Here is a 274,845-nt window from a genome sequence, read left to right as displayed (position 1 = left end):
TAATTAAGGACAAAGCAAAGAGATATACTATTGCCTGTATAGCTTCATACTGTTGTGGTTCTGTTACTATATTAAAAAGAAAAGCAATAAGTTATAACTCTTTGAAGAGAAAATTGATTAGACATAAAAATTATGAATTTAGAATAAAACGAAAGAAATCCACTTAAAAACTATTAGTCCTGCTAGGTGTAGTTACATATGCCTGTAATCCTAGCAACTGGGAGGCTGAGACAGGAGAATCAGGAGTTCAAAGCAAAACTCAGCTACATAGCAAATCTGAATTCACCCTGGGGGCTACCTGAGACCTTTCTCAAACATACAAACAAATAACAAACTATTCAAACAACTAAATGACTAGAACAAAGAAGAGACATATAATTGGCCAGAGCTAGATCCGTGAATAGTTGTGTCTGTCTGTCTGTTTGGAAATGTTTTGGAAATTTTGCTGCAGAGATAGTCTTCTCAAACATTGTTTACTTTCAAATGTAGAGAGGTTTAAAAAGAAACCAACGGGGTTGGGGATTTAGCTCAGTGGTAAAGCGCTTGCCTAGCAAGCTCAAGGCCCTGGGTTCAGTCCTTAGCTCCAGAAAAAAAAGAAAAAAAAAAAGAAAAAAAGAAACCAACATAAGTTTAGAGTGTGATAAGTACTGTGATCCAAATAAACAGGGTAGTGGGTGAGAGGGGTGGGGAGAGGCAGGAAGATGATTTTTGATGTCATTTGAGTGGAAACTAAAGGATAAGAAGCCAGACTTGAGCAGAAGGAGGAAAGGAAGAGCATATCCCCAAAGGGACATAGGTTTGAGTAAAATGTGGGTAAGGTGTAGACAGGTGCTGTCTCTGCGATCTACGTCACCTTCATGCAAGAAATAATCCACTGCCCAGATGCTGTGGCTTAGGGACTAAAGGCCTCAACTACTACATGTCAGGTCATATGTCAGGTTCCTGAACACAGAATTATAAAAAGCCCAATAGCTGTCCTCATGGAGTGTGCATCCCTGGAGGAAGAGGTAGATAATATATTCCCCAAGTGTGATTAGTGCCATGAAGACAACTAACAAGACGAAATGACAGAAGTCCTGAGAGGAGGTGAGGACACTCCTTATATGGAGTGGCCAGGAAGTCGACTCTGAATTGATAAATAAGTGGCCATATGAAGGATGTCTGGATCCAACCTTGAGACAGCCAGGAGAAGGGCTTTTTAAGAAGAAGTAAGTACCTAGACACCTTGGCAGGAGAGAGATGGGCATACTCTAGGCTAATGTTTATAGACCTTGGTAAACAAACATCAAAGAAGACTGGAGACACACACACATGAGCCTGATAAGACAAGCAACCAAGGCCAGAGAGATTAGATCTTGTCTTAAGGGCATGGGCTTGGAGTTGGGAGTCCTGTGTTCTAACTCTAGATGTGTGACTAGGCTGGCAATCTCACCTTGTCATCTACCAGGTAAGGGTGGTGGTGGAGCCCACCTCAGAAGGTTCTGGAATGAATCTGACGATGTAAAGGGAGAGGGGGGAAGGAATGGGAAAGAGGAGGTAAGGGAGAAGAGAGGGATGGGAAAGGAGAAGAGAGGGAGCTAAGGAGAGAGAATGATTCTCCCCAGTCAGGAGGCCAACTGGATTCTGTTCCCCTGTCCCTCATACTGCCGCCACAGCTTGCCAATTCTGGGATAAGGAAGGCACTCTAGACAGGTCTTCTCTGACTCCAAGTAAGAACTCTCACCTCTAAGAGGAACTTACCCTAAATCATTTGTGATGCTGGGGTTAAAACTGTTTTAAATAGAAATTGTAGTATGATACCAACACTGTGAAAGAAAAAGGTGGTATAATCATACCTACCTAAAGACTGTTCCATGTTGGAATATCACCCTGGAGTTCTCTACAGTGCTGTATGTGGGCGTGTGTGTAAAGACTGTTCCCATATTTGACTATCACCCTGACATTCTCTACAGTGCTGGGTGTGGGCGTGTGTGTGTCTGTGTTATCTGTGTGTGTGTGCAGTGTGGGAGATGGAATGTTCCATTTTCTTTTCCCCATACACAGTGATCTCTAATTAACTGGATCATTGCAATTAATACACCACTTACCTCTAATCTAATGGTGGCTCAAACTAAGCCAGAAGTTTTATTTTCTTCATTGTGCAATTTAAAGAGAATTTGCTAGTATAGTTGGATGTTTTTTCATTTTGATGAAAAAAAAACCCAAGGTTTAAAACTAGATAAAAAATATTATCTGTTTGATGTGATTAACACAGTAGCAGAACTGTACATGGCTGTAGCTATAATCACAGCTGAATACATGCATACATTGCAGTCAAAGGGGGCATGCATTGAGAAAGCCTTTTCATATCACTCCTGAAAACCTCTGTAGACTCCCCAGTTTAGCTGGATTTAAATGTTTTAAAACTTCACAGAGGGTACTGCATTCTAATTTATTTTAATGTATGTGTGTATGTATGTGTGCACATGTATACACATATGTATGTGTGCATATGTCATGGCGTACATGTGGCAAGCACCTTTATAAGCTGAGGCATCTTGCTCAACTGTTTTAGAGAACTTTAAAATGTTTTTACTTTTTTAAACAATGTTTTGCTACACATCCCAAACCTTAAACTTGTAGCAACCCTCCTGTCTCAGACTCCCCAGTGCTGGGATTACAGGCATGTGTCATCACCCCCAGACTGAATTTAAATTATTGATAGTTTTCATAGTGCCTGGTACCTAACTAGCATTCTATGGCATCTGTTCTTTGAGCAGTCTTCCTTCTGGAGACTGAGCCTGTTTCTATATCTTATTAAAAGACGCATCAGGTTACAGCTTGCAAATAAATCTTTTGTTTGATGTTGGGGCATCTATTCATCATTTAAAGAGAGCAGAGCAAGCGAGAGCCCCCCTCCTGGAGTGGAGGGAAGAATGCCAAGCTTGCTCTTGACAAGACTATAGAGTTCTAGGCAGCTAACTTCGTCAACAATCACAGCTTCTATTTGTTTTCACATATAATGCCAACCTTTTAAGGTTGCCTTTGCCCCCATGAGTCTACCACCTGGATAACTTGGAATGTATATGGCCAGTGGGAAGAGAGGACCAAGCCCCATGTTTCTTTCATACTGGATGTAGACAAAGGGAGAGGTGGAGGGCAGTTAAAGGAAGTATTCATTTAGAAGATGAAACGCAGGTCCTTTCAGGTCAAAGAAATGTCCACCCAGGAAGAAAGGAGGGAAATTGAATGCTATGTTTTCCTTTCCACATCTGTAGCCTTCTCACTGGTCCCAACAGTTTCTTCGCAACCTTCAATTATCTGGATCATTGCAATTAATTAATATGCCACTTACATCTCGTCAAATGTTGACTAACACTAACCCGGAAGGCTTTTATCTCCCCGTGACCTTTTTCTCTAATCTGGTGTCTTATGTAGATTGGCCCTGAGCATTATGTGTCTGAAGACAACCTTGCTCTTCCTGAACCCTGTGCCTCCATTTCCCAAGTACTAAAAGATTACAGGCATGTACTGCCATGCCAGGTTTGTGTGGTGCTAAGAATCAAACCCAGGGCTTCCTGCGTGCTACTGAGCCACATCCCCGGCCTTGTCTGTGATTTCTTTTTTTTTTTTAAAGGTTTTTATTTATGTATTTATTATGTATACAGAAGAGGGTGCCAGATCTCATTACAGATGGTTGTGAGTCACTATGTGGGTGCTGGGATTTGAACTCAGGACCTCTGGAAGAGCAGTCGGTGCTCTTAACCTCTGAGCCATCTCTCCAGCCCCTGCCCGTGATTTCTAAGTTAATGTACATGAACATTCTTTTTCATTTATGAGTCTAGGTCTTAAACTAGATACAATTACTGTTCATTTGATGTGACCAGAACCACGATTGGAGTTCTTCAGTACTGTGGAATTTGTGTAGGCAAATTCCTGTTTCCACTGAATAGGGTTGGACAGTTGTGTGTCTTATTCCTAGGTTCATCATCAGGGCTGAGCTCAGGTCTACCTCGGCTGATCAAGGCCTCTATAACGTAACCTGGAAGAACTCTAAGCCCTGAGCTTTTGGTCCCTTGTTTCTTGTGTTCCTCATTTCTTCTGATTCGTGAGGCAAGCTTCAAACACACCCGACCTGTGCACATGTCTCGGTCTTCACATCACCTGTTTTATGGCATCGGTTGTTTTCCTTGTTAAATATGTTGGTTCACATTGTTGACGGTTTAGTGCCAACTGACAATCTGGATGACACATACGATGTAAGCCCTAAAGCTGAGCTCTGGAGCTACAAATGCGCTTGCTGTCCCTGACTTAGAATGTCTTATATACATGTTAATTTAAAAATGTTTATTTTTTAATGTATATGTATATGCCTGAATGAGTTTATACACATCATCTGTGGATATGCATGCAGTGGATGCCAGAAGAAGACGTCAGATCCCTTGGAGCTGGAGGACTACTTCTGGGAATTTATTCCACTGTCAGATCTGGGAATGGAACTTGGCTTATCAAGCTTGTGCGACAAATACTTTTACAGGCTGAGCCATTTCTATGACCTTGTTCGTTTTTTAAAATTTTTATTTATTTATCGTGTGTGTGATTATGTATCTGTATGCGCGGGCATGCATGTGTGGGTATGCCACAGCACTCATGTGGAGCTCAGAGGACAACTTGTGGCTCTTGGTCTCTTTTGCTGCCATGGGCCTGGAGACTGAACTCAGGTGTCAGGCTTGGCAGCAAGCACCTTTATCTACTGAGTCATCTTGCCAGCCCTGGAGTGTTCATTTTAAGCACAAATGAACTGGAATAGACTAATTTCTAGGTCTTGCTAAACCCCATTAAGCTAATTATTATGTTGACAAAAAAATATGTTAGTGCTTTAATTAACTTTGTTATACTTCCAATGGTTACAAGATGATATGTATCATTCCAGACATTCTTCTGGTCCGTGGGTTGACCAGACAAACTTGAAAATTAATAACATATTCCGACTAATAGTCACAGGGGAGAAAAATGCACCTAACACATTAAGAGATACAAACTAGGAGAGGTCTCCCCAAGATTGACTCAGAAGCAGTCATGTAAATTTACAGCTGCACAGGACACAGTCCAAGCTTATAAACGAGGATTTACACAGTCAGAGGCCCTTCTACTTCTGGCTGTAAGTATTGGAATCCAATCGTTCTTTTTCCCTCCAGAGCCATGTTATACAAGGCACATGAAATCAGAGGTGAACTGTGGAAGGAGGAAGGGGGTGGAAGTGGGGAGGTGGGGGCTGTGGAGCTAGAGTAAAAAGCTTGACAAGAAAAAGATATTGTGGCCGGGCGGTGGTGGCGCACGCCTTTAATCCCAGCACTTGGGAGGCAGAGCCAGGCGGATCTCTGTGAGTTCGAGGCCAGCCTGGGCTACCAAGTGAGTTCCAGGGAAGGCGCAAAGCTACACAGAGAAACCCTGTCTCGAAAAACCAAAAAAAAAAAAAAAAAAAAAAAAAAAAAAAAAAAAGAAAAAGATATTGTGAAAATGCCCATTACTTGGTATGCTGATTTTAAAAAACCAATTAAAAAAGCTATATTCTACTATCTCTAGATTTTAGATATGATAGTAACAAAGGTTATGGAAACTCCAATCCTTTTCCCATTTGTATAAATACTTGAACACAGAATCATAGGTCCTCTATACATCTTCCTTGTTTGCCTTTAAGGGGTAGTAAACTGCAATGACCCAGGAAGCACCACTCACACCCTGCATCCATTTCTAGGGCAGCCGTTTATTCATTCATTTCTCTAGGTTAATAGATATTTTTTGTTCACACTTTCATTCCACAGACACTTATTGGGCTTCTAGCTGTCCTTGGTTTCTTTTGTCTAATTCTGGTTTTACTTTAATTTCCTCCAAACTCCTGCCTTGATCATTTTAAGCAACTTTTGGCCTTTATTGCCTACACCTCTTTTTTTTTTTTTTAAGAGTGTCTTCTATATCGATTTAGGCTATCTAGTAGTTTTCTAGAAATATAGTTTTCTTGGGCTAGGGAGGTTTTCTACTATGTAATTCATTATATTCTCACTTCAGTGAAAATAGCTTTAACACAAAATGGATTATATTAGAGCAGTGGGATTAAAAAATTAGAAATCTAACACATATTACAATTATTATGTAAATCATATATAAATTCCAAAGTTAGTTTAAAATCAATTTCCATGTGTATATGGTTTTCATTTTGGGGTGCTTACATTTTTTTGGAACTAGGAAGAAGTAGTAGTTATACCATATTGTGAGTATACTGTCATTGAATATTTTACTTAAAAATGAATAATTATATGGAAATGTGAATTATACTCAAATAAAAATTGTTTTGATTGCATTTCATCATTTTTGTCCCTGTTGATAAAATTATAAACGTTACCCAACTGGTGGTGTATAGAATAGTTCGATATAACCTCAGTACATTAAACAGTCCGCAGCTATTTACTCAATCTTCCTGAAATAGGAAGCATACATAGGCTGAGTTCATCAGGATAGTATCAAGCCCAAAGCATGGGAAACACTTGCAAGACAGCTGTTCTGTCCTCAATTCAGCCTGCTTGCTCCACGTGAGCCCGAGTGCTGCAACAGCCAGGTCTCCACATGTGGGTGGAGGGTGCCTCTAATAAGCCACAAGGAACAAGACTTCCTCGTGGGCTGACCTGGGGGAAGCAAACGCTGTTTCTAGGAGTCACAGATAACAGATTTCAGAGAAAGGAAGAAGCTGGCTGGGCTTCCCAAGGATGCTGGGAAGTCTATCAGGCCATCATTCATGAGAGAATATACATTTCAGGTGTACCTGGTGGTTAGATCAGAACGGATATTCTAGTTTCAGTCAACCTGTTTCAGATTTTTGGAAAGAGACTTTCCATCAAAAAATGTGGGGCTGACCCTTTTTGATAACTAAGGAAAATCTCTTTCTTTTCAATTTATCCTCCCTCATTTCTGATCTATTTGCATTTTCTATATTGGTCTTGAGTATATTATTTTTGAAAATCAGAACTGAGAGAAATTTTCCTAATGAGGTCTGAACCCACTTCTGTTCTAAGTACGTCCTGGTCTATTGATGATAGGGTGGGGCTATTGAGAAGAGGACTTCAGTATTAAGAATTAGAATACTGAAACAAGACGGTTAGGAAAGTGGTGTGCATGTGGATATGGAGGAGATGGAGAATGCCAGTCTCTGAGGGTCTTGAGACCCCAGGATCAAGGATCAGTTGGTAATACAAGAAGCCATGACTATCTGTGGTCAAAGAGGAAACTCAGAATCAGGACAAAATCAATTTGAGACTAAATGGGGAAGAAAAATCTCAAGTAAAGGTCTTCAAATGTACAGGAAATTTGTGTATAATGAAGCAGATCTTGGATATCACAAAACAAACAAGTTAGATAATTGCCTGAGCTGGATGGAGCTTTATCACTGGGACAGACTGAGAGGCGGTCATTCAACCAGAAGGGTGTTCCCCAAAAGAGAGACAACAAGGAATGATGGGGGTCTCAGATGATGGCAAATGATTTCCAGGAGGAGGATACTAGGTCAATCATCCCCCAAATTCCAAATGGGGTGTGATGGTGAAACACCCTAACAAGGACTTCTGGGTTGAGAAACTTTCACTGCCAATGGCTTTCAGGCATGGTTTGCAGGGTTAATTGGTCACAAAGACAGTGACCCTGCTGCAAGGTCCTCCCAGGAGAGTCTCAGTGGCTGAGCAGTACTGGAGTTTCCAGTGACTAGGAACCAGATAACAGAGCAGAGAGGACTGTTCTTACCAACAGTCCGGCTGCGTGGTACATGAGGACAGTTGTGTTGCTTGCACGCTCCCTGGTTTGTGCTCTTTAGTTATCCCCCCCTGCTGTCTTCCTATACCCCCTCTGAGCCTTGCTCCTTCCTAACAGCCTTCATGAATCCTTTTGCATCTGCTCTAACCGGCTTGCCTCACTTTTCCAGGAGCGTTTTATGTCTTTGGCCAGCGTCACCTAACTTACTGTCAAATTATTCACCGAGATTTTCCAGAGATTTTTAAATTCAGCCTTTCTCTAGAGATTATGAAATGTCCTTAATGTTAAGCCTTTGGAGGCAGTGTGCCTGCTACACACTCAGCTTCGACTCATTGTGTATGAAGCCTTTCCCCTCCCTTCCTCCTATGATTCACTCCTGCCTGGCAACAGCCTTCCTCAAAACTCATCCATCCAGGTCTCCATTGTGGAGCCGAGAATTCTTTACGGCGCTTGGGGTTCACTCTCTCCCTTAGCTACACATGAAACTCTGAAGCAGAGACCCAGATCAATCAGTTCTTATTAAACTCGTATACTCTGACCCAAGTCCCATGCTTTCATACCACTCATAGTTTTTGTTTTGTTTTGTTTTTTTTAAGTTTAGAAACCTTTGAAAGTATCTTCATTCATCCTCCCAGAACATAGCCATCTTAAGTTATGGCCACCCAGAAGTCATCACACCGAGGCTCAAAAGAAGGAGATTAGAACTAAAGATAAAAACAGAAACCCCCTGAAATATAAATCTGCTCATGTCCAGAAGAACATCAGCTGTGTCAGACAACAGATACAACACAAACATGAAAAGTTACGGAAAACGGAAGGTCTTAGGGATTTCTCTTTGCTCCCTTCATTATCAACATGTCATTCATTTTCTCTGAAGTATTGAAGGAAGGAAAGAAGAAACAGCCCCACAATCCCATACCGGAAACAGTCAATACTAACACCGAATATCAACTTTTCAACGAGCATATTTTAAAGGAAATAAAATTAAAATCAGAACTAAAAAATAAGAATTTATAAAATAAGATTTTTTTTAAACTTACTTGGCTCTATGATAAATGTTTTCTGGTTTTTAGTGTGGGAAAATATAGAACCAACCAGAAGAAGAAAAAAGATAATTTCCCCTCATGTACTGTCCAGAGCACCTTACAAAGAACACATTGTTGCTTCAATACATGACTGTCAGAGCATCAGACAATTGAAACCCATGCATGTCATTGCTGGTACTTACATCCTGGCAGCTGGCAGTGATGGTGTGACCAGCATGGTGGCTCAATATGCTAACAATTATTTTGTTTCATTTGGCTCGTATATATATTCTCTTCTCATTTGCATGCATAATGACCCAAACGCCAGGTAATGACCCACTTTCCTCACAGGGTGATTTATCCGTGTGAGGAATTCCTCCCCTTCACTAATCTTTTACACCTCCACCCAGAGTTGCCTCAAACAAGAGCTGAGACACCTGCCAGCTGCCCTCCCTTAAACCAAATCAAGAGACATTTCTGCAGCCCTGGGAGTCTGCCCCACTACTGTCTGAGTTCTTCCTTGGGAACCAAGTTTTTAAAACGTTATTTTCAATGAAAGAAGTTGCAATCTGTCATGCATTTCTAACTAGTTTCAATCCATACTAATATTTTAACTTCCACGCTGTACCGGCATATCTCAAAGGATTATCTGAAGACCAGAATCAACTGGGTTACTTGCTAAGAATACAAATTGCTGGGTTCACTCGGGCTTCCTGAATAAGAATTAGGAGCAGTAGCAGCACCTGGATTCTGCAGCAAGCTGAGGCTTATGCATACAGAAGGTTGCAGCCACTGCCAAGGTTTTCATGTCCCAATTTTCTTCCTTAAACAGTTTCTCGTCACCTTACAATACTCGATCACAAAATGAAAAAAAAATATATATATATGTTTGTGCTCACTAGATCCTCAAAATGGAAATTCAGTACAAGCTGATTCCTGGAAAGATCGGAAGGTTCAAATATACCAGCTGACCTTAGCTTTTCTTCTGCGCTCCTTCTCTCCACGTTTGAACACACATTGGGTGAGTAGACGACGAGGAGGGGCCTCCATCTTTCTTGCACCTTTATCCAAGAAGCTCAGAGGACTGGGCTGAATGGGGCGATAACTCAGTCAGGCAAGTGCTTGCCAGGCAAGCATGATGCCCTGAGTTGATCTCCAGCACTCAAGCGCAAAAGCCAGGCATGGTGGCACACCATGGTGGGGAATGCTTATAATCCCAGTGCTGGAGAGGCTGAGACAGGCAGATGCCTGGGGCTCACTAGTCCAGCGAGAAACCTATCTCAAGGAACGAGGTGGCTGGCACCTAAGGAGCAACATTTGAGGTTGATCTTTGGCCTCTACACACACATGCAAACACATACACAATTAAAAATATAAGGGTATTTTAAAATGTTTCAAGCAGAGATTGCAAAACTTCTGTTTCAAAGGGCTACTCACTGCATGTTAAAGTCACATCTTCAATATGAGAAAAAGGGAGATGGGAGGGAGAGGAGGAAGGGATGGGGGATAAATGCGAGAGAGAGAGAGAGAGAGAGAGAGAGAGAGAGAGAGAGAGAGAGAGAGAGACAGACACAGAGAGAGAGACAGAAAGAGGAGAGGAGAGGAAAGGAGAGATGAGGAGGGGAGGGGAGGGGAGGGGAGGGGAGGGGAGGGGAGGAGAGGGGAGGGGAGGGGAGGGGAGGGGAGGGGAGGAGAGGGGAGGGGAGGGGAGGGGAGGGGAGGGGAGGGGAGGGGAGGGGAGGGGAGGGGAGGGGAGGGGAGGGGAGGGAATGTGTTCAGAGCTAAAGCCAATTCCAGTAACCACTCCTGAGGACTATCCTCGACTAAATCCTCCTCATTTAGACTCCTAGTAGGGCTGTTGGTGTCTCACAATAAACTCTGAACTTTGCTAATATTGTCCTATGCCAGTGGTTCTTACCAGAGACAGTTTTGTGTCCCTTTCCCCATGGGAACTTCTGGCAATGCCAGGGATGGTCATTAACTACAGAGCGATGGTGAAGGGGTAATATATGTGGGTCATTCCGAGCATCTAGTTTCACAAAAGCCAGTGATGATACTAAATTCCCTCTAATGTTCAGGGAGCCCTCCCCATCCAGAATGCCAATAATGCAAGATGGAAAACTGGCTTGCTGGGCACGGCCTTGCCAGAAAGTAACTGTAGAATAGCCATGGGAACTCTTGGGATTTTATTAGTTGATACACATACCTGGTGTGTGACCCTTGTCCACTCCCCACCTCCTACTCTGTTCCCATTAGCAGGTATTTTCAAACTATTTCCACTCCAAGCCCTGGTCCACGTTTACTACAAAGCCTTTCTGAGAAGTTAGAGCATGTTAGGGAGTTCGCAGAGAAGATGTGGTCTCCAAAGCGGAGGAGGGTACAGAGCAGGCTCAGCCTGGAACCACTGCCCTGTTCTCTGCAGAGAAGCTGAGAGGGGCATCTCTCACTGTTCCTTTTATAGATGATGGGTCCTCAGACTCCCCACTGGAGATCTAAGTCAACTGATAAAATCCCAAGAGTTCCTATGGCTATCCTACAGTTACTTTCAAAAGAAAATTTAACATTTTAATTGATACAGCTCTCTGTAATTTGCCTAACCTGGCTCTCTAAATAAGGCCAGTTACAATGGATCTGGGGTCATAGGGCTGCGGTGGTACATGAGCAGTGAGCAGTATCCATAAGGATGGAGTAGGTAAGTTAGGAAGCAGGAAGGAAAGAGAGCCACAATGCAATGGTGTTGCCAAGCTTTTACATGACAGGGAGAACCACGAGATTTTGTGCTGGGTTATTTTGGATGGAGGGACTGAGAGGATGGAATGGATATTTTATTTGGCTATGGTTACTTTAGACTTTTGAAGTTTATCATGTGCAAAAATGCTAAACTTGAATTAGGATGAGTAAAAGACTCAGTGTTTGTAATTACTTAGTTCAGAATGTTCCAGCACCATGGAGAGGAGTCAGAGCAGGAGTGCTGCATCCCTCCACTTCCCCTAATATCATGGCTACTATTTGCTTGTGTGTATGTTAGCGTAGTACTAAGTCTTCTAATGTACTTTATTAATCCTCACGGTAGGTCTTTGAAGATTCCAAGTGTTACCCAAATTTCACAGTGCTGAGATGCACTTTTTTCCATACTTAACATCTCTGAATTCAGAATGCATCACACAGCGGGTGGTAGAGCATAGTCTCTGTGCACAAGGCAACCCATATGCACATTGTCATGACCTTGTTGCTATTTCCTGTGGCACGAAAGTTACAACATCAAAGCAGGACTTGGAAGAAAGTCTCGAAGGCAAATTCACTTATGTCTTTTAAGAAGTGAGTATCACCCGTGCTGTGTCAATCTCAGTGAGTGATTGGCTGCACGGCATGAAGACCTGAGTTCAATCCTTACCTCCCCGAGTAAACACAAGGTGTGGTGCTGCATGCTTGCCGTCTCGGTGCTGGAGAGGGGAAGATGAATGGGGATCCGTGGGGCTCTCTGGCCAGTGAGCCTAGCTGGTTGGTGAGCCCCAGATGCCAGTGAGAAACTCTGCCTGGAAACAGAAAGTGGAGAGGTTTTTAGGAACGGCATCTGAGGCTGACCTCTGACCTCTTCATGCACACACATACATGTGCACATTCATGCACCTGTAAGGCACATAGACACATGTGGATACACAAAGGGAATGAATATCATCAACGGTCTTCATGGCATAGAGCAGTGGTTCTCAACCTTCCTAATGCTGCGGCCCTTTCCTACAGTTTCTCATGTTGTGGTGATCCCCAACCGTAAAATTCTTTTGTTGCTACTTCATAGCTACAATTCTGCTACTCTTATGAATCAGAATGTAAATATCTGATATGTGACCCTCTGTAGGGTTGTGACCCTCCAGTTGAGAACCACTGGTGTAGAGGCTGATGACAGAGAGAGGTGTGGATAGTGTGACAGAATCAAAAGTCACTATGCCATATTTGAGGAATATTAATATTTAATTTTCTAATATTTTTCTTTTTACCTTTGTAAATATATTCAAATAGCTCTTTCAATAAATATGAGACCAGAGCTGGACAAGGAGACACAACCCTATAATCTTTTTTTTTAAATTTTATTTATTTATTTTATGTATATAAGTGCTCTATCTGCATGTGCACCTTTACAGTAGAAGAGGGCATCAGATCCCACTATAGATGGTTGTGAGCCACCATGTGGTTGCTGGGAATCGAACTCAGGACCCCCAGAAAAGCAGCCAGTGCTCTTAACCGCTGAGTCATCTCTCTAGCCTCCAACCCTATAATCTTGTCTATTTTGGAAACTGAGGCAAGAAGACCATGAATTCAAGACCAGTCTGGGTCTTAATAATAATAAGAAAAAGAAATATGAAATAAAACCACTACATTACAGGAAAGCTCTGTGTGCAATTGGCAATCTTTTCTTTTCAAGAAAACAGGGTTTCATGTAACCCCAGCTGGTCCTGAACTCACTATGTGGCCAAGGATGACCTTGAACTTCTAGTCCTCCCCGAGTGCTGCTGGAATCACAGGTGTGTGCCACTCTACCTCATGTGCATGTGAAGCGTGGTGGTGTTCCTAGGGTTGTGGGACCCAACCCGGGAACTCATGCGTTCTAGGTGAGCACTGTACCTGCAGACCTCCATCCCCAGCCCTGGCACTGCTCCTTTTTCTTGGCTATTTGTGAAAGAAGGATGAGCCTTACGTAATATGGAAAAGAGGATTGAATAAAACTGTATTTCATAACTTTCCTCTCTATGAAGAAAGCAATTTTTAGAAGCACCCAGTTCCTTGCTCAAAGTGACAAAAGCAGTTCTGGGATGAATCTGATGTGACCTTAATTCTGGTTCTCTTTAAAATCCACACTTACTTTCCACGGCACTGAACTGCTCCTCTACAACTGTTTCTAAAATCAAAGGTTTGTGTGCTCGATTTCACTAGCATCTTATGAGTTTAGAACTAGAACTTTATTCTTATCCTTCCTTAGTTCTTTACAATGTGATTCATGAACTGAATACATTTACTGAGACTCTTGACTCTAAAGGCAAAAATCTGGTTCTTAATTTCTGTTTTACTAGAGCTTATAAAAAACATAGCTAATGTTAAAAAAAAAAAAAAAGCAATGAGCAGTTCTCAGCTCCAGTGTCAGCAGGCACTGTGTGTGTGTGTGTGTGTGTGTGTGTGTGTGTGTGTGTGTGTGTGTGTCAGGGATTCTTGTGTTACAGATGAGGAAACTCTCGCAGACTCTAGGTAGTCAAAGATAATACGTCTAGGAAGAACCAAAGTTAGGACTCTGAGTTCTAGCTCTTATTATTTTATTACTTTGTGTGCATGTGTGTATGCATGTTTTTGCATGTGCATGTGTTTGCATGTATGTGGTGCATGTGTATGTCTGCAGATGCATGTGCACATGTGTGCACTTTCTGTGGAGGCCTGGGGTTGCCATTTGCTGTCTTCCTTAATCATGGTCCACCTCATTCATTGAAACAGGGCCTCTCCTGCCGGGGTGGGGTGGGGGGGGGTGGCACACGCCTTTAATCCCAGCACTCGGGAGGCAGAGCCAGGCGGATCTCTGTGAGTTCAAGGCCAGCCTAGTCTACAGAGCAAGATTCAGGACAGGCACCAAAGCTACACAGAGAAACCCTGTCTCAGAAAAAAAAGAAAGGAAGGAAGGAAGGAAGGAAGGAAGGAAGGAAGGAAGGAAGGAAGGAAGGAAGGAAGGAAGGAAGGAAGGAAGGAAGAAACAGGGGCTGTCAGTCCAACCCAGAGCTCAATGACACAAGCTTGCCTCACCTCAGCCTTCCTTCCTGGAGCTGAAAACACAGGCTGGCTGCCATATCCACCCAGCACTAACATGGCTTCTGGGGATCTGAACTTTGGTCCTCACACTTGGGCGGCAAGTGTTTCAATCACTTAGCCAGCTCTCTAACGTTCTTATTTTTTGATCAGCTTACAAAGTGGCAAGTTTCCTTGTGGCATTTTCAGATTTAGTTTTGGTTGACCCTTCCCCGGCCACTTGCCCTCCCACATTTCCTTGATCCCCGACCTCACTTAAACACTTCTACCCCCAGCGGCCTCCACTTTCATTTCAAATGTGTCTTATTGCTCTACCCACTCCTCTCCCTTAAAGCTTGTCCCCTTCCCCTGTTCACAGATGAGTCTCTTTCTAGTTTTCTTGTCTCCACACTCTCTCTCACATAAATACATGCATATAAAAATGGAAAGCCAGGAGTCACATATTCGAGAAAGCATACAGTATTTGTCTTTCTGGGTTACCTCACTCTATAATATGATGCTTTCCAGCTGCATCAAGTTCCTAATTTCATTTTTCTTTGCAGCTGAGTAAACTTTCATTGAGTGTATGTCCCACATTTCTGTTGCCCTTTCTTCAATTGACAGACATCTAGGTTGCTCCTTTTCCTTGATATGTGAATATAGCAGTAATGCACATGGATAATAATTATCTGTGGTAGAGACAAAGTTCTTTGGGCAGATGCCCAAGAGTTCTCCTGGCTGGGTATTCCCAATATACAAAAACAATGAAATGTATTTATTCACTATTATTGGATGCTATTGACTCAAAGTTATATTTATCTATCAGCAAGAATTCAATAATGAAAATTTCCTCGTGTTAAATAGTAGGTGGTTTTTCTCAGGCCACCTCAACCTCAACAAAACTGTTGTAGTTAGTAGCTCTAGTTACTTAGGCCATCTTGATGCTGTATTGGGTTCCTCAATGTCCATGTTTCCACGGGACTAGTTTTGCCCTGTACTCCTTCCTAACAGGTATATTCCAGATGTCCAAGGAGCTTTAGAGGGACAAGACAACTCTCTCTTGAAACACATTCTAGCTGGGCAATGCTGGCACATGCCTTTAATCCCAGCACCCAAGAGGCAGAGCCAGGCAGATCTCTGTGAGTTTGAGGCCAACCTGTGCTACATACAGAGTGAGTTCCAGAAAAGGCACTAAGCTACACAGAGAAACCCTGTCTCAAAAAACAACAACAACAACAAAACCCCAACACATTCTGAGATTGAGTAAGTGGTACTTTAAGAACGTCATTCTCTCACATTATTGGAAAACACACAGGCTAAATAACGAATCACTCTACCTCTCATTTTTCATGAGTGGCCCAGGAATATGGTGAAGAGCTATTCAGTTAATGGTTCAAGGATTGTGTAGACTGTAAGAAAATCCATAAGTTATAGAAACCTCTGATGAGCTCATATTTCAGAGAGGCCAGGCTGTTCCTTCTTGGATAAGTGATCAGGGTAAATTAAAATCTTTCCACATCTGGATTGAAAAATACTTAAAGGAAGGCTACACAAATGACAAGAAGTCTGAGATGAGCATACACAGGGTTTAGTTGTATAAAGAGTACAAATTAAGACACTGCAATGCAGATCATTATTGTGTTAGTGCTCAGCCAGACACGCCAAATGCATTATTACTGTACCAGAAAAGTTCATTTACAACAGAATGTGTGTAGCCTAATTTTGTTACATTGTGTTTTTTCTTTAAGTTTCTCTTTATACAGCGTATCTACTAGGCATTGTGGTGACTGGTCAATGGCGAGGGAAGGAATTTGCTCTATGTTTCACTCTTATTTTACATAGGGTATTACAGAGCTGGCAGCTGTAACTAAAATGACCAGAATGCAATGCAATAGTCCAGTCTAGGTCATGCTTGTGGGGATGTGTCTATGAGTATCATTTACTTGGCAGCCTTCAAGGTCAACAGGTAACATGAGAAACAGCTGCTTCTAACAGGAGTGTTAAAGAACAGTGTCAAAGCAGTTCAAGAAGTCTGTTCGGAGGACCTCTAACTCAAGCTTGTCAAAGTGGAGGAACTCATTAACACCTTCACCTATTCATGAATTAAATACACGTTGGACACCATTGTGTGGAAGTTACTATGGAAAGCCAAAATGACTAAGGACTTGGTAGAGAAAGCTTCACTATGCAAATACCTACACAGAGGATGAAAGGCTTAAGTGCTAGAAAGAGTGGCCTGTTTCTTATTAAAAGTGATGGGGGCAGGGGGTGGGAGGGGGAAGAATAGGGGAACCCGTGGCTGATATGTAGAACTGAATGGTATTGTAAAATAAAATAAATAAAATTAAAAAAAAAAGTGATAGGGGAGCCGGGCGGTGGTAGCACACGCCTTTAATCCCAGCACTGGGAGGCAGAGGCAGGCGGATCTCTGTGAATTTGAGTCCAGCCTGGTCTCCAAAGCGAGTTCCAGGAAAGGTGTAAAGCTATGCAGAGAAACTCTGTCTTGAAAAACCAAGAAAAAAAAAAGTGATAAGGGAAAGTATTGCTTATCAATCATGGTTGCTTTTTTTTTTCTTGTTACTTTGCGGTCTTTTCACTATTGTAACTATGCTACATATACTTTGTTTGTTTGTTTTTTGAGACAGGGTTTTTCTGTGTAGCCCTGGCTATCCTGGAACTCCATCTGTAGACTAGCCTGGCCTTGAACTCCCGGAGATCCGCCTTTCTCTGCCTCCTAAGTCAACTATATTTCTTAAGAGATAACAACTCATACCATCCCAAGAGCAGTTTTCTTGTGGTAAAACTTCAACTCTTGCAAAGTTACACAGAGAAACCCTGTCTCGAAAAACCAAAAAAAAAAAAAAAAAAAAAAAAAAACTTCAACTCTTTCTTCACTTCCAGTAGCTATTCACAATAATTTAGGAAATGTTATCTGAGGAATGTGTAATTGAGAGATTGTATAGCCATTGCTAAACTCTTTTCCTGGGAGAGAACTAAACAACGTCAACTACAAACCGAGCTATGATTATATCAAAGTTCACCTTGAAGATATTAAACTTACCAAATAGTGGGTGAGGGGTTATGGGCAGGAGCGTGAGTGACCTTCAAGTACCAACACTGGAAGGTCTGTACCCAGCATGGATGATGGCTGCCCCATGGCTGTGTAGAAGGAACCCCACCTCCTAGCCCTTCCCTCCTATATGTGAGAGCCCCTCCAGGAGGCCACATACTGTATACAACTGGTTGGGAGGAGCGCTGATATCCCTGGCCCTCACCACCCTTCCTTCTTTGGCCTGTCCTGCCTTCTAAGAAGGAACCTCAGCAGTCAACAATCCCAGCAATGGTGATCTTCTGCAAGCTGGCGCCGCTGACTGGTGAAGATGGTGGCAGGTTAGCTCAGAGGCCAGTCCTGTACAGAAAGAAGTCCCAGGGATGTGTAAAGATTTGGAGAATAAAGAAAATATAAAACAAGCCACTTCATTTCCTCCACAGTCATGAAACTACAGTTTTTTTTGTGTGTGTGTGTAAATAATAAGCATTTAAGTTTAAAAATCAAATCATTTTTCCTTCTGTTTTCTTCTGTATACAGGAATGCTACCTATTATTTAACCGAGAACCAAAACAACCTGGATATTCAAACTAAAGCATGACTGTGGTGACTCATAATTTCTGTTTGACTTTACATCCTATTGTCTAGCGATTGCCTCAGTGGTACTGAGTCATTGCTTAGTCTTCTGTGTGTGTTGACTAAGTAGAAGGATGCCTCCTGGTTTCTCCTGAAAGATTGCTTCCTCTTTGCTGTGGTCAACATCTTCACCATGACACTCCAGCCAGGTGACCACATTCCAGAGCAGGAGTGGTGTACCCCGCTGAATTAGCAATAGTAAGAGTGTCTCTACCCTTAAGCATTACATGGGCATCTAAGCAATGTAATGCTCAGTATCCTAGACTGCCCTTTAAACCTCCACAAGCTGGGGAAGGAACAAAAACATATGGGTAACTTGGCTAAGACAAGACCTTTCTTTAAAAAAATGACGCCTGATTGACCTAAACCAAAATGTGCTTCCAATTTGGGATCAAAAATCCTCAGCGAGTTGCCAGGGCTTCTACATTTTAACATCACATTGAATGTACAGGGTTAGGAAAAGTACCACAAGTTTATTAAGAACTAATTCAGAGATTTTTTTTTTTTATTCTACAGACCATCTTAAGCCCCTTGAATTTTTAATCAATCCTTCACTTTTCCATTCTAAGCCAGGTTAACAGAGGGATGCCACTAAAACCATTACATAGGAAAGAAGGAAAACTTTGGGTCCTAGTTCAACACCCTCCTCTACACTCTAAGAATACTGTGTGTTGGCGGGTCTTCATAGTTGGGTATAGGAGAGAGAGTGTGCCAACAGGAAACAACTGGAAGACTAGGGCTACTTCTGGGTTTAGAGAGGTGGGAGATTTACCTGATGATGCTGTCTTGTTAGATTGGGGAGTTCGGATGCCATATGTGGGCATGAAACACGGAGTCACCTTGTGAGGGTGTAGACGGGGCAAGGCCTTTATTCTTTTCCTTTGTGCGTTTTCTCTCAACATCAGAAGTATATCAGGGAAGTTCTAGATCTGATGAGAGTCTTGGGGTTGGAGGTGAACAAAGAGCTAATGATTTTATGGCAGAATTCTGGGTGAACTTAAATGGAGGTCACAGTAAGCTGGATGCTTAAGGGCATGATTGCGTGAGTCTAACCTGTTAGGGGATGTCACAAGCTCTGTAACACCCTTTCCTTCCTCATCCCTTTGTAAGTTTATGTGGCAGTAAGAGAATTCATTTTACTTTGAATATGTGTCTGTACCAAGTGTACATGAGTGACTTTGGAGAGCAGAAGAGAGTGTCAGATCCCTTGGAGCTGGAGTTACAGGTGGTTATAAGCTATTCCATGTGGTGCTTAAACTGAACTTGGATTATCTGGAAGTATAGTGAGCCTTCTTAACCGCTGAAACATCTTTCTAGTCCCAGTTGAGTGCATGTATTTGTTAGTTATAATAATAATAATAATAATAATAATAATAATAATAATAATAATAATAAACCACAAGACAACATATTTTTAAAAACTTATCAATACTGAGTGTGTTGGCATACACATTTAATCCTAACACTTTGGAGGCAGAAACAGGGGGATCCCTCTGAGTTTAGTGTTGGAGTGGTGTACATAGTGAGTTCCAGGATAGTCAGAGCTATGTAAAGAGGCAATATCTCTCTCTCTCTCTCTCTCTCTCTCTCTCTCTCTCTCTCTCTCTCTCTTTCTTTCACACACACACACACACACACACACCTCTCTCTCTCTCTCTCTCACACACACACACACACACACACACACACACAAATTTCGGATGTATTTGAATACATGAAATAGGAACGCATTTGTTTTAAGGACTAGAGGTAGTTAGTATGTGTGTACACCATCATTTTTATTATTTATGATCCAAATTTTAGAAGAAAGGGACCTCATAACATTAAGAAATATTCTCTTAAACACATTTATTTTCTTAGAATGTTCTAGAATAGTCTTGATACCTGAAACACACATATCCTGAATGGAAGAGACTCATATCACATAGTTTCCTGTCTGAGGAGTCATTTTGTCCAGCTCTCATTGATGTTTCTGAGAAAGCTAAAAATCTCCACATACAACTCAACTCTTACCTAGAATCAAACAGAGAGACCTTATGAAAAGATTTAAAAATTAAAAATGAATTATATTGTGAAATCTACTTCATTTTTCTCCCCAGTCTCATGTAAATAAAAAATAGGACAGTAGTCATCTTATAATATGACTCATGGCCACTACAACCCCTTGAGAAATCGAGTCTCGTGCTACCTAATTCTCATGACTGCCTGAGGCAGGTTCTTGAGAAGTTTTTTTTATTATCTCCATACCTGGAACTTTAGATTGAATTTTGTGTCAGCTTGGACACCAATGAAAATGAATACTGAACAGTCAAAATATGACTGGCTTACCTTGTTTGGCAATCCTTAATTCTTTTTTCCCTCCATTTTGGTTACGCTGTAGTCCAGGCTTGTTTAGAACTCACTATTTGTCCAAGATGGCCCTGAACTCAAGACAATCATCCAGTCTCGATCTCCTAAGGACTGGGATTACAGGTGTGAGTCACCACATCTGGTAGTGTTGCTTAGTTCTTTGTGATCTGTAAAAAAAGAAGAGTCTTCCTGTTCCTTCCATTGTGTGCCTCCAACTGCTTTGTGTCTACATTTGCTGACTAAAAGGTTTTATACATTTTACATATATGCTTGTGGATTTATGTATAGAGCCTCTGTATCTTGCAGCTTTTATCCACTTTTTAAAAGACTGTAGGCTAGATGTGATGATAGTATACACCTTTAATCCCAGCACTCAGACAGATGGATCTCTGTAAGTTCAAGGCCAACCTGATCTATGTAGTGAGTTTCAGGACAGGACAGCCAGAGCTATATAATAGAGTTTGTCTAAAAAAAAACAACAACAAAAAAACCCTAAAATATATATAAATGTTTTATTTTATCTTTATTTACATGCACTTTGTGTGTGTGTGTGTGTGTGTGTGTGTGTGTGTGTGTGTGTGTGTGTACAGTTGCATGCAGGGTCCAGAAGAGGGCATTAGATCTCCTGAAGCTGAAGTTACAGGCAATTGTGAGGTGCCAAACTCAAGTCCTCTGACAGAGCAGTGCACCCCTTAACCACAGAGACATCTCTTCTGGCTCCTCTAATCCATTCTTAGGGTATGTATTCTGGTGGCTTATTCAGCTATTCACTTTGGTTTCATGCATAACCTTCTTTTTGTCTATCAAGTCAAGACCCTACAAATAGCTATGTAAGGGCAATGAGAGTTGTATATGGATTTTGATATAAGCGGCATAATCTTGATGGCCCTTCCATGTGGGTACTGGTACTGAGTCTGCTCTTTGTGTGCTTTGTGATACATATAACACCTTGGCTTTCTAGAGTGGCATTTTAGGCAGTTACTTAAATTTAGGCTCTTAGTCAAACCAAAAACAGTAATAGGTGGACATGGTACCACATGTCTTTAATTCTAGCACTTGGGAGAAGAAAAGCTGAATATCTGTGAGTTCAAGCCAGCCTGGACTATGTAGTGAGTTCCAGGCCATCTGGGGATACATAGTGAGATCCCATCTGAAAAATAAGGAATGGTCACATTCCTAAACATGACAGGGCCATCTTCAATATCTGTGTAGAATTTCCACTTTTAGGAAAATTTTGTCTTTCAAGTTGTTGTGTCTCTTGTGTAGGGGCTGGATTATTAGGACACCTTGGTTATCCCATGGAAATAGAATAATTGTCTGATTTTTCAAAGACCCAGACTATGTATTTCTGTGGGAATATATATTTAATGGAAAAATGACAATCTATTAGATATGTAAAAACAATCTAGTTCCAATGTATAAGCAACTATCTGTTGTAGAATATTATTTTAACTAGGCAAAGATGTGTTACTTTTGTCTATGCTGCAGAATATTACTTTGTTGCTGGAGAGCTTCTCTCCAGGTTCCACCAAGGCCCGCAGTCCCACAACCCATGTATAAAATAATCACTCAGATGCTTATATTACTTATAAACTGTATGGCCGTGGCAGGCTTCTTGCTAACTGTTTTTATATCTTAAATTAACCGATTTCTTTAAATATATCTTGCCACGTGGCTCGTGGCTTTCCGGCATCTTTTACATGTTGCTTGTCCTGGTGGTGGCTGCAGTGTCTCTCCCTCCTTCTTCCTGTTTCCCCAATTCTCCTCTCTCCTTGTCCCGCCTATACTTCCTGTCTGGTCACTGGCCATCAGTGTTTTATTTATATAGAGCGATATCCACAGCATTACTTCAACTGTATAAAGGTGTGTTACTTTTGTTTATGCTGCATTTGTTTAACAATGTAAAGATGTGTGTTCAATTATGTAAAGATATGTTGCATCTGTCTCACTTTGTCTGCCTAAGGCACCTTGATTGGTCTAATAAAAAATGAATGGCCAATAGCTAGGCAGAGAAAGGATAGAAGGGGCTCTTGGGCAGAGAGAATAAATAGGAGGAGAAATCTAGGCTGGAAAAAAGAAAAATTGGAGGAATGAGAGAAGGAGGAAGAGGATGAGGAGGAGGAGGAGGGAATGAAGGAGACACCTGGGGCCAGAAGCCTGGCATAGAGACAACAGGAAAGTAAGACATACAGAAAGAAAAGTAAAAAGCCCCAAGGCAAAAAGTAGATAAAGAGAAACAGTTTAATTTAAGTTAAAAGAGCTAGCCAGAAATATGCCTGAGCTAGGCCAAGTATTCATAACTAATAAGAGAAGTCTCTGTGTCATGATTTGGGAGCTGGTTGGTGGCCCTAAAGAAAAAGCCTCGTACAACTATCTATGATATAGATCAGAACCATTTTTCTCTTTAAATAAGAAATGATAGGTTCAAAAACATTGTTTCATACTTAAGACTATTATCTATTTTTGGAACATCCATAAGTAACTTTTCTTAAATGAAAGTCAATGAGATGACTCCATGGGTAAAGGTGCTTGCTCCTAAGCCTGAAGACCTGAGTTCGATCCCTGGGCCCCTCATGGTGGAAGAGAGAATCAACTCTGGCAAGTTGTCCTCTGCCCTCCCACATGAGTGGCTGTGGCCATCTCCCCACCCACGTCCACACAGTTCAACATTTTTAAAAAGCATCGTGGTTGAATATGAAGTGTTGACCACAGATGCCTGTCTTGGAAGCTTAGTCCCCAGATGGGCAGACTATTTTGGGAAGTGGTGGAAACTTTAGAATGTTGAACCTAGCTGGAAGAAATAGGTCACCGGAGGTGTGACTTTGGAGGTTATGTCTGGTTTCCAGCCTTCTCCTTGCTCTCTGCTTCTGTCCATCATGAGGTAAAGAGCCTCCAACACTTTGTTGGGTAGTGGGCACTTGTGTCAAAATCCATGTGCAGCTTTGGGTCAGGGAAGGGGAAGCTCTCACTGCACCGACATTGTTACTTGTAGGTTCTTGATGTGGTAGACAATAGAAGTCCTGTTCGAAATCAAAGTGAATACCTGAATAAGCCACCAGAGTACAGCCCTTAAGGCTCTTTACCCCAGCCACGTGCCCTGTCAATGGGGTACTCTGCTCAAGTGCAGGAGGCCAAGCAACCCTCTGAAACTGTGAGCAATGTAAATCTATCCTTTTCAAAGTTCTTGTAATGGGGTCAGCTCTCCCAAGTTCACAGCTTTGGGGCTGGCTCACCCACACCTCCACCAACAGGATTAGCTCTACTGTGCTGCTCAGGAGAGGTACAGGGCAGCTTTTCCACCCTTCTGACCTCAGGGCCAGCTCTCCTACCTGCCTCAGGCATTGATGGGCAGGGTGGAGTGGGGGGTGAATATCCCACCCACCCCCTTTGCCACCACATGACCTTGCTCTTTGCTGCAAAGGGTGAATGGTGGGCTGGCCACCACTGCAAATGCTCAGGCCCAGAACCAGGTTGGCCCACCCCAATATCCATCCCATCTGTGATCTGCTGGAGCACGTGAAGGGCCAGGTCCTGCAGATCCAAAGCTGCAGGATTTCCACAACACAGGACACCAGCAGGATATCAAAGAAGAGTCCCAGTGAGGGCCCAGAATCGACAGTGTAGTAGAAACCAGAGGCCTCAAACCAGACCAATGGCTCTTTGCAATGAACACAATGAACACTCACAGTAAAGATATGTGGACAAAAGGGTATATGTGTGACTCACTGTGTCACACTACAGCTTTCATGTTGACATTTTTTCCCTTTTTTTTTTTTTTTTTTTTTTTTTTTTTTTTCTTAACTCTTACGGGGGAGGAGTTGCAAGGGCAGAGAGCAGATATGCAGGCACGGGGAATGAATGGGATGGAGACTCATGGTGTGAAAGACACAAAGAATAAATAAAAGGAACGTTTAAAAAAAGGTTGTTTTTCCCCTCCAGGTACTTTTAGTTACAGCTAGGCAAAAGCAACCACTCCAGAATCATAACAGAATTCGAGACGTCTCAGCCAATCCAAAGTCGCGGGCCTCGGGGCCTGTCTCCTGTTCCAGTCACAGTCATTCTTGCTTACTTGGACTCTAATGACGAGTTACCTTTATTTAAACACAACTTAAATATATACAAACGTAAGAGTAAGCATAAGCTTACAATTTATGTAGTAACTATGAGCAAGTTTTTTAAATTTGAATATGAAAGAAAATTAAAAACAAAAAATTCCACAATTTATCAACATAAGTAATGAGATCGAGGATACTGTTTTACAAAAGCAACAACAAACACCAGGTTTTTTCAGGTATATGTGTGGTGTTCACTTGGGGGGGGGGGGCGCGGCGGTACACACGTAAGCGGGAGTGCAGAGGGGCCAGGGCGGAAGTCAGTGTCTTCCTCAGTCAGTCTCTGCTTTCTGTATTGAGGCCTCTCACTTGAACCCAGAGCCTTCTGAGTCAGCTAGTCTAACCAGGCAGCTTGGCCCAAGGATCCCCTTTCTCTGGCTCCTGAGGCCTGGGACTACAGGAGGGCTGCCACACCCCCCAGTGGTCACACAGTGCTGGAGATCTGAACTCCAGTCCACTGACTTGCATGACAAGTGTTCTGTCTAAACCACCTCCCCCCCACTCAGAGTTTCTTCTTTTGAAATTGAGGTAGGGTCTCCTGTAACCCAGATTGGCCCCTAATTTGCTATGTAGCCAAGGCTGGCCTTGAATGTCAAATTTTTCTGCTGCTAAATAATAGTAATTAACAATAATATAATCAATCCATTACATTAATGGAACATCCCATTGATGTGTATCCATTAATACAATGCAAATGAATAAAAACAGTTTTAAGAAATTTCTTGATCACTTATTTACCACTCCCCGATAAAGTGTTGGAACTTGAGATGGACTTTATGGAGCACATCTGTTCGCTGATGATGACCTGCCTTCTATAGAATTTACTCTGTGATGACTCAGTCCACCCCTCCTGCTGCTTTCTGTTCCCACGGCTTGTAAAATTTTCACCCGTGTAGACTTTAAGCCTCCCCTTGGACCGGACCGTCATTCCTGAGCTACATTTGCCTCTTGTGGTACAATAACTCGCCTCTGCTACATTATGTTCTTCACATAGCAAACCAAAGTCTCAGTGACTGACTTTTCTATGAAACTGTGTTCTTTCCCCATGAAATGACCTTTAATTTTGAATTAGCACAATAAAAAAGAGATGTTCAAGTTTGACTAAAGAACTAAACGTGAGCACTATTTTGCACACAGAAAACTGTTGTTTCCTTATTAGGAGATGTTAAAAGCAGCTACAAGTTAGAAGTTCATTGCTGGGCATGTAGTTCTAACAGCACGGGTTAGCATAACACAGTATCCTCTTTTGCAAACCCTGAAAGGCCAGATAAAACAATGACCAGGGCTGCATTATGTTGATGTGTGACTGTATGGAGAAATGAGAAGTGCCAAATGTGAACAGTGGAAAAAAGTTCTGTAAGCTCACAACCTCGAGCTGCAGTGCCCTTGGTGAACAGAGGCTGTGAAATTAAAAATAAGATTCAGAGGCTTAAAACCTGTGCAAGAGTCACAGAAAGAACATACTTGTGTGAAGGAGAGACTGGGAAATCTCTCTGCCTTGTCACAAGGGAAGACTCCAATGAAACTTACTAAAATCTTGGGCTTTGGGAAGAGAACAACCCCAAGACCCCCAAGAAATAAAAACCCTAAGTTTACCTCACGGACAGAGCTGAAGTCTGAAATCCCCAACTTTATGTACAGATAGATTTGGCACTTTCTGCATGGCCCAGGAACATCCATCCCGATCAAAACCCAATGTAAAACAGCCCAACAGCCTAGAAAAAGCAAAAACTCAACTACCAAAGGAGCTACCTAGGAGGGCTTCTGGATCTAAAACTGCACAGATCCCCGCTGACACTCAGGGTGAAATTTTCAAAATGACAAAACACAGCAGGAAGTAGCCCAGCAGGTGTAACAGATAAGAGGCTCAACCAGCAGCAGGTTGACATAGGCTGGTCCCTCCTGAGACCTGCAGCTTATTGCCTCATAAAACAAGTATGCTTAAAGTAGCTTGAGATAAGAAATCGTGGGAAAACAGGATACTATCCAAGGCTCACTTTCAGAGTTCCTAAAGATAAAACTGAAAACTACAAGAGACATTTTAAAAACTTAACTCCGTATTTCCTGTATTCGTGGCCTACAATACCCATGAAGGAGGTATATACAGAAGGTGAACTTCAAAAGAATTTTAAGAAAGGAAAAATATGATAACTTATAAAATATGGAGAGATTGGGCGGTAGTGGTGAACGCCTTTAATCCCAGCACTCGGGAGGCAGAGGCAGGGGGATCTCTGTGAGTTCAAGGCCAGCCTGATCTACAGAACTAGTTCCAGGACAGCTAGGGCTGTTACACAAAGAAACTCTGTTTGGAAAAACCAAAAATATTTGTTGGGGGGTAGATGGGAGTTGGGGGGAGGAGCAGGAGGAGAGAAGGGAGAGGAAGCTGCGGTCAGCATGTAAAATAAATTTTAAAAATGTTGATTTAAAAAAAGATATTGAGGAATTGAGTGAGGTAGCACTCGTCTGAACGCTAACACTTGGGTGGAGTAGGCAGAGGGATCAGGAATTCAAGGTCATTTTTAGCTATATAGTGAACTTGAACAACACGAGCGACATGAAATCCTGTCTGAGATAGAGACAGAAATAAGACACACACACACACACACACACACACACACACACACACACAATTAAAATGGTCACTGTTTATCTGACAAGAACTTTCAAAGGAAAGGATGGAGAATAAGAGAAGTAATAATTTAAAATATAATGTTTGAGAAATGTGGTGGTTTAAATGAGAAATTCCTCCACAGGCTTGGATATTGGAACGCTTGACCCCCAGTTAGTGGGACTGTTTGGGGTGGTTTAGCAGGCAGAGCCTTGCAGGAGGAAGTTTGTGAGTGAGGGCAGGCACTGAGAGCTTACAGCTTTGCCCTGCTTCCGGTTTGCTCTCTCTGCAGTATGATCTCTTAGCTTCCTGCTCCTGCCAACGTGCCTGCTGCATGCTACCATGCCTCCCCGCCAAGACGGACTCTAATTCCTTTGGAACTGTAAACCAAAATAAATCCTTTCTTCCATAAGTGGATTTTGGTCATGGTGTTTTAACACAGAAATAGAAAAGTAATTAATGCTTTGGTACAAAACACACTTCTCTTCAGAGAAAAGAACTATGAAATATCTAAAACATTTTAAAGAGATAGTCAAAGATTTTAAAAATTACACTAACAGGACACAGTAGTTAAAATAGTAGTCCTCTCAACAAAAATCATCAAGTTCAGAGCCCATGGAACAAAAGTTTCAAAACTACCAATAAAATTCTATTTCTAACAACATTATCATTATTTAATTGTAATAAGGCAAAATAGGGCTAGAAAAATTATTCAAGATGACCCAGCCCATTGTGGGCCATCTCATCCATAGGCAAGTGGTCCTGGGATGTATAAGAAACCTTGATTAAGAGCCTGGAGAGATGGCTCAGGGGTTATGCACATTTATTGGTTTTTTGTTTGTTTGTTTTTGGGTTTTTTGTTTTGTTTTTATTTTTGTTTTTCGATACAGGGTTTCTCTGTGTAGCTTTGCACCTTTCCTGGAACTCACTCTGTGGCCTGGGCTGGCCTTGAACTCACAGAGATCCGCCTGCCTCTGCCTCCCAAGTGGTGGGATTAAAGGTATGTGCCACCACCACCCGACACATGTTTATTGTTTTTGCAGAGGACCCAGGTTTGGTTCTCAGCACCCACACCACTCAGTCACAACTGTCTATAACTCCCGTTCCAGGGGATCCAACATGCTCTGGCTTCTGCAGGCGTCTGCACACATATGATGTACATAAACTCATTCAGTTACATCCAAACTAAAAAACAAAACAAAATGAAACAAAAGCCAACTAACCATGAGCCTGTGAGTAAGCCAGCAAGCAGCATTTCTCCAAGGTTTCTGCTTCAAGTTCCTGCCTTGAGTTCCCACCCTGATTTCCCTCTGTGATGGGCTATAACCTGAAAATATAACCCTTATAAATCCTGTCCTCCCCAAAGTTAATTTTGGTTAAGCTATTGTATCCAAGCAACAGAACATATCTAGAACAACCTTAATATTAATTCCATTGGATTACCACTGAAATGAAAAATATGAAAGTTCCAAAGTCCTATGCCCAAACACTCCAAGCCGCAAGCTTGAAGAGTCTGTTCAATAACGTTTGACTTCTTCACTCATGATTGGATCAATATGTTCCTAGCAGCAAGTCTTTTGTTGTTGTGGTTATAGGCTCTCCCAGGCCAATAGGCCAACATACTCTTACTGTCTCATGGAAAAAGTCTTTCATTTGAGGTAGGCCTTATGTGTTGGAGATGTTCCCATGTGTGCTTGGCACTGTTGTGAAAAGTAAACTTCCTTAAGAATTAACACACCTGTCTAGCGTGCTTTCTGGGTGCAGCATTTATACTGGCATGTAGGTCTATGGAGAGCTGTTTCCAGATCCTCCCTGTTCAATCATGTTTTGAATGCTAGGGTTGAGCAGTAGGGAAGGCATTGTGTGAACTAATGACAACATTAACCCTCTCAGATTTGAGTAACTGTCGCTGACTGGCTCTTTCAGACTCCTTTGGAAAGTTTGAGAAGGACTTGGCTTGCCAGGTGTCTGCCTTCCTAAAGCAGAGAATGACGTGGATTGAAACCTAAATGACATGTAACATTCCATGGTTCTACAATCTCCGATCCAAGTCTTCCCTTCTCCTATTCACTCACTTTTGTTTTGATATTGTGGGCAGGGAACTGGCAATTCAGCTTAACCCACAGTGAATTACGGAACATGGCGGTCAGCTTACAGAACTGGAAACACACTGCTGATTCAGGTAAGTCTTTGAAGGCAGGCTACCCCACTGACAATACTCCAGTCTTTTTATAGAAGCTTTATTTTTTTTTTCTTTTAAGCTCACTTTCTACAATGTAGCACAGATCTCTTGGCCTGATCTGATAAAGCACATTCAAAGAAATCATCATTTTCCCTGCCTTACAGAAGGGAATGCTAGTATACAAAGTGAAGTTCAGCAGTGGCGGCATTGACAACATCAGTATCATTGTGTCCTAGGTAACGAGAAAGACTCAGGCCTCAGGTTTCCTTTCTGATTGCCCTGGTCTCTGGTAGGCCCGTTCACAGGAGGTCTCCAATGGCATGATGATGAACAGTTTAACACCAACAAAATAACAGGAAAACACTGAAGAACTTTTTTTTTTTCTATTTAGTCAAATAACCCGATTGTCTTAATAAAACTTACTATGTTTCTGAAAAATGACAGAGCTCTTTAGAATTCAACATGACAAAACCCCACAAGGTCAGCTGGGCACGGTGGATTGCATGCCCACGATTCCAGCGCTCAGGAGGAGGAGGCAGGAAGTTTGTTGAATGGTCAAGACCAGGCTGGGTTACAAAGTTGAAGGTCCTGGCCAGGCGGTGGTGGCGCACGCCTTTAATCCCAGCACTTGGGAGGCAGAGGCAGGCGGATCTCTGTGAGTTCGAGGCCAGCCTGGGCTACCAAGTGAGTTCCAGGAAAGGCACAAAGCTACACAGAGAAACCCTGTCTCGAAAAACAAAAAACAAAAAACAACAACAAAGAAAACCAAATAAACAAAAAAACAAAGCTGAAGGTCCTGTCTCAAACAAACAAAAACAAGTAACCAAAAATCCACGAAGACAAACAGAGAGAAGAAAAAGTCTTTGGCAGTTGGAAAGCAAATGGATGAGAACAAACCGACAATTTTTGTAAATGTTCTTGGTGTTTGACTGTAATGTAACTTTTTCACCCAAGGGATGTACATAGTCCTTTAGTCCTGGTGCTGCCAGGGCTGGCCGGGATGCTGCTCTCACGGTTGATACTGTAGCCTAGAGAACGGTGCTGGGCGGGACGATAACCCTGAGCTTTGCAGTCTAGGTGTTTGTCTTTTTCCTGCCTGGGGCATTGATTTGTTGGCTTTGCAGCGTGCTGTCAGGGGTGGGAGGTTGATGGGGCACATGCCCCAATGGGGCCAATAAAGCATCCTCCTGCCCACAGCCTTGCTGCTGAGCTCTGCCTACAGCAAGGGCTGGAGTTGCCAGAAGCCCAGAGGGAAAGATGGTCCCTGCTCTGGGAGACCCTGGCCACTGACACCCAGGCTCTGCTTGAGAGAGCTGCCCCTCCCCCACCAACACAGGCAATGGACCCTTTTGTTCAATAAAGTTCTTAAAAACTTTTTGTTCAAGTTTATTTTCATTGGCAGGTAATTATGTACATTTAATGAGGGACAGTGTGACTTTCGACAGTTGGATACACGTATACAATGTATTTTTTTTTAGATTCACTCCCATTATTCTCTCCTGCCACCTCCTTCTTTCCAATTAGTCCCCTCTCCAACTTTCATGTCTCTCTGTGTATACCTGTGTCTCATTGAATTTAATTCATTGTTTATGCCTTATTCTTACAAATGAAAAAAAATGACTAGGATAACCACACATTTTGGGTTTGAGTCCATTCTTTAACCAGAAAGACAGAGTTTTTAACAATTATAGAAGAAAAAGAAATATAGTATTAAGAGGGGCAATGAGGTGAGAATGAGTGTTTTATATGTATTTCATAGGCATATTCCTGAATATAAAACCCTAATTAAAATTGTTAGGAAAGCAGCCCATCACGTGGCACACCCTAGAATCTTAGCACTTGAGAGTCTGGGGCAGGAAGACTGCAAGTTCAAGGCCAGCTTAGGCTACCCAAGACTCTGTCTCAAAATAATATTAATATTTTAAGTGGATCTAAAAAATCAGAATAAGACAAAATTAAAAAAAAAAAAAACATTTATGAGTTCAAGGCCAGCATGGTATACAAAGACGGTTCAGGACAACCAGAGCTGTTACACAGAGAAATCCTGTCTCAAAAAACAAAAACAAACAAACAAAACCAAAAAAGGACCTGCTGTGGGATGTTCTGTATGTCCTATGGGAGCCCGTTTTCGGGTTCCTCGTGGCTTTACCCAGCAGGTCCGCATAGAGAGGATGATCAGGACCACAGGCCTGAGTGCAGGTGTCTGAGATGGTCTGCACTTGGCTGTGCTGGGGAAAGGTCTGTATGTCAAGTTGCTCTGATTGGTCAATAAATAAAACACTGACTGGCCAGTGGCTAGGCAGGAAGTATAGGCAGGACTAACAGAGAAGAGAAATAAAAGAACAGGAAGGCAGAAGGAGACTGCCAGCCGCTACACTGACAAGCAGCATGAAAAGATGCCGGTAAGCCACGAGCCGCGTGGCTAGGTATAGATTTATGGAAATGGATTAATTTAAGCTATAAGAACAGTTAGCAAAAAGCCTGCCACGGCCATACAGTTTGTAAGCAATATAAGTCTCTGTGTTTACTTGGTTGGGTCTGAGTGGCTGTGGGACTGGAGGGTGACAAAGATTTGTCCTGACTGGGCCAGGCAGGAAAACTCAAGCAACAAGGACCATTTGGCTGGATGTAGTGACTGTATGATACTCATGCCTGTAATCTCAATACTAGGGAGTCTGAAGCAAGAGGATTGCCATGAGTTTGAGATTAGACTGGTCAATATAGTAAGACCTGTCCCCAAAAATGAAAATGGACTATGCAGAGTGGTGGATGACTGTAATTCCAGCCCTTGGGAGGTAAAGTCAGGAAGACCAAGAGGTCCAGGCCATCCTTGACTGCATAAAAATTTTAAATCTATCCTGGGCTACATGAGACTTCCTAAGAAATAAATATAAATAAATGAAACTTAAAAACAATCAAAAGGAACATGTATGAAACAAATGAATGAAATTTTGGAAAATAATGTGTAAGATAAATTCAACAAAGGTTTGAAAGATCAAACTCTCCATAAGTCAGGAAAAAAAAAACAAAAAACAACCAGAAAGTTGAAGAAGAGATAAAAAAAAATGGACAGGAAGTTATCAAAGGAACAACCTCAAAAAATAAAACTGAAGTGCAATTATTTCCTAGCTAAAGGAAATCACCACAAAGGATGAAAACAATTCATGGGAAGACACAAGACCACAATCTAACAGTAACTAGAAAATAAGGAGGGATACAGATAATGTGTCAGGTAGGAAGAATGGGGGCAGAGAGGGCACATCTCTCAAGAGCAACTGAGAAAGAAGCTTCTGAAGCCACAAGTGCCTGAGGGAGAATGGCTTCCCAGGCAGAATTCCATCCCTCCAGCAAGACCTAAGAAAATGTGGGGGGGGGGGGGAAGGGGGATGGAGCCATCTCAGACAAACGGGGTCTCGTCATTTTGACCCCTCCAATTCTCTTCCCAAGAAGTCTGTGAAGGAGTGTGTACTAATCATAAATAAGATTTAAACATAAAGATACAAATACTTGCTTGCCAGAGTAGGAAGCCAAGAGAGCATCTAAAACTGGAAACGAGGAAATTTCCGCATGAGCTATGTACGGTCCTACCTGCCTGTGCTGACTTCTTTCTCGAAAACTAGAAAACCTATCCTTTCAGAGCCACACCTGCCAGCTCAGAAGCCACCAGGCCTGATGGTTATCTCTTCTGATAAGGCCATCTCATGTTCCAGCCTGCAGAAAAGCCACATTGGGACTGCCTGAGCCACGTCAGGCCGTGTGGCCCTTCCAAACCTTAGAAACCTTGACTTAAATTCACATATTTTAACACTAGCTTGCTAATTATTTACTTGGGTCCTTGACACCTCAACTGTTTCCACTTCACAATATGGATCACAAAAATAGATACAGTATGACTTCCCTGCTGACTTATTATACTTCTTGTATCCCAACCCATCAAAGTGCTGAATCAGCTTCGTGACTGTAAGTTATTGGCCCTTTTCACTTCAGTTTTTTCTCTGCTATTGCCTTCTGTCCTGTCTTTCCTCTACCCACTCCACCTGCTCTTAAGCCCCTCATTTGCGCTGTTTTATTTCAGAGGTTTGTTTTCCATGTATTGGCAGACATCCCAGAAATCTTCCCTTCCCCTAAACTTACCCACACACAACACGATTATGATAACCATTAGGTTGGGTGTTTCCCATCCAATACTGAAACTGTGCATAGAAGTTCTTCAGATAACCACCGTGGTCCTAACCTGTGCTTTTTGTTTAACTGCTCGGGTGTCCACAGCAAGCTTGTGCCCACTTCCATCTCCGGAAGTCATCAGGGTATAGTGCATGGCGGGCAGCCTCTTTGACAGCACTTTCTCCTGTCCGGATTTTCTCCAACTCTGGTCTGAAGTGGTTAACAGCTCTGATTCTCTTGCTACATCGTCAGGCCCCAAGTCATGTGAATGGAATGCTGATGAGCAACATTTCAGATCCACGAATACACACTTTCCTGAAGAAAGCAGCCCCAAGTGTGGCTCTTGCATACTTCTTTTAAAGCAAACCGTCTCATAATTCTCATGTACAGCCTATCAAGTTACTTCTCAGATTATTGCCAGATACAAGGATGAGCTTGCTTGGTTCACTTTGAATGGTGGATAGACCATTTTTCACTTCCCTCCATCTTGTCACCTGGACTGAGATTCTTGACCATAACAGCCCTGGGCGATCTAATTACCAATGTAATATTTTTTTAAGCGTCATGGTCACCTACTTCCACAATGTAGTCACCAGCCCCGTAGCCACTGTAAACAAGTCACATGGCTTTTGTTCCACAAATAGAAGCAGATACTGCAGCCTGATTAGTTGCAGCCACTTACCCTGGCCAAGTATGAACTTTAACGAGAGAACAAGCAGGAATATTTACTAGTGTGGTATTCAACCAAAGTGCATTTTTTTTGTTCATTTGTTTCAAGAGAGGGTTTCTCTGTGTAACAGACTGGCTGTCCTGGAAGTTGTTCTGTGGCCCAGGCTGGCCTCGAACTCACAGAGATCTGCTTGCCTTTGTCTCCTGAGTGCTGGGATTAAAAGTGTAGGCCACCACAACCAGCTGTATGTTTTATGTTGTCCATAGTATAATACAGTTTTTATTGTTCTCAGCAAATAAATGTCTGACAATGTTCAGTGTCATAGAATCTAAAATTGAAAGTGACAAACACACAGAACTTTCTCCAATGATATGACTGAAAAATACACACTATATAAATTGTACATGAAGGGAACTAGGTTATGAGAATTGTCAAGTGTTCTTTATTCTCACAGAGATGGGTGAGGCTGTAATTGCGTATAGCACAATCAGGACTTTATTATGTTTGAGTGGAGTCCTGTCTCCTTTTACGAATCTTCCATAAGATACTGGCCCAAATTTAACAGCCAAATTTAGTAACTCCAGGATTGGTTTATTGGTTTGTTCATTTATTTATTGTTTACACAATTTGTGTTAGCCTGTTTACTACATTTCATGAGCTTCCCAAGCATGCCTGCTTCATGTTTGAAATACATCACAGAAAATGAGGTATGCTATTTTTTGAGTAAATGACCCTTAAGTAAATCAGTAATAAAAGTGGATCAAGGAGAAGAATCTCCTTTTCATCTCTCAATATTTACCTGGATTCAAGAAAATATGGATGAGAGAAACACATAAATTACAATGAGATTTTATCTTGTTCCCGACAGAATCGCTCTCATCAAAAAATCAGGACTGAAAAACACTGGAGAGGATGTGGGGGGAAAAGGGACACTTACATGTCCTTATTGGGAACTTAAATTATAGCCACATTTGGGGACAGGGTACTAAAAATAAAATGACCATATAGTCCAACTATCCCACTCTTGGGGATATGCCTTATTGTGGTTTGAATCTAAAATGCCCATCACAGAATCCTGTTTTGCATACTTGCTCTTCGGTTAGTGACACCATTTGGGGAAGCTATAGAACATTTAGGAGGTGAAGCCTCATTGGGAGAAGTAGGTTCAAATATATGGAGGAGTACTGCTTACTGGCTTGTTCCCCTTAGCATGTACAACTTGCTTTCTTATACCATTCAGGACCACCAGCCTAGGAGTGGCACCACAGACTGTAAGTTGGGCCCTCCCTTTTCAATCAAGAAGGTGCCCTATGGACTTGCCCTATAGACTTCCCAAACGATCCTAGCTTATGTCAAGTTGATATAAAAGCTAGCCGGCATGGCCGTCTTTGGACTGAGGGCTATTTGATCAGAGAGAGTTATTGTGGTCGTTTGAATGTAATTGGCCCCCATAATCTCATAGGGAGTGGCACTGTTAGGAGGTGTGGCTTTGTTGGAGTGGGGGTGGGCTTTGAGGTTGCTTATGCTCAGGATACTGCCCAGTGAGTCAGTCGACTCCCTGTTGCCTCTGAATCAAGATGCAGGACCCTCAGCTCCAGTACCATGTCTGCCGGCATGCTGCCATGCTCCCCGCCATGATGATAATGGACTGAACCTCTAAAACTCCCCCTCAATTAAATGTTTTCATTTGTAAGAGTTGCCGTGCTCATGATGTCTCTTCACAGCAATAAAAACCTAACTAAGACAGTTATCCATCTGAACATTTGGGGAAGAGCAAGAACAAGGGACAATTTCAGAAGCCAGCAGGGACAAGTTTGGTGGAAATTGCCAGAGTATGGTAAACGAGGGGACATGTAAGATAACTAGATATAACTAAAGCGAGAATAAGAACATCCTGAGAACATCCTGAAAGCTTTGGTAAAGAATTTGGACCAGGAAGGTATTTAAGCAGGAGAATGAACTTAGCCAATTTGTTCAAAAGACTGTGAAGCTAAGTATATATGAAAGAAAAATAAAAACACTGTAATGCAATTTAGAATCACCTAGGAAAAACAGCTTGTGCAGAGGCGTGCAAGCATATATGCATGTGTGTGTGTGTGTGTGTGTGTGTGTGTGTGTGTGTGTGTGTGTGTTTCAAGAAAGGATTAACTGATGAAGAAGACCCCACCTTCAAAATGGGCGGTATCTTTTAAAAGAGTGGCCCAGATGTAAAGCGGTCTAAAAGAACATTGGCTTGTGCTTGCTTGCCCTTGCTGCCTATTGTCTGAGCAATTGCGTCTTTTGATGCTCCTGCTACTCTCTACCAGCATCACACTCCACCTCCTCAGGCCTTTCAGCATGAATTGGTACTAGTGACTCTCCAGGGAATGTCCAGACTCTCAGCACCAGATTGTGACTGAGACTAGATGGAGCCGATGCTGGTTCTTAGCATCTGCTGTGCTACCCTGCCCCTATTGTGTAAGCTAATCTAACGAATCCTCCTCCATCACATATACACTGTCTGGTGGGTCTGTTCTTCTAGAGAACCCTGTCTACAACATACACAAAAAAACTTGTATGGGAATTTTCATATTCTTAATAACAAAGAGGAGAAAAGGCCCAAATGTCCATCAGTTGAAGAAGAGATTGACAAAAGAGGGTTAATCAGTACAACAGTTTATTGTTTGCGCACAAAAAGAATGTGCTGGTGATACCTGGGTAAATGGAAATATTTAGGAAAGAAACCAGTCACAGAGGGCCATATAGTGTATTATTTGACTTATGTGAAATATGAAGAATAGGCAAATGTTCAAAAATAGAAAGGTTAAGGCTTGTTTAAGGCTGCAGGAATATGAGGATCTGAGAAGGTGCTTGCTAAAGAATTCAATCAAGGTTTCTTCTAGAGCTGACAGAAATGTGCTAAGATTGATTGTGGTGGTGATTACCAAAATGTGAGTATACTCAAAGGCATGAATTGTATACTTTAAAATGAGTAAATTGTATGATACTGAGTCATATCCCAATAAAGCTGTTACTCCCACCCACCCAGTCACCTAAAAAAGATTGCAGTAAGTGCTATAGAATTCTGATATCTTCATTCTTGGCTGACCAAGAGAAACTTAAAGGAGAAGTCAAGATTCTAGTCAGCTTTCAATAGGGAGAAGAGAGCTCACACTTGAGTAATAGATGCATAAAAGTTTATTACAGTAATATAAGCAATGTTGAAATATAATGTATGATTATGTGCTACACAGTTTTCCAAGAGGCATTTTTGTTCTACAATAAAGAGGCTCAGAGAAATGGCGTTAATGATCAAATACATTTTGGAAATAGTCATATCATATTGCTTCTTGGAGATTTGATTTAGTTTACTAGCCTATTATAAAGTCCTGAGAAATCTTGTGGCTGCTGTAGTGCATAGCCAACATGCCCTGTCACAAGAGAATTCACGCCTGTTCCCTGGACCAGTTCTCCCTCAGCTCAGCATTAAGATGACAGGCATACAGAGCCCAAAGTGGATATGAAAAGGAATAGTGAAGGCAAACCCCTATAAGGAAGGACCATCTCAGCTACCATACTGTGAGGGCCAGACAGATCAACTCCACTGACACTGGGGCCCAAGGAAGTGATGAAGGAGATGCTCCATGGGGCTTTAACTCCCCAATGAAACCAGAAGCAAGCTCTGAGGCCTTGCCCTCCAGTGACCACTGAGCCTGTGCTCTGTCTTTGCCCAGGAACAGGCCTCTGGGTCTAGATCACTGGGTTCTGAGAACCAAAGCCAGGCATCTAAGAACATTTGGACTGGATTAATTCAGCATTCTGCTTGCTCTAAGAACTCCCAACTTGTTATGGATCTTGGGCTGATTTGCTCACCAAGTATTAAGAAGCACTCAGTGTGTCATCTGCTCCGTAGACCCTGGTGTGCAGCTGCAGAGAGCAAACCAGGAAGGGATTCCTTCTTCCAGGGAGCCACTATTCTGGTTGAAGGAACAGAACATAGAGGAAGTCTATACATGTGTTACATAATAGGGAAACGACAATTAAAATAAGGTCAGAAGAATATGAAGAGTCAGGATGGTAGTGGGGGGGTCAAAAACCTTTGTGAAAAGGTGATTTTTGAAAAAAATATTTGAAAGAGACCAGCGTCAGAAGGAACAGCAGATGCAAACAGCTGACTGGAAGCATGCTCATGGCATGTTCAAGGATGGGCATAGATGATGGTGTGGCTGGGGTACATACTGGGGGGGGGGCGAGTACTGGAAAATGAGGTCAGAGAGAGGGCAAGCTGTCAGAACACAATCCAAGAATGGAGTCATGAGAGCATTCTGAGTGCTTGTGAGGAGACTCCAAGAAAACAAGACAAGAACCTTGTGACCTGTTTCTTCAAAGCACAGAATGTTCTTAGAATTTTTTCACGCTCCTCTCAGGTGTGGCAGATAGCAGTGAGTTTACTAGAGCTGTTATTCATGTGCCTCTGTGGGAAAACATGTTTTTGCCATGTGCGGCTTGTCCTTGTTATTGTACACTTTACTCAGGTGACTCTTCTTAACCCCCAGAGTATGAACTGTCTTATGCTCTGAATAAAGTTGGCTATATTGCGTGAGACTTGAATATGCCTCATTCTTAGGCCCCGTTCTCCCAGGTTCATGCCACCTTTAGAGCAATAAATAGCAAGACTTCAGACCTCATGGGTCCAGCCTCAGGGGTCGTGAGTGTAAGAATGTAATGGTAGAACCCAGCTGTGCCTGTACAACAACAGACACTGACAGGAACCCTACAGAGACTGCAGGCAGGATGTCTCACCTGGGAAGTGAGTTAACCTCAAAGGACACTGATGCCATGCACATCCTGCTCCCCAGCCTCTTCTCTACCTGTGGGGAGGGGAAGAGGGAGAGAGGAGGAGAGGAAGGTTAGAGTCAGGGGCCTGGCTGCTGACTCTTGCTACAAACCTCTCTCCCTTCTTCAAAAGGTCTAAGAGCAGACCCGATTTCTGCCACTCTGATTGTCTTCAGAGAACTGACATGTATCATCTATCTCTGGTGCTGGGGCCCGAACACTCCTTGGGAATCCTGCCACAGTTTCCCCTTTACCTTTCTGCCCACGGCATGAACAAATCTTCTAATGAAATCGGTCCCCAGGAGCCTGTGTCCTCTTGAATTCCACCCTATCCAAAACCTGTCGATAAGGACTTTGCCTTCTATGCTGAGTAGCACAGTGAACCTTAGAGAGTTTTGAGCTGTTCACCTTGTGAACTGATACAGCTTAGACCTTAATCAGATCTCTCTGCCTTCTGAGTGGCTAGAGGCTGGAGGACAAAGATGTTACGGAGAAGCAAGAGGAAGAGAGAAGAGGAAGGGCACCTGGGGCCAGGTGGTGGGAGGAGAGGTGGTGAAAAGTGACTGAGCTCCAAATAGATATTATTACTATTCTTGTTGTTGCTATTGTTAATTTCTTGAAATAGGGTCTCTCTAGCCCTATTTCAAGCTGGTTTTGAACTCCCTCTGCAGGGGAGGATGACTTTCTGATCCTCTTGCCTTCACCTCTAGAAGGCTGAGTTTATAGGCAGAACACATGGTTTACGTGGGGCCTTTAAGGATCAAACCCAAAGCCTCACACATACTAGACCAACACTCTCACTGTGCTGTATTTCAGCCAGGAATCCTATCATGCTTTAGAGAAGAGCTTGCCAGCTAGGCAGTAAGAGATGAGGAATAATGGCCAATTCTCATTAAAGGATTCCTCCTCATTTTACTCTTCAGAGGCTAATTGCTTCTTACCTAGTCAAAAGGGACGTGTTCTACCCTCGCTAATACTCTGATTCTTTCTTGGACCTTCAAAATTGCCCCCGGGTATGTGAAGATCCCTTAAAACTCCCACCAGATGATAGTTACATGGCTTTCTACTAGGGAAGCTCAACTGTTATGACAAATACTTTAGACCGAGCATGCTCAAAAAGATCTGCACAGTGTGGATGACCTAGTTACAGTTGGTGGCAGAACTACACAACTCCTAATTCACTGTGTGTGTGCAGATAGCTTTAATATGCCTATATCAGCCACAAAAAATAAATCAATTTTAGCAAAAGTAAACAGAAGATTGAAGTTCAATGAACTGAGCTGAAGAAGCTGGAGAAGAATTGCACATGCTGAGATCAAGGGGTTACAGAGATGGCTCATCAGTAAACTGCCTGCTGGGCAAGCATAAGGATTTGAGTTCAAATCTTCTGCACACACCTAAGGGCCAAGAGTGCATCATCCATAATACCAGTTCTGGGGAGTTGGGGAGTGGACAGGTGGATCCCTGATGCTCATTGGCCACCCAGCCTAGACGAATTAATAAACTTCAGGTTCATCAAAAGACCCTGTCTTGTTGATTGGCTTGATCTGTTTAGGAGGCAACTAGGCAGTGGGACTGAGTCCTGTGCTCATTGCATGAGTTGGCTGTTTGAAACCTGGAGCTTATGCAGGGACGCTTGGCTCAGTCTGGGAGGAGGGGACTGGACCTGCCTGGACTGAGTCTACCAGGGGAGGCTTTGCCCTGGAGGAGGTGGGAATGGAGGGTGGGCTGGGGGTAAAGGGAGGGGGTGGGAGGGGGGAGAATAGGGGAACCCGTGGCTGATATGTAGAACTGAATGGTATTGTAAAATAAAATAAAAGGAAAAAAAAGACCCTGTCTCAAAAAACAAGGTGGAGAGTGTTGGAGAAAGACCGCAGACGTCAACCTCTGTCCTCACAAGCACAGGTGCATACCTGAATGCACTCATTTATACAAACAAATACATACTCACAGAAAAATATCCAAGTGGACATGTCAAATAGGTAGTTGGATACAGAAAACTTGGGGCTCATAATTCATGCTTGTATCCAAGATACAGATGTAGAATCATCACTACAGAGATGACATTTAAAGCCACACAACTAAGTGACTTCACCTGGGAACTAAGTTTAGGTCAGAAGAAATGTCTAAAGACTCAGATGACTGAAATTTAGAGACAGGAAAAGAGGGAATCAACCGTGGCTGGAGCCAATTCAAGAGTAGGGATGAGAGAGTCCAACTGTGTTAATTCGTGCTACTGGTAGGGATGAAGGATGCCTGGATTTATCATTGAAACAATCTTGACAGAGCAGTTTAGATGGATGGCAAAACAAAAAACTGGCAAGTCGGTTCCAGAGTGGATGGGAAAGAAAAATTAAAGACATAAGATACAGGCAATATTCCCAAGGATTTTGTAAAGAATAGGGGATGGTAGGGTAATAATAGTCCATCAAGGGAACTTTTTTTTACTTTATTTTTCTCCCATAAAAAAAAAGAATAGCAAAGAGAAAGTTCCACTAAAAAAAGGAAAGTTTGAGATAGAGGAGAGAAAATGCATAATTGCTGGGCTGCAGGGAGGCGGCCTAGAACAGATGGTGTTTAATGCTCTAATTTTAGGACTGTCCTAGGATAGAATTATGTTCAGTTCATCTTAGCAACCCGTGTCAAATTAAACTAGGAAGAGGTGGTCTTTGGCATTTTGAATTTAATTTTAAGCTGTAAGGTTTTACTACCTTTTACTTTAAATGATAAAATGAAGTATCGTCGCTATTTGTATTTTAATTTCATTCTGGGATTTTGATAGAGAAATGAGTTAATGCATTCAAACTCAACTTTTAAAAATTTTTGACTTTTTGTTATTTGAAATGATGCCATCAGACTTACTATAATAGTCACTGCAGAGATTTAAGTAGAGCTAGTATGTCCCATTTTTGCCCAGGACAGACCTAATTTATGCTTTAGGAAAATTATTAATAATTCTTCTTTCTCTGTTGAAAGTGTGTCAGTTTGCTCTGTCAAATGTCTATGTTCAAAATCCTGTTGAAAGTGAGTGAACACTAGGGGTTGGAGAGAAGGCTCAGTGGTTAGGAGCCTGTCTCAAGGATCGAAATCAGATTTGGGAGCAGTGGGAGCCTCTACCCACTGAACTATCTGGCTGGCCCGACCTGAGCCAACTAGAGCTAAAGGTAAACAGTCTTGCATGGAAACAGTATTTTGTACAGTTTGTTGGTTTTCTAGGCAGTATTCAGAGGTTTGCTTATACCATACTATAACCTTTTGATTGGATTGCTTAGCCTTAATCATGATAAGGCTGTCTGAGATCTCAATCTCTGTTTTAAACTATTATAGTTTAGCTAAAAAAGATTTACCTTTTTTTTTTTTTGGGGGGAGTGGGGAGGGGTTCACTGTTACAAATGCCTAAAAGAAACTGTTCAAAGGGAAGAAAGATATTTAATTTATCGTTTCAGAAGTTTCACTCCAAGGTTGTCTGGATCTAGTCCTCTGGACCTGAAGTGAGGCAGAATGTCCTGATGATGGGAGTAAGGCAGAGGCTGCTTATGTCAGAGAGACTGCAAGGCAGAGAAGGAAGGAAGGAGAAGAGACAGGATGGCTCCAAAGCACCCCCCTCCGGTCGTCAAGTTACACACTTTAGTTAGGGTTTTTTTTTTTTTTTAACTCTTTGGGGGCCTGCCACCCAGCCTCCAAATAAATACACAGAGACTTATTCTTACTTATGAATGCCTGGCCTTAGCTTGGCTTGTTTCTAGCCAGCTTTTCTAATTTAAATTATCCTGTTTCTCTTTAACTACATTTTACCTCTGGGCTTTTTACTTTTCTTTATTCTATATATCTTTTGTTCCTTCTTACTCTGTGGCTGTGTGGCTGGGTTGTTGGACCTTGGCATCTTCCTTTCCTTCTTTTCTCACTCCTCCCTCTTCTCTCGAGCCTAGATTTCTCCTCTTATTTATCCTTTCTGCTTGGCAGCCCTGCCTATTTCTCTCTCCTGCCTAGCTATTGGCTGTTCAGCTCTTTATTAGACCAATCAGATGTTTTAGGCAGGCACACTAACACAGCTTTACAGAGTTAAACAAATGCAACATAAAAGAAGGCAACACATCTTTGCATCATTAAGCAAACATTCCAAAGCATAAACAAATGTAACACATCTTAAACTAATATTTCCCAACATACTTCTTCCAGCTAGGCCTCAAAGTTTCTGCAACCTCTGAGAATAACATCACTTGCCGAGGACCAAGTATTCAACATGTGAGCCTGTGGGGGACATTTCATATTCAACACATAACTATGACATTTGTGCAGATATAAGTTTTCACACTGTTGGGTACAGTGTGGCTGGACTGTGTGTTTTGTGTTTTATAAGAATCTGTCTTCTTAAATGGCTGTAACACTTTGTAGTATCTCAGTAGTGAATGGGGCCTATCATTATCCATCTCTACCAACCTTTGGTGCCATTAGTAACTTTAAAAGGTCCTTAGTCTCACCATAGCCTACAACAGTCTCCAGCAATTTATCAAAAAGACATTTAAGCGTTTCTATCAGTTTATGGGCCCAGCAATGTTGGCCTTCATTTACCAGGTGGTTGATCCTCTTGTGTATCATTTAGTCTTTCTTAGATTCAAGGTTTTTGTTTGTTTGGGCTCATTTATTTATTTACTTATTTTTGAGACAAGGGCTCATGTGTTCTAGGCTTGTCTCAAACTTGCTATGAAGCCAAGGATGGCCTTGAACTTCTCATTCTCTTGCCTCTAACTTCCTGAGCTGTCATTACAAGCCTGCACCACCACACCCACCTTTATGGGCTGCTAGGGACGGAACCCAGAGCCTCATGCCAGCTGGGCAAGCTCTCTGCCGACTGAGCCCTGTCTCCAGCTCAGGTTCAGCTTTGTCACCTGCAAGATGACTTGAGTGACACTTAGAGTTTGTGTATGCAATGAACCCAGAGATGCACGGCATCCCCTAAGGGCTCAATAAATGTTATCGATCAATTCCTGTTAAGAAAAACAAATGGCCGGGTGGTGGTGGCATGTGCCTTTAATCCCCAAGAGGCAGAGATAGGTTGATCTCTGTGAGGTCGAGGCCAGCCTGGTTTACAGAGTGAGTTCCAGAACAGCCAGTGAAACCCTATTTCAAAAACAAAAACAAAACAAACAAAAACAAAAAAGAAATGTGGAAAAGCAATTCAAAACAATTCTAGAAAATTTGAAGAGTGATAATCGTAAATGTCTCAAAGGCTCAGTGATGTAGAAGGACAGGTCAGCTCACCAACAAACCAACTACTTGGTGGCTCTAAAAATGCATGCCTGGCAAATTTAATTTAATCCAAAAGGGAAAATAACACTTAATCTTCTGCTGCCACCTGCTGGCCAAAAATGGACTGACTAGACACTACACCGGCCTAATTTTTCACTTAGTGAAAAAATTGTGGAAGAAGTTGAGTTTGTTTCAGACACATAAGTAAGGAATGATTTTTCGAATGTTTTTACAATATCAGAATTATTATATGTGGGAGACATGAGGAGGGGAAAGGTAAGAGGGCCAGAGAAGGAAGGAATGCCTCTCACCCTGGGATCTAGTTTGCTTTTCCTGCTGACTGAGAGTAAAGAAATTCACCACAACAGGTAAGGCTGAGCTACCTACAGAGACAGTGCATGCTTTCCTAACGATGTCCTGTCTGAGGGTATCAAATACCACACACGAACCATGCTCACTTAGGGCCGGAATGTTTGCAACCTCGAGTTTTGGCGTATTAGCCCTCCTTCTCATCCCTAAGTTTAAAACCTCGTAAGACCACCTTACAATTTCACTTACACAAGAAAAGGTTTTAAGGTAAATATAAATAAGAGGACTACAGAGGTTAAGAGCACTCGCTGCCCTTTCAGAGGATTCAGGTTCAGTTCCCAGCACCCGCACAGTGACTAACAACTCTCTAATTCCAGCTCTGGGAGATCTGACGTTCTCTTCTGTCTTCCGCAGGCACTGAATGCTTGTGGTTTATATACAGACATGCAGGCAAAACACCCATACACACAAAATAAAAATAGGTAAATAAATAAACATGCCAACTCTTATATTTTTACTTAACTGGTAAACATTCTAAAATTTTAAGCTTTGCTTAATTTTTGAACCTTGTAAATCACATCCTTTGATGAACATAACTCAGAAAGGCACAGGATCGATTGTGTGTGTGTGTGTGTGTGTGTGTGTGTGTGTGTGTGTGTGTGTGTGTTTATCCTTTGTAAACACCATAAGGACAACCATATCTCAGGGAATCTGAACCCATGTCTTTGGATAGTATAAGGTCCATTTCCTACATGGCTGTATTTAAATATTTGATAAACTCACTAGCTTGGCTTCCCTCTGACTCATTCTGAAATTCTTTTCTTCAGGGTAGCCAAGGATCTGACATTATCTGAACATCCCTAAGTGGGAAGGAAACTCCTCTGGCTGCTAGGAGCTGCACTGGGCTACTGTCTCTCCACTGCTGCTGCTGCTACCCCATAACTATTTATAAACTAGTGAGTGGAAATGGTTTTGTTAAGCATATTAATATTATCTATAGCCTAATATGCATTAAGGTCACATGAATCATAAAGAGATGTCCTTTCATATGCTAATATTCCAGAGTTTTGCTATGTTTTTCAATCTTAGTGACATTAGACATGAGCCATATGAATTGTGTACTTAATTTACAACTGGCTTCGATGATTAGTATTTGTTAGTATAGAGATTCCTAAAAATCCCTTAAACAAAGAGATATGCCTAGAAGAATAGGGCATCTTCCATCTGCCATCTGTCAATGATCTGCAACTCCACATTAAATAATGGGAAGAGGAAACAGAATAAATGCACTGATTTTCACTAAGAAGATGAGTGGAAGCCACTGAGTGCCTCTGGCTTTTCTGAGCTCATGTAAAGATATTACTGTACAGGTAACGTCTGAAAACATTTGTTCTAAATAAAAAAAGATTTAATTCATCTAAACATTTAGAATGACAAAATAAAACAGAAGCCATAGCAAAACAAACCCTCATATAAAATTTCACACAACTGTAAGAAACTAAGTTAATTTGACTGGCTTCAAATCATCTGTTTTTTAAAACAGGTTTTCAGACTGGTTCACAGTGTAGAGTTGCAGTAGAGTTTGATATCATTGTTCATATGGACTTTTAAAAAAATGTTTACAAAATCTGAGTGTGGTGGCATATGCCTTAACCCCAACACTTAAGCGGTATCTGTAGGAAGGTCAAAAGTTCAAGATTATCCTTAGTTACACAGAAAATATGAGGCTAGCCTGAGCTACATGAGATCCTAGCTTAAAAAACAAAAACAAACAAATAACAGCAACAAATTAAAAAAATCTGAGATAAACCTGAGCACATACTTTTAATCTGAGTACTTGGGAGGCAGAAGCAGGCAGATCTCTGAGTTCTAGGCTAGCCTGGTCTATATAATGAGTTCCAGGTCAGCCAGGGTTACATAATAAAACCCTGTCTTAAAATGACAACAGCAACAACAACAAACAAACAAACAGACAGACAGACAAAAACCTGAGGTAAAGTGCTATTATCACATAATTTATCATTAGGTATCAGAACAATAGTTTAAAATGAACACAACCAGAAAATAGAAGCCAGAATAGTAGGAAATGAAGCAATATTAAATGTGATGGCCAGTCTTGGTTGTCAACTTGACTGCATTTGGAATCAACTAAAACACATGGGGTTTTCTTGATCAGATTGTTTGAAGCAGGAAGACCCACTCTAACTGTGGGTGGGACCTAGCGGTGACAGCCGGGTAAAGGAACATGGAAGCAGGAAGCTTTGCTTCTTGCCTGTTTCTCTTCTCTTTTGCTGGCAAGTTCATCTACCTGTTGCTGTATCAGTTCTTCACTGATATTGCAGTTTCTTCAGAATTCCAGTGAAGACCACAGACCAGGAACTCTCCAGGAAACTTCCAGGCCTTCAGGGCCAGACTGAGACTGCTGAGACATCCAGCCTCTTGGACTGAGCAACTATCAGCCACTCAGCATCTCCAGTGTGGACAGCCATTGTTGTGAGATACCTAAAACCCTCCATTTTATGCCAGGCATCCACCTTGGTACCCACTAGCCATTTGTCTCTGAGGCCGGTCCCTGGAAGATAAGTTCCCAGTAACCCAGACTTAATGACACCCATCTAGAAATGTACAGCTCTGACCATCTACTTGTTATAATATGACTAGTTGCTTTTTGACTTCTGTAATCTGTTTATGCAGATATCCAAGGACTATTTTTGAGGTTTCTTTGACTACCTAATCTTGGCGGAGCAGAACAGCTCTTGGCTTGCTTGTGTATAGATACTCAAGGTCTTCTTGTGGTTTTCACCTTTAAAAATCCTTCCCTTGGGCTAGAGAGATGGCTCAGAGGTTAAGAGCATTGGCTGTTCTTCCAGAGGTCATGAGATCAATTCCCAGCAACCACATGGTGGCTCACAACCACCTGTAATGAGATCTGGTGCCCTCTTCTGACCTGCAGGTGTATATGCAGACAGAACACTGTATACATAATAAATAAATACATAAATCTAAAAAAAAAATCCTTTCCTCACCCCTCTTCACGTAGCAATCTCAAGTTTGGCAAACTCTCTGAGTTTGGCTCTGAGATAGTTGTTCTTCTAGCAGTAATCAATAAATCCTTTAATTATAAATAAGTAGAGTCTGTGGTCTTCCCTTGGTGGTCTTGAACTCTGTACCAGTTGGGACTACCTGGACCACATCCTGTAAGCCAATCTAATCAATACTCTTTAAATATATAAATCTATATGTTCATTTTATCAGTCCTGTTCCTTTGCAGAACCATGATTAATGCAGTAAGTGGGGTAATAGAGGATGTATTCAAAGCAAATACAAGGAATTTGGGGATGAAGAGGTGAAGCCATCAGCTCAGCATAGAACTGGGACTCAGCTCTTTACCTCCGTGTCAACCATCCAGATGAACTGAAGGAAAAATGGAAGGAGTCAGGAGTGGTGATACAGACCTTTAACCTTAACACTCAGGAGGCAGAGGCAGGTGGATCTCTGTGAGTTCAAGTCCAGCTTGGACTACATAGTGAGACCCTGTCCCAAACCAAGCCAAACACGACAAAACCAAACAAAAATGGAAGGGAAAAAATAGAATATACATTTTTCTTACTGAGCTAAGACAAGAAAATGAAAATTATAAGGGTGTGGGAAGGAAATGGGGCCTTCACCTGGCGTCTGATTGAGGCCGAGAATGAAGAATCCCAGTACAACCAGCAGCTGTTCGAATGAAGCCTGTCTTCCTTGCTAGCTGTAAACATGCAATGTTCTAAGACTCTCCCGGAAACATCAGTCTCAGGGAAAGGACGTGCACCAAAACCCTTGGGCAACCCTAGTGGCTCCTGGTTGTACCTTATCAGACTATAATTCCACCCAGGGCATCTCCAGAACAGCCCCCCAATCTCATGTAGTAAAAGAGGGGGGTTCTTAGCTATTTTTTTAGGTATACTTTGAGAACCACCAAAATGTTATACACGGCTAATGATGAGGCATTAATTGGGGGTTTCCCTTGAGGTGCACATGCTCTCAGCAGGTATATCTTATTTTCTGTGACTCATTTTCAGGACATTCATGCCCATGCTCCTGAATGTGCTTTATTCTTGCCTGGAGTGCCTTTTCTTATTAACATATTCAATCAGATCTCCGACTGTCCACCAAACTGGTGAAGCCTGAAATTCTCCCAAGTCATACCTTTAAAAATCCCATTAGGGGCTGAGTCAAAGTCCCTAAAAGATTATGGGGATGCCTTCGGCCTCTGAAGGTGACAGTGTAGAGCTGTGTCCAGTCCCTCACAAATGACATCACAGCATTCACTCAACTCAGCTGCATGGTCAGGTAACAGGAAGTAAAATGAGTGTCATTTTTATTGGGATTATCTTCCACTAGCCCCCAAACCTGAGATTTAGGAAATAGAAAACAAAGGAAGGTAGAAGTTTTTGAAGACTTTTTAAAATGACAAACTGAAACAGTAAAAATTTTCTTGTTCCACTTACTTTATCCTTGAATGATTCTGCCTTTATTAGAAATTTTAAAGAAAAAAAACCAACCAAAGAATGCAAATACAACCAAAGAACACGAAGAACAAAGACTGACATTTATGACATGCTTTTAGTAACCATAAAGCATATCAATAAAGTAGGAAATACCCAAAGTTGAAATCTGTACACACACACACACACACACACACACACACACACACACACACACACTTCCTTTCCATATCTAGAAAACATGACCTTGAAGCCTATGTCCTGGTCTGGTGGCTTGTAAAATCTTTCTTCCTCCTCTTCTAGAATTTTCCCTGAGCCTTAGATGTGGAGTTGCGTTGTAGATGTATCAACAGGAGAAAGCCTTCCCCCTTTTAAATTTAATTTTTTATTTTGAATTTATTTATTTATTTAAAATTTATTCGTGTAAAATTTATTTATTTATTTATTTGTTTATTTCTCTATCAAGACAAGGTTTCTCTGGGTGACCTTGGCTGTCCGGGAACTCACTCTGTAGACCAGGCTGGCCTCAGACCACGGAGATCCACCTGCCTCTGCCTCCTGATTGCTGGGATTAAAGGTGTATGCCACCCCCAGCCCCTTTATTTTTTAAAAACCCCAAACAAAACAGCTGGACAATGGTAACTGACCCTTAGGACCTCTCGCGCGAGACAGCTCTGCCGACTGATCCCCATCTGAGATCTAGCGTCTTGCATTGCTCTCAGGAGCCCTGTCTTCCGCCTCCGCTGTGCAATGAACCTGCCTCCCTCTTGAATTCATTCACGCGTCTGCTTTTTCACTCTGTCTGGGATCCGTTGGTGGGATCTGTGAGACTAGAACTCTGTGTTGGCCTCTGATGTGGAGAGCTTCCAGTGTTTGCTCACTGTCTGGCCTCTTGCATCAATACCAAGCCCTCCTAAGTCTGTTGGCTAGACTCCATGGCACTCAAAGAGAACACCCAGTCTCACTAGGAGGGTAAGGGTTCCTGAGGAGCTGAGAGAAACGTTTTTTTGTTTTCTTCAGTGGTGTGGCTGCCCAAGGTTGCTCCTAGTTTTAAAAGAGACCTCAACCATACTCACTGGTCTTCCAGGCTCATCTTAAATAGAATCTTTTTCTAGCTTTAGGTATTGTTGGTGCCCTATCTCACTTGTCCTCAGAAAAAGTTCACACAATGCAGTCTTTGTGCATTAAAAAAAATATTGTGATGGAAAATGTGGAAAAATCTTTGTTTAACCTACAAACTATAGTCATAGTCATGGAAATAAATAACTACTTAAGTTAATTAAAAAATCATTATAAAATATACAATGTGAATATTCAGTTATGCCCACCCTGTTGCTAATACTCAGAGTTAGTAAGTGTAGTGGTTTGTTTAAGAATGACCTCCATAGGCTCATATACTTGAATGCTTAGTCATCAGGGAGTGGCACTATTTGAGAAGGATTAGGAGGTGTGGCCTTGTTGGAGAAAGTTTGTCACTGGGGGTAGGCTTTGGTCTTTCAAAAGCTCATTCCAGGCACAGCCTCTCTCTCTCTCTGTCTCTCTCTCTCTGTCTCTCTCTGTCTCTGTCTCTCTGTCTCTCTGTCTCTCTCTGCCCATGGATCAGGTTGTAGTTCTCAGGCACTGCCCCAGCACCTGCCTGTATACTGCCATGACTCACCCCGCAGGATGATAATGGACTAAACCTCTGAAACTGTAAGCCAGCTCCAATTAAGTGCTTCCTTTTTTAAGAGTTGCTGTGGTCTTGATGTCTCTTCACTGCAACAGGACAGTGAAAGACAGTAATCATCTCAGTCTTTTATTGGTATTTTATGAGATAAGCAGTGATTGATGTCAAGAATGTTAGCCAAGGTCGGGCAGTGGTGGCGCACGCCTTTAATCCCAGCACTTGGGAGGCAGAGGCAGGCGGATCTCTGTGAGTTTGAGACCAGCCTGGACTACAGAGTGAGTTCCAGGAAAGGTGCAAAGCTACACAGAGAAACCCTGTCTTAGGGAAAGAAAAAAAAAAAAAAGAATGTTAGCCAAAGGCAACTTTTGAAATGCTGATGTTTAAGTGTGTTTTCTCTATTATGTAATTTTTTGTTATTGAAAATTTTGTTTTAAAATATTTTAAGCCAACATGGTGGCATATAACTGAAATCACAGCATTCAGGAGGCAGGGGGATTATCGCAAATTTGAGGCCAGCTTTATCTACAAAGCAAGTTCCAGACCTACTCCCCAAAATAGATTCTAATTAAAAAACACAACACAGGGGCCAGAGCAATGGTTCAGAGGTTAAGAGCACTGGCTGCTCCTCCTAAGGACCCCCATCTGATTTCTTTTTTTTCCTTTGTTTTTGTTTGTTTTTTGTTTTTTCGAGACAGGGTTTCTTTGTGTAGCTTTGTGCCTTTCCTGGAATTCACTCTGTAGCCCAGGCTGGCTTTGAACTCACACAGATCCTCCTGCCCTCTGCCTCCTGAGTGCTGGGATTAAAGGCATGCACCACCGCCCGGCCAGCCCCATTTGATTTCTATCACTTGCATAGAGGCTAACAACTGTCTGTAACTCTGTTTCCAAAGGATCTGACATCCCTTTCTGGCTTCCATGGTGCGCAGACATACATGCAAGCAAAACACTCAAACACTTAAAATAAAATTTAAAAATTTATAGAAAAATCCCCATACACTTTGTTAGGGAGGAAATCCAATTTCCTGCTAATGCTTATACATTTGCAGTAGGGACAGACCTCTGGCACAGATGACAAATTAGCAAGAGGAAAGCGTGTTAATTCAGTACACTCTCAAAAAACCTCAGAAGCATCCTTAGCAGTGACTTAGAATGCTGGCTTATGGACCATCTTCAGTAAGGAACAGTTATTTACAGAGAAATGATAAGAAAAAGAAAGCAAGATCCAAAGGTGGGAACTGGAAGGTGAGTGTATATGGGGGGGGGGCGGGGAATAATGAAGTGTGTATATTGGGGAAATAATGAAGTGTGTATATGGGGGAAATAATGAAGTGAGGCTTGTTTGCAGGTTCCTTTGTGCTCTGTGACTTTTCCTGGGGAAACATGACTAGACAGTCTTGGCTGGCCTTAGACTTGTGACCATCCTCCTGTCTCTGTCTCCTGAGCGCTGGGATTTGTCACCAAGTTTTGCTAGAGGGCTATTAATGAGTGAGTTTCACTAAGGCCAGAGGGAGACAGATCACTTGCCATTTCTTTGCAAACTGCCTTCATGTCATTTTATGGAGGTTTTTTCTTTTCTTTTAATTGAAAATAGATCCCCCCCCTCTCTCCAGTTTTTCTCTGTGTATTCTTGGCTGTCCTGAAACTCACTCTGTTGACCAGGTTGGCCTCAGACTCTCAAAGATCTGCCTGCCTCTGCCTCCCAAGTGCTGGGATTAAAGGTGTGTGTCACTACCACCTGAGTGGGAAGTGTTTTTTTTGTTTGTTTGCTTGCTTGATTATTTGTTTTTAAATTAGTATTCTTATTTGTATTTTCTATTTTATTTTATTTTTATTATTTCTTTTTAAGTTTTCCTTTGTTGAGGGGATACTACAAGGGTGAAGGGTGGATATGGAGGCACTGGGAAATGAGTGGGGTTGGGGTGTGTGATGTGAAATTCCCAAAGAATCAATAAAAATTATATTTAAAAACCTTAAGATGAGAAAATAAAATAAAACAAGTAACCAAATAAAATAGAACAAAAAAATTGGAAAAAGAAAGCAGATTTTTTTTTTTTTCCCCAGATAGGGTTTCTCTGTGTAGTTTTGGTGCCTGTCCTAGATCTTTCTCTGTAGACCAGGCTGGCCTTGAACTCACAGAGATATGCCTGGCTCTGCCTCCTGAGTGCTGGGATTAAGGGTGTGTGCCACCGCAGCCCAGCAGAAACAGATTTTTTTGATACAATGTATTCTGGTTATCATTTCCTCTCCCCTGGCTTTTTCTTGACTATTCATTTTTGTGATAGACAGAGCTTCCAGTTTCTTTCTTGATCTTGATGTGCCTGTGTGCTTTAGATTTAGGAGAACAGTGTGAGCCAAGCAGAGGCCCTTGATATTCTGTGTGCACACATACGTGCTATGTGGTAAAGTACACATAATATTAAGTTTACCGTTTAATCATTCTTTAGTCTACAGTTTAGTTAAGTGCGTTCATGTTATTATACAACCAATCTCCAGGCCTCTTTTCATCTTAGGAAGTTTATAGCAAAACAGTTTAAACCTTCTCCTCCTCATCTAGTTCCTGGCAACCAATATTCTACTTTCTTTTATAAAAATGCTAAAAAATTATATTTACTTGTGTGTGTGTGTGTGTGTGTGTGTGTGTGTGTGTGTGTGTGTGTGTGTAAATCAGAAGACAACTTGTTGCAGTCACTTCTCCCCTTTTACCATGTGTGTGCTGGGTTGAATCCAGGTCCTCAGGCTTGGTGATGAATAAGTACCTTTACCTGCTGAGCCATCTCCCTCGTCCTCTATTTTTCTTCTTTATTATTCCAACGACACCGATACCTCACGAAGGTGAAAATATACAATGATTGCCATTTTGTGACAATTTACTTAGTATAAGTGTTCAGACTCTTTATTTTTAAAGTGTGAATAATATTTCCCTTTATGCCTGTACCATGTTTATCCTTTAATTTGTGCATGGAAACTGAATAGTGGCTGCTATGAGTATGGACATTCAAGTGTGTCTGAAGCTCTGCTTTTCAATTTTTTTTTGGTTTATTTCCAGAGGCAGAATGCTGGATTATGGTTATTCTCTTGTCGTATTTTGAGGATACAGGGACACACACACACACACACACACACACACACACACACACACACACACACACTTTTACATTTCTTTCCCTTATTGAGCCTCTATCTGGTGTACTGAATGTGAAGATAGCAAACCTGGTGGCCTCTGTCTCTGTTTTGAATAAGTGGCTCCTAATTGGTGGATAAGGCACGGAATTAGGGTATTTGTGTGGATATGTGGGGTTAAAAGGGGGAACTTTAAAGCCTAAATACTTTATGTATAAACTTCCAACCTAATTCGCCAACCTGGGCCCTTTCACCCGTCCCCCCCCCCCCCCCCCCCGGCCATCCAATGTGTGCTTGTAGAGGTTCTATGTAAAGGTGTCATGAAATCCAATTCATCAAAAACGAATTCACTTAAAAGGGAAACCAATTATCTGGGCAACATTCATTTAGTCCCAGCACATCCCAGCACTCGAGAGGCAGAAGCAGGCGGATCTCTTTGAGGCCAGCCTGGTCTACAGAGTGAGTTCCAGAACAGTCAAAGCTCTTATACAGAGAAACCCTGTCTCGGGAAAAAACAAAACAAAACAAAACAAAAAACAAAAAAGGAAAACAATTGATTTGTTCAATATATATATTTTCTCTCTCTTTTAATTTTAGCTGTCATTTTGTTTTTAAAACAGCATTTTAAGATAAATTCGGTCAGTTTGTGTCAGTACCCTCACTACTGTGGTTAGAGTCTGAAGGGCCGAGGAGAAAACTCTGAAAGATATACATGTCCGTTTTTATTCCTAGAGACGTACCCTGTAGTGGAAGGAAATAAGTCATTAACTAGCAGATTTTGATAAATCTTCCTGCTCTCTGGGTCGAAATATGCAGAACGAAGATTATGATTACAAACCACATGCTCGATAAACGTGTAGAAGCGCGCTCTTAAATGCTGGGTACATCTGAACCCAGAACAAGTGGGTAACAGTATTTTAATTGGGGGTAGTATGACATCACCATGGGAGCAATAAGCAGCGCACATGCGCAGTTCCAAGAAGTCCCCACCCCGCCCCCGCCCGCTCCAGCAGCAGCAGCAGAGCCCTCCCAGTTCCCCGGAGCATGCTTCTCCCCGTGCCTTGAGGTCGCTCCGCCCTGCGGAAGCCAAATTACCAATCATAGCCCGCGCATTGACTGTCGTCATTAGAGTGTGCCCATTCTTTAAAGGCTTGGGGGCGGGCCCCCGGCCTTGCGCATGCGCTCCGGAGCGCTCTCCACACGCTGGTTTTGCGTCTTCCGTACGGTACCTAAGGCGAGCGGTGTCTCGCGTCAGGGGGCGACTTGGGACCTGGTCGCCGCCACCATGGGTAAAACGGTTGATTCTCTGGGTCAGGGAACCCGCCCGGACCCGGTGCGGAGCTTCAATCGCTGGAAGAAAAAACACAGCCACAGGCAGAACCAAAAGAAGGAGCGGAGGAAGCAGCTGAAGAAGCCGGAATGGCAGGTCGAGCGCGAGGGGATCAGCCGCCTGATGCAGAACTACGAGAAGGTGAGGCGGGCTTTGGGGAGCGCGGGTGGGCGCGGCGGGGCGGTGTCGCCGCGGTGGTGGGCATCGGGGAGTGGTGGTGCGGTAAAGGGGCGGACCCGGCCAGGGAGGCCTCACAGGTAAGTCTGTTGGGTGTCACTACCCAGGTCTGGCTCCTCTGCTTGCCACAGTTCTGGGAAAAGTGATAGAAATGCGGTAATACTCCGGGGAGGGACACTTAGTGCGGCAGGGATTACAGAGTAGGGTGGTAGTGACAGCTGAGGAAAAACCATAGCGGATGGAGGGAGCGCCGAGGATGTATATAGTTCAGGAGAGTGCTTGCCCAACATTCAGGAAGCCCTGGGTTCCATCTCCAGCTCCACATAAACGGGACACATTCTGAGCACTAGGGAGGTGGAGGCAGGGGGATCAGAAGTACAGAGTCTTCCACAGCTTTACAGCAAGTTCGAGGTCAGCCAGGGATACATGAAACTCTGTTTCAAAAACAAAATAAATAAGATAATGAAATGTGGAATGATATAAGAGAATGCTGTTCTTCTTGGGAAATGCTTAAAATAATAGAAATAATATCTACCTTTAAAAGTACTCTCCATGTGTTTTACGTGTATTTTTTGCCTCTATCTTAGGTATGGATCTTAATATTTCATTTTATTGATGAGAACAGTAGAGTTTGGAGAAGATAAGACCTTGCCCTAATTTCTCACATCTAGTAGTATGGAGTTGGAACCTAGACCCGTATCTGTTTCCAGAGCTTTGGCCTTTTAAGTTTGGCAGTTGTCTTCATTCCTTAGCATAATTCTGCTCCGTCTTATTTCCTTACTCCGTGTTTTTCAAATCAGTATAGAGAAACTGAGTAGTCTCATAGTTAACGCTTTGACAAGCTGACATCTCTTCCTGCCCTAGGCTTCTGCTCCTTAGGAATGTTACTTCCTTTCCTTCCCCATAAAACCCGCATTTTTCAGCATTCATCTGCCTCACTTAGACTCTCTGTGAATGCCACCTTTCTAGTGTAGGGACTTAATAGGTGCAATCATCTTGGAATTAAAGTCATTACTTGTTATCTTGTAGCTTAGACAACATCAACAGAAGATAAACTGTTGAGAGTTGGTAGCATTTAAGAGTTAGTTTGGGTGTTGAGTTCAGATAATTTGATTATGATTTTGTTCACCAGCTGTGTGACTCTGGTTATGTTTTACACTAGTTCCTCTCTTTAAAAGGTTTAGCAATAGCACCTACTTATAAGTTGTGACGAATTAGTAAAATAATATGTAGAAAGCATTATTTACAATGCCTGTCATATAGAAATAATCAGTTAAAGAAGAAGCCATTAAAAGAAAATTACTTTGGGGACAGGGTGTATCTGTGATGTGGTGGTAGTGGCACACTCCTTTAATCCCAGCACTCAGGAGACAGAGGCAGTCAGATCTCAGAGTTCGAGGCCAGCCTGGTCTACAGAGCAAGTTCCAAGGTAGCCAAGGCTATGCAGAGAAACCCTATCTCAAAAACCCACAACCAACCAACCAACCAACCAACCAAAAAAACAAATTGCCTTTGGATTTCGTTTTGGACTGTGACTAGAATTGCTTAGGAAATGTAGCCTTAGCCTTTGCTTGGTTTACACCTGTGGATCTGTGATTCCTTCTTTTGCTCAACCCAGAGCTTTTCAGAGTTCCCATCCTTATTTCTGCCTGTGTGGAATCTACACACTTGGGTTACAGGATACCATTAAGACTAGCAGTCATTATCTTCTCTCCTCTACCTCAGCCTTCCTTCCTAAGTTTATAAACTTATAAATTTTATAATTACTTTCTGTTGTCATTGTAACACAGTGCTATAAACTTCTGGTTTAAAAGCTTATATTTTTATACCCCTGGAGTCCAGAGTGTGATACTCACTTTCATTGGCCAAAAAAATCAGGGTGTCAGCCAGGCTACCCATGCTACCTTTGATAGCATCTAAGGGTGAATCACTTCCTTTCCTCTTCCCTCTTGAGGTTACTGATCTTTGTCCTGGCTGGGTTGTAGACAGTGTGTGAATGGGAGGATTTGTATACTGGGAGTGTGTGTGTGTGTGTGTGTGTGTGTGTGTGTATAATGGTGAGGATGTGGAACATGTGGGGCAATGATACGGGTGTGTGGGCAGGAAGGGGTGTGGGTACCTATGAGCAGGATGTATGTAGGAGTATGTGTATGTGGGGAGAAGGGTATGTGTGTGAGAGGGTTTGTTTGTGGTAAGGATGTGTGTGTAAAGGTGTGGAATAGGGGTGTGTGTGTGTGTTGGTAAAGTGTGGGGGTGATGGAGAATAGAGTGAGTGTGTGGGAAAGGAGGCCTCATTGGGGGGCAGGGGAGAGTGCCTTGGGATGGTAGGAGAGCTATGCATATATTTGGGAAGGGTGTGTGGGGTGCATGCGTGTGTGTGTGTGTGTGTGTGTGTGTGTGTGTGATGGGGTGTTTTGGGAAAATATGCATTTGTGTGGGCAGTAGAATATATGTGTGTGTGGAGGATTAGGGTGTGAGTGAAACTTATGGAAGGAGGATATGTGCATGGGATCTGGAGCATTGGGATTATATATGGGATTATATTTCTAGCAATCCACGGAGTCTGTTTAATGAGCAAAGGAATTTATTTGGGAGTTAACTTACAAGACAGAATCAAGGAGTTTGTCACAGGATCTTGGAAGGGTGAGGCACGGTCCAATGTTGTTCTCTATCGAGCTCTGCCCTGGTCCGTTCCAGCATCCAAAACCACGAGATAGCAAAGAGAGAGGGCATCCCAGGTCTTAAGGGTCCCCCAGTGGCCACACCCCAGGGGCATGTACCTCAAGGTCATAGGCAGGTGCAACAGTTACAGCCGCTGGGCGGTGCTTCAGGGCACGGCTCAAACAGCTCCCACCGCATAATGGGGGAGTTAGGGTATGTGTATGTGAAGGAAAGGGGAAGGGTGTGCCATGAAGGTTGGTGTGTGTGTGTGTGTGCACATGTGATAGAGTGGTGCAGAACTGGGGAGTGAGGCTTAGGAGAATAGGGAGCTGTTTGTTTTAGTTCAGCAATTGTTTTCACTCTTCCTGAGTCACTCCAAGACTGTTACAGTCAGCCGTGCTATAGAGAAATGCAGCATTCTGCAAATTCTGCAAATTAAATCAAAATTTGACCTGGTGGTTGGAGGCAGATTGCTTTTTCTTTTGATTGAAGTAAATGGTGTTTTTATCCTTTTTATTCCATGCATTAATGTTTGTGAGAAACAGGTGTTATCAGACGGGGGTGGGGGGGGGGTCGAGGTAAAAAGTACAAGAGGGTGATTAAATGATAATCTATTATTCTGCTCTCTTGCACCAACCAATGTTGAAATCCTTAAAAGTATTTGCTCACTATTATGAACGACACAGAATTTAGAGGGAATTTGACACTGAGGAGACTGAGTGGTGGAATACTAGTCATTGTGTCTTTTTTCTAAGAAAAGGACAAAGGGAGGAGTGTTACTTTGTTCATTAAGATCATGTCCTTTTGTAGGTTTCAAGAATTCTCTTGAATATAATCTTCTGACTAGGGGTTGACAAAGTGCTACATATTTAATAATAGGCTTTGTGGGGTCTACAACCTGTCACAACTATGTAGATAATGTATAAATGACTGGCTGTAGCTGTTTTTCACCAAATCTGTTATCAAAGTCAGGTAGCAAATTGGATTTGACTAGTAGGCATTAGCTAAATCAAGACTTCCTATTTCTTCCTCATAATAACATGTGCATAGCTCTGTACTGGAATGGTTGGCAGTGCGATGTTAAAACTTTCATTTTTCCCACTTGAATCTCTAGGAGGCTGGCAGACTTGAGGAAGATGTACTACACTTTATACTTTGAAAGCACTGCTTACCTGTGCTATGTCTGGTGGAGCTTGCAGAGCTGGCTGCCTGCCTCTTCTGTATTAGTTACTTTTCTCTTTGTTATGTCCAAATATACCTGACAAGAAAAGCAGCTTAAGGAAAGAAGAGTTTATTTCGACTGTAATGAGGAGATATAGTCTGCCATGGCAGGAAAGACCTGATGGCAGGAACATGAGGCCACTGGTCATGTTGTGTCTAGAGTCAGGAAGCAGAGGAAATTGAATGTTGGTATTCATCTAAATTTCTCCTTTTTATTTAGTCTGGAATTCCAGCCCATGGAATGGTGCTGTCCACATTTAGGTCTTTGTACCCCAGTTAGCTCAGACTAGAAATTCTGGGCAGTTATGTCAAGAAGTTTTTACCCTATGTGATTTTAGATTTCATCTAGTTGATTGTGTCAACTGTCACAGTCTACCTCTTGCAACTTGATGTCTAAACATATCACTTTAAAGATGTGACTTTCTGCCCCTTGTCTGCCATTGGCTCAAGACCATCTCATAATGTAAAATACATCTGTTTCATCTCTAAAAGTCCCCATAGTGGTTTTTCTTTCTTTTCTTTTTTTTTAAAAAACTAGTTCCAACATTGTTTAAAAAGTCCAGTCTCTTCTGAGGCCAGGCAAGCTCTTAATTGTGAGCTCCTATAAAATAAAAACAAGTTATGTAGTTCTAATACATAATAGCACAAAGTAAACATTCTCATTCCAAAAGGAAGGAATGGAGTCATAGCAGTGAATGATTTGGTGAAAGCAGTACTGAAACCTAGCAGGACAAATAACAAATCTTGAAATTCCAGGTCTGACACTGGAGACTAGTGAAGGAATCATCTGGGCTTGGATGACTCCACCTCTGTAGCTTTATCCCCTGCAACACACATGCCCTCTCTCTTGGTTTGCTTCCATTCTGTGACTGAACTTTCATCAGTGGACCTCCTATGGTCCAGCATCTTAGTGTTTGCCATCACACATCACACATAATGACTTCTCAGGGCCTTCTTGCTGAGACTCTGACCCTGCTACACATTTGCCTGGCCTTAGGGGCTTTTACAACCTTAGCATAAACCTCCATGGTCCCCTGTTCTTGCATCTTTTCTGCCTGCGCCTATAAAACTAGTATATGTGGATGGCATTGCCAAACTGCAAGTTCTCCTGTCAGCTTGAGATATAGCCTGGCTGCTTTGGAGTACACTTGGGTCAGCTTCTTTGTGTCCACCCCAGAAAGCCCTTCCTAGGTGGTTGGCTTCAGAGCGGGGAGCTTCTTCAGTGGCATTCTCAGTTTAGGTCCTTTTCTTTCAAATGATTTTGCATTTCCTTTAGATGGAGACTTCATTAGGTAGAGTCCTGTTCTCAGGCACCTTTTCCAGCAGAACATAGGGTTCCCCTAATGGTGCCAATTTAACAGTTTACAGTTGCATTCTCAGCAATCATATTTCCTGAAACTTTAAATTTCCTCTTTCCTTGCCAAATGGTACATTTTCCCTGTCTGTCTGCTTCATTTGTTACGTGTTTTCACTCTAGACCTGGTTGAGAGTAGTAAGCTGTAACCATGACACTGACAGGCTGACCTGCTACCCTGGCTTGAGATCCCCTTGCAAAACAAATTAAGCCATTACTTTTGAGTTTATCTTCATTCATGTTCTCAGGACACAGGCAGAATGCAGTCAGAGTCTTGGGCAGAGTATGACACGAATGGTTTCTAGTATAGGTCTGGACAGTCTTTTTGTCCCTCTGAATCTCATGAACTGGGCCTCCACTGTCTGCATTTCTCTTGGCATTCTGGTCTTTTGAACTGTCACCTGAATATCTTATTCAGGTGTGCTTGCACACTCCAAGAGTTCTCTAGCTTGAACTTTTATACTCTTTTACATTTCCTCTTTCGGACAAGTGCTGAAGGTGTATAAATCACACTATCAGGCTTATCATCGCAACAGTCCCAGTTCTTGGTATCATTTTTTCTGTATTAGTTACTTATTTCATTGTTGTGAGCCAAAAATACCTGATAAGAAGCATCTTAAGGAGGGAAGGGTTTATTTTGGCTTAGAGTTTGAGGGGATTCAGTCTCTCTTGGCAGGGAGGAGATAGCAGCAGGAATGTGAGATGGCTGGTCATGTTTTGTCCACGGTTAGGAGACAGATGGATGCTGGTACTGCCTACGTTTGGGTTGGGTCTTCCCACCTCTGTTAACCCAATCTAGAAAATGTGTCATAGACATGTCTAAAAGTTTGTTTCCTAGTGATTCTGTATTCTTTTATGCTGACAGTCAGTGTTAAACATTACTCCCTTCTCCTTTGGGTATTCTACATCCTGTGAAAGCACTCATTAGTTACTGGTGCTACAAATATAAGGAAGGAGAAATACATCTTATGCCCTGTTTATAAGAGTATCTGCCAATTTGTTCCGCCATGGGCCTTGATGTTATTTGAATGAGTAGCTTTTATTTAGAAGCGGTGGTTTGCCTCTAATTCTGCTATATGAAGGATGAGCTAGGTAGCACAATGTAGGGTAAAGGGTGGTGGTGGTGCATTATGAACTAATGAATCATCCAGCAATTCTTATCTGACATTATTTCTTTTTTACAATCTTTTTTCCAGATAAATGTAAATGAAATTACAAGATTTTCAGATTTCCCTTTGTCCAAAAAAACATTGAAAGGTAGGTATATATGGTCATTTTAGGATAAATAGTTAGATTTATTCATGGCTTTTCAATTTTTTTAAAAAGTGCATATGTATGTTCATGTGTATGCCTGTATATATGTGCTTGTGTGTGGAGGCCAGAAGACAGCCGTGGGTATTATCTTCACGAAACCGTTTATCTCTGTTAAGGCAGGGTTTCTCATTGACTGGAGCTCATTCATTAGACTAGATTGCCTGGCCATCAAGCCCAGGAGTCTTCCTGTTTTTACCTCCCAGTCTCGGTTGAAGAGCACACACTGTATATGGCATTTTTTGTAGGTCCTTGGGATTGAACTCAGGTCCTCATGCTTGTGAGGTCAGCACTTTACTGATTGAGCCGTCTCTCTAGCCCTGTGCCTTTTCTTTAAGAGAAGATAGTTTAGGGAAAGGTTAACCTGAAAAAAAAAAATCTTAGGACATTTGTGGTATCATGAAATACCATAAATACAAGGTCTGCTTTTTTGAAGCAGGTTTTTTTTTTTTTTTTTTTTTTTTTTTTTTGTAGTCCAGGAAAGCCTTGAACTCCCTCTATAGTCCAGACTGTCCTCAAACTCTGCACTTTTCCCGCCCGGCATGTACCATCAACCCCACCTCTAAAATACTGAATTTTAACCATTTTTATTTCCTGTTCTTTCTGGATTGGTTGAAGAAGATTAGTTAGAAAGGTTCAGACTGAAACTTGATGATTCTGTTAGTTCTTTGCATTAGGTTTTTTAGGGTAGTCGTAACAAAATAACAGCCTTACGTAGCAGACATTTTCTGAGAATTGATAGCTGGAAGTCCAGGGATAAGATGCTGGCAGGAATAGTTCCAGGGTTTTAAGAGACTGTCTGTGATAGGCTTGCCACCATGACTTGCAGATGGCCTGCCTTTTGGAGTCATCTTTTTTCTTTTTTGATGAAAATTGTGTATGTTTATGGTATGTAACAGTATGACTTGAACTATATATATAAACCAAACTCATTAATGCACTTATTTTTCTTGCATAAGGGCACTGAAATAGACTCTCAGCAATTTTCAAGCATAAAAAGTATATAATTGACTATAGTTATTGTGATACTATGATGTACAGTATATCTGGTTTTTGTTTTTGAGATATGTTTTATATATCCCAGATTGGCCGGCCCCATTACCACTATTGCTTTATAGCTGAGGATGACCTTGAACTTCTGATCTTTCTGTCTCTACGTCCTAACTACTGGTTTTATGGACATACACCCAGGGACCAAACCCTGGGCTTCATCCAAACACTCTGCTGACTGAGCTATCCCCAGACCACAATGTATCTCTTGAACTTATCCTAACCCGTGTAACTTTGTGTTCTTTGAGTAATAGCTTTCTATCTCCCCACTTCCCCAGTTTTTGGTAATGCTTTTTGTTTTTAGGATCTACAAATAGGAGATTGTCTGGTATCTATCTTTCTGTGCCTGGCTTGTTTCATTTAATATATATAATTCTAGGTTCATCCATGTTGTCACCATTCTGCATATTTAAGTCTTCAAATAAGCCTCTGTGTTGAACACTAGAACAGTTAGTCTCCAGGTTAAAACAAACAGAGCAACTAATTTATTATTCTTCCTGGAGTGTGTGTGTTGGGTGGTGGTCTGAGTGCCACAGTGCCCATGTGAAGGCAGCCTTCTCCTCTCACTTTGGTCCTGGGAGTCAGACTCGGGTCATCAGGCTTGCACAGCAAGCACTTTACCTGATGAGCCGTCTCACTGGCTCATTTCCTGTATCATTGAAAGCTTGGAGCCATAAGCTTTTAGTTTTCAGGATATAGGCCTCAGAGATGGTGGGTTTGGAAGTCTAGCCTGTGAGCCTCTAGGACTTCAGAATTAAGTGAGCTGTGCCTTTCCTGATTTCCATCAGGGTAGAATAGAAGAACTTCCAGCCATCTGTTTATGATGGGGATATACAATCCAGCCCATAGCATCATCCTTTGGGAATTTTCTTAAGTATCCTTCTCCTTTCTACAATGCCAGGTTTGCAAGAAGCCCAGTACCGCTTGGTAACAGAGATACAGAAGCAGACCATAGGGTTGGCTTTGCAAGGTAAAGATGTGCTTGGAGCTGCCAAAACTGGATCTGGCAAGACTTTGGCTTTTCTCATTCCAGTAAGTACATTTAGTTTGGATCACAGCCTCTATTAATTATATAATTTTATTGCATTCTGTACCTACAAGGCAAGCAAATATTATGTAAACAGTTCTTTAATGTTGGAGTTTCTGGCCAGTTTCTGCTCTCACACTCTTTAGCTCCACCACAGTGCCTTGCCCATGGAAGGCACTCAGTAACTTGTTGCCATGAATGAGTCAGTATGCTTTTATAAGCTATTGCATTCTGAAGGAGGTGGATAGTCCATCGTGGCAGTGTAGAATGGTTTTACCCTGTCTTTGTGCTTGGCTTTTTTCATTTGTTGTAATTCCTAGGATACCTGGTGGAGAAAGCTGTTGCCTGCCAGTGGTATTTATATTTGCCACTTGTTCAGGATAAGGCTGAAATATATTCATGTTGTGAGAATTCTTCAGGGGGATGTAAGCAAAAATCTACTCCTGCCTTGCCGATACCACCAAGGAAACAAAGTCTGGTCCCACTGCAGTCCACCTTTGGGAGCCAGTGAGTTTATTGACTTGCTTATAGAACATGAGTGAGGGGTTACTTCAAGAGGATAGATAACTCCAAAGCAACTGCACCACTGGAAAGTTTTCATCCCAGCATGGGTTATGACATCCCCTTAGCTGCACTGAGAGCTTCCCCTCAGTTGGCCCACTACGCTAGTATACTCTAGCGCCTCTTGAGACACTGAGGCCGTATACAGTTAGGGAAGATGACATTAAAATGACAGGGAGGCACAGGAGGGAGTGAACAGAATCTCACGTGAGGGTTCAGTGCCCTTCCATCCTCTGCTATGAGAAACAACAAGCTCACTTTCTGGGCTCACTTGGTGGTAGTTACAGCTGTTCTGATTAAGATGACAGCTGTTCAGCTTGGAAGATAGTATTCTGCAGTAGCTCACTTCAGCTGGATTTGGGGGTTTGTTGATAATTTCCCGGAACATTGGTAGCTGTCCTTTATAGTAGTAAGGTAGTAGAATTGCTTAGGAATTCACTTACATCTCATTTGCTTAGTTGGATTCCTAATTTGGTTCCTATAAAAACAACTGGCCCTGGGAGGAAGAAAGTCATGATTTGTTTCAAATACCTCAAAACTAGTTTTCTCTTAAATCCTAGCTGCTGCTGCTGCTGCTGCTGCTGCTGCTGATGATGATGATGATTATTATTGTTATTATTATTATTATTATTATTATTATAGCATTGTCTTTTTACATATAGGAATTCAGTTACTGTAAAACTATAGGAGCTATACAGATTATAATGTGGTTTCTGTTTAGAAAATAATTTTCTTGTACCTGTTTCAGTGGTCTGTGGACTACACATACCCTCTCCAATAACTGGTCTTCTGATTGTTTGGTTCTGACATCAGATAAGTTGTCTTAGGGCTTCTCTTTTCTCTTTGAATTAGGGTTAGATGTTTCTGTTAGCTGGAAGAAAACATCCCCAAGAGGTTTTCTTGGATTGGGTAAAACTTATGAGGGGAATGCCTTTTGTTTGATGGTGTCTTTGATTTGGAGGAAAAAGTTGAGATTTGAGTCTCAATGCAGATTTTTCTAAGAGATTATTGAATACAAATTTGCTTTTATCTTCAAGGTGTTGGAAGCCTTATACCGCCTGCAGTGGACTTCAGCAGATGGCCTGGGGGTTCTGATAATTTCACCTACTCGAGAACTGGCCTATCAGACATTTGAGGTTCTTCGCAAAGTAGGAAAGAATCATGACTTTTCAGCTGGTCTCATCATTGGTGGAAAGGTTTGTCCTTATCTATCCCTTCGTTCAATAGCACTATGCAGATGGCAGAGAGAAAGGAGATGGAGGAGTCATCTAAATGGATTGGCTGTCCAGGTGGGGCCTCAGTGTGATCACTGTCTTTGAGAGCCTAGATCCAGAAGGTTTGTTCTTGTCAGCATCTGAGTCGATGAGGTGACAGATGTATAGGTTAACTAGAGCAAATCTTTTTGTGTGTGTGCTTTGGGAAAGAGAACATTGCAGTATGTGGACACAGTACTTTAGACACGGTGTCTAAGAGGCTGAACAATTAAAAACCTGCTGTGTCAATACCACATGAAAGGAAAATAGATTGCTTTGAGGAATATTTATTTAGATCATGGTAAAGCCTGGTCAACTTTTGTTGACTTTAGCTGAGATGGTTGTGTCTGCTGTGGTCACTTCTGGACTGTGAAGATAAGTAGTTCTTGAATTTCTATGCAAATGTATATAAGCAAGAAAGATGTAGCATCACAAGCCTTACCTGTAACTTATCTTTAATATTTAGTAGCATCTGATGGTTCTTGTCTCAAATTGTAAACTATATTGCTTACTTAGCCCCCCATCCATAAAATGTAGGCGGCTGTATGGGAGAGCCTGCTCAGTGGTTCTAGTCCTGACTTAAAGAGTGCAAGTAGTTCCAGTTTTAAAGACAGTTTTACTGACTTCATAGGAAATCACGTCTTGGCTCAGTCATTTGTTAGTTTTTTTTAGCCTCAGAATCCTGGATATGAATAAGGGGTCGAGAAGAGCTCTTAGGTCTTTACTGAGGACTTTGATTTAATTTGGAAATGTGGGTGTGTTACAAAACTGGAAGGAAGAAGTGGTATTTGTTTCTAAATATCTAAACTGCTCTGACCAAAAAAAACCCATGTGCAAGTGGCTTTTATAGTGGTGCACAGGCTGCTGCGAGACGCCTCTGTAATTAAAGAAACAACTGTTTGCAGGATTTGAAACATGAAGCCGAGAGGATCAACAACATAAATATACTCGTTTGCACACCAGGTCGACTTCTTCAACACATGGATGAAACAATATGTTTTCATGCCACCAATCTTCAGATGTTAGGTGGGTCTTAGAATTTCTGATAAAAAACAAAACAATCCTCCCCCTCAAAACTCCTAAACCCCCCAAAATCAAAACCCCCTAAAAAAGTCAGATTGTTACCAAGAAAGCTCTCCTGAGATTTAATAGTGGAACTGTCATATTAGATAACATGATGAAAACAATCTGAGAAATAAGTTGCACTTTTTTTTTTTGCTTTTCAAGACAGGGTTTCTCTGTGTAGTTTTGGTGCCTTTGCTGGAACTCCCTCTGTAGACCAGGCTGGGCTGGCCTTGACTCAGACTCACAGAGATCCGCCTGCCTCTGCCTCCCGAGTGCTGGGATTAAAGGCGTGCGCCACCGCCCGGCATAATAATTTGAGCTTTTATTTTGACATTTGGGTTCTTAAACCAAGACAATACAAGGTTGGTCATTTTTTTTTTTTTTTTTTTTTTTTTTTAAATTGAAAGAGGAAGATGTATGGACTCTATGTATTTAACTAGGTACTTGAGTTTGAGTACTTGAGTACTGACAGTTTTTTTCTTTTTCTTTCTGGCACATGTGTGTGCATGTGTGTTCAATCTGGGTGGATGTGTATGGAGTCCAGAGGTTGGTGTCAGGTGTCTTCCTCTATTTTTTTTCTGCTTTATTTACCGAGGCAGGGTCTTCTGGTGAATTCAGAGTGCACCAGCTTGGCAAGTGCATCTGACCAGCTTGCATGGGGATCCCGTATTTCTTAAGTGCTGGTACTTCGCTTTTCATGTGGGTAGATATCTGAACTCTAGTCTTTATGCTTGTGTGGCAAGTGCTTGTCCACTAAGCCATCTCCCCGGCCTCCTCCTTTTTTTTCCTTTTAAGTAATACCTACTTTTGGTAACTTAAAAAAATCAAATAATCATGTTTTAATGAACTTTTTTTGCATAGAGAGGCTACTTACTGGTATTTTAATAGCTTTTCATTTGGAATGTTTCTGTACTTACAGAAAAATTACAGTGGTAGGATTTCTGTATTGCCCTTACCCATTTACCTCTTGTTTTAAACTTGTGCATAACTATGGTTGATACCTTTGTCAATAGTAAGATTAACAATGTACTGGGTAAATTTAACACTAGGTTTCTTTGTTTAGATTTTATCAGTTTTCCACTATATTATTATTGTTTTGTTTTGAGTTGGGATTCTGGAATTTGAAACCAGGGCCTTGTACATGCTAGGCAATTAGCTTAGCCAAGGTCTCTTTCTGCTTTAGGATTCCAAGCAGTGTACTAATTGCATTTAGCATAATGTATTCTTTAAATATTATAGAGCAACTTGTATCTTTGTTTTTTCAGTTCTTGATGAAGCAGATAGGATCTTGGACATGGGCTTTGCTGACACCATGAATGCTATTATTGAAAATCTTCCCAAGAAACGCCAGACTTTACTTTTCTCAGCCACACAGACCAAATCTGTAAAGGACCTTGCACGCTTAAGTTTGAAAGACCCTGAATATGTTTGGGTTCATGAAAAAGCAAAATACAGGTAGGAACTCTTTTCTTCCTGAAACATCTTTTTAGTTCAAGAATTGATATTCTAAATTTTTATTTTGTATGGAATATGCTTTTTGTCATTAGTTACACAGGATATACTATTCATGTCTATTAAGATTAGTCAAATTCTGAGTGCGTTTAAGTATGACAATATTTTAATGTAGCATTTCTGAAAATGTGGTCTGGAGAACAAACATTTTTGATATGATGTTAAGAGATCTTTTACCATTTACTAACTATTTCCACCATAAACGAGAGAGAAAACATCAATTTTTACATGATAAGAGCAAACACTGAGTTAAAGTCACACACTGCTCTTGACAGAATTTCTCAGAATCTCTAATGTTTCTGTGGACATTGTGACTCTAAAGTAGTGGGATGGATACAGTGTGCTAAATCTATTACAGGTGAGTACAAAGTCACACTGTTAAGCAGTAGTAATGCATTATGGAACATATCAAATGTACTAATATTTACCCAAATGGTTTTCTGTTTGGAATTAGTACAGCTACTGTTATTTTATCTTAGACTTGATAAGTGTAGACTGTAGTATATATGTTTATGTGACAGTTAAGAATGTATATGTTTGTGGGATAAAAATAGTTGGAATTGTGTTTTAAATAGTATTTAATACCTGATATGAGTCATTATAGACTATGGACACAGTTGACTTCTGAAGATGCATTTTACATTGACAATAAGTTTGATATTATAAAGATATCAATTTGTATTCAAATTTGCTCTTGTTTCATCTTAAAAGTTTCATTTCTTTTTTTGATGAAATGTTAGTCTAAAGAAAGGTTTGGAAAAAGAATTCTAATTTTGATTGAAAAATTTAAAATATAGTTCTTAAATATAAAAATATACTATAGGTATTTAACCCACTTTGACTTTGTAGACCAGATGTCTAAGGTTAAAGAAAAACCTGAGCCGGGTGGTGGTGCCTGATGCCTTTAATCCTAGCACTTGGGAGGCAGAGGCAGGCAGATCTCTGTGAGTTTGAGGCCAGCCTCGTCTACAGAGTGAGTTCCAGGACAGCCAAGACTATACAGAGAAACCCTGTCTCGAACAACTCTACCCACTAAAAAAAAAAAGAAAGAAAAACCTGGACTCCATGATTTCTGGGATTTTGATGGATACACTTTGGAGAATATGAGTTCTGGTGGCTTTGGCTACATGGACATGGGAATGGGATAGTAAGAAGTACTAGAGGAATAGTGTTTTCTTGACTTACTCTTGAGGGGACATTCTTTTTTTTTTTTTTTTTTGGAGGCATATGCTTTTATTTATTTATTTATTTATTTATTTATTTATTTATTTATTTATTATGTATACAATGTTCTGTCTGCATGTAATGCCAGAGGAGGGCACCAGATCTCATTACAGATGGTTGTGAGCCACCATGTGGGTGCTGGGAATTGAACTCAGGACCTCTGGAAGAGCAGTCAGTGCTCTTAACCTCTGAGCCATCTCCCCAGCCCGAGGGGACATTCTTTTTGAGTTATGTTGAGGTATCTTAATATTTTTGTTAGGGTAAACTTGATGTAGACACTATCTAGGTTAGTTAGAATTACTCACATCTTGTTGATAACAGAATTGGTTATCTATAGATCATAAGATTTTAGAAAGATTTGAATGCAAATACTTTCATTTCATATAACAAATGAGTTTTGAAACATAGTTTTGCCATTTGTAAAGCTGTGACTTAAGGCAGATGTATCAATATGTAACTTACTCAGTTGTGCCTTTACAGTAATGACTGTAGGATTCTGATCCAAGATTCTGAAGCACTAAATGAAAGCAGGTGCTGCTGGGACTTTTGTGTAATATTTTTATAGACTTTTCTTCTTTAATAGCATTTCTGTGGTTAACAGTTTAAGAAAGATAAACAAGACTGTCTTGCCTGGATTACTGGTGCAGCTCTGTAAGTCCAGTTATTTGGGAGGCTTGAGGCAGGAGGATCACAAATTGAAGGCCTACCTTAGCCACTTAGTGAATCTCTGCCTTAAAATAAAAAGTTAAAAGAGGCACAGCATATAAATCAGTAATAGAGTTTGTCCCTAACATTCATGAGACTCTAGGATTTAGTCTTTAGTTGCAAACCCGGACTGAGACCTAGACTCTAAAAACCATTGTATGTAGATGATCATCTCAAATTGTATGAAAGACCCAAGAATTAAGTTTATGTTTTCTTAAAGATGAACATCAGAATGTATTTATAAAAAGTACACTGGTGTTTTCTTTATATTACTATATATGGATAAATGATGCTTATAGTGGTTTTCAGGGAAATAGCTGTTGTTGTGCCATGCAAATTAGTCATGTTTTTCAGTGACTATAGGTTAAATTATGTAGAGAAGTAGGAAAGATTTCAAATTTTAGATAATGTTGTTGAGCTATTGTGTACATACAGAATTAGTATTGTAGTATTGTATTTTGTATTAATATTAGACATTAATCCTTAAAAATATATCATCTTTACTAAATTTTGACCTTAATATCTACCTTGGTACTAGTTATTTGGGTTATTCAAACTTTCTTTTGTTACTGTTTTACTAGTTAATCCTTCGCTATCTTTTTACTATGTCACCCTACCACCTTGTGTGTGGTAGGCAGGTGGTATAGTACTGAGCTATACTGTCGGCCCTTGGTGACATGCTCTCAAGCTATAATGTGAGACTGCCATTATCTTTGCTCATTTCTTTTTTAAAAAAATTTATTATTATTATTATTATTATTATTATTATTATTATTATTATTTTTCGAGACAGGGTTTCTCTGTGTAGCTTTGCGCCTTTCCTGGGACTCACTTGGTAGCCCAGGCTGGCCTCGAACTCACAGAGTTCTGCCTGGCTCTGCCTCCCGAGTGCTGGGATTAAAGGCGTGCACCGCCACCGCCTGGCCTTTGCTCATTTCTATAGCTTCCTACAGAAGCTTTTTGCTTGTCAGTATCACACATTTTTCCTGTGTACACTCAGTTTAGGAACTGGCTTACCCCTTTAGGGTAAATTGAAAAGTTTAGGTATAGTTTTTCTTCTTTGGAGATCTTGGGGCTAAAATGTTGATCTTGGGGCTTTGTATGTCACTTGTCTTGAAAGTAGATGATTTGGGTGGAAAATGAAGTTCATGTGTGGCCTGCCTGCCTCATACTTGTGTTTTCCTTTAGTAGATCAGATCTTGACTGCCTTGGTTGCTTTTCAGGTACCTTCAGTCATTTTTAAAAAGTTTTTGTTTTGTATTAAATCTAGCTAGAGTCTGGGTCAAAAGGTTAAACTCATGCAGTCAGCTATGGTAGGAACCAATAGAGTATATAAAGTATATTATAACTTTATAATTTTGGCAACTGTTGATTACTGCCTTGCTCCATTATTTCATTAGGATTTGTAACATTATATAATTCTGTCTGTATCATTTCTTGGCTGGAATTATTTTATATCCATCAGCTGTCCTGTAAACTGTGTTAGGCTAGGGAACAGTTCTTAGAGGAAAGTTAGACTAATGAATATGTGCTTTATTCTCTTTATCAGCTTTTAGGTTGAGTTGGTAGCTTACTTGATACTGTGACCAGTTTTTTTTCTTTTGTACTAAGACTCAGATTTGATGATTAATACCTCTGATAAATTAATGATTTTTAGTATATAGATTTAAACCATTTTTACATTTTTCATGCAACAGAAATTATTTTATTTAATATTATCTCTGGAGTTGTCTCGTGCTTGTCTTAGAATATGATGTTCAGGCTGTTTCCTGAGTTGGTGTGACATGTCTACCCTTGGTCCTTAGACTCATTGCTTTACGGTGTTCTAGGTTCATCTTACATTTTTCTGGCTCTCATAAAATCCTTTTAGCAGGATATGTAATTTAAATATCAGAATCTAAGTGCTGGTAAGATGGGTTTTGTGTGTAGGGGTTTTTCAGCAGATAAGCTTTTTAAGAGTAAGCGCATTGCTTCTTACTTAGAAATCAAGGTTAAGTTTGGGGGCTTTTTACTCAGCTCTGTTTTCTAAAAAAGTATGTTCTTTGTACCAAATACCTTCATTTCTACAGACTTATACTTAATTAGTCATCAAATCTACAATAGTCTAAGGGTATTACCAACACTAGCAACACTGACTACTTAGAAAAGTCTTAGGTTCCTTTGCATTTCTTTTTTTGTTAGGCATTGTAACAAAGTACTTCGAAATAATTTCTGTGTTGTTGAATATCAACTTATTTCTTTTTATTTTGCTCTGTTAACACATTCCTTTGTGGCTATGGCCTATTTGCTTTAATTTTAAATACTTTTGTTTGTTTTGAGCCAGGGTCTTATGTATATCAGACTGATCTCAAAGAGGCTCTGCCTCTTGGATGTGGGGAGCACATGCCTGTTCCACCATACAGGGTTGTGTTTGGCACTGGGTATGGAATTTAAGGCCTCAGCTATGCTAGGTAAGCTCTATGCTTGCTGAGCTACATTGCTGTCTGTTTAAAGGGATCTTTTAGGGCAGTTACAGAGTCACAGTAAGTTTGAGAGGAAGGTACTGAGAATTTCTATATGCCTCTTGCTGCCACTTAGTCCCTTCTAGGACCAACATTCCTAATAAAGTTGGACCTTTGCTACATTGATGTAGATACCCTGTTGTAACCTTATTACCCCAAGTATATAGTTTATGTTAGGACTGTTGTTAGATATGGAATGTTTTACAGAGGTTCATATATTGAAGGCTTGAGCCCTCTCCAGTAGTATTATTGGGAGGTTTTGGAAAACTTTAGGGTGCAGTGTAGTTGGAAGTCATTAAGGGCTTGATGTTGAAGGATATGTGGAAACCCCATGTCTCTTCCCTTTCCTTTTGCTTTTTGGCTGCCCATGAGGTAAGATTTCTGTTATGGGATTCCATCCTAGGGCTAAATGCATTGGGCAAGTTGTCTGAAGAGGTAGATGTGGATCACTGCTCCACAGTGTTGTTGATAGTGATCTGAGCTTTATTAGAGATGTCCACTTAGGCAAACCCAGAATTCTTGACTTTTATGCAGAAAATAATTTCAGTACTAGATATTATGAAACAGTTTATTAAAAGAGATTATAGGGCTGGAGAGATGGCTCAGAGGCTAAGAACACTGGCTGTTCTTCCAGAGGTCCTGAGTTCAATTCCCAGCATCCATATGGTGGCCCACAACCATCTGTAATGAGATCTGGCTCCCTCTTCTGGCCTGCAGGGATACATGCAAATAGAACACTGTAAACATAATAAAGAAATCTTTAAAAAAAATAAAAGAGATTATAATAAAGATCTTCAGTATGAGGTTAAGAGAAAGAGGCACCCCAGAAAGATAAGACATTAAAGTATGTTTGTGGGCTTCTCAAAGGAGTGTAGCACTTCAGTGTCTTTGTATAGGACTTTGGTGATTTTTGAAGTTGTTGTCTTCGAAGGTCTGCTACAGGATTTATTAAACGAGGTCACATGGGATTTTCTGAGTTGTATCTTGGCGTAGGTGACAGGGACAGAGACATAACTCCTCACTGTCACTGACATCAGTCAAAATAGTTCTCTTACCTATTAGGAACCTCCATTTGGGGATCACTGGAAGGAGTTTCAGGATAAGTCAGTGTGACACAGGGTTTTTAAAAAGTACTTTTAATGTAGTTCCTAAGCACATGGGTTAATAGTGAGGTGTCTAGTGTAATCCTAATGAATACTCAGACAGGGATCTGGGCTTCCCAAGGGAGTCATAGCTTACTGTTAGTAGACTAGTTGTATATATCTGTGCTTTCTAGGTTACATTGCTTAGAGAGTGGAATTTACAATAAGGTTTAAATTTTTTTTTTAAACAAAATGTTATGTCGATTTGTTAGGAATATTGTTTAAATCTAGGAATGAGAGGAGTCGTGTGTGTGTGTGTGTGTGTGTGTGTGTGTGTCTGTGTGTCTGTGTCTGTGTCCCATTCCTGCAAGTGCCACAGATGGAAGGAAAAGTTTATTCAGCCCAACCTAGTTGGTGCTGATGGATTCCTAGAGAACCTCACACCAGGCAGTTTATTGTGAGTATATTTAAACGGTACAATTTGGGGAAAACTTCCTGGTGTAACACAATCCCTAGAGCACAAGGAGGCATGATTACATTGAAACTCCAAGTACACGTGACTATGGAGCTGGGCTCTGTAGCTTAGGGGCCTAGGATCTGGTGTAGTCTCTGAGATAGTGCAGAGGTCAGATACAGTGACATCTCCCTTAAGGGTGGGTCCTATTGGGTTCTGTTGACTGAGAAACAAAGCTAAAGATAAAGGTCTGGTGGGTGTGAGTCTAGGTAAACACTGGGGGATTTGGGTGAGGTCTGACTCTACAGATAGCAAAGATCACCAGTTCATTAACAACATCCATTCCCAGCCTTATGGGTGGAAAACAAGTATTCATCTACTCCTTTGAAGAGACAGTCCTGCATGATTAACATTCCTGGTTTCCCTGATGATCTGTGGGTGCAAGGACCTTTGTGCTCCCAACAGAATGCTAGTAAATATTCATAGTTACAGCTCATTATGGCTCTAAGTATTTTCCTCTCTTTATCTGTATATATGCATGTGCACACCTTTGTGTATGTGTGTGTGTGTAGGTGCATGGTTGCCATGGTGTGCATGTGGAGGTCAGAAGACAGTCTTGGTTGTACCTTGTTTGAAACAAAGTCCTTTTGTTATTTTTCAGTGCATATACCAGGCTATTTGACCTTCAGTCTTCTAGGGACTCTCTGTCTCTGCTTTTCATCTTGTGGTAGGAGCACTAGGGTTATAGATGCTCTGCTGGTTACGTGGGTCCTGGGGATTTGAATTCAAGCTCTCATTCATGTACTGTGAATGTGAATCTTATAGTCCTTGAGCCATCCTCAAATCCTGAGGTATCTCTTGTAAAATTTTTATCATTTTAGTCCTAAGTAAGCACTATTATTTTTTCTCTGACAAGATAGCTTTAGGAAACACATTGTTCAGTAGACCGTTTGGACTTTTTCAGTGGTGTCTGTTGTGCCCTGGGTGCAGGGACCTAGTCGAGCACCCCGTGCAGCTGAGGCTAGAGGAAGTGCCAGCCCCTCTGTAAGCTCGGTTTTTAAAGGCAAAAATCACAAGGTTACATCAGTTAGGGGTGCTAATACGGGTATAGTTCTGATTGACTCAAAGTTTAGGGGCTTTCCAGAATTTCTGTGTTATCTTACTTTGCAGTTTTGACCAGTTGTTTGTCAAACTTTATAGACTGTCTCCAGCATTGGGGCATTCTGTGGTTAATCAGTTGATACCACCAGCATTGGGGCATTCTGTGGTTAATCAGTTGATACCAGATAGTCCGTCAACACATCTTGACTTTGTACTTTTGAGTTCCTGGGACCTATGTCAGCAGCTCTGACAATTTCGAAACTTAAGCCTATTTCAAGCTGGGATGAGTGCCTTGCTTGAAGTGGGGGTGTTGGTTCTTCAGTGTCTGAAGGTTTTAGAATTTGTATTGCTGAGAATTGAACCCAGGGCCTTGTGTGTGCCCTGCAGGTGTTCTTCCTCTGAGATAAACCCCAGTCCTGACAACTTTTTACTGCCGAAATTACTTTATTATCTCAGTATAACACATTTTATCCATTTACTTATTATAGAGCATCTTGATTGCTTCTAAGTTGTGGTGGTTGGGAATAAAATTGTTAAACATCTGGGTGCAGGTTTTTTGTGTGGACTGCATTTTCAGTTCTTTTGGGTAAATGCCAAATAGTATGATTGCTAGACTAGGTGACAAGAATGGTTTGGGAAGAAAGCTATCTTCAAAAGTGTTGTATCATTTCTCAAAATCTGATATTGGAGGCTCTTAAGTATATAGCGGTATCTTGTTTTAAATTTGAATTTTCCTCATAAGCAGTAAACGAGGGGCATCTTACATGCTTTATTTGTTGTGCAACATTTTTTATGTTCATTTGTGATCTGAACATTGCCTTTGGGCAGGTGACTGTTGAGAGCTTTATTTATTTTTTTCTCCTAAATTGGAGATTTGTGTTTTTATAAGCTTTCTTTGTGTTTCATGAAGAACAGTTCTTTTTTTTTTCTTTTTTCTTTTTGGGTTTTTTTTGAGACAGGGTTTCTCTTTGTAGCTTTTTTGGAGCCTGTCCTGGAACTTGCTCTGTAGATCAGGCTGGCATTGAACTCACAGAGATCTTCCTGCCTCTGCCTCCTGAGTGCTGAGATTAAAAGTGTGAGTCACCACCACCCGGCTGAGAACAGTTCTTTATTGAATGTTTAGTTTGCAGATATTTTCTTATATACTTCGGCTTTTCTTTTCCTTCTCTCAGCATAAGAGTTTATCATGAATTAGAAAATTTAAATTTCAGTAATTTCTATTTTATTATTTCTTTTGGTATCTGAAAGCATTTGACTTTTAGTTTTTGGATTATCTGCCCCTTTTCCTTAAAACAATGTGTCTACGCTTGGTAATTAATGCAAGCATATGCATATGTGTGTTTATCACCAGTCTCACAGTATCCGACTCTCCTATTCTGTTGCTTGCTTCTTTACTTAATAACAGATTCCAGAGGTCACTCCACAGTGACACATGAAGATATATTACATTCTTTTTATAGTTGCAGAATACCTTGTGGTGTGGGTATCTTAATAGTTCATTCCACAAGTTCCTTAGTAATGGACGTTTGGGTTGATTCCTTATTTATTTATTTATTTATTTATTTATTTATTTATTTATTTATTTATTTATTTATTTATTTAGGTTTTTCGAGACAGAGTTTCTCTGTAGCTTTGGAGCTTAACCTGGACTAGCTCTGTAGAGCAGGCTGGCCTTGAACTCACAGAGACCCATCTGCCTCTGCCTCCTGAGTGCTGGGATTATAGGCGTGCGCCACCACTGCCCGGCTAATTTTTTTGGTTTTAAATAATGCCACATATCTTTTTATACTCCACATTAATTTGGAAAAAAATTATAAGAGTTTTTCCAATAGTAACTCTATATATACTTTTCAGACATTATTATGAATTTCCAAACATGTAACAAATTGAGATGTTTACAGTACATTCCTTAAAAATTTTGTTTATTCATAATTTCATACATATACATACATATATGAATATAATATACAGTCATTACATTTCCATTACTCTCTCTTCCTCCCTTCTCCTCCATTGAACCTCTGCTTCTTAATAAGTCCCCCTCCTACTTTCATGTCTACAGTACATTCTTTATACCTACTATATATGTACTTACTCTGTACCAACGATTATCCGTTTACTAGCCATTTCTTCATACTTTTGTGTATTAACCTATTTTAATGTTGGATGCCTGTCAGTGCTTCAGCATACATGATCACTAATGTGAGTTCAATATTGATATATTCTCTTTTTTGTCAAGTTTACCATGAAATATGTAGGTATTAAGTCTGAATTGCTTAGATGAATGTTTATATTTCTCTAATCCCTAACCCAATAAAAGATGTAGACATTAGCTATCAGCCAGCAAAGTTTTCCTGTGCTGCTTCTCACCGACGGTGGTCTTTACCTTCTTTTTGTGGTTGACTCTTTTTTTTTTTTTTTTTCCGAGACAGGGTTTCTCTGTGTAGCTTTGCGCCTTTCCTGGATCTCGCTCTGTAGACCAGGCTGGACTCGAACTCACAAAGGTCCACCTGGCTCTGCCTCCCAAGTGCTGGGATTAAAGGCGTTCGCCACCACCGCCCGTTTTGTAGTTGACTCTTGATGTTATACCGCTGTGTGTATATATTTTCATACAACCTGTAGAAGATTTTGATGTATTTAGCCATGGTGAGTTTCTTTTATAGGAACAATAGAGAAAAAAGTGTTTGTGTGGTAGAAATTGGGAGAATGAACCACTGGTAAATTTCTTTTTTTTAGTGTTGATTTCAAAGCAGCAATATGACATTGTTAAAATAATTTGTTTTTCTTGATTTTACAAGCACCCCTGCTACATTAGAACAGAACTATATAGTTTGTGAGCTGCACCAAAAAATCAGTGTGCTGTTTTCCTTTTTGAGAAGCCACCTAAAGAAGAAGAGTATTGTGTTCTTCTCCAGTTGCAAAGAGGTATTGACTCCTTAATTTTTCCTTTTGAATGTGTTTGTGTTGGATCACTGTCCTTGACCTGTCATATTTCAGTTAGACAAATCATTACTCTGTGTGCTATGCAATGCTAGGAGACAGAGCTCTGTAAAAATTGATGATCCTGTCCGTTCCCCCCCCCCCCCCCCCCGCCCCCAGGTTTCTCTGTATAGCTTTGGAGCCTGTCCAGTACAGTTTGGACCATGCTTAACTTTCTGTTTGCCTCCTATTTGCTCTCCCCATTTTTTTAGATTTTCTACTTTAGCCAGAAGTCCTTGGGAAGTGGCCACTAGAATGTGTTACTGATTTGCCTAAAGTCCTCTAATGCCTTTCCGTTAGAGAAGTCCAATCTTAGACTCCATAAGGTTTTAGTCCACACTTACCTTCCACTTCAGCTGGCCTGTTAAAGAACAGCAATCGAAGCCCATTCTTCATTTAAGAGAGTCAGATTGTAGAAAGTTTTCTTGAAGTAATTTAACTGAATTTCTGTATGTGTTTTTCTTAAAACTAACTTGCCTCAGTGCATCTGTGGCCTGCAGATTCGCCTTTACCATCTCTCTTTTCATGGTTGCCCCTTTTGTGTATCTTTACAATAAAAGGGCATGAGTCCATTATTCCTGATATTACTGGTATAATGTGTTAGAATCAGAGCTTCCCTGGTTCTAGATTATTAAAGAACATAGAAGTAATAATAAAACAGCAGTGGTTCGTCCAAAAAGGAAGGTGACACATAATTCCCTTTAGAAGTAATGCAGTTTATGTGTTTAGGGGCAGACCTGTGTTCTAATATAGAGTTTTGCTGTTGGTAAAGTGAAAACACTTATGATTAGTAACAAGTTGTACATTTCAGGGGTTTTTGCATTATAGTCATCTTTTATTGTGGTTTTGGCATTTTTATAGTTCAAAAAGTTGTTTCCTTTGGGTGCATTTTCTTTTTAATTTATGTGAAGAAATTTTCTTAATATGTGTTAGAAATAATGTTGAATTCTGCTGCAGTCTAACAGTATCCAGTTAGTAGTAAGTACCTAGTAAAGAAATAAAACTAAAACAATAGTTAACTCCTTTAGGCCTATACATTGAAATATATTTATAACAAAATTTTGTTTATGTCTAAGTTATTAAGTCCTATGTTTTCAGGAAGGAGGTCAGCTAAGTGCTCAGTCAGAGGAGAAGGCTAGTACAGCCTGTTGCTGTAGGAAATAAATGTACAACTTGAGGACATTTTGTTGTAGAAATTTATGAATTACAATGTGAGTAATAAAAGACTTTCAAGCTTAGTTCAAAGCTGCAGTTCTGTGAGGTCAGGTGATAGAAAGGAAAGTTGCAGGAGGGAAGGAGACAAAGCTTACTTCTGTTAAGAGTTCTTCACGTGTTTCCCATAGCTTTACTATTTAGAATCTCCCGGATATGTATATGATAAAACTTTAATTTAAAATACAGTTTTATAGAAGTTATATTCTTACAGCTATTCAAAACTGGAAAGAATTTGGGTGACTTAAAAATCTAAGGACAATTTTTTCTTTTTTTTCAAATTATATTTTTAGTAGTTGAGATTTTTTAAATTTTTTGAAATTAAAATTCTTTTAGAAAATATGTGAGCAAAAATGTTTCAAGACTTTAATTCTCGATTATGTTTCTTCTAAAAAACTGATAGTTGGTGAAATTTTCCTCCGTTCAGAGGACCATACTTACCCTTCTCTTGTGCCCAGGTTCAGTACCTGTACAGGGTGTTCTGCCGGCTGCGCCCAGGCATCTCTATCCTTGCTCTCCACGGCCGGCAACAGCAGATGAGAAGAATGGAGGTCTACAACGAGTTTGTCCGAAAGAGGGCTGCGGTGCTTTTTGCTACTGACATTGCAGCCAGGGGATTGGGTAAGCAAACTAGCTGGAGTATCATTTCTGTGGTCGTGGCAAATATATTTACTTGTAGGGTGTTTTTCTGGAACTCTGAGTCTCAGATCTTGTGAGAGACATTAGTAAATTGGTAAGTTGATAAACATGACAGATGATAGTGAAACTTTGTGTAGTATTTGCATCTCTTGTGAGCTTTGCTATGTTTCCTGATAATTAAATTGTAATCCTGAAGAGCCTCCATAGTCATCAAAGGAAGATGAAAGGATTCAAAGTTTAAAACTGAAATTTCACAAGAAAAATCAGTGAAATCCATTTTTTGATCAGTCATTCTGATTTTTAATGACACTGTATTTAACATATTTAATTTTATTTTAAAAAGATACTGTGGTGATATGCACCTTTGTGGGGTAGGGTGTGGTAGAGGTGATAGAGAGCTAGTAACCTGAATTCCTCAGCCACTTACTGTGTAATTAATTATGGTCTGTCACAAGCATACATACACGGTAGGTCAACACACTACCCTACTTCAGCAGTTACTTTCTTTTTTGATAGAGTCTCACTCTGTAGTTCTAGCTGGTCTAGAACTAGCTTTGTAGACTAGATTGGCCTCAAGTCACAGAAATCCCAAGTGCTGGGATTGAAGGTGTGTATAACCACTTACAGCTGAGAAGTATTATTTTTAAGTGATTGTCTTTGTCATTTTGGCCCTCTTAGAGTGATTTTTTTCTTTCTTTCTTTTTTTTTTTTTTGTTAAAAAAATCACTTATCATGCCAGGTGCTGGTTGTCTATGCCATTAATCCCAGCACTTGGGAGGCAGAAGTAGACTGATCTTTAAGTTTGAGGGCAGCCTGGTCTACAGAGCGAGTTCCAGGACAGCCAGTGCTACACAGAGAAATATTGTCTCAAAAAACTGAAAAAATGTAAGGCAAAAATAAATTTTCTTGTTATCATTAGAAATCCTTGTAGCAAACCCTATAAGTGAGTAGAGTTCGTTCTGAGAAATTGAGAACAGGCTTCTTTGGAAATAAAGTAAAACTTGCAGTATTCAGAAATATAGGGTGTATAATTGCTTATCAGTTTATTTGGAGGTAGTACTAGCCAGAAAAGTAAAGCTTTATGTGAATTAAAAAAAATTTAAAAAATTTAAAATCTTACTTATTTTTATTATTTTTGTGTCTGTGTGTCCATGTATATGTTCATGTGTGTGCAGAGTGTGGAGGCTAGAGGCAATGTCTAATGTCTTCTATGCTTTCCACCTTATTTTTGATATATAGTAGCTCACTGAATTTGTAGTTCACAGAATCTGTTAAAACAGCTAGCCAGCAAATATCTTCTTACCCCTGCCTCCCCGGTGCTGGAGTTAAGAGGAAAGGGATTCTATTCCTGAATTAAAACATTTTTATTAATACGAGTAATGGGAATCCAAATTAAGATCCTCGTGTTTGAGTGGCAGGTACTTTGCCAAACTAAACCATGTCCTCAGTCCCAGAAACCAGTTTACTGGGACCCTATAATATAGAGTGATGCTTTAGGTCATTAAACATCAGGGCACTTCATTGTCGTCGCAAAGCACTATCTCTTCTGTTTCAGAAAGAAGCTATGTAATTTTAGTTCACTTTGTCAAAGTAGAGAAATGTTTATAATTTTTTGGTTAATACAACCGATTTTATTTTTAATAAAGTTTTGTTAGTGAGATGTGATAGGAAATTTTGGCACACAATACTGTAAAATAACTCTAGTACAGCAGGCTAGATATTGAAAACAATTTTTTTTCCCTTCTTATTTCTTCTGTGTAGATTTTCCAGCTGTGAATTGGGTTCTTCAGTTTGATTGTCCAGAGGATGCTAACACGTATATTCACAGAGCTGGTAGAACTGCCAGGTAGGTGTGCTGGCCCATTTCTTTGCTTTTGTACTGTTTCATAACAAAGCTTGCTTCTGCTCCATCTGTGGATAAACAAAGAATGGAACAATTAAGTATGTGAGTGCTAGTGTTTTGTTGTGAGTCAATAACTTTCTGATAGGACTAGGGAGATGGCTCAGTGGATAAAAGTGATTGCCATGGAAGCCTAACAACCTGAGTTTGATCCCTGGTTCCTCACCTCTGTATTCCTATGGGAAGATGGCTAGCTGGTTTGTTCAGATGCTTGCAAACCAGCTAGCCTGGAGTAACAATGCGTCAGCAGAAACGAGAGCCTCTTTCTTACCAGGGGGAAGATGAGAACCACCTCCAAAATGTTGTCTTCTGACCTCCACAAAGACTGGCATTCTTGCTCTCTTTCTCACACACGCATGCAAAATAAGCAAACAAATTAAAAAAAAATTATAGCCTGAAGGCTGTTGACAGTCTGAGAACAGTCCATGAAGTTTTAGTGTTTTGTTTTAATTTACCCTTCTAAACGTTTCTAAGAACTGCTCACTGAACATCATCTCATTGAATCTTCATGACGTCTCTGTTTTTATATGAAGAAATCAAGTGTTTAAGCAGTAATACAGTATGTTTGAAGATACAAAGAGCATAGATTTGAACCACACAGTCTGACTTCTCTAGTCTAGGTCGTACTCTTACTTTCTGTGGTATAGGGTTTAGTAAGGGACAGGGTTGGTAGGAGTCACAGATTTCCTTTTCTGATTAAGATTTAAAGGCCCCTCCCACTGACGTTTTTCATTTGTTTGTTTCTCTCTCTCTTACTCTCTCTCTTTTTTTAATATTCCAAGTTGAAGCACCTTAAGCTGGCTAAAGAGCTGTGGGGAAAATGTCTGGAACATAAAACGAAGTCTCAGTTATTTTGAGCTAAATTACAAATGGATCTAAATGAATCAAAAGGATAATGTAATATGTTAGTACTGTTGAGATCACAGTAAACTTGTAGAATTATAAATGGCTAACCTCTTTCTGGGTCTCATTTGATAATGCTTCTCAAAAGCCTTAGAGTACTTCTTTTTGCCTTAATACTTCTTTGTCCAGAAATTGATCTTAAGAAAATAGAGAGATAAAATCTGGATGTGGTGGCTCTCAGCTGAGATTGGAAGGCTGAGGTAGATGGGTCTTAAAGTTCAAGGCTTGCCTGGGCTTCAGAGTAAGCTTAAGGCAAGCTAGGCGATTTAGACCTTGCTTTAGAAAGAAGTTAAAAGAGGACTGACAATATAGTTCAGTGGAAGACTTCTTGTCCTAGCCTCTGTGAGGTCTGTAGTGCTTGCCATGCATGTATGAGGACCTGAGTTTGAGTCACTTGGAAAGTGACATGCATCTGTATTCCCAGGGCTGTTGGTAGTTCCACAGGTAGATCTGTGGAACTCATTGGTCAGCTAGTCTAGCTGAGTAGATGAGTTCCAGGTTCAGTGAGAGATGGTCGCAAAAATGAGATGGAGAGCAGGTGGGGAAGACACTAACAGCAGTCTCTGGGCTTTACATTACACACTCACATGAAACATGCACATTCAACATAGAGAGAACAACAAAAAATGGAAAACAGATGAATAACCTTCCAGTAATATTGTTGTAATATGGTATTTATTATGGTTAGGGATTGTAAATAGCATAAATATTAATTATAATAAAGTCATGTTAATTATGATTAGCTGTAGGTGGACTGTTTCTTTGGTGTATATTTTCTTACTGTTTTCCTTGCCATCAAAACTGTGTAATTTGGTACTTGGATGGATTTTGGTGTTGATCTCACTGGACCAGCACCTGCTTCTGATTTCAAGGCTTTCCCAGGGGTGAGAGGATCCTCGGGTATAAGGGCCAGAGACTGTTTCCCTAACCAGCTTCATCTTTTCACCTGGTCTGTGCCCACTCCTTCCCCTCTTCCTTCCTCTCTCTGAGTCTCTCTCCTCTTTCTTACTCTCCTTTCCCTTCCTCCCATCCTTCCTTCTTTGCAGACTTTCCCTTCCTTTACATTGTTTTTAGCTAACTTTGAAGAAAATAATAGATATTTTTGTATGTAGAGACTTTTTTTTTCAGCTGAACTAAGGAGTTTTTTATGGTTTCCTACAGCCTAATAAGTAGAATGTCTCCTTTCTTGTTTCCTAATTTTCATAGACTGTTAAGAGTGTCTAAGTGTTTTCTGATTGATTTGAATTTACACCATACCATCCAACATGACTGTAATAAAAATATACTCAGATGTATTTCTTTTAAGAACAAGAGAAGAAGACAGTAGTATAATGGCAAGCATCTTTTAAAGTACATTGATACGCTAGAAGGTACAAAAGAAGTCTCTGAATTGGAATTAATGATATATTTTAAACAAGAGGTAAGAGTTGAGACTGAGTTCCGTAGAAGATATCATTGCAGTGAGATAGACTAGCCTCTAAAATTTGTTTTCTCTTGAGAACTAAGAAGAATGGGACACAAAATTGTTGTGTTAATTACTATTATTTTTATTATAGTTAATCACTATTATTGTGTGTGCAAGTGTGTAAGCGATTGATGTATGTGTGAGTACACATGCCATGCCTGGAGGTCAGAGGACGACTTTGGGAATCAGTTTTCCTTTTCCCCTTTTACTTGAGTTCCAGGGACTGAGCTCAGCTTTCCCGGCTTTGGTGGCAGGCGCATTTACCCATAAACTCTCTCACCAGTCCTGTTTTCAGTTTCCTAAGAAGGTGTACCCTACTATTCTAGGTTCACATTTTGATTACTTTTCACAGTGAGATCTTTTGAGAAGTCTTAGTGGAAGCTGGTGATAAAATCCTTTTCACTGATGACTTAATTCCCTATAGTAAACATGTAGTTTGTAAAATTTTGGTACACGCACCCACACATCTGCATTTTTGTTGTTCTTTTGGCTAGTAATGTATATGGTGTCTTGCAAAAATATTAGACTAGAAGATGGCTTACAGGCCTTTCGCCTGTGACAGGTGTGTGATGTGGAAAGTGGACACTGATTCCTTCATAGGATATATTTAGCAGTATTTTGAAATCTATGTGAGATTAATGAGCATTTCAGTATATCAGGAAATGGTTCAAGAAAGGTAAGTGTTCCAGGTTTTCAGTTTTGGAGAAGTTGGTACAGTGTAGTTGAACATGCTATGGTGAGCATTAAATTGGGTCTGGATAGTTGTGGAGCTGAAGATTTAGGACAGCACTGAAATGCTGAGTCAGAGAGAATACTACTCTCTCTCTCTCTCTCTCTCTCTCTCTCTCTCTCTCTCTCAGAGAATACTATTTTAAAGTCCATTTTAATGTGTTTTTTTTTTAACACAGTCATTAACTTTTAAAGTAGAAGTCTGACCCTTCATACATAAACAACACATTCTAAATTGACTATTTCAGATGTATGGTCAGTGAAAAGGTTAGCATATGTTGTTTCCTTTTTTTCTCTGGTGGTCTAAAATGGCCGTTAATGGGTTTAGAGATAATGAAAAAGCTTCCTGGGCCATGAGACTGAATAATTGGGTTGAATAAAGGCTAAATTAAAAAATTGAAACTAATTAGAATCCTGTGTTAGGCTGTAATTAAAACCAGGTTGCCAGAAAGTGTTTGCTTTTGGAATTGATATATAAATATAAAAAAGTGATTTTGTGGCCGGGTGGTGGTGGTGGTGGTGGTGGTGGTGGTGGTGGTGGTGGTGGTGGTGCACACCTTTAATCCCAACACTTGGGAGGCAGAGCCAGGCAGGCCAGCCTGGTCTAGAGTGATATCTAGGACAGACACCAAAACTAGACAGAGAGACCCTGTCTCAAAAAACAAACAAACAAAAAAGTGATTTTGTTAGAAAAATTGCTGAAGTTGGAGAATATGTGCTTTAACAAGGAAAAATAAAGGGCGATTCAGGTGTTTATTGCCTCTCAGCATTTATTATTTTACTGGATTCTTTGATCTTTAATAAATTCTTTGGATCTATAGCAAAGAAAAATTTCCCTAATTCACTTAATTAACAAAATGATGTCCTTTTTGAGACAAGTGAGTGAAGATTTTTTTTTTTTTTTTTTTTTGTGATATGTCCTGTGGTACATTTTGCTACTTAAAAGCAATTGTCTTTAAGGCTTGCAGTTTTGTTTTTCAAAAGCCTTGACTTCTTTTATTTTAAATAAAAATTTGCAGTTGAAAACACAGAAGATTTGTAATTAGAAAGTAGGCACACACCAGATAAGCCTTTTGTTTGTCGGTAGTAGGGAGGCTAGGATAGAAGATGGGAGTTTATATGTACCTTTTTCTGTTCTAGAGTACTGAGAGAAATGTCATTTTAGCTGTATTTCAATTCAGTCATTTTCGCCTTGTTTGTAGTTCTCAAAATTTTGAGTTAATTTAGATAGTAAGATGTGATTCCACTAGGGGACAGCAGAGCCAAGCTTTTGCATTTCATATGTCTTTGGTCTACATCTTGACAGCAAGTATGAAGCTGTGTAAACTAGTTAAAATTCCTAAATTGGGAAGTGTTCATGGTTTGCAGAAAATGTTCTTAGTTTACAGAATCAATGAGAAATTTTTAAAGAGTCTTTAGCTTTTTACAAACTGAAATAATAGAGAAAAGACAATTTCCCCAAGAATTAAGTCTAATGTTAATTAATGTTATTAGGTACGTGATAGGAACAGTATTTTCACATGAAATTTCCTATTCTTTTTTTTTTTTTTTTTTTTTTTTTTGGTTTTTCGAGACAGGGTTTCTCTGCGTAGTTTTGCGCCTTTCCTGGAGCTCACTTGGTAGCCCAGGCTGGCCTCGAACTCACAGCGATCCGCCTGGCTCTGCCTCCCGAGTGCTGGGATTAAAGGCGTGCGCCACCACCGCCCGGCGAAATTTCCTATTCTTAAAAAATTCACTCAGCTGGGAATTTTAAAGTTCTACTGAGTCTCTTTCTCTCTAGGAGGAAATTGCTTCCTTATATGGTTTTCTGCCTGTGTTGACAACTGGATTCTAAAAGTTTAATGAAGGGCAGAGCAAATCCTTGTAACTTGCAGCATTGAAGAGCTCGGATGAAATACAGCTGGTAGAGGCACAGAGGCAGGAGAGGGTCTGATACTGCTTAGGAGCTGGCCATGTCTCAGGCACTTCCTCTGCTCTTGTTCTCCTATGGTCTACTCAATCCAGCAGGCAGAGTGAGCTTTTAAAACACAAGTCAAATTCTCTCCTGTGAGGGCTTCTCAGTTAAGTCAGCGACAGGCCCATACACTTGCCTTATGTATGTATGTATGTGTGTGTGTGTATGTATGTATGTATGTATGTATGTATGTATGTATCCTCTTGTTTCAGGTTTTGCTGCTGCTTATATATGCTAGGCATACTGTTGCCTTTTCCCCACAGTTATCTGTGTGGCTCTTTCTGATATCCTCATCAAGCACTCCTTCTCTTTCTGTATCATTTATCACATTTAGATATGTTAGAGTGATTAGTTGGTTTTCTTTTTCTTCTTTACTTTTCTTATTACTAGATTGTATTATAAAGTTTTTTTCTAAATTGGTGGTCAGCAAGCCCAAGAGGTTCTCCTGTTTCCCCTTCTTCCCAGCACTTGAGTTATGGGCATGCATGGTTATGTCTAGCTTTTTACCTGGATGTGAAAAGGGTATCTGAACTTGTCTTCCCTCACGATGCTCAGCAAAACATGTGGTGCTTTTTCTGTGTTCCCTCGTGCCACCCCCTCAGCTTGCTCTCCAACTTCTCTTGGTTTCGAGGCAGGGTTTCTCTGTGTAGCCCTGGCTGTCCCGGAACTCAGAGACCTGCCTGCTCTGCCTCCCGAGTGCTGGATTAAAGGTGTGTACCACCACCACCCGGCTGTCTTCTGACTTTTGACCTGTCCTCAGAGAGCAGACATAGCAGCTGTGATGTCTGTCATCTATCTTATTTGGTCAGGGTGTCACCTTCTTATTTTATATGCTGATAACTTCTGCCATCATGTGTGGTTTAGTCTAATGGCTAAAGGGGAATGTTTTAAACTCATATTTTTTTGTAGTATATGAAGATGAATAATGTTGAGTCATACAATTTTGCATTTAAACAATGAGGAAGGTACTTACAACAAGTTTTTTTAGTTCCAAACAGGTAATTAGATAAAGGAGTATTTATATATTCATATTTCTTCTGTTGACAAGAAAATGAAATAAGCGTGAAGAAAGAAATATTCAAGTATTCCTTTATTTTTGAAATACTTCCTTTTTCCTTGCAAAATTTGACTGTCCTTTCTGTGTTTCTACCTTTAATGTTAGACTGGCTGTTGATTCTTCAAGGTTCATTTAAGGTGTCATTATTTCTGGACAGTCTTCTTAATATCTAGACTATTAGGTAGAATTCTCTGTCATGCTCTTATAGCTTCTACTATGTTAGTAATCAAAATCCTTTATTACTGATTTGTTTTGTTTTTTAAGATAAGGTTTCTCTATGTAGCCTTGGCTGTCCTGGAACTCATTCTATAGACCAGGTTGGCCTTGAACTCACACAGATCTGCCTGCCTCTGTCTCCTGAGTGCTGGGATTTACTACTGATTTTTTTTTTAAATACCTGTTCATATAGGCATTCAGCTTTTTTAATAATCTGCAGAATGTCTGTTTTCTCACGATCTTACTGCCTGGCATATTAATATGATTTTAAAAAATTAACAAATTATCTATAATAAGATAGCTTAACATTTTGGTATATTTTAATCTTTTTCAGTCTATACATACAAGGATATATTTTTTCCTTATTAAATTGAATTTTAAAATTAATATGTAAGATAAAAAGCTTTCCTTTAGTTTTCACAATAAAAGTACAGTACCATCTCAGGTAAGTTGTTAAAGCCAGTTTTTCTTTTAACATTCAGTGATAAAATACTATCTGCAGACAGTGTTACAGACTCTTGGAGAGGCATTCAGGTTAGTGCAAAATCAGGCTCGAATGTACCTTTTTAAGTCATCTTCCCTGCTGCTCATTTTGTATTCCAACTGTGGCCTTTCCCTTTTTTTAGGTCTCTTTTTACTAAATCAGTCTTGTGTTGTCTGGTTTCTCCTACCATGACACAGCATTCTTTTAGACCACCGTAGGCTCCTTTCTGTCTCCCTTAAAGACCTACCTGAAATTCCATCTGCTGTCATATTTTTTTCTCTGGCACTTGTGAATATTTGTTCTCCACTTCTGAGTTGGTGGTGCTTGTTGCCTGTGGCTGTCCTTTTCATTCTTTGCTTGTCATCCTGAATCTTGGGCTTGTATGTGTTTGTCGTGTCTTCTTAGGATGAGTGTTACATTGCTTGAAGACAGGGAGGGCCCTGCTTCTTTGTGTTTGGTTTATTCCTGAGTCCTGGCCTCTCAGTAAGTAGTTACTTGCTTAGTTATAAACATGTGCCCCTCAGATTTTATAGCATGTGTGTAAAGAATGCTTTGAGATTATGTTTTCTTCTGTGTATCTAAAAAATTCCTAAATATCCCATTTGATTCTATTTTGTTGCTTATGTGTACCAGCGGGCACTGTGGTGTTAGTAAACTGTGTTCCAGCAGCACAAGCAACTTCAGTACTTTAGGAGGGCTTGGGCCTGTGTCAGCACAGATTTCTGAAGCTACGGTATGGCGGTTATAAGGATTGGAGGTTTTTACCTGAGCAGGCCCATTTTTTTTTTTTTTTTTTTTTTTTGGTTTTTCGAGACAGGGTTTCTCTGTGTAGCTTTGCGCCTTTCCTGGAGCTCACTTGGTAGCCCAGGCTGGCCTCGAACTCACAGAGATCCGCCTGGCTCTGCCTCCCGAGTGCTGGGATTAAAGGCGTGCGCCACCAACGCCCGGCTTTCAGGCCCATTTTTTAAATTGACCTGAAAAGTTTTATTCTAAAGGTATCAGTAAAATCCGTAGGAAGATGAATTGATTTACATATTTTGGTTTTCTGAGGCAGAGTTTTGCTGTGTAGCTCACCCCTGCCTTGAATCTGCGGCAGTTCCTTTGCCTTAGCCTCCTGTGTTGAGAAATTACAGGTCTGGATGTCAGTCAGTGTTCCCGACAAACTGATTCTTCAGCATATTTGGCTGCCATGTTTAATCAGCAGTTTTGTCATAATACACTTGAGATTTGGGTGGAAGCAGTGTCCTTTGTATGGACCTATTTTAAAATAAGCCCTTTGGAGTTGGGCCTGTTGTTGCCGGAGGCCAGCCCAGGCTACAAACAAAAGCAGTGACATCCTGGCCTGCGATATTGAGACCCCCTTCCCAAAAGACAAATTCTGCTTAATTGCTTATTTTTTAGATGCTGGCTCTACTTTTGAAGTATAGCCTTAAAGGCAGCGGGAATTGTAGCAGGTGATTGAAATTTGATGTAAGGTAGCTAGAGTCCTACTTTTCTGACATCACAGAAGATTAAAAGCGGGTTTTTCTAGCATTTACTAATTAAGTGAACTTGATTTCATGTCATCAACTCATTTTACTGTCAGAATAGTAATATGAGGATTGTATTGATATATTTTAAATTTTTTATTTTGTTTAGATACAAAGAGGATGGCGAAGCTTTATTAATTTTACTACCCTCAGAAGAACAAGGGATGGTGCAGCAGCTTCTCCAGAAGAAAGTACCTGTGAAGGAGATCAAGTAAGAGCGAGCTGGTCCTGTGCTGCTGTTAGGCGTGAGAACATGTCACTGTGCTTATTGCCTACACTTCCTTCCTTCTTCCTCCTCGGATCTATTCGACCATCTGGCTTCTAATATAGAGGAGAAAAATACTTTAACAAAGTCTTAGGAGAAGAAATTTCATGCTGACAGCAGATTGGAAGGAAAGTATAGCTGCTCCACATGTGCCCACACGTGTACATCCTAGTGACAGCAGCCAGCGGATTGCTGATGTGTTGCAATTTATGAGCTCATTGACATATCAGTGTCACTCCGAGTCCCTAGTTCATATGAAGGTTGCTCTTGGTGTCACTGTGATTAGTATCTGAGAGATCCACCTTAAAGGAAAGTAGGAGTTCGGCTCTTGGCTTCCAAGGTTATGTTGTTATGGCAAGGAGGTGTGGTAGAGCAGAGCTGCTCATCTGGTGGTGGTCTAGGGAGCAGAGGAAGACTGCCTGAACTTCATGCTCCCAATTTTAGTGAAGTCTGCTCTAGTCAATGAACTGTGTTCATGAATTAGCCTTTTAGTACTGCATTTAATGTCATTACCATATTCGAGACCATCTAAATTTTCTCCTGTGGTCTTGGCTAGAAATTTTGTGTGTGTCCACTAGAGGTGGATGTCAGGATGCCTTTTTCAGATGCTTTCTTACCTTACTCTCTGAGATGAGGTCTCTCGCTGACCCTGGCTGGCTGGCTGGCAAGCTCCTACGATCTGTCCCTTTCCGATTCCATCCCTCAGATTGTAGTGCTGGGCTTCAGGTGTGCATGACCATGTCCATTGTATCAGGTTGGTGCTGGAGATCCAGACTCAGGTGTTCCTGCTTGTGTACTACTTTGCTCATTTAGCCATCTCCTGAGCCCCTTTCTGCTTTATAGTTATACCTATGGTTCATGCCAGGATTCATGTGTTTACTGTCCAGTTCTAATATTTATTAGAAAGATTGATTCTGTTTCTTTATGTTGCTGAAGTTCCTTTCTCAAAGATCTGTTGACTATATTTCGGGACTCTATTCTCCTTGATTTGTCCTTTTGGCAATTACTGTACTGTGTTGATTATTACAGCTTTGTACTAAGTCTTGAGGTTGGAACCTGGCAGCCTTGCAGCTTGTGTTTGGAATCAGTTTATAGATACCCATAAAATAACTGGCTGGTATTTGTATTGGTATTACATTGAATCTGCAGATCAAATGAGAAATAGATTGGAACCTTGACAAGATTGAATTTCCCTGAAACTGAAAAATTAAGATTATTCTTTGATTTCTTTCATCGAGGTTTTGTGGTTTTCTTTATGTAGATATTGTTCATACTTTCTTAGCCTTTGGTATATTTGCATTCTGAAGCCTTGTTATAATTTTTAATGGTTTCCAGGAGCATTTTGTTCCTTTCTTTTGATTTTCCAAGTAGATCATCATTTCAACTTCAAACAAGCATAGTTTTATTTTTTTCCTCCGATCAGTATGCTTTTAATTTTCTTCTTTTTGTTTTACTGCATTGAAAAGCAGAGTTCCCTGCTTTGTTCTTTTCCTTCACCATTTTATGTGCATGGATGTGTTGCTTGCATGTATGTCCTTTGTACTGTGTTTCTGGTGATAGTGGGAATTGAAAGAGGATGTCAGATCCTTTGTGTCTGGAGCTACAGATAGTTGTGAGCTGCCATGTGGGTGCTGAGAATTGAACCCAGGTCCTCTGGAAGAATGGCTAGCTACTGAGCCATTTCTCCAACACCCCTTGCTTTGTTCTTGATTTTAGTGGGAAAACTGGAAGGTTCTCACTTACACTAAGGATATTATTAGCTCTAGCCTTTATTTTTTTAAGAGGAGATATTCCTTATTTTGAAGTTTTCTATTTCTAGCTTATAGATCACTTAGATTTTATTACTTACTTTTACATGTATTGAAGTGATAGATATATTAATTTACCTATTGAATGAATGTTGAAACAAACATGGTAATGGTAAAGAGTTATTTATTGCTTGAATGATTGGTTCATTGATTGATTGAAATAGGGTCTCTTATAGCCCAGGCTGCCTTCAAATGTACTGTGTAGCTTAGGTGGTCTCCACTTCCCAAATGCTGAGATTGTAGGCATTTACTACCACATTTGGCTTCAGTTGCCTTTTTTTTTTTTTAAATATTAAAAAGAAACCTGTTAGTGTATGTGTTGTTATTGTTGTGTATGTGTGTGGTATATTTGTGGTATTTACATGTATGCCTGTACATATATGTCTCTGTTCCTGTGGAGGCATGAGGTCAAACTAAGTGTCTTTCCTTTACTACTCTCCATCTTTATTTTTGAGGCAGGGTCTCTCTCTGAACCTTAAGCTTATCACTGGCTAGCCTGGCAGTTAAGCCAATGAGCTCCAGGTTCTACCTGTTTCCAGTTTCTCTACATCCTCCCCAAAGGGCTGAGATTGCAGACACATGCTGTAGTGCCTCAATGCCACAGTGCTGAACTTAGATCCTCATGCATGTATGGCAGGCACTTTATCAACTGAATCATCTCCCCAGTCCTGATGCCTTTAAAAAAAGTATGTATATCGAAACAATTTTGCAGAATACAGCAGAGAAAATTAAGAGAAAGAATTTCTTAGTTTTAAGGAGCATTGGAGATTGAAAGGATGATACCCCTTGAATGAAATCATTTCGTGGGTTCTTTATTTCAAAGGATCATAATCTCCTCTCATGAGGATGTATACATTGGGCATAGTGGAATCCATCAGTCTTTCTTGTATTGGAGACATTGAAAGACAGTTTGATTTGCCTAAAAGTAATTTCAACTATTAGATGTAGAATATAGAAGATAAAATTGATCATGAATTAAATTGTTGAGGTGAGTAGCTTTGTATGTTTTGAAAAATTTCTCTATTAATAAAGGAAAAACAACTCCATCTATACTCATTGTTTGCCTGTTGCTACTCTAACATTGGAGTAATGTAATAATTCAGTTTGAAGTTAGGAAATCGAATAGAGTCTCTTGTGAAATGTAGACCCTTTCATTCTTTGTTACTACATAGTTGAGCAAAATTTGATGTTTCTTATATGTCTAATTTTAAATAGGTAAACGTTTTTATGTCTTAATTACTTGAAATTGATTTTACATATTTGATTTAAAACAGGGGCATTTGCAAAAAATGACATTGAAATGCATTTCATTAATTTATGTCCTATGGGAATCTACTTTCTAACTTTATAGAATTAAGAAGTAACCAATGGTAATAATGGCATTAGTATAGATAAACTCTCTTACCCATCATTTGTTTGGAGAAATCTACTGTCCTGTCATTTTCTTTTTCCTGTGTTATTCTTGGTCCATAGATATAATGTTAAACACTCAAAAATCCAATTGAGGGGGGAGTAAGAAAATGCTGTGTATTATTCCTGTTTTTAAAATTGAGATTGATTTTTAGTTTAATTGTTATTTTTTTTATTAAAAAGAATCAATCCAGAAAAACTTATTGATGTTCAGAAAAAATTAGAATCATTTTTAGCCCAAGATCAAGATTTAAAAGAAAGAGCTCAAAGGGTAAGTCATCTTTGAATTCAAGATTTGTTTTTGGAATGGATTTATGTAATTAAATTATATTTCATCAGTTTCTGCTGTTACTATGTTGCATGTTCATAGCTAAAAGGTTTAAGTAATGGAATTTTTACATAGATTACTTCTTAATTTTAAAAAGTGTTTCTTAAAATTTACCTGTGTATAATCTTATTAGAGACACGGGAAATTCTAAGATGATATTTAGGTTTGAAGCAGCCTTGCATCTAGTATACTTGATAAACTTAACTTCTTATTTTTTCACTAAAATTGTTATAAGTTCTGATTGCATTTTCTGTTGGAGAGATTATTGTCTTGTATTAAGCTAGATTTCTAGGTGACATAGAGTTCTTGCAAATTATCTTCAACAATGAAATACGAATCTGCCAATATGACTTAATGTTCTTGAATTGCTATTCTGAACTAAAAAAGTCTTAGTAAGAAATTGCCTATACTGACATTTTTTTTTTAAATGACGTACATCTGACATTTTGAAATGTGTGTACAGTCTGGAATGACCAAGTCAGACTAATCAATCTTCAGATCAGTTATTTGTGAGGAGAAATGTTAGAAATTAAAAACCACCTGATGCTGAAAATGCTGGTAATGTTGTGATGTATGACATGACTAGCAGGTCATTTGATTATTGGTTCAGGAAATAGAAAATGCTGAAAGGATTTTTTTTGTTTGTTTGTTTGTTTTTGTTTTTTTTCAAGACAGGGTTTCTCTGTGTAGCTTTGCGCCTTTCCTGGAACTCACTCTGTAGCCCAGGCTGGCCTCGAACTCCCAGAGATCTACCTGCCTCTGCCTCCCAAGTGCTGGGATTAAAGGCGTGTGCCACCACCACCTGGCTGAAATGATATAGTTTTACTGGTTTGAACATATAGAAAATGAGCCTTCTAGAACAAAAACTACAGACTAGCACACTGAAATAAGCTCTGTGACTTACTGGTGCCGTACATGGTTTAGCAGAATGGCTGTGTTCCCAGCACCATCAGGCTGTCTGGTTTCAGTGACTGTCTAGATTTTGATTAATCTGGATGGAACTAAACCTATAAGCACATGGTATTATTTCTTGTGGATGATTGCTGGGGAAAATATCTTTGACCTAGCACCATTCATTGTTAATGCCTTTAGAGACAGAAAATGGTTTGTTGGGAGATTAGTTGGGTAGAAAAGATTAGTGTAAATATAGAAATATAGAAGAAAATGTAAAGTTTAAGAAATATGGACAGAAGGATTAAATATACTTTATAAAATTTATATCTGTATACTGTATGTATTCTCATGTGTGCATTTGTATGTATAGGTGTGCATACATCTGTATAGACATGTGTGTGGAGGCCAGAGGTCAATTCTGGGTGTTTTTTGAGACAAGGGCTCTTATTGTACCTGGAGCTATGCATCTGGCTAGACTTTTCCCAGCTGGGCTGCATGTTGCAGGGATCCTTCTGTTACTGGGTCCCTGTACTGGGATTGCTGCCCATTCTTCATGCCCAGCCTTTTAAGGTAATGCTGGGCATTTGAACTCAAGTTCTCAGGCTTGGCTGGTCAGTACTTGGCCGAGTCATCTCTCAGCCCTATACAAACTGTCGTTAAAGAAAAATACTTTATTATCTATTTATTTTACAGACTGATAGGATCAGAATGACATAGCCATGTCATGAGCATAGTTTCATTAAAAAAAATTGGAAGTAAAAATTCCAAGATAATGGTAAAATATTTGAAATTATAATAAAAAAGAAAACAACCTTTTTGTCAAAATTTGGCTTACAGTGAAATTTTAGTTTGTTGAAAAAAATTGTCTTTTGACTGTTCAAGGTAATATTAGCAACAAAAAACATTTATTTGCATCTTGTATATATCAGAAGATATTGAGTGTTCTATATGAATTCCTCATTGTCATAACACTTAGAAGGTATTTTTGATAAGAAAATTGCAATTAAAAAATGATGACATTTGCTCAGCTAATAACATGTAATCAGTACATATACTCTATCTGTAGTACTCTATTGCCTGTGTTGCCCTACTGTACTTTATTACAATTAAGTAGTGCTAATTATTATTATTCAGTAGCTTTTTGGAAAGTTGAGCAATTTTCTCCTTTGAGGTAAGATTTCATGTAGCTTTGCCTGGCCTTGAATTTCCAATGTCTGCCTCTACCTCCCAAGTGCTGGAATTATAGGCAGTGCACCACCATGCCCAGCTAAGGTAATCTTTTGTAGTGTGTTGGACTGATGGAATAAAATACAGAATCTTCTAATATTACAGTTCTAGCAGTTTATTTTTCTGTGTATGCAAAATAGGGTTGTGTTGATGTGTTTTGTATTTTTTTACTACTACTGAATTTATCTCTTAGTTTTCTATTTTGCTTTTAGCTTAATATTTAACTTGTACTGCATTGTACTTTTTATTTTACAGTGTTTTGTCTCCTACATACGTTCAGTATATCTTATGAAGGATAAAGAAGTATTTAATGTGAGCAAGTTACCTCTTACTGAATATGCACTGTAAGTATTGATAACATAGCTGTAATAAAGCTAGAGGGACTGTCTCTAGTGTTTCCTCTAAGAGTTCTAGTTTAGACCACTTCTACTTTACCGTAGAACAGTCCATTGAGAATTTGCAGAGAAGTATATTAAATTAACTCTTGGAAATTTAACCAGTATTTTAGTTCTTATTGTCAGGAGGTTCATATTTATAAGGTTTGTTTATTTTTTCAGTCTTTATCTCTTATAGACACTTGAAGTAACAGTTGCAAGATGTTGCGAGATTTAGTGACTCAGGCTGGCAAATGTATGGAATGACTAACTGGTCTTGTTTGCATAGTTGTGAGATTACAAACACAAAATAGCCTTTTAACATGTAAAGGAAGAATCAGCTCTCTTTGAGGGAGTCCTATCTCTGGGAACTGCATTGACCAGATCTTTAGACGTACCCTTGAGCTTCATTGTACTTCAATGCTCATCTTAGGTTTCCAAGATAAAATACATTTTAGGTAAGGTCTGAATGCTTGGTTTGTTTTCTAGAAATCTGAGTGCCTTTACTTTTAAATTGTGTTTAACAAAGAAATTTTAAAAAGGTTTTATTTGAGGATTTCATACTTGAGAATGTTTGTATCCATTCCACTTCCCCCTCATAATAAAAAAAATGGACCCAAGTAAGCTGCTATTTTCTGTGTTAGCATATATATTTACTATGACATAATCTGTCAGTTGTAATGTTTTAAAACCCTTTTGTTAGATAGCAGTATAAAACAGTGTTAGATAGCATTACTATTTTAGTAATGGATGGAAAACCATGTGCCATGCAAAACAGGTTTTTGTTTCCCCATGTTTATTTACTAGTTCCTGGTTTCATTATTTTTAAAATATGATCCAAAGATTAGGATTTTTAGCTACTTTTGTATTTAGTGTGACGTTCGGTGTGTTTTTTCTGGTTGCTGCAGCCGGAATATTCACAAATGATGGCCGTAGGTTTTGAAGACTGCAGGCTCATATTTAGAAGCTCTTTTTTTGCAACAGACTAGTAAATGTTGTGTTTGTTGTTGATGACTTGCTCTTGGTGGTGTTTATAGAAGGCAAACAATTATGTTAAGTCTAAGTTATCAGTGTAGTTTAACTGTTTTTAATTTATATTGATATTCAGATGTATAATTTTCTTGAGGTGTAGGATTTCCTTTAGAAGCTCATGATAGCTAAAACAATTGCTATGTCTGTAAGATACAAGGTTAAAAAGTGTTCTAGGGAAATACTTGGAGTGCCCACTATATGTAGGTCATTACATTCAATGATAGGATTTTATGTGTATATATACTCTTGTCTTCAAGGAATCAGGTTTTAGTTCCTGAAAACCATGTCGCTGTACTATAGTATATAAACTCACTGTCCTAACTCTTCATATCATGACAGTAGTAATGACAGAAAGGGCCACAGTTGCCTATTTATTACTTTCACTGTATTGTATTTGTTTATTAACTTTTTATATCAACTCTATTAGGTAGGCATTCTCAATCATTCCATTTTGCAGATAAGAAAACTGCTTAGAGAGGTGAATATTCTTGAGACTATACAGCTAGTAAATGACAGAGCTGTGCATTTTGAATCTCAGCAGTTCTCTTTCCGAGTTTATGTTTTTCAATAATTCAAATAATTCAGTAGTTTCTATTGTGAATTATATAGGGGTGTAACAGTGGATAAAGCTGCCATTTATTTATTTATTTGGAGGCTTTTCTCAGTGTGGAGCCTTGGCAGTCCTGGAGCTGTCCTCTGACTCACAGAGATCTGCCTGCCTCAGCCTCCCAAGTGCTGAGATTAAAAAGTAAAAGGGTGTGTCACCACATCTGGCTTAACAACTTTTTAAAAGTTGTATTTCTATCCGCCAGTGGGATTTTAGTAAAAATTTTAATCCTGGAAGGAAACATCCAACATCTTGCTCTTAGGTAAAAAAAACAAAACAAATAAACAAACAAACAAACAAACAAAAAACCCAAACCAAAACCAAAACAAAACTCTAAGATTTCCCCCTTTTAGCTTTTTTAAAAAGAAAAATACATTTTGTAGCAGTGATTATGCCATATTCTGTTTCAGAATTGGGATTTGAGGTAGGGGAGATGGTATGTGTAGTCTGCTCTCTACTTTTTGAGAGTAACTGTTTTGCCATTCTTCCGTCATGCCCTTTACAGTTTATGTAGTAACTTATGTTTTGCAAAGTACCTCTTTATACAGTTAGGTACTTGGGACTTCATAGCACCTGTGAGGTAGATGTGGTAGGTGTTATTATGTGTTGTGAGGAAGCTAAGAGTTGAATTGGAAATTGGGCCTAGTATGTGAACTGTGACCATCTTATTTTTATTTCAATGCCTTTTTTTTTTTTTTTTTCTTAAATACCATATCAACTCTCTTGAAGCAAAGCTAGGTGTCTAAAACATTTTCTGGACAAGTACTTAGTACATTTTGGCTTTATTTTGAATCATTTAATCTGTCAGAATTGATGGGTCTTAGAGGAATGGTTAAAAAAAAGCCATGGAAATAGATCTGTGCTGTAGAGAAACTTCCATAACACCACAAACATATCATCACTTCCATTTCTGAAGGTCTCTTGGTCTTGCTGTGGCACCACGGGTAAGATTTCTTCAGAAAATGGAGAAGCAGCCCACCAAAGGATTGGAAAGGAATCAAGTCACCGAAGCAATTCAACCCAGGGCTCCCTCCCTCACCAGTGATGAAGTAGAAGAATTTCGAGCTTATTTCAGTGAGAAAATGTCCATCCTTCACAAAAGTGGAAAAAGACTAGAAGAGACAGAACACAGTTTGGCCAGTGGCGATAGTGAAGATCAGGACGAAGATACAGCAGATGAGGAAATGGAAGAGCAGCGGGGAAAAGCAAGAAAGCCCCACACTGAACCTGTTCTCAGTGTTGAGGAGGCACAGAAGGAGGTCAAGGAAGCTCCTGTGCAGTTCCTAGACAGAGATGATGATGAGGAAGATGGGCCCGATGCTGATTTCCTCACAGTGAAGCGGCGTGATGTGTTTGGATTGGATCTTAAAGAGAATGAAGCATTGTCGGTAAGTTTACTCAGAATGGAGTCCTTTCTTGCCTTTTTACTTTGTACTAATTGTAGCCGTTTGAAAGTCATGAAAAGTAACAACTAAGAGGAGCTTAGGGTATGTGTCTTTGTGTGTACTCTTCATGTTTAAATACAGGAAAAGTGCCAAAGAATTCTCATACTCTTCCTAACTTCAAAACTCAAGAGGTTGTCAGACACAATCTTTTAAAATGCTTTTCTGATGCTGTGTTTTAAAAGTAGCTGTAGTAATGATTGTGGCATGAAGGGGGCAGTGAGTTTTTTGTTACGATGTGAGAATCCTTCATTATGAGTCTTAACATCCAGTCTCTTGATGGACTGACTACATTATTGTAAAGAGCAGTTGTAATTATATACATTTTAAAAAAATTAGTTTTTCTTCATACATGAGTCCATTTTATTTTGATCAGATTCAACCTTCAATTGCTGCATGTATAATTATGGCCTCTTTCCATGATTCCTTCCCTCCCTCCCTCCCTCCCTCCCTCCCTCCCTCCCTCCCTCCCTCCCTCCCTCCCTCCCTATCCATCCATTCATCCATCTGTCTATCTTTCTTATCATTTATCTATATCTACATCTGTGTCTCTATTTCTGTCTATATCATCTATCTCCTCTCTCTCTATATATAACCTACTGAGTAAATTTAGTGTTGCCTGCATGCTTGTGGGTATAGAACTGTCCTCTAGAGAAAAGGCAACCTACCAGGGGCCCTACCAGCTGTTTTTTTCTCTCCAAGCAGCTGTTAGTATTTACATCTTTCTGAGTATGAAATGACTTTTTTTTTTAAATTTAAAGATTGTTTATTTTATGCGCATGAGTGTTTTGCCCACATGTGTGTCTGCATCTCATGCATGCAGTATTTGTGGAAGCAAGAAGAACTTGGAACTGGAGTCAGTGGTGGTTACTAGCTATTACATGGTTGCTGGGAACTGAATTTGTGTCCTCTGTGAGGGTAACAAGTGTTCTTAGCTACTGAGCCTGTCACTATCTCCATGAAATGTATCTATCTATTATTTTTATTTCCTATGGACTGGTGTTTTGCCTGCATGTATGTCTGTATCAGGGTGTCAGATCCCTTGGAACTGGAGTTACAGACAGTTGTGAGCTGTCATTGAACCTAACCTGGAGGAGCAGTCAGTGTTCTTAAACCACTGAACCATCTCCCCAGCCCATGGAATTTATTGTTAGTGAGATACTTGCTTTTGAGAACCAAGTTGGTATCTTAAGTAGAAATTTCTCATTACTTTTGATGATCTGAAAGAATTGTATGAAAAATTCAGCCTGACTCTTCCATATGATAAAGTCTTCCTAAAAATCGCTAGTTACAGCAAGTACCTGATTTTGAACTGATAAACTTTGGAAAGTGTTTCTTAAAGTAACTAAAGATACAAAGTGGCAGATATGCTTATTGAGCACTGACTTATTGAGAGGAATGTTTTATAAAAAGCATGCCATTTATTTCCTGAACTACCCTGTGAAGTAGGTGTTGTTTATATAGGTGAGAGAAAATCTGGAGCAGAATCCTGTACTGACCTATTCTGCTTTAAATTAAGCTATTTAAAGTCTATGACTCCTTTAAATAAATAAGTGAAATAAGAATAAGTCATTGGATTTTATTCTAATCTGTCAAGTCAATGTGATGATTGATGTTGGTTGTCAGCTTGACTGGATTGAGTCATCAAAAAGATTTGTATAGCACACTGTCTGTAAAGCACCTTTCTACAAAGTTGAATTTATGTAACAGATACATAGTAAAAAATCTCTTATGAAGTACATTTTAGCTTGACAAAAGGTTTTAATCATTGTCACAATCCACAGTGAAACAGTTCATCACTAAAACATTGCTTCATTCCCTTTGTAATAAGTTACTTTATTCCATTTTCAACCACTGGTCTGACTTTTGCAGTTTTCAGAATGTCATATAGATAGAACCATAGAGTTTGTAGTATTGTGCGTTTGGTGGCTTTGTGCTTGAGTACTTAATTCTACTACTATATTCATTCTACTTCTGCTTATGTAGTAAGTACGTCTACTGCATTCATCAGCAGCTTGTTCCTTTTAGTTGCTGAGTTCTTCTGCATAGTATGAGGATTGTCAGTAGGCACTGTTCACAGTTTTTGGTGGTATGAATGACAAAAGCTATCAGTGCACAACCTTTTTCATGTCTTTGGGATGTAAGTAAACTAGTGGGGTAGATAAACATCAGGATGTAAAGCAAGTAAGTATATGTTTTCTTTGAGAGAAGCTCTTCAGTTATTTACCAAATGGATTGTTTGAACATTCACGAGTCTTTAAAACTCATAATATTGCTGGTTTTTAAATTTAGCTACATAGCCAAGTCTATTAAATTTTTATGGCATTTCCCTGGTGATGACTAATGGTGAACATCCTGTCATCGTGTATTTGCTGTCTGTATATGTTGTATGACAAAATGTCTATTTTTTGCTTTTTAAGAAATTGTATTGCTTACTTGACTTAGATGTTTATGAATTCTAGATCCATATCCCTCATTAGATGTGTTTTACTAGTATTTTCTTTCAGTTATATTTTACAAAGAGCAGAAATATTAAATTTTGAAGTGTTTATTATCTTTTATAATTTATAAGTATCATATCTGATAAGTTTGTGGTCAATAAAAGGTTATGAAAATCTTGTACTATATTTTCTTCCAGAACTCTTAGGGATTTAACCGTTTAGTTAGAACTAAAATTTGTTTCATATTAATTTTTGTGAGTGGTTCTGAGTCAGGGGTTAAATTTAACTTTTTTGTTGTTGTGTATTGGTAAGTAGTAGATAGATCCCTTACCTTTTGTAGAAAAGATGATGCTTTTTCCATTAGATTACCTTGACTCCTTGTTGAAAGTCAGTTGACAGATGCTGTGTGTGTGTGTGTGTGTGTGTGTGTGTGTGTGTGTGTGTGTTGTGATTTCTGTTCTATATTCTGTGTTTGTATTTTCACTAATGGCATCTGTCATGATTACAGCAGCTTTATAGTAACTCTTAAATTACTTTACGTTTTCCAATTTGGTATCCTTTTTACACTATAAATGTTGGCTCTTTTGGTGCCATTACATTTTCATAGGCTTTAACATTAGCTATTTGATTTGTGCTCGAAGCCTGCTGGTGTCTTCATTAAACTGCATTGAAGTTTTAAATCTATTTGGAGCCAATTGACACCTCAATACTAATTTTTTTGATTCTGTAAATATTATTTACTTATTATTTTTTATTTTATTTTATTTTACAATACCATTCAGTTCTACATATCAGCCACTTTATTTATTTTATTTTACAATACCATTCAGTTCTACATATCAGCCACGGGTTCCCCTATTCTCCCCCTCCCTCTCCCTCCCCTTGGATTTTCTTAAATGTATCCCCCAACATAGCTATCAAAATGATTTTTTTTTTTTTTTTTTTTTTTTTTTTTTTGGTTTTTCGAGACAGGGTTTCTCTGTGTAGCTTTTGCACCTTTTCCTGGAACTCACTTGGTAGTCCAGGCTGGCCTCGAACTCACAGAAATCCACCTGGCTCTGCCTCTCGAGTGCTGGGATTAAAGGCTTGCACCACCACCATTAATCAGTACTGTTAATGAGCTTTCTCTTGTGTAATATATTATAATTTTCAAGTTACTGATTTGTGGAATTGCTCCAGCTGATACCATGCTTATCAGTCTTCTATGGCTCCTGGCTTATTCTGGGTACTCTATCCTGTATACACTATACTTCAGAGAACAGTAGACATACACATGTAAAGTAAAATTGAAGAAACATTTGTGTAATAACTTTGGATGTGGTGGAATAAGCTTCTGATAGATTGAACATCTTGAAAATAGGGTGCAGTTTTGGATGAAATGTACTTTAAAATGAGCAAAAGTAAGTAGATTTTAAAGGGCAAACAAAATTGTCAAGAAAGAGGGCTGGAGAGATGGCTCAGCAGTTAAGAGCACTGTCTTCTCTTCCAGAGGATCCTTACTTGCACTCCTGGTACCCACATGGTGGCTCACATCTGTCTGTAACTCCAGTTTCAGGGAATCTGATGCAGTCTTCTGGCCTCTGAGGGCACTATGTAGCACACACATACATGCTAGAGAAACACCCATACACATGAAATAAAAAAAAAAAAAGTATTTCTAGAAAAGGCTAGCATAGGGTAGGGTACATTTCCTGTCTTACTGACTTAGTCCTGAGAATGAGTAATAGTACCATCATGAGAGACAAACTCCTGTAGAAGTTAGGATTTTTTCTTAATTTAAAATTTTGTTAGGCTGGGCAGTGGTGGTGCACGCCTTTAACCCCAGCACTCAGGAGGCAGAGGCAGGCGGATCTCTGTGAGTTCAAGGTCAGCCTGCGCTACAGAGTGAATTTCAGAACAGCCAAGGCTACACAGAGAAACTCTTGTTTCGAAAATCCGAAAAAAAAAATTGTTTTAAAATTTACTTATTTTTTGGTTGCTGTTTTGAGGAAAGGGGCAGAGAACAAGGTTGTTGGAGAATGAGTCAGACTTCTAGAAGAGCCATAAACAGTGGAAAGCTCCAAGTCATGATAAGAAAATTTTAATTTTGTTTTGTTAGCAAATGATAGAGAAACTGATTAAAAAAGAAGACATTCAAAGGCACTGAGAATCTGGGCTACATTATCAACTATTTTGGTCTAATTGATGTTGGAGAACACCATAGTTAGCAACTTCAGAGTGCTTATTTCTTAGTTTGTATGATATATTTCTCTCTCTCTCTTTCTTTCTTTCTTTCTTTTTTTTTTTCATTATGTATACAGTATTCTGCCTGTATGTATCCCTGCAGGCCAGAAGAGGTCATCAGCTCTCATTGCAGATGGTTATGAGCCACCATGTGGTTGCTGGGAATTGAACTCAAGACCTCTGGAAGAGCAGTGAGTGCTCTTAACCTCTGTGCCATCTCTCCAGCGTATGATATATTTCTAATACACTGAGTACTTGGTCATATACCTGATCTTATCTAAAAAGTTAAGGAGTGATATACTAGGTCATTAAACATTTCAAAACATTTTGAAGGGTTGAATGTATGAACAGTGTGTACTCCAATTACAATTGAATTAAAATAGAAATCAATAGAACATGTTCAGAAACATAAAATAGTAGGGAATTGTGTATGTTTAAGGTTTTAAAACAGTGCCATTGATAATTATCTGTTTTTGGCCCCTCAGCTGTTACATTAACAATGATGAACATTGTTTAATACTAATGAAGAACTAATGAGAAGTAGAATGGGTAGCATATGGATTATTGAAATTAATGTCTAGATAATTTGAAGGCTAGAGTAGTGCTAACAATAAAAGTTATCATTATGCACTATATATCAAATATTATACTTGTGTGAGTTTTTCCGAGGAGACATGAACAAACATCTATTCATCCTAGCTAGGACACTGTTTAGATAGATCAACAAAAGCTTTTGGTGAGCAGTGAGCTTATTGGGTTTCCTTACAGGAGGATGGTTGACCCCGTGTATCTGAATCATTGAACAGTCTCACTGCAACACAGGTGACAATCTTCCATCAGCTGCATAGATGGCATCCTCTTTTGTGTTAATCTTCTATCTTTGATATATTCTAGCACCTCCAGAGACAACAGCATAGAGCTGGACAGAATTATACATAGCTGAGGTATGGGAAGAGAGTGGCTGTAAGTAACCTCAGCTGAGGTGAGACTGACTTTTCCCCTTCTCCTATGAGAGAGGTCTGGGCAACCATAGCTGCCCTGATTAAGCTGTTTATAGTTGGACAATGTTCCAGCAGTCTCTATTACTGATGAGAGTCAATAAAGGGATGGAGCATTGCTATGATATTTAATTCATGTGCTTCAGTTTACTAACTGAATTTTATCGGGTAAAAATTTGAAGTGTTTTTGGTAGTTAAAGGTCATAGGCTGACCCTTTTATTCTTCAAAAAGTGAAGATTTAAGTTTCCTATTAAATACTTTGTATGATTTCTTGTCTTTCTCTCCTTATACTTCCTAGAGATATCACTGCTGCAGGTTGGCTTTGTAAATACAGCACTTGCAAGACATTATGAAGTAAATTCAATGAATTGTATTTTATGTGTAAGATTTTGTTAATGAAATTATTTTTCACAAACGAGTTCATATCAGAACTTAAGTATTTAACCATTTAAAGAGTACAGCATTTCAACTAGTTTAATTTTAATGAAACAGAGTTTCTCTTGCAAGATTATTATTATAGTAACCATTTATAATTTTGTAGAGTGTTTTATTGGTAGGAGAATAAGGTAAAACAAATATTTGAGCATTGTATTTTGCTGAAAGTTTACGTAGAATTTTTCAGCATTTCATTTACTATGGTGGAAAATTCTGGAAATACTGTATAAAATGATTTCTGTCTTGGACTTGTAATTTCTTTTTAAAAGACTGATTAGAGTCTAGTTATGATTGAAGCTAACATTTTCAAAATCTGTATCAAGTACAGCTGTTTCTTTGAAAGTTGTAATTGATGAGAAGCTATATTTAGATTCAGTTATGAAGAAGTCAGTTGGGATGTCATTTTTTTCTTTGGGAAACAATCAGGAAAGCTGATCTCAAGATCTTTTGTTTCAGTATTTTTAGCAATGAATGATGCTATAATAGTTGGTTTCATCTTTCATTTGGGCAGGTGTTCAAACTGAAAGTCACAGAGTAGTTTACATTGATTATACTTATATTAAAGGTTTTACATTGATTATACTTATATTAAAGCTTTGCTTTCCAAATATATTAACACAAAACTAATGGCAGATGTGAATCCCAGATTTTCTATTAATTTGCTAAAAGATCCTGAGCTGCAACTGTTGAGATAGCTCAGTAGGTAAAGGTGCTTGCTTGCCACTCAGCTTCATGGCTTGAGTTTGATCCCCAAGACCCATGTGAAGGAAGGAGAGGTTGGACTCCTGAAAGTTGTCCTGTAACTTTCACATGCATGTCTTACCACATCCATAATGGATAAATAATGTAATAAAATACCCTTTTAAAAAATTTAAAGGGGGTGGGGGATTTGCTCAGTGGTAGAGTGCTTGCCTATAGGCCCTGGGTTCAATCCTCAGCTCCAGAAAAAAGAAAAAAAAACAAAGTTTTTTTAAAAAAAGATTTATTTTGTTATTTTATACGTATGTTTGTTCCCATCTGCTGCAGGAGGAAGCTTCTCTGGTGATGACTAAGACACTGATCTATAAGCATAGCAGAGTGTCATTAGGAATCATTTTATTGCTACATTCCTTTAGCAGAGCAGTAGTATTTGATTTCCCCTTTGGTACCTGGGCTATCTAGTTTCAGGTTCTTGGCCACCCAAGCAGTTTTAGGGAAATGGGTTCCATCTTATGCAGTGGGCCCTAAATCTGATCAGATATTGGTTGGTTAGTCCCACAAGCTTTGTGCTTCTATTGCACTAGTACACCTTACATGTAGGTCATCACTGTAGATCTAAGGTTATTATTTACCTTTTTCCTTTGGTAGACTGCACAGTATCTTCCAGTACCATAGACACTAGAATGTAGTGGTGAAGGCTCTGTGTAGGCACCAGCTTGACTTCTTCATGTTCAATGAATTTTGTAGATGTTGTCTTCAGCACTAGGGCCTTGCCATCAGTTTGTGGAGAGGAATCAGTAGTATTGGCAAACAGCCTGGGTTGTTTGGGGGTTCCCATGGGCCCCTTTGGCCAACAACTTGATTAGATGTAACCCATTCTCAAAACTGGAGGCTTCATTTGTTGACAAGAGATATCCAGTTTGGGCTCTGTCTCCCTGTTATTTGGATTTCATTTAGATCACCTTCATATGTGTATATAATTTAGAAATCTTCTACAGTATTTATTAGGCACCATATGATCCTACAAATAGTCCTTATTTTTAGCTGCCCCTCCCCCACCCCTCTTCCTGCAGTAAGCCTAAAATACTGCTTTTCTCTTTACAGTTTATTTATTTATTTATTTTCACTTATTTCTGGGTCAATTGAACTTGTAGATATTTATGAGTAATTTTCTTCTTTGTCCCATTATGACTCTTCAGGTCATTACATGGAGAACCTTTTTTTCTTTTTCTTTTTTTAATGAGACAATATAGGGGAATAGTCAGTGTTGACTCAGCTGTAAAACTTCAAATATTTAGCTCTTAACTCAGCTATGTATAAGCTATGAACTCTAAGAAATATTTCTTAGGTTGGAAACGGGCTAATGTTAACACTAGCTCAAAGGATCATTCAGGGAGTTAAATAATTGTACTTGACAAATACTTGTTGTTTTCACTTTAGGTTGTTTTTCTTTAATTCTGACATGAAGGAAAACTATTCCAAGGCCATGGGAAGTTGACTCTTTTTTTAAATACTTAACTACTGGCTATACTGATTTTCTTTTTAGTCTTCCTATAGTTTTCTGTTTTAAAGGTGCTGTTCAGACCATAGGATTGCTAATTTATAGTAAGCTTTAGTGAATGTGATTTGTGTTGGCTGATTTAAAAAGAAATATGTTGACTTGGCAATAATTCAACCACAGATTGTTTACTAAGAATGCTTATGGACTGCTGGATGGTGCTTACCTAAAAGAAGGTATACCAGTGTACATATGGTCCTACATACATGTAGATGTAAAGCTCACTGAGATCATAGTGTATTCTTCAACTGCACTAATCGGATTATAACCATAGTGAACTCTTATTAATAATTGTGAGAATGAGTGCATGGAATAGGTTAGAGAGCATTTTAAATTGAGCCTGTGCTTTTGTTGGGTACTTTATCTCAGTGCTATTTATTTAGGTTTTTGTATGTAGTTGAATTTGTCTGTTGGTTTAATATGCAGACTTTACTTGGTCTTTGATTTACATGGTACTAAATTTATAAATTTGTTCTTGTAACGTCTTTATAGGGTGGCTATTCTGGTAGTGCCCTGTTAGTACTTTTTTTGCAGTATTCAGGGTGGCTTCTTTTAGAGGTCCACATCAGTGCATTCTAGCTAAAACAAATAAGGTGATGTTCTCATATTGCAGAGTACTTATCCACATAGTCTCTCTTCATGAATTCTGATGCCCACTAGGTGTTTTGCTAACTTTACAGTGAAGAAAATGTGATTGTGTTTTAGTAAATTACAGTCAGCATCTGCCCTTTTTAGTTTCTCCAAATTTATTAGTCTTAGTTGAAAGATGACTAACTTGTAAAGTCATTTATTTGGTAGAATAATCTTTCTTGTAGTTCCTCACATACCTGAACACACATTAACGATCTCTCTTGATATAGGAGAGTTTTTGAACAAATAAAGTAAATGTAGAACAAATTTTGTTTGTAACCTGGTCTATACTGAAGTTTTCTGTGAAGTAGTTCTTTCCATGATGTGGGCAGAGGAAGCAGCTGAGGAAGGTGCTGCATTGGGGGAAGAGAGGGGTGTAGCCTTTTGAAGCCTGAAGTCTGTGTTTATCTTAGGTAAGTTTCAGCATCCTAATTATAGCATATGTCTCTCTTGTCTTTCTCTACAAAGAATTTCTTAGTCACCTTCATTTCTATTCTCTGCCTCTTTTTCTGTCTCTTTAAAAGATTTTTAACCTCCTAAGATTCATATTGGATCTCAGAACGTCTGATTTATAAAATGCAGTTGTTCCTCTAGCCATTTGTGTGGACTATATGTATTAATTATGCAATTATTTGACTAAAATATACTGGTAACCATATTTTTGCGATGGAGGCTATTTTGGGAGATTTGGTAGCAGATGTATGTACTTGCCAGTTTTCATTATGATAATTTCCATATTTGTCAAGGTTCTTAGGTCCAATTCTAATAGGTTTGTGGCCAAGTGTGCCCCTCAAGGGTTTTTGTCTAAAAGGGTATTTAACTTTGTCAATATCAAACAACATTTTTGCTATCTTGGGGCTGGAGAGATGGTACAGCAGTTAAGAGTACTTCTTGCTTTCTTAGAGGACCTGAGTTCAGTTCACCATACCCATGTTGGACGGTTCACAACTGCCTGTAACTCTAGCGCCCAGGGGATTTGGTGAGCTCTTCTGGCCTCTGGTATACACACACACACACACACACACACACACACACACACACACACACACACACACACACACACAAACACACAAACACACACACACACCAGACATTTGGTGAGCTCTTCTGGCCTCTGGTATACACACACACACACACACACACACACACACACACACACACACACACACACACACACCAGACATTTGTGAGCTCTTCTGGCCTCATAAGGTTATAAAACAAAACAAAATTTAGCTGCCTTAATAATGAAGTTTCTCTTAATTGTCTTGTGATTCTGTTTAGATTTGACCAAATTCATTAACTCTACTCCCAGAACTAGTTGTTTGTCATCTTAGAAATTTATTTTCCCTAATTCTAATTTCTTTGCTTTTGATATCTCTTATTGTCATGAAGAAACTATTATTTTAAAAGAAAAAAATAGTTAACATATAATTGCATATTTGTAAGGTATAATTTAATATTTCAGTATGTGTATGTGACATACATGTATGTTAGACCTGTTGAAAACCAGGGTAGTTATGTTTTATCACCTGATAATTTCTCTGACCCTAATTTATTTGCTTTCTGTCCCTTAATAGTTATTCTCAGTTTGTTTTATGTTTTCCTGATCATCTGTTAGCTTCAGCCTTCTTCCTGTCTTCTATCTTCTGTAGCTGGAGTTATCTCCAGTCCTGTCCGGGCCACAGCCACTCAGACCCAAATATTAAGACACAGACGCTTATATTATTTAAATTGTTTGGCCTAATGGCTCAGGCTTCTTTCTATCTAGTTCTTATATCTTAAATTAACCCATTTCTATTAATCTGTAATCTACATTACTTGTGGCTTATCAGTACTTTACACCTTGTTTCTCATGGCGGTGACTGGCAGTGTCTCCTGACTCAGCCTTCCACTTCCCAGAATTCTCTTCTCTGCTTGTCCCGCCTATACTATACTTCCCGCCAGGCTGCCAGCCAGTCAGCATTTTATTTATCAATCAATCAATCAATCAATCAATCAATCAAAGCAACACATTCACAGCATACAGAAAGATATCCCCAGCATATCTTCTCTGTTGTATATATAATTCTTCAGCAATAATACATTTAGTTACATTGTCTTCTTACCTTTCTACCCCATTTACCTGGCAAGGTTCAAACCACATTTAATTTGGCTGTCCAACTTCCCTATTTTATGCCTGGGTACCACAGCAACCTTAGCTGTGCCTCTCACTGTTACTGCTGCTTTTTAAAACATGGTGATATCATCACATTTCCATTATTTCTTAGCCTCCCGGCCCACATTCCTTGTTTACCTTATCCTTATGATCAGTAGGAGGAAATGTGTATCATTTAAGGAGATTCTTGGTGGTAAGTAAACTGACATGTAGTGCCAATTCATGTCAGTGGGTATTCAAGATCTTTGATAATGTGTGTTTCATTTAAAAAAAAATATGTTACAATTTAGCAGGGATTTAAGATACCATAAGTAAATGCATATCAAATATTGAAACAAACTTAAATAAAGCTTTTGGTTTTGTAAAATATTAAGATGGGAAAAGTGCAGTAATAGGAGTATATTTGTTTTCTGTAATACACTATTACAAATAATGACATAGGAAATATGAACTTATTATTTCACTTTTTCCTAGGTGAGAAGTGTTAACACTCTTGGCTGAAAGCAAAGATCAGCAGCACTGAACTTTTTTCTGTGGGGAGGGAGGGGGTGAACCATTGTCTTGTCCTTTTCAGCCACCAGCTATCTGTGTTGGCTTGTTTCACATGCACACCCAGAGGCTCAAGTTCCAGATGATGCTAAATTCTGTCAAGTTAACATTAACATTAAGCTTTATTTTAGCCATTGCTGTATATTCTTTCTTTAATGGGCAGCAATTTTAGCCATTCACTAAAATTGGTTGAAAAAAATTATCAGGAGTAGAAAATTGAATAAACAAAGTAATTGTTTCACCAAGCATGTGTTAGTATATTTCTAGCTATGTTAAAAAAACCCTAATTTTTATACCCGCTACTTGCCACAGCATGTGTTTAATTAAACAGAATTGTACAAGTACAAGGTATGAAATGAAAAGTTTTCAAACATTTTCCATTTCATTTTACTATGGCATATGATACGATCTCAGAGAACTTGGTTAGTTTTTTGCATTCTCTTTTCATAATGAAGGGATGGTATGAGCAGCTATCAAAGAGTGAGGCAGTAGATCTTTTTATCAACTTCATTGAGAACTAAAAGCAGGGATGCTTTTCAGGAAGACCGTTTTAAGTCTGTTATGAAAATAATTCTGTTCTGTACACACCTTTTTTTTTTTCTTTTGGAGAACAGTAGTCTGGAGGTAACCATTCTTTCTTTCTTTATGTGGTCTGAGATAGTTTATTTTGCTTGGTAGTAGCTGTTAGAACTGGAATAATACTTTTGGTCCTCTGATTCTAATTTTTCTAAATGGCTGTTAACGCCAACTTTAAAAATGTTTTGGACTCAAAGTACCTTGTGGTAAACTTCTGGCTAGGTGAGTCTACCTCTACATTGTTGTGTTGCTCTCAGTGATTTGTTTCTGATGAGAGCTCCTTGTTAGATGGAACACTTGGAAAAACTGTTGACCATGGATTACCAAGACAAGGATTGTAGAGAAAGGGCCAAGCATAAATTCCGACTCGTCTTTGTAAAGCATTTCAGCAGCTCTAGTAGTGGTGCTCCTGCTCCATCTTAGCTTCCTTTGACTTCTGCCTTTTGAGGTAGGAGTAAGTTGGAGGAAGCAGTGTTACATAAGAAGTAATGAAACACTGATAGCATGGAGATCTATACATACAGATTCCCTGCAACATATATTTGGTAAAAGCATAGTGTAGAAACCATGAGAAATGTACTATGAATAGGAAATAAAGTTAATATATCTTTAAGTAAATGTATATGACATTTTCAGCAATATATTAAAAATCAAAGTTTGAGTTTGTACTTTTCATTATAAGTGAGCATTATTGATATTTATTATTCACTGGTACTTCTGAATTGCCTTTCTGGCAGTTGGATTAGAATAATAGCCCTTTTGGATCGAACTTGCTGTTCTTGATTTTCTTAAATTATTAAAAAAATGAAGGCCTACGTGTATTAAGATGAAAAATTATTAGCAAGTCATAGCTGGCAGTGCTTTTGATGGTCCCAGTAGTATACATGGGTAACGGTTCATTTACTCAGTCTGAGTAATTTACTGATTCTCTAACTATTGAGGACATTAATATTGTAGCCTACCAGGTGTGAGTCAGAGGTAACCTTTTTTAACCATTTGTTCCAAACTCTAATGATTTGCCATAATCACCTTATACAAAACATTATAAAGCTCTACTGGAGAGCAAATAAGTTAACCTTATTTTGAGCAGTAGACATATTCATCCGAAGTTAAAGAAAAGAACATTTTGTGCAGTAAAAGCATTTCACTGTTGACTTTTATTACAAGTGCTGTAGTAATAGGAAAAGTTTTCACCTACTAAAATCAATCTTAATCTTAATAATTTATTCAGTTCAGGGCGTTTTAATGCTATGAAATATGTGGGCATCTTAATTCTCCAATAATCTTTGCAATAAATTATTTTAGTGGGACTCTTTATAATTTAACTAGAAAAATGGTCAAATATGTCAAAATGAAAGTTATTTATTAGTGACTCCTTATTTCATAACTAATAACAAACGCACTGAAATAATTTGATTGATTGATGTTTTACTCCAAGAGTAATTTTCTAGATATGCATCAAACATGGATTAAAAAAAATTTTCTCCTCTCCTTAATACCACGTACTTGTCTCTTTACATCTTTATCTAAAATAATGAAGAGTTAAAGGTGTCACAGAATTGTATGCTTGGATCCTAGAGAGAACAGTGGAAATAGTCATAGTTACTGAATAATTTAAAGTTTCAAAAAATGCTAAGAAGTTAGAAAAAAGGCAATAAGTGTATTTTTTTTTTTTTAATAAAAGGTATAGACATAAATTCTGACTGAGATCTGTCAAGCCAGCATTCATCTTTGGTAAAACTTCTAGAGGTTGTGAAATAGAGCCGGGCGGTGGTGGCGCACGCCTTTAATCCCAGCACTTGGGAGGCAGAGCCAGGCGGATCTCTGTGAGTTCGAGGCCAGCCTGGTCTACAAAGTGGGTTCCAGGAAAGGCGCAAAGCTACACAGAGAAACCCTGTCTCGAAACACCCCCCCCCCAAAAAAAAAAAAAAGAGATTGTGAAATAGATGTGAACAGCATAGGGTAAGAAAAAGGAATGGACACTATGACCTAGTCAGTATAAGCTACTTTAAATCTCCATAATTTCATTTTCTGAATAGGATTTCCAGATTAGGAATTCCAGAGATTATGTGAAATGTTTCCCGTGTTCTGCTTTTAACAGATACCTTCAGTGCATTTTTTGGCATTAGAATGAAAAAAACAAAAACCAAACCAAACAAAACAAAACAAAAAAACCAAACCACAGGAATTCTAAAAGCAGTGTTTTCTTCTAAACCTGTATTTATTTAAAAAAAAAATCTGCTGAAAAGGAATAATGCACCTTTATTAGATCTTGATTAATTTTTCTTTTTGGACAAATTCAGCCCATGTAGCCCAGGCTGGCCTTGAGCTTCATGCCTCAACCTTAGGAGTGCCGGGATTACATGTGTATTACACCATGCCTGATAAGTTTCTAAACTTTTAACTTCATTTTAAATATAATTTCTATCATTTGAAAATTTCATACAATATATTTTGTTCATATTCACTCCCCACTCTTCCTCCAACTCCTCCCAGATCCACTTCTACCTCTTTACTGACATATTCTTCCCCCTCTTAAAAAATAAGCACATTAATAGCTGGGCATGTTAGTGCTCGCCTTGAATCCCAGCATGGGAGGCAGAGGCAGGTTGATCTCTGTGAGTTTGAGGTCAGCCTGGTCTACAGAGTGAGTTCTAAGACAGCCAGGGCTACAGAGAAACCCTGTCCCTAAAAACAAAGTTATACAACAACAACATCTCTCTGCCTATCTTTCTTTTCCTTCCTTCCTTCCTTCCTTCCTTCCTTCCTTCCTTCCTTCCTTCCTTCCTTCCTTCCTTCCTTCCTTCCTTCCTTCCTTCCTTCCTTCCTTCCCTCCCTCCCTCCCTCCCTCCCTCCCTCCCTCCCTCCCTCCCTCCCTCCCTCCCTCCCTCCCTCTCTCTCTCTCTCTCTCTCTCTCTCTCTCTTTCATCTATCTATCTATCTATCTATCTATCTATCTATCTATCTATCTATCTATCTATCTATCTATCTATCTATCTCTCTCTATATATACACATCTATGGCTAGAGATAGATATATAGCATTTCAAGTCCAGTTTGTGCTGTTTGTATACTCCTGGGTGTGGGGTCATTCATTTGAGCATGGTTGATCTACCAAGGGTCACACCCTTAGAGAAAACTGACTCTTTGTCCCTCTAGGAAGCTGTCAACTCTCCATAGCTCTGTAGTTAGGGGTGGGTGCTCATGAACTCTGCCTCCATGCTAGAATGTTGATTGGCATGATGTTGTGCAGGCAACCCAGGTACTGTCACTTTATGAGTGTGGCAATCTTGTGATGTCCACAAGACACTGTTTTACTCCAGTCCTCTAACCTCTGGCTCCTACATTCCTACTTTGTTCCTTCCACAGTATTTCCTGAGCCTTGGGGAGGGGGTTTTATAGATGTCCCTCTTGTGATTGAACATTCCCTCCTATTGAGTGGACCTTAAGTCCAATTAGACAGGTGATCATTACTGAAAGATAGGTGTGCCACTATTGTACCTTTAGGGATATCTTCCTGTACTGGTCATTGTTAAAGTTTATTGATGTCACAGCTGGATAGGACTATTGATTGCTTTACTCCCTTGGCAGCCTACATAGTACATTTTGGTATTATGAAAGCTAGACTACAGAAAGAAGGCTTTCTGGTTTCTGAATCTATTAGGTTTTTTTTTTTTCCCCAACTATCTAAAAGATACTTCTAAAGTAATTGAATTATCAGGTAAGACAGCTGCAGTCTTCCAAATCCTGTATCTGAAGTGTGCAGTTTCTTCAGGGATGCCTCTCAGCAGTTGAAGATCAGTGCCTGTTGCTGAACAAATAAAAATTGTTTTAATATATGTAGAATGCTATGCATTTCTGTCTTCATGTTACATAGTAAATATTTTGTTATTTTCATGTTGATATGGTTCACAGTGAGGTTCCTTTTTCCTTCATTATTTAGAGAACTGACATTATTGTAAGTGTTCCTTAAGTATTGACAGAAGGATCTGCTCCCCCCACCTTGTACGTAGAATAATATGATTCCTATTGATAGAATATCTTTGAATCATGCCTCAAAGACATTCTAGTCACAGAGCAACTGGTATATATGAATCTTTTTTCTTCAACTTGCTGATCATTTTTCTGTTTCAACTTTATATTTTGTTTTAAAGTCAACACATAATAGTTGTAGTCCTATTTATTTTTGAACAGAATTCTCTATAATACATGCCTATATCCAGAGCACAGGTTCAGTGGCCTTGTATTTCACTGTGATTTGCAGAGTACTTGATGAATTAATCGATTCAAAGGAGAGTCTGTATTTCTTTCTCTGATTTCATTTCATTGCATCCAGATTAGGATGTGCACTATAGGAGTGGTACTGGGAGGTTGCTGCTGTCTAAGGCATGGCGTTACTGGCCTCTTAATTTCATAGGCTTCTTAAATTCTCACTTGGGCTTTCTTCTGTTTACTCTCACTAGTGTCGGGAATTCATAGTGCATAAACATTTTCTCAAACTATCTAAAAGATACTTCTAAAATAATCAAGTTATCAGGTAAGACATCTGTGGTCATAGAGATGTTGGGAATGACTTCACATGTATCAAGAATGTACTATAGCACCAAGTACATGCTCTTTCATGTTGAATGTTTTAGGCATCTTTTAAAAATGGGCTAGAAAACGTAATGTTTTAAAAACTTTCTTATAGTTGTTCTGTGCTATACTGTAACCTAAGTCATTTGCTAAAGAAGGAGGAAATTTTGTAACTAAACCAGGGTATTATATGTATTTTAATTGAGGTGTTAGAAAAAAAAAATTGAATTTGCTCAAAATGTAGGTGAAAAAGCTGTTACTGTTTCCAGTAAACTCCTGTACCTAGGAATACAATAAACAGTTCAGGTTTGATATTTGACAAAAATAGCTGTTATTCAAAGAGAAAATGTTATGCTTTCATAAGTTTTAAATTATTTGTAGAAAATATAAATTAAAAAGGTTAGCTACTCTGTGTTGGTTAGTCTTTATCAAGTTGACTTGATAGAACCTAAAGCCTTCTGGGAAGATGGGACCTCAGTTAAGAGAATGTTTCAGTTAGGTTGGCTGTAGGCAAATCTGTAGGAGCATTTTTTGATAAATGTGGGAGGGCCCAGCAGTTGTGGTCAGTGCTACACGTGGACAGGTGGTCCTGCACTGCATAAGAAAGCAGGCTGAGCAAGCCCTGGGGTGCAAGCCACTAAAGCAGCATTTCCTTCATGGTCTCTACTTCAATTCCTGCCTCGAGTTCTTGTCCCAGTCTCCCTGAATTATGGACTGTGATGTGGACGTGCAGCCTAATAAATCCTTTCTTCTCCAAGTGGCTTTTGGTCAGAATGTTTTATCACATTTAGGACATATCCCAAACATAGAACTTCATTTTATTGGCTTTCTGCAATTAAAAAAAATTCATTCTTCAAATAGATTCATGCTTCAAAACATTAAATTTTTTTTTCATAGAGTCTAGAATGTTAAGTCTTTGTATTTTATTGTATTTCTACAACTCAGACTCATGTTCTCTGTAGATACTGTGTTAGATCGGTAGCAAAGAAAAAATTGGCTTTCATTAAATAAAAAGGTTCCTCCCATGTTGAGTGTGGTGTGGTGATATTGTGTACCCTAATAAACTTGCTTGAGGATCAGAGGACATAGCCAACCATTAGATTTGAAACAGAGCCAGGCAGTGGCGGCACACACCCTTAATCCCAGCACTTGAGATTTCATACCTTTCATTGCTTGGGAAGCACACTCTCCTTTAATCCTGGAAGTAATATGGCAGGGCAGAGAAAGGTGTATAAGGCATAAGGAAACAGGAACTCTCTCTCTCTTTAGACTGAGGATTGTGTAGAGGTAAGAACTAGTGGCTGGCTGTTCTGCTTCTCTGATCTTTCAGCTTTCACCCTGATACCTGGGTCTGGGTTATTTATTAAAAGACCATCTAAGATTCGAACAACAGTGTGGTATGCCACACCTGTAGTCTCAGTGCTTAGGAGTTACAGACAGTTGTTTTTTGGGTGCTGGGAATTGAACTCAGGTCATCTGCAAAGAGCAGCAAGTGCTCTCAACCACCGAGCCATCTCTTTAGTCCCTAAAAATATATCTTTAAAACAAAAAACATCGCCGGGTGGTGGAGGCGCATGCCTTTAATTCCAGCACTCGGGAGGCAGAGGCAGGCAGATCTCTGTGAGTTCAAGGCCAGTCTGGTTTACAGAGTGAGATCCAGGAAAGGCGCCAAAGCTACACAGAGAAACCCTTTCTCGAAAAAACAAAAACAATAAAACAAAACAAAAACCCCAAAACATAAACAATACCCATAATGATCAAATCATAGAAAATGAGAAAGCACTTTCATAAAGTGACTTTTGAATTGTCATCTATAGTGATTATGATATAAATTATAATATTCTGTTAAAACATGGGAATAAAAACTCTTATTCTTTATAATTACTTTTTTTTTGCATCTTAATTTATCATCATCATCATCATCATCATTCTTATTATTATTATTTACGTTCTGACTATAGTTTCCCCTCCCTCCTCTCATCCTAATACTTCTTCCCCAACCTCTTCCTTTCCCTCCCCACCACATCCACTCCTCTTCTGTTTCTATTCAAAAAAGGTCAGGCCTCCTGTGGATATGAACTAAACATGGCATATCAAGTTGCAGTAAAATTAGGTACCCCCTCTCGTATTAAGTCTGAGCAAGTCAACCCAAGGAATAGGGTCCCAAGAGCCAGCAAAAGAATCAGAGACTGCCCCTGCTCTACCTGTCAGGAGTCCCACAGGAGGACCAAGCTACACAGCTGTAACATATGTGCCGAGGGCCTAGGTCAGTCCCATGCATGCTTCCTGGTTGTCAGTTCAGTCTCTGTGAGCCCAGGTTAGTTGATTCTGTGCATTTTCTTGTGGTGCCTTGACCCCTCTGGTTCCTACAATCAATCTTTCCTCCCCCTCCTTCTGTAGGATTCCCTGAATTCCGCCTAATGTTTGGCTGTGGGTCTTTGTATCTGCTCCCCATCAGTTGCTGGATGAAGCCTCTCTGACAGTTGGGCAAGGCACCAACCTAGAGTATAACAAGTCATTACATAGACTTTTTTTTTTTTTGCCAGTCATGTTTGGTTCTATCCTAGGTCTTCTGGGCTATCCAGCCTCTGAGTCCTGGTGCTCTAGGCAGTGTCAGGGGTGGGCTCTCTCTTGTGGCGTGGGTCTCAGATTGGAGTAGTCATTGGTTGGCCACTCCCACAATTTCTGCGCTGCCTTTGCCCCCGGCACATCTTGTAGGCAGGACAAATTGTAAGTCAAAGTTATGTGGCTCAGTTGGTGTCCCAGTCCCTTGACTGGAAGTCTTGCCTGGTTACAGGAGATAGCCAGTTTAGGCTATGTATCCCCTATTGCTAGGAGTCTTAGCTAGGGTCACCCTTGTGGATTCCTGAGAGTTTCCATTGCACAAGGTTTCTACCTCACCGGAAATGCCCCCCCTTTTCAGTTGTCTCTTGCAGTACTCTCCCCTACCTACCCCCTCCACCTCTCCTGTTCCCATTTCCACCTGCCACCAGTCCACCTGTGAAATCTATTTCCCCTTCCCAGGGAGATCCAGGCATCCCCTATTGAGTCCTCCTTATTACTTAGCTGTGGATTGTAGCATGATTATTCTTTACATTACAACTACTATCCACTTATGAATGAATGAGTACATACCCTGTTTGTCTTTCTGGGTTTGGGATACCTCACTCAGGATGATTTTTTTCTAGTTCCATCTATTTGCCTGCAAATTTCATAATGTCATTGTCTTTAACAGCTGAGTAATACTCCATTGTGTAAATGTACCACATTTTATTTATCCATTCTTCGGTTGAGGGACATCTAGGTTGTTTCCAGTTTCTGGCTATTACAAATAATGCTGCTTTGAACATGGTTGAGCAAGTGTCCTTGTGGTATGATAGAGTATCCCTTGAGTATATACCCAAGAGTGGTATAGCTGTATAATTACTTTCTGTTATAGACTTTCCAGAAGATTATTTTGTCTTCACCTCACAAATTCTGGGATTATGGAAATATGGCACCAGGTCCATCTTACATGAGATTTTTGTGGACCTTCAAATTAAACAATGTACTGAAATAAAGTTTCAATATAGACCTGAAACACAGACAGAGGAAAATATAGAAATGATACTCTTGTCAGTTCTCCAAGATGGGTTGGCATCTTCATTCTGAGGCTGTAAATGTAATAACCTATTATTTACTTAAAATTAATGGAAATGATGCAACAGTAGTTGTAGGGCTGAATTGAAACAATAGGCTGTTTCGATTTGTACTAAATCCTCATCCTGTCCATCTTTTGGATTATTAAATCTAAGCAAAATTAATCACAATATTTATATTATAGAGAAGAAAATACTGAGTTTCCTATACTTTAGTTTTAGATCAAGTATAGATTTTTTTTCTAACATTAATTAGGTTGAGATGACAAGATGCTATTAAATTCCAAGTAAAGTAGGTAGCCTGTTTTTAAATTTGGCCAAGAAAAGTATTTGTAATCTTAGTTTCACTTCTGCTGCATATGAAATAAAATATTTTGACTGCAGCTTGAGAAATTTGATAGCCTCATATTAGAAACAAGACTTATTTTATATTTACTCTGTGTCAGTTTACTTCTGCATAGTAAAAGTACTAACTTACTATGTTTGATATTTATTTATGAGATTTTTATCATATGAATACTATAAAATAATTCTGATGTGTGTATAAAAATGTGGTTTGCTTTATTAACCCAAAGCTTCAATTCAGTGATTTAATTGCCTACAGTATGCTTTATATATGATTTGGTGAAGTGAGAAGATATTAACTGATGTGGAAGATAGATGTAGGTGTTGATGTGAAGAGCCTTAAGTTTTTGAATTTTAATGTTTCAAGGTACTTTAAAGTTTGTCATTTGTGTGTTGAAGTATTCAGCCATAATAGGCACCTGCAAAACTAAGTTAATTTAAATAGGGGACATCTAAGTTGTCCTCAATAGGGGATGCCTGGATCTCCCTGGGAAGGGGAAATAGATTTCACAGGTGGACTGGTGGCGGGTGGAAATGGGAACAGGAGAGGTGGAGGGGGTGGTTAGGGGAGATCCCAGCATGAAATCTTAGCTTTAAAACTACTTATTGAGAAAGTGCTTGTTGTATAGTTTGTACTGGCCTGGAACTCACTGCTTAGCTCAGGCCAACCCAAACTCGTGATCTTCCTGCCATAGCTTCCTTTGTGCTGTAAGTACAGGTAGCGGCCACTGTACCTGGATCTGTAAATTTCTTCTGAAGTTCATCAGTTTCAGTATTGGCAAACAAATTCTGATAGTTGTTTTCTTTGAAGTAACAGACTACATTTTTAAAGAAATGATTACAAAAATCCAAGCTGAAAAATGGTTGTTAGAGCCTTCTAGTCAAAACAACCAACCAAACAACAACAAAAAACTAGGCACACTGGTGAACAACTAGGGTGAATGACATGTCATGGAGAGAAAGAATGCACAGCATGCAGACCTATGGAGCATTTCAGTAAGAACTGGGCAGAAGAAAGGAGGCTTGTTTAAGAAAGCTGGGCTTGTATTAGATGACTCCTTTTTAAGTGTGGAAAGGCAGGGGTTAGTTCTGGTTTAGGTGTTGTGAGGCAGGAGGAGTGGTTTCTCTTAGGTAGCCTAACAGGTGGAAGTCAAAATTAGCTAGGAACAGAGGATGTTTGGTCATTTTCATCATTTAAAATGATACTGATGCTTTTGGTCTTGATACATTGTATTTTGTTGTCTTGTGTATGTCAGTGTCCTGCTTAGGAAGCTCAGGCCTTACCAACTTCAAGGTTCTTTGAAACAGTCCTTTCATAACTACTTTTATCTACTCATTGTGATTTGCCTATCAGCTCATTCAAGGAAACATGGTGCCCAGTCTCATGAATGCCTTTCTCAAGATAAATATTGTACTTCAGAAATGTATAATTAATAAAGCAGAAAAATGTTATGCATATTTGCAATTTGGTCACAAAGAATATTAAAAACACTCAGTAGTGGGTTAAATAACCTTTCATAAATTGGTCCATGTTTTAATCTTTGTAACTTACAACTATTAGGAACAGAGTGTTTAAAGATTTAAAGATCTTAGCCGGGCGGTGGTGGCGCACGCCTTTAATCCCAGCACTCGGGAGGCAGAGCCAGGCGGATCTCTGTGAGTTCGAGGCCAGCCTGGGCTACCGAGTGAGCTCCAGGAAAGGCGCAAAGCTACGCAGAGAAACCCTGTCTCGAAAAACCGAAAAAAAAAAAAAAAAAGATTTAAAGATCTTAAAGAGGTCATTTTGGATCATCCACGTAGACTCTAAATCCAATAACAAATTTCTAGTAAGAGAGTCAGAGACAGAAGACAGAAAAGAGAATGAATGGAGGCAGTGTGATTGTAGAGACAGATCCTGGAGTGATATGACTACAAAACAAGGAGTGTGTGGAGCCAACGAAAGCTGAAGGAGGGAAGGGATGGATTCTCCTCTAGCCTTTGGTAGGTAGTGTGGCCTTAGACTCATGGTCTTTAGAATGCTAAGAAGACATGAAGTGGACATGAGTATGAAAGAAGATAGAAAGTTAATTGTTTTCCTAGTCCTAATTCTGTCATGGATTTCTTGTTTTGGGTGGTGGTCAGTGAATAAAATATATTCGATATTATAAGTGTAAATTTATGTGAAGCTCCATAGCGTCCATTCCAAATATCTATTCAAACTGTAGAGAGATTCATTGAGTTGTTTGTGTAGACTTTGGGTCAAATTAATTTTGGTTTGTGATATTTTTATTTGTTTGCAAGCTTTTTTGTGTAATAAAATTTATAAAATAAAAAGTATGAAATATGTGCAGATTTGCTATAGAAGTGTCAGAAAACAAAGCCATTTGTACAGAAGTTGAGATTTAATGAGATACATTTTATGGTTTAGAAGAGTGATTTTTAAAGTGAAACTGGTATCTTTAATATAGGAAGTGTGTGTGGGTGGAACATGTCTGATAAGCACAGTTTGTTATAAGTGTTGTCATTTCTGCCAATATACCCACAGTTGCTTAAAAAAACTGGAAATAGCAGTATGCTAAAATAGCAGTATTATTCTATGTTTTTGAACTTGCACACTTGCAAATATCTATCTTGAAAGGGCATTTGGGTGGGGGCCAGGCGTCTTTGGACCATATTTTGAGAACCAGTGGCTCAGAGGACCCGACCTAGTTACAAAATTAAGATAGAACTTTTTAGTCTTTCTGTTGGGGTACCCCTTATAGTAAATACAGTTACTTTCCACTGCCTACCCATATAATATAGCAAAGTGCTGTATGTGATTTCAGTGCATATGGAATTATTTACAACTTGTTAGTGTTATGAATCTTATGATACTTCTATCTTCATGTGAGATATTAATTTGTTGGTTGTGTTTTTTTTTTTTTTTTTTTTTTTTTTTTTTGCTTATAAGTGCTAAAAGTTCAACTGAACCCTAATCTCTGTTCACTAAAGATTATAGGGGATTGTTTTGTAAAGACTTAGCAAGCTTAGGAATTCTAAACTTTTTAATGCTTAAAAAATATTCTTGGGCTGGTGAGATGACTAGGTGATTCAAAGCACATATAGCTCTCCCAGATGACCTGGGTTCAAGTCCCAGCACTCATGTCAAGCAGCTCACAGTCACTTTTAATTTCCAACTCCAGGAGGAGTTGACCTCTATAAGGCATGTGTGAGCGCGCGCGCGCGCTCGCGCACACACACACACACACACACACACACACACACACACACTTAGTAGTAGTAGTAATAGTAATAGTAGTAGTAGTAGTAGTAGTAGTAGTAGTAGTAGTAGTAGTAGTAGTAGTAGAAGTAAAAACTAAAAAAAAAAAAAATCTCATTTAAGTTGCTTTGTAATGTGTTATTATGCTGAGAAGGGAAACCTGACTCTGGAACTTACGTTAGGCAGAAGAGAATAACAAAAGAAGAATTTCACTTGTGTTTAACAAGGTAAAAAGTAGTGATTCTCAGATAATTGTAGAACTCTGGGTTGTGGAATTTTTGGAGATGTAAGGCTGCATACCAGAACATTTGGTGGATGAATAATATTAATGTGTTCTCAGCAAACTATCAGGACAAAGGCAAACTGTTAGTAAAACTGCTGGTATGTAAGCCATTATGTAAAGTAACTTAATATAGTTATTCACAGTTATCCATGCCTTCACTTTCTGTAGTTTCAGTTACCTTTGGGCAACCAAGATCCATAGGAAATTTCCAGAAATAAATAAATTGTAAATTTAATTAGCTTTTACTATAACATGTGATTAGTCATTGTTGTTATTTTCTTACTGTGTCTAATTTATAAATTAAACTTTGAAACAGTCATGTGCATGTGTATATATGAAGTATTTCAGGCTCAACATTACCAATGGCCTTAGGCATCCATTGAGGAGGGGCTGCATAGGGATGTGTTTTTTAGGAAAGGAAAACCCACTAATAGTAACTTCCTCTGACTTATCTCCTGTGCTTGAGACTATTTGAGAACCAGAAAAAAAGAAAAAACAAAAGGCTTTGTTTTTGTTGTTGTTTTCAATAAGAGGTGTAGAGGTAGTCCATGCTGTATTCTGATGTGAGTAGACTTTGGCTTGGCTTGTTTTACCTCGAGGTGAGAATCATTTGTATGTTGGTGTTTGAGTATGCTGGATCATATGGGTATTCTCATGTGCAGGTACTTTTCACACTGCTGAGTTATTCACCTTTGTTAACCACACCTAATACAATATAATTAAACCTGTACCAGGTTACACCAGAGAACAGTGTTTTATGTTTGTCCTCTCTCTAAATATATACTTCCTTTAGTGTTTGTTATACTGTGTTCTGCTTCCCGAGAAAAGATTTTGTGCCTTTATAATAGTTTATGTTATGGAAATATATGGAGATTTTAAACATGCTGTCTCATACTTTGGTGTGTTCTGAGTTTGGATTGGGTATTCAGTCCCTTTCCTCTCCACAGGACATGATATACTACTTACTTTTCATTACCTCTTATGCTGACTGATATCTAACTTGGTAGAGTTAGAAGAGACAATAGTCTATATGACTGGGTGGTCTGTAGAGTATAGACTTTTTGGTAATTAAACTTTTTGGTCAATCTGCTCCCCCTGGCCTCCATAAGTACCGAGTGGCTTTGAGTGATAGAGAGTATGGTGAAACCTTTAAAAACCTATTTAGAGTTACATATTGGCTCATTTAAATAGTTGGTACTACCAGGTACATCCAACTTTGAAAGAAGTTATATAAATGTCTTTAGATCATAAATGATATGAACATTGTAACTATGAGTATAAGTTGTCACAGGAAATTGAATGGAAATGAAAGTTATTAATCTTAAATTTACTTTTACTTTGCATTCTGAAGACCTTTGATTGTGAAAGATTACGTTGACAGATTATATAGACTTTGCTTTACAAGGAATCATAGTATAGTTCACTTGACAGAATACGTAGAAACAAAGGACTGAGATATTGTCTGTTTAATCCAGAACTTGAAGACCAATTTACTGAAGAGTAAGAGAATTTCATGTTAAGCCTTAGTACCTTGGGTTGTCTTTCAGTTAGCTCTGTTCATCTCTTCCTGTAGCTTCTAGTAGAAAGGAATGCGTTGATAGAAATGTCTTACTTTTCTCCCTAGATACTATTTAAAATTTAGTTATATAATGGTGTTATTGTACAAAAATTGTGACCTTAGAATTACATGTATACTATATTTTGTTTTCTCATTTTCTCTGTATGTTTGAAGCTTTAGAACATTTTCCTTGTATATTTTAAAACACAAATGCAACATAGGTATGGATTTTAAGCAACTTTCCCTTTCTCCGTTTCTAGGCCTGGCCTTCCTCTGAAAGGGCCACATTAGAATATAACTTACCATAGCTTGACTTTTGTCTCTTCAAGGACTTCATAATCATTAAGTTTGGACTCTATTTGGTTTCTTTTGCTCAACACAGTCTTAAAATTCATGTTGATGGACATATCAGTAGTTATTTTTTTCTCCAAAAATTTTTTGTTAACATTTATTTTGTGTGTGTGCATGCATCTATGTTATTGTCTGTGTGTAGAGGTCAGAGGACAACTTGTGAGAGTCACTTCTCTCCCTCCACCACATAAATAGGGGAATTGAACTTAGATTGTCAGGCTTGGTGGCAAGCATGTTAACATTCTGAGCTGTCTTCCTGACCTCTTATTCCTTTCCACTGCTCATTTGTATTCTATTATGTAAATATACATCAACTTATTCACTTATAGCTGAATATTTGCATTCTTCTAATTTTTTGGCTTAGTTGTTGCATGACTTTCCTTGGGGACTGGGGACATAATAGTTATTTTCTTCCTGTCTAACTTGGTGAACGAGTGACCTATTGGACTTACTTGCAGGAACATCTGTAGCTTACAGGCAGCTGCATCACTAAAATTCCATCAGTATGGGCAATGACTAATGAAGATACTCCTGGAGCTCCACTGAAGAATCTGTCTCCTCTTCCAGCATTGCTCAATGCTTATATTATCTCGGAGAGGGCCTTGCCAGTCTTGTAGCTTTCTGAGCTTCTTCAGTAGTTGTACTTGCTTATACAGTGAAGACGTGATATTTCTGCTTGTCCCAGATATTCTCAATACTTGATATTGAGAGAGTGGACAGAGATAGTTGGTTCATTTGTTTCCAATCCTGTTTTAGTCACACCCTCTCCACAGATGAATTGGGACAGAAAAGGCTGAACAAATGTGAAATTTCCTAATTCAGGATTAACAACTTTAAAGGAGAAAACTAGCTGGGGAGTGATAACTTGAATGAACAGTGCTTACAGTGTTAGTGTTGTAGCCCTGAGAAATTCCACAGCTTACATAGGTTTTTCAGACCAGCAGGTCTCTGGACTAGCAGGTCTCAAAGTCGAGTCACAGGTTGGTGGAGCAGCAGGTTTTTTAGGCTGGTGGAGCAGTTCTCAAAAGTAGTGGGTCTTGGAGAGTAAGAAGCAGTAGTAGGAATGAATTCCTTTTTTGCAATTAGACTATAGAGTCCTGGAAGCTGAGGCCAGATGGACTCCCTCTGCCTACAGCTGCAAGTCAGTCCTGAAGCCTGGGTGAGTTCCTTGCTTGTGGAGAGTCCTGTGTCTCACTTGAAGTCAGTTGCCATCTTCCACCACTTCTGATAAATGATCTTAGGAGTCTGTCTGTTCAGAGTTTGCACACCCCATTATATGGAATTTTGTGGGTCCTCCTTGACTGAATGTATGTATGTAAATGAGTTATGAAATGAGGAAAGACCTGTTAGAAATAGGGGAAGAAAGCTGAGCTCTTCCAAAGTGTTCCCAATGAAGTAAAGTTTAAGGGTCTGCTTCCTGTTACAGTGGTATGGAAGCCAGACTCTTAGGTGTCAGAGAGTTTGGGCCCAGGAGTTTCTGTCAGTTTGTGATTGACATGTGGATGATACCATGGCCCTGGGTGGCAGTGTAGGTCACTTAGATCGTGTTGACATCGCATTAGCATCCAGAGTTGCTGCCATGATATCTACCTGTATGTAGCTCTCTTGCTATGGGTAAGGCCTGCTCCAGTAGGGAATCCTCCATGGGACCATTGATCTTCAATCGTAGTGGAAGGCTGCTGCCCATTCCCCTCCCACACTACCATTGGGTTCTGGGCTTATCCTGACAATTTTCATCCAACTCTTCTTCAAAACCCACTTGGTACTCAGTTGTCTTTTTGTCTTTTTGCTGATAGCTGGGGTTGGCCAGTCTTGATCATGGTAGGGGGCTGTCAGGTACAGTGCCCCAAATTTGAGGCCCTTCCTACCCTTAGTAGTATTATCAGTCTTTTATAGTGCTGTCGTGTTTGGATTTATCTTGTATTATTATTATTATTATTATTATTATTATTATTATTATTATTATTATTTTTACATTTATTTATTTTGTGTGTTTGCTTGTAGATAGTATGCCATGACACCCATGTGGAGGTTAGAGGACAGCCTTGGGAGTTCATTCTCTCCTGCCATGTGGGTCCAGGTTATCCAGTTCAGGCTGGCAGGCTTGGTGGCAAAGTGCCTTTAGTCTTCCATGTCTTCATTGGCCCTACTTTGTGTTTTTTGATGACTAGTGATGTTAGCAATCTTTCCATGTACTTTTGGTTCATTCCATATTTCTGGCAAAAGACTTGTTAAATTCATTTTTTTTTTAAACCAGGCCGTCAGGAGTACCTTATTTTTATTTCTCTGTGACAAGTGCAATCTCACTAGTTGATTGCCTTCTGCTAATGCTCTTCATTGGACTCTCACTCAGCAGTGATTTGAATGAATGATTTCTTGATTTCCTGGAGAGTTGTGTATGGATATTATTCTGATGTGTGAGAGAAGTTAGTTAATTCAGTACCCTCCCTCCCAATGGGTGCTTTAGGGAGTTCCTTGGGAAATTTCCAGTGGAGAAATGCTACTCAAAAACCTGTTTCTTTTTTTTGTCCCTTTCACAGATTTCACACTCATGGGGCATTTGTGTCATAGTAATCATTTATTTATATGTTCATTTCCTCATTAGGTTGGTCATCAAGAGAACAGAGACAATGTGTGTTTTATTCCCTTATTACAAGACTGAGTACCATACCTGATTCAGAGTTGATGTTCAACAATACTTACTAGTAGGGATATGGAAATTTGCCTGCCTAGCTAGAGCTAATATACTTAGTGACTACCTAATGATGTATGTATTTGGAACATTAGTGCTAGACTTCCAGTAAATTACATTGTTAATTAATGGACAGTCATAGGGAAATTGCATGAGATGGTGCTTTTACCGAATTTTGTTGGACAAAAATATGTTTCAACTATTTACTTGAAGAATGTTGTTTTTGTAGTGTTTATGGTTATTTATTCTGACTTTTTTCCATTGATCATTTCTCATTATTTTTTATTATACTTCTTTAGTGTTTGACTTACTAGTTTCTTAGAAAAGTGATAAATTTGCTCCCTTTTCTTTTGTATCCCTGTCTGTCCATTACATAGAAATGGAAATATGTATTGGTTGTTGTTTGATATTGATATGCCAGTTTGTGAGGTGTTTGCTGGAGTTCGTCAAAGGTAATCTTCTGATTTGGCAGCACAGTTCTCAAGTGCAGTTCCCATGTTACCAGACTGATGAAGATGATGATAGTGTGCGCTGTCTGCAGAGAGACCATAGAGACACAAGAATGCCCTCTAGTTCTTAGTGTGTGCACCTGCAATCAGAACGAATGTTCTCAATACCAGAGTATGATTAATTTTGTAAAGAAAATATTTTAGAACATAGTTTTCTAACAATATTAGGATACAAAGAATTACCTTCTCTTCTGTTTCTTACCTGTCTTGTGAAAAGCAAGGACACATTTGCTGTTTTGTAAACTGCCATGGAATCAGCAAGTAGATTTGGGTTATGTTGACTTGTCTTTTCTCCTTCTTAAGCTTGAGCTAGGTGTACATTGAGTGTTACAGAAATACGTTTTCAAAGTGTTTGCACTTGTGAAATTGCTAAGCTGATTCAAGATTGGCAGCAGCATGGTATTTGTGAAGAAGATTCTTGTAGGTTAGGTACCAGAAGACCTATAGATCCTGAGTGTATATTATATTTTCTCATCACTATAGAGTTTCATCTCTTAAAAGTTGAATATTCTGTTGCACCCTGTTGTGAAATTGAAATAAGAATATAAATGGAGTGTTTTTATAGCTTGTGTGGTACAAATGTGTAAAGTTATCAGTTTATGTTTGCCATGACATTATTAGACCAGCTTCCATGAAAACACCGTTTTACCTTCTTTCCAACTCCTTATGATTTGTTCAGTTCCCTCAAGCAGGAGCCCTTTCCCTTCTTATAAAAATACCTTTGAGTTTTCTTTGTGTATGCATGACTCTAGATACTATGCTAAATGAAAAACAAAAATAATGGGCAGTACTGTTAAAATTCAGATCAGGTATATTTTACTCTTAAGCATACTGATCATATGCTCTCAACTATCTTACCACAATTATAGTAAAATTGACACACTGGGAATTTCGTTATTTAGAGAAAGCTACTAATTAAAAGGGAGGTCTAGGAAGCTTTTTTGTTTTGTTTTGTATTTTTTAAGACAAGGTTTCTCTATGTAACAGCTCTTGCTGTTCTCTTTGTAGACCATGCTGGCCTTGGACTCACAGAGATCTGTCTGCCTCTGCCTCTCGCTCTGTCTCCTGAGTGCTGGGATTAAAGGCGTGCACCACCACTGCCCAGCTCTAGGAAGCTTTAATAGATGGTAATAGAAGCCGTGACATCAACATAGACTGTGGCTATGGCAGGGCCATGGACCCAGACATGGCCCCTGATAGCAGCCCAGGCCTGGATGACACCATGGCCCTGGGTAACAATGTAGGTCACTTAGATCACTATGGACCCAATGGCAGCATGGCCTTTGAATCCCCACATGTTCCCAGGTGTGGGCCCAGATCCCAAGCATCCTCACTGCCTTTGATGGTGACAGAAACCTCAGACATCAGAAAAGTTCCTGTCTTTCTCGTGGCCATGCACCCAGACATGGCCCTGGCCACATCTCAGGCCCGTTGGTTACACTGGTCCCATGTGGTAGCACATGTTACTCAGGTCTGTGTGGGCCTGGCAGCAGAACAGCCATTGGGCACCAAGAAGGCCACTGGTGGAGTCCCAGATCCTGGAAATCTGTGTGGCTTTTGGTGGCAACATGGTCCATAGACATCAGCACAAGACCAGGCTGTGGTAGGACCATGGACCCAGACATGGTCCTTGGCAACTGCCTGGTCAGGATGGCCCTTATGATGTGAGTGTGGGTGAGCTGGACCCGAGGCTGTGAGAGTAGGAGAGCTGGCCTGGCTCCCTGCTGTCTGCTACATTGGGTGAGTTAGCTGGGTCAGTGATGCAGAGCTCATCTGGGTGGTGACAATGAAGGAAAGCTGGCAGGCTGATCAACCCAGCTACCACCCAGGCCCAGAACCAGGACTACAAGGTAGCCCAACCCAACACCTACCTCATCTAGGAACTGTTGGAGCATGTGAAGAGGCCAGGCATGCAGATCCAAAGCTACATCATCTCTATGGCAAGGTAACAAACAATAGGATATCCAAGAGGAGTCCCAGTGAGGGTTCAGTATTGAGGTTGTGGCAGAAGCCAGAGGCCTGGAACCAGACCAATGACTCATTGCAGCGAACACTTTCAAGTAAAGCTGTATGGATGAAAGGGTATATTGTATGACTCACTGGGCCACTCTACAGCTTCCATGCTATTGTTGTTGGTTGGTCTTTGGTCTTTTGTGGGGCCCGCCACACAGCTACCAAACAAATCATACATGGAGACTTATTCTTAATTATGAATTTCTGGCCTTAGCTTCGCTTAGTTTCTAGCCAGCTTTTTTTAAACTTAAATTAGCCTGACTGCCTTTTACCTCTGGGCTTTTCCTTTTCTCTAGCTTTTGTAAGTCTTACTCTTACTCTGTGGCTCGCTGTGTAGCTGGGTGTCTGGCCCCTGGAGTTGTCCTCCTCCTCTGGCTGCTAGATCTTAGATCTCCCCCCAGTTTTCTCCTTTTATATATATATCCCCTCTGACAGCCAGCCCCTCCTATCCTTTCTCCTGCCTTGTTATTGGCCAGTTCTTTATGAGACCATCAGGTGTTTTACACAGGCACAGTATCACAGCTTCTCATAGTTAAGCAAATGCAACATAAACAAAAGTAACACACCTTAAAATAGTCTACAGTACCATGTCAATATTTTTGTTCATTTGTTTTGATTTGTTTTTTGTTTTTACTTTTAAATTTTGGGTTTTGGAGGGGGTTGCAAGGGCAGATGACAGAAATGAGGGTATGGGGAGATGAGTGGGATTGGGATGCATGATGTGAAATCCACAAAGAATTATAAAACGTTGAGAAGAAAAAAAATATAGGTATAGAAATGCTAAGAAGACACAGTCTCAGCAAGTTTATTTGTGGGATTTCCCCTCATCCCTCACCCTTGCTCCCTGGTGTGTGTTTGATGGGCAGTGCTGCTCATAGTTGGAGCCCATTAATACTTAGGTAATGCAGAAGTACGGGTCTGGAGATTGCTGACATTCAAGTAGTAATGAGTTGATGTAAAGTCTACTAAATCCACCCACACCACATACCTCTAACTCAAGATAACTGGTGTTGGGTGTAGTCCCCTCCAGTTTTTTTTCTTTAAAACAGCCTTTCATTAGTATACACATAAATAAATAAAGGTGAATCATTTGATTTCTCTTTCATTTTAATTTTCACAAATTCTCTGGTTTTGATTGATTTATCCACAAATTCTTTCTACTCAGGGCATGACATTTCCCTTGAGGCTGGTTCTGATAAATTTCTATTAAGTCATTTTCCTTTAGTAGTTTTCTGAAACTGTAGTCGTGATGGGATTTCATTTTCTGAAGGAAACAGATCTCTCTCCCCCCCAATAAAACAAAAAGGTTCATGGAGCCATTTACATTGGGTAGAAAAATATGTATGTATATATTTAGAAATATGTTCTCTTTAGTAAAAATCTATTCCATCTGTTAACATAGTTTTTGAATGACAGTGTGTATTGGACAGTTGCCCCGTGAATGCATCTTTTTAAGTTTGATCAAATTTTGTATGTGCAAAGTATATTCAATTATTATCAGTCCTTCAGCTTAGATATAAATACAGCATTTAATTATTTTCACTCAAAACAGCCTGGCAGGATCATGCCTTCACCTGTTGTTATAACACAGCAGACAACAGTGTATTGTTCCCAGGAATAACCATTAGATGAGAGGTTATTCTGTGGACTTAGTAGTCAGAGATCCATGTCATCTCAGCATCTCCAACAATGTTTTCTTTAATTTCCTTGTTTGCTTTTCCAATAAATGATTTTTTTTTTTTGGTCTCACCAGCAGCTCTTTCCTAGTATATTAGACTTGGTTCAGTATTGCAAGTTTTCTGCTACTTTTGTTACTCAGGGTTTGTCCTCCACTGGATGAATAAATAGTATTTATCAGGAGCAATATTTTAGAACTTGCAACCTTCAAGAATCTTGGTTTTGATCATTGCCCTTTTCACATCTCCAATACATACATATTATGTGAGTTCACATAAAATATACTTAATATATAGTTTTATATTCTCGTGTGTGTGTGTGTGTGTGTGTGTGTGTGTGTGTGTGTGTGTGTGTGTGTGTGTGTAGGCCAGAAGTTTTCTCTGTCACTCTCTACATGATCTTTGAGACAGTGTCTCTATTGAACTTGTTGCTCACTGATTCTGGTAAATTGGCTTTCACCGGCTTGCCCCACTGATCTTCCTGTCTGTGCTTCCCCAGTGCTGGTTAGAGAACCACAGTGGCTTAAAAACATCTTGTATTTAGTCTTTGACAATCTCATACACATGTACAATGCGCCTTGATCTTCTCTTTTACCAGCTGTTCCTGGAGACTCCTGAACAGCCCTTCTCATCTTCATGTCGTCTGCGCCCCCTCACCCCCCCAAGTCCACTGACTCCAGTTAGTGCTGCCTGTTGGAGTTCTGACTGTTCCTGTTAGCTTGGTCTTGTGCGGCTTCCCATAGCTGCAGCGAATTATAGAGTGCAGTGCACAGCCTGTCTTCAGAACACAGCATTTCACAGCACCCCTGCCATCCTCTAGCGTTCTTTCCATACCCTCTTCTGTGATAGTCCCCAGGCCTTGGGTGGTAATGGTGACAGTGTAACTGTCGCATTTAGGACAAAGCACTCAGGACTCACTTCCCTCTCCCCCTCACATACCCACACAATAAATAAATTAACCTGAATAAATGGAATAATTAAAAAAACCCAGTGTGTTTATCATTTCATTTTTTTTTTTTGTGGGTCAGACATTTGAGCATGGGTTAACTGGATCTTCTACTCATAATCTTTTGACAAAGTTGCAATCAATCATTTACCAGTTTGCTTTTTCATTTTGGGGCTGGATTGGCATAGAATGCATTTTTGGGGCCAGGGTGTGTGTGTTCTATTTTGCACCTGTATAACTGAGCGTTTTACTGGCTGTTGGTTGTAGGCTACATATTGTGGACTGAATGTCCATATTAGAATATAGCAAAAAAGTCTCTGTCTGCAAAAAACATTGAGGGTCTTCACAAGGAATTAAGTTGCTAATAACTTTGCTCTCATATTTCTTATAATTTTGGTTGTGAGCCTAGCCTTTAACAGTTGAGACATTTCTCCATCCCTGTCTCAAATTTCATACTCTATGTTGTTTTAACAGCCCAATGTGTAATAATCTTTTTGTTGTTGCAAATACTACCTTTAGGTGCTAAAGATTGGCTGTCAACATATGGGTTACTCCAACATGCCTGTTGATATTATTAAGTCTGTAGGGGAATTTGTAGTTCCCACATGCTAGTCAAATAGAGTTGTATGTGTATAATACAAACACAAGAGTAATACACCTCACTTTAGTTGTATAACGAGTGGTGTCTTGTAATTATTGACATATTGCATTGAAGAGTATAAAGTTATAAGACCTGCTCACAAGCTCACTAATAAAAAGGCAAGGTCATTGGGATGTCACCTTTGAGTCTTTTTGCCATAGATAAGATATAAATAAACAGCTGGGCAGTGGTGGTGCACATCTTTAATCCCATCACTGGGGAGGCAGAGGCAGGCAAATATCTGAGTTCGAGGACAGCCAGGTCAGCTTAATCTACAGAGTGAGTTCCAGGACAGCCAAGGCTACACAGAGAAACCCTGTCTTGAAAAAAAAAAAGATATAAATAAATATCTAGTGATTAAAGTGGTATATTTTATTGCTAATGAATTGTTTTCATGTCAGAACCAAGCTGGATAGTATATTGAAGCATGGCTTCTATTTTTACTGGACTCCACACAAGCTAATGAGGAGGTCTCCTGACCTTGTATCTGTCCTCTCATGAGACATATGCACCGTGGCAGTCAGTCCCAGCTTCTCAGATTGTATTTATTAAAATTTTTGTGAGTTCCGTTCTGCCTCATCTTGATGTGGCCTTCCCCTTTCTGAATGGAGACTAAGGAATGGATGTGGAAGAGGATAGATGGGAGGTGGGAGGGGTTAGAGAACGGGAGAATGGGGAGGGGAAAATGTAGTTGGTATACAAAATAAATGAAAAAATGTTAATTAAAAAAGAATAGTAATAATAAGTGAAATTACTTCACTAGGAATATTAATTGTAAAACCCCTTTCCTAAGTAAATAAAGAAATATCATACAACTCACCATAATTTTTTTTTTGTGAAACTATTAATTATATTGTAGTTACTTTTGCTGAAAGTAGCAAGCAGAATGTAGACATCAAAGATACATTTCTAGTTTAAATATGTTTCATTTAAGAATAGTTTTGGAAGAAGATAGTTTCCATATTTACTTGTTCTTGGCCGTGTTATATTTCTAGATTTCACAATAACATTAGTTTTTGGTTTTTAGACTTGTTTGCAAAGGCAATATGTTTTCTTTTCATGGAATATTTTCATCTCTTTGATTTCCTAATGTTTAATATTCGCCTCTAAATTAAAAAATAACTAAATTCTATGTTAGTTGCACTGCTGACTTATTCTGATATGGAAAGATCTTTATGTTTGTTGGTGATGTCCTCTTACATAGAAATGATGATTTTATCCTGGTGTTTCTTAGGTGTAAGTGTGTAACTGTATTCCTGGTTTTCTTTTAAGAAAGTGACTGTATATTTTGCATTAATGGTCCATAACCAGCCTGCTCATTAATATTTTAAAGCTATTGCCTGTAGACTTTGCCTAATATACTAGACACTATTTGTAGAATGGACAAGAAAACCAATAACTAAGAATTTAAGACAAATCTAGTTCTTTTCCAGGGTTTGTGAAATCATTATACACTGCTACAGTGCCTTTGAATAGCTAATTTTTGCTATATACCAGCAAACTTTTCTATATACCAGCAAACTTTTCTATAATTGGTATCATTTACATTTAACAAATAAGCTATCTTTATTTTCAGTTCACTGTTGTTTTTCTGAATATTTCCTTTAAAAATAGAGTTGTATGTCTCAGAAAGTTGCACTTGAAGGAGAATATTAGTATTTCATTGATTTTTTTTTTTGGGGGGGATGAAATAATAGATGTGTCAACTCATTACCTGCATTGATTTATAAGTGCATTTATGTTATAGTAATCAACACAATGATAATTTGGTAGTCTTAGATATTACTCTGTTGTTTATGCTCTTCAAAAATCTGTCCACTAAGCTCATTGTAGCATATTTCAAAAGATACAAATGGAAACACCTGAAATTGTAACAGTAAAAAGGTAGTCATAAAATATAACCATTTATTGTTTATAAACAGATTTATAGGTAATTCATAAAATTGACTTACAATGCATAATACATGTTTTTAAAAACAGCCAAAACCATATGCATTTTGTGATATTGACTAAGTTTAAGAGCACATATTTCTCTGTATTTAAGAAATTGAAGTAAGTAAACTTAAATTTTATTTTTTCATTAGTTATATTTAAATTTTAGCAAATTGCATTTTTTTAACATGCTGGTTGGGTAAATCTCACTTGGGTTGTACTATATGATTATATTATCTTGTGTTTTTTATAATCTGAGGAGTTCCTTTCTACTCATCTGTATGTAATATCAAAATCAAATTATCCTTGAAAATGTGTGTGTGTGTTTCCATCTCCATCTGTCCTATTTTCCTGATTCTGTGTTGTAATCAAATAACTCTGAATTGAAGAAACTTGGGGGAAGAAAGTTTATTTGGCTTACGCTTCTAGGTTGTGGTCTATCATTGAGAGATGTCAGGGCAGGAACCGTGGAGGAATGATGCTTAGTGGATCACACTCTCTGGCTATCTCACAAGCTCATGTTTAGTAGCTTTCTTATACAGCCTGGGACCACCTGTCTAGGGAAGGTATTGTGCATGCTAAGCAATTAGTACCATAGGTAGGGCTATATCTGTAACCCTCATTTGATAAAAAAATATTTTAATATATGCATGTTTTATGTGCGATGTATATAAATGCATGTGCATATATGTGTGAGTGGATGTACATGTGAAAGTTAGGGGACAACCTCAAGTGTTGATTGTCACCTTCTACCTTGTTTGAAGCTGGGTCTCTAGTTGTTATATGTACTTCAAGCTAGCTAGCTTGTAGGCTTCCAGGGAGTCTCTTGTCTTTCTGTAGGTGCACTGGGATTACAGTTGCACGTTACTACATTAGAATTACGTGGGTTCTGGGGATCTGAACTTGGCTGCTCATATTTCATGGTGAGTGCTTTATCAACTGAAGTACCTCCCTAGCCTCTTCCTCTGATTTTTCATTTTACTTTTAATATAAAGGCTATCTTCAAGCTAATTTACAGGGTACATTTGTGTGTGTGTACGCGCATGCGTGCGTATCAGTATAAACATGTCAGTTGTTCATTTTATAATTAATGAGATTTGTGAATTGTTGAATTTTTTTATGGCCCGAATCAGATATTACTATTATATATCCCTGAAGCTTAATAAATCTCAAGAGACAGAGAATTCATTCTGAGCCCTGTTCTCTAGTAATTTAGGACATGTCATCACACTGTGATCTGTATCTTTTTAATGCATCAAAAATTACCATAGAACAGTGAACACAATAAAAATGTAATATGTTTTTGAAAAGTATTAATCTAACATCAAATTTTCTAATTCATAAAGTCTTGAACTTAAACTCTTTAATATTGAGATACAAAAAGCTTCTCATAAAATTTGACACGATTCTTAAAACTCAAGGTTAAAAGAAGAATGATCTCTTGGAATCTGCTAATTTAATGATCATGGAGGGAAAAATACAGTGTAATCGGTGAATTTGTTGTAGAATTGAATGTAACCCACTAATGCTTATTTAATGTGCTCCACTTCCCTCATTTACTGTTGTATCTTTGATCAAACAGTTTGGTGGATTATAAGCCCCAAGGGACAAACAGCTTAATAATATCATGTCTCAGCCTAAGTGCAGGTCCTTTACTGTCCTGCATCGATGAGGAAACTAAAAAGACACTAGTGATGTTAGAGTTAACCTAGAATAGGTAGGAAATCTGTTCTTTGTTTATAATTTTTTTTCAGAAAATAAATCTTACTGTATTGTGACTAGTAATTTTTGTTATTTACTTATTTGCTAAAATTCAAAATATGAAAGAAGATATGACAAAGAAATAAAAAATAAACCATGATCCTATCACTACTGTACCTTTCTGATTTGTACTTCTGGGCCTTTTCTATATATATAAACATTCCCACACTCCTCCTCCCCCAGTGCATTTAAATTACAGATTGTACATGGTATTGTTATATTAACTTTTGCTCTATTATATTAACTTTTTGAAAACTTAAGATTAGGAAAGATTTCCATGTTAATAAATATACCTCTATAATGCCATAATTTAATAGTTGTATTATACCCCATTATGGCAGTAGAAATATACATTTTACTTAGGTAAGTTTTATTATGATGTTTTGAAATCCGCCCATAAATAAAATGGTTTCATGAGGAATTTTTAATAATCATCATTTATTTTCTGGGAAATAAAAAACCTGGTAATTATATTCAACCTAGAATTTGAAAATTAAAAAGTAGCTCTTGATACAGTGGAACCCCAGTACCAATATTTGACTGAGTTCTGAACCTTCACTGTGATAGGGAACAAGGAAGAAACTTTTGGAAGAATTAACTGTGCTTACAGTTTTTAACTCCCTAACCTTATAATTATTTTGGGGAAAAAAACTTTGTGTCCCTGCTATTCTGTATACAATTATGTTCCTGAAACCAACAGTTGCTCCTACTAAACTACTAGGACTGTGGTAATCAATACCTCACATTTTCTTTCTTTCTTTCTTTCTTTTTTTTTTTTTTTTGGTTTTTCGAGATAGGGTTTCTCTGTGCAGCTTTGCGCCTTTCCTGGAACTCACTCTGTAGCCCAGGTTGGCCTTGAACTCACAGAGATCCGCCTGCCTCTGCCTCCCGAGTGCTGGGATTAAAGATGTGCGCCACCACTGCCCAGCCTCAGCCACATTTTCTAAGGGACCCCCCCCCCTTTTTTTTTTGCTTAGCTTTTGCTCCATGTTTCTGGTTTTGTTCCTGCCTTTACTAGTTGTTTCTCTTGGCTTGTATTCCTTGGTTCACCTATTTCCTGTGTGTAACTGGTGGAGTACCTCAAGGCCCTGCCTTCTGCTTCATTCTCCATTTAAATATGCTCCCTAGACGAATCCAGCGAGTTCTTTACTTTAAAGACTGGGATAGTACATCTAAATGTGTGTCCTAAACCCTTCTGCCTTTCCTAAATTTTTACCTATCCACGTACTATCTCTTGTGTATTTAACACATTGATTCAGTAACCGAGGGCAGAGACATACATCGTCTTTGAATAGTCCTCTTAACTCCTTTCTTCAAGGGAGGGTCGTTTACTCTTCCTTCAAAATGTATCTAAACCATATTGTTTTCTTTTCTCTCTGCCTCAGTTAAAACCCTCTATCATCTTGCATATAGGCCAATAGAATAATTTCTGATTACTTTTCTGTCTACCACCCCTGGCTGCTGAAAAATTTGGTCTTCAGCAGCTTAAAAAAGTAACTGGCATCTTGCTCCAGACGTGTATTTTGTGTTTAGTCAGCATGTGTTTTAAGGTCTTAGGTAATCTAGAATCTTCTTGTGTGCACGGTTTGGTTTAATCACATTCCACCTGTAGTCATTCTAAAGGTGTGTGTGTGTGTGTGTGTGTGTGTGTGTGTGTGTGTGTGTGTGTAACAGACTCATTTCTTTGCACTTGTGTTTCTTCTACCTGAATCTTTATTTAGCTATGCTTCCTCCTCTTTCATGTCCTTTAGATCTGAGCCTTACAGTATCCCAAAATAACAAAGACAATTGCTTATGGATCGAAACCTCTCAAAACTGTAAGGCATGATAAAACTTAACTCTTCTAGAAGTTAATTTTATATATTTTTTACAGTAATGAAAGCTAATAAAAAGTATAGTAGAGAAGAACTATTGAATATATAACTTTAGTTTTTATTTTAATTCACATTTTATCCTTCTCTACTTCAAAATGAATTTGAAATAGCTTTAAAATATACTTAATATGTTCTATTAGAAACTTCTAGGACATGTACAATATAGATAGAAAAGAAATGATGGGCAGGATATATAAAATGCAAGTCACATTGTTTTATATATTAGTCTTAAATATGGACCAGGATTTGACTCTTGAAGTCTTGGATGTCAGAATGAAAAGAAAAAACATTATTGGTAAGAAGACAGCAATTATTATTATTGTTTTTAAACCACAGGGAAATACAGCTTTCCTATCATTTTGCTGTTGGACAGCAGTGTTTAATATCCATCTTCAAAGTAAATGGCATGAGATGATAAGTTGATGAAGCTTAGGGAACGTGACTCTGGCAAGTGACTGATATGTTAGCACTCATTCATATTTCCTTCTTTCTGTGCCTCTCCCTCATGTGCTTGCATTTGTATTGGAGTAAAGGAGAGCTTACATATATCAGGTGCAGCTTTGAATGAGACACAGTTTATTCATTATCCTATAGTGGGAAGTTCATTCCAAGGAAGGTTGACAATTAACCATATGGTATGCTGTAGTCTAGTAAAGTTTCCCAAAGGTGCTCAGATAGCTGTTAGTAGTATCCCAATCAAGTTATTCTATGGTAGTTTAAAACCGTATTACTCAGTAACCCACATTAGCTTAACATGCATGATCACTGGTAGTGTCCCAAGTCTGGGATTGTAGTTAGTTTGTAGTCTTTATTAGGAAGTTTTGACATTTGTCATCATAGATTTAGAATTACAAATCAAATTATGAGTTTCATAGTGTAGCTTGAGTTATTTTAGTATATTAGTAAAGAGTTAATTTCATCTTAATAGATTTTTTTATCAGTTCATCTTGTTTATTTGATTAGACTTGAATGTCTTCAAAATTAGTTCAGATAAGTTTTTCATTAGGAATATTGTTATTTAATATTTTTATTTATTAACGAGTCTGCCAAATATGTCAAACTACTAAATGGCTTAAATAATTAAAGAATTTGGAAAGGAAATGGTCTAGAATAAGTTGTCAACAGTAATGATCAGTGGGTTCATGTTCCAGTATTCCTTATTTTTTGGACTTAGTGCTTTTAGTATTGTATCTCAAATATTACTTATAGAGCAGGTATTTTGGGAGATGGATGATAATTATTTTGCATCCTGTTAATATCTGCTTAAGACATTTTCAGTTGTCCACTATTGGCTTAATTTATTTTCTTGCACTTGAGTTTACAGTTTGGGAGTCTTGGGGGAAAGTACTAGGTAGTGTGAGTAGGGATGGAGCAGTGGTTTTGCAATACACCTCTAATCATGAGAGGAATTGGTTTTCACAGAGCTTCTTTTCTGGCCTCTCCTGTTCCTTCTTTTCTTGTGATTGGTTGTCCACCTGTCTCCTTTTATCACTCTAACTGCCTTCAATCTACAGAGCTATCCTTTCCCTTGTCTGTCTGTTCTTATGTGCTGGCTCTTGGCTTGTAGCTGAGTTTCCTGTCCCTTACAACTTTATTTCACTTTGGTGTTTAATTACTGTTGTCCTTTCCTTGTATGACAGAAGAAAATTTGACATGTCTTTGGTTTTGGTGCTAGGATAGATCTTTTAAGGGTATAGATCTTTTGAGGGCAGTAGTAGACCTTGAAAAATTGATTTAGATTGGGATTTTGGTAAATGTCTTTTGTGTATTTTGTTTAGAGATGGCCTATATCTCCCTCCTTTTGTAAAAAGAATAGTTTTCCATTGATGTAATACTGTCATACATACAGTTTATAAGTAATATAAGTCTCTGTGTGTTTACTTGGTTGGGTCTGAGCAGCTGCGGGACTGGCGGGTGAGAGATTTGTTCTGACCGTGGGCCAGACAGGAAAACTCTAGCTACATATCCCAGCCAACATGTTTTTTCTCTTTGGTGACTTCTCTATTGAATTGACTAAAATAGAAATAGAAACCATATGCCTGTCTCTGAGGAAGGTTCTAGGCATTAGTGTTTGTGATGTAGATTGAATCTTCCTATAAGCAGTATTCCTGGAATTTACTTTGTATCAGTAGAATAGTGGGCTCAAGAAAGGAACATAAACTTAAAGTTTGATTGCACAAATTTGGTGTTTGGTGTACTTTTGTTAGTTCTAGAAGGATTTTAAAAGTTGTAGGAGATAACAGAAATGTGATTAAAGCCAATTTTAACATAAGTTAGAAAGAAGATCAGTATCATCTATAAATAAAAATATATTAGGTTCTGTTGCTTCTAGTTGCTTGCCTTTTAATATGAAAAAGTTTATTAAAAGTAGCAGGTTTATAAATTGGATTTACAAAACAAAATATTCCTGGTTTCATAATTTTATCTATGTGTAAAACATTCTGAAATTTTTATCACTTAAGTGTTGTTGTCTTCGGGATATAGTGGGGAACAGATACATGCAGTTTAACAGGAAGACAGAATACTCAATAGCCTAGAAAACTGTTCTGGAAAAATCTAGGTCCAGCATATGGTAAACAGCTGCAAAAGTGCTATGAGAAAGAACCAATTAGAATTGCATAGAGCACAGTCAATTAGATACTCAAGGCTAGAAATGATGCTTGAATGGTAACAAGAATGGTGAATCTCTGTGACTTAGATCAGATGGAAGGAGGTTATGAAATGTCTAGGAGAAAGGTGCCTTTATCCAAGCTGGATGAAGCATAGCTTGATTATCTCAAGCTAATAGAGATTTTGAGTTATTTACCTGACAGACATAGTACCTGGGTCTAGTCACAAAGCTCCAAATACTACTAAATGCTTTAATTATTTTTGGTATGTTGATCATGACTCAAGATGGCTACAGTCAGACTAAACTGGTCCCTGCAACAATTTAAGTGAATCAAAGAAAATATACTAATAATGAGTAATTGTAGGACTATGTGAAAATTTGCCTTATGTGTTTCAGAATGAGAAGGTGAACAGAAGTATTTAAGAGTGTAAGAGGAAGAGTATGATGAGTTTAGTTGATTGTGACACATATAAGTCTTAAAAATCAGGACATGAGATGAAAAGAGGATTAGCTTTGGAGAACAGAAATTTGGACTTCATCTAAACTAATTGGAAGCAATGAAAGGGTTAAGGAATTATTAGGCTGAACTTTTATAAAGAAGGTTTTTAAAATCAGGAAATTTATGTTAATTCTAACAGGAAGTCAATGAGAAGGTAGAAAAGTATGTTGAAAGAATTTGAGTGAAAGTTTGGTGTTGGAATATGTCTAAAAAATGTGGGAAACAGAAAAGGGAAATTTAAACTGTACTGGTAATAGTTTTAATTTGAAGTTGCTTTTATTAAAATATTCAAGTTAAGATAATAGAAATACTTACTTGAGAATTTATTAGGTTAGGCAATGCTACACCTAGGCAGGTTGTATAAGAAAGCAATCCGAGTAAGCCAGTCAGTAAGCAGAATTCCTCTGTGGGCACTGCTTCAGTTCCTGCTCCGGGTCCTGCCTTGAGTTTCCTCCAACATGGTTTTGGTCAGTGTTTTTATCATGTCAATAAAAAGCAAAGTAGGATACCTGCTAAAATTAGTATTGAAAAGAATAACACTGGGACTGGAGAGATACCTCAGTGGGCAAAGTGCTTGCTCTGCAACCACAAGGCCCTGATTTTGCACACACACACCCCAATCCACATAAAAGTCATGTATATAGTGTGTATGCGGGTGACTACCTGTAAATCTCAATGCAGGATGGAAGGGCAGATAGGCAGATCCGGGAGGCTCTCTGGCTATGCTTCGAAGGGATGAGCTCCAAGTTCAGTGAGAGACCCTGCCTCATCAAAATAAGGTGCAGAGTGATAGATGATAATATAAGTCAACCTCTGACCTTCATAGGTGGACTTGCTGGTGAGTTCACCCTAATCCCTATGTATGTATGTATGTGATTGTGCAGGTATGTAGATACACACACACACACACACACACACACACACACACACACACACACACACACACACCTCCCTTCATACTCTCTTCTTAAAACCATTTTGAAAAATGCCACCAGTGGGCTTAAAAGGTGTTTGTAACCATTCAAGTGCTAGTAACACCCATGTATTAGTGTTTTCCTATAAGTTTAAAGCTCTCTCTGTTTTGTAAGATGAGATTTATTTGAGCACTTACTGTGCTTGTGATTCAATAGTTAATGTTCAGTAATTATTATATCATTATCCTTTAGGCTCTTAGAGCCCCTAGAGACCTCCAAGCTTGCACTACTGAATCTCAACTATATGCTCTGATAGAGCTGTAATTTGGATCTTACATGCCCTCCAAAGGTAAATGTGGTAAAGGCTTGGTCCTTGGGGTATTATTGTCAGTAGGTGGTGGCACCTTTAAGTAAAGAGGTGGGGTTTAATGGGGTTCTTTTTTTAGGTCATTGAGATCATCACATTGAAAGGGATAATGACACTCAGACCCCTTCCTCTTCATCTTTTTAGCTTCTTGACCATGGAAAGAGTGGTCTTGCTGTCATTATGGTGTTTTGTCTTGTCCAAAGCATTGGGGCTGGGATCTTGGACTGAAACCTTTTCTAAAACTGTGAGCCCAAATCGACCTTTCTCTGTGTAAGTTGATTATCTCATTTGTTTGATATATCCAGAAAGCTGACTGACACAGATGCCTTGTGTTGTACAGTCCATAGTACACTTTGGAGTGAGTGAAGATGTTAGCAGAAGTCAGTAGCTAAACAGGATAATATAAGCCTCTTCTCAACCATATTGACACTTCTGTTGCTTTTTTCAGTGGCTTTTTTTTTTTTTTTTTTTTGGTTTTTCGAGACAGGGTTTCTCTGTGTAGCTTTGCGCCTTTCCTGGAACTCACTTGGTAGTCCGGGCTGGCCTCGAACTCACAGAGATCCGCCTGCCTCTGCCTCCCGAGTGCTGGGATTAAAGGCGTGAGCCACCACCGCCCGGCTCCAGTGGCTTTCTTAAAATGTTTTATTTTATAAAGGGAACCTTTTTTGAGGGGGAAGGAGCTGGAACAAGAATTGTCCCTTTTAGAAACTAAGAAACCGTTAAATGGCAAAAACAAATACTTCCACTTTTTACCCTCGTAAGGTCAGTGGATTCATGAGTCTGACCCTTGTCACTGGAGTGTAATGTTTTTCTTGTTGACTTTTATTCCAGTCGGCCAGTGCTTGGTGTTAGGGATGTATGCTCTAATGTTCTCTTTCTGTTCATAGGGACTGGATTCTTTTATTTTACTAGGAATATTTTTAAGTATTCAGAGAAGTTGCAACTATATTATTGGATACAGATATACCCACCACCAAATTCTCTGATTAACCATTTATAATATTTCCCTTATGTTACCATCTATTGAACACATTTGTGAGCACATTGCCAATGTCATTTTCCTGTATATTTCAGATTGCATGGTGTTAGCTGGAGTTCAATATTTGTTGACAGTACCTTTTGATGAATAAATTCTCATATCATACAAGGAAATGACAAATTAGGATTATAAACATTTGATAAGTTTACTCAATATATCCTGTATAGCTCAAACTTTTATCAGAGTAGTGGAAAATGCTCATACTACTTCCTAATATTTTTAGTTTACTAGTTTATGGTTATATGTTTCTACTAAATAATTATATCATCTGATCTTTCTGAATTTTTCTATCAGTACAAGAAGTTTGATTGCAGAAAATCAGGCAATCCAGAAATCTCTCGTCATAAAACTACAAAGATCTAATAGAAGTTAATAATGAAGTTGCAAATCCTAGTGATAGTTGGAGGAAGTCTCTGACAAAGCTTTGTGAGGAAGAGTTGTGTGGGAATTCTGAGTGGGTTGAAGGAAGGAGGGGCTTAATTATTCCCTGCGTTTATAGAGGTTTTACATTTAGCACTTTATTTAGATAAGCAAGTTGCTCGTCACTCTAGTATCTTTCAGTTTAGTTTTTCTTTCATCTGATCACTCTCTGAAGTAAGATAAGGAAATGAGGATGGTAATATTTACAGAGAAAGATACATATATATCCTAAAGACAGTGGTAGAGAGGAGATCTAGAGGAGTAGGCACAGCAATTAAAGCCTTCATGATACCAGTTGGAGATTTCCACAGAGTCACAGGAAGGGCTGAAGAATAGTTGTTTGTGCCAAGGAAAAAAATAGTTTGAAAAATCTCTTTTTAAAGAAATCTTGTGAGGTAGATTGTAGTATATTAATCTTAATATCTATCTGATAAGCAAATCTCATAAACCTTATATGAATTCAATATGCTAGTAGCTTACTAAACATAAATTGGCTTTTTGCCAGAGAAGTAATATAATTAAATGTATAGTTTGCACAGATCAAGAATGAGAAATATAAAGTATTGTTAGCAATACATTTATAATAGAAACATCAGTGTCAACACAACTTACTTGTACTTAAAACATAATTTTATTTGTATGCATTGTCAGATTTTCATAACTGGCTTAGTTAGGGTTTCTATTGCTGTGATAAACACCATGACCAAAAGCAACATGAGGAGGACAGGGTTTATTTCATCTTGTATCCTGTAGTCCTAGGAAGTCAGGGCAGGAACTCAAAGCAGGAACCTAGAATCAGGAACTGATGGAAAGGCCATGGAGCAATACTGCTTACTGGGTTGCTCATGGCTTGCTCATCCTGCTTTCTTATAGTACCTAGGATCACTAGCCCAGTGGTTCCATCACCCACAGTGACCTTGGCCCTCAAACATCAATTATGAATCAACAAAGTGCAACACAGACTTGTCTATGGTTCAGTCTTGTGGAGGTATTTTCTCAATTGAAAGACCCTCTTCTCAAATGATTGTAGATTGTGTCAAGTTGACATGAAACTATTTAAGATAATAAAAACATGAAAAATTATCTAAAAATTAATATAAAATAGTTTAATAAGTTGGTTGTTTTTAATTTAGGATGCTTAATTTTAATTTATTCAACATTGACAATATCTACTTATAAAATGAATTTTTGTACATATTTATTATCATAATGTAATAGTTGTGTATCTTTCCAAAATTTCTGATGATTCTTGTTTGATTCCTTTTTTTCTTGGCTGAGTGCTTCACTGTAGTACAGAATTAAAAGCTAAGAAGCCCCCAGTCTAGTATACTGTGAAATAACCTGTATTCAATAGACATGAACTTATCACGCAGTGTGTTTTCCATTTATTTATTGCTTAGCTTTCTCACAGTCTGTGAGATGGTAGTAGGATATTAGTATCCTTGATTTATAGAGGATAGTTAATCATCACACAGTTCATAATTGCAGAATTTACCACAAATTTTCTTGACTACTATGCCAAAGACTTACTTAAATTATTTTTATTGTTTTAAACTGTGTGAATGTGTGTGTCTGTGTGTGGGTAGGTACAATTATGTGAGGTCAGAGGCTTCAGTCTCCTGGAGCTAAAGTTAGAGACAGTTATGAGCCTTCTAATGTGGGTGTTGGAATTGAACTCTGGTCCTGCAGAAGAGCAGTATCCATTCTTAACTGCTGAGCAAACTCCCTGTCCTATACCAAAGACTTCTCTTTCTGTCCATTCATGTGATAGAAGCTGCACTGTGTTAGTCAGGGACCGCCAGTTGCTACCACTGGCTGACTATCCAACATTTCAAAAACATGAGTTATTTCCTATTACTCATCCTAGAAGCCAGGCCGCGATCTTTCTCGTTCCTTTCCTCAGTTCCTCACTTAGCGTTCACTAGTATAAGGAAGCAGTATCTTTGAATTTTTAGTATCATGCTTTGGTGGTCTGTTAATTCATCTTGTCTTTGGGCTCAGTGTGTCATAGGATATTTTCTGGCATTCATAGCATGAATTCTTTTTTTTTTTTTTTTAAATTTATGTGCATTGGTGTTTTGCCTGCATGTGTGTCTGTGTGAGGGTTGTCCAATCTCTTGGAACTAGAGTTACAGACAGTTGTGAGCTGTCATGTGGGTGCTGGGAATTGAACTTGAGTTCTCTGGAAGAGCAGCCAATGCTCTTGACCACTGAGCCATATCTCCAGCCTAGAGTAAATTCTTAGAGCTGATAGAAGGATGTTTAATTGCAAACACTTTATTAACCATTTTGCTCTACATGTATATATTCCTAGTCTAGAAATTTAAGTTTGCACTTGGAAATTTAATAATATTTTTATGCTTTACTTGGGAAACAGCTTTGTCTTATGACTGTTTATTACCTTTTCCTGTTGTTTCTTGTGCTTCAGAATTTTAAATAAAACAGTTTTAGCAATAGAGCAAAAATAAAAGGTTTTGCCTAATGCCCGTCTTACTCATTTTTGAAGCCCCTTTAGCCTTGAGGGAGCTATTAGTTAAAATGACACATAGCTTAGTTTCTGGACAGTGTTTTAGGTGCTTGTAATTACCAATGAGAATAGAATGTATAGTCACTTTTGGAAAGTTCATTGCTATATTGCAAGCCTTTTCTAATTCTTATTTTTTTTTCTCCTTAAACAGAAAAAGGAACCTTCTAAATCCAGTGTCAAGAAAAAATTAACCAAAGTTGCAGAAGCAAAGAAAGTAATGAAGAGAAATTTTAAAGTGAATAAGAAAATAACATTTACTGATGAAGGGGAGGTAAGATTCTATAAATATGTTATTTCTGAACTACATCTCAGGGATTATGGAGCTTAGCTTTCCTGCTGACTGGCCATTTATTATTTTTTTAAAAAAAGAATGTCTCTACAACACACTGGGCGCTTCTTTACTCTGTTCCTGTAGGCCTTTTATGAGCTGTGTGGCTATGAACAAGGATTTCTTATGCAGTAAACTGAAAGTCCTTCCTGGTGATACCAGCAGTGAGATGATGTTCAATTCCATTCTTTATAGAAAAGATTTTCTCATCAATATTCATCAGAGTGTTCGCTGGGAACAAGCACAAGAATACTAACACAGTTCCTTAGCAGAGCATCTTTAGCATGACTCTGTAAACTGCCTGATTTGCACTTCCTCAGTTATATATGCTGTGTTTGCACGTTCATTGCAGGACTGGCTCATGGAGGGAAGTCTCTGTCTTTAAGTAATTCCAGATATAGGTGCTTCCTTCTCATTTTGCCTTTATCTGGGCCTGGTTCTAAATACATGTCTATATTTTTCTCATTATTTTAAGAATTAATGTTTTGTTTTCAAATGATCAAATAAATTTAGGATGAAAACTAGTTCCTGGCATAACAAGGTCTTAAGAATTTCATCTCATGACCCCATTCTCACCAGCCTACAAGTTCCCTGACCATCCTTATATACCACACAGTACCGTTATAATCTTATTGCTTTTTCCTTTCTTCCTTCCTTCCTTTGTTCCTTCATGGAAATTATTATTATTGTTATATAACCTCACAGTCTTAATTGATGATTACAACCTTCTTTTGTATTTCTACAAAGAAAGATATTTTGCTTTGCTCTTGGGTTCCTAGTATAGAGCATAGTACCTCACGTGTATTAAACCCTCAGAGTAACGTTTAGAATAAGTAATCTGTTACTCTCGTAAAGTATGAGCTTTTCATTTTGACTAAAGAGTTACACCATATATTTCATCATCATGGAAATGTGGAATACTCTCTATCCACAGTGGTATTTTTCTTTTTCATTTTGAAGTTAAAGAACTTGGTGTTATTTTGGGCTATAGGAATGAGCTGAAAAATAACAAGATAACAGTGTAATTCATAGTTGCAAAAAGTGGAAGATGAAGCCAATATAAGTGAAAAAAATATTTGTTATAAAATGACTACTGAGAATTGAGCACCCAAGAAGTGAGCTAGAGGAGAATGCAGTCGTGTCTAATGCCCTTGTAAAATGAGTGCTCTTAGCCTAATGAGCTTAGTGTGCTATAGAGTTCAGCTGCACAGATTACAGTAATTAGCTCCAAGATGATTATAAATCTCTTAAATCTCTTAACTGTATAATATTGCAATGTGTGCTTGTTACTAAGAGGAGCTGTTTGTGGCATACATGATACTGAACCTCTAAAAGATAGGCTGCAATTTGTTTAACCAACAGAAAGGTATACTATATTAATTTCCTTTTGTGAATCAAGTTGGATGAGAAGTTTGAGTAATTGATGTTATCTCTGCATCACTATGGATCCTTGTCACAGCTTTTGGGGCTCACTGGTTATTGGCATAGTTTGTCATGCAGTTCCTTTGCCACCACCATTGGCTGCCACAAGAATAAGATTGTGGGAATCTCATCTTGAAGAATGGCCTGGTTAGCAAGGATGTATGAATACCTGTGAGATGTTTATCTGAAAATTTCTGTTTGCCTGAAAATTAGTTAGCATACTTTAAAGTCAGAGGTACAGATTTTAAATGCCCTGGCAACCAGTTTTTAAGTTAAAGCTGTTATATTAATGAGAACTGCTTTATCTGAATTGTTCAGATCTTATACTTTTATAGTGTGAGACAACAGAAATTGTTGAATTGCCTCTTTTTTTAGATCTAGAAGGGGCCCAGGTGTCCAGAGAATAATAAATTTACTTAGCATGACACAGTAAACTAGCGACAAAGCCAGAGCATTCAGCCAAGTCTTCTTTTGGATCCATCTGCTTGCCACTTTGTTCCTATCCATAAATTGCTGTGTGGAATCAGGAGCAGCCCGTGAAACCCAAACCAATTTTCTTCCTTATAGTTAATTATTTCACTCTGCAAGATTAGTTGATACGTGACTCATTGACCAGTTTTTCTTATCACATACTGTTATGGGCTCTGAGGATGAATGAGAAAAGTATATAGATAGATACCCATAAGGATATTAGATTTACTAAAAGAAACAGGAATGTAAAATAGCACATTTTGATGAACTGTGTTAGAGGCATATATATACAAGGTATCTGGGTGTAGCTCAAAGGAGATACAGTGTCACCCAGTTTTTTGCTCTGTGCAGATGATTTTGAGCTTAGTTGCAGGAGGACAGAACATTAACAACAGTTTTGGCAAGTGTTTCTATTCTGTAATCACCTTGACCAAATCCTTTCACAAAGTAGTCTTTACTCATGTGCTCACAGTCTAATGGCAGTATTGCCTTGGCTGTGAAATATGAAGGTCCTTTCTGTGGCATCTTACTTTATTATGAAGTTTATGAGAAGGTTTAAGAAATAACTTCTAAATAAAGTTTAAGAAAGTGGGCATATGCCCCATTTTAAATGAGTCCTCAAAAGGCAGCAGTTTCTGTAGACATCACTTCCACCTTACCCTTTACTTCCCTTTCCTGTCTTCAGCTGGTCCAGCAGTGGCCACAGATTCAGAAATCTGCTACAAAAGATGTGGAGGAAGACGACGATGACGACAACACTGGTGGCATCAACTTAGACAAAGCAAAGGAACGGCTTCAGGAAGAGGACAAATTCGACAAGGAAGAATATAGGAAGAAAATTAAGGCAAAGCATCGGGTAAGCTTTCTGCTTGGAATTACAGCTGTGTTCCTACAAATTTGTCAAACTTCTAATTCATTGGAAGTGCATTGATAACATTTCTGTGATCGTTGTTTTCACTGACACTTTCTTTGTGGCCGATTAGGCACTGATTCCTTTTGTTCTTTTTCTGGAGACTATAGCACTGAGTTGCCACTGGAATCTGCTTTTGGTTATGTGACTCAGATAGTATTACTGTGTTTTAAAGGTACAGTTTGTGTGCCAATCAATAATGCCCTTAGCATTCATGAGTCACATTGTTGAGGGTGGTTACTTAAGGTTATAGCATATGGTTATGTTTTAGCCCTCTTGAAATTCTTACTTGAGATTGGTATTTCACATGTAATTGTAGCAATACAGATAGAATACAGATAATACAGAAAGATCCCATATTCTCCATTTCTATAATTTTGTTATCACTAGAATATTTTAATAAGTGAAACTACAATATATAGCCTTTTGGATTGTTGTTTTTCATTCAGCATTATTTCCTAGAAATTTGCCAGGTTGGTGTATATAAAGACACTTTCTTTAAAAGATATTTAAAAGGTATTTGTTTGAATGTATGTATGTACACCACATGTGTGATTAGTTCCTGAAGAGGCCTGAAGAGGGCATCAGATATCCTGAAGCTAAGTTACTGTTGTGAGCTGCCAGTAGGGTGCAGAGAACCAAATCTGGTTCCTCCGAGGAGTAGCAAGTGCTCCTAACTATTGAGCCATCTCCAACCCTCTTTATTATCTTTCTAATACTGAGCAGTGGTCTGCTGTTTGGATGGGCTTAGGGTTGATGTATTACACACTCACTGAAGGACATTGGTGTTGTTTCCAGATTCATTTCACTAGCTAAATTTCTTTCCATATTCGTTGCTTGATGATATCTTGTAAAAGAGAACATTTTTATGTGTATAAGGCCCTGATGACCTTAAACCTCAGTTCTCTGTTATCTTTGTGGGGGACATATGTATTATTGTCCTGCCATACTATGTAATTCCCCCCAAATGGGATTAACCACTAGATTAATGAGTCAACGCATATGTACGTTTTAAAATATCTTTCTGAAGCATGCCTCTAAAGCAGTGAGTGACTTCAGGATGGCACAATATAATATTTGAGAATCCTTGCCATATTATTAAATTTTATTTAAAAAACTTTTCTATGCCTTTGGATGGGAATATTATTGTTATCACCTTGAAAAGGATTCTTGTAGATTTTTTACTCCTTTTTTACCTTGTAACTATTTAATGGTCCAGATCACACTGCTTTTATGAGAGTTTTTTTTTTTTGTTTGTTTTTGTTTTTGTTTTTGTTTTTCGAGACAGGGTTTCTCTTGTGTAGCTTTGCGCCTTTCCTGGAACTCACTTGGTAGCCCAGGCTGGCCTCGAACTCACAGAGATCCGCCTGCCTCTGCCTCCCAAGTGCTGGGATTAAAGGCGTGCGCCACCACCGCCCGGCTATGAGAGTTTTTTAAAGACTTTTTTTAAAGACTTACTACAACTTTACAATATCATTTGACATAACCAAAGAAAAAAGTACATATTGAAGATAGTTTCAAATATGGAAATGAGTGTTGCCAAAGCATTTTAGACTTGTGGAACACAAGTTGAAGTGTAATGCTTGAGGTTAGATATTTATGTTATTGAGAGAAACAAATATTTCTTGTATTACTTCCTTTAGTACAGTGTGTAAATTGAAATTTGGAATTATTTGTTAAGATCTTTAGAAGTACCAAGACTATCAACAGCTTGCTTGCCATAGTTTAGTTTTCAGTCTGCTCCGAGTATTTATCTAGGGGTTAGATTGAGTATAAAGAATGTTTTACACTTTATTACTTAAAAATTACAATCAGTTATAAAAGAAGTGTGAAGATTTACATAAAACAAGATTTCTTCTTGCCTTCTCTTTCCTCCCACATATGACAACTGTCTATAGAATATCACTACCAAATGATATTAATGATATTATAGTGAATTTAAAGTGGGCTATTTATGCTTATATTTACATTATAGAATGTAAAGGTAGAATACTGAAAATACATGATCCTCAGTCCTCAGGAAAACTGGTTAAAACATGGTTAGCTGTGAACATGTTTGCATTGAACAAAATGTCTTTTTCATTTTTTTCCCTTTTGAATGAGTGATATATCTACACAGTCTTGAAATCAGGATGATGAAAATGACCCAATATCCTGGCTCATACCTGTCCTCACCTCTTCCTCTATCCTGGTCTGCCTACCTTAATCACCTTTGTTTGTCTGGTTGAGAGAAGGTTTCACCAGTTCCGCAGGCTGACTAGAATGTGCAGTGTAGACAGTGTTGCCTTCAATTCCTCATCCTGCTTTAGCCTCTTGAGTGCTGTTGTTACTGCTTTGTATCACCATGTCAGGTTACTGTAACTTTTAATGCATCACTGTTAGGCAAATAGCAGGAAGTCAGATATGTATTTTTAATATTTTTATTCATCTATATTAAATACGAGAATGTTAAACACTAAAAGTTGAGTAAAAGTTGAAAAGAAAAACCACTGTGAATATGGGATGTGACTGAATAAAATTTATGTGGGAGGAAGAAATGCCAGGAAACTGATCACATGCTTCTGCATTTGGCTTATTTATAAATAGATGTCACTTGTGAGTTTCATAAGTTACAGAATTTTTAAATGCATGTTTAAAATGTCTCAGGATGATAATTTCATTTTAAAAGATAATTCCTTAAGTGAGTTTAGTCTTAATGATTCATTTTGGTGGTAATACTTCCTGTTACGAATTAGTGGCTGCTTTGGGGGCTGGAGATCCATCACCAGTTTAGAATACTTATTGCTTTCGCAGAGAAATGAGTTTGATTTCCAGAGCCCAGAATCCACATGGTGGCTCACAACCATCTGTTAACTTTTCCAAAATACCTGCTGGCCTCTGCTGGATTCTTTGGGCACAAGGCATGTACATGGTGATATTCATACATGCAGACAAAAAACTCATACACATAAAATAAATAGATAAGTAAATAAATAAATGTAAGAAAATGCATAGTGCACAGTTTTGAATGTCCTCAACCATTGTTACGTAGGTCTCAGGTCCTTATGATGGTCCAGTTATTCATTCTCAGAATGTTCTAGTACACCTGTCTTTGACTCATGCTTTTGTCTACCCACCACTGGAAGCTATAAAATTCCATCAGAGACAGAGGTATTCCTTTTAAAAAAGTTTTAGAAAACTGAGATATAAAGATCTTTTCACTTGAGTTTTTGTGACTAGGTTTTATTATATTTTAATTTGTATGTAAAAATTAAAAAGGCTATTTTGTCTGTATGCATGTCTGTGAACCATGTGTGCGCAGTGCTGATGAAGGCCGGAAGCCTGCATTGGATCTTTTGGAACTGGAGTTACAGATGTTTGTGAGCCACCATGCTGGTGCTGGGAACTGAATTGTGGTCCTTTGGAAGATCATCAGTTGCCCTTAACAACTGAACTATCTGTCCAATCCCCAGTTGTATTTTGATATGAATAGAGGTACAGCATGATGTTTTGTTGTATGTATACATTGTAGAATGATGAAATTTGGTTAACATATCAGTCACTTTTTAAGTTATTATTTCTTTGTGGTATGAACATTCAGAATCCTTGCTACTAGCTACTTTGAATATATAGGACTTTTTTTTTTTTTTAATAACTATAGCCACCACTCTTTGCAAAAGATCCCTAGAACTTATTATATTGGGATGAAATTTTGTTTCCTTTAACCAAGAGACCTCCCTCATTCCAAAGATAATCATCATTCTGTTTTATATTTCTGTCAGTTTAGTTTTCTTGGATTCCACACCAGTGATACTACTTTTCTTATTCACTTATTTTGGTGTCTATAGATTTATCATGTTGTCACAACTGTCAGAATGGCCTGCTTTTTGAAGTCTGATTAGTATTCCATTCTTTATACGCATTGAAAAAAATCCATTTGTCCATTGATGTCACTTTGTATGAGTATTAAGATTTTAATTTTTTATTACGTGTAAAAGGAATATAATATGATAGTGCCATTGAGAATAGAGCAGAGCTGCTTCTGTGCAGAAACATATAACTAAACCTGGCCTTCTGGTGCCTTCTCTAACTGTTGTAGGTTATTTAGCACTTTTATTTTATTTTATTTTTTTATGAGTTTGCAGTGAAATTTTAAGCACCATTTTATTTCTGAGACTTACTGGTAGCTGTGGTCAATAGGCTTATTACTTTTCTCTATAGAAAATCTTGAAATGTTCATTAGAAATAAAAATACAGCAGAAGTTATACTCTGGCACAGAGACTGCTGTGGGATGGTCTGTATGTCAAATTGTTCTGATTGGTCAATAAATAAAACACTGATTGGCCAGTGACCAGGGAGGAAGTAGGTGGCCAGGCAGGAAGTAGGTGGGACAAGGAGAGAGGAGAATTCTGGGAAGCAGAAGGCTGAGGCAGAGAGACACTGCCAGCTGCCGCCATGACCAGCAGCAGGTGAAGACACCGGTAAGCCACCAGCCACGTGGCAAGGTATAGATTTGTGGAAATGGATTAATTTAAGCTGTAAGAACAGTTAGCAAGAAGCCTGCCGCGGCCATACAGTTTGTATGCAATATAAGTCTCTGTGTTTACTTGGTTGGGTCTGAGCGGCTGTGGGACTGGCGGGTGACAAAGATTTGTCCTGACTGTGGGCAAGGCAGGAAAACTCTAGCTACACAGAGACAAAAGGTTTTGTGATATCAGTCAAAGCTGTTCTTACTGTAATGGGCTGGACATTTGCTCTGTGCTGTGATGCCTTTTTAGCTCTGCAAAATTATTTATGTTTTGCTTGATCTCTGCTGTCAGTGCTGGTGATATAGAGAAATGACCTTAGAGAAGGCCTCTCATTCTCGTGGAGTTCTCTGTGAAAGCTTTATTCATTTTAGATTGTGATTTAAATAGGGCCATCATGTCAAGAAATGAGTCTGGACTGCTTGTGACAGTGGTGCAAGCCTGACTCTGTTTCCACTTAGTTATGAACATTAGAAAAATAGGGAAAAATTAAGGGGACATTGTAGAATTGTTATTGATACAGAGCTAATTTGATATTGACTCTCAGTGACTTCATTTTAAAACATATATAATAGGTCAAAAAAATAGAGAGATTGTAATAAGCCATCTTAGAAATAGTACCAAGACTACCAACAGTAGCACGTGGCAGTTAATTAACTGGGCTCTGTGTTAAATGCTTTATATATACTCTGCCATTGTATGCTCACAATTAACTTCTGAAATAAGGCCAGACTCATTCTAGAGTATAAAATTAAGACTTAGAAGAGTCAAGTGATGTGTACAAGTTCCTATATCTTAACAAAGGGAGCCTTTACTAAGGTCCCCACTACTTCTTGACCTTGAGCTGTTTAGCTTAAACCATGAAACATTTTCTTAAAAGGGCAGTTCTGAAGCAGTAAATAAAAATTTAATAAATGATAGAAGTGGGTGTTGGGTTTTGAAGAAGCAATGGTGACAAATTCTAGAAGCTGTAATTAGATTCAAATAAATTCAAAGACAAAATAAGCATTGTAGTTAGTCATTTAGTTTAGGGCCCCAGACCAGAACTTTTTCCTGAATGATCATTGCATAACAATGTAGGTACTAATACTAAAGTCCAGTTTTCAGTGGTTATTGCCATTTAAAAGTCTAGGCAATATTGTAGACTACAAGCCTGCTAACATAGTTACAAGAAATTTTACTAAGGTTAGAAATGATATCACGAGAGCAAGGGACTACTAAGCATTTGGTGTTAAACTCTAACAGACATTATAAGTAAGGCTTATTTACATGAGAAAAATCCTTTTTTGGTTCATCAGTTGTGTGATATGTCTTTGAGATATTTTTTTATCTTCCATTTTTATTTGTTGTTTTATAGATTAAAATATTGTAAAGGCCATGTGATATTTGAGTGATAGGTGGTTACCATGGAGAATAGTTGGAGGCTGGACTGGAGTTGAAGAGTGGAGAGCAGAGATGGGTACTGTTGGATCTGAGACTGGCAGGATTGGGTCTCAGACCCTGATGGTTACAGGACACTCAGCTGTTTGTGTTTTGTTCATTGCTCTATAGCCAGAACCCACCGTAAGTGTTGGCACATGGCAGTTGAGTACAGATTTAAGCCATTAACTATGAAGTGAGTGCTTGCGTGCATCCTTGTTCCTATTCCAGACTTCTGTCTAGGACACTGTCCTATTCATGTTGTTTAGACAAAGCTCCATGGAATATGAATACATTGAAGAGGCTTGGTCCTGGGGTCCTGAGAGGGGTGCATGGAGACTTACAGGGTTTTTGTTCTTAGAGAACAGGAGTTATTTTTGTAAAATTGTCGTAACCACTCTTGATCATACTTTCTTTTTTTTTTTTTAATTGAAAATAGACTCTTCTCTCATATAATAATACATCTAACCAGTTTCCCCTACTTCCACTTCTGCTAGCTTCCCTCAACCTCTCCTCTCCTCCTCTGCTTCCTCTTCAGAAAAGAGCAGGCCAAGAGATGACAGCTAAGCAGGACAAAACAATATATAAGACAAGGCAAAAGCCCTCATATTGAGACTGGACAAGGCAACTCAATTGGAGAAAAAGAGTCTCAAAAGCAGGCAAACGAGTCAGAGATATGCCTGCTCCCCCTGTTAGGAGTCTCACAAAAACACCATGCTAACAGCCATAACATATACACAGGACCTGGTGCAGAACCATGCAGGCCCCTCGGTTGTCTCTTCAGTCTCTGTGAGCCCATGTGAGCCCCGCTTAGATGATTCAGTGGGCCATATTCTCTTGGTGTCCTCCATCCCCTCTGACTCCTACCATCTTTCCTCTTTCTCTTCCTCTGGGTTCCCTGATCTCCGAGGGGAGGGACCTGATGGAGACCTCCGGTTTAGACTCTCATCTGCATAGTATCTGGTTGTGGGTCTCTGTACCTGCTCCAGCTGTGGCCACAGGAAGTCTCTCTGATGACGACTGGATAAGGCACTGATAGCCAAGTCTCTGAGCTATCCAGTCTCCAGTTCCTGGCTCTCCAAGCATGTAGGGCATGGGCTCCCTCTCATGGCAGTGGGCTTCAAGTTAAAACAAACATTAGTTGACCACTCCCACGAATTCTGTGACACCATTGCCCCAGCACATCTTTCAAGCAGGAAATATTATAGGTAGAGGGTTTTGTGGCTGCGTTGGTGTCCAGTTTTTTCTTTTTGTAGCCTGCAGAGTACCTCTTCATGCCAAAAAGACTAGAACGTAGGGGTACCATGCAGTACCAGCTTGACCTCTCTGTGTTCAATTAGATGTGTAGATGTTGTCTTTGGCAATGCCTGCACACACACAGCCTGCCCCCCCCGCTCCCCCCCCCCCCCCCCCGGTCACTCATTAGCGACCTTCTGTACTAGCATCAGCTTGGGTTGTTTAGGGATCTCCTTGGGACCCCCTTGGCTAACAACTCAAACAACTGTAACCCAGTTCCACCACTGGAAACCTTGCCTGGCTACAAAAGATAGCCAGTTTAGATCTGTATCCTCCACTACTAGGAGTCCTCACTAGGGTCACTCTCATAGATTCCAGGAAGTTTCTACTGTGCTAGGTTTCCACCTCCCCATGCTCCCCAATTCTAGCCATCTCTTTTCACACTTTCCCACATCCACTTGATCCCTCCTGCTCCCATCCCCACCCACCCCACCCCCAGGCCACCTGTAGAATCTGATCTATTTCTTCTTTCTGGTGAGATCCATGCTTCCCCTCTATAGTCCTTCTCTTTTCCTAACCTCTCTAGATTTGTGGGTTAAGCTTGATTATCATTTACCTAACCACTAATATCCATTTATATGTGAATACATGCTATATCTTGTCTTTCTGGGTCTGTGATACCTCACTCAGGATGATTTTTTTTTCTAGTTCCATCTAATTGCCTGCAAATTTCGTGTCTTTTTTTTTTTCCCTTTTAAACTTCTGAATAATACTCCCTTGTGTAAATGTACCACATTTTCTTTATCTATTCTTCGTTTGAGGGACATCCAGGTTTTTTCCAGGTTCTGGGTATTATGAGTAAAGCTTCTATGAACATAGTTGAGCAAGTGTCTTTGTGGTAGGATGGAGTGTCGTTTGGATACATGCCCAAGAGTGGTATAGGTGGGTCTTGAGGTAGATTGATTACTACTTTGTGAGAAACCACTGTATTGATTTCTGAAGTGGCTGTACAAGTTTTCACCCCCACCAGCAATGGGGGTGGGGGGGAGGAAGGGAAGAAGAAACATGTGTTTCCCTTGCTCCATATCCTCATCAGCATGAGCTGTCACTGAGTTTTTGATCTTAGCCATTCTGAGAAGTGTAAGATGGAATCTAAAGTAGTTTTCATTTGCATTTCCCTGATGGCTAAAGAGGTTGAACATTTTTTTTTTTCTCAGCCATTTGAGATTCCTCTATTGAGAATTCTCTGTTTAGATGTGTCCCATTTTTTTTTAAATTGGATTATTTGGTTTTTTAATATCTAGTTTCTTGAAATATATATATGTGTGTATATATATATATATATATATATATATATATATATATATATATATATATATATGATACTAGCCCTCTATTTGATGGGATTTGGTAAAAATCTTTTCCCATTCCATAGGCTGCTGTTTTGTCCTGTTGACAGTGTCCTTTGTCTTACAGAAACTTTTCAGTTTCATGAGGTCCCATTTATTAATTGTTGATCTTAGTGCCTGAGTTATTGGTGTTCTGTTCGGAAAGTTGTCTCCTGTGCTAATATGCTGAACATACTTTCATTGAGCCGGGTTCCCCTTCCTCACTCTCCTGAAAAAGAGGTGAATGTACTATTGAAGTGACAGTAGATACCCCCTGTGGTCCTGTGTGACATCTGGGAACTCTGTTCTGTACTAGACTGTAGAGTTGCCTGATAGCCATTCAGATGGTTTGTGCTCTCATCTTGTGCTGAAAAAAACGAGACTCATTTCTAAATCTGCAAATTCCTGTATATGACCAGAGAATGAAAAAAGCATGAATGCTTTGCCCTGACTGCTGACCAAATTCATATTTCATGGTACTTGCTTTTTTTGCAAGGTGATGAGGGCCCAAAATTTCTGAGATGTCAAAGAAGGATAATAGTTATAAAGCGAGTATTTTGTACCTTGAAATGCGATTTTTTGTTTTCTTCTCCTTTGTGAATTTGACTTCCATTATTGAATTTCATGCTTTCCTTTTACTTAATCACTTGTGCATAGCAGAACTCAAGATAAAATTCTGTCTTTTTGCATTCTATAAAATGTTTTTTGGTATCAGTATGTTCTCAAAAATGATATTAAAATGGAATTTATTAAACTATATAAACTACATTAAATTAAGGGAGACCTCAGCTATTGAATATAATAATGTTCAGGTATCTCTTGTACCTAGTATAGCCTTTTGTGTTTTGTGTTATTACAAACTCTTAAATAACAGTTTTTTCCTGTTTTAGGAAAGAAAAGGTACTTCTTGTGCCCATTTCCAATTTCTGGATTACTGTAGTTCTACTTCCTGTTTGAAAGCCTTTCCTCCTAGAATGCTAATAGCTTTTTATGGTAGAGGAGTCCAGAGAGGATAATAGCAAGATGTGAGTGATATGAAGGATAGAGAAGTTTTCTAATGATTTATTTTAAATTGTTTTTCCCACATATTGAAAGATAGTTGTTCTTTAATACATTACCCCCCCCCCCCCCACACACACACACATGCTTTCATGTCTTGGTCATATGACTTCACTTCCATTTCTTTGGATCTCTCTTATCTGTATGATGTCAGCAGAAGACAATGTCGAAGGAGATATGGGTTTGTATGTACATTGAATTCTAATAGCTGACAGGCCTGAACTTTTTTTTTTTTGTTATTAATATTATCTGTGTCTGTGTGTGCACGCACAAGTACATTATGTGGTAGAGAGCACACACTCCATGGCACATTTGTTGAGCTCAGAGAACAACTTTGTGGAATAGGTTCTATCCTTTCACCTTTATGTGTGTTTTTGTAATTGAGCTCAGGTCACAAAGCTTGTACAGTAAGTACTTTTGTGTTCCCAACCTGGCCTTTAGATTCATTTAGAGGTTGGAAAGATGGTTCAGCAGTTAAGAACACATACTGCTCTTGTAGAGGACCTGAGTTTTGTTTCCAGTGGCTCCTATCAGATGATGCACAATCATCTTTAACTATCTTTAACTCCAGGGATTAGAGATCTTCTTCAGGGTTCTGTAGGAACCATAACTAACGTGCACCTACCCCCCCATCCCAACACATTCACGTACACATAATTAAAAGTAGACTAAATATTAATAAAATAGAATATCATCTAGTAACAGTAGTGGAATAGTTTTGAGATTTGGTGACAGTATGTATTTTTTTGTTATGGCTAATATAGCTTGTTCAAATGCCCAATGATACAGCCTAGGTTCATGTGAACGGGTTTTTCTGATGCAAACACATCAATGTGTTTGTAACTTTGAAGTTCTATTTTCAGGTTTTTTCTTTTTCTTTCTTTCTTTTTTTTTTTTTTAGGCTGGGTTTTTCTGTATAGTCCTGGCTGTTCTGGAACTTGCTTTGTAGACCAGGCTGTCCTTGAACTCAGAGATCCACCTGCCTCTGCTTCCCAAGTGCTGGGATTAAAGGTGTGTACCACCACCACTTGGTCCATTTTCAGATAGTCTTAGGTGTTAGGACAAGGCAACTTATTGAATAATTACAATAAAAATTTGTATGATTATAATTGTAAATTATTTTTTTCTTTTGCACAAAGAACCTGACAGAAATTAAGTACATAAAATATTGTCAGGAGAAAATAACATTAAAAGGAAAAGACTTGATTATTAATAAAACAGTACCATTTGTACATATCGATAAGAGAAGACACAGTATATGACCCTACAAGGAAAATAATGGAGGAGTGTGGAGCATAGTAATGTGCCGGAATGACATTGGGTTTCACAAATACAGGAGAGTCCTAGGCTCATGGCTCACTATGTTTATGCCTTTAATCAAGTAACCTAATTATGCTGATTGCCCATCTTTTAACCTATAAAATTGGGAGGGGATTTATCTCATAAGTTCTGAAACACTATTTAAAAGTGACATTTGCAAATTACCTAGCACATTGTGATAATTTAGAGCTATTGCTTTTAGCAAGAAAGTAACAATAATAGTAATGTACAGATAAAATTTTTGTGCAAATACAATACAGTTTTTTGTTCACTCTATAGTTATTGAATGCCAGATGTAGCTATAGGTTTAAGATTAAGTTAAGCAGAAAAAACTTAAACCATTTTGATTATTATTAAATAATATAAAGTATATTGTTACTTTAATGTTAGTCTCTAGGTTAGGAATACTTTTGGGTAGATAATAAGATTAAATTGTCCTGTTATTTAGGGAGAAAGAAAAAAAGAAAATTACAGGTAACATCTGCAAGCTAAGACAGCTCTCAAACAGGCAAAATAGCATGAGTTACTTAAATTTTTTCTTTAATAATATTACTTTGTTTCACTCTGTCATCTGTTAGTCTGCTGCTGGTCAAAGAAAATGGGTACCTGGTACCAACTGTATAAAAGTTTTGGTATAAAGTGGTTTAGAAGCTGTATCTCTTTCCTTTCTTCTCCCTCTCCAAATCCTTAGAAAACATTGATATTTCTGTATTCCCACTAGGGGAGCAAGTCAGTGACAGCTCTGTGTGTGTGTGCGCGCGCGCGCTTGGGCTGGGTGTGCTTCTCTGGGATGGGCTGTGTGGAGGAAGGCTGGCCTAGACGTCCTGTCCTCCCTCTGTATGGTCTCTGCTGAGCTCACAGACACGTGTCATCATGTGCAGCTCAAGGACAGAATTTGATGTAAACTAGTGCTATGAGTGGCTGCCTTCACAGATAAAATGATGCGTTTTCTTCTGTTATTAAAATCATCATCTGTAAATACGTCAGACATTTCTATTTTTGTTTTCATTAGCACACAGGAAAACTGTAGACTTGGCACACAAAGAACCATTGTTGAGATCAGTCAGTTTGTAACTATGAGCTTGTGATAATATGCAAATCAAAATCTTTCTGAGTTTTTCTTTCTTCATTTTTCCTCTTTGTTCCTTTGACTTTGATTTCTAAAACTCCCAAATCATCTAGAATATTCTTTTATAATTGTAGTGATCCTGCTAGTTGTGTGTGTGTGTGTGTGTGTGTGTGTGTGTGTGTGTGTGTGTGTGTGTGTGTGTTTGTGTTTCAGGGAAGAAAAATAATTAATCACAGAAGCAGTAATGCAATGATAGGCATTAGAGATATGACACATACCTAGTGGCCAAGTGAATTTGAGATTTTATTAGTTTCCCTTTGAATCTAGTTTTCTGGGTTTTTGTTTGCTAGTAGATTTCATCTGCTGTGCAATTAGAAGCTATTTAAACTGCATCTAAAAGCTTCACGGACTCCCTTTTGGTATTAATTAGTACTTAGTATCCATTTAGACCTTAGCACTTTTGTTTCTCTTTATCAGAAAGAATTCTATAAGCCTGGTCGAGGAATATATGGAATTCTATTCTCCATTAGCAGACTATGGATTAAGAGTTTTTTTAAACTCAAAGGAAGTCATGTATGGATAATGCAGTAAAAAGTACCCAGCACAGAGCCTTGTTCACTGTCCCACTATGCCATTCACTTGTTCATGGAATAGTGAATCAGGTTTGGATTTTTACATTATTATATGAGAAGAAAACTATTTTTTACACTGACTTAGCCATTTATCCAAATTAAAAGGAAAAAAAAAACCCTACAAGTTATTACCTACAAATTTTGGATTGAGAATAGACTTTTTGGTGTTTGGAGGAGATTGTGCTTCTTTTGTGACTTTAAAATGACTTTTTTTTTTTTTTTTTTTTACTTTAGCAGAATCATTTTGTTTTGAACTTTAATACTGTATATGCTTTTCTTTCCCATTTTTACCTATTTTGTAATCAGTGGAAAACTAATGGTGAAATTATAAAACAATTTAATAAAATATCATGTTTCATAAGAGTGACTTTTGTTTGCTTCTGAATGAATATCATTCATAAGAACCAAAGGTGAGGATTTTTTATGTTTTGCAAATTCTGTTTCACACTGAGGACAAGAGAAATAATCATGAGTGTATTTTTCTTTTCTTTTATTCTAGAAGATGACATTGATTGTGTACCAGTCATGTATCAGATATTGTACTTATAACCTGTATGCAATATATTTTACTGAATGCCTGGTTCTGTTATTTTCCTTTTAGTTGAGCAAGAAAGTGTACGTAACTAAAAATTGTATAGTATGTAATGATGGAATTGATGTATGATACCAGATCTGACCTATATTTACTCATTAAGAATTGTTAGGCCCGCCCTATCATAGGTATTCTGTAAACATTTATTGAAAAATAAATATGAAGTATTGCCTTCAGTGTGCTTTACAAAGTAAAACTGTGTATGTGCTGCTTAACATTCAGTATCTAGAAATTTATGTGCCTCTAATTTACCTTCTCTTCTTGTAGGAAAGACGGCTAAAAGAAAGAGAAGCCAGAAGAGAAGCCAACAAAAGGCAAACAAAGGTAAGGAGAGGCATCTGTGTGTGTGTGTGTGTGTGTGTGTGTGTGTGTGTGTGTGTGTGTGTGTGTGTGTGCGCACTTGCACCCGTGTGTGCACAAAGTCAATATCTTCATGCCTATACTGTTTTGTTCTTTTTGTAAAACAGATCTGCTAAGGTATTTGACAAAGATAACTATATAAAATAAAGAAAATCTTTTGTAATATTGAAATTAATTTAAATCGCTATTTTCCACATACTTTTTTGGTTTTTTGAGACAGGATTTCTCTGTGTAGTTTTGGTGCCTGTTCTGGATCTCGCTCTATAGACCAGGCTGGCCTTGAACTCACAGAGATCCGCTTGACTCTGCCTCCCGAGTGCTGGGATTAAATACATTTATTTTTATGTTCATTTTTATATCACGGCATTCTGATCTAGTTGGATTTGAGCCCTTGTGGTGTATTGTTTACTTTCTCATTTATTTGTTTTCCTTTATGAATGATTAAAAATTAAAATTGCTAGTTTGCAATTTGGACTGCTTGACCCTCCTGGCCACCTTTTCTATTAATTATAGAAGACAGTTGACTTTGTGGGCTAACTCTGACAAGATTTGCATATCTGTCTTTTTTAGACTAGAAATTGGCCTGTTTGTACTCAGTTGGATAATTTGATAATAGATTACCGTGAGAACATTGGTTGCTTCGCTCCTCCTTTGAGGATCTAGATAAAACACTCTATCAGTGTTAGTGTATCTCATAAACATGTATAGTTTCCCTGGATTTATATGTAAAATTATAAGTACCATCCATATACAGCTATGATTTTTAATCTGGTATGCTTAACACTTGAGAAGGTTTCAGCTCCTGCATTTTGGGGACATTTAATAGAAGTGATTTCCCAGACCCAGGGCCAAATACTGAATGCCATTTCTCGTGCTGTATATGCCATGCCTAACTAGCCATGATTTTTTTCTTGGCAGTTAGCAAAGATCTGATTCTCTTGAGTAACTCCATAACAGATGTTCTTTGCCCCACCCCCACCCCATCCCAATGCTGGCCATAGCATTTAGAAAGCAAGTGAGAGATGATAACTCCTGGTATAGTTTTGAAGTGGGAAGCAATTGCACTATAGTGTATGAGGAAAAAATTGCATATATTCACTATCAAAGAGCACTCTCTTTAGAAGTGTCTGAAAATGAAAGCTCTGGAATGTGCAGCCTGTTAATGCTTCTGCATGTTTATCGTGCAAAGTTGAAGTGTCATGGCCTAGAAACTAGATCATAGCAACTATACTAGATAAATATAATTAAAGAAGAAAATCTTACCCTTTATGAAAACAGGTGATATTATGGGTATTTCGTGTTCAGTGTTAAGCCCATTTTGTTTTACTAAGAAGCTCTTATTTCTAGATAGGAAAGTAAGAAAGTCACATTACTATATTTCCTTTGCTTTTTACATTTGTATGTAGAGTCTACCTTTGTATGTGTGGGTTCCATATCTATAGAGTTTTCCATCTAAAGATCAGAAGTATAGTTAATCCTACATTTGTAATGAACATGTACAGATTTTTTGCATTAGCTTTTTTTATTTTTTTATTTTAAAGATTTTATTTTAGCCGGGCAGTGGTTGCGCACGTCTTTAATCCCAGCACTTGGGAGGCAGAGCCAGGCGGGTCTTTGTGAGTTCGAGGCCAGCAATATCCAGGAAAGGCTACACAGAGAAACCCTGTCTCGAAAAACAAAAAAGCAAAAAAAAAAAAAAAAAAAAGATTTTATTTTAATTTTCATTACATATACTTGTTTGTGGTTGTGTGGAGATGTGAGTGCAGGTGCCTGTGGAGGTCAGGTCTCCTGGAGTTGGAGTTATAAGTGGTTTTGAGCCACCTGATGTGGGTGCTGAGAACTGAATTTGGGTCCCATGGAAGAGTAACATGCTTATAACCACTGAGCCATCTCTTCAGCTGTTGCCATTGTTTTTTTTTTTTTAAAAGAATTTAAAAAAAAATATATGGCTTACATATTATTGGGTATTATAATTCTTGTACGATTTAAAGTATAGGGGCTTGGACATTTTGAAGTTTGGGTATTGAGGGTGAATGAGAATCTTGTCTTGGAACCAGTTGCACTTAAGTCTTGAGAGAAGACTGCCTAGTATGGTTTATTTTTTATATTTATTGATGCTGTGTCCTTGCTCTTTCATAATGGATTGAATTTGATGAGTTTTCACTTGTTAGACTGCTTCTAGATTTCTTACCTTTAGTCCCGTTGTGGATGGGTGTCTGTGTATAGTTTTGATCCTATTTCTCTTGGGATAGTCAACTTAAAGTTGGCTGTTAAGATTTTCATTAGGGCCGATCTCACATCCGAACTCTTTTTCCTCTCCTCTCCTTTTTCATGTTTTTTTCCTGTGGGGAGGAGAGGGACTTCCTTTTCAGGAGAAGGCCTTTTACTGTCTAGCCATGAGAAGTGTGCTGAAAATCACTAAAAGGAGAAGACTATGCCAATGATGAAGTTCTTCTGTTCGCAGGGTCCTTTAGTAGACAGAGGCTTTCTTAGAGACGCTGGGAATAGTTGAGATACCTTCAAATCACAACCCTCTTCTTGAGGTACAGATATGAGAGCCATCTCCTTTGAGTGGTGTTACCATAGGGCCCAGTGACAGTTTATAACGCCGTCTCTAACATTCTTCAGTATACTGAGGGAAGGTGAATCTCTCAGAAACTTGATAAATTATTTTGTTGAAGTTTATATCTATGGTCTGTTATAAGAAGAATATGAGAGGGAAATTTTTATGATGATTTCCTGAGTACCTGATATTTAGTGGTTTGGGAGATACAGATATATATATATATATATTATATTTTATTTTACAATACCATTCTGTTCTACATATCAGCCATGGGTTCCCCTATTCTCCCCCCTACCACACCCTCCCCTTACCCCCAGCCTACCCTCCATTCCCACCTCTTCCAGGACAAGTCCTCCCCCGAGGACTGCGATCAACCTGGTAGACTCAGTCCGAGATACAGATTTTTAAGATTACATGTATTTATTTTATTGGTGGCCTAAGATACAGATCTTTTTGGTATGAAAACTTTCTTTAGTAAAGAAATTCTGAAGAACAGGACTGCTTCTGTTTCCACTAACAAAATGATATATAGTTGTTGTGTTAATCAACAGAGTACATTGATTTTGGAGTTAAGAGAAGCTGTATGGGAAATACAGCTCCATCTTACTATCTAGCTAGGTTTCCTGTTGCTCTGATGACTGGTCACATGTGTTAATTGCAATATCTGATAGCTGCAAGGAGTTTTGCAGTTATGTAAAGAAAAAAAAAACAGTGCAGAACTGGAGATGCATCCCCATACTTCTCAGGGCTCTGGTAATTTTTAAATAGAATAGGATTTATTAAGCACAAATGTGATGCTGATGGAATAGGAATTGTTGATAAAGGAACAAAAGAGAACAGATTAGAAGACTGAAACACTGGAAAGTGACATTATGTTGAAATTTAAAACAATTCATACATTTTGAGGTTGAAGTTCTATAATCATTATAAATCTTTCTAGTTTTATGCTGGGATGCTTAATTGACACTTGACAATATGGTGTTAAGAATTGTTTACCCAGCAGGTAAAGGCAAGTAAAAGGGAAATAGAGGAGAAAAAAAGTTAAATAAAAGGCAGGGATAAAGAAGAATACCATGGACAAAAAAAGGAAGTAGCAAGAGATGAGGAAGAAGAAAAAGATATACTAAGAATGAGAAAGTGCATGCAGCAGTAGGCTCAGCTCAGATAGAAATATATAGGGTTAAGTATGCCCACACTTGTTTACAGGGAGCAAAGCTCATCAACCGACCTGAGCCTGAACTCAAAAGGCAGACCAACCTTTGCAGCCACATATCTGTCTTTCACTGCTGCAGAACCCGAAGACTCTGAACCTCCAGCCATCTGCTTTACAGTCACAGTGCTGTCACTGTGACAGCATGGCAGCATCATTAATACTTAGAGAGTCTTGAAAGTCTGAAAAAGGGCCCTGTGCCTGTACACATCTCAGTGCTTGTGTTTGCTTTCTACTCCCAACACATTTGGGAAACACCCCCAGTTTGAACAGTAGCCACGCTAGGGATTATGAGCTGGGGAGTTTTGGGGAGAGTGAGTTAACCTGTCTAGCCCACAGACTGCAAAGCTAAGTGTGGCCACCAGAGGCCCCTGATATACCAGAGAAACAATTAATATGAAAACAATCTGGCTGACATTATAACACTTTCCAAATGCAAACACCAGTATATGCTATAGAAAAGAAGAGTTGGCGTCTTAGTTAGGATTTACCACTGTGATAAAGGTCATGACCAAAACCAACTTGGGAAGGAAAGGGTTTATTGCAGCATTTTGAAGGGAAGTCAGGGCAGAAATTCAAGGCAGGAACCTGGAGACCAAAACTGATACAAAAGGCCATAGAGGAACACTGCTTACTGGTTTACTCCTAATGGTCTGTTCAGCCCTGTTTTTTATACAACCCAGGATCATCTACCCAGGGGTTGTCCCACCCAAAATCATCTGGTACCTCCCATATCATCATTAATCAAGACAATACCCCACAGACTTGCCAACAGGCCAGTCTTACGGAGGTATTTTCCTTAATGAAGATTCCTTCTTTCCAGGTACCTAGGTCTGTCAGGTTGACAAAAACCAAACAGCAGAACTGGCATATTCACATTTACCATCCCCCCACCCCCGGCATATATATGATTGGCAGTTTCCAGTTTTCAAGAACCCAGAAAGAAGCTTCTCTAAAATGTAATCATTTTATATGTGTGTTTTTTTTTTAAACGATTCTTCCCTTTTTATCCTTTTTTTGGTACAAGATATTAGAACAGTTCCCTTAGAATTCAAATGACTCATTTAGGGTACTCACCATTAGTAACTAAGTATACTGGAATCAGATGATTTTGCTTCCCCAAATGACAAAGTAGTTTTGCTGTATTACATGTAAACTTTTTTTTTTTAGTTTTTTTTTTTTTCAGTTTTAGTTTTTCTTCAAGAGTAGTCCGCTCAGTAAGTTTCCCAAAGAGAAAAATGTGCTTGTGAATGCCCCTGATTTTACTAGAGTTGGGAGAATCAGGAGTTCAAAGTCATTCTCAGCTACATTAGGAGTTTGAGACCAACATGAACTACATAAGACCTTGCTTTTTAAGGTTCCCAAATAAAATCATAAGAAATATCCAAGCCAACAGTTGTGCAGACTTATTGTAGAAACAAAAACATAAAAAGCAAAGCAACATGGTTCCTCCAAAATACCATAGCTTTTCAACTTTTTAATTCAAAGATACTGAAAGAGGCAGTGCTGGGTGAAGATTTCTAGTTTCCTGGTAAGAATGATCAGTGAATGACTTCCAAATAGATCTCAATGAACAGATAGTCAGCAACAGAAGACTGAACTTAGGCATTATGAATGAAAAAAGTTCCAACTATGGAAGAAAACAAATTCATCAAGGAAATAAAATTACAAAACAAAAAAGTCAGAAATGGGGTCTGAATAGATGGATCAGTTAAGAGCACTTCTTATGGAGGCCTTAGGTTCAATTTTCACCATGCACATGGCAGTTTACAAACCATCTGTAACTACAGCTTCAAGGGATATGATGTCTTCTTCTGACCTCTGTGGGCACCAGACTTGTATATGGTACACATACAAATATGTAGAGAAAAGATAATCATATACATAAAATAATCTGAAAATAATGAAAACTTAAGAACTGTTGGAAACAAACTCAATGGCAGTGGAAAACATTGCAAGTAGATTCACCAAAGCAGAAGGAAGAATATCAGAGATGGAAGACAAGCTCAAGGATATATTAGACTCAGTAAAGAGCTAAAAAATGAGCAGCACAAACAGGCATGGTCACATGTCCACATCTGTGATGATAACAAGAGATATACCTAAATGCTATAAAAGGAGTTTAGAAAAAACTAAAGACATAGGGAATCTATTCAAAGATTTTCCCCAAAACTAGAGAAAGAAATGAGCATCCAAATTTGAGAGATTTAGAACTCCAAACCCACACACAAAAGATCCTCTCCAAGTTTTATTATAGTCAATATGTCAAGTACGAAATAAAGAAATAATTCTTAAAACTTTAATGAAAAAATAGAAGTTTACCAACAAAGACAGATCAGAATAATATCAGATCCCTTATCAGCAACCCTACAAGCATGAAAATAATGGAAGAATATATTTTAAGCATTAAAAGCAAATAATTGCCATTTAAGATTGCCATATTTAGCTGATCTGTCTTTTAAAATTAATAATGAAGTATAGACATTCAAGTATAAGCATAGCCTAATGCAGTTCTTGACAAAACCAAGCCAATATTCCAGAAAATACTAATACCTAAAAGAATAGTACACATAGAGGAGGTAGAAGGACAGTTTTAAGCATGAGAGGACAAGAAAGAATACAATTACTAGAAGAAATAGGTAAAGGAGAGGTAGAAAGAAGTCTGTCCTCTCTAACACAGTCAAACAGCAAATCCCTAATATTAATAGGGATAAAAGAACAGAATAAACAGTGATCAAACCAACCAGAGAAATAACCCATAAAACCATAGAAATTAGCAACCTACTAGTATCAACCTTAATCATAATAATTGCTTCAGCTGACCAACAAATAGCACATACTAGCTTACTGGATCATAAAACTAGATCCAACTATCTGCTTTCTCTCAGAAAACACCAACAGCAATGCAGTGAAAGTACAGGAAACAATGAATCAAGCCAATGGAAACTGAAAACAAGCTAGCATGGCTATTCTGATATTTGATAAAGAAAATTTCAAATCAAAATCACTTAAAAGAGGTAAAGAGCCGGGCGGTGGTGGCGCACGCCTTTAATCCCAGCACTCGGGAGGCAGAGCCAGGCGGATCTCTGTGAGTTCGAGGCCAGCCTGGGCTACCAAGTGAGTTCCAGGAAAGGCGCAAAGCTACACAGAGAAACCCTGTCTCGAAAAACCAAAAAAAAAAAAAAAAAAAAAAACAGGTAAAGAGATAAACCACTATTAATAAAGTGGTTTATTCAGCAAGATGAATACTTTTTACACATACTCTGAATAATGAATATGTCACAAAATAAACTCAAACTCATTAGAATGTATAAAAGGTCTGATAGAATATAGTTCCTCATATAGTAATAGTGGGTGATTTCAATATTCCATTCTTATTTTTATAGATAGGTCATCCAAACCCAAAATCAATAACAAAATATAACACCCCCACCAATTAAACTATAGCACGAATCAAATGGACCTAATAGATATCTACAGAATATTTTATTTGGTCAGAAACAGTCACCCAGTGATGTTGTTAAATGACTCCTGAGTGCCTGAGTGTACTGGAGTTTGGGTTTATTGACAGACACTTAAAATACAAGAATAGTTTTTAGTATTCAGTACAAAGCTTACAGTTATATGGTATATAAACAGAAGCATCTATATTCCCAATAGACTCCAAGACAGTCTCAGAGAGAGAGGAGAAAAGGTGGGTTTGGATAACATACTAATCTCTCATCAAAGAAGTCAGGGTTCTGCCTTTTATCTTTAAAGGAGGAAGGAAGGAGTCAGTAGGAAATGAAAACAGATAGTGAACATAGCTAACAAAGAATAAGCTTTGTATTGATTATTAAAAACCATTCTTGGTTTTGGAGGTGGATGATAGGGGAAAGTGATTTCCTATTTGTAAGAATTTATGGTATCTACCACCTCTTATGTTAGTGACAGTGGGCTTTGTAGATAAGACTCTTGGGGATACATTTTTACTCGTTGTTATATGTGGGCTATAGAGTGACAAAGCTTTATTGTTTCTTCCTTTTAAGCCATAAAGACTTTTGTTGGAGAGCACCATAAACTAGTGCTCCAAAGACTCTAAAGTTAGTAACTACAGGAATTTCTCCCTGTAAGTAACCATGTCTCCAAGAGGAATTTGTTTTTCTCTCTTACATGGTATTTTGTTTGCTTGTTTATTTGTTAAGGTTTTTCCTTTTTGGCCCTCTAAGAAATTGTAGATAAAAATACTTGGAAACTAAAATTTTATTGCTGTTATTATTTTCAACAATAAACAATTCATCTTTGCTGTATTTTCTTGCTTTGGGGAAAAGATATTGCCAGGTATCAGTAACGTTTTATGCAGAAAGATTTTTTTCTTTTTCATGTTTATTACTAATGTATTTCAAGATTGAAAGATTTCTTTACTTGAAGAGAACTCTTGAATTTGTTATTTTTATGGTGTGTTGGTATAGCTTTTATATATCACCTGGAATGTTTTAGCCTTTCAAGTACTTTCATTAAGATTATCCTATTTGAGCAAAAAGCTTATGAAATAAGTGGAAGCATAACAGTATTTCAACTGCTGAAAGAAGTTTGAATCAAGAAGTCTAATTAACTAACTTGGGTTAGATCATATTTAATTGGTGGGATGAAAATGTCTTAGCACTCAATAAAGGTCTTTTGGCCTTGTTAATGAGTTTTGTCTCGAGATTTTTACTTGAATGAATCCTACTTGTATTGCTGTAGGCAGTATCCAGAGTGTTTAGGAGAGAGTAATAGAATGAGTCCCTGAGTTTATCTCTGGTTCTTCTAAACCATCGGTGATTTATATGCAAGACCACTCTAGTTCCCTAAGTTTTACTTTTCCTTATTAATGCAACCATTCTGGAGAAATGTTGGTAGTTTCTGCTAAGGTGAATATTTGCCTATGCACTGTGCCACACTTCCTGTCTAGGCATGTAACTAAAGAAATGCATACATGCTTATGCCAAAAACTGTTCACATAGCAGCACTAATAATCATCAAACACTGGAAGTTACCCAAATTATAGAGCAGATAAATTGTAGTATAGTCATACAATGAGATATTACATATCTATCATTGCTATATGCAGCAACAGGAACAAATTTCACAAGTATAAATTGAGCAAAAATAAGCTAGAAAGAGTTAATATATAGTACTCCATTTATGTAAAGTCTTTCTCAAAGCAAAACTAATGTTTGGGATTATGGTTAGGATTCAGGACTGATTTTGTGGGGGGAAGAAGAGTATTGACACTGAGAAGGCAAGATGAACTTGGGAGATTTCTGTGGAGCTTGAGTCCTAGTCTGGTCAGTTAGTAGTGTGGTTGTGACCTCTTGCTGGGCTGTACGCTTGTGGTTTGTACATGGTCCTAAATGAACAGTATATTCATTACCTTTTTCATTGCTGTAGCAAAATCCCTGACAAGAACAACTTCAATAAAGAGGCTTTATTTTGGCTCATGGTTTGAGGGTGCAGTCCATCGTAAGGAAGGAAGCCAGAGCAGCAGGAGCTCAAGGCAGCTGCTCACACTGTATTCTTCCTCAATCAAGAAACAGAAATGAGCCGGGCGATGGTGGCGCACGCCTTTAATCCCAGCACTCCGGAGGCAGAGGCAAGCAGATCTCTGTGAGTTCGAGGCCAGCCTGGGCTACCAAGTGAGTTCCAGGAAAGGCGCAAAGCTACACAGAGAAACCCTGTCTCGAAAAACCAAAAAAAAAAAAAAACAACCAAAAAAAAAAAAAGAAACAAAAATGAAATGTTCATACTTAGCTTGTTTTCTCCCTTTTTATTCAGTCCTGGACCCCATTTCATTTAATGGTATCACCCACATTTAGGGTAGGTTTTCTTACTTCATTTAACCTATTCTAGAGAATACCCAGAAATTTGTTTCCATGGTTATAATCAAGATTTACCACCACACATATCAATCTTCAATTGAGATTTTATTTTTATTGAAAATGAAGAGGTAGATTAGATGCCTATAAGTATTTTCAGCACAGATGTTTAAGTTTGGAGATTTTTGAATATAGGATATTATGAATAACTTTTATAAATAATAACTATAACTCCTAAAAGGGGAACTTAAATGAAAGCTCTGAAAAGTTAATAATTTATATTCTTCAAATACATAAATTCTGAGATCCCCATGTTCCAAGAAGTGTGATGATTCATCTCCTAAAATTTATACTATTATTTCTCTCAAATAAGAAAAATGTATATTCCTGTAATTCTATAGCTTAGAAAATGCTGCAAAACACTATATATATATGACTTTAAAATTTCCTTACCAATAATCATATTGATTATCTGTTTTGGACTAGAAGATGATTACTAGTAGATTTAGGATTGATTGTTTCATTTTACTTGTCTTGATTTTGGTCTGTGTTCATCAGTTTCCCCCTTTATTATAGGCACATTTCATTTTTACTTCATAAAGACATGTATTTGTTTTACATTGGAAATACACACTTTCAAGTCCATCCATTTATTTTTACTAATACAGCCAACCACTTTTGGAAGCAAGAAAGTATATTCTAATAAGACTTCAGCCCCATTGAAATTTTTTTAAAAACATGATTGGTATCAAAATTGTAAACATGACTATTAGTGAGCCTTTGTTTTTTAAAGTCCACCTACAGTTACATTTTTAACCTTGTCAGTACAACTGGTACTTGGTGTTTTGTAGTGCTCCTTCGAGAAAAACAAAATAAAGGAAGAAAAAAAACAAATATTCTCTAAGCAAAGGTAGAAAGATTAGAATGGAAGAGAACATCCATGCTATGAATTCTTCTGCATTGTGATTATCAGATCATAGGTTGTAGGTCTCCCGTAATCAGTAATTGCCAGGTTCCTGAGTTGCTCTCAGAAGAACAAGAGGTTTGGCAGTTCATTTCTGCCAATAAGCTTTGTGGTCCAGGTCATATCTTCTGAACCCTAGTTTCCTCTGCATCATCAGCCTTCCAGGGCTCATGTGAGGATTATATAGTGAGCTGTGAATCACTTTTTACCTTTTTTTTTTTTTTTGGCTTTTTTTTTTTTTTTTTTTTTGGTTTTTTGAGACAGGGTTTCTCTGTGTAGCTTTGCGCCTTTCCTGGGACTCACTTGGTAGCCCAGGCTGGCTTCGAACTCACAGAGATCCGCCTGGCTCTGCCTCCCGAGTGCTGGGATTAAAGGCGTGCGCCACCACCGCCCGGCGTGAATCACTTTTTGAAATGTGAATTATTGCTATCAGCACTATATGTCTTTTAAGGTAAGCTTGTACTGAGATACCCAGAATCAATAAAGCTGGAATATGTTGTCACTAAATAGCTGAAAGATGCTTCAGCTGCATCATCCTTCCTTTTTCTCTCCCATCTGTTTGGGTGAAAGGCTTATTTGCATGCATTTATGTAGTGTGTATGTATATAATTAAGATACTACAGCCACTCCCATTAGGAGCCAGAGATCCAAGTTCAAATTTCCTTCTTTATACATTTTTGCATTATAACCTGAGGTACTTTAAACTCTTGAGATAAACCCATTTTGGTTTGCCTTATGCTTCCATAGGAGATTGTCTATTTGAGGATAAGTGTATCCTCAATCAGTTCAAGCTCAGCATGCCCAATTCTAGTTGTGTATCTTAGTACTTGATTGCATGCAGGCCAGCGCCTGTTGTTCTTGCCCTGTAAACCTTCACACAGCATGTAAAACCAGTATAAGCAATGAAAAAATATTGCCCAGAGCTATGGAAAGTATGAGGACAATCAGAATTTGGCTTCTCCATGTTGAGAATATGTGAATCTTGTATGATCATTTCAGTATTAGAGCAAGGAGAAAGCCCTGAGAATAAATACACTGGTAAAAGTACCCTTGGTGGTTTACACAAAACTGATGCTAACCTAAGGGATCTAATGTTCTGAGATTCTGGTCTCTATATTTAGTGTTAGCAGTAGGTCACTATGGCATTGAATAAATCTCATAACTACTATGACTCAGGTGTTCTAGACCAGATAGGTATCTTGCGGTATTTTTTTCAGGTTTACAATTCTAATTCCTTTCTTATCCATTAGGTAATAAAGTATCCTCTATCACTTTTATGTTCTTTCAGACCATTCTATATAACATTTGCAGGTGTGTGGGTTTATTCTCACAGCTTCTTCAACAGTAGTTGAATGTAGAAGAAAACTATAATCATAACAGTGTAGAATATTTATTTGACTTTCTTAGGGTTTTTGGAGAACATATTTTTGAGAACATAGAATATATCAGAATTTACTAGCATGCAAAAAAGGATGACAGGAAACAAAGCTAAAGAATTTGATGAGTAATAGAGGCTATTAGATGCAAAAGGGGAGAGGATTCAGAATAATTATGGGGGAGTGCCTTGGGATTTGGGGAAGAATACAATATAGGGTGGTAGGATGATCCTAATAGGAGTCATCTTTTTCCTCTCGACATGCTTGTGATTGTTAGTTTTGATAATGGCAAGGTAGAATTAAACCTGTTCTTGAGGAACTAACAGTGAATTGGAAGAAATTTGAAAAAAATTTGCCTTTATGAGCCTGGTTTATTTCATTTAACATGATGAGCTCTAGTTTCATTCATCTTTCCTTTTTGCATGTGGTATAATTTTTTTATGACTGGATAAAATGTCATTATTTATATCACATTTATTAATATTTATAGTCATTTATTAACAGATTAACAGGTTAATTTTGTAACTTGGTTGTTATAAATAGTGCTTAAATAAACATGAATTACACAGTTATCTCTATTGTAGGTTGACCTTGATTTCTTGGGGGAATATACCAGGAGTAGTGAGTGGTATGATTTCCTGGAATTTTGAACTATGGAATATGCCCAGGAGTAATGGTATGATTTCCTGGAGTTTTGAACTATGTTAACATTAAACAGTGAAAAATGCTTTCCCAAGTTCCTTCCAATGGGGAAAGTATTTTTCATTATTTAATGTTCATATCTGAAAATACTAATATTTAAATGTCAGAGGAATCTTTTAGAATAACACATTTGATGTACCTGAATCTTCCTGTTTGACATATTTCATCATATATTTTTATTGAGAAAGTTTTTATTAGCATTTATTTTGTAGGTCTGCTACCCTACTGAAGGTCATTTAATGTACAAACATTACTCTAAATTTCATTCTGAGCAGACTGTGGATCGTCAATATGGATGTCAAAAATAAGAATGAATGCGTGCTTAAATGTATTTATAGATCATAAAATCTCAGTTTTGTTCTTGTTTGATATTCTGTAATTTTGTGAGAAGATTTTTGTATATTAAGAGAAGTTTGGTAGATGTGCTATTTTCTAAAATCATGCTTTTTATGAAGTGTGCCAAACCTGTTAAATATTTTTACAGCCATTTTGACAGTTAATATTTTTACCTTCACTGTAGAGAATTTTGATAAAATGTGTATATATATTAGAAGGCTGAAATTCAAGAACTTCTGCCATCATTTATGTGATTTCCCCTGCCTAGAAATCTGGGAGTCATTTTCAGTGTTTCCACACTTACATAATTGTGTCAGATTTTTGTAATTCTATTTCAGTAAATCATCCAAACCAATAAGTACTTATCTAATGGGGTATCTTACATTTCAATACTGAGACGTGGCATTGGCATATGTGAATGTGTTGAGCCAAAGTCATAGCTACCATAAGGTCCCTGTAGAACTATATTCTGTTTAATTTACTTGATTTTTACTGTGAAAAACAGTAATATCCATTATTACAGGGAACTATTTATTACAAGGTATAACTTTGAAAACGAAAGCTATAGCCAGTTGCCTATTTGACATCTCTATTTGGATTTTTATTGAGAATCTCAGTATATCTAAATTCAGCCTTCAGATCTTTGTGTCCCAAATATGTTAATCCCATGATCTACATTTCCCCAGGAAGTGATACACCTGTCCTTTCATTAGCTGGGCAGAAATCTTAGAAACTGTTGACTTCTCTTTCAGACTCTACCAGAGCTTACCAGTAAGTACTACTTATTTTACCTTAAAAATAGGAAATTGGGAAGCTAGACATGGTGTTGCACGCATTTAATCCCAGCACTTGGGAGGCAGAGGCAGATGGAACTCTGTGAGTTCAAGGCCAGCCTGGTCTACAAAGCAAGTTCCAGGGCTATGCAGAGGGACCCTGTCTCGGGGAAAAAAAAGGAAGGAAGGAAGGAAGGAAAGAAGGAAGGAATAAATTTGCTATAGCTCAGATATGTCTAAAGTTATTATTAATTAATATTGATATACCATAGTTAGGGTTTTTTTTGTTTTTTTGTTTTGTTTTGTTTTGTTTTTTTTTTTTGGTTTTTTGAGACAGGGTTTCTCTGTGTAGCTTTGCGCCTTTCCTGGGACTCACTTGGTAGCCCAGGCTGGCCTCGAACTCACAGAGATCCGCCTGGCTCTGCCTCCCGAGTGCTGGGATTAAAGGCGTGCGCCACCACTGCCCGGCCATAGTTAGGTTTTTTAGTTATGATAAATACACCATAAAATATTAGCCATAAGAAAGGTCTGCTTGGAAGGTTCATGGTAATTGTGTATCTGCAAAGTTCTTATAAATCTAAAATTATCTAAAAATAGAACACTAAAATTTATATCCATAATCTAATTTTTAATGTCTTCATTGCTATCACTTTGCTCCAAGTCACCATCGTCTTTAAACATAGGCTGTTAAGAACCTTTTAGTCTATTCATAGCATTCACTTCTGCTATCTGCCTCCTCCTTTTATATAGTAGTGAGAACAAACAATTAGAAGTAAGTTGTATTACATTACCCTTCCTTTCAGATTCCAAGCCTTAAAGGGCTTCTCCTGCTTAATTGTAGTAATGGCTGCAAAGTTCTACATACAGTCAGGTTTCATTTCCCTCTGTTGTGCCAGTTAATTCACTTGAACTTCAGGTTTCCAGATCATTTCTTACGAAAAATAAGTAACTTCTGGCCCTTGCCCCTGGTGTACTGTCCAGTTGCTATGTGAATCTCCTCCTCCTCCTCCTCCTCCTCCTCCTCCTCCTCTTTTTTTGGTTTTTGGTTTTTTGAGACAGGGTTTCTCTGTGTAACAGTCCTGGCTGTCCTGGAACTTGCTTTATAGACTAGGCTGGCCTTGAACTTACTGAGATCCACCTGCCTATGCTTCCCAAGTGCTGGGATTAAAGGTGTGCACCACCACCACCTGGAGTGAATCACTTCTTAATCCCTTTGAATTTCTACAAAAATACCACTTTACTAATCAAGCTTTCTTAATCAACCTGATAATAAAATACTAATCTCATCCTCCCTTGTATTCTTACCTAAATATTTTTTCTCTTTAGTATTTACCCCCACTAGAAAATATATAAATATATACCAATGTATTGTTATTTATACCATCATGGAAATGTCTGCATTCACTTTTCCGTCTATGCCACATAGGCTGATGCCCAGCAAATAGTAAGTATTCAGTATTGCAAAAGCATTGCCTGTTTAATTTTCTTGATTTTACTGTGAAAAACAGTAATTTCCAGAATTACAGGGAATTATTTATTAGAAGATATAACTTTGGAGATGTACTGGTGTTCTTTGGAGAAAGAAGAGTTAAAACCAAATGTGATGAAAGGGTGAGGGTGGAAATGATGTCACTGCCCACAAACAGAACCTACTACCTCTGCAGTCTCTATTGTGTAAGCTGGGGCATGCTTCCTACCCATCGTGGGTAATGCCCCTTGTCATTTAGCATGACCCCATAAACAACATTTGGAGAATAAAAAGGAGTCCAGTGGACAATTGCCCCAGGGCCACTGGTTCTGGGCAAACTCAGGCTATAGTGTCAACTTTGTTGTATAACTCAGAGATACCATTGGTTTAACCTGTAAAAACACTCAACCTGATGTCTGTGGGGCTTAGAAATCCAGAACACATAAGCTGCTGTTGGTAGAAAATGAGACTTTGGTATAATGCCTTATTATGTTCTATTAATCTCTTTCCTTTGCAGTACTCTCTTTTGTGTACTTGTCATAGTAGCACAGAGAAAAGAAAATACCCCTCTCCTCTACTTTTCTAGAACTTAAAACAAATTAGAACTTTTTGTTTCATCAACTTCTTCCTTACTAGTCTTGTAAGTTAGTAAAACAAAAAAGTTGAGCATTGGTAGCATAGACATCTCCCCTTGTTATATCAAAGAGTTTTAATGTACTACTGAGGACCCTAAGTTCACAAATTAGTAGTAATTTACCAAAATGACATCCATTATGTTATTTTAATCTCTTATAAGTTATTTTGATTTATTCTTTTGTAATACATGTTCTTTGAAACTCATCTTGTCAAATGTTTCCCATGGATACAGAATACCAGTATAATGTTATATCAACAAGGTAAATCACAAATGAATTTGGTGACTAATTGCACTCAAAATCAATTTAAATTTATATAAATGATTTATTCACCAAGTAGTTATTTGCATTGAATACTCTTTAAGATAATTGTGTCCTATTTTATTGTCTATAAAATAAGTCATTTCTTCACTGTTTGACTTTTTCAGATGAAAGCAAATTGGAGTAAGCATGAAATACATAACATTCCCTATTCCTTTAAAATTAACACTCTAAAAAGTTAGTGTAAGGCCGGGCGGTGGTGGCGCACGCCTTTAATCCCAGCACTCGGGAGGCAGAGCCAGGAGGATCTCTGTGAGTTCGAGGCCAGCCTGGACTACCAAGTGAGTCCCAGGAGAGGCGCAAAGCTACACAGAGAAACCCTGTCTCGAAAAAAAAAAAAAAAAAAAAAAAAAGTTAGTGTAAGGGTAAAAAGTTACGAGGTATAGCATGCAAAATAAATTGTTTGAAATAAAATGTTGAAGCCAGGTGGTGGTGGTACATGTCCTTTAATCCCAGCACTCAGGAGGCAGAGGCAGGCAGATCTCTATGTCTCCAAGTTCGAGGCCAGCCTGGTCTACAGAGTGAGTTCCAGGACAGCCAAGGCTATACAGAGAAACCCTGTCTTAAAAAAAGAAAAAAAACAAAAAAAGTTGAGTTTTACAAAATCAGGAACATGTTAAGATAATATTCTCCCTGGATTTAGACAGCTTTGGTTTGTAAAACCAACTTGTTTTGACAGTAAAAAATGTGAGTACATTTTACTTCAGTGTACTAGCTTCTCAACTGACTTCTGTTATTTCTGACTCTACTGCAATTCTGTTTCTTTTAGAAGAACTTGTGAGTAATTGTGGTACTTAGTCACTATGTGCGTTTGTGTGTGAATTTGTTGAAATATTAGCAACATTTTTTACAGTCATCTTTGTAGTGGAAATGCAAATCTTTTCTTAAAAATATAGATGTTAATTTCCATTAGACCCTCTTCCTTCCATTTTTCTTTTTCTTGCAGTCATTGTCCTTCCCATTCATTTTTATTTTCCCATTTCTTCCACTTTTTTTTGCTCTCATAGTATAAAGTCTTATAAAAACTTGAAAAGTGTTCTTATTAAGTCTGTGCTATGTTTTGATTCACAAGTAAGCACCACTGCTCAGATGGGAGCCTGAAATGAAATCTGTGAGAAAATGTTTATGGGATAAACATCATGGACATAATTCTTAATTAAATCACCCTAACTACACAATGCTTTAAAATCCTTTCATTATTTGATGGAGTTCTAGCAGGTGGTTTAGCATTATTATTTCATGTTAGCATTTTTGTTTTGGCGCTTAAGTTGGAATAAGTAACATTTTTATTAAAGGACTTTTTATGTATTGTAAGAACAATTAGACAGGGATGGTTTATTGTTTAGAAGTCAGATTTGAGGAAATTTTACATTTTGTTCCAAATAGCATATTTATAAAGAATGATTGTCTTTTTCTCCACAAGAAACATAGTCATTGAGCCGGTCGGTGGTGGCGCACGCCTTTAATCCCAGCACTCGGGAGGCAGAGCCAGGCGGATCTCTGTGAGTTCGAGGCCAGCCTGGGCTACCAAGTGAGTTCCAGGAAAGGCGCAAAGCTACACAGAGAAACCCTGTCTCGAAAAACCAAAAAAAAAAAAAAAAGAAACATAGTCATTCAGGAAGGAAAAGCTAGAACTTTTCCCTTTGTTCTCTTCACTGTCAACTTCCTATCTCCAGACTCATTGTACCTGATAATTCATAGTTGCATTTTTGTTGCTGATAAACCCTGTTCATCATAGGGATACCCCTTTATGAGGAATGTATCACTGAGGGATGGGTCTTCTTTCCAATTTATGATTATTTTTGTTCTATGACATTATACTAATGTTCCATCCCAGAAAGCTTTTATTTCCCTAAGCATATTGCCCTTTGAACAACAGTTTTTGTGATCTGGATCATCGCTCCCACCATAAAGAATCTGAATTCCTTTCATAAAACGTCTAACCTGAAGATGTTGAATAACTGATATCCTCACTCCCAAGAATAAAACTTAGACTCATTTTATATGTACATTGCCTCTGCATTCTGTTTTAACTCAGACCATATTTTAGGTGTTTAGTTCACAGTATACAGCTGTTTTGTAAGAAAGTTTAGATGTCCTTATAGTTTTATCAAAATATAGGCTGTATAGCACCAGTCCCAAGTAAATTATGTTCCAATGTCTTTGACTCTCTGCATGTTGTCTGGCTTTGAGTCTTAGTATTTGTTCCAATCTGATAGAGGAGAAAGCTAGTCTGATGATGACAGAGCAAGCAGTGCTGTATGAGTGTAGCAGAAGGACATCAGGAGTCCTTTTATTGCTCCGTTCTTTTAGTAGAACGGTAGTTTCTGGTTTTCCCCTGGGTCCTTGGGCTATCTAGTCTCAGGTTCTTGGTGACCCAGGCAATGTTAGGTGTGGGTTCCATCTTGTGGAGTGGGCCTCAAGTCAAATCAAGTAATGGTTGTTCACTCCTACAAGCTTTGTTCCACTGTTGCACTAGCACATCTTGCAGGCAGGACACCATTGTAGATCAGAAGGTTTGTGCCTGGGTTGGTGTTTATGTTTTTCCTTCAGTAGTTCCTGCAGAGTACCTCTCTGTACCACCCCTAGTCCCTAGGGTGAAGGCTCTATGTAGGTGCCAGATCAACTTCTCCAGGTTCAATGAGTTGTGTAGGTGTTGTCTTCAGCAATATAGCATTACTGACAGTTTGTGGAGAGCAACCTATAGCTTTGGCAGCAGCCTGAGTTGTTAGGGGGCTCTCATGGGACCCCTTTACCCAACAACTCAATTAGATGTAATCCATTCCTGGTACTAGAAGCTTTATTTGGTAACAGATAATGTCTAGTTGGGGCTCTTTTACCCTGTCATTGGTGATTTCATTTAGATCATGTTCACATATATATAGAAACTTCTACTGTATTAAGTTTCCATGGTACCACTCAAATGGTGCTTAATTTTAGCTGACTCTGCCCATATTCCCTACCTTGTCCTTCTCTTTCTTTCCTTTCCTACTTGATCTTGCCTTTCCAGTCTGCCCCCATCCATTCATAACCATCTGTTCTTTTCCCCCTTTCTAGTTCCCTTACTCTGTACCTAACCTCTGTGGTTTTATGGATTGTAGCTTGGTTACATTGGCTTAACAGCTATTAGCCACAGCTAATAAGTAAATACATACCATATTTGTCTTCCTGGGTCTGAGTTACCTCCCTCAGGATCTTTTTTTTTCTAGTTCTATTTATCTGTGAATTTCATGATTGCATTTTTTAAAGACAGCTGAATAATATTCCATTGTGTAAATGTACAATGTTTTCTTTATCCATTCATCTGAGCAGCAATGAACATGGTTGAGCAAGTGTCTCTATGGTGTGATGAAGCATCCTTTGGGTATATTACCAAGAATAGTATAGCTGGATCTTGAAGTAGATCAATTATGATCTACCTCAAAAAACTAACTCTTTTTATTGATTCTTTGTGTTAGTTTTTGTTTGTTTCTATTTTATTGATTTCATCTCCCGAGTTTATTTCTTGGTATCTATTCTTTTTGGTTGTGCTTTCTTTTTATTCTAGAGCTTTCAGGTGTGCTGTTAAGTTGCTAGAATGAGGTTTCTTCAACTTTTTTTGTAGATACTTAGTGCTATGAACTTGCCTCTTAAAACCCCCATCATAAGGTTGGATTTGTTGTGTATTCATTTTCATTTAATTATACAAAATTTTTCTGTCTTGACCCATTTTTCATTTAGTAGGTGAGTTGTTCAGTTTCCATGAGTTTGTAAGCTTTCTCTTCTTTCTGGTTTTGTTGATAACTTAATACATGGTGGTCTGATAGGATGCAGGGTGTTATTTCAGGGTTGTTTGTGTGTGTGTGTGTGTGTGTGTGTGTGTGTGTGTGTGTGTGTGTGTGTGTGTGTTTCTTGAGACTTGCTTTGTATCTGAGTATGTGGTCAATTTTGGAGAAAGTTCCATGAGGGGCAGAGAAGAAGGTATATTCTTTTGTGTTTGGATGTAATGTTCTGTAAATATGTTTGGTCCATTTGGTTTATAATGTCATTAGCTCCAGCACTTCTCTGTTTAGTTTTTGTCTAGAAGACTGGTCTGGTGGTGAGAGTGGGGTATTGAAGTTCTCACTGTCAGTATGTGAGGGTCAGTATGTGATTTAAGCTGTGGTAATGTTTTTTTTATGAACTTGGGTAGCCTTGTGTTTGGTGCATAAATGTTAAGAATTGCAGTGTCCTCTTGGATTTTTTTTTTTTTGAATGAGTATATAGTATCCTTTGCTATCTCTTCTGATTAGCTTTGGTTTGAAGTCTGTTTTGTCAGATATTAAAATGACTATACCAGCTTGCTTCTTAGGTCCATTTTCTTGGAATACCCTTTTCCATCCTTTTTACCCTGAAGTGATTATTTTGGATTCAGTAGAAGGATGATCTTTTCCCATCTATTCTGTTAGTCTTTTTATTGGGGGAATTGAGACCATTGATGTTGAGAGTTATCACTGAACAGTGTTTGTTGATTCCTGTCGTCGTCGTGCCCCCCCCCCCCCCCCCACACACACACTCTTTGGCATGTCTCCCCTCTTGATTTGCTGGTCTGGGATTACTCCTTGTGTTTTCTTGGGTGTGGTTAATTTTTTCAGGTTCAAGTTTTCCTTCTAGCGCCTTCTGTAGGGCTGAATTTGGAGATAGATACTGCATGAATCTGGTTTTATCATGAAATGTCTTTCCTTCTCCATCTACTGTGATTGAAACTTTTACTGGGTATAGGAGTCTGGGCTGGTATCTGTGGTCTCTTCAAGTCTTCAGAACATCTGTAGGCCATCATGGCTTTTAGAGTGTCCATTGAGAAGTCAGGTGTTATTCTAAATAGGCTTGCCTTTACATGTTACTTGATCTTTTTCCCTCTCAGATTTTAATGTTATTTATTTTGTACATTTAGTCAACACTAAATTGTAGCACACTAAATTTAATTATTGTGTGCTGAGGGGACTTCCTTTTCTATTCCAATTTATTTGGTGTTCTGTATGCTTCTTGTACTTTTTAGTCACTTCCTTCTTAGAAGACTTTTCTTCTATGATTTTGTTGAAAATACTTTCTGTGACTTTGACCTGGGTTCCTTCTCCTTCCTCTATTCCTATTATTTGTAGATTTTGTCTTTATTTAAAAAAAAAAAAATAGTGTCCCAGATTTCCTGGATGTTTTGTGCACAGAGTTCCTTTTTTTTTTTTTTTTTTTTGGAGCTGAGGATTGAACCCAGGGCCTTGTGCTTGCTAGGCGCTCTGCCACTGAGCTAAATCCCCAACCCCACCCGGAGTTCGTATATTTGACAATTTCTTTGATTGAGGTATCCATTTCTCCTATTGTGTCTTCACTCCCTGAGATTCTTTCTTCATCTCAGATATTGTGTTGGCGAGGCTTGCCTCTGAAGTTCTTGTTCTTTCCACTGCTTGTTTGTGTTTTCATTAAGGGATTTATTCATTTCCTCTTTCAGAACCTCTATCATATTCATAAGGGCTGTTTTCCTTGTCTTGTGCCTCCTCATCTGTGTTGCATTTCTCAGGGCCCACTGTAGTAGGGTTACTGGACTCTAGTGCAGATATGTTGTCTTGGCTGTTATTGATTGTCCTTTTACTCTGGTGTCTAGGCATCTGGGTTTGGAAAGATTGCAATTCTTGGTGCAATATCTTGTCTTGTCTTTGTTGGGTGGGTGTTTTATTCCTTGGTTTCTGTGCCCTCTCTGGTTCTTAGGAGAGGGTGGTGACTGTGTGTTGCCTGGTAGGGAATGCTTCTGGCATCCTGCCAGTGTGGCCACTGAGAGTTCCAGGTAAAATGTGTTTCTAGGTATTGGGAGCTGGCACTTAGGAATGGGGACTGGGGTAGGGCCTTACGGGGTTCACCAGAGGAATGAAAGCAGGGTTTCCCAGGACTTGCTTAGTCCCCTGGGAACGGGAGTAGAGAGTGAGGAGAGGCCACTGCAGGCAGCCTACTAAGGTGTTGGGGATGTGACACTGCGGTTGGATTTGGAGGATGGAGAGTAAAGATCTGAAACTCTCCTACCTGCTTCTCTGGCCTGCTGACTTCTCTGGCAGGCTTGGCCAGAGGGTTCCTAGAGAAGGACTGCTGGCATTGGGGCTGGGACAATGGGGTGAGTAAGGAGGAAGGTTGGAGAGGATGGATGTACATGATCTGCCAGAGATGGGGCAGAGAGGAAGAGGAGCCTGCAGAAGATGGTCTGCTGCAGAGTGGGGGAGTGGTACTGGGGTATTTGATTTGTAGGAAACAAGGAAGAGGTGAAGGTCTGCAGTCAGCTGACCTGCTTCCCTGGCCAGAGTGGCATGTATGGCATGTGGCTTCCCAGGGAAATTTTGATTCTCTTTTAAAGAAAAAGACTGGATGATTTTTTTCTCCAGTCTATGCTGGTTGTCTGTTGATGCAGCTGTTTTCTAAGACCCTATTGCAAGTGTTTTTTTTTCCCCAATTTTATTTTATTTTTTATTAGTTTTTAAATTTTATTTTATAATTTAATTTAATTTTACATATCAGCCACGGATTCCCTTGTTCTCCCCCCTCCTGCCCCCCCAACTCCCCCTGCCCCCCAACCCACCCCCATTCCCATTTCCTCCAGGGCAAAGACTCCCCTGAGTTCAACCTGGTAGACTCAGTCCAGGTAGGTCCGGACCCCTCCTCCCAGGCTGAGCCAAGTGTCCCTGTATAAGCCCCAGGTTCCAAACAGCCACTCATGCACTGAGGACAGGTCCTGGTCCCACTGCCTGGATGCCTCCCAAACAGATCAAGCCAATCAACTGTCTCACTTATCCAGAGGGCCTGATCCAGGTGGGGGCTCCTCAGCTATTGGTTTCCATTTGTTTGGCTGTTTGTCCCTGTGCTTTTTCCAACCTTGGTCTCAACAATTTTCGCTCATACAAACCCTCCTCTTTCTCGCCAGTTGGACTCCTGGAGCTCCACCTGGGGCCTGGCTGTGAATCTCTGCATCCGGTTCCCTCAGTCATTGGATGAGCTTTCTAGCATGACAATTAGGGTGTTTGGCCATCCTATCACCAGAGTAGGTCAGTTTGGGCTGTCTCTTGACCATTGCCAACAGTCTATTTTGGGGGTATCTTTGTGGATTTCTATGGACCTCTCTAGCACTTTGCTTCTTCCTATTCCCATGGGGTCTTCATTTATCATGGTCTCTTATTCCTTGTTCTCTGTCTCTGTTCTTGATCCAGCTGGGATCTCCCGCTCCCCTAAGCTCTCTTTCCTTCGACCCTTGCCCTTCATTACCCCCACTCACGTCCAGGTTGTTCATGTAGATCTCATCCATTTCTCTGTCATTGGGCGATCCCTGTGTCTTTCTTGGGATCCTGTTTTCTAGGTAGCCTCCCTGAAGTTGTGAGTAGCAGTCTAGTCATCTTTGTTTTACATCTAGTATCCTCCTATGAGTGAGTACATACCATGTTTGTCTTTCTGAGTCTGGGTTACCTCACTCAGGATGATTTTTTTCTAGATCCATCCATTTGCCTGCAAACCTCCTGATGTCATTATTTTAAGCTTTGCTTTTTTTGTATTTTAGGCTCCTCCCCCCTTTGGTAACATAGTGAAATAATGGTCCTGTAATGGTCTACAGGTCCTATAGAAACCAGAGGGACCAGTGGGCCACAAGCATTGGAAAGATTGTGGGTAGTTCTAATCCTGGTCCTTTTCTTGTCATTGGGAAGACCCCTTTTAGGTTGTAAACTCAGAAGGGTCTTAGCAGGAGACTTATTGTTCCAGTTTTGTATTCTCACCAAATTCGTCTTGCAGCTGCTGCTGAGTGTACATATGCTGAGCAGTGCCTGTGCCGCTCCATCATTCATTCAGAACAGATGAGTAGGTGTCCAGGAGAGCAGCTGCAAGATAGGAGGGTCTCTGTTTCTACAGAGACAGTACAGACTTTTAAGTGTACTACCAGCTGGGAGACAGACCAGCTCCCACATTTTACCCCAGAGTACTCTTGAGGGGAGGGATAAGAGATTTAGATAGAAGGATAGAGGGGAGAGAAACAGAAACAGGGGATAACCCCAGCAGGGCCTGGATCCTATCTACTGCTCCATCCTGTCTCTTCTAAAGGGCTATTTATAGGAATGCTAAGGGGTGTCCCCCTAGCACAGCCAAATGTAGACCCTTCCAATCACCTAGAAACCTTGCACACCATCAAGCAATCCTCTAATGCAGCCCTGCTGGGTAAAGTAAACTCAGATCTCACTAGGAAACCTTTGTGGGCCTCTACAGCCCTCCAAGTTTCTGAGGCACTTTTACTTGTCATAGTCCTGTTATTTAGCTTCTCACTGCTACCCTTTGCAGTAAGGGAGCTGTTAAATATTATATTGATGATTTATAAGTTACAAATACTTTACAAGTTTCTTAAGACAAAACCAGAGCACAAGATAGTTTTGTTTTTGCAGTTTGAAAGATTCTCGTATATGCCAGGCATATGTTTTACCATTGAGCTACCCCTCTCATAATGAATTGAATCTAATAATTTACTCAGTGATACTTGTGTTATTTTCTGTGACAAAACAGTCAAGAAAACCATCAACTTAAGAAAAGATTTATGTTAGCCTAGGGCTTTAGAGCTTCATTTTTTTTTTTTTTTAACTTGGTTGAAGGCATGGCATCTCAGGGTGACAGGAGCTGACAGAGGAGACTGCCTCATGGCAGCTGGGAAGCAGTGAAAGAAAAGAATGAATCAGGTCTCTATATCCTTTTAAGGGCATGTCCGGTTGACCTAACTTCTGTCTCTTAGTAATAGCACCTTAGGCTAGAAAACCAAGCTGTTACACATGAGACTGTGGAGACCATTTAGATCCAAGCTGTGACAACACTATAAATAGGCATAATTCTACATTTCTGATGTTCTCCATTTAATAGTTTGATTAATTCATTGTTAAGGGGTCAGTCTTAATTTTTCTTGTTTTTTGAGGGGTGATTGGGTAGGGGTATCTCATAGGTACATTTCTGTTGTCACTGTATCATATCTGGGAGTTGTTTTTTCCCCTCATCAAATGAGTTTTGCAGGTTATATACCAGGTAAATCCAAGATTTCAAATCTTTTCCCTCATCAGTGAGAAAAATATGTACTAGTGACTGAATGTGATTTCCTAACTAGTCTGTTTTTAGAGATCTGCCTAGACTCCAGACAGAGATAGAACCAACGTTTTAAGGACCTAAAGCTTCCTATTTCCCAGCTATATTTCTGGGAGAGGTATTTTTTTCCCCTGTTGTAAAATTGTTCTAATAATGTCCTTGTATTTTTATTCTGTTAAAGTAACATTTGTATTGTTTTATCTACTGACTAACACAACAAAATTATTTTTATCACTAGTCTGTATTTGTAGGTGGAGTTTTATGTGCTCTTTTTTGCTTTTTTTAAACTTAGTCATATTGCATGAACTGTTTAAAATTTTCTTTAGGCACCTTTGAAGTACTCTTTAAATTCGATGTACCACATGTGTTGTTGGTTGTTTTTGCTCTTTTGGGGGGTCCACCATCCAGCTCCCAAGTAAATCATGTTCAGAGGCTTATTCTTAATTATAAATACTTGGCCTTAGCCTGGCTTGTTTCTTGCCAGCTTTTCTTATCTTTAAATTATTCTGTCTACCTTTTGCCTTTGGGCGTTTCCCTTTCTCGTATGTCTGTCATATATATATATATATATATATATACACACACACACACACACACACACACACACACACACACACACACACACACACAGGGTTTCTCTGTGTAGCTTTGGAGCCTATCCTAGAACTCACTCTAGCCCAGGCTGGCCTCAAACGCACAGAGATCTGCCTGACTCTGCCCCCTGAGTGCTGGGATTAAAGACATGCACCACCACTGTCTGGCTCTACATTTCTGTAAATCTTACTCTTATTCCATGGCTGGCTTTGTAGCTGGCTGTGGCTTGTCCCTGGAGTCCTCTTCCTTCTCTGGCTACTTATTCTTCCTCCTAGATTTCTCCTTCTATATATTCTCTCTGTCAGCCAGCCCTGCCTATCTTTTCTCCTGCCTCTCCATTGGCCGGTCAGCTCTTTATTAGAACATCAGGTGTTTTAGACAGGCACAGTAACACAGCTTCACAGATGAAAAAAGTGCAACATAAACAAAAGCAGCACACCTTAAAATAATATTCTACAACACACATGCTTTGTGAACACAAAATTATACAACAAAAAGATTCAGGATTTTTATTTTGTCCTTCAGAAAACTCCATCATGAATAGTTGTGACCCTGTAGCTTAATGGTAGTTTCTCCCTTCCCTTCAAGATGAGGGTGGCTATTAAGCTTTATGACTGCCTTCCACAGGATGATTGGCTTGTACAACTTTTTGTTATGGGTCAGTTTGGTGACTTGAATGTATTAATTGTAAGTTAAAGATAAATATACATGGTGTGACAAACCTTCCTGTTCTTTCCACTAGGATTATTGTTTGGATTATGTTAATTCTTTCGATTCAGTAATGTAAATTGACCTTTTAAAATTAAATTTATTTATGTATGTGTTGAGTTTGGCATGGGTTAGAGGACAACCTGTGATAGTTAATATTTTTCTTCTAGCATGTTAGTCCTGTGGACTGAACTTAGGTCACAGGCTTGATTACAAACAACCTTAACCACTATTGCCAGCCCTAAAGTGTTTTGTTTGTTTGTTTTTTGTGGTAGACTATCCTTCAAGATCAAACCCTTTTATCTACAAGTGGTTGAATTTTCAGCTCTCTCTCTCTCTCTCTCTCTCTCTCTCTCTCTCTCTATATATATATATATATATATATATATATATATATATATATATATATATATTTGAGCAATATCAGGCATATTTACTATGAATTAGGGAAGAAAATTACAATAGAAGCATCCCATCTTCCAAAAACTAGAGTAAATTATCAGTTCAGAGTCAGGTTGTAGCTCAGTGGTAGTGTTTGCTTTTTTTGGGTGAGGTCATGGGTTTTATTCCTAGAAAGTATAAATCAGAGCAAAACAAACAAATACCAAGGTACAGTCCAAATTTCTGAAGAATTCTTTGAAGGCACTGTTTTGCTTTCCTGTACAATCCTCCATGGAATGATGTTTGTGTAATGCCCCCTCCATCTGAATTTAAAAGATAACTGAATTCCAAGGTCTCTCAATTTTAGAGTAGCAGTTAGAGGTCCATAAGGGAAAATTGGAGGAGCTAATAGAATCTCTGGCCTGGGTGAAGACCTAATATTCCAGTTGGATCAGGTTAATCCTGTGGTCAAAGGGCCACCCCCAGACTAAAACTTCATAATAATTTCATAGTGAGGTCTACAATGTAAGAAGTTAGTCTTCAATTGTGTAATGAAGTAATTTAAACTGGAACATTAAATCATTATGTATTTAAATTTTTATTGTTTTTCATTGATGGATAATTCATCAGATTTACAAGTTTTTCTTCCTGTTCATTTTTGGTTTCTATTTCTGTTAATATTTTAAGAAATTATGGAAAAATGTATTTTGGTAATATTGTATAAAAGTATTCTTACAGGAAAGAATTCAGTGCTACACTTACTGCTTTTTCTGGGTCAGTGAGAGGATTTGAACAAATCATCTAAAATCCTCATCTTTACCATTTCCTCATTTGTTCTTTAAATATTTCATATTTAAAATTCTGTGACTCAGTCAGGTCTTTATATATTCATTGATCTTTTTGGTTTTACTATTTCAAATAACAATTCTCATTAAACACTGATATTAAGAGCAGGAGGGCCTATGTAGTGGTACTCCCCTGTTCTTGCTGCTCAAGGATGCTTTGTTCTAGTTTCCATTAAAACTTGAGAGTTATAGCTGGGGTTGCTAATTATGGTTGGTGGGAATACCAAAGAAAATTAAAATTTCCTTTCCTCCTGTGTGGTATGTATGTGAATAATAAGAGCAGTGGTTATATTTTAAGTCTTTATTTTCATCATGTATTAGTAATTGTTAATTAATAGAAAAATTAAGGTTCCTCCTCCCCTAAAGCAGACTGTAATGAAACAAAATTCCCAGTGTTATATCTGCAGGTTTCTTTTTCTTTCTTTCTTTCTTTCTTTCTTTCTTTCTTTCTTTCTTTCTTTCTTTCTTTCTTTCTTTCTCTCTCTCTCTCTCTCTCTCTCTCTCTCTCTCTCTCTCTCTCCTTTCCTTTTTCCTTTTTCCTTTCCTTTCCTTTTTCCTTTTTCCTTTTTCCTTTCCTTTTTCCTTCCCTTTTTCCTTTCCTTTTTCCTTTCCTTTTTCCTTTCCTTTCCTTTTTCCTTTCCTTTCCTTTCCTTTCCTTTCCTTTCCTTTCCTTTTTCCTTTTTCCTTTTTCCTTTTTCCTTTCCTTTTTCCTTTCCTTTCCTCTTTCCTTTCCTTTCCTTTCCTTTCCTTTCCTTTCCTTTTTCCTTTTTCCTTTTTCCTTTTTCCTTTTTCCTTTTTCCTTTCCTTTCCTTTCCTTTCCTTTCCTTTCCTTTCCTTTCCTTTCCTTTCCTCTTTCCTCTTTCCTCTTTCCTCTTTCCTCTTTCCTCTTTCCTCTTTCCTCTTTCCTCTTTCCTCTTTCCTCTTTCCTCTTTCCTCTCCTTTCCTTTCCTTTCCTTTCCTTTCCTTTCCTTTCCTTTCCTTTCCTTTCCTTTCCTTTCCTTTCCTTTCCTTTCCTTTCCTCTTTCCTTTCCTCTTTCCTTTCCTCTTTCCTTTCCTCTTTCCTTTCCTCTTTCCTCTTTCCTCTTTCCTCTTTCCTCTTTCCTCTTTCCTCTTTCCTCTTTCCTCTTTCCTCTTTCCTCTTTCCTCTTTCCTCTTTTTCCTCTTTCCTCTTTCCTCTTTCCTCTTTCCTCTTTCCTCTTTCCTCTTTCCTCTTTCCTCTTTCCTCTTTCCTCTTTCCTCTTTCCTCTTTCCTCTTTCCTCTTTCCTCTTTCCTCTTTCCTCTTTCCTCTTTCCTCTTTCCTCTTTCCTCTTTCCTCTTTCCTCTTTCCTCTTTCCTCTTTCCTCTTTCCTCTTTCCTCTTTCCTCTTTCCTCTTTCCTCTTTCCTCTTTCCTCTTTCCTCTTTCCTCTTTCCTCTTTCCTCTTTCCTCTTTCCTCTTTCCTTTCCTTTCCTTTCCTTTCCTTTCCTTTCCTTTCCTTTCCTTTCCTTTCCTTTCCTTTCCTTTCCTTTCCTTTCCTTTCCTTTCCTTTCCTTTCCTTTCCTTTCCTTTCCTTTCCTAGAAGATACAGACTTGGAGAAATAAGTTTTGCTTCCAGTCATACCCTTTTCAAGCTTACTTTACCATAGAACTTTTTCAAAAAACAAACTCAGGCTGTTGTTTTAATTCTGTTATTAGACAGTGTGATAGTGAACTCTGCCATGATCCAGTGCACCCACACATATACTTTAAAACAAAACAAAACTGGTTTGTACCTAGAAGGAGATCATACTAAATTGTCTTGGGGAACAGTGCTCAAAAATGGTAGCATTACAACTGTTCCCCAAGACAATTTAGTATGATCTCCTTCTAGGTTCCGCCACCACCCCCCCCCCCCAAAAAAAAAGGGAAAAAGAAAATGGTACCTTATTCAGGCATCTGGTATAGCACCTTCTATCTCTTTGACTGCTAGTCAGTAGGGAGGAAATTTCCAGCTCCTTTCCTGCTTGGTTTTTATATGTCTTACTACTGAATTATATGGTGTCTTTGGCAATAGGGTCTTATCCTTTAGTTCTTGTGGGCAACCAAAGGGACTAACAAGAATCTGTCATGTTTTGGAGGTCTCCCTGATCACAACTCCTACAGGAAACATGTCATATCTGTGGCAGGGAGTTTTTTTAATTTATTTTTATTTTTTGGTAACTCACTGCTTTTAGGAGCTGCATTATCTAGTTATGCAAGGTAAATACCCTTCACTTTTTCTTTGCATTTTTATTTGATTTACAGTATAGGTTCCCACGTCTTTTTCATACACTCTTTACTTTGACTAGTCTTCTCTACTCTTCTTCTCTTGTCTCCCCAGCTCTCCCACTCTCCTCTCACTTTAACCCTTTCCACTATTTATATTCCCCTTTCAACTTTACTTTTACCTGTGTAAAAGGCATCCTGAAGATGCCTTACCCCAAATATCTCCTTCTCAATTTCCTGCTTCCATAGGTACTCCAACTTAAACAAGCAAGAGTCAAAGTTAGGGTCTACATATAAAAGAGAACATGTGGTGCTTATCCTTCTGTTTTGGGGTTACATCACTCTAAGTTTTCCAAGTCCCATCAATTTGCCTGCAGATTTCATTGATCTTTTTAGCCGAATTAAATTTCATTGTGTTGTACCCTGCTTTTTCATTATTCATTTATCAGTTAATAAACATATAGAGTGCTTTCATTTTCCAGCTTTTGTGAATAAAGCAGCAATGACCATGGATGTACTGGTATCTCTGAAGTTATAGAGTCCTTTGGGTATATGTCCATAAGTGGTATAGCTAGGTCATATGCTAGCGTTATTTCTAATGTGTGTGCATGTGTTTTAAGAAAATTCCAGACTGATTTCCAAAGTGGCTGCACTAGTTTATATTCCCATCAACAGTATGTAATGTAAGGGTTCTCCCTTTTCCTGTATCCTAGCTACCTGTTGTTGTCATCTGTATTCTTGATGATCACTGTCTAACTAGGATGCAATCTTAAAGTAGTTTTAAGCTGCATTTCCCTAAAGATGTTGAATACTTCAAAAAGTGTTTCTTAGTCATTTTTATTTCTTCCTTTGAGATCTGTTTAATTCTGTAACCCATTTTTAAAATTGGATTATTTTCTTGGTGTTTAATTTTTTGAATTATCTGTATTCATGACACTAGTATTTTGTCAGATGTATAGCTGGCAATGATTTTCTGCCATTCTAAGGGCTGCTAATTTACTCAATTGACAGTTTCTTTTTCTGTATGGAGGGGTTTGTTTTGTTTTTGTTTTATGAGATCCTGTCTTTTGATTGTTGGTTTTATTTCTTGTACTTCTGTATTCCTATTTAGCGTCTACCTGAGCCTATGTATTGAAACATAACCCACTTTTTTAGTACTTTCCGAGTGTTTGGTCTTAAGTTATAATCATTTCCATTTGGAAGTTTTTTTTTTTTTTTTTTGTAAAAGGTGAGAGTTAAGGATTGAGTTTCATTGTCCTGCATATTGATATCCAGATTTCTCAACATCATATGTTGAATATGCTGTCCTTTCTCCAAGGTGTATCTTTTTTTTTTTTTTTTACATCTTTTCAAAAATTACATAGTTGAAATTGTGTGGAATTATATCTGGGTCCTCTATTCTATTACACTAATCTATATGTCTGTTTTTATGCCAGTCATGCTTTTTTTATTACTGTGGTTCTGTAATATATTTTGAAGTCAGGCATGATCATATTTTTCCGTATAGTCTTCTGTTTTTTTTTTTGTTTGTTTGTTTGTTTGTTTTGTTTTTTCAAGACAGGGTTTCTCTGTGTAGTTTTGGTGCCTGTCCTGGAATTCACTCTGTAGATCAGACTGGCCTCAAACTCACAGAGATTTGCCTGGTTCTGCTTCTGGAGTGCTGGGATCAAAGGCATGAGCCACTGCTGCCTAGCTAGTATTCTGTTTTTTGCTCTTAAAAACAACAACAACAACAGAAGAAAATCCCCGAAACAAACAAACCCAAACAATAACCAAACACTCTCCCACTTAAATATTTGTGTAGACTTCCTCATTGATTCTGATTCGATAAACTTTAAAAATGTCTGACCCCATCTCATGATCCTAATATAAATGTATTTTTTATACTGTTAAAATCCACAGAGGACTGGAGAAACCCACAATAACATTTGCAATAAATCACAAGTAAATGTATTTGCAAATGGGACACCACGGGAAATAAAGAGTGTGTAGTTATTCTAAGCAGTCTTATTAAATAAAAAACATGGAGCCACATATAGGAGTGAAAGCCTTAGAGATCAGAGAAGCCACCAGCCAACCTTAACTCACCAACTCTGCAGCTTCCAAATGTGTGTTACTTCCTGTCTTACCAGCGGCTTTATTGCCTTGCTGTTCTGCCCTCATTTTCACTTCCTTGTCACTGCCTGTCTCTACAGACCTCCAGGTCTCTATGGTTGGTACTGGGGTTGGTACTGGCATGTGTTACCAAGCTTGACTCTGTTCCCTAGTATGGCCTTGAACACACAGAGACCCTGCCTGCCAAGTGATCGGACTTAGGGCGTGCGCTACCACTGCCTGACTTCTATATTTACTTAAAATGGCTTGCTATTTCCTCTGATCTCCATGAAAACTTTATTTACTAACATACAAATAAAATATCACATTTCCTCTTTTTTGTCTAATAAAAATAAAAAACAATAAAGTTATAACTTCTTTTACTTCCATGGGAAAGTAAAGAGTAGAAAAAACTAAGACAGAAAAGTGAGATATGCAGGCTGTGCCTTCATGTTAAAGTTTATCTCTGACCTAGTAGATAGGACAGTTTCCTTATTTTCCCAGACATGCGTCTGTTCTAGTCAGCCTTACTCCTAACTATTCCCATGTTTAGGGATATTTCTACATGTACTTTTCTTTCCATCTTTCTGTCTATCACTCAGTATTCAAAGTTCATCTTACTCATGCCCTGCTTTTCATGAAGAAACATTCCTACATGCACTCTGAAATCAATTTTATGTACTTTGAAAAATGTTTTAATCTTAAAATCTGGTCAAATGGTATATTCCTTTATTCTCAGCCCCATCAGCTCTCCTGGAGGCCTTCCTGAGATGTTTGATTTTCCTGAATCTTTTTCAGGAACTTGTACAATTGAGATTAGACTGTAGTCAGTGAAATGAGAATGACCGGAGAGATAAAAGTCTCTTTCTATGTGCAAAAATTGATGAAGGAATAACCTTTTTTAAATAATCAGCATCTTCCAGTCTGGACTTTCTCAAGTTAGATACAGCTCTGAGGATAGCTTAGCCACTTTCTCAAGAAAAAGTAGACTTCTCACAGAATGTTCTCGTTTTGTACTTTCTTACCTCAAAGCACTACTCTGAGTCAGACCTTAACATAGTGCCATTACTCCTAACCTTGTATTTCATATCATAGTTTGAGAACCTCAAGGAGTCCCAAAACATGTCTATTAAAACATACTGTTCCTGTAAAACTGATTACCTAATTAATCACCCAATGTTACAATAATTTATGTTTATTTTTAACATAAATTTAGGATTGTGGTGCTAGTCACTTCAGTTTGGCAAATAGCAGGTATAGAAACAGAAAATCTCCCAAATACTTGGTGGTAGGTCTCTAGGCAGAGAGAAAAATGACCAGGACAATTAAAAACAAAAACAAAACAACAAAAAACCATGTGAAATAAGCAAAGATGAGTTTTCCGCATACCTAGAAGCAGTCTTTAATTTTTCATAAGTTTGAACTGAATATGTCTCATATATATGTACTACAAATTTAAATATACATGTAGGTGGTTTAGAACTAGAAAATACACACATTTTAAATTAAATTACACATGTTTTTTAATGAAGTATATTTGGGTCATATTCTTTCCTTCACTCAACTCCTCCCAGATTCTCCCTACCTCTTTACCCACCCAACTTCACCCTCACCCGAAATGAATAGTGAAAATCAAAACCAACCAACCAACAACAATAACAAAAATCCACAAAGATCAAAAAGCACAAAACCAAAAAGTGTAAAACAAACAAACAAACATGGAGTGTTGTTGTTTTTGTTCTTTTTATGGGGCCTGCCACCCAGCTCCCAAATAAATCTCACACGGAAGCTTATTCTTAATTATAAATGCCCCTGGCCTTAGCTTGGCTTGTTTCCAGCCAGCTTTTTCTTAACTTTAAATTATTCCATTTACCTTGGGCCTTGGGGCTTTTATCTTTCTCTATTCCTGTATACCTTTTCTTTCCTTTGTACTCTGTGTTTGGCTGGATGGCCGGGTGGCCAGGTGGCCGGGTAACTGACCCCTGAAGTTCTCCTCCTCCTTTGGCTATTTCTACTCTCTCAGATTTCTCCTTTTTATCCTCTCTGCCTGCCAGCCCCACCTATCCTTTCTCCTGCTTCACTATTGGCCATTCAGCTCTTTATTAGACCATCAGGTGTTTTAGACAGGCATAGTAACACAGCTTCACAGAGTTAAACAAATGCGACATAAAAGAATGCAATGCATCTTTGCATCATTAAACAAATGTTCCACAACATAAACAAATGTAACAGACCTTAAAATAATAGTCTACAACAATGGAGTCTGTTTTGTGTTGGCCAACTGCTCCTGGGCATGAGACCTTCCCTGGAATGTGGTTGATACACCCAGTGACACTCCATTGGAGAAAGTAGATTTTTCCCCTTTCCAGCAGGTATCAGTTGTAAATAACTTCTTGATTAGGGGTGAGCCTTATGTCTCTTGCCCGTCTCCATGCTGATTTTGTCTGGTTTGGACGTGTGCAGGTCTTGTGTGTTCTATCAGTTCATATGTGTATCAGCCCTGCTGTGTCTGGAATCCACTTTTGGCCTTTACAGTCTTTCTGCCTTCTTCTTCCAAATAGATCTCTGAGCCTTGAGGGGAAGGGTTGGATAGAGATACCTCATTTAGGACCGAGTACTCCAAAGTCACTCACTCTGCACTCTCTGAACACTGTTAATTCTGTGTTAATTACCAGCTTCTAATTACTGCAAGAAGATTCTCTGATGAGGGTTGAGCACTGATCAGTGGGCACAGCAGAAGTCACTAGGAATCATTTTGTTGTTGTGTTCCTTTAGCAGAGTAATAGTAGTAATAATAGTATTAGTAACGAGCCAGGGCTCATGGCCTGTTCTAGTCTTAGATTCATGGTCACTTTAGTAGTGTGAGGTATGGGATCCATTTCATACCCAGAGTGGGCCTTAAATTCAACTAAAACGTTGACGGTTACTCCCATAACCTTTGTAGCACTGCTGCACTAGTGTATTTGAAGGCAGGTCACTGTTGTAGGTCAAAGGGTTTGTAACTGGATGATAATGATGCTTTCTTTTCTCCTCTGGTAGTGTGCAAAGTACCTTTCAGTACCATGAATACTAGTCAATAGAGGTGAAGCTTCTAGATGGGCACCAGCTTAATTTCTCTGTTCGATAGCATAAGTAAGTGGTATCTTCAGCTTATCATTAAGTTGTGGAGAATGACCAATAGCCTTGGCAATAGCATATAATATTTATGGAGGTGTGTGGGGGGTGCTCTGTGGGGTCCCTTTAGCCAATGACTCAACAAGATGTAACCCATTCTTTTTTTTTTTTTTTTTTTTTTTGGTTTTTCGAGACAGGGTTTCTCTGTGTAGCTTTGCGCCTTTCCTGGGACTCACTTGGTAGTCCAGGCTGGCCTCGAACTCACAGAGATCCACCTGGCTCTGCCTCCCGAGTGCTGGGATTAAAGGTGTGCGCCACCACCGCCCGGCAATGTAACCCATTCTTGGCACTGGAGGTTTTACTTGGTGGCATAAGATGTCTAGTTGAGGAATTGTCTCCTTCACTATATGGTGACTCCATTTAAATTCTTATATATACATAAAATATTTTAGGAAGTTCTACAGTAATAGGTTTCCATATAGCTTTTCAAAATGCCCTTAGTGTTAGTTGTCCTTCCCCATATTTCCTCCTTTACCCTGCCCTCCCATCCCCTTCCCCATTTCATCCTATTCTAGTTCCTCCTTTATCACTGTATAGCACAGTATTTCATTTCTTCTTTCTTGAAATATCTCTTTCCTAGGGCCCTTATTAGCTACCTAACCTCTGGTTATTCTGATTGAAAGATGCATAGCATAGTAGTTCTTGTCATATATATTGTTGCTAGTTTGCTTTCTGTTGCTGTGATAAAATGCAGACTGAAAACAACTTGGGAAGGAAATTGTTTATTTGGCTCATAGTCTAACATCAAGGGAAGCAAAGACAGGAAACTCAAAGCAGGAACCTGGAAAAGTTAATGACAGACAAAAAATTTCATTCAAATATATACCATGGGTAAGTTAGCTATGATTTTCAGATATGTGCTTCAGAATGTGTTTCTCCCATGTAAACAAAATGTGTTTGTTGGTTTTGTCTTGCTAAATGAAAAATTATCTTGTACCCCTGTTCATAAAAGATGTTGTGGAAAACTGTAAAAGGTGGAATAGAGAATTTTAACACTTGGTCATTATTATACAAAGTGAATTTCATCAAATCCTAATTTCCTGGTATTAAAATTATAAACTAGTTCATTGATTTTTTTTGTTAAAAAAAGAAATACAAATAATACATTTAGACTACACACTTCATGTTTTGATGATAGTGGTACTGAGTAGTTTTATAATGAACAATAAGTCTGAAAGTTATAAAATAGTGAAGCTGGCATGTTTTGTTTGAGTTGTGTGTACATATATTTATGTGTGAGTGCACATTTGTGTATAGGTGTGCACATGTGTGCAGAGGCCACATTGTCTATCTCCCTAGATCACTCTCCAGCTTAGGTTTTGAGTTATAACCACAGAGGTTAGGTGGCTAGTAAGTTTTGAACTTGCTGATTGGTAGACTGGCTGTCCTTGCAGGGCTCACACTCAGGTCCTCAGGCTTGGGTAGTGAGCACTTGAGGCACTGAGCCGTTGCCACGGGCCCCTGTTGTTGTCTACATCTGTTCTGGGGTGTGCAGCTCTTAGGAGAAGAATCTTCAGAAGAATTTTAGGTGTCCATTATATTCTGAAATGAGAGTTACTAGTCTTTTTCTTAATTGCAAGCCATTGTTTATCACAGGCTAATGATGATGGTTTTTCTAATTTTAATGTGTTGTTCAGATCAGTTTTAAATTTGACAATTTAAGACTAAAATGAGTAAAGGAGCAGATTTAATAAAATATTATGACTGAATAACAAAGTTAATAGGATTCAGAAGGCAAAATATCTTAGAAAATGTTTTGCGCTTGTAGGCATATTGTTTTATAAAAATATTTTTCTGGTGAAGGCAACTATGTGATATTTCAGTGAAATAGTTGTGAAATTTGAAAGGAAGTTGAATTTTCCTGAAAAATTCTCATTTTGAGCAAGAAAAGCTCTTATTAATATAAGGAATGTTGAATGAATTGTCCCTTTTGGTTTTTAAGATTTATTTATTTTTACTTTATGTGTTTGCCTATATGTATGTAAGTGAGTCTCCATGGTGGTGCCAAATCTAGGTTTTCTATCAGAGAAGCAAGTGCTCTTAATCACTGAACCATCTCTCCAATATCCCCCTGGGCCCATCCCCTTTTATGGAAACTTCTTATTTATCCTAGATAATAATTTTATAGAAAAATTGGCTTTGTAGATGTTACTTATATTCTAAAGTGTATTTTAAATTATTTTTGCATTTTCAAAATTAAGTGACAAATGAAATTTTAGACAAATTGTAATGTAAGTTTAACTAGACTTGAAATAGGAACTTTGATTAACAGAAGTGACTATAGGCTAGTTAATTAAAGTATATATGTTGGAATTGGTTTTACAAAGCTCAAGACAGTAAAATTAGCTGCTTTGAAATGTATATGAGCATCTTAGCCAGTATAATACTCTGTAGGAACTTTTCCACAGTATAAAAACCATCTTGAAATGAATTACTTCTATTTAGTGTTTGCACATGGCTTATTTTCCTGTATTGTTTAGTTATATGGAGTTATGTCCAAATCTCCTTGGAATGTAAATGTGATGAGAACTTACTAGTTCTGTTATGTGTTGTTTTCTAAAAACTTCCTTGCAACTGATATTAAAAATTCAGTATTTTTTGTTGTTAAGTGTTATAAGGAGTTGAACACAAATTTAGCTTTAGACTATAAAAGAATTATATATTTTTGTTGATACTTCTTTTTATAAGATGCAAATAATAAGGCATGGAGACTCACTGTTATCATCAGAAATATATTTCAAGGGATAACAGTTTTCACTCCAAGTCCATTAGTTCTGGTTAAGAGCAAAGAAAATATCAAAGTTTCATTCTAGTAGAGCAGACACTCAGGCACCAGCTATACATGGTTCTGTTCTACCTGTCTTGCTTTCAGACTTAGAGACTATAGAGCAAATGTTAGCCTGCTGTCCAGAATACCACCTCCAATTCTCCCTTTGTGGCCTGAAACAAACCTTTGTGCACAAAAGAAAGTTAGTTACATCAATTTGACTTTAACTGCAGCTCACCATTTACTGAGCATGCCTAGAATGTTTTCCTATATCATATCACCCAAATTTAATTATCCAGAAAAGTGATCCAGAGCACTAATGTACACATTAATTGAAAATAACCTCAGGCAGGTCTGGAGAGAAAATATGCAGCTTGCAGCTCTTTCAGAGGATCAGTTCTTGGTTTCCAGTACCCACAAAGGGTTGTTCATAGTCTCTTGTAATTGCAGTTCCAGGAGACTCGACACCCTCTTTTGGCCTATATGGACCCACGTGTACGCACGCACGCACACAATGCGCAAAATAAAATCTAAGAGTAAAAAAACCCTCAAAACAGAATAAAAGTGACTTGCATAGATCTATTCAGCTATGACTTAATTTTTTTAATCAGAAGATATGTGTAAAAACATAGCTACCAAGAATAATGGCTGTAGACCAATTCTTGTTAGTTATGTATTCTCAAATGTATAGATATTAACTACAGTTGTTTATTTAAAAGACAAAATCTATTAACAGATATATGGTGAACCGAGCCTCAAAAATCTTCCCAGCTCCTTGATGATGCTTAGAACTTAAAGTTTTTCTTTATTTTTCCTGCGTCTTTGAGGTTCTGTATGCCTGCAGGAAAAATTTGGTTCTTCCCTTGGTATGTTACTGTGTTACTATGAGTACACACCACACAATACACTGATATATGTGTATTCATGTGAGTGTGCGGATTGGCATGTTACTGTGTTACTATGAGTATACACCACATAATACACTGATATATGTGTATTCATGTGAGTGTGCGGATTGGTATGTTACTGTGTTACTATGAGTACATACCACATAATACACTGATATATGTGTATTCATGTGAGTGTGCCGATTGGTGTGTTACTGTGTTACTATGAGTACCTACCACATGATACACTGATATATGTGTATTCATGTGAGTGTGCTGATTGGTGTGTTACTGTGTTACTATGAGTACCTACCACATGATACACTGATATATGTGTATTCATGTGAGGGTGCAGATTGGTATGTTACTGTGTTACTATGAGTACTTACCACATAATACACTGATATATGTGTATTCATGTGAGTGTGCCGATTGGTATCTGTCTAGCCACCTGTCTTCCTTGTTTAAACACTAAGATATATAGAATTTGAAATTACCACCTGATACTAGAATATAAAATGGAGTCAGGAGTTTACTGTTATAGCAATATCATAGTCTTTACCAGAATCATTGCCAGGTTCTCTTTAAAATTATATCCATGTTATAACTGATACCTGCTAAGAGACATTCAAGCCAGTTTGATAGCCTAATATCTTTGTTTGGTTGCTTGTCTAAGGAGGATAGATAATTTTGGAGTCCCTGCCTCTTCTTGCCAAATATGAAGGGCAATTGTAACCCTCTCATGAGGGTGGCATCATCCGACTTTGATTGGAAGACTTTTAAAAACTAAAAATCTTTGTTTTATTCTCCCTATTAACTTTGTCCTACAATTCATGGGAATGTGTTTAACCTCATTCACCACTGCCCCCACCCCAAGTTCTGCACATGTGTTTTCATGCTTGTGAGTGTTTGAAATCTGCAAAATAAGGATGCTAGCTTAGTATTTTTGTGTGTATTTAGTAAAAGGACATAAAACTTAACCAATTTTTAACATATAGCATGATAGTTTTAACTGCCATATTGTTAGGCAACAGATCACTAGACCCTTTTTGTCTTGCAAAATTGTACCCTAGACCCACTGACCATATCCTTTACCCCCATATTCCAGCTCTCTGGCATTATGGTTTGGATATAATGGTTCCCAAATGTTCATGTGTTGCAAACCCTCAGTGTAACAATGTTCAAAAGTGGGCCTTAAGAGAGTGATTGGACATTAGTCTCCAGTCTAGTGACTGGATTAATCCATTGAGTGTTTATAATTTGATGGACTATTGGGAGATGATGAAAACTTATGAATTTGGATAATAAAAATTTAGAGAGGATCAGTATAATGAAAACCGCAACAGAATATTCTGCTTCCTTGGAGGAGAGGATGTTCTATATAGACAGTCATACTTACATATTACAATATGCACAGAAAATGCTCAGTACAGAAGAACAACATTGTCAAGGTATTTTTGTACTTGTAAACTAGTGTCAGTGGTTAAATGGTTAAACAGCTTATGAAATACACCAGTGAAGGATATGGGCATATATATGATTTATATGTCATATAATATCAGCAAGTTTATTATGTCTTGATGATATATGGCTAAATAATAAAATTTCATAGATGAAATATCATCAGGAAAATGCAAGTATAATTACTTAGAAGACTATGTGCTCAAAATGTACAAAATGCATGCCTTACTGTTACTAGTGAATTCAGTTGACAGCAATACAACTAAAATAACAAAATTTTTATCACTGCCAAAAAGTAAAGGATAATTGTAATCATTCTAAGATATGAGATTGTGGTTTAATTACCAAGGTGAAATTTAGTTTTAGATTTTTGATTTTTATAATTCCTAATAATTTGGTTAATAGAGTCCCAATAATGACATTTTGAGAGATAAATGAGGTTGGGGGATGATGTTTGTCTCTCTAAAGAGAAGTAAAAGACGTGATTTTTGGATGAATTTGTGATATCTTGATTTTCTAGAGTACCTGAGCCATTCACATTTGAGAATCATAGCTCCAAGATTGATTCTCCAAATAGCTTACCTCTTACCTGCAAATATTTTACCTGTTAAAGTATGTTGTGCTCAGTTATTGATACTCTTGGAAAATTTGTATTTTCTCACAACTGTAATGCACATGTCATTACATCAGAGGCTGCCACAAAGTTGAACAGAGTTGGTTGATATGTAGTAGATAAAATGGTCTTATTTCCTGCAGGTTCAAGTTAGTCAGAAGGTAGTCAGCCTAGTACTTCTCTCAGAAGTATCACATGCTGGTGACCTCATTCACACCTGATATGGTGCCAGAATGAAGTAAGGATGCATTTTTTTTTTCTTTTTGGTTTTTCGAGACAGGGTTTCTCTGTGTAGCTTTGCGCCTTTCCTGGAGCTCACTTGGTAGCCCAGGCTGGCCTCGAACTCACAGAGATCCGCCTGCCTCTGCCTCCCGAGTGCTGGGATTAAAGGCGTGCGCCACCAACGCCCGGCTGACAGGGTTTCTTTATATATATATATATATTATTTTACAATACCATTCAGTTCTACATATCAGCCATGGGTTCCCCTATTCTCCCCCCTCCCACCCCCTCCCCTTACCCCCAGCCCACCCTCCATTCCCACCTCCTCCAGGACAAGTCCTCCCCCGAGGACTGTGATCAACTTGGTAGACTCAGTCCAGGGAGGTCCAGTCCCTTCCTCTCAGACTGAGCCAAGTGTCCCTGCATAAGTTCCAGGTTTCAAACAGCCAACTCATGCAATGAGCACAGGACTTGGTCCCACTGCCTAGTTGCCTCCCAACCTGATCAAGCCAATCAACTGTCTCACCTATTCAGAGGGCCTGATCCAGCTGGGGGCCCCTCAGCCTATGGTTCATAGTTCATGTGTTTCCATTCATTTGGCTATTTTTTTTTAAATAATTGAGTAAAACTGAAATTTATTATATGCCACAGTCGTCCTAGGGACCTCCATGCTATATATATATAGCCTCTATGGTTCTATGGGTTGTGGTCTGATTGTTCTTTATTTTATATCTAGAATCCACTTATGAGTGAGTACATACCATAACTGTCTTTCTGGGTTTGGGTTACCTCACTCAGGATGATTTTTTCTAGTTCCATCCATTTGCCTGCAAATTTCATGCTTTCATTGTTTTTCTCTGCTGAGTAGTACTCCATTGTATATATGTACCACATTTTTTTCATCCATTCTTCCGTTGATGGGCATCTAGGTTGTTTCCAGGTTCTGGCTATTACAAATAGTGCTGCTGTGAACATAGCTGAGCATGTATCTTTATGGTATGAATCAGCATTCCTTGGGTATATGCCCAAGAGTGGGATGGCTGGGTCTTGGGGTAGTTCGATTCCTAATTTTCTGAGAAACCGCCATACTGATTTCCACAGTGGTTGTACAAGTTTACATTCCCACCAACAGTGGAGGAGTGTTCCCTTTGCTCCACATCCTCTCCAACATTGGTTGTCATTGGTGTTTTTGATCGTAGCCATTCTAACAGGTGTAAGGTGATATCTCAGAGTCGTTTTGATTTGCATTTCTCTGATGATTAAGGATGTTGAGCATTTCTTTAAATGTCTTTCAGCTATTTGTAGTTCTTGTTTTGTGAATTCTCTGTTTAGCTCTTTAGCCCATTTTTTAATTGGACTGTTCAGTACTTTGATGTCTAGTTTCTTGAGTTCTTTATATATTGTGGAGATCAATCCTCTGTCAGATGTGGGGTTGGTGAAGATCTTTTCCCAATCTGTTGGCTGTCTTTTTGTCTTATTGACTGTGTCTTTTGCCCTGCAAAAGCTTCTCAGTTTCGAGAGGTCCCATTTATTAATTGTTGTGCTCAGGGTCTGTACTGTTGGGAGACAGGGTTTCTCTGTGTAGCTTTGCGCCTTTCCTGGGACTCACTTGGTAGCCCAGGCTGGCCTCGAACTCACAGAGATCCGCCTGCCTCTGCCTCCCGAGTGCTGGGATTAAAGGCGTGCGCCACCACTGCCCGGCCTAGGATGCATATTTTACAGATGAATGTAATGCCTGATACTATGAGCTTGGTTCTGAAGGGGTTGACACTGTGTACTTCTGTGTGTGTTTTAATCTTAATTACTCTTGAAGGAAGCTACCAAAATAGTGTTGAATATGTTTCAGACATGAAAGGCTTAGGTTTTTAATTTCCAGTTCTCATGGTAGCTTCCTCTTTTCTTTTTTAATCCATGTTGGCCTACCTCAAGTTCCTAATCCTCAGAAATATGCTGTCATTCCTTTTTTCTCAGCATTATTATTCGGAAAGTATTTTTATTATGCTTGCTTTACCATGTGAGATTATAAATTATTTGACTTTTCTCATAGGCATTTCTTACCATTACTTTTAATCGTGGAATAAAATTGATGACAACTTCTGTTAGATTTTAAAACTGTTTACAGAGATCTCAGGAGTATATTGCATAGGGGGATTTCCATACTTCTTCATTTCTTAATAAAGAGAAGGAAGGGAATATGCATATGGTAGAAGCGTATATAATCTCTAGTTAGGAGAGCTAGGAACATGTATGTCTCCATCATTATGCATTCAAAGCAACGAAAAGAGAAAGGGCCTAGAGTAAGAGGAAGTGCCTTCCTAGGAAGGAACCTAATAACTGCACCACTGTGTTGGGATTGCTTTGTGATATTAAGCTTTACCTGTGAGTGCTAAATGTGACTAATACAGATGTTGTGAAGCCATTTCCTGGAGGGAAGAGAGAAGATCCCAAGACTCAAAAAGTAAACAAAACTCACAAGATTCAAAGTGAGTCACTCTTCCCCACCCCCTAATGCATACAGCGATCAATTAGAGGATATTCTGCACCTTAGCAGGGAGCTCCAGGGATGCAGCTTTCTGCAACTCTTTTTCTTTTTCTTTTATTATTATTTTTTTAATTTTATAATTTAATTTAATTTTACATATCAGCCACGGATTCCCCTGTCCTCCCTCCTCCTGCCCTCTCCCCAACCTACCCCCATTCCCATCTCCTCCAGGGCAAAGACTCCTTTGGGGATTCAGCTCAGCCTGGTAGATTCAGTCCAGACAGGTCCAGCCCCCTTCTCCCTTCACCCAGGCTGAGCAAAGTGTCCCAACATAGGCCCCAGGCTCCAAAAAAAAAAAAACAGTTCATGCACTGAGAACAGGTCCCACTACTTGGATGCCTCCCAAACAGATCAAGCTAATCAACTGTCTCACTTACCAGAGGGCCTGATCCAGTTGGGGGCTCCTTAGCTATTGGTTCATAGTTCATGTGTTTCCACTGGTTTGGCTATTTGTCCCTGTGCTTTTTCCAATCATGGTCTCAACAACTCTCGCTCATACAAACCCTCCTCTTTCTCACTGATTGGACTCCCGGAGCTCCACCTGGGGTCTGGCCGTGGATCTCGGCATCCACTTCCATCAGTCATTGGATGAGAGAGAGTTCCGCCACGACAGTTAGGGGGTTTGGCCATCCCATCACCAGAGTAGGTCAGTTCGGGCTTTCTCTCACCCATTGCCAGTAGTCTATTGTGGAGGTATCTTTGTGGATTTCTGGGGACCTCTCTAGCACTTTGCTTCTTCTGGCTCAATCAATTAGCGCGCGGTACTTTATATGACTTTTACCCATGCTGGGATGAACTTTTTGGTAATGTAGCTGCCTTTGAGTTGTCTCCTCCTACAAGTAACCCCTCATCTGTGCTGTTGTAATTCCAGGAAAATTACTGGTTTACTGAACTGGACTTGGGTGGAATAGCTATTTTGGCCTGTCACCAGTGCCCTGTCTGGAGTGAATAGGCAGGTGTTCTGTTCTTTCCAGAAGTCACACAGCAGTAGATATTTTGATTCTTCAGAAATTTGAAAATATGTCAGCTCAGGATTTCAGGTCCTGTTGGCCTTTCTAGAATTTTTAACAGTCCTCTTATTTCCTTTCTGTTACGTGAAAACATTACTACTTTGATCATTTGTTGAGAATCTGCATTGACTACCAACCTTTGTGCAGGGCACTTGATATTATTTTCTCGTTAGTCTATAGACTCCTTTATTAGACATTAATACTGTTTCAATTCCCAGACAATAAGCTCTGTAGAAAGGGTGTGAGTTACCTGAAGTAAAGCTGCACAGCTGCAAGGGTAGAGTCAATGTTTAATAAGTCTCTCAGTGACCACTGCTGTTCCTCTGTGTTCTCCATACACATGCTCCGATTTGTTCCACATGGCTATCAGGTTGTTAATGGGAAAATGCCTGGGTAAGGGACCCAGCGTCAGTTAAAATCCAGCTGGCCTTCTGCTTCTTAGGCTGTGAACTATAGCAAGGGACTCTACCTGCTTGGAGAAGGGCTGGGCAATACTTTTTCTAATTATGTTTCTGGTTTCAACCTTGTACTACACAATCTGTGTCCTTTGTCTTTGCTCATGCTATTTATGGCATCTTTCAAAACACACTTTTAGGGACTTCTCTGGGTGTCCCAATCCCTGTCTTGTTTTGTTAACCATAATTTAAATGATGTTTCTCACAGGAAGCTTGTCTTCTTATCTGCCACTACCCCAGTCCCAGTGCCAGATATAGCCCTCCACTAGCTAAACTTCCATAGCATTTCAGTTATAAATAACCCGTAGAACATGTATTAATCTCTTCCTTACATTAGAATTATATATGTACATTACAGACTGTTAATGGAGAAGCATGTTTTAGAGCATGGGCCAGACTTTTCCAGACTCAGTTACTATGTATTCGTATGTGTTTATTGTATATAGGAAGCACTCAGTAAATAGTTACTATATAACTAATTTAGAAGCTGGTTGTGGTCTGTTTTTCTATAGCAAGTAAGATTTGATCATGCATTTCTTTCTAATATTTATGTTAGAAGACATTCATATGTTTCAAAGTTTATCTTTCATATCTATAACTAGCTTTTTATTGTAGTATTTATTTCCAAGCCTAAAACTATAAAAAATGTGTAAGATCTATATCCATCTTCAGAGATATTTCATCAACATATTAGAGTACGGTTTTTCAGTTTGTGACTCTTTTGTGGATGTTGGAATTTTTCCACAAATAAAAGCTTCAGGAATCATCTCTGTTCAAACTAGAGTAAACTAGAAACTCAAATATATTGTAGCAATCTTAAATTACTTTACTAGTTACTAAGCAAGTACTAAGTATATTTTTTCCCTCTAGTTCTATCTGCTTTATAAACAAAAGGGAAAATAAATTTGCCAGTCATCAAAAACACCTGAAAGACACAAAAGTCTCATTAGGAATAATCAAAATATTAGGGATTTTAATATATGTCATTCTGGAATTGTATTCTAAGTGACTTGAAATGTGTCAGGAGATAATGTTGGGTTCTGAGGGGAAAAAAACCTAAGCAAAACTATGTGGCAGTTTTTAATGAAAGGATAAACTTAAATAGCTAGTAGGTTTAAAGACAGCTTAATTTATGTTTTGGGAGGCAGGGGTGAGGCTGTGGAGAGGAAAGAGAGGAGAGAAACTGGGAGACAGTGAACACAAGAGAACTGTATTTGCCTTTAATGTAGATAGACACCGTTCACAGTGTCAGGCTTCCTCCCTGATGATGTGTCTGGCCTCATCTTCCAGCTGTGCTCTCTGACGTGAGCAGTTGTCTAGAATCAAGAGTGAAAGTCTCTAATCAAAATATATTGGAAAGGGTATGATCCACCAGAGTTTTTCTTTTAACACTGCAGACAGTAACATAACTCTAGATTCTTAACATAAAAAGATAGGTTTTAGAAAGAGAACACTGTTCAAACTCCAGCATGTTTGTAAGGCAGCTTCACAGTATTTCCTATACTGCTTTCTTAGACTATATTTAAGGATTCATATTTATTTATGGATCTGATATGTACATCTATGTTTTATGTTTATTAACTTTCAAATAAATCTGTACCTCTTTTAGTCATGTTTTCTGTGCCTTTTTTAGTCACTTGTCAGGGTGAATGTTACTATAACTCATGGGGTTTGCACCTAAGTACTAACATTAAACTAACCCCTAGTGACTTATCGGTATACCCATTGTTTAGTGTATCTTTCAGCCATCCTCTGAGCTACTTCTTTTTGCAGTAGATGGCATTTACAGAGACCCACAAGTACCCAAAATACAAAAAATAAGAGACAGTGGAGTACCCAGTCCTAAATGGGACATCTATATCACACTCCTTTCTCCCAAACTCAGGGACCAGTGCAAAGCAGGGATGGAAAGATTACTAGAGTCTGAGACAGTCAGTAACTATAGTGAAACAGTGTTTTCTGAACACAACAGGACATTTACATATGTGAACTCACAGTGGTTGTGACAGTGAGCTAGTTGTGCAAGCTCAAGTTAGATAATACCCCAGCATGGAGTGGGAGGTAGGTCGGCACAAGGTCTCACCCCTAGTGAGGAGTGATTAGCATTTGGTAGCTGGTGGGGAAGTGGGAGTCCATTTTCTTTAAGGGTGTGGTCCTTGGTAGGTCACACTTAAGAGTTTAACACAAATTGGACTTGAGGTGTGAAAAAAACAGTTGTGTGGGTAGAGGGAAAGAGTGAGAGTAGGTGAGTGGGTGAATATAATCAAAATACATTTGCATAATTCTTAGAATCCAAAAAGTTATAAATGATAATAGACATTAAAGATTTTTTTTTAAAAAAGAAACTTAATGCATGGGATTTGTTAGAGTATTAAAAATTACAGGCTATTAAAGTAATTCCTCTGTTTCTTAACTACTTATCTGTGAGAGGACAGATTGTCTTCTTATACTTTAGGAACAGTAACACATTGTAGCAGATTGGATGCAGCTAGCCACTTGTAACTTGGAAAAGTATAAAGCAGTGTTCTTTGATTTTTTCTTTTTGGAAAAAAGTATAGGTTTTTTTTTTTTTGTAAAAATGTACCTTTTATGTTAATACATAACTAACTATTTTAACTTCTAATATAACATGCCAGTATCTATTTTCTTCACATTAGCAGGAATTCTTTTTGATCTTTAGTTCTACTTAAGTATGAAGATGACTGAGACCAAACAAATTGATAACTTCTTATAGCTAATTCTGCCTTCATCTTCAGACAGCATATTCCTTTATGAGCAACAGACTGGAAAGTTGTGAATGGCACACCTAACTTCTGCTGCTATCTTTATTTCCAAATAAGTGATAATAGTTTGCCATGGCTGTACTGCGCTGCTTCTAATGACACATTCCCTTCCCTTCCCTCCTGATGTATGTTCAGACCTTTTATTGTTCCCAGGAAGCTTTCTTAAGAAAAACACTGGGGACTTTTGCAGAAGTGGTCAATCCTTACCTTCTTAACTGGTTCCTCATTTTCTTATATTCAAAGATTGTTGAGAGAGCCATTCATATGTGCAAGAGGATTTCTGCAGTGGCTTGAGCTTGTGCGGTTGTTTTTATGCTATTGAGTAGGGATTCTGTTTCTGGGAAATCATTAATCACTTGAATAAAAAAATCATTAGGTTTGTCATACTTGATCTGAAAAAGATTTATAAAGATGTTAGCCAAAGGAAACTTATTTAGATTTCAAATTTGAATCCTATTTATGTTTTTTTGTTCAGTTCAGAGTCCATGTAACAGGTGGCCAAACTAAACTTCCAGAAATCAATTTTAGACAAATTTTAGATGCTCATGCTTTGACTGTGTGGTCGCTCCCTCTTGCGTCATTTTGTCCTTCCCACTCTCTGCCTGTGGCACCTCTTTTCCCTCTCTCCATCCTCTGCTCCCCTAATGTTCTTAGCCACATTGTGTCTGCACTTAAATTCCAGGGATAAAAAGAAGTTTCTTGCAGATGTGATTGCATTTTAAAATTTAGGCTTTTGTAATCATAAAAATTTAGGCTTTTGTAATCATAAAAATCAGACAAATATGTTCTCACTTCTGGTCTTTGATATTTCCAACTAATATTTTTGGTAGTTTTGAAATGTGTGTGTGTGTGTGTGTGTGTGTGTGTGTGTGTGTGTGTGTGTGTGTGTGTAGATAAGAGTAATGAGACAACTTGGTATTTTGTTTTGTTTTGTTTTGTTTGTTTTGATAATTGAATTACATGGAAAAAGTAAAACCAATAACTTCTCCCTGTAGCAAGTTAAACAAGCTCAATAGAAATATAATTTCTGGCTTATATTTTTTGTAATTTTGAAATAAAATAATACAGTCTTTGCAGATGTTGAAGTTCTTGAAGTCTTGTTTCGAGGCCTTTATAATGAAGTCTCTCATTTAGGAATATCAGAGGAATATTCTATTTGAATCTATCATGAAACATGACTATTATCAGATAACTTCTTATATCATGATTCTCTGTGTTGTCTTAGGCTAGAGATGAAGAGGAAGCCTTTCTGGACTGGAGTGATGAAGATGAGGGTGGGTTTGATCCCAGCACACTTCCAGATCCAGATAAGTACAGAAGTTCTGAAGACTCTGAGAGTGAAGATATAAAACCTCATCAGATAAGGTATGTTCTTCACTTAGTGAGTGTCATGAAATACAAATTTCACACATAGCTTCCTCCTATCGTAATGAATTCAGTGACTACTGAACTATTACTTCAAGAGTTTTTTTTAAACCTTTAATGTCCTATAAAATCTCCTTTTACTTGTTTTGCATGTATCTCATACTCTTCTGATCATTTCAAGGACTTTGATTAATATTACATTTGTAATTCCTGTTATCATATATAACTGGTACATGAATTCTGTTTTCTTATTCTTTCCCTTTTTTCTCCTCCTTCATTCTTAATCTTTTATACTTGAGTAGTTTATAAAGTAAAGTAAGTTCAAACAGGTGGGGTTTTATTTTCATCAACTCTTGGTGGATTTTGATGAAAAAATTATTGCTGAAAACCTGGGTGTGGTGGTACATACCTGTATGGTACATACCACCACTTTAGAGACTGAGAAAGGAGATTCACCATAAGTGAAAGACCATCTTGGGCTATACAAGTGAAGTGAGATCATGTCTTTAAAAAAAAAAAGAAAAGAAAAAAAACAAAGGGTCTGTGAGGTAGGTCAGCAGATAAAGGTACTCGCAGTCAAGTTTGATCCCAGAGAATTACATGGTAGAATGGGAGAACTGACTCCAGTAAGTTGTCTTCTGACTTTGTGCTGTACAGTTCAGAGACTAATCTACAATATTATCTTAGGTATGCCTCTTTAAGGCAGCCAGATGAAGTTCCTAATAGAAGAGTCCCAAGCAGGGTAAAGTATCGCCTTGGGCAGGACTTCCAAGTGAAAGGACAAATAGCAACACATGGTGATAACGTCATCAGATCTGCCCCTCACAGTGTCCACAGAAACTGACTGGGAGGGGTGAGCAGTAAAGCTGGAGTTCCCAACTGCGTTTTCTCTCCATGGATGAGCTTCTCAGGGCAGAACTTGTCACTCCTCTTTCCACTGCAGGCATTTTTGTGTCAAGGTGTACACACTAGTAGCCTACCTCTGTTGGCCTCTGTTTATCTTCTAGCTGTTCTCAAGGGCGCAGTGTTTTTACTCTTGGCCTTTGCTGTCAGCCCTCCTTTGCTGTCACAGAGTTGGTTTGGGTGCCCATCCCAGATGAGGAGTCTTGGAGGACTCTTGAATAGTCTCCGATGTACCAACAGTCTTGCAATATAATGTATATTACAGGCCTCCACACATGAGCACACCCTCCCTCTGCAATCTCCCACACAAATGAATGAATGAGTGAATACATAAACAAACATAATTTTTTTAAAAATCAAAAGTCTCTGAAGTTTAAAAGAGGAAGTTACACTTTGACATTTTTTTCATATCAGCAAATAAAACAATAGAAATTTTCTATGTAAACAGCCAAATTCTTTCCATTTAAAACCTGTTCATTTGACTGTCTATTATCTATTTACCTGTATGCCAAAATTAAGTGAAATGTGGTAAATTGAATATTGGTGTGACTTACTCAGCATTTTTTTCCCTAGAGTGCTGTGTATTATAATAAGCTTATATTGAGTTTTAAGCTTCATGGTTTTTCTAAATCACTGAATAGAAGTTAGATAGCAATGACAGATAAAGTTAATATTCTTGATGTGAAGACAGTCAATGGTTGATGGAACCTTTAGATGCTAGCCCAGGGAGTCTAGAGTTGAAGTAATAGGCCACAGAAAACAGTAATTTGCTTTTTTTTTTTTTGGTTTTTCGAGACAGGGTTTCTCTGCGTAGCTTTGCGCCTTTCCTGGGACTCACTTGGTAGCCCAGGCTGGCCTCGAACTCACAGAGATCCGCCTGCCTCTGCCTCCCGAGTGCTGGGATTAAAGGCGTGCGCCACCACCGCCCGGCTTCAGTAATTTGTTTTTAAACAAGAACAACACTTTGCAAAATTCTCAAAAAGATTATCTTCTTGGAAAAACATGCTGTAGAGAGACACTGGGTTAGTCTTTATTCAAACTGTGTGCTTATTGATAAAAGGAGAAATTTACTTATTTAAATGTACTGATGCCAGAAACTTCAGGGACTTGCTTTTGGGCAACTAGCTAGTACATATACCCACATTTTATAGTGTTTCCAGATGCTAAATGACAGGCATATTAGTTTTACTAGTGCAAAACCACCAAGGGTAAAATAGTTTCATCAGGCTTTAGAAAAATATGTAGATTTTGTGCTGTAAGAGTAAATGATTTAGTTCAGGCTGTGTTCCTGATATTAGAAGTGACTTCTGAAAGTAAATCTGTGCACACTGCTTCAGAAAGTTCCTTGGTGCTTGGGTGTAACAGTCTGAATGGTTCACATGTTACCTTAATGTTCTTGTAGAAGGGACCCCACCAAGAGGTGTATGGGATCTCGCTTTTGATAGATGTAGTTTGGTTTACAGCATGACTTCAGCGGTTTCTGTGTAATTTAACTCTGAGAGAGAGGGTCATTTGGTTCTTACAGTTTGTTCTGCAGTCATGTTTTGTGTGGTTGTTTGACACTGCTTTAAAAGATAGACTAAACCTTCCAAGGATCAGCAGTCCTTCTCTATCTGATTCATGGATTTTTCCCCTCCCCCCTTTTTTGTCTACTCTAAGAGACAGCTTGGTAAAATAATTTTGTCAGGATTTTTTAAAATTACATACATGTTTGTGCCATTAGAGTAAGTGATTTGGGATCAGTTTCTCAGTCATTTATCAAAAGATATTGTGTTTCATGTTTCTGTCATTGCTACCTGTATAGAAGCATTTCCTATTACAGCTAATGTGATTTGTTCTCTAATAATCTCATATTAGTTTTTATAATAGCTTTATCCTCTTAATTATCTTTCAGAGAGCCTGACTTTACACAATTCCTTTTTATAGGAACCCTTGCAGATCCAGCTTCTGTTTTCATTGTTGTTATTGATGACATGAGTATTGAGGCCCTGAAATACTTCAGTTTCTTAATTGATTGGTGATAAACTTATAAGAGGCTATATACTTGGTCCTAAGAATAATGCATAAAACAACAGAATTTACATGATTAGAAGAAGCTAGGAGCAGATAGTACAATAATAAAGGAGATAGAGTATTGAAAGTATTTTAAGAGTATTAAAAAGTATTGAAAGAGTATTAAAGCATTTTAATTTAATGTGGGGGATTCAGATGGAAGATAGTTAAGTATTACATGAAAATTAAGACAAGTTTAATTTCTGGGGCAGCCTAGTTAACTCTGGAAGGTTCAAGTTGCTCAGCTTGTCTCAAGCTAATGAAATATTCTTTATTGAAGGGAAGACTTTATTGCTAGCATGAGGATTTTATTCCATCAATATATTCAAGAGTTCCCTATTAATCGTGTGTGTGTTTGTGTGTCTGTGTGTGTGTGTGTGTGTGTGTTTTTGCATGTGTGAACACATGTAGTCCAGCCTTCTCTTCTTATAGATAAAGAAACAAAACCTTTAAGGGATGGAATTATTTATGTCCATGATCACAGAAAATACTAGTGTAAATGAAACACTGATTCCCTAGTTTTACTACTTCAGTCCCATAACATGGGACTGTCGTGACCTGTCGAGAAGTTGGTCAGGAAAACTGAAGACACATTTGATGATACTTGACTGAAGACCTGGGTCCATGTACTGACTAGCTTTAGGATTGTTGGTTTTCTGGTTCAGGCAATACAGTGTTTGGGACAGTGGGGGCTATAGGTATTAACACTGTGTGTGGTCACCAGGAGTAGCACATCCCCAGCCTCTGAGTTGAGACCAAAACTGTCTTTAGCTATTGCTAGGTGCTGCTTGGGGGTTGGGTAGGGGTGTTTATAGTAGTTCAGAATCACTGGACTGTGTAGAAATTTGTCTACAGGACTAGACTTTGGTTGGCAGATCCATACCACTGGTGTTTTATGTCCTTATGGGAGATATGTTTAATTTATATTTCTTTTCAAGTAGCCCAAGTCATGTTTCTCAACATATCCTCTATCAGTCAAGTGGAATTGATACACAATGTAAACCCTATTTATCATTCCTAGACTAGAAAGCAGGGTTTATTATAAGGTACAAATAGTAGTCTATATTTAGCTAAAGTATTCAGAAGACTAAAGATAGTAAATTTAATAGTAATAATTTCTGAAGCTACTACTGTTTTTAGAAATAATGTAGCCACAGGTGTCCTATGTTGTTCCAGTTGGGCTTCATCTTGTCTTTGCCTGTTGCCGACTTGATGGTTTACTAAGCTTTTGTGCTGCCAGCTCTTGGGTGTTCTCCTTGCATGTTTACAGATTTACTTGCTGTGCTCTTTCTGGGCTCCACCAAATATCAGCAATTCTCATGCTGATCTGGTTATCATGACTCTCAGAAGCTTATTTTTTGGATATAAACTTGGTGCTTCCGAAGATGAGTTCAGTCTTAAGGGACTCGATAGAGCAATTAGAAAATATCAGTTAGTCTTGAACTAGTATGAATTGGTTTCATTTGAAAGTTTCCTGTGCTTTGTTGCTGCTCATAAATATTCATTGTAAGTAACACTTTTGTCTTTCTACATGGAAAGACACTTTGTCAGTAGGAAGAAGGCAGAAGCTGAGCCAGATTTAGTGAAGAATGACTGAATCTGTGGTCAGTAGTTCTTCCCCAGGGAGATCTGCCAGGATTTTAAAGTTTCTACTTCTGTCCTTCTTCTCAGGTCATTGCACAGCTGCAGGAGAATTCGAACTATCCTCAGGCCTCTGTGGAGTTATCCAAAGTGATGTCTCTTGTGTCACTCCAGAGGGTTCTAATGTTCATCATTCAACCCCTTTAATTTAGCACAGCAGAGACACAGCTCTTGCTTAGTATGGTCTCAGTAACAATGAACATCTTCTGGGCTCGAGTTCCTTCTAAGGCTCCAGCATGGAAGAGAGGGGAAGGGGATAAATATAAATGTACTCAGGTGTGAACTTTAAAAAAGCATCCTAGTTTATCTTCAGCTGAAATGAGGGCAATATCTTCAGCTGAAATGAGGGCAAGAGGCAGGAATGTGCTCATAATACAGGAGAGGCTAGTGCTGGGTGAGCCAAACTCTGCCTCAAGCCCCAAGTTTAGTGTATTCTTTTTTGTAGCAGATCCAAACAGAAAATCTTGCTTTTTTTCTCCGATTCTTTCCTCATTTTCATCTATTTTAAAAGATTGGTCCAATTTTCTCTGGTTTTTCCTCCTCTTTCCTTTTTGGGCTTGTGGAATTAGTTTAGGTAGAATACATAGCTGTTAGGATTTCTTTTTGTTGTTATTACTAAAACAGACAACACAAGTTCCTAGGAAAAACTAGGACTTTGTTTTGGTTGACTTATTGGTGATGTTATTTATTGGTCTGTTATGAGTGCACAGTCACTTGTTCTTATCTCTATTATGTTTTGAAGCTTCTTTATCTTGTAGCAGAAAAAGCCTAACTTAAGCAGTTGCCTTTGGGATCATAAATGATTTTCCTTTCAAGTAGCCCATGTATTGTCGTCACAATGCTTGAATGATAAAAAGTATTTATGCCGGTAGCAGAAACAACTATAGTAAGAATGTTTTGCGTTGTTTAATCCACATTCTACTTAATTCAAGAGCACTTGCCACACTTGTCGGAGACCCAGGTTCGGTTCCCAGCTCCCATATCCGGTGGCTCACAGTTGCCTGTAACTCTGATTCCAGGAGATCTGGTGCCTTCTTTCGGCCTCTGCCAGCACTGGCACATAAATGGTACCACAAGCACATGCACATAAACACCCACACAAAATTAAATAAAAAATAACGAAATACCAGACTTGCTAGTCTCTTGAGTGTGTGTCATTTCTCTCCATACCTTCTTTCTACAAAGAATGGTTTAGTGCCTGACACATGCTATCCATAATAAATGCAGACACAGCACAAAAAAAGCCAACAGAAAATACCATTCTTGTACTTTTCATGGAGCTTTTAGTTCACTTGTGGTTATAAAGAGTTAAGTGTGAAGTATTGAAATTGTAGTGCATGAATGTTGTGATTTGTATGCCTGGGTGTGGTAGGCCTGGCAGACATAGGAAATGAATGTGGAGAACACATCAGTGATGGTCCTCACTTGAGCCTGGGGGATCAAGGAGAGATCCCTGAAGAGAGTAACAACTGAGCTACACCAGAAATCTGAAGCAAACAGAGGTGGGGTGGCAATAGTCCTTTTAAACTCTTTTGGTAAGATTGTTTCTTTAGCTGTGTCTTGCAAGAAAAGAGATTTGACTGTTGGCATGCAGTGTATGAATTTTTGCATATCCAGGACTATTCATCATGTTTGGTTCATGGCCATTCTCATGTGAATTGCAAATGATGTAAAATTTTCCAAGTATTAGATATGATTAAGAAGAAACACCTGAATGTTCTAGATATTCATTCACTATCTAATAAAATTGAGTATTTAATATTTATAACCTTAATGTTTCAAATGAAAAAGTAAATAGTAGGTTCTTTCTATCTTTTGATCTTTTTTTCTTGTCTTTTTGTTTGTTTGTTTGTTTGAGACAAGGTTTCTCAGTGTAGTTTTGGTGCCCATCCTGGATCATGCTCTGTAGCCCAGGCTGGCCTCCAATTTACAGAGATCCACCTGGCTCTGTTTCCCGAGTGCTGGAATTAAAGGCGTGCACTACCACCGCCTGGCTTTTTTTTTTTGTTTGTTTTCTTTTGATCTTTTATTTGTAGACTACAGTCTTGAACTAAGTCTGATTCCTTTATAAGAAATTGCCAGGCTACAGTAGAGTGCTTTCCTAGCACGTGAAAGGCTCTGGGTTCATTATTTATTACCGCAAAAATAAAGGTGGGGGTATCCATACAGGAGTTGTTGTGTAGTGGTGTATTTGGTAGGTTGTTCCAGATAGTGTAAGTCCAGTTGGATTTATAGCTTCTACTAAGACTTGTCACAATTTAAACGGGACTTCTCTACAGATGACTTCTGTATGGATGATACCTTAGCCTGTTTGGAGTAAATGGGTCCAATTCATATGTAATTAGCTATTCTTAACTGGTTCTTAATACTAATCAATAGATGGTCAGTGTTTTTGTTTGTTTGTTTGTTTTTGCGTTTTGTGTGTTTGGTTTTGTCTTTTTTTTTTTTTTTTTTTTTTTTTGGTTTTTTTGAGACAGGGTTTCTCTGTGTAGCTTTGCGTCTTTCCTGGAGCTCACTTGGTAGCCCAGGCTGGCCTCGAACTCACAGAGATCCGCCTGCTTCTGCCTCCCAAGTGCTGGGATTAAAGGCGTGCGCCACCAACGCCCGGCTTGGTTTTGTCTTTGAAACACCTGTTTGATGGTGGTTTTATTTTTGAATAAGTTGGATTGTCTTTGTAAATGTCTTAGTGAACTACTGTAATCTCTATAGCTTCTCTAATTAGTATCGAGTTCTGTGGCATCTCTCCAGTCATTTTTGCTCAGCAACTTCTATCTCAAGATTTTCGTCAGCTCTGTAATATACAGAGGACTTTTCACAAGCATCTATGCATCAGAGATGAGTTATGAGGAAGAAAAGATGGGCAGAAACAATTCTTATGTCCTGTGTGTGTGCATGTGTTCATATCTGTGAGTTAGGGCATGTGCATGCTGTAGTGCACCAGTGGATGTCAGAGGACAACCTCAGGTGCCTTAGTCAGGGTTACTATTGCTGTTACAAAGCACCTTGACCAACAGAAACTTGAGGAGGAAAGCGTTTGTTTGGCTTTATACTTCCACATTATAGTCCATCATTGAAAGAAATCTGGGCAGGAACTCAAACTGAGCTAGAGCCTGGAGTCAGGAGCTGATGCAGAAGCCATGGAGGGGTGCTACTTACTGGCTTTCTCCCCGTGGTTTGCTCAGCCTACTTTCTTATAGACCCAGGACTACCAGCCCAGGGATGGCACCACCCACAATGGACTGGACTCTCCCCCATCAGTCACTAATTAAGAAGATGCCCTACAGGTTTGCCTACAGCCCAAACTTACGGAGATATTTTCTCAATCAAGGTTCCCTCCTCACAGATGACGATTGGTTGTGTCAAGTTGACATTAAACTAGCTAGCACATCAGGTGTCAGTCCTTTTTTTCTACCTTGTTTGAAACAGGGTCTCCTTGTTTGGCACACATCTCACCTTAGGAGCATGAAAATTACAGACACAGTATTGTACCTAGCTTTACACATGTTCTGGGAATTCAGTCTCAGACTGAAGTTTCCATAGCAAGTCCTTCATCCACTGAACCATCTACCCAACCCTTCCTTTCCATTTTTTCTTTTAAATACTAATTCATTCTCATTCTCTCTCTCTCTCTCTCTCTCTCTCTCTCTCTCTCTCTCTCTCTCTCTCTCTCTCTCTCTCTCTCTCTCTCTCTCTCCTCCCCCCCCACATGTTGTGTGGAGCCCCTGGAGTCCAGAGGAGATTGTTGGGTCTCCTTTGGAGGTGGAGTTACAGGTAGCTGTGTGAGACACCAGATGTGGGTGCTGGAACCAAACTTAGGAAGTCCTTTGTAAAAGCAAAGACCATTTATCCAGCTCATTTGAACTGTTTTTTATTGGGGCCAGGTATGGCACATTATATAAATCTTAGTAGGTTTTTTTTTTTTTTTTGCTGGATTTAGAGGATTATTTTAAAATATAACAACACTTTCCCTTACATAGTCTAAGTGGTGTGTCTTTGAAACACCTGTTTGATGGTGGTTTTATTTTTGAATAAGTTGGATTGTCTTTGTAAATGTGTGTGTGTGTGTGTGTGTGTGTGTGTGTGTGTGTGTGTGTGTTTGTGTGTGTGAAGAAACTGTTTTACAATTTCCATTCATCTGAACCTCTCTGCTTGCTGGTTAATCTCCTTGTGGCTTGGCAGATACAGAAAAAAGGTCAGGTCAGCTTAATAATATAAATAATGCATGTCTTTCATTGCAAGCCTGTCATCCTTTCACTTTATCTTCTATCTTTGAAATACTTGAAAACAGAACTATTTGGAGAAACTTCAAAGGCAGACTGGAGTTTAGGAAACCGCCTTCTTGACTTCCTTTGCATCTAGGTTTTGCTTGTGCTTTCTACTCTGTCATTTAGTCACTCAGCCTTCATGGGTGACATCACTGGTGACATTGCTTTATGTGAGGGCATTTTATGTTTGTGATACATGCACCCGGTCACTCCTTTGCATCAAATTTCCATTAATATTATTATATTATAATAATGGAATAGTCCATTAGTATTTTTCCTTTTTAGAATGTTAGGTTGTGTCCATGCTTTTGATTCTTGTTTGTTTTTATCAGTATAAGTAATTATTTAATGAGCAACTTTGGTGAAGGCTTGAGTTGTCTCTCTTTTGAAGTCATTTGAAGAGTAATATTAAACTTTAAGACTTAATTTTGTCAGATAGCTGGAACATTGGGGATATGTTTGGGTGCATGATGATCTTTGATATTGAAAACTAATCAGTTAAAGTAGTTTGAGATGGAAGCTGATGTATTTCCAGGGAGGACAAAATACTCTACATGTAGATTAGTAGCAAGATTTTCTAGCTTAAACTTAGATAATATTTCAATTCAATATGGGAGGAGAAATAATTACATGTTTAAAGTTTCTGCAGAGTAGAGTTGTTTTTAACCTTAACTCTGCAGATAAGTGTTAGAGCAATCTCAAAAATCTAGAAATAGCATAGAAAATAGTACTGTGGTTATTTGGGTAACAGGTACAATTCTGTATCTGTCTGAAAGGGAGCTCCTGGCTCTTCACCAAATCCCCAGATGATTTATGAGCAACAACAACAAAAAGATTTTGCCACTTTCAAATAATGTGTGGATTTTTAGTGAAAGGAAATGTGGTCAAGGTATGATGGTGAGAGTTGTGGTTTTTGTACCCCTTTTTTCCTTTTCAACAACCCAGATCTTTTCTGATTATTAGACTTCTGATCTAAGATTAATTTTTTTAGCATTTTCAGTTATGTTTATAATAAATTCTAGACATCTTCCTGTGCTACATTCTCCTGCATAATTCTTTCTAGTTCCAGCAGAAAATTGAGACTTGAGGCATTGAGAATGTTATGCATTCTTAGTACTGATTCCATAAGCAGTAGTAGTCTTCAGTATAGAAGGAAAGGGCAGATTTTATGGAGTACACTCTCCATTAGGTCTATTGCCATGATCTTATAAATTAAAATTTATAAGAGGAAACATCTCTGACATAACTTACTTGAATTTGAAAGTGTCAGTACATGAGAATAGGTACAAAACTTTTGGAGAATGTTTTTAAATGAATTTGTACATGTTTATGTATTACTAGTTTTAAATTATGTCGTAAAAAAATATCCAAGCTGCATTTGTTTACTGAGGAAAGTTTTGTACAAATAGAGACCCTAACTGGGCACCGAGATGGCTAAAGTTGGTCTACACTAGCTTTCCACAGACAATTTAAACTTCAGGGATTTTGTGTAAGGGAATATTTGTTTCTATACCTCTAAATACTACCTCATCTTCTTGGCCACCAGACCAGTCTGCAGATTTGCTCAATTTCTTTTTCTGTGCATTCTAAAAGAGAAAGAGAGGAGGAAAATAAAGAAGTTGAAGTATGGATGTTGCAATAAAATGTGTTCTTTCAGTGGCTCTTTGTGCTGGCTTTTGTTAGATTTCTAAGGTGTACAGTGATGTTGATCTTCTGTTTTATGATGGAACACACACACACACACACACACACACACACACACACACACACACACAGCCTTCCTCAGTGCAGGAGCTCTAATACAGTACATCCTCTTTTCCAAAGTCAAGCTATGCCCTATTATCCTTGGGAGTTCACGCCGCTATGCTATATTCCAATAAAGCACTGCATATAGCAGAGATTGACAAGTTTCCTTAGCAGATCTTTGTCTTCTAGCCTAGATTAAAGCCATGTCTTATAACAGTTGAAGCATTCTTAAGGCTTGGTATACTAGTTCTAACTGAAACAACCTTGTACCCCAGGAGTGTAGTTTTCCAGTTAAAGGACATTCTGATCTGGGTTGTTATTGTTGTTGTTTTGTTTTGTTTTCCCAATCCCCTACATTATTTTAAAATAGTTGTTTAATGTGATCAGTTAACTATATTCACGGCAGGTACCAGTTTTTCGTTAGTTCTTGCTATTGTAATTGTCTCCCCCCCCCCCCCCCCCCCACACACACACACTTCTGACTCCTGTAAGTGCTGGCTAAAGCTTCCTAAGAACTGCAGCATAATAAACTAGTTTCTGATTGATGGAAAAGTATATCATTGAGTCAGTTTCCCCTTTGCCTTTCCCTATTGTGGGAGTCCAGCTCCTACCTTTTGAAGGGTTCTTAGGTGGAGCAGAGAGGGATAAGAAAATATCAGACAGAAAGAGAGACCTAGATGATGAGAAGAAAGAAACACGAGAGCTTCGGGAGGACCTGGGTCAATACCCAACAGGTTTATTTAAAAGGACTTTTTATGATATGCCAAGGGGAGAGGCAAAAGACCTCCTTCTCGAAAAATCAGAGCACACTGTAGAGCCATGTGCAGACTTCCAAACACCTGATAAACATGCCTGTGGCCAAATCATCCATTATGCATCCCTGCTGGGTAAAGCAAGCTTAAGATTCTCTGACCCTGAGTAATTTGGGCTCCCATACCCTATCAGTACACGGGAATTTAAACTCTATCTGGTTCTGCAGAATGATCTCATAAAAACTGATAGTACGAAAGTAGTTGCTCTAGCAAGTGGTGATAATGTGAGCTCCATGAGGTTCTGTGAACCAGGAGACTACTGAATGTTTGTTCACATGCATCCATCACTCCATGTAGTTTTGGATATTGACATAAACTTTGCAACATGAGAAGAAGTATGGGTTTGGGGAAGTTAAGTCTCTGTTAAAACAACAACAACAAATCTTGGCTTTCCTGCAGTCAAAGCTTTGAATTTTAATTTCTTTTACAAGTTGTGGAGCTTAGACATATTACTTAAGCTCTGTGTGGTTTTCACAGTCAACCAAATGATAATGCTTAACTTGCAAGATTATTGTTGAAGATCTAATGAGAGTAAAAAGAAAGCTAGATATGAAATTCATTGGGGCCAGTGATGTATGGTAATCATTGTAATTAGTAAAGGTGAAGCTGGTAGGAGATTCTAAATCAGCATGCATTTGATAGACTGTAATGTTTTCTGGAATGTCTCCTTTTATTATTTTCCATCTCAGAATTGTTCATTAAGTGCTTGATATTTAAAATGTTAGCTCCTACGTTTAGAATAGTCTGCAGAAATATTCTACTGCTTTGGTTGAAATGAAAGATATAGTGAAATTAATGCCATGTGATGTATTTGATATACAGAGAGTATGGCCATATTACAAAAAGAGGGTAGTGCCCTCTTTTGGTTCTTCAGCATTTACTCTATGAATATAGATATTAATAAACTGAAAATTGACTCTGTAGTAGGCAGAGAGTGAAAAAGAATGGACCCTAGCCCTCATAGAGCCTATACTGCTGGAGAACAGACAGACCATAAAGAAATAAGCAGAAAGTAGGACACGGTCGGTCATGAGGGCCTTGAAAGAAATAACCGGTGAAGACAGAATTGAAGTGCACTTTCGATGAAGTATTAGGAAAGCCCCCTCTGAATGAAGGTCTGAAGAACTGTTAAGCTTTCTCTAAAAACAGAATAAGGGTGTGGGGGAGAGGGGGATCTGTGGTTGGTATGCAAAATGAATAGAAATTTTCTTAATAAAAAAAGAAAAGAATGAATAATTTATCCTAGTATTTGAATCATGAATACTTTGGGCAATTAATGCAATTAAATATGTAACCTAATAGTATAATAATGATCCTATAGTTATCTGTATTCCTGCCAGAGGAGATTTTCAGCTACTTTTCATCCAAACACTTCTACCTATTTATGTGTCCTGACTGATGCTAACTTCATGGTAGGTTATGCATATAAGAATCTATAGCCATTCTAGTCCACTACAGGATCCAATTAGCAAGAAGTAGGCTAAAGGTGACACATGACTACAGGAAGAAGATGAGATGCTCTGGGGGCCTAAACAAAGGCTAGAATGTAATTTAGCTTATATTTTTTATTATTTCTTCTGTTGTTTATGAGACAGAATCTCATTATATAGCCCAGACCTCAACCTGCAAAGCAACTTCCCTAGCCTCCCAAGTGCTGTGATCACAGGGGTGCACTGCAATTCCTAGCTTTTTAAAAACTACTGAAAATAACCCATCATCCATTACCATTCCCCTGTTTCTGTGCTAAGTTAGGCTATCGATGGGAACCTTTTTTTTTTCCTCCCCACACTGTGTGCTTTGAAGCTTTGTGGAATTACAAAGAATAATTAGCATGACCTAGCTACTTAGAACTTTGAATTTAATTTTTATTTCAAAGACTAATATAGGATGGTTACAGAAAAAGCAGAAGATATATGTATTAGCAAAAAAGAACATTTAAAAATAAACCTCTAAATCATTTTCCACACATAACATTTTTAAAATATGGATGAGTCTTCATTCTGTGTTGGTTTCTTTTTTTTTTTTTTTCAGTTTTCATAAAGAAAATTTTGCAGTAGCTAATTAATATCTCATGTTTAATTTTATAACGTATTTAATGAATTAATCCTTTAGGGTTGGATTTTGGGATTTTTAACTTTCAAAATTAAAAAATAGCTCTATGTTAAATATCTTTCTTAAGAAATCTTTGAGCATACCCTTAATTATTGCCTTGGGCAAGATTCCCAGAAAAAAAATTCTGGGCATGCTTACTTTAAAACTTTTTAAAGGTGCTGCCAAGTGGCGTACAGGTGAGAAAAATCACATTAGTATAAGTAAGTAACAATCCTAGGTGCCAAATGACTAATGAACAATTTGAGCTGTATTGAATTCAAGGGAAAGATCCATATTAATAGGCCAGTTGAGTACCTATGTACCATTGAAGGGAAGATGATGAAGCAGAGATGAGTCTTAAATGCAAGACATGACAGCTGGGAAGAGATGCCTTATTCCCAATAGAGAGCACTGGTGGGGATGCTGATCCAGTGTGCAGACGGGGTGTCGTGCCCCCCAATCCTTTGTTGTTCTTGAATTTAACACAGATGCTGTTTTTGTTGTAGGAGGTGCAATTTAAATTGTCTGAAAATAATTTAAATGTTGAAGCCAGAAAATCAAAACTGCAGAAAAATAAGTTCAGCTTCTAGAAGATCTCCGAGTTTGGGGTTCAGAGATTTTAGGAAATAAGAAAGATATGTCCCATTTAAAAATCAGTTCATCAGTACATATTAGCATTTAAAACACCACATTCCATTTTTCTCTTTTCTTCATAATTACCAGTAACTAATTGGCTCAGGTGTTTGGTTTAGGTACTGTGAGATGCTTTTGTATTGCTGTTTTCAGTCAAGTCACAGTCATTGGATTTCCCTCTTGCCGTCTATTCATATTACATATCAAATATAATGTTTTACTCTGTACTTAGTTGTATGATTTGATCTTTAGGTACACATTACTAATGAAGTCTCTATGGTTTAGATTATTAAAAGATTAGTATCTCTGAATTTTTTGACTTTGATAATAGGGGACTTTTGGTGCTCCAAGCTAAGCCTTCCATTTACATTTTATGATGTGCTTTGTCAAGTGTACTGTGGCCCTACCTGACTCTTGGCTCAAACATTTGAAGACTGGGGAAAGATGCCAGCACTTTCCATCCTTTGTAGGCGTGCTGATAGGAGGTTAAAATGTGGAACTCAAACCCAGATATTCTGTCCACCCTGAAGGCCACTGCCTAGCTGTCAGTAGCTGTGTGCCGCTTTACCCCCTTCAGTTCTTTGGGGTTCACTTACTTATGGAACTCATATTGTGAATTTCTGTTTTGGAGTAAACTACATTTTCATTTTTCCAGCCTCGGTATCTTCAGGATCTTTTACCATCACTGCTAATGACATTGGTGATGTGTTGCTGTGTTGTTGTGTGAGGTTTTGTTTTGTTTTCCCCTTGTTGATGTGACCAAATACGAGACAGTAAGCAAGGGAAGAATGGTTTGCTTTAGCTTGGAGTTCTTTTAAGGGCACAATCAGTTATGTCTGGGAAGAGATGGCAGCAGAATCATTGGAAGCTGGTCACACTGCATCTGCAGTCAAGAAGCAGAGAGGACTAAATACTGATGCCCGGAAGGTTTTCAGTTTTATTCTGTCCATGACCCCAGCCCATGGAATGTTACAGTTGGGTTTAGCCATCTCACCTAACCCAGTGAGAAACTCCATCATAGATATGCTCAGGTTGTCTCATGGGTGATTCTAGATCTGTCAACTTGACAGTCAGTATTAACTATCACAACTGCTATCTGCTACCTGATAGAACTCTTGGCCATAAGTCATCTTTCTAGGATTTGTAGAAAATAATCTAAGAACCAAGAAATTAATTGAACATGGCCTGTATTAGTCTGCTAACTGATGAGGTCCCAGTCCCTCCTTAGATCCAGTGAGCTCCCACCAAGGACCAGTGCTCAGAGGACAGAGGTCTCTGCCAATGCAGCAGGGTGTGAAACAACTGAGGGCTTCTAGCACACCGTGGCACTGGAAAGAGACCTTCTCTGATGAAACCAGATTGTTGCTTTTCTGATTACTATTTCTTAGAGCTTAAATTGTGGCAGATTATCTATAGAATCCCCATCCTATTACCAGATGATTTGTTATTCATACCACTACTTATTTGCTATAGAAAGTAATCATAAAATGCCTTCCCAAAATTTCAGTTGCTAATTGAACATAGGCGACATTCATATCCAATTTTCTTTGGAAAAAAAAAATCTGAAGCAGCTATTTCCTGCAGAGATTATAATGTGCAGGAGCACATTACACGAGGAAGATACATTAGTAGAGCCTACTAATGAAGCTTTCTGTGCGCCTCTCCCAGGTGCACTCAGTATGCAAGCTGGACAAAACCAGTGTGTCTTTATCATCTAGTCATGGATGACACTATAACCTAGTGGGATTGGCACAGAATTGCCCACACTCCTAAGTGCATTGTGACTAACTATCTTTTAAAAAAGCTTTTACTTTTTTAAAAAACAAGAATTCTCTTTAATTCTTTGCTGGTTGGGTTCTTTTTGAAGTCTTTCTTGTTCTTTGCTTCAGGCACCCTTTCTAAGTTCAGCAGTTTGTGGCTTTGAATAGCCACACTGTATCATCTAGCTTGCCTTTTCCTATTGGTGAAGAAAGTGGCTGAGTCAGAGCATTTGGGAATCTGGGAGGTAATGGGGGAATTATCTATAGTTTTGCTTCCAGCTGGTTATAAATGGATATGCTGATTAGGCATCTTCACTTTTATATCAGGCTATCTTCTAAACAGTAATGGAGTCCATTCAAACTTGAACAATTCGTTCCTTTTTTAATACATCATGTAGTTGGAATATAATGTGATATTTATGTAGCGTTTTTTTGCTCGTTATTATATACAGCCACTGTGAGAATTTTTTGAATGGATATAATTTTTAGGCAGAAAGTTAATGTGTTAAGAACTACTGTATGTTTTTATTTACCTGGTTTCATTTAATTCTCAGAACAATTCTAAGTAAATAATAAAACTTCAGAGTTTGATTGACTACTGTTTCCTCCCGCTCTCCCTTCCCCTCTCTCCCTCCCTAGTCTCCTCCTTCCTTTTCCCTCCTTTTCTCTCCCCTGGTTCATGTAAATTTTAGGAATTTTTTCCTAGTTCCATGTAAATTTGAGAATTGTTTCCACACTTCTGTACAGAATGACATTGACACTTTGATGGAGATCATGTTGACTCTGGGAGTCACTTTGGACATTTTTAACAGTATTGATTCTTCCACTCTTAGGAATGTAGAACAAATTTTCCTTTTTTGTTTCCTTTTTAAAAGCTTTCCATTAGTGTCTCATTGTCAAGCCACTTCGCCTTAGGTGCTATTCTTAGATGTTTTATTTCTTAGAACAACTACAAATAGGATGGGCTTCCTGATTTATATTTCTGGAAACTCACTGTTAGATCGAGTAATGCTGTTGGTTTTTGTACGTTGATTTTACATTCTGTATCTTTCTTGAGTTTACTGATTAGTTCCAATAATTTGTTGGTATTTGGGGGATTTTTCTGTATAAAATATCTAGTATTGTGTTTACTTTCTCTATCACAGTCTTTCTTGGTAGTTAAGGGAATTGCGTTGTTGCTGTATTTTTGATTTCCTGTTATTGTTCGGCATTTGTCAGTTACAGATGTTTGCTTTGTGGTTGCCACAAGGTTTATAAAAATGTCTTTTTACTATATTGAGCTATTTTGAAGTGATTACTGACTTCCTTAGCTCTGTGCTGATCAGTTAGCCTGTAAATAGCTGTTCCACTTGGTGAGTGGGTGGTGGGGAGATTGTCAGCCATTCTTACTCAGCTGCCATCTTGCTCCATGCCCTCCATCGTGTCATCTTGAATTTGATATCTTAAAGTGTTTATGATTTTTTAAAATACATTTATTGATTTACGACTATGCCATGGCCACTTGTGGAAGTCAGAAAGCAATTTTCTTCTACCATGTGAATTTCCAGGATTGAACTCAGGTAGCTTTTCATCTGCCCTGTGTTTTGTCATTATTGAATACACTTAGTGATTTTTTTCCCCCTTCTCAGAAGTTAGTTCTATTTTAATAGCTGGTGTGCAGGATGTATACAGGGTTATCCAACAGCACTTAGTTTCTTAAGACGGCATGTGCACATTAGGTCTGCAGTTTTAAAGGAAGGATGTTGATTTGGTGCTTTTTGACACTTTAGGCTCTTTATCTTAACACAATTCAGCTCATATTAGAAGTAGTACCTGATACCCTTATCTGTATCGATAGCCTGTGTAGCCTGCTACCTTTAAATAGAGATACTTTGATATGTTAAGACAAGGGATATATTATAGTCTGACATACCTAAGGAGTTTCTCAGTGTCTTCAAATTATGAATAGTATATCCAGAGCTCCTTGTCATTGTTATATTGACTGCCATATAGTTCATCCGGTACCCCGTATATGCCTGTTTTGTGATAGGCCCTCTAACCATGCACTAATGGGCAGGTGTACATATGACATAGGTGTCATGGTAGTTTGGTTTCTTTCTGTCTCGTTTAATGTCATTTTACCAACTATCTGTTTTACATTTGGGTTATTCTGTCCCATTTTAAATGTTTTGACTTCATACTGGGTTAATTATTTATAAAGTAAATCATTGGATTTGTTCCCACCAGTGACACCAAGAAGAAGCAAGGAATGAGGAAAAGGAGTAACCCTGAAGTGGACGATGTACTACCAAGAAGTCATCATGGAAAGAAAGCCAAGTGGGAAACGTTAGAGCCTTTGGATACAGGCCTGTCCTTAGCAGAGGATGAAGAGCTGGTGTTACACCTGCTCAAAAGTCAAAACTAAATAAATATTCTCTGTGCCTTCGTGGACTTTGATGGACATCATTATGTAGGCAAGAAGTTGAAAACAGCTTGGGGGCACTTACACTATGTGTCCCATTCTCAGAGGATACATTCTCTAACAGAAATGATCACATCTCTGGGTTTCTTTCTCACAAACTGATTTTGAAACATCAAGAAACATACTCAAAGTAAGGATGTATTGTACACTTTACCATTTTGCAGTATGTGCTCTGTTAGAATTTATCAGTAGGCTCCTATTACCCACCATTGGAAATGCTTATTTTGTTTGTTTTCATAGTGCTGAGGGTTAAACCAAGGCCTTGCACATGGTAGATAAGTGCTCTACTACTGAGCTGTGTACCTAGTCCCTGTTTCTGTGTTTTACAGGCAGGTTCTGGATCCCTTGTTCATACCCATTTTTTATACAATACAGAAATTTTAACGTTATTGTTAAATGGCTAATAATTTTATGTATATTTCATTATCTCCAAAGAAACAGTATAAAGGACCAGCCCTGACAAAGAATGAGTATTTTTTAATTGAGTGCAGAAAAAATAAACATATTTTCTATAATGTAAAGTTCTATTGTTTTCATTATGTCCAGTAATATGAAAGACACTCAAGGATAGATTCATAAAATTAAAACATGTGACAAACTCCTGAAGCAGGGTTTGTATTGTTAATTTAGCCTACTCAAAAGTAACACATTGCATTTATACTTGCAGGTTACTGGCAGTTATTTATAAATTCACTAGACCTCTGAAGACATTCTTCATGTGCTTTTTTTAGCAGGTGTCATGGGTCTCCACCTAGTTCCTGATAGTAAGAAAATGAGACAGCACCTCTGTTTTGATACAAATGCTATCAGTTTTCAAAAAGAAAACATGGAAATATCTGGGCATTGACATGAAATGATTGATTTTAATATAGATTGTCACTCTCGGAAGTCTTTTCTTAACCATCTTCCTATCCCATTCATACCAAGACTAATTTTTGGTAATGGCTGTAAATTCAGTCCTGACTCTTAAGGAAGATGGATTGCACCACAGCTGGGTGTCTCAGCACTTCCAGCTGCTGTCTGTATTTGTCTCAGAACAACTGTGTGTCTGCCTTGTTATTCAGTGACCTCTTGGGTGACCATCTTCCCACAGTCATAGTGACTGCCAGCTTTCCCCGGGCTGCTCCTGTTGATTCCTTCTTTTTAGTGACTGGTCCTGCTGCTTCTCAGAGCTTCAGCCTTTCCCCAGAGTTTAGAGTCTTATCGGCACTTTCCCAGACCCCTGAGGTTCTTGACTAGTCTTCTACCATGACATTCTTCAACTACCTTCCCTGGGACTTCTCTCTGTATCCTGTAGATCTGAGCATGTTTCCTTCTGTTTCCTTCTGTTACTGTGTCTGTTGTGTGATATAATCAACCTTTTTCTATGAACATGTTATCTGACAGTTTCCTTGAGAACAGGATTGTATTTTATCCATCATATATATATATATCACCTTCCCTATAATTCATAATTAGGGCTTTGATTTAATGACTACTCACAGTAAACCAAGAGAAATTTATTTACTTTTTAATAACTTTTTTTTTAATTTTTGACAATTTCATGCACATGTATATTTTAATCATAATTTATCCACTGCTCCTCCTTTCAGCTCCTCCTGGGCACCACTCCCTATTCACATCCCTCTTCCAACTTCATCTCCTCCTAAGTCCAGTTAGTATTTGACCGTAAGTCCATGGATGTGGGGCCATCCACTGGAGTATGGTCAACTTACAAGGGAACGCATCTGTAAAGGAAACTGACTTCCTCGCCTAGCACCTGTGAGCTGTAAGTAGCTGAGCTCAGACTGGGGGCTCATGTACCCCTTGCTCAGCCATAATATAATGTTGAGTGGCTCGGTCATGTGCAGACAGTCACAAATGGTATGTATTTAAGAGTGAAGCAGTCTTATCCTGTCCAGAAGACTTTGTCTCTTAGAACCTTCCACCCTAAACCAAGAGAGCTTTTAAAGGTATGGTGTAACACACTGTTCTGTCACCTGTGTAGGAAGGAGAGAGAGTTTATAGACATAAAAATTAGTTGTAATTTAACAGAGAAGAAAGGGTAAACAGAAAAGGAAATCAGGGATTGGAAACTCGAGATTTTGAAGTTCGAGTTTCTGAAACAGTCTCTTGTCCTTGAAGACTTTCAAAGATCATCGAGTATAGGAGTGCATAAAATGAAGGCTGACCATTGATTTTATGCTCCCCCATTTTGGTTGTGTTTCCTGAAGAGGAATTAAGTCTATTGGCTGCTTCTATATAATTACTGAATAGATATATTACAAGGCATTTGCTTCATAAACTACCTTGGATTGTGTTTTATCTGTAGAACTGAGTAGATCCTTATTAAGCAGTTCAGTGTGTTCTTTGCTAATTTTGAAAACTATCTGAAAGGTAATAGTGCATGGTAGATGTTAGCTCTGACAGCTCCTGCCAGACCTCCGTCCCCTGGACAGCGTGGACCAGAGACAAAGGTATTCCTTCAGTCTAGGCCCAAGGTGCAGTCGATTAGGCACCTCTATCCTTGCAGAACAAAAACATGCTGAGTCCTCAGTTAGCACACCACCCGAGAGAAACATGTAATAAATGAGAATAGCCATTGGTTTAGTGTGCTAGTGAGTCCTACACTGCCGCACACTGTACCCGACCTGTGAGCGAGTTTCCCTCTGCTGCCTCTATTTATTTAGTTGGGAGAAGGGACCAAATGCATAATTTTAGTGTATCATAAAAAGAGCTGATGGAGAAAGGACGGTGCTTATTTGAGGGAAGAAGCTATTGCAGGGCCTTAGGAAAGAAAAAGGACACAGTTTGTATTTTCTAGGACCCAGAGACTAATTCTTGCTGCTAAACCAAGGCTGAAAGGCCATTCATCAGACTCGCTAGTGTAAAATAATCCCTAAAATTACATAAGTCTCTGAAAGCAAAAGCCTTTGGAGAGCTGCCATCTCATAAGCTTACATGGCATTCTGGATTTGTTTGGGGCCATAAAAAATGGATAAGTTTAATTAAACGTAATTAATTTTGTTATACAACACTTGAAATACCCTGAACACGAAGTAATCTCTGAGCCTTGATATCAGAGGCTGCCAAAGGATGCAGATGTTCCTGTGAGGTGGCGATGTAAGGAAAGGAGTCTGCAACCAAGATTTGAAAGCCTGCTTTGTATCACTTAAGATGAGACATAATCATGGTGTGATTGTCTTCCAGTGCCCCTGCTGATCAGAGAGCCTAGGGCAGATATGTTCCCCATCACATAGTGCCTGCTGACTCAGCAAATGACAGTGGGTGGGGGGACCCTTCGTTTAGCATATGAGAGACACTGATGCTGAAAGCTTTGCCCAAACAGACAAATTAGACAAATGACATTCTTACTCTCAACTGTAATTTATATACCAAGGAAGAAGTTTACAGGATAGAACAGAGAGTGTAATGATAGACCAAAAAAGGGGGCAGGGAGGCTCAGATTATGAATTAAATAAATAGATAAATGAAGGAGGATGCTGGCAGGAAGATAATACATGCCTAAGAGATCTAGAGGTTCTTGGGAGCTGAGGCAATGTGGAGAATAGTGAATTATAGTTAAGGATGACTGGGCAAGGCCTAATGCGATGATTCATCTTGATTTAACTTGATTGGATTGAGAAGATCCTGCTTAAGTTATAACATACCTCTTAGTATGTCTGTGAAGTTGTTTCCAAGGACAAACAGATTATGAATCATTTGAACCCATTGATAAAATTCAAAATTTTTAATGCACTGTTGGGGAATGGTAGAACTGCAGAAGATGAAGTCTGTTTAGAAATGGGTCTCTAGGCAAGTTCTGGCCTCTTCTCTTAAAGCGTGGCTGCTGTGTCATGGTGTGAGTACCTCTGTGATAGCTTCACATTATGATGGGCTGAAACCTCGCAAACCATGAGCAGCGTAAGTACTTCCTTGTTTCTGCTGGGCGTCTGCTCACGGTAACAACAAAACTAATACACCTCCTGACTTACTCCTGTGCTTGACCTTTTTTATCCTAAATTGACTCTCTAGTGTTTGTGTTCATGAAGTTTGATAAGAAAAAGTTTCTCCAATGTTCAGACATTAATTAGAAGGCTGTAAGGATAGAAGGGAAGGGAGACGGGGAAAATGGCAAAAGACCATTTTACATTCTTGACTGTATGCTAAAACCTAAACCGACACCTTATATCACCAACCCATCCAGAAACCATGTTGACCTTTCTGTGCTGGCTGACCTCCTCTGCGGTTTTCTCTTCACAAAGCCCTACCCGTCCTTGCTAAAGCCAGTGAAGATTCACTACAGTGTATACCTTCCTCTAATCTTTTAATAGAAAACATTCTTTCTTCTTTTGGTCTAACAGATACTTTTCCAAATAGTACTTGCCCTTGCTGCTGGGAGCTCTGGAAGCTTGTCTTAGAAGCAGTCCTTTGAGGGATAGTATCAGCAGTGCTTCAATAAACCATTTTATTTCAGGGACCCCTTATTCTCAAGAGTAATAAGCTAGCAATTGTTCATGGTCCTATTAGATTCTGAGACAGAGACTTTCTCATTTACTGCCTGAGATGTGAGACCCCATAACCTGAACTAGTCTGAGTGAATCTTTCGTGGCTTTTTTTTTTCCTCTCAAAAATCTTTAATAAAATTTAGGAAAAAAATGTGATGTTTCTTGGGTTGCAGCTCACAAAAGAACCACCAGGGAATTTTCAAATTCTAGACTGGGATCCAGCAGGTCTGGGGTGGGACCTGGAATTATGCATTTCTACCAAGCTCCCAGAGGATGGTGATGCTGCTGGCCCATGGCTGTTTTTGTTTGAGGCTGTAATGGAATTCAGAGTTATTAAATCATTGTTCACAAACAGGTATTCTATCAGAGTCCCAGCAGGAAACAGATGGTGCACACAAATTAGGATAATCCTAAGGAGGTGTGTTAATAAAAACTTTATTTACATATAAGAGGGCAGAGTAAAAGAATCACAAAAGCTTGTCTACCTTAAGGCTACTAATAGAGGTGTTACCCCACCTTGAGGACTTGAGGAAGTTAGTGACTAAAACCCAGTAGGAGAGAGTAGACACACAGCTGTGTTATGACCTTCAAGTTGAAATACACACTCAGCAGGTGGGTGAGTGGCTGAAAAGGAACCAAGGGAGTAAATGCTGACCTTGCTGTCTTTGCTAGTCTAGGTTGGTAGCCTTCACTGACCCAGCCCTACTGGAAGTTGGAAAGCAGATTGCCTCCCAGGAAGCAGGATGGAGAATGGTGTATGGGGATAAGCAGGAGAATTGCTCACAGATACAGGTCCTAAATAGATGGAATTATAACCAAATGCAGTAGATGCGCATGTTGATGAGTATGAAGCCTAAACAAGTATGGCCAAGAGTTAAAAGAGTTGAGAAGGCAAATGGGATAGGGAAGCACCAGAGTTAATTCCAAACAAAAGAAGCATGTGGCTAATATCTCGGAGCTGTGCCCCATGCAAAGGCATTTGGGGCAGGCACATTTCAGAGCATTTTCAGCTTTATATGTGCATGACCAGAGTGTGTTGGTTTAAGGTCATAGGTCAAGGTGGCAGGGAGGAACATTTTGAACATGTTTAACTCGTATCTTCGGTAGTAGACAGGAATACTGTTGGGCATACTTAAGCCCCGCCCTTCCCCCCCTCCCCCCAAAAAAAAGATTTTAGCTGTAGCCACAGGAAGGTCACAGTTTCCCCTAGGAGTGTCTGCCTCACTTAGCTACTAACAGACGCTCCTTGAGGGAGGAGGAAAGCGCTTCTTGTGGACTCCCTCCCTCATCACCTCTGTACCAGTCTCAGTATGGGATGCAGCAAGGGTGGACAGTAAGCAAAGATGCACAGGACACACTTGTAAAGGAAAGTGAAACGACAGCTGGATGGACAGCAAGTGAGGGGAGCATGGATGAATCCGGTCGGTTTCAAGTCTGGAGGCTTAGTTTGCAGACGCATTAGCAGGAGAAGAGTGTCCAACCATGTGGCCCCCCTCACTGTCAAATTCATGGTCACTGTTCTTCAGTGAACCTGTGGTGTTTCCTCGGCTTCATCTGCTCACTCCTTCCCTCTCTTCATAAACTCGAAAAGCTTCTCCCTCACTCTTGCTTTGGGTTTCGCTAAGAAGGATGCGGTCCAAAGAGAACTTGCCCAGCTGCCAATTGATGTCCATCTGCTTCTGGCACCTGAGCTGTGTACTCTCTGGTCCCCCCTGCTGCTTGTATGTCAGTCAGTCTCCATCTCTTCTAGTCTGCTCAGGATTACCGCTGCCACACCCAAACACCTGTTTTCACAGAGAGATCCTTTATTCAGTGAGGAAGAAAAGTTAAAGTGGCTGCTTTCTGACTCAGGTAGAAAACAGCAGCAAATGATCTTGCAGGTGTAATTTTAAGAGGAGAGGAAGGGGAGGTCTGTGTTAGGATGGGCTAGGATATGGTGCAAAAGGAGATAGGGGACAGGGAGAATGGGAAGGGGACTATTGCTAGTAGTCTAAACTAGGGTCATCCTTGTGGATTCCTGGGAACTTCCCTAGCACCTGGTTTCTCCCTATCCCTATGATGTCTCCTTCTATCATGGTATCTCTTTAATTGCTCTCCCACTCTGTCCCAGTTCTAGCTCGACCATCCCATTCCCTTATGTTCTCATCCCCCATCCTCTATCCTCCATTAGCACCTCTCACCCCCAGTTTACTCATGGAGATCTCATCTATTTCCCCTACCCAGGGCAATCCATGTGTTTCTCTTTTGGTCCTCCTCGTTAGCTAGCTTCTCAGGAGCTGTGGTTTGTAGTCTGATTATCCTTTGCTTTACATCTAATATCCACTTAGGAATGAGTACATACCATGTTTGTCCTTCTGAGTCTGGGTTACCTCACTCAGGATGGTATTTTCTAGTTCTGTCCATTTGCCTGCAAATTTCATGATGTCATTGTTTTTCACTGCTAAGTAGTACTCCATTGTGTATATGTGCCACATTTTCTTTATCCATTCTTCAGTTGAGGGGCATCTAGGTTGTTTCCAGGTTCTGGCTGTTACAAATAATGCTGCTATGAACATAGTTGAGCACGTGTCCTTGTGGTGTGATTGAGCATCCTTTGGGTATATGCCCAAGAGTGGTATTGCTGGGTCTTGAGGTAGATTGATTCCCAATTTTCTGAGAAACTACCATTCTGATTTCCAAAGTGGCTGTACAAGTTTGTACTCACTCCAACAGTGAGGGAGTGTTCCCTTTGCTCCACATCCTCTCCAACATAAGCTGTCTTCAGTGTTTTTGATCTTAGCCATTCTGATAAGTGTAAGATGGTATCTCAGAATTGTTTTGATTTGCATTTCCCTGATGACTAAGGATGTTGAGCAATTCTTTAAATGTCTTTTATCCATTTGGGATTCTTATGTTGAGAATTCTGTGTTTAGCTCTGTAGCCCATTTTTTAAATTGGATTGTTCTGTATTTTGATGTCTAGTTTCTTGAATTCTTTATGTATTTTGGAGATCAGCCCTCTGTCAGATGTGGGGTTGGTAAAGATCTTTTCCCATTCTGTATGTGGTCATTTTGTCTTATTTACCATGTCCTTTGCCTTATAGAAGCTTTTTAGTTTCAGGAGGTCCCATAAATCCAGTCAAAGAGAGAGAAGGGGGATTCTGTAAGCAAGGGGCATCAAGATCATGATGGGGAAACCTACCGAGACAACCAAACCAAACTAGTGGGAACTCATGATGAACTTTATACCAATATCTGTGGAGCCTCCACGGGACTGGAGTAGGATCTCTGCATAAGTGAGACAGTTGTTTAGCTTGATCTACATAAGGGGTCCCCTGACAGTAGGATCAAGATTCATCCCTGGTGCATGCGCTGGCTTTTTGGAGCCCACTACCTATTGTGGGACACCTTGCATAGCCTTGATGCAGGGGGAGGGGCCTGGACCTGCCTCTACTGAATGTACCAGGCTCTGCTGACTCCCCATGGGAGGCCTTACCTTGTTGGAGGAAGGAATGGGGGAGAGTTAGTGCAGGGCGGGGGGGAGAAGGCTGGAGGGGCAGGAGGAGGGAAGAAAGGGGGATCTGTGGTTGGTATATAAAATGAATAAAAAATTGCTTTATAATTAAAAAAAAAGGCAGAGGGAATGGGGGAGGAGTTCGAGGCCTACCAGAGCCACATGTTCAAGTGGGTTAGTATCCCTTTACTTACCTTAAAAAAAAAAACAACTTGAAATGCTTTTCTTAAATGGCTATTATCATTGTATCTATAGTGTGTGAAAGACCCTACTTCTCCACCCATTACTTGATGTGGTACGTCATTTTAATGGATTCTTAGTGGTATCACATTATGACTTTCATTGTCCCAACAACTGAAAACAGTGTGGGATTTCCATGTGCTTTTGTGTCATCTCTGTATCTTTCTTTGGTAAAATATCTGTTTCATATTTTGCTAATTATTTTTATTATGAATCTTTGAGAATTTAGAAGTTTGATATTCCAGATGCAAGTTCTTTATTGCATATATGATTTTCAAATCTTTTCTCTTAGTCTGAGTTTCTCTTTCTTATGCATTTATCTCCTAGCTGTCTTTTGAAGAATAAGAACTTTAATTTTTGATATTCAATGTATTTGACTTTTCCTTTATTGACTGTGCAGTGTCATGTCTCAGAAATATTTTCTTATCCTAAGATCACATCTCCTATCTTTTCCCCTATAAATTTATAGTTTTAGAGTATTTATCCAGATATCAGTTTTGTTTAGAGATAATTCTTATGTAAAATACCATTTTTCAACTAAACTTCGGTTTTTAGATATGACTATCTCTTTGATCAAACATCATTGGTTGGAAAGACTCTTCATTCACCATTAAATGACCGTTAGAGGTTCTTCCAAACACAGAACTGTTAAAGTCTCTTACAGTGTCTACCAGGGCACCAGCAGTGTGTTGGCCTGCCGCCATTAGGCATGTGCCCCATTAGCAGGCACTGTTGATGGAAGCTTCTGGTGCTTCTCCAGGTCACATCCCTCATTCTCCAGCCCCTTTCTCCACATGACTGTGACAGGACTTTCCTGGAAGCTCCTGGCCAGCACCACTTTCCTCAGTGCGATTGATGATCTTCATCTTCAGCTCTCTTCCTCAGAGAGCCTACCTGTGATGCCAAATAATGTTTTCTCCATCACTCTGACAGAGTAATTTTAGTGTGTATTATACCATCAGGTTGCCATGGGAAGATGGATACTGGAAGCCATTCCATTATTGAGCTTTTGTGTTTTCTTTGCTAAAACAGATCTTGCTAGATTGCCGTAGACTTCTGTGTTAGTATATCCAAGATCAATTCTTGGGGCTCATCCTAATTGATCTATCTATAGAATTGTCTTTCTCATGTTATTAAACACTGACTCCTCTTTGTACTCTCCTTTTCTGTTTGCTTCTATTTGTTTTCCTAATTACACATTAGTTATGCATGATTAGGGTTTCATTATGATATTTTCATATATTATGTATATAATGTATTTGCTCATATTTACTTCCCATTAACTCTCTCGACCCCATCTCATTCCTACTGATGTCCCTTCTTTCAAGCCAGTTCTGTTTCTACTTTGAATTAGTGTGTGTGTGTGTGTGTGTGTGTGTGTGTACTCCCCAATAAGTTTAATTAGGGTTGCTTTCATGAAGAGCAGTAATTTACAGGAATATGAACAATTAACCAGTGTTTACACCACCAAAAAACAACAACTGCCATTTACACCACCAAAAAACAACAACTGCCATTAGTTCTTCAGGGAGGTAGGATCTTATGTTCCTCTTCTCCTGTCTGTGACCCTCTCTTCCCCATGTTAATGGTACAATCTTGTGCAGGTAATCACAGCCCTGTGAGTTCATGAGTAGAGCGGCATGGCACACCTGGAAGACAGTGCACCACAACACTCCTACTTCTCCTCCAGCTCTTACACTCTTTCTGTCCCCTTTTCCATAATGTTCCCTGAGCCTAGGAGAAGGTGTAGAAATGCCCCATCATTCTTCACTTATTGTCATCATTTTGGCCTTATGAGTCTCTGTAGTAACTACTACACACTGAGAACATTAGCTTCTCAGGCCAAAGCTGAGAGCAACACTAATCTATGGGCATAAACAGAAACATTTAGGAGGCAATTTGATGGGCTTAACATGTCCATATAACCGAACAACAGTAGCAGCTTTCCCAATAGGGCCTTAGACCTCCCCAGCCACAGGCTGAAATCTTCTCCTGCTGTACATTTTCTGTCTCTCTTCACTGATTGCCTCTCAGGTTGAAAACATTGAGATATTCATAGCTAGTCTCATATCTTTCATCTAACCCATTAACAAATCCACTTAGCTCTTCTTTTGAAATATATGCAACAGTCAACTCATCACTATTCCCACTGTAGTTCCTGAGGCTCTCCAGGCCTCCATTCAATAGACTGCTGCAGTAACCTCTTAATTGCATTCATTGCTACTGCCTTTCCTATCACAAGCAGTCCCAATCATCCTTTAAAACCGTTGATTGGCTTGTGGAATTCTTCAAAACTGCATTGACTCTTTATCTTACTTCAGATAGAATCTAAAACTTTCCCCTGTGCCTGAAAGGCCCAGCATTTTGTCTTCCTTCTACTCTCACTTACTATTTTCCTTTCACCCGGTCCATTTAAATTACTCTAGACTTTGCTGTTTCTTCTGTCTGGACTTTTCAGCCCTGAGGTCCAACATGGCCGAAGCATTGCCTTGTGAGGAGCTCCCTGTGAGCAACCAGTGGAAAGCAGTAGAGTCTTCATCTCCAGGGCATTCCCTGTCTTTTCCCTTCCCATCATTGAATTCACCAGCATCTGACATTGCCTATTGCCAGTCTCTGTGCTCCCCACTTTATGCCAAGCAAAGTAGGCTAGACGCTCACTTAAGCCAGAGGGTATCTTTATTCATTGCCATATCCCACATCCCGGTAGATGGCACTTAAGACATGGTCAGCAAACACTTAGAGAGTGAATGTATATGTCCTACCAGTTAAACACACAGTTGAGTCGGTAAGATTTTGTTTTAAAAGGCAGATAGGCCTGGTGGGACTGAACCTTCCAGTTATTCACACTTAAACTTATGTATGATGCCCCATTGCCTAGTAACCAGTTAAATATGGCTCAGAAATCCAGTGAGTTCCACTGTAGGCCACTGACCTAGGCATGTGTGTGGGTGTGGGTGTGGGTGTGGGTTGCATTGCCAGGCGGGTTGGAGTGGGACAAATCCTAACTAAAGGAGCTATAAATATTGTGCCACAACACTGAGCTCTTAAACCTGGACATGACGTTGATGGATGAATTTGTTCTTCCCTTTCTTATTCTTTAACCTTATTTCTTTCCTTTCTTCCTTCCATGTTGGGGCTTTGAACTCATGGACTTAGATGTGCCAGGCAAGTTTTCTACCACTAAGCCATATCCTCAGCCCTGACATTGGGTCTCTCTGAATGAAATTCATGCAATTTTACTGTAAAATAGAATAGTAATCATAATAATCTGTGCCTCAAATAGCTCTTTTGGGAATTAGATGAAGCAATAATATGTAATTGGGACAAAGCATGTGCTTATAAGAAGGTATCACTAATTGAAACAATTCTTGGGATCCAGCAGGGCTGTACTCAGTTATGTGAAACTGGCCACATGAGGTGTCCGAGGGGGCTGTCCCATTTCATTCATTGCAGTGGAGACGCCAGACAGGTTAAAGAAGCCATTTTAGGTGTCCCAGGTCCAGCCATGCTCTCTGAATCCAATGTAGCCACATCAGCTACCAGCTGAACATGTCAAGTCTACAAAATTGTGAGAAATGCCTCGAGTCTTGACGTTTGTTGTGTGATAGTAGGGAACTGAAAAGTATGGTTTTACCACAATTTGTTCACCAGTCTCCCTGCTGATAGGCATTTGAGATGTTTCTAGGCTGAGACTACTCTGAGGAGCACAACTACCATAGCATTATTGTGTGGATGCACAAACAACAATACACAAGTTAGAGCAACTCATGTAAATCCCCTCATGATCAATAAGTGAATCAATAAGACGACATGCTTTCTCTTTAACATAGGGATACATTAGTTTATTTTAACTGACCTGACAGCTGTAATGGAATATGTAGTGTGACTTTTAACTACAGAATTAATAAAATGGTTCCATGAGATTTTACAGAATTATGACCTACATACATGCATACATATGTACATACATAAATGGCAAACCAATACATGACATTGCCTGTGCATTCCCATGTAAAGACATGAATGAGACCCTTGGTCCTCTTTTAGAAAGTTATTCATCCTATTTATGGGGACTGTTTGAGGGGGCATAGACTTGCAGACCATAACAACAGTATATGGCTCCCTGGGTCTCACCTTTTTTTTCCCCCCTGGAGCTGAGGGCCGAACCCAGGGCCTTGCACTTGCGAGGCAAGCGCTCTACCACTGAGCTAAATCCCCAACCCCAGGTCTCACCTTAAGCATAGCTATTTGAAGCTTTTCTCTGCAGTTGGGAGACACAGTCCATGGCTCCTCAACTTTGGTAGGAGTCAGGGGTGTATGGTTTACTGAACAGATGTAGACTCATTGAGTATTTATAGCTTTTATAATATAAAAGAATCTGAAAAAAGTATTTCATGTTTGTGTAAAGTTTAGGCTTTAGCATTTAGTAGTTTTTATTTTTTTCATTTATTTGATTGTGGTTTTCCAAAAAAGTTCATATGTTGGGGATTTGTTCATCAGTGTGGCAGTGTAGAGGTGGCCAGGCCTTTGCAAGATGGGGCCCTGTCGTTGTGGGCATGCCCTTGGGAAGGATTAAGGAAGTTAATGAGGTGGAATTAGTTCTCCCAGGAGAAAGTTATTAGGATCAAGAGCAGGCCTCCTGAGTTGTTTTCTCGGTTACTATGTGGCAGTATGATCCCTTGTTCCTGTGTACACTCTCATCCTGTCACCACCATGCCTGTGAGCCCCCAGATTATAAACTAAACAGATCTCTTTTCTTTATAAAGTACCCAGGCTTAGTTAGGTTTTTAGATGCAGTCATAAAAAGCAGATTGAGAGCCGGGCGTGGTGGCGCACGCCTTTAATCCCAGCACTCGGGAGGCAGAGCCAGGCGGATCTTTGTGAGTTCGAGGCCAGCCTGGGCTACCAAGTGAGCTCCAGGAAAGGCACAAAGCTACACAGAGAAACCCTGTCTCGAAAAAACCAAAAAAAAAAAAAAAAAAAAAAAAAAAAAAAGCAGATTGAGAGATTTGGGGAGAGGTCCGTTTCTTCAGGGATAAATGGTATCCATTTCTTCACCCTGGTCTATTCAAGGTAAACCACCCTCCCACTCCTCATCCCATCATCATGTGTGACTCCCAAGCTGTCTTCAGTTTACCCTGAGGTCCGGTACAGTCTGGGCCCAGTGCTATGGGAGCAAAGCTGAAGTAGAATTCCTACTTTAGACGCTAAGTCCAGCTCTGTCCACAGGCACCTTGTGACCATTGATCAATCATGGGCAGGTTCTTCCTAATGAACCCATGGCAATTACAGAAACCTTCAAATTGTAGTTATACAAGACAAAGAAAATAAAAATTACCTATCATCGGATGCCTGAAGACAGTCATTAGTGCAATTATATGCCACAAAATAAAACCTCAGCAAACATGGACCACACATACAGCAGGGTGTGCTGTGTGGCCATAATATAGTGCACTATTTTATCCTGGCTTATGAATATGCTCTATTTGTCATGTTCACAGAATGACAAGTTTCCTAATGATGCGTTCTTGGAATACACCCACTGTTAAGTAATACCTACTGTACTTTAATGTATTTTCTTCTTTAGAAGGAATCTTAAAAGTTCTTATTAATAAAATCAAACCCGAGGCCAGTTATCGGGGTCAATGCTGGTAGATCAGAGAGACAGAACAACCCACAGCTATCTCACCTCACCAGTTCCTCAGCTGGTCCTGTTTCCTCAGACTGGAAGCCTCTGAGTCCTCATCCAGAATGAATCTCAGCTGAACTGTGTTGCTCCATAGCCTGAAGCTTAACCAGCCACATGCTTAACCAGCCAAATGCTTAACCAGCCACACCCTCTAGTTTCTGGTCCTCACGCCTTATATACCTTTCTGCTTTCTACCATCACTCCCTAGGATTAAAGGCTTGCTTCCTGGGATTAAAGGTGTGTCACCATGCTTGGCTATTTCCAATGTGGCCTTGAACTCACAGAGATCCAGAGGGATTTCTATCTCTGGAATGCTAGGATTAAAGGTGTGAGTGCCACCATTTTCTAGCCTTTGTATCTAGTCTGTTCTCTGATCCCAGATAAATTTATTAAGGTACACAATATTTTGGGGAACACAATACCACCACATCCTTCCATATATCTGAAGGAATCTATACAATTATAATGCTTTGTAAACTACTTAATGTTTGGCTGATTTTCTCTTAATGCTTTGTTGGACTTAAATATCCTCTTAGAATTTTTGATGAAATAAAATTTGTTATCCTGATACCTATAAGTACATTTAGCACCTAGGTACTGGTTTCTGATATTGTACTATAGAAAACAAAACCAAACCAGGGTTTCTCGAAGAATTGGCTGATTCTAGACCTGTGGTAAGAAATACATGAGCCTGGAGCATCCTGAAGTGCTAGAAAGAATGAAAGTGCTAAGAGACGCAACTCAAGAAATGAGAGAAGCCAAGGGCGTACCAGAGCCAACTGGAAGAGCGCCCTGTGAGGAGTGACTGACAGGCAGCTAAAGGAACACTGAGTCGTAACAGCACTGTTCAAGAAGTGTCTGTGAGTCCAGGCCGACGCGAATAATGACTGAATCAACCAAGGAGGGGGGCAAGTCTCCCTGGGAGAATTAAAGATAATTCATGGAGATGCTCTGAGCTTGGGAAGCTGGAACGTGGCTCTATTCCTGGAGTGTGAACTGAGCTTACTGCGTCTCCTCCAAAGAGTGCAGTGTGGAAAAAAGAGCAAAGAAGAGAGCAGCCGTGTGGTGGGGAAAGTCTGGGTGCCGCTGCCAAGTGATCACAGTGAAGCGTGCTAGTGCTAAGCCCGCTGATAGTCTGTGCTTTTGGAATCTGTGTGGTAAGTTTGGCTCTCTACCTCTGGGAGGCTTCTCAATAGCACACACAGCCTCAGTTTAATGAGTTTCTCATGAGAGAAACCCCAGACAAGCTCGAGGAAGCAGAGGATCCACAAGACACCCCACCAGTAGTCCTTCAAATGCTCAAGGTCGTAGACACAAAGTCTGAGGCTGGGTTGCAAAATGTCAAATGGCATGCTGAATAATAAAGGGAATGTCAGGTAGAAAGCAAGGAAGTTGGAGTAGAGCGTGGCATTTAGTTAATAATTTATCAGCATCGATCCATTAATTGTGACAAATGTACCGCACTAATGAAAAAAGTTAATAACAGGAGAAATGAGGTGTAGTTACCAGGGACTCTGTGCCAGCCTCACAGTGACTCTAAATCTACATGCTTCTCATACACAAAGCTTACCTAGAAAGTGATGGGAAACACATGCATCATGTGATGTTCCGCTTTTTGTGATAGAACATCAAGTGGTTTCTAAATTGTTGCTTTTGTACAGCTTATGATGAACAATCTTACAATTAATTACACATCTGACTTTCTTCAGAGTATGTTTGTGGGAGGGAAATTGTGACATAACAGATGGACCATATTATAATAGTATTAAGGATTTTTATACAGAATACCTGACAGGGCCTTTCAAGTGAAGACTATATTAACTTCAAAATAGAATAGGTGATGACGGATGTACAGGTTTCCTGCCAAGATGCTTGGATATTTTTCACATCTGAGCTAGTTATACCAACTGTCCTGAAAAATAATAGTCTCATGCACTTTCTGGAAGAGTGACTTCCCCACAGAGATCTAGGTTTAATCTGCATTTAGAGTCTACAGCTCTTTTTAAATTTTTATTTATTCTCATATATCCCAATAAGCAGTTTCTCCCGCTCCTGCCCTCCCAGTCCATCTCCTCCACCTCCTCTCTCCCCCAGATCCACTTTTCTTCTGTTTCCCTTTAGAAAAAGGCAGGCCTCACAGAGATATCAACCAAACGTGGCCTATCATCAAGTTACAACCCTCATTACAACAGACAAATCAGAAGCCTTCCCTTCCCCATGCTGAGGGTGGCCAATACAAAACCAGAAATCCAGATGGCCAGAGAGCAGAGAACACAAGCAGGCCCCTTCTGAATGAAGTACACCAGGCAGTCCGACTCTGAATGTGAGAGATGTGTGGTTCTGGAAGTGCAGTTCTCAGATCCAACAGAATCAGTATCAGTGGCACACTTGTTAGAGGTGCAAACCCTGGCCTCACTCTGGATCTACTGGACCAGAAGCCCTGCTTTGAGGGCTGATCAGCATGGTGATTTTTATTTTGAGAAGTCTGCATGCTTTTAAAAATCTTTGGCACTCTATGAGATATAATTAGCATACATACAATATGCCTATTTAAAATATATAATTATACTAGTCATTGGTTTTTAATACATTTACAGATTTGTGTAAGTCAGCACAAAAGTTTTTACATTTTTATCACCTCAGAAATATACCCTGTACTCCTCAGCTATCCCCTTTTCTCCCTTCAGCCATACACAACACGAATCCTCTTTCTACTTTGTGTAATAGACACATACCATTCGGTTGCCTTCTGTGTCTGGTGTCGTGTCTTTCACTGAGCATAAGGGCCATGTATATCATCACACATATTAGTGTCCCATTCCATTTGATGTCTAAATAATAGTTTATTACTTAGATAGATCATTGTTTTGTTTCTGTTTATGAGTTGGTAGACATTTAGGTTGTCTTTACTCTTTGCTATTAGCAATACTAAATGTGAATATACATTTTAAATAATATTTTTATCAATTCTTTGAGACTTTCATACAATGTTTGACCATATTCCCTTCCCCCAACTCCTTCCAAAACTACCTTTTCCTTCCTACCCACCCAATTTTGTGTCTGTGTGTGTGTGTGTGTGTGTGTGTGTGTGTCTGTCTCTCTCTTTCTCCCTTCCTTCCTTTCTTTTTTTTTTTTTTTTCTTTTAACTCAAATCCAATTTGTGTTGCCCAAAGATACTCTTGGATGTTGGGACTGGCCTGAGGTGTAATCAACTACCTGGGGTCACACCTTTAAAAACTCAGATTCTTTCTCTCTCAGCAGCTATCAAATGCCAATAGCTCCTTCAGCTGGGGGTGAGAGGTCATTCATACCCTACCCCCCACTCCATGCTGGGATCTTGTCTGGCTTGAGAATATTCTTATGCAGTACATATTTTCCCTGGCCTTTCAAATGTTCTCCATAACAGGCTACAATTTGAAAGCCATGGCTAGATGAGTGTGTGTATGTGTTGGGGGGGGGGTGTCCAGAACCAATAGGAAGTAGTTCTTTTCTATTCCTAGAAGTCAGCAGTTAGGTGATACATCAAGGTAGAAGAGCATGAACTGGGTAGTGGGTCTGATGGTGATGGTCCATGATGATGCTTTCACTGTGAGGATGTGGACAAGGCTGGATTGAAATACTGAAGGAGGGGAAGTCTCAGCTTGAGAGATGTGTTCAGTTTTGACCACTAGGCACTCTCACTGATTTATCAGTTTATCATTATAATCTGAAAATCATTTGAGCTCTTAAGTGTTGAAGCTGAAAAGTCTTTTCTGTCTGCATTTGCTCTTTATTATCATATTTGCAATATCAAACAGCCAAGTAGTTCTTACAGTTAAGGCCAGTGTGATATCACTAGTGCAAGTGTCCCCAGCAAAACCCATGTTGAATTTTATCAAAGTGTGAAGTATTAAGACGTGGACCAGAGCGGACTTTTCAGGGACGTTTATAAATAACTAATGAATTCATGGGTTAATGGTTATCTCAGGAGTGGGTCTGTTGTAGAAGTCACACTGGCTTTTCCTCTTAAATGCAGCCTTGTCACCATGACATACCCAGCACAGCAAGAAGGGTCTCAGCAAGGGAGTCCCGACAGCTGTGAGCCAGTCACCCCCCATTCTTCATGGATGACCTAGTCTGTGCTAATCAGGGTTAGTAACAGGAAGTGGACTGACAGTGCACTGACCTGTCTGACATTGCAGAGCAGTGTGTGAGAAAACTGGGGAACTGGGATCAAAATCAGTTCAGCTACCCCTATCTTCACATGAGATGCTTCTGTCCCTTGGGCTATACAGTAAAATCACCAGACCAGTCGGCTTTGTAAAAGCTCAGATCCAGACGCTCCAGTCAGAGATTTGAATTAATTGGTCTGAGGTGAGACCCTGGGTGAATTTCCCCACAATTACTTCCTTTTATTTATTTATTTTTCCATTTAGAAACAACTTCAGCCTTAAAGCTGCAAAAATCACAATCCTTTCCCAGCTTTCTCAGATTCTAACATCTCAGCTAACCACTGTGCATTATCAGAGTGGAGACATTGTCATTGATGTAGTCTCAGTACAGTAGTCTCAGCTGATTGACAGATCTCATTCACCTTGCACTAGCTGTAACTGATGAGTTAATTCTGAACAATTCTGAATAAGGTTGGAAGTTGATTCCTCACAGTTGTTCCGTCTCCCAGGTGTACTCTGATCCTTCCTGGTGACTCTAATGTGCACACAGGCTGAGGATTGCTCAGCTGGATGCTGGAAACCTGGGGTTGGGATTGTACTTGCAAACTTAGTCGGCTCCGAGGTGCGGTGCGTTCTTTCTCTTCCATTCTTTGACATGCAAGAGCAATGTCTGAGAATCCAGTGCACTGCTAAGCTGCTGTTTCACTGCCAATTCGTTTGAGGGTTTCTGACCACTCCTGTGAGGTATCAGTTCTATCTGCTGGGAGGAGAAATGAGGCCTCGTTATATTCATAGCAAGGTTAGTTACTGACTCCTAAGGAGACATGGAAAGTGACGTGTTAGAGAGGGGCAAGTTAAAGAGCATTCAGACACTACCTCACCATTCAGGGGGCAGGTCTTTGCGGGACAGAATGGCATTCTCTGTGTGTGCAAGTCTTGAGTGCAATTTAGATTTTAATTAGAGATGTGCTGGACCTAAGGTAGAAGCACTTATATAAGGAGGCCAAGGATACTGAACTGAAAAAAAAAAATACGTGTCTTTGCTACAGATGGCTTTTTAAATTAAAACATGTCTCGTAACCTCTGGTCCTGATCCTGCCTTATAGAGATGACTCATAGAAACATCAGGCTGCCAGTTATCCTGAGTGACAGGCTGAGTGCCACAGCCAGAGGCATTGCCCAATGTCATACTAAGCTGGGTTCTTCAAAGGCTTTTATTTTTATTTTCTTCTTCAGTCCAGCTACCTTTAATCAATTAGAATTTTCATCCCGATCTATTTATTATCCTCTGCTCTTGGTGAAAGCAAACCTGAATGTCTGCTCTGTGCAAATTAGCATGACTCCGAAGGCTTCAGGGCTGAACAGCCACTATTCTCAAGTGAGTAAAAATGCTGTAAATTTGCAAGTGTATGCACCACCCCTCCTCCACAGTGCTGCATTCCTCTAGACCCAGATGCTATCAGCAAGCCCTTCCCATCTGAAGCAGCAACTCAGAAGCATTCGAACCCAATGGCACTCACTACATGCGTGTTTATATCAGACCTGTGTGCATCGATCCATCGACAGCCTTCAGCATCACAGAGGCAATGGCTACCTCCCATGGTGGGTGTTGTGGAATATTACTTTAACTATGTGAAGGTGTGTTACATTTATTTCTGCTGCCTTTGTTAATGGTGTAAAGATGTGTTGCATTTGTTTGTGTTGCATGTGTTTAATTATGTAAAGATGTGTTGCATTTGTTTCACCTTGCCTGCCGAAGGCACTTGATTGGCCTAATAAAAAGCTGAACAGCCAATAGCTAGGCAGGAGAGGGATAGGTGGGGCTGGTGGGCAGAGAGAATAAGTAGGAGGAGAAATCTAGGCTTGAGAGAGAATGAGAGGAGAGAAGGAGGGAAAAAGAGAGAGAGATGTCCTGGGGCCAGCCAGCCTGGCAGCCAGTTATACAGAGTAGGACATACAGAAGGAAAGAAAGGTAAACAGCCCTGAGGCAAAACATAGTTAAAGAAAACAGATTAAAACAAGAGCTAAGCCAAGGCCAAGCATTCTTAACTAATAAGGAGTCTCCATGTCATGATTTGGGAGCTTGCTGGTGGCCCAAAAGGAAGGGCCACTACAGGTGGGTGTGAATTTGTTTGGTTCTGTTTTTCAAGGCAGAATCTTCTTTAGCTTAAGCTGGCCTTAGACTAGCTATGTCGCCCAGGATGACCTTAAACTCTTGATGCCCTTCTTCTGCCTCCTAAGTGCTAGGATTACAAGTGTGCACCTGGAAGTGTGAAGTATCTGCTGGGTTTGTGTTTGAGTGGATCAGCGATGCATCGGAGCTACGTACTCAAAGCAGCTTCTATCTCTTTTCATCTACGTGACAGTTCTGAAAGGAAGTAATATTTCCCCAAGACTATAGATAAAGAAACAACCCAAGAGGTGAAATAACTTGCTTCCACATCACCAAGATTCAAACCTGGCCCATCAAATTCCACAGCTCAACCACATCCCTGGTCCAGATGAATATTTGTGTGGTTGTTGGAGCTGTTGGTGGCTAAGCACACGGGTGTAGAGGTCTCTGCATAAGGCACAGAGCTGAAGGACCTCAAGGCTGTGTTTGTGGGCCTTAGTTCACCCCGGGAAGTTTTACTATGAGAGAGGCAGTGTGTTCAGCCCAGAAAAGACAAGCGTTGTCTCTTTGATGTTGCCATGGGCCATTCCCAGCTCCATGCTGTTTGGTGGAAGAATAGCTTGAGGTGTCCACAAGGACAGGGCACTTGTCTAGCCCCACGCTTCCGACCCGAGAACTGAGGGCAGCATATGAAGCCATCTAGCCGAGAATGTAGCTACTCAGGAAGGCCTTAGCCTGAGTTCCTGACTGACTCTGTAATCTTCACAGCTAGCTCACTCTCCCTAAAACCCCATAAAATCCAAGGACAGGACAGCTCAGCCATCTCTCTGGAGTGAGGGATGTACTTCGTCTCTATCAGAGGAGGAGCCAAGAGAGTTGAGCTCTGTGGTGCAGGCCTGTAATCCCAGTTGAGATTGGAGAACCACAAGTCCAAGGTCTACATGGGCTACAGAATGAGGTCAAGGCCAATTTGGGCATCTTAGTGATAAGGCCCCATGAAAAGGCTCAGTGGGAGAATATTTGTGAGGCCATGGATTCTCCCTCTAGAGGCACAGAAGATTTGCCAGGGAACCAGAAATAGGATGCAGGCTGATTTTCAGGTTGTCTCTCCAAGAGCAAGCACTCCTGTGGGGATAAAACCTTGCAAGGCTCCAGGTCTGCCGCCTCCCCAGAAGCCTTCCAAGCACCTCTGCAGGTGAGTCATGTTCAGATCCGCCCTCCTCCCAGGCATACACCTCCAAATGTTCTGGAAGAAAGTGCCAGAGACTGGTGGGAGGAGTTGCCTTTTTGTGTGCAGAGGGTCCCCGTGGGAGCCCATTCTGGCCCCTGTGTTTTCTGGTGAACAGGTACTTGCGTGCAGAGACCACCCAGACTGGTTGAATGTTTCAAAGGCATCGGGAAGGCCCTTGCTTTCTTAAGACCCAGCTCCTTCTCTAGCTCTTTCTCGTGCCTTCAACAGCCGAGAAATAGAACTTGTGTGGAGTGGGTCAGAGGTCAACCTGGATTCTAGACAATTTATATTCCCTTTCTTCTCCTTCCTGCTAGAGGCTTTTATAGTGCTGCAGATACCTCCCAAGGAACGAGACCCCTTCCACCTCCCCATCACGTGGAAGGGCTGGCCTTCTAGAGACTTCTCATTCCCCCACCCCCATTCTCTATGGCCCCATCAGACCAGGCAGACCACTGCAAGGCCCGCTCCAAGGCCCACAGACTCCAGCTTGGCCGATGTAAGAGAGAGGAAAATGAGCTATGTCAAGAGAGTCTCTTGCCAGAAAGTTTAAATGAGTCACAGAATCGTGGTTCCCGAGCTGTGAGTGGTCAGGGCCGGAGGGTTTGTATTGTGGAGCCCTGAGTAGCCACAGTGGAGCAATGAGCTGAGTCGCTGAGGAGCTACCAGCACACTGGGCTCCCATGCTCCAAACCATCGTTTCCGGGATTCAGAATGACTGCAGCCTGGACATTTAAAGAACAAATGCAAACACAGATGTTCATTAGCTATGTGTCCCACACGAGACTTCCGGGGTGTGGCTAGAGTTTTTATGGCCCAATGCAGTAACTGTGAGAAGCTTTTTCACAAACAAAAGCTAGCATGAGGGGAGCTGCTGAGTTTGTTGGCACTGATGATTGTTTCACTATTCCAGGGGAGGTGTACGTACGCACATCTAGGTACGTACGGGACCAAGCCAAGGAAGTAGGTGAAGACTTTCCCTCTGCCCTGTCACAAATCTGTGCAGATATCTGAATGGAGTCCCCTGAGGAGTCTGTATTTTGGGCTGGTTTTCTCTGTATAGGAGGAGATTTTTGAGGACTCAGAAAATGAAAATTGTCTGTGTTCAGCAAGCCTCAAGAGGCTTCCTTAAAAACAAAACAACAACAACAGAGGGCAGGTGAGATGGCTCAGTGTGGAAGGCCTTGCCACCAAGCCTGACAGTCCGAGTTCTATCTCCCCAGCCCCAACGTGGTGGAAGGAGAGAACCACCTCAGGCACGTTCTCCTCTGACTGGCACATGTCTACTTCTTCAACAACCCTATTGTGGACACTGCTAGTACCAGTGTATTAGTTCTCTTCCTGTTTCCATCTCTCTCTGAGTGTGCATGCACTTGAACTTGAAAGGGAACCTGGTACCTAGTGTGAGCTAAGCAATAGCCCCAGCACTGAGCTCCATCCCCAAAGCCTTTGCCCCGCTGTTTTCTGTGTGGAACACCCTTCTCCTGATACCAAAACTTTTTACTGAACTTCATGCAGTTCCTCCTAGAGAGTTCTCTGTGTCTCCCACGTCATGTAGCACCCGGCTGTACATTTCCATTCCCATCACACTCATAACTCCCGTAAAACTTGTAACTCAGGAAATCAGCACAGATCTTAAGTACAGGTTGTAAACCTGTCTGTCTTGCTAGGTGCTGGCTCTTCGGAAATGGTGTAATTATTTTAAATGAACTTTAAAACCAGGTGGAAGTTACCCTGAGGAAAAGATACCAGCTCAAGGAAAGAGATGTTTTCCGTAAGGAATGCTAAAGATGAACAAAATGTCCCCAGCCTGAAGGGAGAGCCCTGCTCTAGGAATTGGAGAAGCGTGACTGGGGGGGAGGCAGGCGTTCCAGAAAGTACCAAGGCTGCAATGTGTCTGACCTTGTCTTCAGTGTGTTCCTGGGATATTTGTGTATGCAGATGTCATTTCCTATTTATAAATTAGTCCAGAGGCATCGCAAGAGGGTAGGTGGATGGGAGGACAAAGGTGAGGGTGTGGGGTTAGAGAGGCAGAGGTGACTGTGGCTGGGGAGCTGTGGCTGTGTTTGTGCGGGCATTTGGTCATCTGCGATAACTGGTGATGGGCCGAGCCCTGTGGAGCTGTGGGGTCAGGGAACAGATAGGTGGCAGCTCCAAAGCTCAAGGTCTGTCAGAGGACAGGGAAGAGACCGCTTTCCCCGCCAGCTGGGCTGCTGTCTCTGGATGGTCAAAAAGAGCCAGCCCTCAGAGAGAACTTGGGATTTCCTGTCCAAAGAGAGCAGCGGCAGCAGCAGCAGCAGCAGCAGCAGCAGCAGCGGCAGCGGCAGCGGCAGCGGCAGCAGCAGTGACAGCTCCCATTTACAGACACAGCCAGGCGCTGGCCATTGCATCAGTGGGGTGCCTGTGTTAGCTCAGCATGGACTTTGTAGAGTTAGGGTTTTGAGCCCAGAAGTCATCTGACCCCTCATCCCCACAGACTACCCAGTCCATTGATAAAGTAATCAAAAACGATTTGTTAGCCCAAATACTTTTAGACCCCTTCCTTCTATCTTCCTCTCCTCTCTTTCATTCCCACGGATTCATTCTTGTCCTTCAGTTCACCTGATTACCTACACCTCTGGGTAATTTGTAAACAGGAGGCCACAAGTGCAAATCCCCGATAGTCAGAGGCCAGGCCTCTGACTGCAGAGTGGACACTGGAGACCCAACGCCCCGCACCTAGTTAAGGAGAGTGAATGCATGTCAACCTCCTGGGAGACAGTGTTGGAGAAAACCTTTTCCATCTGGAAAATGACACATGCAGACTGCTTTAGAGGGTCCTTCCTGAGGCTGTGCATGATGTCACAGAGGCAGAGAACAGGGACACTGCCTGCCATCATGGAGTGTAGTCTCCTCTGAAGCAAACCCTACAGGTGATCTGATTGTGTGCTCGAGTTGTGACCGCTGAGAGAGGACAAGAGTTCCAGAAGAATTCAGGGAAGGCAGGGCAAGCTGACTAGGAAGTTAACCTGGCAGAAGAAACGGTGGGCAAGTCTAAATCTAGACATCTTTTCGCAGTGGAGTGGCCTTATTTTTGTCCCCAAATACACTGTGTCCCCCACTGTCATGCCCACCTGGACCCCCACAGTCGCCACCTCATTTGGAAATTGGAGCTTTTCATATGGAATGAACTCAGATGAGGACATTCTTGAGTGGAGAGTGGTGAGGCCGTCCCTGAGTGGTCCCCAAACTTAACAACTGCTTTACTTAGAGGAGAGAAAGGAAGCTCCTGAAGGTGGAGGCAGAGATTGAAGAGATGCTTCTAGAAGTCAGGGAAATCAGGGACTGACTGCCAGTCACCCCCAGAAGCTTAAAGAAGAGGAAGAGACCCCTCCTGGAGCAGAGAGAGAGGTGGGGAGAGAAAGAGACAGAGAGACAGGGATGGACAGAGGGGAGGGGAGGAGAGGGAGAAAATGGCTCCTCCAGTACCCCGATTCAGGACTGTGAGAGAAAACATTTGTTAGTTTGACCCACCTAGTCAGTGGCTGTCCCAGCAGCCTTGGGAAGTTAAAACATCAAGGAAGACATAAAACACCAAGCCAAAGGTCCAGCTCCATGTGCTGGATCTTGAGGGGGGGGTACTCTGCAGCAGTGAGTGCTTTTCAGGCTGGCCAGACTAAGACAGGGTCATTTGCAGGGGGGCTGCCCCCACTTTTCCCCCAGGGTACTCTTGAGCAGGGAGAAATGAGGAATGTGTAGATAGAAATATAGAGGAGACAGAAGCATAGGATAGCCTTGGGAGGGCCTGGGTCAAAACCCACCAGCCCCTTCTGCCTCTTCTAAAGGGCTTTTAAAGGAATGCCAGAGGCCTCCCCCCAGCACAGCCAAGTACAGCCCATCCCAGACACCTGGTGACCATGCATGTGGTCAAGCCATCCCCTAATGCAGCCCTGCTGTGTAAAGCAAGCTCAGGTCTCACTCGGAAGCTTTTGTGGGCTCCCATAGTCATTAAAGGCGTTGACTCTGGTTCAAGATTCCTCTCTACTATTCTGTTGTCTATCTTGGATGACTGTCAGCAAGTAGCTTAGTTGCTGTGTGCTTCAAATCTTACCTGCAATGTGCTTTTTATGGTAGTCTTACCTCACCTGTGAGGGGATGCTTTGGAGATTGAGGTGCTATGCATGGACATCTAGAGCAGTGGTGGTTACTGTTGCTCTTGCTGATGGCATCATTCACGTGGACTACAGATGGGAAACATCTTCCAGATCCTCAGAGAAATATATAATCTGCTCTGACCAAGCATGTCCCTGCTTCTGTGTATCATACACCCAACCCTGCACCCCCATGCTGCCAAGTGCATGGCCTTGGGGATGAGGATTACAGGAACTCTGAGCACAGATTGGATATGGGGCTGATTAAATATTCATGTGTGTCTTGGGTCCAGGTCAGCATGTGTGAGCACAGGGCTCTGCTCCCCAGGAACCATCTGTGATTCAGTTGGCATATTGTCCCTTGCACACCAGGCCTGCTGCAAGATTGTTGGATCCAGAAAAGGCGGTGCAGGTTGCCAAGCAGTGCCGAGAGGCTGCAGCTATTAGATCCCTGGTAGTAGACCTCCCGGTCCCGAGAGGCCCACCTCAAATGCAAGGGTCTGGGAAGAACTCCAAAAGCATTTGGAGTCTCTCTTTCCCGGTCCCAGCTTCTCCCTAGGGTCACGAGAGAGCAACTGCTGGGCACAAGCTAGAGTTTTAAGCTGGCAGCAGAAAGGACTTTAGAAGGAATTAAAATGTCCTCTGGGGTCCTTGCCCTGTTAGCCTGCTCTGGTTGCTTTTATAAGTCCAGGCTTCCAGGTCCTAGGGACCACAGCATTTTGTACTTCATGGTTCTGACTTGTGGAATATAAATACAATAAGCTGAACCCAGCCATGTTTACCCAGCTGCCTTTGCTTACAAAGTGAAGGCTTTTTAGTATCCTGGGTTAGCTCGAGGCCAAATGAGACTTTTGCTTCTTTCCCCCACCTTGAAACCAGATCTGCTGATAAAGATGACTATGAATCCTTTGACTCTTCCCACTGAGATTACAAGCATATGCCTCTGGGTTTTATGCGGGTGCTGGGATGGAGCTCAGGCACGTGTGTGTGTGTGTGTGTGTGTGTGTGTGTGTGTGTGTGTGTGTGTGTGTGTGTGTGTAACAAGCAATTTACCAACTAGGCCATATCACCAGCAAATAACTTATTTTGAAGGCTCTGGATTTGGAAATGGTTTGTTGCAAATAACTTATTTTGAAGGCTCTGGATTTGGGAATGGTTTGTTGCTCAGCAGTAGGGATACCTGGAGCACTCACTCCTCCAGTTCCAGGTGGAGGGACAGAGCACAAAGGGCAGAGCTGGGCTCCTTCTGCTTTACCAACCGAAGCTGGGGTCCAAGGGGGACCTGGTGCCTTAGATTCCTTATCAGCGGAGACCCCATGCAGGGCAAGGATCCAGCCCAGACACGGGGTTCTTTCTCTTATTGCTTTCACTAATGAGGTATCCCTCTTGCTAGAAACCTGTGAATGAGCAAACCTAAGCAGAGAAAGCTCTCTCTAGTAGCACAAATATCTAAAAAGTTCAAAAGCAGAGAGCAGGATCACAAATTCCTACCCTGTTAGGCAGCTTTCTGCCATCGTGACAAAATGCCCGTGATAATCAATTGATAAGGATGGAAGGTTTATTTTGGCTCCTGATTTCAAAACCTCCATGGTTCCAGGCCTGTCGCTGCATAGTTCATTATGGCGGGAGCATGTGGCGGTTGATGTCTGTTTACCTCATGGTGGCCAGGAGAAAAAAAGACAGGAAGGGGCCAAGTCCCCAATATCTGTTCCAAGGTCCTGCCCCCAATAGCTTCCTCCATGTAGTAGACCCCATCTCTTAAAGGATCTGACAGCCATGCCTGTAACACATGCATCTTCGGGGCCACTTAAGATCCAGACTACAGCATCTCCTCAGGACCAGAGTGGCTAGATATGTTGACAGAAGTTCATCTTTGTGTGCAAACCTGAGCGTTCAGGGAATGTTGCATGTGCACCGAAATCAAACAAATAAACACACCCCAGACAGACTAGCCGCAGCAAGGAAGAGAACCCAAGAAACAGGTTGTTTCTTCCGACTTCTGGCAGGATATCTGATTTGTCTTTTTCCGGTCCCTCTGCACTCTTGGCTCTTCTGATTCCCTTACAGAGCCCTTTTCATAACTGTAATTACTAGATTTTATGAATAGCACCTGCCAACAGCTGTGTCTCCCTGCTTCACTAGCTCCCAGATGGGGTGGGGGTGAGGAGTTGGTTCTCCACTGACTCCTGGCACCTCCGGCATAGTAGATGCTCAGTTAAAAACTAACTGAAGGCATACACAATTCGGCAAGGTGTGTCTGACATCCAGATCGCAAGACCCTGGTCTTTATATAAGCCAACATCCCAGTCTCCTCTCGCGGAGAATGTGGGTGCCCACACTCCTTGCCTCGCTCTGTGACCCTCCTGAAGGATCAGGAGCCTGCCTTTGGTTTTCAGTTAGCTGGGTGTGTTGGTATGAGTAGCAGAAAAAGCTGAGAGCCTTATTCGGTTAAGCTGGCCACGCCACCCTACACAAGTCACCTAGATCTAGGAGTCGGAATCCCCCAGGTCCCTTCGATAAGTAAGTATGGAGTCCAATGGGAAAGTGGGGCTGAGGACTGGGGGAGCAGCTCGGTCAGGAAAGTGCTTGCTTGTGTGAGGACCTGAGTTCAGTGCCCTACACCTGCCTTGTTAAAGCTGGGCATGGCGGTGTGTGTGCCCTTGCATTTATGGGGAAGAGAGAAGGATTCTTGGGGCTCACAAAAAAAATCAAGTGAGAGACGCAAAGAAATCAAAGTGGGTAGCAGCTGAGGAATAATGCCCAAAGCTAACCTCTGGCCTCTAGGTGCACATGGGTCTGCACATGCTCAGGCACCCACCCATCCACATATATCCCCGCACCCCACACACACACTACAAATGAGGTTCTCTAAGTTAGTATCGGTAGTTGGTATGCAGGATTGCAGTAAATAGTACTGAAACCAGCCTGTTGTCTACAGCTCGGGAAGTTTTTAAAAACAGCCCTAGTGAGAGATAATTAACACACCACACAGTTGCCACTGAAGGTAGCAGTCCTATGGATGTAGAAGGTTCTCAGAGGTGTGCAGCCATCACCACAGCCAAGTTTTTGATACTCTAATATAATTACATCATTTCTCCCTTCCCTTCCTCCCTCCAAACACTTCGCTCTGCTCCTCATTCCTCTCTTTCAAATTCACGGCCTCCTTGTTCGTCGACTACCACACCCGGTTTTTGCACACTTTATCATTCCCACCCCCAGAAGCTTTGTGTGTGTGTTGTTAGTTTTCACTTCCCCTCCAGCCTCCTTGCACTAGGAACCTGCTAATTCACTTTCCATCTGTGTGTTGGCTTTTCCTTCCAACTTCCTATCAATTGCTGTATACTTCATAAAGTCTTTAATGTCATATTGTAGCATGTGTTAGGACTTGATTCCTTTTTATTGTTGAATAATATTCCACTGTGTAGGTATGCCACATTTTGCTTATTCATTCATACATTATTCAGCTTGTTTATGCTTTTTAGTTATTATGAACGACATTGCTATTAATTGCCATCAGCACTTTTTCTCTGGATGTATGTTTTCATTTCTCTTGAGGCTCCACATTTAAGTGAGGGATAGCTGGGACACACAGTAACTTACTTCATGGCTCAGCAATTGGCTGGTGCAAGGCTGCGGAAGGCATTGTGTGAGTGAGTGTGAACGTGTGTATGTATGTGAGAAGGAGGAAGGGAGGAAGAGAGAGAGGGAGAGATGCGAACGCTGGTCTGCTCAACTAGGAACATTTCCAGTATGGTATACAGCAGTTCCTAGCCAGGCAACTTTTGCTCTGGACGTTTCTCCTTGTCTTCTCCCTTTTCTGAATGTTGCCTGGAAGGACTGTGGTCCTTCAATAGTTCCTCAGTCAGTTAGAAGACTAGGAACACGCAAGCAGAAGAGGTCTGTGACACTCAGTTAGGCTCATGTCTTCACTCTCCCGAGTGCTGTAAATATCAGCTGTCACTTGGGAGGTAGGCGTCATAGCCCTGTAAGCTTTCCAATAACCACACCGACACAGACAGGTGCGTACATTCTTGCTCCTCAGAGATGCTGTGAGACAGGTGTGGACACATACTGGGTTGGCCAACGCCAGGAGAGTGATGTGACTCTCTGTCTGCCAGTGCTCGGAGCCACTGGACTGTGAGTTCTGGTGGAAGGTTGGGGCAGTGAGGGAAGGTGAGGTTTTTAGATTTAGTAGAACAAACTGAGCTAATTTTCAGGTGTTAACTACAGTGTCTGACTCTCACCCTGCCCCTCTGGGGTAGCCTTTCTGAGACCCCAGGCATCCTCTGTGGCCAATACAAGTCTTCCAGAACTTGTCTTTTCTGGTCTTGAGTATCTCCACGAACTCTGAGTCCCCTCCCCACCTCGGGGAGCCTAGCTTTGGTCACTTCCTGCTTTCAGTTTCTCTAGCTACTGGGAGAGCTTCATGTGGAGCTTTTTGACTGTGTGTCTTAAACTCTGCCCCCCGTGCACGAGTTTTCTGTCCAGCAAGATATGCGTGCGTTTCCAAGCTGTGATTCGCAGGCCTTTCTGGACCTGCCTTGCTGCCTCTGCACAGATGCCGAGGCCTGATGACGTCCGCGGAGTCAGCCACCGTCTCTGAAGTAGATGCCTCCTGAATTGATGGATGTTTGTTCCCAGTTCGTGACAGTCTCCAATAATACTTTAAGCCCTTTTCTCCCGAACCATTTCCCTGGGGCTGACTCAGTATGGAAAGATATTTTTCTGGCAGTGTGTTGTTTGTTTTGTAAAGGGAGCACTCGGCCCTCAGCTCACTGGCTGCTTTTCCTTTAAGCAAGGGCTCATTTGGAAGGACTGTGGTGCAGTCCTGTTTATGCTTGTCCTGCCTGAGAGCTGCCTCTTTCACTCCCTGCCTTCTGCTTGCCAAAGGCTCCTGCCATTCACACCTTCCAGACTCAGGAGACTCCGGGGGCTGGGGAGGGGGGCAATGGACCAGACTGGGTGTTGGGGAAGTAGGGATGGGAAGCCACCGTCCTCTTTCTGGCCACAGAGCTGTTGATGGTTAGTGTTTGTTCTGCTTCCACATTGCAGAGCCTTTCTTCACATTTTCTGAGGTCACGGTGCTCCAGGAAGCAGCAAGGACCACAACCAGAGAGGTGACTACTTTGTATTCAGAGCCCCATCCCTGCACACCGTAGGTACATGTGATACTGAAATGTCAAGTCAAAGGAAACCTCTCTTAAAACTGGGGCAGTTTTAAGAGAGAAAGCCCTGTTTCAAAACACACACAGGTTCGTGTTTGACCTGAAAGATTCATCTTGTGAACCCTAACAACAACAACTAATCAGCATATTGATCCCTTTGTTTATGAAATCACTCAATCACGTGCTCATATCATACCAGCGGATTGATTTTTGCCTCATGAGCTGAAAGCATTCTTCACTGGGTCCCGTGTTCTTGCCTTAATTGATATATTCCGTAATTTTATTGGAAGTCACAGGGTTGCTTTTGGGATAATGACTTAGTTACTTAAATCAGCAAAAGGCTCAGAGTGCAGTATCCCTCAAAAGTGATTAAAACAGAGACCTGTGTGACACCAGCTGAAAGATGCCTCTGGCCTTTGGGTCCGCTGTGCTTTGGCCTCTAGAAGGCTTCGTGGCTAGCTTGTGCTGCTCCCAGAAGGTGGTGTGATCTTGACGAAGTGAGAGTTGGTCACCGGGGGCATGCTCCAGAAGGGGATGTTGAGGTCTCAATTCCTTTCTCTTTCACTTCCTGTCCAACTCAGAGGTGAGCAGTTCCTTTCAGAATCTCCCCACCATGATGTTCTCTGCCTCTCCACAGGCCCAAAAGGCCAGCCAACTTTGACCCAAGCAGGTCCATGGACCACATGGCCTTTGAAACCAGGAGGAGCCAAAATAAACTTCGTCTCTTATTAAATTGGTCACCTTAGGGGTTTTTGTCATGGCAGTGAAAATACAGGATCCAAATGAGATAGTCCTGACCAGTTGATGCCCACATGTGGTGCCCACAGGAATGAACCTCACTACCATGCAATTGCAGAGAGGTCCGGTTAATATTCAGTCCTCAGAGATGAACTATGATTGACATGTTGTTGGGGAGGTATGTTGTACTGGGCTCTGCTTCGGTTGCCTGTGCCCAGGGACTGAGACCGCTTTACTAGCTGCTACATTACCGCTGTCTCTGCCTCCCATGCCTGCCTGGTGTCACCCAGGAGACTTGAAGCTTTTAGGATGCTGGAAACTGGGACAGACCCAGTTCCTCTGGAGGCTCGTTTCTAAACGGTGCCGACAGCTGTTACCATGCCCGAGTAGTGAACTGTTAAGACTGGCTTACCCAAACTGTTCCCCACCCGACCCCACGGATCCTGTTGAAACCTTGCCTCAGTGTTTGTTGTCAGGCCAAGTCCTGAACTAATAATCGCCACTGAGTTAGATTATTTTAGTATTTAGTATTTTGTGCTCCTAGCAGCTCTTTATAGTTCTTAAATGCAACCAGCATCAAGAGTGTTGTGGAAGTTGGCTCAAGCACAGAGGCAGGGCAAGCGGCTGTGTGCAGAGCTGAAGGAACATTCCAGTCTCACACCCCGCCCCCCTTCACCTAACACCTGATGTGATTATTCCATGCTAAAAATAGGAGGGTCACCATAGCTCTTCTGCAGGTGGGAAGCTATATGGAGAGATCGCTTTCTTTTCCCACACCCTTGTCATGTCCTTGGGTGCCAGATGGACAGATGCCTGTTGGTGATCATGTGGCAGAGTGGACTGGGGGCTTACGTGGTCCACGTGATCAGAGTCAAGGTCATAGCAGAAGGATTTCCCAATCCTCTCTACCCTTAGATGATGCCGGACAGCAACATTAAAGGGAGTGGGGGATAGAAAGAATAATATTGGGGTTCAATATGACCGAAGTACATTATGTGCATGTATAGAAATGTCATAATGAAACTCCTTACTTTGTACAATTAGTACAGGCTAAAAAAAGAAATAGATTATAGATATGTAAAATCATTTTGCCAGCAAGCTGCTGAATTTACTCTTCTACTACCACACTTGTGGTGGTGCTTGGCAAAAAAGGAGATGGGTGACTATTTAGGGACTATTATATATAAAATACAAGGAGAAAATCCTTAATTTGCTCAGCTCCTATGTGGTGCAAAGCAAAGACTTCTCTAAGCCCTGGGCTGCTAGGACCACCTTACAATAAGGTCCTTTGGTAATATTAAGATGCTTACAACGTAGTATGAGTCAAACCATAAACATTAAGGTTATGATAATCTAATACTTTCTAGTTGCAATATTGTTAGCATATAAAGGAGTTTCTCTTCTGGAAAACTTCATTTAGGAAAAAATGTTCAGCAGGTCCATAAATGGTACTAATCAAGTCCGTTGCCCTTGTCTTGGGAGGAAGTGATAGACGGGGTGAGGTCTGGTGTAGGAGTGACAACAGGTATGTGATTTTCTTCAGGCAGCTAAAAAGGGGCCTGGAAAATACAACTCTATCCTATACAGATAGCCTCCAATGTATGATGGTCTGATTTATGCTTTTCCCCATTTTTCATGTGAGTGCATGTGGTGTGCGTGTGTGCGTGCGTGCGTGCGTGCGTGCGTGCGTGCGTGCGTGTGTGTGTGTGTGTGTGTGTGTGTGTGTGTGTGTAGGCCTGAGGTTGATGTTAAGAATCATCCTTCATAGCTCTTCCATCTTATTCGAGACAGGGCCTCTCAGCAAACTCCAGTCTTACACATACAGCTACTTTTGCTAGCAAGCTTGTTGTAGGAACCCTCTGCTTTTGCCTTCCGAGGGTGGAATGCCAGGTATTTTAAGTTGGTTCTAGGGATCCAAACTGGTCTATGTTGTGTTGCTAAACTGTGATGTTCCTCGGGCTAAGTGCCAATTGTATTTGTGACATCATGTTGGGTTTATTAGACACAACCCCATCAAAAGTAAAGGAGAATCTATACCTGGACTAGGTAGTGGCAGCGAGGAATACCTGCCTTAGGAAGGCATGCAAGCAGGACTGTTGAGTTTCTCAGGACATCGTCAGCACTCTTGATTGTCATGAGAGGCTTGATCACAGCCTGTGCTACAGAGGCCGTGTCTAACCGTGCCCAGCCTTTCCAGCTGGGTCCCTCCCTAGTAAGCTGCTGCAGGAAATGACCCAATCTCCATATCAGTGGATGGTGTTATTTATCACTCATGGAACAGTCTGAGGTCACTCCTCCGATGTGTTCACTCAGAGACCAGGGTTCATGGCCAGTGTCTTCCAGGAGCCTTAGCCTGGGTTTTCCCATTAGTAAGCAGAATCTGAGACAAGGACTCAGTACTGGAGATTTACTTAGGGGGTCTAATTAGGGGATCAAAGAGACTAAAGGTTTCAGAGAGACTGAAACAGGGATGGGGTGAAGCTGTATAGGCATGCACTTGCGGCACAATTCTCCTGAGACCTCCTGAGCACTCGCTCGCTCGATTGCCAGGACTGCCATAAGGAAGCACTAGGAACTGGGCAGCTGAAACAATAGGAATTCGCTGTCTCACAGTTCTGGAAGGCCAGCATCAAGGTGCTGGCCTGGCTCGCTCCACCTAAGGGCAGTGTCTTAGGTTCCTATTACTAAGATAAAACACCATGACCAAAAGCAACTTGGGGAGGAAAGGGTTTATTTCACTTTATAGCTTATGCGTTCATCCCTGAGGGAAGTCAGAGCAGGAACTCAGGGCAGGAGAATTGAGGCAGGAACTGAGCACAGGCCATTGTGGAGGGCTGCTTACCGGCTTGCTCTGGATGAGTTGCTCAGCCTTTTATATAGAACCCAGGACCACCTGCACAGGGATGGCACCACCCATAATAAACTCCTCCCCCCCTGTCAATCATTAATCAAGAAAATGCACCACAGGTCAATCTGGTGGGGACATTTTCTCACTGAGGTTTCCTTGTCTTAAATGACTCTAAATTGTGTTAAGTTTATAAAAAGAAACAAAAACAAAAATAAACCAGGACAGGCTGCAGAGGGAGAATCTGCTCCATGTTCCTTGCCTGGCTTCTAGTATTTTGCTGTTAACCATTGGCTTTTTTTTTCTTTTTTTTTTTTTTTTTCTGGAGCTGAGGACCGAACCCAGGGCCTTAGGTTTGTTAGGCAAGTGCTCTACCACTGAGCTAAATCCCTACCCACACCCCCACCCTTTTTTTTCCAGACAGGGTGTCTCTGTGTAGTTTTGGTGCCTGTCCTGGATTTTGCTCTGTAGGCCAGGCTGGCCTCGAACTCACAGAGATCCGCCTGGCTCTGCCTCCTGAGTGCTGGGATTAAAGGCGTGTGCCACTGTCGTCCGGCAACCATCGGCTTTTGATACCATGTGGATGCATCACTCTGATCTCTGCCTTCCTCTTCACTCGATGCATGTTTTCTCTAATTTCCTCCCTTTATTGGATACCAGCCATACTGAATTAGGTCCATTCTAAAGATCTTCTAGTAACTGAATCATCCACAAAAAGTTTATTTCCAATGAAGGATATCTTCATAGGTACTAGGACTCAAGACTTCACTGTCCTTTCTGGGATCACAATTCACTTTATTAACAAGCTATGTAGACACACCTCAGAATTGTCTGCCTATGAGACTGAAAAGGAACCACTGACTCCTAACCTCTATTTCCTGTGCCCCATGTGTAAGAAGGCCTTGGCAGGTTGGTGCCCCAGTGGGTGAGGGAGACACGCTGTTCAGACATGGGGTGGGGTGGTGTAGCATGTTGGAAAGTCACTCACACATGGAGGGGAGTTTATTATAATAGAGATAGAGAGAGAGGGGGGGAAAAAGACAGGGAGGGAAAGCGGAGGCGTGAACATCTCGTGGTGGGGAAGGGAGGAAGGGGAAGAGAAATGAGGAGGGAGGGGTTTTCCCTTAAAAGAGGATTTATGTCAGGACACAGGACAGGTCCCCAAGGGGTGGGTCAGAATGCCAACATTATGCCTGTCATCTCTCTCATTCTTCCAGACTGCATCTGTATGAAAGCCCAGCAGATCCTGCTGGTGTTCCATACAGAGGCTGTGAAGAACCTCCAGGACAGAAAGTAAGAGGCACATTGAAGAGTTGAGACTCTGTGGGAAAATGCTATGACAAAAGTTGATGCTGAGGAATAGAGGTGAGGCCAATGAGTATCTGACGATTGCGCCAGGCTGTGACTCCTGCTTGCCTCTTTTACTGATCTAGATGGAGCTCCAAGAAGCAATTTTATACTGGTCTCCCCCAGCCCTGCCACTGTTGTGTACCTGATACACAGAACGGTGCCTGGGACACGAAGACATCTGACTTACTATTGAAAGACTGGAGGGATATCCATCTTTCTCAGCATCTTCATCATGGCTATATGTTTGAGGGACTTGACACAGCTCTAAAACATTCCTCAAGCCAGTTAGGAAGCCTTCTCTTCCCTGAACCTCTTCCATACTTATCCTTTTGGGAAAATGTGACCTGCCCCCTTCACGTCTCACTCCACTACCTCCTAATTTTTGAGAGAGGCAGGTACAACAAAGGCATTTTGTTATTTCAAATTTTTAATGTATCCCAGCTGTCTTTTTTTTTCCTTTTTGTAAAACCACATTAAAACAGACATTTCTGGCCATTTAATAGCCAAGTGTCTTTGGAAAGGATCCAGAGTGGAGCCTCAGTAGAACAAACAGTGCTGTAACAAGGCTACTGTGTATGGCTGTGATCATTGTCATCTTTGTTTCAACATGGCTGTTACACAGAGAGAAGAGAGGTCATCCACCAATGCTCATTTAAAAGTAATTTCTAAGCATCTGTCTGCTCTGATCGCTGCATTAGGTACTAAGTGGACAGAGCATGTTCAATTGAGATCCTAACAAGGTCGTTTCAAAGCACTTACCCACTTGGTTCACACTGGGTGCGTGGGGACACTGTGACCCGACTCTAGGAATTGCTCATTAAGAAAAAAAGCAGGGAAAGAAAGCATTTTTGTGCTGACCTCAAGGCACTTGTCATTTCCTAATGTATCTTTCTACCCCCTTCCCTGTACTCTCTGCGCTTATCTGCCACCCTACTCATGACCTTTGGCCATCACATGTCATTGGGTTCAGGCCCTGTTGCTGTTAAAGGAGTATGTGGACAAACCTAGACCTTTAAGCTGTAGAGAAATCTGTGATCTATTGACAGTCAAAATGAGGATGATGTAATCCTAAAGAATCATCCTCTCTTGACTGAAGTTTTTTTGTTGTTTCTTTATAATGCACACCTATCTAGGTATTGATGAGTATCATCTAGGATTTATTGAGTGATTCCTATGTGCTAGTCACTCATGAATATTTTTCATTCTCAGAACAGCCCTATAGAGCAGGCACCGCTGGTCTCATTTTCAATGGAGAGTCTGAGATCCAGAGAGATTAAATACTTTGTCTAATATGGCAGTTTTGGGATTCGGAGCCGTTCTCTCTTACCCACTGTATTACATACTTTACAGTATATTTTTAAAATTCTGCTAATAAGCCTTTTGGAGCCTCTGGGAACAACCTTGGGAATGGTGGCTGTGGTGGCTAATCTTGATTGTCTGCTTGACATGGCTGTGAAAAAGGAACCTCAACTGAAGATTTGTCTCCATCAGGCTGGCCTGTGGGCATGTTTATGGGGGCATTTTCTTGATTGCTAATTGATGGAGAAAGGTCTATCATGCCGTGAGTGTGGCCACTCCAGGAAGGTGTGGGCCTGGGTAATATAAGGAAGGTATCCGAGGAAGCCACAGTAAGCAGGCCGGTGAGCAGCTTTCCTCCATAGTCCCTGCTTCAGTTCTGGCCTCTAAGTTCTTGCCTTGAGCTGCTGCTATGCATCCCTTGATGGTGGATTGTAAAGTGTAGGATGAAATGAACCCTTTCCTCCCCAGGTTAGTTTTGGTCCATGTTTTATCATAGCAACAGAATGCAAAGAACAGTATAACACTTTCTTTATATGACTTGCCCAACCCCAAACACATCTCCAGTTCAGAATGCTCTTTATGAGACCTCACATTGGACCCACAGGCTTTTGTGTCTGTTGGTCCCCTCTGTGTAATGACCCGCTTCAATATCCATGAATTCTTGCACTTTTCTTTAATAAAACCTTGATCTCTTCCAGGGCCCTGTCTCAGCCAGTCACTGGAAAAACTAGGAGGGGAAAATGAGTTTCTCCTGGGCTAGTGGGAGTCAGGTGTCCGAGACAATGGGAAAGATGGCTAAAGATGAAATTGACAGGACACATTTGTCACTGCAGTGGTGAGGCAGGCGAGGGGGAGGAGGAGAGTCAAGGGGACTTGGGTTTTTGCCTCAAGCTGTCAGGCAGGCAGCCTGCACTGGAGAAGACTGACCTTAAGGGCAAAAATAAGGGAAACTCGCAGCCCTTTGCAGTTTCCATTTGCTATTCTTTCTCGAGTTGTTACACAGATTCATGTGCCATGTGTACACAACTTTTCTGGAATCATATCATCAGGACACAGTTTGCATTGGCCCTCGGGATACTTTACTGAATTTTAACCAATGGTAACATCAAAATGAAAGGATGGTTTGGTTCATTTTTCTAACCACGCATTGCTCATTATGAAAATATGCCACTTTGCTGGCCTCCAAGGGGCTCTTTCTTCCACGAATACTATTTCTTTATATTTATTTTATTTAGCTATATATGTGAAGCATTCTCTTATTTTTTTTTTTAAAAAGGGGAACTTAGAGACATGATTCAAAATGATGTTGAGAGAAATTTATCTCCTGCCCGTATGTAAGGGGATTAGATTTTGTATAGCTTTGATTGTCTGAACCAATGACCACCTGGGATTCTTTTAACAAACACAGCTTCTTGCCATGACCTCCTCCTGCAAGATATTCTGATTTATCAGGCAGGAAGAATATGCATTTTAAATTGAACAGGACATTCTGATGAGTAGGTAGGTTTGGGAATCACCAGTCTTAGTCAAAGTCTCCAGACTTATAACCTCATGCTGGTTAGGTCAGCATTTTATTTTATTTGAAACAATATAGGTCTTTTGGGATAGAAATGGAGTTTTATTATAAAAAAAAAAAAACCACCTGGTATCAAATTCCTGAGTACTTGCTTTCACTGGGTATTAGCATAGTTGCATATTGTCTTGTTTCATTTAAACTTTACTTTTAATTATGTGTATATCTGTGTGTCTATATGTGGGTATGTGCATCTGAGTGCAGGTTCGTGCAGAGGCCAGAAGGGGGCATCAGATTTCCTAGTATTAGAGCTCACAGGTGGATGTGAGCTGCCTAATGTGGGTGCTGGGAACTGAACTTGGGTCTTCTGCAAGAGCAGTATGCTCTCTTAATCACTGAGCCATCTTTCCAGTCATCCTGCCTCTCTTCTCCATCCACTGGAGAATTTTACGACAGGGTCTTACATAACTCAGTCTGGCCTCAAAATTTCTGTGTAGCTTAGGATGACCTTTAACTTCTGATCTTTCTGCCTCCACCTCCAAGTATTAGGATTACAGGTGTGTACCACCACGCCCAGTCTTATGTGATGCTGGTGACAGAAAACAAGATTTCATGCATGCTAGGTGTGGTAGGTTGGGTTACTATTGCTATGAAGAGACACCACAACCACGGCAACTCTTATAAAGGAAAACGTTTAATTGGAATGGCAACTTACAGTTCAGAAGTTCAGTCCATTATCATCATGGCAGGAAGCATGGTAGTGTGCAGACAAACATGATGCTGGAGAAACAGCTGAGAGTCCTACATTTTGCAGGCAACAGGAAGTCAGCTGAGACACTGGGCAGTGTCCTGAGCATAGCAAACCTCAAAGCCTGTCCCCACAGTGACACACTTCCTCCAACAAGGCCATGCCCACTCTAACAAAGCCTTGCCTCCTCATAGTGTCACTCCCCATGAGATTATGGGGACCAATTACATTCAAGCTACCACACTAGGCAAGTACCTGGGATAGGTACTTTGTGAATGAATTACTTTACCTGCTGTGATCCTCAAGGATGAGTTACAAAACATCCACTTTGCAAAGCCAAGAAGACAGAAGTTGCCAGAGGTTGGAATAGTTGGCTCAAGTGTTCAAGTGGAGGAATGTGGCTAGAACACAGCAATCCTTGATTCTGGAAGGCAGCTTGTCTCATAACCAGATCCTTGATTGCCACTTTGTAGGGTTAATGTTGGTTCCAGAATTTCTCATTTACCTTTTGCCTTTCGGAGCCAAGATACTTTTCTGTTATTAGTGGGAGAGCCATTAGTCAACTGATAAGTGTTGTGGTCAGGACAAATCTTGCCACTTCTCTGCTAGAAGAACTGGAGAGAAGGCCTTTGTTAGGAAAAATAAATGAATAAGCAACCCAAGCACGAAAAGAAAAATGAGCAAAAACCCACTCACTTTCCTATTTGGATCCATTAAGATCTTTCATTCTTATCTATTTTTTAGGAGTCAAGATTGATTTAAGTTTATTACTTATGAATGCAGTCATACCCTTTATTGCTCAGTTAATGCATCCTGCTAAGTACACCCATAAGATCTTCTTCTGTTTGTGCCATCATAAGTCAATGAGACACTGTTAATAGTAACACTGCTTTAATCACCCTGATGCCTCTTGTTGCTAATGGGAACTATAAAAATAGATGGGGGTGTGAAGAAATGTGTTTTCTGAAACTTGCCAGGCTTGAAAGGAGCAAGAGCCAGGGCTGAAACAGAGGTCCCTACAAGCCTTTGGAGGTACAGATGGCAGCAACACCGGTGTTTCCTTCTGGTATGGCTCCTTAGGAAGCAGTCCTTCAGCTGTCCAGTAGGTCCATAAGGTAGGCAGCAGGTCCTCTGCCTTCAGGTCAGGAAACCTGGGTAGGATCCTACCTAGAACTTATTCCTCTTGTGATAGCCTGTGCCTGGAATTGGCCATTCTTGTGCTTACTCATTTCAGCTTGTCTACGGATGCTTCTCAAAGACCTTTTAGGAGACGGTAGTGCCCTCAAGTGCTGGATTGGAAATGAGTCATGCTGAGAATCGGGGGCAACGAGAAGCTGCACAAATGTTCTGCAGTCATTGGTAAAAAGGAAACACAGATGCTAAGTGGTCATTAGGCCCCTCAGAGCAGAATTTGCTATGAACTGCTTGGCCTTGTTAGGGCCTGAGTAGTGATGCTCATCTTTGTTGTTGACTCAGTCTTCGCATGAGGATGACTGCTGTGTGATGTTGGGTGTTCTTGGTTTTACAGCGTGATTACAAGAGGACACATAAGACGTTGTGGGCGAACCCTCTCCTCTCCTCCAGATCTGCCCTTGCCTCCTGGTTTCCTGTATTTAATGAATACAGTGGTAAACATGAGAATTGATTCACATGCTGAGATCTTTGTAGAACTTGGGCAGGCCTGGCAGAAATGAAGAGAAATGGCATCTAAAGTGTTTCTTAAATTGGATACTCTCCTGTCCCCATCCCACCCAGCAGCAGGGCTGTGTTGTAGATATCTGTGTGATTTTTCTTGCTGGAACGAGGCTAAAGGGAGACAGGGCACCCAAGGCAGGTGGTTTTTTTTTTTTTTTTTTTTTTTTGTGTGTGTGTGTGTGTGTGTTTGGTTTTTGTGTTTTATTAGCCAGAAGGTTCATTTCCTGACACCCAAAGTTCCAAGGCATCTGTATTTCTCAGGCTAAATGACATCTGGAACTGATGAGTGCTGGGCTCAGATGGCTGGAGGCTCTGTAGGCGAGAAGGTTGGCAGGAATTTTATACTAGAATTAGATACCAATTTGGTAAGAGGGTGGGGACAGCCAGTAGAGCTCTGTGGGAAATGTCAAGGGTTGACCCCATAGATGACCTGGTCTAGGAGAGAGGATGATTTCAGATGGACACTTCTGGACCCCAGGTACCCAAGGGGCCAAAAAAGAACCAGAGGAGGGATGGAGCATGGGCCTCTCTCTTAGGAAGCCCCTAGAATTTTCCTCCTGTGGTCCCTACAGGACATAGACTCTTTCTGCTTTGTGCTACCACCCCTAGGAAGAAGACACTCCCCTTCACCAACCATCAAGCAGCTGACCTCACTGACTGATGCAGACAACAGGAAGCTTGGGAGAGAGATGAGTCAGAATAAGGGAACACAATCTCAGGGAGTGGAGTGGCCCTAGGGAAGGGGCAAAAAGTAGTAAGGAATGTAGAGATCA

The 274,845-nt window shown here is 39.6% G+C and overlaps 1 protein-coding gene across 1 annotated transcript; it reads left to right on the top strand.

Annotated features, from left to right (window-relative positions):
• Nucleotides 1-55,126: 55,126 nt before the first annotated feature.
• On the top strand, nt 55,127-233,710 carry Ddx10 (DEAD-box helicase 10). Its single transcript, XM_042280937.2, has 18 exons — nt 55,127-55,458; nt 61,927-61,987; nt 63,993-64,123; nt 65,717-65,875; nt 66,838-66,958; nt 68,263-68,452; nt 78,375-78,501; nt 80,226-80,388; nt 82,168-82,252; nt 90,753-90,854; nt 94,310-94,397; nt 96,831-96,919; nt 99,505-99,976; nt 148,854-148,973; nt 151,609-151,779; nt 165,322-165,378; nt 214,686-214,825; nt 232,955-233,710. Exons 1-18 carry the CDS (start codon nt 55,165-55,167, stop codon nt 233,130-233,132), a joined length of 2,748 nt encoding a protein of 915 aa, XP_042136871.2. The 5' UTR covers nt 55,127-55,164; the 3' UTR covers nt 233,133-233,710.
• The last annotated feature ends 41,135 nt before the right edge of the window (nt 233,711-274,845 follow it).

The sequence above is a fragment of the Peromyscus maniculatus genome, chromosome 7 (genome assembly GCF_049852395.1).
Source record: "Peromyscus maniculatus bairdii isolate BWxNUB_F1_BW_parent chromosome 7, HU_Pman_BW_mat_3.1, whole genome shotgun sequence".
Classification (NCBI taxonomy): Eukaryota; Metazoa; Chordata; class Mammalia; order Rodentia; family Cricetidae; genus Peromyscus; species Peromyscus maniculatus.
Note: the sequence above shows the minus strand (reverse complement) of the source record. Positions and strands in the feature narration are given on the sequence as shown.

Coding starts and splice junctions, on each gene's coding strand:
- Ddx10 (XM_042280937.2), top strand. CDS start 55,165: ATGCGCTCCGGAGCGCTCTCCACACGCTGGTTTTGCGTCTTCCGTACG. Junction 61,988..63,992: donor GTCCAAAAAAACATTGAAAG/GTAGGTATATAT, acceptor CTACAATGCCAG/GTTTGCAAGAAGCCCAGTAC. Junction 65,876..66,837: donor GTCTCATCATTGGTGGAAAG/GTTTGTCCTTAT, acceptor AACTGTTTGCAG/GATTTGAAACATGAAGCCGA.